This window comes from Callospermophilus lateralis, chromosome 15 (assembly GCF_048772815.1).
Source record: "Callospermophilus lateralis isolate mCalLat2 chromosome 15, mCalLat2.hap1, whole genome shotgun sequence".
NCBI lineage: Eukaryota > Metazoa > Chordata > Mammalia > Rodentia > Sciuridae > Callospermophilus > Callospermophilus lateralis.
In genome coordinates, this window is record NC_135319.1 from 21,036,676 (window position 1) to 21,250,866 (window position 214,191).

Sequence of the window (214,191 nt, forward strand, 5' to 3'; positions counted from 1 at the left end):
TCACCATGCACAAACTCAAAAAGTACATCAGGGACCTAGGAATTAGACCAGAGTCCCTGCACCTAATAGAAGAAAAAGTAGGCCCAGATCTTCATCATGCCGAATTAGGTCCTGACTTCCTTAACCAGACTCCTTAAATGCCAGAAATAAAATCAAGACTCAATAAATGGGATGGATTCAAACTAAAAAGCTTCTTCTCAGCAAAGGATCAATAACATGAAGAGAGAGCCCACAGAGTAGGAGAACATCTTTACTACAGGCACATCAGAAAGAGCACTAATTTCCAGGATATGTGAAAAACTTAACACCAAAAAAACAAATAACCCAACCAATAAATGGGCTAAGGAACTGAACAGACACTTCACAGAAGAAGAAATACAATCAGTCAACAAGAATATGAAAAAGTGTTCAACATCTCTAGCAATTTAGAGAAATGCAAATCAAAACTAAGACTAAGGGTCTGGGGATATAGCTCAGTTGGTATTGAGTGCTTGCCTCGCACGCACAAGGCCCTGGGTTTAAGCCCCCAACACCACACACAAACACACACACACAAAAACTAAGGTTTCATCTCACTCCAGTCAGAATGGCAATTATCAAGAATACAAGCAACAATAAGTGTTGGTGAGGATGCAGGGGGTGAGGAGGGAGATACATGTTGTTGGTGGGACTGCAAATTGGTGCAACCACTTTGGAAAGCAGTATGGAGATTCCTTAGAAAACTTAGAATGAAACCATCATTTGACCCAGCTATCCCACTCCTCAGTCTATATCCAAAGGACTTAAAATCAGCATATTATAGTGACGCAGCCACATCAATGTTTATAGCAGCTCAATTCCCAATAGCTAAACTGTGGAACCAACCAACCTAGATGCCCTTCAATAGATGAATGGGTAAAGAAACTGTGGTATATATACACAATGGATTATTACTCAGCATTAAAAGAGAATGAAATTATGGCATTTGCAGGTAAATGGATGGAGTTGGAGAATATCATGCTAAGTGAAGTAAGCCAATCCCCCAAAACCAAAGGCCAAATGTCTCTCTGATAAGTGGATGCTTATGGGGGGTGGGGCCTGGGAAGGAATGGAGGAACTTTGGATTGGGCATGGGGGAGGGGGCACAGGGGTAAGTAAGATGGTGGAATGAGATGGACGTCATTACCCTAGGTACTTGTATGATTGCACAAATGGCACGACTCTACATCGTGTACAACCAAAGAAATGAAAAATTGCACATTTGCATACAAGGAAATAAAATGCATTCTGCTATCATGTATAACTAATTAGAAAATATTTAAAATGTTAATATCAAAAAGGAAATAATGAGAAATAAGGCTGAAAAGTTGAGGTTCAGAATTGAATCAAGCCAAGGGCCAGAACTGAAAATATTAGGAAATACTTTTTATTTTCTAGGCAGAACCCATTGTAGAATGTGAGGAAGAGGAGTGGTGGGACCAGACCCATGTTTTAGGATGGTCAGTAACAGTGGGAGCAAGTCCAGTTTGGCTAGAGGTGTGGAGCTTGGTGCCTGGAAGCCAAAGACACCCAGTTGAGGGAGCAGTGAGGACTCAAATGCATTGTCATTACATAGGTGATGCTACCAAAATCAGTATTTGGAACTGGAGGAAGTCTTGAACCCTAATGGTTAGACAGCAAGAGGTCTGCAGGGAAAGCATGGCTGCAGTATCGTACGATTTGTGCATACCTGTTTAGGAACTGTAACAGAATGCCTGGCATCAACCCACAATTTCCTGTTTCAGGCAGGGGAGGAAGGGGAGAAGTGTTTTGCTCCCCCAACTGTGGACCTCTCCAGTCTTCTTGTCTCTTCCCTCCTGAGGTTTGTCATCTGCTCCTCCAGCCCTTACACCATTTTTGTTAGTACCACTTTATGGACAGAGGAGAAAGAAGAGAGGTGCCTATTAGGTCTAACACATGAGATTTTTGGTTCTACCTGGACAACTAGGGGCATGGTTCTGATGGCTAAGGACTGAGTGAATTATGAGTTGGGTAGCACTCCTAAAAACTGGGCAGGCCAGTGGAACACGCCTGTGATCCCAGTGGCTCAGAAGGCTGGATCATGAATTCAAAGCCAGCCTCAGCAACTTAGTAAGGCCCTCAACAACTTAGTGAGACCCTGTCTCTAAATAAAATACACACAAAAACAAAGTGCTGGAAATGTGCCTCGGTGGTTAAGCACCCCTGGGTTCATCCCCAGTGGGGAGGAGTTTGGGCAGGAAATGTGAAGGAAGTTATGACTACCTTGAGAGAAAGATCAAAGGAGTGGTCAAATTAAATGAGAGGGAGAAACCCAAAGCACGGGCACCCTGATGAGATGAGATCTTGGTTGGGGATCTACATGAGTCCAGGTGAGCCTAAATAAGGGAGTGTTGAGGTCACCTTGGGCAAATCTCAGTTGCACTGAGCTGTGCTTTCCTTCTCCATCTGTCACAAGAGGGTGGAGATAACTGGGCTGACAGACTTTGTACGCTTTAACAAAAATCAGCGTAAAACCAATGTAATTGCTGGTTTTGGCCTTGGAACAGAAGAGGGATGATTAAATGGAGAAATGCTGAAGAGAAAGGAAAGCATTTTGTGTGGCCTCCACCTGGGAGCTGCTGGACATGGTACCCCGCCCTCTGCTCCGGTCATCTCCATCCCCAGCAGTCCCAAACGTCATGCTGTTGGTAAGGAAAATTCTTCATAAAATCAGTATGGGATTTTTATCGAGAGAATAGCTAAGCATTTTACTTTGACTCTATTTCATGTGTCATTCCAGCTGACCCTCCTCCAGGTACATCCTCTACATCATTGTGAACATGTTTCTGTTCATGCCCACGTTTTCCCGTTTTAGACCCTCACTGCTTAGGTCCTAGATCTAATCATTCCTCCTCTGATAAAACCCTCCCGTCAATTTTTCTCTCACATAACCTGTTTTGCATACATGTTTGCTCGCTTTATTCATATACTCCCTCCTCCCCACTTACAGATGACAAGGTCACCGCACATCTCTGCAGTTATGTGATGGTAGCCTGTGTGCTAATCTTCTGCTGAGGCCTCACCCCCAGATTGCCTTGGATGGAAGAGCCTCCCTTACAGATAACAATGCCTGGAGTTAAGATTCAGCATGTTGGGCTGAGTAAACCAAAGACCAGGACCTGTCTTCTACACCATTTCTGTCCGCTGAAAATGCAGTGTTCATGGCCCTCAAAATGTGGATATAAGAATGCTGCATGCAACACTGAAATTCCTGCAGTTGTATGAGCATGGGCTCTGAAGCCACAGACCCAAAGCAGAATCCTGTCTGCTAATCACAGCAAGTAGCTTCAGCTCTCTGTGGCTCTGTTTCCTCATCTGTAAATGAAGAAGCCTAAGATGTAAGTTTACGGGGTTGCTGTGAGGATTCAGGGCTCACGTGTACAGAACAGGATATGGTGTGTGCTTGGTAAACCGTGGCTGCCGTGACCATGACTCAACCACTCTCCGCAGAGTTCTTACTCCAACGACCATCACTCTCTCCCTCTAAATGGAAGCTTTGTCTTTAGGTAAACTTTAGAAGAGTTTGATATGAACTAAATACTAATTTTCCATTTGATCTAATGTGCTGGAAAGAAGAGACATTTTTGGAACCCACCCACCTCAAAGTGCAGAAGCGCCAAAGAATTTGCATGTTATGTCCCCAGCCCCAGACACTGTGACCAGTGACCCAGACACTTCCCCTTGTTTCCTTTTGATGCTGTGAATGAACAGAAACCAAAATCCTGCTGAAAGAAAGGAAAAGGGAGTGATTACAGAAAACGTGTCTCTACCAGGCACTCCTGCCAGCTGCCACTGCCCTGATGGCGGCCAGGCCTGGCAGCTCTGCCCGCTGTGGGTGACATGTATGTCTGTGTGTAGAGGGGTACTTATGACTTATGATTTCAGAGGTTGGAAGGGCTGGGCTGTGCTCTCTCAAACCTGACTCCCAAATGGAATTCCTGGGTTGTTTTTAAGACATGGATCCCCGGATGACATGGTGGAGATTGATCTGTCCTGGAGCACCAGCACCCATCCTTCAGCCTATTGGACATGTGGATTCAGGATCTGCCCCTGGATAGGTAGGCTGGCCCCAGAACCTTCACTCTGTAACTGTTGAACTCACTGCCCAACAAGTCAATGCAAATAAAGGGTTTCCTGTTCAAGCATGTTGGGAGGAGTGCTACTTAAGGTAGACACATTCAAATTTTCTCAGGATTTCAAAGACTAATGTGCATCTCTGTACACCTGTCTGCAGCTGTCTGTCTTCTCCCAAAGACCAACCTTTCCACCGTCTTGCCTTTTTTGCTGACTTCCCTCTTTAGGAACTAACTCTCTTCTTCATCATTAATTTTGCCCCTCTCACTGGGTCATTTTAGCAGCATACTAACGTGCTCTAATAGTTCACACCTTGAAGACCCACTCCTTGGCCCCCATCCCTTGTTTCTCTGCTCCATTCCCACCAGGACTTGTTGAAAGACGTGCCTGTGCACTTCTTACCTTCCTCTCCCTCGTTCCATCTCATGTCTTTTCAGCTTCCGAGCTCCCTGCATCTACTTGTTTCCCCATTCATCCACTCTCCCTTCAATGGCCAAAGGCATCTTGTTAAAATGAAAGCCAATTCATGTCAGTTGATTCAAAGCTCTCAGGTGTTTCCCTAACTCCCTTAGAACAAGAATAACTTCTTACATGTGTAATGGGCTCATGCGGTATGGCCCCTGCTTGGTTCTACCCACACTGCCTCTTTCCATCAGTATTAGTCAGTTTTGCCTTACTGTAACAAAATACCTGAGATAATAAACTTTATAAAGGTTTATTTTGGCTCACAATTTTGGAGGCTTCAGTCCATGATCTATCTATTGTTCTTCTTGTTTGGGGCCTGTGGTGAGGCAGCCTATAGCCAGGAAGGGAGGAAAAAAGGAAAAGAATAGGTCTGAGTCCCATAGTTCCCTTCAGGGGCACACCCCTAGTGATCTAATAATTCCCATGAACAAAGCTCCATTTCCTAAAGACTCCACCACCTTCCAATAGGACCAAGCTGGGAACCAAATCTTTAGCACCTGGGCCTTTGGGGGCCTCCCAAGATCCATCCTAAGCTCCTCTTGCACCGTCACCCATTCTTCCATAGCTCCTCTTCTGATGGCAGCTCTTTTGCATGGCTGGGCTCATCCTTGAGTTCTCAGTTCACATGTCACCTTAGAGAGGACTTCCTGACCAACCTGTCCAAAATAGGCATCCTGGGATCGTCTTATTCCAGAGCATGTGTTACAATCCAGATGTATCTTATTTATGTTTTGCTTACTTCCCTGTGGTCTTATTCCACTAGAATGTGAGTTCTGTAAAAACCATGAACTCATGGTCTTGTTCCCTCAACCTGCACACAGAGGAAGAGCCTCGTGTGTCAGGGGAGAAATCCTTTCTGAAGCATGAGGCTAACATCAGCATATCTCACCCCCCATGACTAGATCCCTGTTTCCTTCTCTAGCCCTCCATCCCCCACTTTCGCACCCTATGTGTGCTCACAAAACACTTTTCATTACGCCTTTGCCTAGGTGATTCCCGTTTTTGTTACAAACCTGAGTTCAGGTGTCAACATTCATCAGTTGGAGCTCTCATCTGGCCTCCTGTGCACAGCCTCCACTGAAGCATGTTTAACACTCTATCAAGCCAGCATCTTTTTGACCTGGACTAATGGTTAAGCATGCAGGCCCTGACATCAGCCTGTCTTCACAGGGCTTGGTGGGACATGCAAAGAGTAGCGACACGCCTGGTAGGAAAAGCTGTGATTCTGATGCAGATAGTTGTCCTTGGTGGATACAAGGAAAAGAGGCAGCAGCAGTGGGATAGAGACAATGTTGTGGCTGTTCACCTGGGAGGTCATAGGAGGCATGTCCCTGTCCCTTCAATAGAACTACTGTGGACATTGGGAGGGCTCTGCAGAATCTGAGACCCTAAAGCCAAAGAAGATGGGGAGAGTTCATGAAGCACATGGCTACTGTTACTGACTCCATTTATTATCATCCCTGGGCAGGAGAAACCCATGGATTCCATTCCAAAGTTCTTTTCCCCTTCTATATGGAATGAATATGATTCTTTCCCAGTTCCTCATCCTTCAAAAAAGACAGTTAAAACAAGGGATTCCCCCTTTCTGTCTATATCATTAAAATCGTATTCTAACTTTAAGTCAGATTTTTAACCTAAGCCTGTTTCTTTTCCATGTAGGACTTCTTCTACAATTTCCAGGATTTTTTTTTCTTTAAAGTCAAACACAAATTTTAAAATACCTTTGAGGCAATCAATGAGCAGCAGACTCTTAAGGTTTTTCTTCTTTTCTTTTTTAATCAATTACCCACTATTGAATGGTTGATTCATTTATACTCAATTTGAAAAGATTTATTTTAGCAACTTGTATTTGCTGAGTCTTCCCAAAACATTCTGTTAGATTTCCTTATTTTATTTCACAACTCGTTGGTTTACTTAATATTAAATTCTGTCATTACTGTTGGTACAACAGGAACTACAGGTTTGGGAACAGGTTGAATAATTGTAACTCATTTGGGAAGAGCAGAAGGGGATAGGTATAGAGGTCCCAGGCCAGAGCCCTCATCTTAAGTCAGCCTCAGAAACTCAATGTGCTTTATACTCAGAAATCTGTTATTTGCTAGACAGAGATTGGCAGGCAGAACTGAATAGTCCAATTAATTTTAAAACAAAAGTTGTACATGCAGATCCTAGTTAGGCCAGCAGGTGGCAGACATGGCTCACAAGCTAACATCCCCTATAAGGGACTTGGCAGGAGGCTGAGCCTTTCTGGGATTAGTGGATGAGACCAGACAGTCCTTCATCTTGCAAAACCCACATGAGCTTTCATCTCCTCTACAACTTTGACAGCTTACGATATTTTCCTTTGCAAGTTAAAGCAATTCCTGGATCATGGTGAGGGAACTCAATACCATCACAAAAACACACTGGTGTTCCCACTACCTTCTCCAAGACTGTTTTCCCTCTGAATAGGATGAAAGGGGACAATCCCCATCTTACTGAGTTGTGGGGAATCAAGTTGCCCCAATCTTTTCTCTTTTTTCTAAATAGAAGGGGAGGGCAGTATTTTACCTTTGGGGGAATCATTAGTTCCCTGGAATGTGGCTGGCCACAGCAGTGCTCCCAAACTTAGAATGTCTCCACTGGACCTTCCAGAGTGCCTAGCAATACTCTAACCTTGCCCACGGATGCTGCTTTTACAGGTGTTCTGGTTGTTGAGGCCTCTAGTAAGTTGCAGGGATAGTCAGCTGGCCTACCTCACCACCAGGGGAGTGACCCAGCTCTGGACTCATCCTATAAGCTTGCACTTCACGGTGGTCAACCAATGATGCTTCCTGGGAGCCTCATGATCCTGGCATTTGTCACATGGCTCATTCTAACTGGCCAGGCATTGTCATAGATTATGCCTGACTCCAGGTAGATGGGTGTTTGGGTATGAATGAGTTCTCCAGTGGTCAGAAACTGGGGCACTTTGGTGACAACCACTCTTCCCCCAAACCACAGCAGTTTACTGCTTGGGAGTAGAGAGGCCACATGTGAGGACACTGTGTGTAGGAGCAGGTACACTATGAGCAAACATGGCAGCACTGACTCTGCTCCACTTGAAGCTTGTCCCTAGGCTAGGTTGGCTGTGTTCAGATGGGAGAGGGGGCTCTCTTGAGGGATGAAGGCTTGAGATCTCAGAATAAACTAGAGGAGGGTTTGTGGGCATGGAAGGCACAGGGTCGGCACTCGCTTGCAGTGACTCTGGAAGGAAGATGGCACCTGGGCCCCATCTGAGGTGGGGCAAATACATGCTATGCGGCCCTGCACAAAAATCAGCCACCTGGAGTACCACTCCTGTTCTCCAGCTCATAGGCTCTAGCCCTGGAACAAAATTGGAGACCTGAAAAGAAAATCAGGTTATAGTGGGTGGCTCAGGGACCTCACCAGGCAGAAACCAGCTGCAGAGCCCAAGGCAGGGATGGAGGAAAAGGGGCTGGTCTTGAGCACTGGATGCAACTAAAACACAGATTTGCATAAATCCAGTTCCCCTAACAACAATGTGGTGCCCTCAGGGGGCTCCCAACCCTGCTAGAAAGAGAACTTGGTCAACCCCTGTGGCACAGACATAAAGAATGGATCAGGTAAGGCATCATGCTTTCAGAGCAAATTTAATAAAGAATGTGAAGTGTTCCTGGTGGCTGCTCGCTCCTGAGTGTCACCTGTTTGGGTAGCCATGGGGGACTCTTCCTGGGTGAAAGGCTAAATGCTGCTCTTGTGGCAGGCACCGTCCCCTCTGACACCCATCAGGACCCGCATAATAAAAGCAGCATCCAGACCCCACCTGGGGTGTATGGGGTCCCAACAGTCCCCATCGGGGTGTCAGGGTCTTTCTCTCCAGCTGGTTCCAGAGCACCTGGCCCTGCCAACAGCCTGGTCTGAGCGAGAGGCTTCTGGCTCCTCATGTGGCCTGTGCCAGCTCTGCTGAGGGTAGAGTGGAGCAGGTGCCAAGTGAGCTCTTCCGTTCTCTCACTTTGGGGCTCTGGTACCTTTGACTCCAACAGTCAAACTTCCCAGGGTCGAAAAAAACTCCTCCATCTCCTTCTGCAGCAGCTGGTTCCTCCTCTCTGCATCCTCCCGTGCCCGCTCGGAGTTCCTCAGCTTAATCTCCAGCATGGTGTACTTCTTCTTCTCCTGGTCCAGCTCTTCTTCTAACCGTGACATCTGTTTCCTCAGGTCAGCACTGTTGGCTTCCATGCTTAAAAGGAACCAAGAAAAGACTTCTCAGACTCTGGCTTGCTGGGTTTTACCAAACAGCACCATCTAGAAAGGGGCAGCCATGGCCAAATCGGGCAAGGTCCTTGAGGGGAGGACCTCACAAGACCTGGCACTCTGCCAGAGCCAACCGGGTCGGTATGAGGATTCATGCCTTCAGCACTGGGGGCTGGAGGCCACCATGGGTCCCCACTAAAATAAAAGGACTCTTGCCCATCTAGCCCCATCACTTGTCCCACTCAGGGCTGCCTGCCCTGGCTGAGAGCAGCTCTGGTCCCCGTAAGAAAGGAGGGGAGAGCCCCAACTGTGCCTTGGTCTTTGTTCCTATGTCCCTCTCCTTCCTGCTCCGACACCACCTAGCACTCCAGCCATCGACACAGGAAATTCCTACATGCCCTTCATGTCCCAGCTCAAGTGTCCCCTTTGGTGCTGCTTCCTTAGCGATCCTCCCCATAGGTCCTGGCAGTGCTCCTTGGTGCAGCCACAGATCCTCCAAGGTGGTCTACACCACATTCTGCAAAAGTTGGCACCTCCATCTTTTTGGCCAGCGCTCCTGTCCACCCCGAGATACTCCTGGGACTTGCACACTGGGGCCTGGGGGATATAAGCCCCATGGTGGTGGGTGAGATAAGAGTGCACTGAGCCCTCACATGTTCCTCTGAAATACAGTGGGTGAGCCCATCCCAAGACACTACAGTCACCAGACAGGGAGGACAATGCATGCCCAGCATAGCACCTGGAAGATGGCAGATGTGGAAGAAACAGCAGTTCCCCACCCTCCAAGACAGGACCCAGGCCTCCATCTGAATCACTGAGTCTAAGTTTGGACATGCGGTCAGAAAGCAGATCTCACTTGCTTCTCCTTGGTCCCAGCCCCTTCTTTGCTGGCATCTCCACATTCCCTGCTGCCCCTGGGCCAGGGGCCTCCCCTCTTCCTCTCTATGCCTGAATGCCCCTGTCCAGTCTCTTGATCCTAAGCCCCCTGTCCAGCCTATTTATTGAGCACATCCAACTTTCTGGGCCCAAAACTGAGCTTGTATCCCCGCTTTCCACACCACTCCCAGCTCAGCACCCCTCCAGGGAGCACCTTCCTCCAGCTGCTCCACCCAAACTGTCATGTCCTCCTAAAGTTGGCTCTTTTTCTCACTCCCACATTCTATCAACCAGCCAAACTCACTGGCTCTTCTTTTAAAATATGCTGACAACCTGGCTGCTTCTCCCTACCTCAACTGCTGGCCTCTTTGGCCTGTGCCAGCCCTCCTGGCCTTTTAAATGGTTTCTGTTCTTCCCCGGGCCCCCGATGACCACTCCTCTGCAGGGTGGTGGCTAGGTACACATGGGAGAGGGAACAAAGTGTCTTAGACCCGCCATGGCTCCGCATTCATTCTCACTTCTGCTGAACAAGACCAGAGCTTCACCCAGGCTCCGGGGCCCTCACACTATCCCCTCCGCCCAAGGCTGAGGACCTGCCCAGCCTTCTCCCCAGTGTCCCTCTTCCCTCCAAGCTACTCTATGTGTACATTCTAACACACCAGACACTGATGAAAAATGTGTCTCGTGCATGATTTTTCTGCCCTTATCCCCCCTGCAAAAGAATGAGGGCAGGGGTGTTAGTCAGTTTGGGCCACAGCTGTGTTCCCAGGGTCTAGACCAGAATCTGGTACTTCACAGACAACAGTCTCTTCAGGGAATGCTTGAAGGGAAGACCTCCCATCGGGACGAGCGGAGGGGCGCCAAGTTCCGAGAGGCAGGGTGTAAAGCGGACCTCAGACATGCCCTCCCCACCACACTAGCCGGATGACTTCACAGCCACTCCACAATGGGGTACATTCCCCAAAGGCCTGCTGGATGGGGCAAGGTGCTAACTGCCCCCTCCTTCCTGCGCTCTCAGACCCTCCCTCTGACCAGGACAACATCCCGGGCCACGCTGCCAATGAGGATACCTCTCTGCTGAGGTCCCTCTTCCTCTGGGAACCTCATCTTCCTCCAGCCACAGAGCCACAGAGAACATGGGCAGTGGAGGCTCCTGAGCCCCTGGGACATGCAGCACTGGGCTGAGCTAGCCCACCCAAGTGAGGCACTTCATCCTCAGGACAAATGGGTGGGCCAACATCAGCCAACGCCAGGTGGAGCTAGGACTCGACCCCGGGCAGTCTGAGCCACAGCCCACCACCCAACAACATCGAACTCGTCCCCAGGAACCAAGTCACACTGTGCAGGTGACAGGGAAAGGGTCAATGGGCTCCACCAGCAGGCAGGGAGAGGCTGGTTCTGACCTCTGGGCCACTGTGGGAAGGTCATCCTTCAGCAGTCCCCAGCTTCCACTGTATCACCTTGGAACCAGGGCTTACCTGTGTGGTTTTCCTGTTTTACACCCTGGGTTTTACTCCTGTCTCCTTTCTCCTCTGCTCAGCTCCATCCTACTGGCCCTTCAAGTCCTGGCTCAGGCACCACTTCCGTGACCTCCCCCGCTCCAATGTCCTTTTCCGTCCCTTCCTGCTATGAACATGGTGTCTGTATACACCTGGCACTATGCAGCAGAGCAAAAGGGCCAGTCGCTGTCCTCCCAGGTCCCTGGTCCCTCCCAGATCCCAGACTAATGGAAAATGGAGTCCTCAAATGTCACTGAAGGCCGGCAGGGGTGTGAGACCCAGGCTTAAAGGAGGCCTGGGCTGAGCAGCAAGGGCCTGAGATGCTGATGGAAGCCCTGTGTGCTGGCTGTTAGTGAGAACTGCACTGACCTCAGTGGGGAACTCAGCTTCTTGGGATTTTAGTAAAGAGGAGAACACCCTCCCCTCTGGGTGGCTGAGAGGATGGATCTTGGACCCATCTGTGAGTGATCTTGGAAGCCACCCGGAGCGGGTGGCACAACAGCTCTGTGACCAGGTTGGATGGGAGGGAGGGCTTGGCTCAGTACAGCAATTGAACTCCAGTCCCTAAAGCTGTCCCTCCCCACCAGGCTGGCCTGCCCTGCACATGGGCCACAGAATGCAGTGCCAGTGGATGGCCAGGGCTGACATTCTCACCTACACTGTCGGGGGCATTGGTGGAGCACTCATACATGCCAGACCAGTGAGCTCTGGAGTTCACAAAGATAGAAAATTCAGCCCAGCCAACCCAGGGGTCCCAGGGGCATCCTCCTGGATAGGCAGGGAGAGCTCCCAGCTCCCAGCCCCGCCTCTCAGCACCCTCTTCCAGAGTTGGCAGCCACAGAGGCTGTGGCCTGGTGCAGCTGGGGCCCTTTACCTTTTCAGACTTGTCTCATACTCAGTCCTCTGCCGGCTCAGCTCTGCTCTGAGCTCAGCCACCAGACCCTGGAGAGCCTGGCAGTGGCGGGAGTGGTCCTGGGTAGGGCTGCCTGGGTCCTTGGGTTCACTGCTGCTGCCGCCACCTACACCTGCCTCATCCAGACTGTGGCCCAGGTCTAGGGACCTGTGGTCCTCACTGCTGCTGGGGAGCGGCGAGGGCTCAAGGGCCCATTCGGTGTGCAGGGAGCTGCAGGTGGATGAGTCACTAGCCCGGCAGGCTGTGCAGCTGCTGATGGAGGCTTCCCGGGAGGACAACGTGCTGGTCACGCTGACAGTGCTGGGAAAGAGGCTGGGTGGGGGCACATTGTCATAGGTGGAGAGTCTTTGTGTGGAACCTGAGTTCTTGAGCCGGTCTTCTGATGAGGCCCGGCGGTGACCTCGCAGAGAAGACAACCCGTTCATGAGCCAGTTCCCGCCAGAGGAGATGATGGGCACTTCTAGAGACGAGCTGCCCGCCTTTGGGCTCCCTGACCGAGACCCTGGCTGCCGGAAGGAAGACTTCCAGTTGGGCAGAGTCTGTACCCTCTTCCCAGGGCTGGTGGCTGCAGGGCCACCTTGGCTGCCTAGGCTTGGAGGGGAGGTTCTAGAAAGCATTGCTGCAGCTGGCCCGTCCAAAGATGAGGTCCTGTGTGTGGGCAGGCTGGAGCCACCAGGCTCCCCTTGGCTGTCGCTGGGGATCTCCTCCGAGCCCCACCCCACTGTGCACTGTGGGACCCTAGAAGGGGAGGCAGGTCCTTCTGGGGCAGGCGTGGTGAAGAGCTGGCTGTGTTTGCGGATGAGGACAGTCATCAGGTGCTGGACTAGGGAAGTACCTGCCAGGGAGAGAGAAGAAAAAGGCTTTGCTGTGAGTGGCCCCAGCCAAGCAGGGTACCTGTCCCCTAAGAAGCCTTCACCTGAGTCTGGTGTAAAGGACCATCCCATGCCCTCTGGATCCAGGCATGGGCAGAGGAATTGTGCCTAAGAATCTCCTTCCCTGGATGCAGAGCCTGAGCAGGGAGGAAACAGGGACGATTCCCATCAGGGCTGTGGTAGGAACAGGAGGCAGGTGAAACTGAAAACCTGAACCTGGCACAGCAGAGCCCTGTTGGCTGTCCTGTGTCTCCTTCCTATGCTGCTGATGCTGGCTGTGCCTGACTGTCCACCCTCTGGGGACAGAGGGCCCTGGCACAGGAATGGAGCTGTCTTACATGCGTGTGGGCATGCACACAGTATCTTCCACACAATCCCACGGGCACACAACAATCTGACCAAATGCCCTGTGACACAATTCTGGGGACACGGTTCCTATGGTGGTGAGGCTGGTGTCAAAAGTAGGCTTTCGGGAAGGACCATGACAGCTATCCAGCAGCCTAGCTCACTCTTATTACCCACAACCGAACAGAGACCACCCTGGGGAAGTCTGCCAGGAAATAAGGAAGGTCAAAGGCTTAGATGGACCCTCTGACTGAGGTAACTAAAAATCCAGGAAAGAACCACATCAGGAATTCTTTGGTCAGAAAACTAGATGAAGCAGGAATTCAGCAAGGTAGGTGGGTAGGTATTCACCCTTGGGCATTTGTGCAGCCAGGCAGGTGGGAGCGTGGGATTTCCCTGGAGCAGGAGAATCAGGCCAACACAGAGGCCTGAGTGAAGGGCCAAAGTAGAGGCTACACCCTAGGCAGAGGGGGAACCAAGGAGCTTCACTCACCCCAATACTACTATATCTCCCCCAGTCATGCTCAGCAAGGAACCTGGCCTTCTGCTCACCCAGGGCCAGGATGGTATGGCCCCCACTGGTGTTTGTCACTGTGCGAGTCCTGGCCAGCCTCTGCTATCAGCTAGAACCTCAGGAGAAACCTGTCTGCTTGGTGTGGGAACAGCAGGACTCCAGCACCTACTCTGTCAGTCTTCCCAGGGGCCCGTGAGCACAGGCGGTCATTTCCAGGCCAGCCTAGACCTGTGCCCTTTAAACGTGACTGGCTGACCTCACCTTTAGCCTCAGTTTCCTCATCTAGAAAATAAGGGCAATCACCACAGCACAGGCTGCTTAGAGGACTGAAAGCAAGTGATGCAGTGTGAAGGAGAGGAAAGCAAGGCACACTGAAACCAGAACCACGCTGCTCTTTTCCTTCTCTCTACCTTCCCCCATTCTCTGTCTCTAGACCAGGTCTTACTATGTTGCCTGGGCTGGCCTCAAACCCCTGGGCTCAGATGACCTTACAACCTTAGTCTCTCTATGTTGCTTTTCTTTTTTTTTAAAAGAAATCATATTATTTGTTATCATGGAAGAAAAATTCCCCGGGGGTTTTCAAAGCTCTGACACCCAATAATCTAGGACAATGACTTCATCATCAAAGTAAAAAAAAAAAAAAAATGTCTGTATTCAAGGGCAAGGGCACTGACCTCTCCCTCTCCACCACAGTAACCGGGGGCCATTCTAATGACATCCAGTGAAAACTGCTAACAGTCACAGGGTGAAGTTCCTTTTACAGCCAGACCCCAAGGGGGTGGGGTCTAAAGAGGCTCCAGCTAAGTCCCCAGAGATAGAGGCACAGCCATCTAAGGTACCTTCCCCTTGGCCTGGCTCTGTGCTGGTTCTAAAGACGAACCCTGGACAAAGATGAGCACAGACCCCAGAAGCACCTGTTCTTCACCCCAAGAAGCTTCCCTGTTACCTTCCATGATGGTCACTGGATCCTCTATCTGTGGCCGTAGTATGTTAGGTCCAAAAACAGTTGCCAGGTTCTGGACACTCATCTTGTTGATATTTGAATGGGACTGAACTTCATCCAGAAACCTGCAAAGCAAGGAGGAAGCAATTGGTGAAGAAGTGAAATCTGAAGTCCAGCCTGCATTGAGATTCTTGGTCCTTTATGCTCTGCTCACCAGCCACACCCACCCCATGTCCAGGCACACCCCCACACCCTGCCAGGCCTCCCGCGGGCTTCCATGGTTGCTGGGCACAGCTAGCTGCACCTCTAGGCATGGGGCTGGGTGAGAGCTACCCACGCATGCCCCCTGCCAGGGCCTAGGATGACACATGAAGGGTTGTGATCAAGGGGCACATGCTTGAGAGATGAGATGGTGAGAGGTGCCCAGGGCAGAGGGTATGTCTTCCAGAATGATCCACTTGGGACTGATTAAGCTGCCTACTTTCAAGGAACTGTCAGCTCTGTGAGCTCAGGTTCTGGGTTCTTTTGTGCTCCCTGCCATACCAACACTTGCCAAAGCTGTGCTGAATGGGTGAGTGACCCAGGCCTCCTCTGCAAAGGACAGTGTGTCTATGGGGGAGCAAGGGATAAACACAGGGCCAGAAGGGGTGGCCTCCTACCCCAATGCCACTTACTTGCAGATATATCTGAGCAGGTTGTAATTGGCCTGGGGAAGGTTGCTCACTTGTTTAGCCAATTCCAGAGTCCCCTTGGGAAAGAAGAAGAAGAACACAGAATTTTAAACAGTGAGTACTTCTCTGAGTCGGGGAAGGGCTGGACAAGGATCAGAGAGATGGGGGCCCAGCCTCAGATGACCACCTCCATGCCCCCCCATGGAGGAGTGGAGCCAGGCTGTGACTTCTTGGGAAGGCTGATTTCCTTTCTGGGAGCTGGTGTGAGGGGTGAGCCTCTTGCCAGGTCACAGAGGAATGTCTCAGCTCACTTATCAAGACACAAATATTTGCCAGATAACAGCCCTCATCTCCAACACAGCCACAGGGAAGGCAAACAGTGCTTCCCCTGCCCCAGCTGCCCAGGGTTGCAGACTCACACCTGCAGGGCTGTGAGGGAGGAGGGACCCTCTGTCCTGAGAACTCTCTCAAATTCTTTCCAAATGAGACAGGATATAAATAGGTAAAAGGTCTCTTTTTTACTGAGCCCCAGGGCAGGTCTGGGTGGCCTGAGGCAGGCATGGGAGAAGGCCATAGAAACACCCACTGCAAGTGGCCAGAGCTGGGCACCCTAGACCAACATCCCTTTTCAGGAGGGAACCTGTCCCTCCCAGATACTTATGTCTACACGCGGGGAGGGCCCTACAAAGACAGCAGGATGCTCCAGCTACCCACTCACACAAACAGCAGTCTTTAGCCCAGGAGCCATGTGCCATTGAAAGCCATGTGTCCAGGAATTTGTGCCCTGACTCCACGTGCCCACCACCCACCAGTCCACCTCCCAGGATGGGTCCCCAGGAGGCACTAACCTCCCCCTCGTCCTTGGTGAGCAGCTGGGCGCAGCTGAGGAAGTCCTCGTACCTGGCGAAGGGGATCACGGGCTCAGGGAGCTCCCGCAGGTAGAGCTTCAGCAGGGAGGCCACCGTGTGCACATCTGTCGTGCTGGGGACGGAAGAGGAAACATGGGTGAGGCCCAGGACCCCAGGGAGCTGCAGGAGTGACACTCCCTCCATGCCCCACTCCCCAAGAACAGCCTCTGGTCTTCGATGGTCCACGTGTGTGCATGTAGTGGGGCTGCAGCCCAGCCAGCTGCCACTGGCTGAGGAAAGGTCCAGGCTGCGGACAGGTGTCCCGTGGGGTGAGGACTGAGGCTGTGTGGCTGGGAGCTCCAGCCGGGAAACACTCATTATGCCCAGACACCTACTCAGAACTGAGTCACCTGTCTGTGCAGGCTAGCTCTCCTGCACAGGTTGCATCCTGTTTGGGTTCTATGGCATAGCACCTAGATTTCAGCTGACCTCTACTCCATGCTTGCATTTCAAGCAGTATCTGGGACCCATGGGGCTTATCCACTTTTCTGGCCTAGATTGAAGTCCTAGACCTGCATTGCCCTCATGAGAGGCTCTCAGGAAAGATAGGCTTGAGGCAGGGAGACTGTGGCTGTGCCATAAAGGCAACACCTGGCACTGGCCAAGTCCCATGTGGCCTCACTGAGATAGGCACTGGTGTCCCTTTCAGCTCTGACATTTGGGATTCTAGGGTTTCATATGCCCACATCCCCCAAATCCATACACATGAGGCCCTCTCTCTGCCTCAGGCCTGGCGACTCCTGGTCTGGTCAGGGTCAAACAGCCTCCAAATCCTGCCTGACCTCCCTCTCCAGCCAAGCAAGCTGCTACCCACCCTCTACTGCCTTCTCCAGAGCCACCTTTGCTACTGATGCCCCAGCGTGATTACAGCCCTAGTAGGTGCTGGGTCAAACACAGTGGCCCCTTTCTCTCTGGGACCTTATGAGTTCAGCTGCCTGAGTGGGAGCCTGGGGAAGATGGGGGAGGGGCAGGAATCAGGGAGGACCATCGGGGCGTCCTGCAGAGAGACATGTGTCTAGAGAGAAAAATGGAGCCATCACTCTTCCCCGACTTCTGCAGGTGTTAGTGGGTCATTGGATGCAGTGTGGCCCCTATACTCTGCCAGCCTTGCCTAAGGCCCCTTCCCATGGTCCCAGTGCCCTGCAGGCCCTGCTGTGCCCAGGCCCTGTCCGTTCCCCATACCCTGACTTTTGCACGGTCCTCCCTGGTCTTCCTCAGCCCTCCTTTCCAAGCACTGCAGAGTTCCTTCCTTCAATGGCAGCCCCAAGGCTTTTTTCACACTTGCTCCGGAATTCCCCTCCCACACCCACTGTGAATTCAGTCCCCTGCTGATGCCAGCACCCAAGAACATTCCACAGCCCATGGCACAGCGGGCACCCACCAGCCTGTCAGTCTCGGCATACACACAAGCCGCTGGTGGAGGGAGCTGGGTGCAGGGCGGAGTAGACACAGTCACACAGCAGACCTGACCCGGGGTCATATCAGCTGCCAAGATGCTGTGAGGCAGATCAGCCTGGGCCAGGTTCCTTATCTGCAGGTTCTTGGTCATCCCTTCCTTCCCAAGGACCCCTCTCCCCCATGCCAACACCAGCATCCATCAGAACATGGCTGAAGCCTCTTGACTGTTCCCCACATGCCATATTCCCCTAGAATCCATTCACATGCACACACACACACACACACACACACACACACACATGCACAAACACACACACACACACCCTATAACTTCTGATGGCTTCTGATGGCCCTGCCCCACCTCTTCTGCCTGGCCCTTCCTCCAGCTGCCTCCTGCAAAGGAAAACAATCCATTCTGCAACCTGGGCAGGGTTTCTATCTGAGAACTCTCCCACCCCTAAAGCCCACGACCTGTGTGGGCTTGCCTGTCCCGGGGACTCCATCATATACCCTATTGGTTCCCGATTGGTTCCCTATTGGTTCTCAGGGTCAGGGCAGGGGTTCCTGAACATATTCACTTGTTTTGTTTGCCAGACCCCTTAGGAAGTCAGCTGCAGGTGGGCACGGACCTCATGTGTCTGGGTCACTGACCCCTTCCAAGGTGCTTCTCACACCAGGGAGAGATGCTGAACAGTCAGAAAGGGATGCTGCAAGGTTCCACAGGTTCTGGTACAGAGGAGACCCTCCTCAGCGCCCAGCCACAAAGTGGACAGCACCAGGACAGCTGCCACAGGCGAAGGCCCAGGAGAGGTACTGTGGGAGGGACAGACATGGGGCAGCTTGGGTCACCTGGCTTCCATCCTGGTGAAGATACTGATGTGGGAGGGGCCCAGGACCAGGAGCTCAGTGGATATTCTTGTGCAGATGAGCAGGAAGATGAGGAGGGGACAAGATGATGGTGGAGGGGACAAGAGCAGAAGCCAACACCCCAGCTGGCAGAGAGGCTATGCAGAGAGCACAGGGAGGCTGTAGCCTGGAGAGGGAGCGCTGCCCTATACCCTCTGTAGGCATGTGGGCAAGAGGAGGAGCCTGGGACCCTCCTGAGCAGGCAGACATAGCTACAGGGCCAGGGCTGCTAAGGGGATAGCACAAAGAAGAGAATGGTTTCAGGTACCCCAGGAAGAATTTCTAAAGGGGGAGGGAATTTGTAAATGGCAGCCATGGTTGTATGGGGGGACACTGCTAAAAAAGAAGAGCAGCTGGGAAGCCTGAGAAATCCAGCTGGGACGATGGAGGAGGAGCAGAAGTGGTCAGAAAGGGAGAAGGCAGACAGGAGAGGTCCATTCGGCATACAGGGATGGTCTGCCCGGCCCTGCTAAGAGGCTGGGGTCCTGGGTCTGCAAGACAGGGCTGTGGAGGCGGTAGTCTCTGTGGGCATCTGGTAGTCTCTCCAGCAGGGCTTCAAAAGACAGGCCAGGAAGGGAGAAAAGCCAAGCCGAGCCCACCTGGAACCACACCACAGGACAGTACTGTGCCAAGATGGAGGCATGCAGGGTGGGTGACGTGTGGAAGGCCTGTGGCCATGCCAGTAAGCCCATCCCAGTGACGTTTGAGTAGGGGAGTGGGGAGGTCTGATTCGCATTCACAGAGAATCTTTTGGTATCATCAGGCACCAGCACAGTGCATCTGATCCCTGGGGAGCTTCTAAAATCTGATTCCCAGGCCCCTAACTATGCAGTATTTACTTGAAGCAATCTCCAACCCTGCATAGGACAGAAGAGGCCGGGCTGGTGGAGGTTCAAAATGGACCACAAGCTCATTAAGAGTCAGCATTGGCCCAGACCTCCAATCCCAGGAGCTTGGGAGGCTGAAGCAGGAGGGTCATGAGTTCAAGGTCAGACCTGGAAACTTAGTGAGGTCCTAAGCAACTCAGTGACACCCTGTCTCTATATAAAAAGGGCTAGAGATGGGGGCTGGGGTTGTGGCTCAGCAGTAGGGTGCTCACCTCACCCATGAATGAGGCACTGGGTTTGATCCTCAGCATCACACAAAAATACATAAATAAACAAAATAAAGGTACTGTGTCCATCTACAACTAAAATACATATACATGTATATATAAATATGTATATATATTTATAGAAATCTATTTAAAAATATTTTATAAATATATAAAGGTAAATATGTAAATATATATTTGAATATATAAATATAAATATGTAAATATATATATATTTATATAGGCTAGAGATGTAGCTCAGTGGCTAAGTACCCCTGGATTAAGTGCCCTAGTACCCCCCACCCAAAAATAGCCAGCATTGGGACAGAACTTCACAAGGCTCTAGGGGAGGGGACCACTGGCCTTCTCTGGATAGACCACAGACCATCTGTAGGGAACAGTGGTCAGTCCTGGACTCTACATCTAAAGAAAGGAACTGACAAACTTCTGCCGGTGGTGAGGGGCCCAGGCAGAAGCTGGAGGGCTGAGGGTGTTCTACCCAGAGAGAAGTAGTCCTGGGAAGTCAGGGCTGCCCAGGAGTATCCCTAGACCTTTCCTGAAGCAGAGAGGCCAAGTCTCAGGCACAGACCTAAGAAGGGACGGAAGCGCCAGGGAGACCTGGGTTGGCCTGAGGTAAGCACTTTGTTTTGAAAAACTGCCCGGGGACCCTATCAGGGAGAAGGGAGCCCCCCAATATCCCTGGAGGAGACAAGCCACACCTCTCTCATTCTCAGTTTCTGGGCTACAGATGTCATTGTCTCCACCTAGGAGTGGCACCTAGGATGTGGGTAAGCCCCAGTGATGGGTTAGGATGGGCACAGACGGAGCCGCTTAGTGGAGACTGGCTCCCTGGCCTGAGACTTGAGTGAGCATGGGGTGGAGCGGCTGTACCATCTTGCCACTGACGGAGCCTGGGGTGAATCACCCAGAAGAGGCACAGCTGGCAGCAAGCCTGAGTCCTGCATAAATCTGTGCCTACACTAGTCTAGCCTGGCACCCAGGGGAGGTCCTTCTTTGCTTCTGCCTGGGTTTATGACCTGGGAAAGCAGCCCGAATGGATATGAGCGGCCCTTGTTTGCATCTATCCCAGAGAGGAGACTCAAGGCTGCTGGAGGAATTCTGTGCCGTATGCTCTGCCCCCTGGAGGGCTGGCTGAGCATACAAATGCCAACAAGGGCAAAGAGTGCACCGGCCACCCTGTTGCCAGGCTTCCTGGCTGACCCCTGCACAATGGACCTGATGCCTGAGGAGCAGCCCCTGCAGGACAGACAGCTGGACAAGTGCCTCCAGCTGCACCTCCCCGGACCCCCAGTGCTCACCTGTCAAACAGAGGCTTCTCTCCACAGTCGAAGGAATCCTGCAGGTCCCTCACCAGGTTGGCCTGGCCTGGCATGCGGAAGAGCCCTTCCTCGGTGAGCCCACGTTCCCGGATGAAGTCCACACACTGCTCCACCAGTAGAGGGGCCAGGCGGGGGCCATACTTCCGCTCATGGTGAACCGTGTCCTCTAGTCGCTGCCCAAAGATCCCTAGACACAGAGAAGTACTGGTCACACCCGCTGCCCACCACTAAGCAGAGGCAGAGGGGGTTCTCTAGAAGTGGAGGACAGGTGTGGTGCTTTTAGGGCAAAGGAGGATCCTCCTGACTAAACAAATTAGACACTGGGAGGACACACAAGGAGACTGGGCCCGAGGTTGCTGGGACAAAGAGCAGGAGACAGCAGCGGGAATGTGGCCTAGTCCATGCAGTTCATCCATGCCAGGAGCAGATGGCCCTGAGGGAGCTCGTGTGATCCATTTTATTGATTGGTTTTGCAGTCAGTTCCAATGGGAAGCCATCCAGTACCCATCAACAGAACAAGATGAGGGCTCACGGGGGATTCTCACCAGGGCATGGTGAATGAGGACAGCTCAGTGGACCAGACAGAGAGCACACTATGTGAAAACCAGAATCACGACTCAACATCACTAATCACTAGGGAAATGCACATCAAAGCCGCAAGCCACCACGCCACCCACAGCAGGATGGCTCTGGTCAAAGAACAGAAAATAAAAAGTGTTGGTGAAGATGTGAGAAACGGGGCCTTTGTGCACTGCTGGTGGGAGCAGTGTGGCATACCTCAAAAAATTAAAAATAGCCAAGGCACCATGGTGCAGGCCTGTGATCCCAGCTAATTAGGAGGCTGAGGCAGGAGGACCACAAGTTTGAGGCCAGCATGGGCCACTTAAGGAGACCCTGTTTCAAAACTTTTTTTTAAAAAAATTGTTTTTAAAGGCCTGGGGATACAGCTCAGTGGTAGAGTGCCCTGGGTTCAATCCCCCGCACCCCCACACAAACAAAACTAAAAACAGAATTACTGTGCCATATATGCCAGCAATTCTTCTGGGTATATACTAGGAAGAACTGAAAGCAGGATCCGAGACTTGCACACCCGTGTGAGCTGCAGCACACTTCAGAAAGCTGAAATGTGGAAGCAACTCAGGGTTCCCTCAAAGAATGAATGGGTTTTTTAAAAAGGACATATACATACCATGGATCATGGCTTAAAAAGGAAGGGAATTCTGATACGTGCTACAACACAGATGAACCTTTAGAATATTATGCAAAGTAAGCCAGTCACAGGACAGACACCATATGACTCCCCTTAGTAGGGTGTTAGAGTAGTCACACTCACAGAGAGAGACCAAGGTGGAAGGGGATGCCAGAGGCCGGGGGTGGGGTATGGGGAGTCAGCGTCTGGTGAGTAGGGTGCTTCGACTGGCAGGATGAAAGGCCTGGAGATGGATGGTGGTGATGGCGGCACGACCCTATGCATGTACCTAATGCCACTACCACCTACTTTTAAAAGGGTTAAGAAGATGCTCAGTTATATGTTAGCTTTACTTACGAAAAAGTTCAGCACAATAGAAAGCAAAAGAAGCCAGCCCAGAGTACACACTGCATGACTCTATTCATAAGAAGTTTAAAAACTGATTGGTGCCGTCAGGTAGCACATGGCTCTGGGTGGGTCAATGGCCAGAACCTTCTGAGGACTTTTGGGTGCTGGTAATGCTGTTCTGGACCTAGCACTGCTAACCCAGTTGTGTTCACTTTGAGAAAAGTTGTTGTGCTGCACACTACCATGACTTGTATACTTTTCTGTATGCTATAGTTCAATAATATTTGTTTAAACACACACACACACACACACACACACACACACACACACAGATAGACAGACATGGAAGAAGACCCAAATACAGGATAAGACAACAAATGAAGGACAGAAGAAGAGTGAGAGAGGAAGAAGGCAGAGGAATTTCTAACAGAAAACCCTCGACAAGCAAACACACAGTGGGGCTAAGAGGTTTCTGGTAGCCCAGGCAAAGAGTGGAAGGAGCTGAGATTTGGAAAGGTCTCTACCCTGCCACTGAGTAGCAGGAGAAACAGACTTCTCTCGCTCGGCCCTAAGCGCTATGAAGTCTTTGCAGCTCTTGGTATTATTCACATCCACAACGCAGAAACCTTCCCTATGGGGCAGTTTTGGGGGTGTGCCAGGGGCATGATGCCAAAGCACCATTCTGTCCAGGCATATGGCTTCTCAGGAGTTGGGTGGTGAGCCAGCTAGCTGAGGGGTTCAACTGGTCCTCTGGCAGCCTACTTCCCTCCATTCTGCAGGGCTGTTGTGAAATAAGATACATAGTTCCTGGGTTGGGGATACAGCTGAGTGGTAGAGTGCTTGCCTACAGGCACAAGGCCCTGCATCCCACCCCCAGCACCACACACACACACACACACAGAGAAAAGATACCTCCATCCCTAATACAGTGCCTGGAACACAGTAGGACTCAACTGTTGATCCTTAACCTTCTCAATCCAAAGACAAAGCACAAAGAACTGAGGGGAAAAGAGTCCTCCTTTCTAGAAAAATGTCCATGTGGGCTGCACCTGGTGGATGCCATCAATGCTTAGGGTGAAGTGTGTGTGTGTGTGTGTGTGTGTGTGAACATTTGTGCTTGTGTTCATATATCTGAGCATGTGTGTGCACAGTGTGCATGCAGGCTTGTGTGTGCAAGTGAGTGCACACATGGGAGGACATGTGTAAGTGAGGGGATGCTTTGAAGTCGCTAGCACATAGTGCTGTGGCACCAGGAGCTGTCCTGAGCACTGTACACATGTCAACATCTAAGCTACTGAGCTTGGTGACTTTGGGATTATCACTGTCATCAACATCACCTTGATCAATAGCAAACTGAGAGGCAGAGGGGTTTAAGAATGTACCCAAGTTCATTTTGCATATGGCAGGTCAAAGTTTGATCGCAGGGAGTCTGGCTGCAGGTGCGGAGAATGTCACCTACACTGTGTATCCACACCTACCATCCTCCCCGCAGCCCAGTCTTCCTGCCCTCTTTCCTCCTGTATTTCCTCAGAGCAGGTCCCAAGGACATGGGTCACCTGAGCCCCTGGCAGAAGTAACAGAGGTGACAATGCTGGCAAGGAGGGAAAGCTGCCACTTCTTGGGACTCGGTGGGTAAGTCTAGCTGCCCCACACATCTGCCAGTGTGGGGACAAGGACCAGTCCATAGCCTGGGCATAGGGGTGGTCAGTGACAGCTGCCTGGGAAAAGCCAGTTCCAAGAGATCCAGGGCCCACCTTTAATAGCATCCTGGCCTGTCCACCAGCCCTAGAGTGGCCTGGGCTAGTCCTGAGGCCCAGAGCCCCTCCTCCCATTCACCCCACCCAGGGCCCAGTCCTCAGATACACTTGTTTATTTCCTAAGATGCTTCAAGCATTTTAAAATTATATATTTACAAGAGATTTCACATATACATTTGAATTCCTAGCTTCTCTCTCATTTTTTTTTTAATCTGTGGAGCTGGGAATGGAATGCAGGGTCTCACACATCCTAGGCAAGCGATCTACCCATGAGCTGCCCCCAACCCCTGCAGTTTCTCTCAAAAAATCCACACATAGGGTGGCACCAGGTGTGTGTTCCTAGCAGGCAACACTGGCATAGCTTAGTGGCACCTTTTGATGGACACACACTTGCCATTTCCCTGTTCCTTAGTGCTTCCTACTCAGCCTATGCCACACTCTTATTCTGCACAGATTCATTTCACCTCTGCTACCCTGAGCCCTAGGGCACAGACTTCCCCTAAGGACCCTGGGGTCAGGGTAAGTGGGGCAAGGGTGCTGACCCACAGAAGGTAGAAATTTCTGTCATGACCAGAGACATCTGGTAGATCTCAAATGAACAGGCAGAGAACAGACAGAGGAAATGCCCACAAACAGAGGGCAAGAGGGGCGGGGCTAGCCTGGCAATGCACCTTGGTACCTGCCTCCTGCCTCCCTCCCCACTCACACCCATGTACCCTTCAGTTCAGTTCTGCCCACTACCTGAGTGTCTTCAATGTCTGTTGTCATAATGCCAGGCACACGCAGCATAACCCCCATTAGCACACCTGGTATGAGAACATTTCTTTCTGCCACCCAGGGCTACTTCCCTCTCCCCACTGTACAAGTTGAGGAGAGCTGGACACAGAAGGGGGAAACACACTATATAGGCCCATCCCCATCCTAATTCCTGAAGGCTGTGACTGAAGGCCACATTTGAGCAAGATACACAAGGAGGAAAAGAATTCCCAAATTCTCTCTATAGACTCATAAAGCTTGGGTAATTCCACCTAGCCTTTTGGCTTCAGCTAGCACTTCCTGCTCTTTGTCCTGATGCAGGATACCTGGCATCCATCTGTTCATCCATCTTTCTAACACTCCTGCACTAACTCTTGGCCCTGTTCTTGGTGCAGTTATCCCTACTTATCTACTTATCTCTGCAAAACCAAGACCCCCATGGAAGCCTGAAACTGTAGACAATGCCAAACTCTATGTAGACTGACTTTGATAAAGTTTAATTTATAAATTATGCACATGAAGACATTAACAATAACTAATAAAAATAGAACAATTATAACAAAATACTAGAATACAAATTAAGTGAATGTGGTCTCCTTTCCCCTGGCTGGCACATGGGCACGCGCAGGCGTGCTCTCAGATTATCTATTCTCTCTCTCTCTCTCTCTCTCTCTAGCTATTGCACACGGGCGCACGCGGGCGTGCTCTCTATCTATTCTTTCTCTATCTACATCTATCTATATCTATATCTACATCTATCTATATCTATATCTATATATATAAAATCTTATTGTACTTTAACCTTTTCACTTGAAGGAAGTGAATATCCAAATTATCAGCACCACTACCCTTGCACTTTGGGGCCATTATTAAATAAGGGTCACTTGAATGAAAGCACTGCAATTCCAATACCAAGACAGTTATCTGATAACCAAAATGGCTACCATCTAACAGGTAGGTTGTGTATACAGTGTGGATACTCTGGACAAAGGGATGATTCAGGACAGAGAGGAGTGGTATGAGATTTCATCATGATACTCAGAATGGTGCCTAATGTAAAAGTCACAAATTTGTTTATTTCTGGAATTTTCCACTTAGTATTTTTCAGACTGTAGTTGACTACAGGTAACTGAGCCTGTGGAAAGTGAAATGTGGACAAGGAGGGACTATTGTACTAAAGGGATTCGGACCTATCCCAAGGGCTGAAAACAAACCCCACCATGGCCTCCTCTGCTGAAAACACTTTGCTGTCTGCTCCTGTGCTTAGGATAAAGTCTAACTGGGCGGGCAGGAAGGCCTGCCCCTGCTTGCCTCCACTAACCTCTGGGGTGCAGAACACAGGCCAGCCTAAGTGTTCATACAGCACCCAGTCCTGGCAGCTCTGCACCGGAGACAGCCCCTTCAAACCCCAGCACAACCTCTCCTCCTCCATGAAGCCTTCCAGAGCACTCTCTTAATCCCAAAACAGGTCAGAGAGAGCCAAAAAAGGGAAGGTCACAAGGTCCTGGGCACTTCTAAACAGAGATTTCAAAGAAGAGGTGACACTGGAATCAAAGTCTGAGACTAGGTGGCAGGATGGGAAGCAGCACATGATAGAAGACCCTGGGGTCAGAAGGTTGGGGATGAGAGAGCGTGGTTGCAGAAAAGACTAGGAGCATGGCATCCCCCAGCCCTGGCAGGGACCCAGGACCATGGTGAGCACTAGCCCATGTATCCCTCAGGTGAGGCCCTCCAACTGCTGAGCTTCTGCCTGACACTGGGAGTGGGGACACGGACAGGCAGGAGGCTCTAGAGACAAAGATTCTGCATCTGTACCAACACTGGTTCAGGTGCACATTCTGGCTAAACCACTATGGGGTATGACAGCCCCTCTTCCTGGGCCTCAGTACCCCATCTACAAAATGGAATGATTATACGTGTCTTCAGAAGCTGCTATGAAATCCAGGCTGCCCTGAGGCCCCAGGACTGACCCCACATTCCCTGGGTACCCATGGGAGCTTGTGTAGGCTTCAGGTGTGTGTCACACCTCCCCTACCACCCTTGGAAGGCAGCCATCTGGGGAGGCTAGGAGGCAGAGCTCATTTCACCTCAGCCTTCCAAGACACTTCCTTCCCAGCTGCCCCCCTGCTGGACGCATCTTGCACTCAGGCTTCTAGCCAGCACTCCCGCCCCCACAGCCCAGCCCACTTCTCCCCTTGCCATGGCCTCTTTGGCAAAGCCTGGCAGGACACAGCCCTGTGACGCTGAACTCCCTCAGCCCTCCTGGCACATCTTGGAAGTGGAGCCTTGCCAAGAACCCATTCCAGTAGGTTTGTTGGCTCCCTGGAAACCCAGTCAGCATACAGGTTCCTCGAGATCCCAGCCCACACTGTTCACAGACTGCTGGCTCTGCTACTGGGAGGAAGCTGGCAGAGGCTGCTTCTCCTCCTGATGAACCTGCTGCAGGCTCAGAGCCGGGCAGGCCTCCTCCTCTGACAGCTGCTCCTGGCAGAGCCTAGCCACATGTCCCTCAAGTACTCCTCTCTTCCAGAATCTGAAGTAGGAACAGGAAGCCACAGACGTGGCTGTTTGCTGGCTCACATCTCCATCCTGGGCGACCTTGGATGGAGCCATCAACCAATCTCTCTGAGCTCTGGTCTCTGCCACTTTATGGGATCAAGCAGCCACAGGTGAGCATACCAAACCGGCAGACAGAACCTGGTGGCATCCTCCCTTCCCTCAAAGGCCCACACCAGGAGGCAGGCACTGGCCAGAGTCCCGCCCCCAGGCCCCAGCAGGATTCTGGCAGAGGTTGCTGGGATTCCCTACTGGAGCTGATCCTAGCTGAGTCAGCACGTTGGCGTGGCTATTCTGCCTGCTTTTGGCTCTTTCTAGCAGAAGAGAAGGCGACAGTCAGGGACAAGGAACAGAGGCAATTTCAGAATTCTCTTCAGAGATTCACAAACTTAAGAAATTCAGTTTCTCTCATGGTTCCAGTGCTTCCTGCTGTTTGGTTCCCTGACACCTGCCTTACTCTTCGCATCCACCCCACCCCACCCCCAGTCCATCCAGGCAGGGCCTGATGGTTCAACTGACTATCCCTGGTCACTCCCACTGGTGACCTGCCAGCCCTGGGGGTTGTAAACATGAATTCCGCCTAGGCCTTGAGGCTGAAAACCCTTCCCTGCTTACCCGAAACCCATCCAAGCCTGGAAAAACAGCTGAAGGCTAACCGATTTTGCAAGTGGGGTGGGGGGAAGCGGGAAAGCGGGGAAGTGGGCTGTACTGAGCCGATCCGGGAGAGCCCCGGGGCAAAAGGATTCTCTTCTGGGGTGAAGGCCTTCCTGAGGCCCAGGAGGGCAGATGGGTGTGCAATACACTTTGTGTCATAGCCTGGAACTCACCTCCTGCTTGGTCCCCTTGGAAGTGGGGGATGGGAAGGGATCTTTTGCAAGCCCCTCCCAGCCTCGGCTTCCCCATCTCTGCACGCAGGTCGCCCACCCCAGGAAGGCGGCTTGAGGGGGAATCCCGAGCTCTGCCTCCACCCTCGGACACGCACTTCCCCTGACCTCCGAGAACCGTCCACCGCCATAAGGCAGTACTCCCACAGCTCCCCGCCGAACCCCACAAGACGCAAGCGCGATGCAATCCGGCCCCCTAGACGCCGCTGCCCCCAGGAATCCCGCACCCCGTCCCGCCCCTACCTGGGGCCGCTGGCGCGCAACAGGCGGGCAGACGGCAAGGCGGCCGCGGGCAGGCGCGGCACCGGGAGAAGGCCCGCGCGGCCGGCATCAGGCCCATGGCGCGCCCGGGCGCGGCGGCGCGGCGGCGGCTGGAATGCCCGGCACGCGCGCAGGTAGCGTCTTGCCCGCTGCCCGCCCGCCCTGGCCAGCGCCGCCCCGGGCTTCGACCCTGCGGCGAGGGAGGGCCCCCGGTCTGCGAGGGCCTGGTATGCCACGCCTGGAGTCGGCCGGGCCAGATCTCCAGTTTCTAAACGCTGACCCCTTCTTCCTTGCGCACCGAGTTATTAAGCATCCCGGGAACGCAGTGACTCCCAGTGAGCGGTCACTTCCTCTTTGCTCAGGACCTGCTTTGGGAGCACCCACTCAGGCTTCAACCTGGGAGGCAGGTGTTACAGGTGGTGCAATCGAGGTCCAGAAAGATTAGGCAACTGGTCTCAGTCACACAGCCAGGAGGGTGATGCCGGCTTCAGTGGGCGGGAGCCCTGGGCACCCGGCTCCTGTCCAGAGGTCAGCACTGTGCCAGAGACAGTGGTTTGGACTTAACCTACTTTTCTTCCTGAGTACCTCTGAGATGTTATCAACATCCGCATTTTACAGAAGCAGCCAGCTGAGGCTCATCGAGGCTTTGTGATTTGCCTGAGGTCACACAGCTGATAGGTGACAGATCTTCATTCATACCTCAGTTGTCTTTCTGCAAAGCCTATGTTCCTCTCAAAATAGGATTCTTAGAAGAACCCACAATTTCCAACTTCCTATTTCCAAAGTGTGAGGACCTGGGAGAGTTTGGAGAGGGTAAAGACCAACGTGGGCACACAGCGTCAGACCTAAACCAGGAGGGAAAGTGGACAGAGAAGCAAGGTTGGGGCTGTGTGACAACAGCCAGAAGAGATGGAGGTACCAGGGGGTTGTGGGCAGAATTCTCAAGGGAGGAACTCAGGGGAGCCCTGAGCCTGGAATAGGCTGGGGGCCCATCTTCAAGCTGGGTCATGCTTCTTGCTCATACTTGGCAAAGCTTGGTCTAGGATGTCCCTGCAGGCAAAATGTAAGGAGTGCTCCAAACCCCAGTCACCAAGGTAAATGTTTTTCTAGTTGTAGATGGACAATATCTTTCCTTATTTATTTATTTTTCAGTAGTGCTGAGGATAGAACCCAGTGCCTCACATGTGCGAGGCAAGTGCTCTCCCACTGAGCCATAGCCCCAGCCCCAAAATAAATATTTGTAGGAATAAGAATTAATGCAGCTGGGTGCAGGTGGCACATGCCTTTAACCCTAGCAACTCGGAAGGCTGAGGCAGAAGAATGGCAAGTTCCAGGCAAAAGTTCCTCAGCAAACCTGATGAGACTGTTTCAAAATAAAGTAAAAAGGGCTGAGGGCAGGAGAGGAAGCTCAGCTGTAGAGCACCACAACCTAAAAAAGAAAGAAAGGAAGAGGAGAGAGAAAAAAAGAAGATGCAAAAAAAAAAAAAAAAATCTGTGAACAAATGATCAAAATGCTAAATGAAGGCGGAATCAGCCCCTTCACGTGAACCTCGAAATTGGCTCCCTCAACTGACCCTTATCCCACCCTTATAGCCTTTTGTTTCAAATTTGGATATTTTGTTTATCATGATGTGGTCAGATGAGTAAAGGGCCCCCCAAGGTGTCTCTGACCTAATTCCTGAAAGTGGCTATGTTATCTTACACAGGAAGAGATTGGCAGATGTGATGAGGTCAACAATGGAGAGGTCCTACTGCATTGTCTAGGTGCACTGTAGGGCTTTCTAAGAAGGAAGAAGGAAATTGAACTACAGAATAAGAGAAAGTGACGACAGAAGCAGAGACCTGAGCTGTGAGGTCACAGGAGCAGTAAGGCTACAGACAAGCAACACTGAAAGTTACAGAAGGTACAAAGGGCAAGGGACAGATTGTCCCCTGCAGCCCTCAGAACCCAGGCCTACCCATACCCGGATTTTAGCCTCAGAGGCCTCTGTTCTGACTTCTTTCTTCCGCCAAATTTATAAGAAAATAACTTTAAGTTGTTTTAAGCTGCTAAATTGGTGGCAAAGAGCAGCAACAAGAACGTAATACAATGTTTTGGGGTTTTTTTGCATTACTTTTCATTTATAAAAAAAATCACAATAAAATATTTATCATGATTATAGGGTTTGTTGAAGCTCCCTTAAATTCTGTGCCCAAAGACAAGGAGGCTCCTAGTCCCAGTCCTGATGCTAAGTGTGGGGGTGGAGGCTAAAGTCCTCCTAAGCCATGGAGGTAGGGGTGGGGCGATGCTCAATTTTTTCTCTTCAGGTAAACAGGAAGGTGGGAAAGGCAGTTCATAGTGCCAGGGGACCTAAGTCAACGAATGTCCTGTCCTGAAAACCCTGGGGGTTCCTCCAGCCCAGGGACCCACTGGATCTAACGGCCCTGTCCACACTGAAAAGAACTGTCCAAGGGCTCAGTAGGGGTACCTACCTATTCCGGGGACAGGTGGGACCCTCTCATGTGTGTCCAGGGGCTCTAGTACTAATTTGCTTTCTCCTCTCTGAGCCTCAGTTTCCCCTCCAGCCCAGCCCAGGGTCCCCAGTGGATGGAAGTCTGCAGCTGCCGCCCATCCAGAAGACGTTCGTGGGCACTGCCCTGAGAGCCCCAGGTGAAGCCCTGGCCCTGCCACACCTGGCGCACATCGGGGTTGGTTCTCGGCTGTGGTATCTGTTGGGGTGGATGCACACGGGGTGTCCTGGAATTGATCCCTGAGAGCATGGCTGGGGAGCTCAGGGCCTGAGGGTCTGTCCCCTCACATGAACAACCTGATGACAAATGACAACTTCAGCTTGGATGGTCCTCCTCTCTGAAGCCTGGTTTGGGGCCCAGGACATCAGGAAAAGTCTCTGCCCTCGGTCTTAATTCCCCCTCCCCCATTGACACTGCAGGTGGAGGCGGCTGCGCTCTGAGGTCTGCCTGGGACAGGCTCCAACCCAGGAGGTCGCTCCTGCTCCCCGCCCTCCAGTGTGCTGTCATGCAGTCACTGAACCCCTCTGTGTGAGCCTCTCTGCCCTCTCCAGTGTACATCAAACCCCAGACAAGAGCACCCAGCTCTTGGGCCACGGCTTCCTCCCTCTTCTGGATGTTTCTCTCCTCAGGGATCCAAGCTCACAGGCTCCTGGGGTCCTTGCAGGGGAGAACCCTTGAGGAACACAGGGAAGGATCTCAGGAGTGTGCTGTGAGCCAATCCCTACACCCAGAAGAGAATAGATCAGCTCTCTCTAAGCCTAGACAAGTTCCAAGACCTGTGAGGGCATCTCTTCACCTGACACGGGAAACCCAAGGGCCTGCTAGAATGGACAGTGGACCAGAACCAGGCTCAAGTACTGCTTCTGCTGGTTCAGTGAGGTGATGTCCAGTCTCCAACCTGCTGGCCTGGCTGGTGGACATTCACAGAAACTGGAAACCAGACTACCTTCTTGAGCCTCCAGCAAAGCTAGAATATGGAACAAACAGCACTGGGTGGAAGTGGTCCACTAGGAACTCCACCACAGCCAACCTGGCCTGGGGCCATTGACCTTTCACTCTGAATTTGATTGTACCTCCAGGGTTTCCACTTGGAGATGTCATTTCAAAAATGATGACCACCATAACAGGGTTGCTTTGTGTCCCTCCAGACTGACCAAGGCTGGAATTTTCCCCATGTCAACTGTCCTGCCATATGGCCTCAGGGAGCTGCATTTGTCCCCCTTTCCCAAAGCCTCTGTTGATGTCTGAGGAATCTGAGAGCAACAAAGTTGGCTCCTGGAAGTCAGAGGAAAGTGCCCAGGGGCTCTGTGTGGGAGGACTCTGCACAGCCGGGCTGGGGCAGCACCCCTCTCAGGATCTCCCAAGGCCTGCTCTCTGGGCTCTCCTCCTCGCCCCCAGCACAGAGCAGCCACTTTGAGCAGGGACACCCTTCCTCATCAAGGCCCCTTACCCCAGGATGGCCCTTTACCCCTGGACTGCCCCATTTACCCAGCTCTGTGCTGCTACCTGCAAAGGTGGTGACCAGCGGCTCCTGGGCTTTGGTAGGCAATGCCAGGGGGCCTATCAGTGGGACAGTTGCCACATCACTAGATATCAAACGCTCACCCTGGCCCCACAAATTCCTGCGTCCAGCTGCCCACTGAGCATCTCCATTGGTTTAATGATTCACAGACACCTCAAACTCAAACGTGTCCAAACAGAGCCAGGGTCTTGCTCTTCAACCCTCTCCACGCTGAGTTTCCTTCTTGCTGTCTCCGGGCACTGTCTGTCAGACACCGTGAGTCAGTGCTCGCCTGCCCCCATCTCACACCCACATCCAGGGGATCTTATCAGTCCTACTCTCAAAAAGAGATTTGAAATCTGATCACTTTCACCGCTCACAACCACAGTGAGAACACGCACCTCTTTTGCCTGGATTACTGCAAATATGTATCCGGCTTCCTCTAGTACCTCTCTGGTCAGTAGCAGACATTCTCTTAAACAAGGTATCAGATCCCAACATTCCAAAGCTCTCCAATACCCCTCTCCTCATTTTTCTCAAGAGCAGAAACCAAAGTCCTGACAGGCGCCCAGGAGGCCTCTGCCATTTAGTTCCCATCCGGTCCGGTCCCTCCCTCCCTCCCTCCTGCCTAGCCACCTCTGTGATGGTTCCAGACCACATCAGATGTTCTGCTTCTGTCAGGGCTCTGGCCTCTGTCTGGCAGGCTTCCACCAGATGTCCTCCTGAGTCACTCTCTCACTACTTGCAACACTTTGCGTGAACAATGAGACACCAACTCTTACCCATGAGGATGGCTACTATCAAAAAAACGAAAAGTTGGAAGAAACTGGAAGCCTTGTGCACAGCTGGTGGGAACACAAAACGATGCAGCCACTGTGGACAGTGGTAGGGTGGTCCCTCAAAAAACTACACAGAGCAAAATGAACCCTAATATTATGTGTAATTAAAAAGGAGTAATAAACATTTATTTTAAAAATTCAACAGAAGTAGCAACCCCACTTCTAGGTATACACTCAAAAGAATTAAAAGCAGGGACTAGAAGACATATCTGTACACTCATGTTCCTGGCGGCATCATGCCTAGTAGTCAAGTGGTAGAAGCAACCCAAGAGACCAACAGACACATGCATAAACAAACTAGTAGATAACATTTAATGGAATGTTATTCAGCCTTAAAAAGGAAGGAAATTCTGACATATGCTACAACACAGATGACCCTTCAGGGCATCAGACTAAAAGAAATAAGCCAGTCACAAAAGGACAAATACTATGTGATTCCACTTAAATGTGTAGTCACAGTCACAAGAGACAGAAAGCATAATGACAGTTGTCAAGAGTTGGTAGGAGGAAGGAAGCAACTGGGAGTTATTGTTTTTTTGTTTTTGGTACTAGGGATTGATCTTAGGGGTGCTAAACCACTGAGCCACATGCCCAGCCCACATGCCCACATGCCCTGTCCCCTTACATATTTAGAGACAGGGTCCCGCTAAATTGCTAAGGCTGGCTTCGAACTTGCAATCCGCCTGCCGCATCCTCCTAAGCTGCTGGGATTACAGGCATGTACCCCACACCCAGCAGGAGTTTTAGTTTAACAGGTACAGAGTTTCAGTTTGGGACGATGAACTGTTCCGGGTTTGGATGGTAGTAATGGCTGCACAGCACTGTAAATGCACTTAATGGCATTGAACTGTACATTTAAACGTTGTTAAAATGGTATGTTTTATGTTGTGAATAATTTACCCCAATAAAAAATAAAATAGAAGATGCACAACAAGCTAAAAATTTAAAAAGGCCTGAACATCACTCTCTCATTAGGGCCCATCCTTGCCATTGTTTATTTAGATTTTCCCACAGCACTCACTATCGCCTAACAACAGAGCAATCCTCAAAATGTGGTTCCCAGACCAGCATCCTCAGCGACACTAGAGAACATTAGCAACACAGACTCTAGGGTTGCACCCAGGTGAGTCAGCCAGTCAGGGAGTGGGACCAACAGTTGATTTTTATAAGCCTTCCTCTGGACGATTCTAATGCTAGTTAACCTTGGAGAACCACTGCTCCAACTTGCCATGGGATCTCCTTTCCTTGTTATTATCTCTCTGGGGGCAGAACGGGAACCTTTGTTTTCTTCCCTGCTGTGTGGCCTGCCTCTGTGTGGCAGATGCTCACCAAGTGTTTGAGAGAATGAGGACTATTTAGTCCTGAGAGAGGGCTGAGCACTTGGCACCACTTTTTCTCTTAATGCTCGTGACATTCCTATAAAGATTAGATTCCCATTTTGTAAACAAGGATACGGTGTGCAATCTGGATGCATTTTGTTTTCTTGTCTAATTGCCCAGCTAGAATTCCCAGTACAATACTGACTGGATGTGGTGAAGGCAAGAATCCTTGCCTTGTTTCTGATTTTAGAAGAAAAGCAATTCGTCTTCCTCTATGAAGTATGCGCTATCTGTGGGGATTTTGTAGATGGCCTTTATCAGGTTAAACTCCCTTTTATTCTGGGTGTGCTTGCTTTTATCAAATGCTTTTTCTTTAAAATTTTTTTTGTAGTTGTAGATGGACAGCATGCCTTTATTTTATTTGTTTATTTTTATGTGGTGCTAAGGATTAAACCCTGTGCCTCACATGTGCTAGGCAAGCGCTCTGTCTCTTGAGCTATAACCCCAGCTCTCAAATGCTTTTTCTGAATCTACTGAGAGGTTCACGTGATTTCTTTTTTTGGTACCAGAGATTGAACCAGGTTTTCCCTTTTATTTTGAGGCAGAGTCTCACTAAGTTGCTGAGGCTGTCTTTGAACTTGTGCTCCTCTTGCCTCAGCCTCCCAAGCCACTGGGGTATTCATGTGATTTTTGTCCTTTATTCTACGGATGTATTACGCGAATTGATTTTCAGATGCTTTAAGTCACTCTTCCATTCCTGGGATAAATCTCATTTGGTCATGGTGTAAAACTGTTGTACAGATTGCTGGATTCAGTGTATATAAGGTCCTTGCTTAGCATCTGGATGGCCATCTTAAGTGGCAACCCCATTTTAAGGAAAAAGTTTTGCTTTCCCACCCAAGGTCCTTTTTGAGAAAGGTTCACCACTCCCTCAAACCAACCCAACCCTTAACAGCCCACATCAGGATCCACCCAGCTCTGATTCCTGAGCCTCTTCCATAAAAGTCCCAGAACTCAAGCCTGTTTTGCCTCTCTCTCCTATAGAGAGATGGCCTTTCTGACAAATAAACTCGTGTGTATCTCTGCCAGTCTCCATCTTTCATTTCTCACTTACCCGCCTCTCGTTCCTCACTTTCCCTTCAGTGTGTTAGTGTTTGGTTGAGGACTTTCCCTCCGTCTCCTTAAGACAGATTGGCCCTCCAGCAATGATTCTCTGTTCTGCTGCACTATCCATCTTTGGCGATGCTGTTTTGTATTCCAGATCATAACATACACAAAACCACTCTGTACTGGACTTCCCCTCCAGGTACTGTTCCGTTCCTCTTTCCCTTTATAGTAAATGGCTTGAAAAAGTTGGTTATGCTCACAATCCCATTCCCTGTACTGTTTCACACAGTCACTACTGGGCTGTACTGCCAGCACTCCAACAAAGCCACCTGTGATCAAGTCACCAATGAGCAGGCTCAGTCTGGGCCCTCCTCTAGGTGATCTATCAGCAGCGCTCATCCAGCCTCAGGGCTTCAGATTCTGTGTGCCAGCAGGCCCCCAAGTTCTCTCTCTTGCTTAGTCCCCTCTCCTGATCCCTACACTTAAATGTAACTGCTTATTTGACATTCAAACGTAACCATCTACCAAGTAGCCCAAACTAAGCCCCAATCTTCCTTCCAAACAACTGTCCTTCCTGTAATCCTGTTCATGGCCAATCCATCTTTCCAGTTGCTTAGATCAAAAGACTCTAGAATTACCAATGATTTCTCTCATTCAATCTCTACAGACCATACTAGCCTGGCAAAGCTACCAGTTCTACCTTCAAAAAAAAAAAAAAAAAACCATAATAAACTACAAATTCATTTATAGTTATCCTGCGGTATCAAGAATTTGTTCCAGGAGCCCCCACAGATAGCAAAATCCACAGAAGCTCAAGTCCCTTATATAAAAATGGCATAGTGTTTGCATAGAACCACACAATCTTCCCACATACTTTAAATCATTTCTAGATTACTTGTAATGCCTAATAAAATGCAAAAGCTAAATAGTTGTTATACTATATATTTTAGGAAGTAATGACAATAAAAAAGACTGTGTGTGTTCAAGACAGACACATTTCTCTCTCTCTCTCTCAAATGTTTGCAATCCCCGGTTGAACCTGCAGATCCAGATTCAGCTGTACTTCCTATCACCACCACAGTCCAGGGCACGCTGCCTTTACCTCTCACCTGCATCGTTGGGTATGGAATTCCTAACTGGTCTCCATGTTCTTCTCTGGTCCTCCCTTCACTTATTCTCAACACAGCAGCCAAAGGGATCTTGTCAGGCTTTGACACTTCTCTGTCCAAAATGCTGGGGTGCAATCACTGTGCCACGATGACAAGTCCCCTTTCCCTCCCTGGCCACCCTCCTCTTCTCACCCCTTCATCCACTCTGCTCCAGTGACCTGGTCCCCTTGCTGCTCTTCAGTACGACCCCTCTGCCCGTGCTGTTATCTCCTTTACTCGGAGGTCATTAAACTCCAACCCCCACCCTCCACTACACTCAGCCCATCTGGTCTACAGATAGATTTGCTTAGTTTTCTTATCGCCCATCTCCTCAACTAGAATCTGAGTGCCCATGAGGACCCATCTTGCTGCTCACAATATTACCCAACACTTAGAACATGTTTGAGAAAAAAAAAGACTGGCTAAACGAGTGAGTGGATGAATGAATGAATGCACCTGAGGCCTTCCAAGTAAGCCACCCCAGGGTGAGCCATCAGCAATGACAGCTGCCTGCCTTGTGGGGACGGCCAGGCTTTTCAATCTGCAGCTCACATGCTGCCTACTGGAGTCCGTCAGTGGTGGCTGCGGGGCCCCAGAGCAAACATGTCTGAAAGGGCTCGCTGACTCCCTTATGAAACAGCAGAGAAGGACTGACCCTCTAAGCCTCCTTTCCAGGAGACCCAGGTTAACAACGGCTCTGCCAGGAAACCTTCCCAGGCTGACTGAGCCCACCTGCGAGCATCATGCTTGCCCAGACATGTCTGGCATGTGCGGGCTCCTGGCACTTCTTTGTTTCCTCTGTATTTCTGGTAGAAGGGAGATAAAGTGCTTTTGATGACAGTCCCTGTTTAATGCCACAAATCAGTCCTTCAGCACAAAGCCTGGAGACAAATGGCGGGCCCCAAGGGAGTGGTGAGGCTGGGTTCTACCTGGGATTCTGCCAATGGTCCCCATCCCAAGCAAGTAGAGAGATTGATATGTGGGTGGGGAACCAGGCCCACCAAGCACAGGTAGAACTGTGTGAGGGTGTCCCTCTGGTTGCTGCTTGTGGACATGCTGCTGGGGATAACAAGCATGGTCTTTGACGTCAGAACTGCCACCTGCCCACTCCCTTACTGGCCATGTCATCTTTAACAAATTACTTAGACTCTTTGTTATTTCTTCTCTATTTTTCTTTTTATCTTTTAACATAGTGAAATATATGCACATCCAGAAAAGTACTTAAAGTATAAATATACAGATTAATATCATTATTGCAAAATGAACACCTGCATAACTCTACCCAAGTCAAGCAAAGAACATTCCAGAAACCGAATTCCCCCCCCACACACTCTTAACCTCCTCCTCCTCCCTACCATCCTGGGTTTTAAGGCATTTATTTCTTTGCTTTGTATTTTTGTGATGAATTTTTGCTATAAATTTGATATAACTGGAATGATAAAGCATATTATTTTTCGGTTTATCTGGCTTCCTGAGTTCCACATCATTTTAAAGGTTCGTGCATGTTGTTAGGTGGAGCAGTTCTTTCACGTTGTTGTGGAATTTCCCAAGCAGTTATTTATTTCCCATTAGAGTTATTTATTCATAGTACTGTTGCTGGGCATTTGGGTTAGTGTCAGGCTATTAAAGTATGATTGCCATGAACATCTTATGTGTTCTGAGCACATCAGCTATTCCTGAAGCTGTACATACATTTCTATATAGGATATGCCTCCTAGTGGAACTTCTGGGACCCCCGCAGGCAACAGCATCAACTTTACCAGGTATGCCAAACAATTTCCCCAGTAATATATGCAAGATTCTTTAGCCCTTTAACTTCATCACCACTTGGAACTTTCTTTTTCATTTAGTCATTTTGGTGGTGAACAGATGAACCATGTTGTAGTTTAATTTGCATTTCTCTGATACTCAATGTGGTTGCACACCACTGACCATGACCACGGTCATGACTGCTTTTATTGCAAAGTGCCCATTCAAGCCTCTTTCCAGTGTTGCTACTGGCTTGTCTGTCTTTGCCTTATTGATTTATAAGAGGCTGGGGAGTGAGTCATTTGATGGGTTTATGTGTTGTAAACACCTTCTCTCAGACTATATCTCTTTTTAGTCTCCTAATCTACCTTTTAAAGAACAAATGCTCTTGTTTTATTTAGTACAATATATCAATATTTTCCAAACATATTAGTGCTTTTTGTAAGTTATTTTTTTAACAATCTTTCTCCACCCAAGGTCTTGATGATGTCTTGCCTCCTGGTACTCTAAGGTGCCACCTGTCATCAATCAAAGTCCAGCAACACGGGATTCTGCTTCTAGGCTCTACCTGTTCCACAGGCTCACTTTCAACAACATTGTACCAAAGGAAGCCATTAGGAGCTTGTGGCAGTGTCTGGGTGGCTCCTGCCTTCCCAGACTATTAAACTGGAATTATAGGTCAAATTTGCTGCAACCATCAGGGTCAAGGAAGCCACAGCTGACAGTGTGATGCTATTTATGAAGTCCAAGAGAATAACTTAGCTTTCAACACTACACTAAGCCTTCTATGTGAGGGGTTTATGGTTTAATGAAGGTGATCAGGCAGGGCATAACCAAGGCTGAGAGAGGAGGGCTGGGGTGACGGGCAAAGGACAGGCTTAGCTTATGGGGCTTGCCAGGTTTAGAGATGGGCTCTCAGCCCCCAGGATGAGAGTCTGTTTCCGCCCAGAGTATGTACCTACGAACACTGCAGGGAGAGGGGGATGCCCCAAGCTTGTGTGTCAGGACCCAACCCAGTCCTGAGACTCCTGTTCCCAAATCCAGCAGGGAGTTGGTGCCCTCTTCCACCAGGTCCCAGGGGATGGAGGCCCTATCCTGAAAGCTCTTTCCTGACTTTGCATGAATACCAACCTACACAGACAACAGCCAGACAGCTCTCCTTCTCTTGTACCATGTCCAGACCATAGGCATAACTCCATCTCCATCTTCAGAACTTATTTGCAATGGCCACTATGCACCAACCACCTCCTCCACTCCACCCCAGCATGTCCCCCTTACTTCTTGTCTCATGACTGCCTTGACCTCCTGTGGCCACTCTTGTCTATCTGGCTCCAGGGCCCAGACACCTCCCTCACCTCAGACCCTCCCACTCTCCCTGTCTTCAGCCCCCTAGACACTTGGGCCTGCCCAGCTTAGTCCCACCTGTGCCTTTGCATTTGCCATCCTTCTCCTGGTTCTCTCATCCCTCCCCACGCTTCTTGTTCTCCCAGTCACTTTGGTAAGCCTTCTGGGCCACCCTAGTGTGACCATCCTAGTCACCCTAGTGACATCCCCTCTGCCCTCTCACTGAGCTTTTTTACTTTGCTTCCTTGCACCTCTTGTTCCTGGACATCACCAGACACATGCATTTGTTTACATTTGTCTTTCGAGGAGAATGGAGGGTGGGGAGGGCGGAGGTATGATCTGCTTTATTTACCACTGAATTCCTAGTGCCTGGAATAGAAGTTAGTACTTTTAGGCACCCAAGAACTGCTTCTGAACAAAGGAAGAAGCAAGTTAGTGGCAACAGGTGCTTTCAGAGCAGGGACAGGGAGTGGGTTTGGGGGAGGGCAGCACGTAGCCCACCTCTGGCCTGTGCAAAGGCCACTTCGCACCCACCCAGCATTCAGGAGGAAGCAGAGAGGTCAGTACACAAGCCACGGGACTCTGGTTGGAGGATGGCCTGTCTTTTGAAAATGGACCTGCTTTGCACCCAGGTGAGAGGTGTGACTTGAAGGCCAGCATAGAGGGGCCAGGGTGCAGTCATGTGCAGCCAGCAAGTCCCAAGTGAGAGGGAACTTGGGGCTTGGGTGGGAGAGGGCAAGATTACCTGCAGGCAAGGGTTCTAGAGGGTGGGCATGCGAGCTACGGGCAGTACCTCCGCCAAGCGGGGCCAAGATGACCCGGCGGATGGCCTGCACCCAGTCCTCCATGTCACGCTGGGAGCTGGCCATGAGCAGGAGCGCCTCAGGGTTGGCTGGCACCTTCTCCCGCTCCCCGGCACCACCTGCAAGACAGGGAGACAAGGCTTATGCAGGGTCTGCATGGGGGACGACAGGGTGCCCACCCACTGCATGCTCTCTAGTCCTGACACCAACCTACACAGCTCTCCTTCATTTCCTGAGGAGAGCTTTCCAGAGCCTTCTGACTCTAGTCCTGCTTTTGGTTCATTTTCCAACCTATCTCCTTCACACCTCGCCCATCTTTCTTTCTGGTTTTCTCTTTTCTCACTTTGTTTTTCTTATCAAAATAGAAATCATAAAAAGAATCTCAGATTGAGGTACAGTGGTACATGTCTGAATCCCAGTTACTCAGGAGACTGAGCCAGGAAGATTGCAAAAAAAAAAAAAAAAAAAAAAAAAAGTTCAATCCCCAGTATAGGAGGAAAAACACAACAACAATGTACACAGGGCACTGTTAGGGGAAAAAATGCAGATTTTTCAGCTAGTATTGGAGAAATTCAGTCCCCACAGTAGCCTCATTATGTGTTTTGTGAACATCACCTTTCCTAGCTTTAAATCCACATCACCATATGGTTTTAACTTCAGCTCTGACCTGACAGCCTCCGCTCCCCATCCTGAAGACAAGACCAGATTCCCTGATTCTACCTCTGTTACAGAGGATGGTTATTAAACCAGAAGGAGCACAGACTTCTCTGTGTCCATCGCAGCTTGACACTGGACCCATATCTAAAGGCAAGAGGGCAGGAAACCTCGACCTCTTACGAACTGATCCTCCTGCCCCAGCAGCTCTCCTAGTTCTCAAATTTTCATGTGTAAATTACTTAATCTTTGAGATTATTCTGAACTTTATGGGCGATTTAAGGGACTCTGGGGGAGGGGGGTATGAATTGAACCCAGGGCCTCATACACGCCAGGTAAAAATCCTCTACCACTAATCATACCCCAGCCCAATCTAAAAAATTTTAAGAACAAGTCTGCCTTTATACACCCCACTCTTCATATCCCATAATATGTAATTCAGAATTACTTTCTTAAAGCCCCAATGCGTCAGACGCTAACCAGGACCATCTGTTAGTGTTAAGTCCCCGACACCCATATTCCCAAGGGAGTATAAAGGCAGTTGGGGAGCATCCTGAGACCCAGGCTGCTCCTCACTGGAGTTTATGGCCCAGGGTTGGAACCCAGATGGGGAGAAATGCTTCCTGAGCATAGAACATGTGCGTGTGTGCATGTGCCAACAGCAGAAGTTTTTCATTTTACAAGGTTCAATTTATCTTTTTTTTTTTTTTTTTTGATTGGGTGTGCTTGAATTATATTGTGTTGTATCTGAGAAAAGTTTTGCTTAACCCAAGGACACAAACATTTTCTCCTAGTTTTTCGATTAGAAGTTTCATAGTTTTAAGATTTCCATTTAGGCCTCAGAGTTAATTTTTCTACGTGCTATAAATTCATTCTGCTGTATGCAGATGTTCCTGCACATGTTGGAAAGCCTATCCTCTGCTTGCTTGCCAGGTACCTACGTAGGCAACCCTGCTGCCTGAAAATAGACAGGTTGAATTTTACAAAGGACTTCTTCCTTTCCAGTTTGGGCACTTTGTATTTCATTCTAATTTCACAGATTAGAGCCTCAAATATAATGTTGAATAGAAGTGGCGAAAGCAAGAACCTTCTTATTCCTGATTTTTAGGCATTCAGATTTTCATCATTAAGTATATCCATGATAGGTTTTTTCAAGGATATATTTTATTAGGTTAAGGAAATTCTTTCTATCTAATTTGAAGAGAATTTTTATCAGAGATAGATGTTGGTTTTGTCAAATGTCTCTTTTGCATCTATTGAAATGATTCTACTGTGGATGAATTACTTAGTACAATCATTTCAATGGGTTTGCAAATGTTAAACCAACCCTGAATACCTGAGATAAATCCCACCACCCTGTTTACATATAGTTGGGTTTGATCTTTTTGAGACTTTTCTTCTCTTTCATGAGGGAAATGGGCCTGCGATTATTTTCTCCTATAATGTCTTTGTCTGATTTTGGCATTGGGGTGATCCTGGCCTCACAGAATAACCTATTAAGGATTTCCCACTTTTCAATTGTTTTTAGAGAGTTTGTATAGAGCTTCTATTATTTCTTCTTTAAATATTTTATAGAATTCACCAGTGCAGCCACCTAGGTCTGGAGCTTTCATTGTGGGGAGGTTTTTTGTTTTGTTTTTTGTTTTTGATCTAGTTAGTGATACATGACAGTAGAATGCATTTTGACACATCATACATAAATGGAGTCTAATTTCTCATTCTTCTGGTTGTACATGGTGTAGAATCACATGGGCTGTGTAATCACACATACACAGTGTAATAATGTCAGATTCATTCTACTATACTTCCTACTCCCACATCTCTCCCTTCCCTTCACTCCCCTCTACCTAGTCCAAAATACTCTATTCTTTCCTAGCCCCCACCTCTTATTGTGAATTAGCATCTGCATATTAGAGAAAACATTTGGTTTTGGGGGATTGGCTTATTTCACTTAGCATGATGTTCTCCAGCTCCATCCATTTTCTGGCACATGCCATGATTTTATTCCTCTTTAAGGCTGAGTCATATTCCATTGTGTGTGTGCAGGGGGGTTCACAATAAATTTCTATTTTTTAATATGTACAAAGTTCTTTATAATATTCCTTTATTACCCTCTTAACATTTGAAGAATCTCTAGTTACAAGACCTCTCACTGATATTGAGGATTGATCATTTATGTCTTCTCTCCTTTTCCCCTGATTAGTCTTACTGACTTTTATCAATCTCAAAAGCTAGCTTTTTTTTTTAATTTTGTCTATTGTTTTTCTGAGCTACTAAATGTTGTTGAAGGTTGGATGGTAGATATCTTAGGTTGATAAGCCAGATAGACTTTGTCACAACTTCTCCACTCTGGGGGGAAAGGAGAAAAAGCAGCTATTAGCCATATGTAAATACAAGGGCTTTGCTGCATTTGGGTAAAACTTAACTTACAAACTCAGGCAGCACCTGCAGTTTGCCAGTCTGTATTCTATTTCACTGATTTCCACTCTGATCTGTAGTATTTTCCTCTGCTTGCCTTGGGTGTAACTTGTCCTTTTTCTAGATCTTTATATGCATTTCCTGTTACAATTGTCTTCCCTAATTACTGCATGGTGGGCATCCCCTAAGTATGCTGTGCTTTCATTTTAATTCAGCTCAAATACCTTCTAACTTCCCTTTGATTTCTTATTTGTTCAATGGGTTATTTGGAAGTGCATTAGTTTCCAAATTTGGGGGGAATTTTCCAGAAATCTCTGTTTCTTTTTTTCTAATTTGATTCCTTATGGTGTTTGGCTTGAATCCTTTTATATCTATTAAAACCCGGTTTTGGCCCAGAGTACAGCCTATCTTTGTAGCCGCTCTGTGTGCACTGAGAAGAATTATTCTGCGGGGGCTGGAGAGAGTGATCTATAAATGTCACTTTGGTCTGGTTGTAGAGTTTTGTTCAAGTCTTCAATATTATTACAATTTTTCTACTTGTTCTATCAATTATGAAAAAAAAGGGTAATTGAAAGCTCCATTTTCTATTTGTCTATTTTTTCTTTTGCCTTTGTCAGTTTTTCTTTATGTAGTTTGAAGCTCTGCTATTAGGAGCATAAATATTTAAGATTGTCAGGTCCTCTTGGCAAATCCCCTTTACCGTTGTGAAATGACCTTCTTATCCCTAGTAACAATCTTTGTCTCATATAAAGTCACTCCAGCTTTCTTTTGATTAGCGTCAGTGTAATATCTTTTCCCATCTTTTTACTTTTAACTTATTTATGTCTTTATATTGTAAGTGCATTTCTTGTCAGGCTTATGGTTGGCTTTTGCTTTTCTGTCCAATCTGACAAGCTCTATTTATAATGTGATTGTTGCTATGCTGAGGTTTAAGTCTGTCTTCTGTTTTCCATTGGTCCCATTTGTCCTTCTCTTCTTTACTTTTTTTTTTCTTTTTTTATGATTTCATTATATCTCCTTTGTTGGCTTATCAGTAAAAAAATAAAAAAATCTCTTTGTCCTGTTCAGAAGTGAAATTAATACTACCATATCTAAGGGTGTACTCTATGTGTAATACTGGACAATGTACTTAACATATACTGTCACATACAATCCTCATAAACACCTTAGCTTAGGAGTATTACTGAGAAGTTGAACATTTAGCTCACGAGCAAATAAGTGGAGGGGACAGGATGCGACCCAGGAGTGTTCACCCATAAACTTGTTCTCTATCATCAATGTAAATTTATGGCAATGGAGAGAAGTGCAAAGAAAATGAAATAAGTTATTAAAGCAAACTTTGGGGGGACTGGGGGTGTCATTCAGTGCTACAGTGTTTGTCTAGCATGCATAATTTTCCACTGCATTCCACCCCTAGCACTATGAAAATAAACAAAATAAAACAAGCTTTGGGATTTTCTACAGCATTTGGTTATTTACACCTCCTTTTCTCTGTTACTTAGGAAGGGCTCATGTTAGCTTTAAAGAAAAAGGTTGTAACAGCAAGTATTTCAGAAAGAAAGATGAGGGTCTCTAATTGCTGTTCCTGGACTTTCCTTTCACCAGTCCACATGGTCACTAAGTCGCCACCCCACCCACCCCACTACACACAGCTCAGGCCTCAGTACCCTCTTAGACAGTGCTTAGAGCCCACCTGGGTTGACCTCAGCTCCGCCACATGGAGCACAGGGACTCAACCTCCCTAAGCATCAGAGTCACGCTGCTGTAGGGAGAAGAAATGGGCTATTTCCTTATTTTAGCACCTGGGAGCTAGCAAGCACTCCTAAACATTCATTTTTATTATCATCTCAATTTAGTACCATTTGGAGCAGGATCTCTCAGCCTTAACACTACTGACATCTGGGGCCAGATGGTTCTTTGTGGGGGCTGGGGATTGTCTTGTGCACTGGAGGATGTTTAGCAACATCCCTAGCCTCTACCCATTAGATGCCAGTAGCAGCCTCTCCTCCTTCCCAGGTGTGACAATCAAAATCTCCTCCACATAGTGCCAAATATCTCCTAGAGAGCAAAACTGCCCCACTTAAGAACCACGGACATGGAGCAATCAGATCTAGGCTGCCTGTGAGTCTAAATGACCGTCATAATCCTATAGTAGTACGATATTCCACAGGCACACCATGTCATGTCCAAAAATGATCCCTACCTCTTCTGACCAAATAGTTCCTTCTTGTGCTCCCATCTCAGTACCAGGCAACGAGGTGCTGGAGGCAGAGAGCTAGGGGTCCCCTGGACTCCTCCCCCCTCATACATCCTGATTCACCTTGTCCTCTGGTGGGCTCATCCAATCTCAGGCTTTAAAGGCTGACCCTGAGCTGATGACTTCCAGATTCACTGCTCCCCTGCCCTCCAGACCAGTGTGGAGCCCATCTCCAGATCTGCCAGCACCCTCCTTCCTGGCTGAGGTAACTCCCTCTTCTAGTTACCCGAGTTGAGACCAGTCATGTCCTCAGCTCCCCTGTCTCTCACATCGCATCCATTTCCATCAGCAAATTCTATCAAAATCAAGTCACTTTTTATCGTTCTGCTGGTTTCCAGCCACCATGATGCCTCATCTGGAGGACTGGCACAGACTTGGGGTCCTTCCCTTGTCTCTTATGGTCTTTTTAATTTTTATTTATTTTTTTGCTACCAGGGATTGAACCCAGGGGCACCTAACCACTCAGTCACATCCCCAGCCTTCTTTTTATTTTATTTAAAGACAGGGTCTTGCTGAATTACTTAGGGCCTTGCTAAGTTGCTGAAGCTTAGCTTTGAACTCATGATCCTCCTGCCTTGGCCTCCTGAGCCACTGGGATTACAGGCGTGTGCCACTGCATCCAACACAGTCTATTTCCACCCCCTAATTAGTGATACATAACAGTAGGATACATTTTGACCCATCATATATAAATGGAGTATAATTTCTCATTCTTCTGGTTGTAGAATGTAGAATGATATGGAATCACACTGTCGTGTAGTCACATATACACATAGGGTGATAATGTCAGATGCATTCTGTTGTCCTTCCTACTCCCCCCACAGTCTATTCTTGATAAGGAAGTTACAATGCCCCCATTAGGACTCAAAACAGCTACCACAACCCTGCCCAATATTTCCCAGGAGCCCCCATCTCAGCCAAATCCTTGCAATAATCTTCAAGCCTGCTCATCCCCTTGTCCAAGCCTCGGCCTCCGGCTGCGTCTCCCTTGGTTTCTTGCCATTCCTCAAACACGCCCAGCTCGCCCTTGCTTCATGGGTCTTTCCACTGGGTCTCACCCTTGCTGTTCTCCCAGGCCCTAGAACAGTTTTCTCCCTCATCTCCTTCAGTTCTTTCCTAAAATATCCCCTTCTTAGGGACTCCTTCCTGACCATCCTATTGAACTTCACCACACGTCACCCATCACACCCACACTCCTTTCCAGCTTTCATTTTTTCCACTGCATTTACTATAGTTTATTAAACTATGTACGTTTACCCTAACACCCTTACTTACACTGTTCGTGGCCTACCCTTACTTGTCTGTTCTACATAGTAGCAGAGCCTGGCATGGAAAGGCAAGACTGACAACAGCAGCAGCAAAAGAACCCAGGTGACTGTCACACAGGAAGCTGTCTCGAGCCTGCGTGGGCTGTGTGTGAGCTGTGCACATCTTAGCCCTGCGAGGGGACAGGTCTGGCATCGCACGCTGATTGGGCTGCCTGGTTTAAGTGCGCCTCTCCCCAGGCTCTTCCTGTGATCCCATACAGCACCTGAGGTGGGTGAGACTGGCCAGGATGTCACTCTGCTGACCACAAGACTTCACCAAGCAAGACTCCACCTTTGAAACCTTATCCCCTGCCTTATTTGGTGAAGAACATTCCATCAACAACTCCTTTGTTGGTGGCTCTATAAAAACTAAGAGATTCTGGGTGCTCGCTCTCTTTACCAGCTGACCCTTAAGGTCGCAGAGCCGTCCTACCCTCGATATGGAAATTAATGCTGTGTCTTCTGCTTTTTCACCAGTTTCTTAGTTTAGTGTTGCAGCCAGCTCTCTTGAACCCAGGTCACCTCGTCAGTGAGAGTCCCTGGTGAGAGGAAGCCCTCCGTGCCAAGCAGGCAGGATGCTGGCCAACTGATGAGTATTAGAAGTTTGAATGCTCACAGTGTCGTAAAGGACGCGGTGTTATTAGCTCCATTTCAAAGGAAAGGAAACTGAAGCCTAGTCACATTTAGAAACATGTCCAAGCTATAATTTGAACTGTTGATGTATATTACAGTGAACTAGGGACCCCAGACAGTCTGGCTCCCTCTGAGTCCACACCATGCTCTCCACTTCTACTTCTGGTTTATTCCAAGCACCCAATCCAGGTGGGAGCTCTTTTTCCCAGCTGGGCTTGCTCCCCTCTGAGCTCCTAAACTTAAGAACTCCCTTTTATACAGAGTTCTGCTTCTATCCAAGCAAGGTATTTTGCAAGGGAGCAGGTGGCTTCAAGATAGAGCAGATCTGCACAGTGGTCCCAGGACAGGAGCTTTTTCATATGACAATTTCTTAATAAGAAAAAGAAAGTAAGTAATATGTGTGAAAGCATTCCGTAAACCACTGGAATATGGGACATGTGTTCCATGATGTTCAGATGAACTAATCAGTCTATACCTGACTTAGCTATCCTCTACCAGGGTTTATGGAAAATGTTAAAAACAAACAAAACAAGAACACTTAAAAGTGGCAGTAGCAACAATGTAAGATTTGTTCCAGTGCCTGCTGTCATTCTACTTACTGCCCAAGAGGGCAGGGAACCCCACAGCAGGATTCCCAGGGGTGAAGGCCAAGTCTCAGGGATACACAATGTATGGACTACTGTGGTCAAATGGAAATATAACATGAACTACATGAGCAATTTAAAATGTTTTGGTAGTTATGTGGAAAAACTAAGAAGAAACAGATATAATTATTTGTTTGTTTATTAGTACTGGGGATTGAACCCAGGACCTCCCAAAGGCTAACCATGTCCTCTCCCTGTTACACCTCCAGGCCCAGGTATAACTATTTTTAATAATAAATTCCATTTATCCCAATGTTTTCATAATACTATAATTAGCATAAGCATGCAGTTAAAATTATTGAGTTTTAAAAATATATCTACACTAAGTCTTCAAAATTGGGTGTATATTTATCATTATAGCACCTCTCCCGTTGGCCTAGACAAATTTCATGTGTAGCCCCACGTGAGACTGGAGGCTACAGTCCTGGACAGTTTCTGAGCAGTGTAGACTGGGGTGGTACAGGAAGGTATGCTATCCTTTAGGGCCATTATTCTTCCTACCATATTCCCAGAGAAGTGTTGGGACTGGGGGAGTGGTACCCTCAAGCATCCTGGGACCTCTGTGGGCGTATGACCAGCTCTGGATAAGAACCAATTGGAGGTGCCCACAGAGAATCCCCAGGGTCAGCGTCCCCAGTCCATCCCTGAGAATGCGCGCCAGGCTGAACCCACCACAGGGCCTCCCTCCTTTAATTTATCTTTATGGCTTGGAGCCAGCAGACACCTCTAGCTTTCCAGAGTTACTCACTCTCCCCACCCCCCATCCTGGTGTTCCCAGAGCATGTCTGTGAATCTGACTGCCCACTTACCATGGGGCAGACGCCTAATCTTCTTCAGATGCTTGGCAGGGCAGAAGGGCATGATGCGAGAAGACGCGGGGCGTGGTGAGAGGAGAGGGGCTGGTGTGGCTGGGTCAGGAGGCAGCCAGACCCATGGGCAGGAGAGGCTCCGAAGGGCGAGCCGCAGTCTCCAGTGCACTCTCCTGTGGTGGGGGATCAGGGCCTTTTGACTCTCCTGGGGACTTCTGCATTGCTCAGTGCCCAAAGGTGGGGAATGTCCAGGGCGGAGTGAGAAAGATCTGCCAGAATCCCCATGGGGCCCTCCTGTGGGTGCATGAACTGCTGGAGGGAAGCAGGAAGAAGGCACCATGGAAATCACACAGCAGGTCACTCTTCAGCCACCGGTGCACTCCCTACCCTGCACTTCCTCCCCTAGAAAGTGGTAAGTGTCCTGGGCTGAGTGGAGGATGTAAAATCAGGCTTCCGTCCATCCCATTTCCCCAGCACAAGGAAGGGGGTTGAGAAATGGGCTTAACCACTAGGGCTGCTATCCCTCACAAGGTTGGAGGAGATTAAAGAATATCTATGGAAGAAACCAGATAAATGCAAGTGCTTACTGGAACGTGGTCTTGAGCTAGTTACATACGTAACCTTTCTGTTTCCATTTCCTCACCAATAAAATGAGACCGGTCCTGGATCTATCTCGTGGGGTTATGGTGAAGACTGGATGAAGTCCGGGGCTGGGCATGGCACTTGCACATGGTACATAGGTGTACTCACACCCTCTAGGGGAGGCACTGTCTGCCTGGTATTGCAGACAGGACAGCTAAGGCTCCCGGAAGGTCACCCACTGGGAAGTGGCACATCCAGGATTTGAACTTAACTGTTTTGGATTCATCTCAAGAAATCAGCTGCCACCCTTATGGTGTTTGTCCCGCTTCAGGACGAAGGGAACAGGAGCCAGCTCCCTTGCCCAGACTGGCCTCCGGCATCATTCTCTCCACCTGGACAGGGCATCAGGAGCCTGTACCATGGAACAGCTCTGAAGATACTTCCTGAAGGGCTGGGGCAGGAACAGGCACCAAGCTTTGGTCGGCAAGGAACAGCAGGAAGCCAGGCTTGTCTGATACACTCATGTGCCCTCAGAAATCCCGGCTCCCTTGTTCTCTCTCTCAGGCTGACCCTCTTCCCGGCTAGAATTTCTGTTCCCTCTCAGGTGCTCCAAAACACCTCCTCCTCAGCTTCCGGCTTCAACTCGAATGTCACTCAGAGAAACCTCCCTGAGTGAGAACTTTTGTCCAAGAACTGCCCACTCCTGCTCCATTACTTTAAGGCTGCTTGCCCTCTACCGAAATTATCCTGATTGAAAACAGCCTGTTTGTTTATATCCGTGATTATAGTACATCTCTGTTATAGGGATGTCCTTTTCCTGAAAGTAGGCCTTTCCCGCTATTCTCCTAGTATCCTCAGGGAGTAGTGTAATCCTGAAAACGGGTAGGGGCTCCATGAATGGCAGCAGTCGTGTGGGGGCACCTGGAGGGCTCTGTGGTAGGACAGGCAATTTTTGTTATTAAAATAGCCAACTTTTATTGAGTACATACTACCACATGCTGGACACCATTCTAAGAATTTGCAGGTTTTAGCTCTCGCTCCTCACAGCAACCCTATATTGTGATACAATTACAACACTCAAGTCCCAGATGAGAAAACAGACACTAAAGAAGAGGTTGAAGTCCAAGGTCACATGACTAGTCAGTAAGGGGAAATTCCTTGCTGACTGGACTCCTAAAGCATTGACCATTCACCCCCACTTTTGGGGGATTGAGGATCTAACCCTCCAACCCCCAGGCAGTTGGTGGTCCTGGCCCTGGCTCCATCCTATGGTGAGTGGACTCTAAGGTGGCCCCCAGTGAAAGCTGCCTTCTGGTATTTGCATCCTTCTATAATCACCTCTTTCGAATGTGGGCTGAACCTAGCAACTTGCTTTTAGTGAATGGAAAATAGCAGAAAATGACAATGTCACTTTGCGGCGCAGTTACAAATAGTCTGTGACTTCTGTCTGGTATGTCCTCTCACTCACTGGCTCTGTGGAAGCCACTGCCATGCGGTGGGCTGTCCTGTATGGAGAACCATGTGGCTAGCCAGGGACCGCAGCCCTCAGTTCAACGGCCCTCAAGGAACTGTCTCTTAACAATGGCCACGGGATGGAGCCTCAAGCTCAGCAGGGCCTTCAGATGAGACCACAGCCACAGCTAACACGTGCATCAGCTTGTGAGAACCATACCCAGACTCCTGACCATGGGAACTTGAGATGGTAAATGTTTGTGTTTTAAGATGGATTCCCTTGAAGCTAAGAAGGTATCCATTAAGAGAGCCTTCTTCATCAAGAGGAGTTTCCCGCATGGGGTGAGGGGTGCTTAAGGGTCATCTTGGGATCATAATGGGCCAGCAAGCAGAGCCTACAATCCAAGGAGGGCAGACAAGGCAGAGGGGAAGCTAAAACCCTTGCTGGTAGTTCACTAACCCGGGATCTGCCCCCTCTGGGTCCTAGGGTTATGAGAATATCTCCTTCGTTTTCAGCCAATGAGTGGGGGTTTGTGACCTGCAGCGGACAGCAGGTTGGTACAGAGACCCTGAGAGCCACAAGGCAGCCCTTGGCTGCTGCTAGAGCTTTTCCATAGTTGCCAGGGAGACACAGTCTTGGTGGCTTCTTGGTCACACTGGTGGACCTGCTGCTGGGTCTTCATAGAAACCTTGAAAGGCACTTGACAAAATATAACATCCATTGGGATAAAAACTCTACATTAAATGAAAGAGGTAGATCCTTCTTCTACAAAGATATGCCAAAATCAACAATGTGTTTCAGTGGAGAGTCAATGGCAACATTCCCAGGGAGGCCAAGGACAATCCACGCAGGTCCACTAATGGCCCCTGCTACTTAACATTTTCCCAGAAGTATTCACAAGTGTAAACTGGACAAGAAAAAGAATGTAAGATACACAATCAGGATAGGAGGATGTGGTGGTACTATTATTATTTTTCAGATTATCTGTTTACATGTGTGGAAAAGCTCAGTCAATTAACTAAAAAACCAATACAAGCAATAAAAGAATCCAGTGTTAGGCAGTTGCAAAGTCAATATACGGCAATCACAAGCTTTTTGTAAATTAGAGGCAACAGAAATGCATGCCTTGTATGTAATTTGTAAAGTGAGAGAGATGTCAATTCCTAAGCTAGTCTATAAATTTAACATAATAAAATACTCGTAGCATTTCTTTTTTAACTATGTAAGTTGAACTATTTTAAAGTTCACAGGCAAATTGTATTTTTGAAAAAAGGATACAATTATGAAGTTGAACCAGTTCTACAAATTATGGATTCAGAGAACAGAGCTACATTAATTAAAACAACCTGGTTTTGATGATATGACCCAAGAGAGACTCAAATATATATGGGAAGTCTGGGATATGATTAAGGAGTTATTTCAAAAGCAATGAGTACAACATGAGATACTTAATAAATGGGAAGGGGACAGCTTAACCAGAGGAAAATCAAGTTGAATTACTACGTCAAACCTTACCAAAAAAATACAAATTCATAATAGATCAAAGATTTAAAAACCTGGAACCCTGCAGCTGGTTTACAGCTCCCCAGAGGTGGGAGGTGCTAGCAGCTGGAGGTGAAAACTTGGGTAGAGGTGGTGAGGAAAGCAGGCAGATTTCTACCCTGTTGGTGTAGGTAGATTATGGTACAATCTCTTTGGGGGATAATTTTATAATAACTATCAAATTTGAAGATGACCCAGCAGTCTAATCCTAGGAGTTTATGGTTTAGATAAACTTTCACATGTGCATAAGGAGATAGCAAGAATAGATTGGGAACGACTTAACCATCCATAGCTATAGTTTGGGTCTAGAATGTCCCCTAATGGCCTCTGTGTTAAAGGACTGGTCCTCAGGTTGGTGCTACCTCTTAAAGGTGGTAGAACCTTTAAGAGGTGGAGTTCAATGGAAGGTCTTAGTTCACTCAGGACATGCCTTGAAGAGGACTCTGGGAAATCCAGCCCCTTCCTATCTCTCCTTGTTTCCATGTGGTAAGCAGATTCATCTGCCACACACTCCTGGCCATAATGTACTACCACCCTGCCATAGGCTCAAAAGCAACCGGGCCAACCAACCGTAGAATGAAACCTCTAAAACTAAGAAAAATTATGAAGTTTTTCTAAAAGTAAGAAAAAGAAACCTTTCCTCTTTTTGAGTTGATTATCTCAAGTATTTTGTTACAGTAATACAAAGCTGACTAACATATCTGTCCAGGACTAACACAGTCCCTAAGTATCTGCTAGGGATTGATTCCAAAACCACCTCAGATACAAAATCCTCAGATGCTCAGGTCTCTTACATAAAATGATACAGTATTTGCATAGAACCTATGCACATCCTCCCATGTACTTTAAATATTTTCTAGATTACTTGTAATACCTAAAACAATGGAAATGTTATTTAAATAGTCCTTACACTGTATTGTTTAGGGAATAGTGACAAGAAAAATATCTGCCCATGTTCTAACAGGCATAATTTATTTTTCTGAAGATTTTTAGTCTGAAGCTGGTTGAATCCACAGATGCAGAATCCAATGAAGAGCCGACTGTGCCAGTTAAAGAAATTTTATATGAACCTCCTCTAAACAGAAAGCAGGGAAATTGTATAAAGTGGTATGGAATGATACATTATTATGTGGAAGAAGTAAACTCTTGTGAAGGACAGGCTGCCATTTGCATGAGAGTAACCTATATACACAGGTGCCTAGGTATGCATGCCTGATGCCTGTAATGACAAGCAGGACATGGGGCCTGGGCTTACCCCAGGAGGAGGCGGTTAGGGCAGAAGCAGATGAAGAAAGACTGACTTCTCACTTAGAGACTCTCTCAAGGGTCCCTAAATGGCTTTATGAGGACACATGACTTTCTGAAATAAAGATTGTGTTTCTCTTCATCATCCAGAGAGGCAGACGCTGATGTGTCTGGCCCTGGAGAAGTCAGTCCTGCCAGGCCTGGTGGTGCACACCTGTAATTCCAAAAACTCAGGAGGCTGAGGTAGGAGGATCTCAAGGTCGAGGCCAGCCTGGGCAACTTGGCAAAATCCTGTCTCAAATTTTAAAAAGAATAAAAAGGACTGGGGATATAGCTCCGTGGTAAAATGCCCCTGGGTGCAATCCCAAAAAAAGGAAGAAAAGTTCAGGTCTGCCCTTTGAGAATTTTTATTTAAAAAAAAAAAAAACACAAAAAAAACTCCAATGTCCTCCATATGGTTTTCACTCCAGGTTCCCCTTCAGCCAGCCCATCATCGTAGTGGGGTTTCATTTCTTCAAATTGGTGTCTCCCTGGGAATCTTCTTTTTTGGTTCTGGGGATGTTTGGGTTTTCAGGGAATTCATGTGACCTTGCCCCAGGCAGTACCCCCTGGGAGAATTGGGACTGGGCTCCCTCTCCCAGGGCAAATTGCAGAAGTGAGGAGGAGGGTGGGGCAGGCTGGGGAATGCCTGGACAGGCCAAAGGCTTTCTTCTGAAGTGCAAGTCAGACCTTCCTCTTCCCCAGTGAGAACCCCACGTCATGACGCCTCCGGTCTTCAGGACAGACGCCTGCAATAGCACCTTTGCAGGCCCAGTCAGCAACTCTCCCACCTCAAGGGACCCCCCCAAGCCCTGGCCTTCTTGTCCCCAGTTTATACCATGGACCTCCTCCCTGTCTCTGCACATGCATATGACTTCCACCTGACCACCTGGACTCCTGCTCCATCTTCAAAATCCAGCTCCAATATCCCCTTCTCCTTTAACTTCCTCAAAATCCTCCTCTTGTCCACTTCCTGTTTTCCACAGGTTACCAACTGAAGGCCGACTATGTGCCAGACATTGTGCCATGCGCTGGGAACACAAGGAGATGTACCTTTCAGAAAGATTAACCAGGTCCCGTAGCTGCTGCTGTCCGTGACTACCAGGCCACCACACCACCAGCCTGCTACTGCCGTGTCCTCTGCTAAGCAACTCGATGAAGCACACACTCTGACCATCCCTCTGTGCTCATGAGAAGCCCAGGTTGCTTGTGGATGTTGAAGGTGCAATTTGCATCTAAGTAACTTCCTTGCTCTGTGCCCAGCTGCTGCAGGCCCTCTTGGGTCCCCCCTTCCAGACTTCTTGGGCTCTAAGAGGCACCCCTGCATCTCGCCTAACACTTCTCAGAGAGCTGTGCTCCAGGTGGGGGTTCCATTACATTTGTTAAATGAACACCAACACTGCACCTAATAAAGAGTGGCCGTGAACCCCAGGGAACCCATGCCTTTCTCCACTTCGGGTTGCTAATGAAGAAGCTTTATGCCCGCTAACATGACACATCTTAATGGGTTTCCCCACGTGTGTGGGAAGCTACTCAGCAGGACTGCAAGAGGGAGGGCACCACAGACATGTGGGATCAAGCAGGCCACAGCTTTGGGGACCTGGAGACTCCTTCTTGCCTGAACTGTGCATCAGAAAGGTCATCCCTCAGATAAAGGGGGAGTTAGTATACACTGGTGCCAGTCATCCACTGGCCAAGGATTGTCCTAGGAGCTTTACTGTCCCCCTCTGGAGAGCTGGTAGGAGATGACAGACAAATGCCATATCAGACCAGCTGAACGGGCTGGTGTAGGGAGGTTGATTCTTTCAATGAGGCCACAGATATTTCTTGAAACCCTACTGTGTGGTCAGCACTGAGCCTGGCTTACAGGCGTGGGCTGTAGGAAGCACATGGGTAAACAAGACAGGCAAGGTCCCTCTCCTAGAGCTCCTCCTAGGGGGAAAGGGACAGAGGACAGAGGACAGTGAGCAAAGCAAGCGAGCTCACTTAGGGCAACTGCTGTGATAGGGTGGGGATGCTCATTGAGCAGCAGGTCAGGAAAGGCCAGTCTAGGAGGGGTCTCTGAACTGAGCACTAAGGGACAAGAAGGGTGGGCTTCATGGCCCAGGTCTGGTCGAGGCACAGAGGGACAAGACAGGTAGCCAGGGCAGGTAGCCAGGGCAGGACGGGATGATTGCAAACCCCTGAGCCGCGAAGAGTCCTGAGATACTTCATGTGGACCAGTGACTGAGGAGGGTGTGAGGGGTAGACGGGAGCTTCCAGCAGGTGTCCAGGGGACAGAGGGCTCAGTACCCATCTTGATCTTAGACTCAACAGAATTTCCTTATAAACTGAAGGTAGGAAGGACCCAGGTGGCCATTGAGAAGAAGTCTAAGAACAATAATCAACCTTGGTGTCTCCAAGTTCTGGGCACACATGAGGCCAAGGTGTAGCCTTGTCTATAGGAACTATACCTTTTGGACTGAAAAACAAACAAACAAAACTACTCAGCAACTCTAAGCATCAAACTTCAAAAAATGATGGTGATGTTCTTCCACCCACCCCTCTAATTGATCTCCAATCCTGGAAATTGACAAGATTGAAAAACACGGATCTGACCCTAACCCTAACTCCTAACCCCTGACCCTAACTCCTAACCCCTAATCTCTGACCTTAACCTTAACTTCTGACCCTAACCCTAGCCTCTAACCTGTAACCCTAACCTAACCCCATGCCCTGACTTTTCCTGGCTATGGCTCTTTTAGCCCAGTGCCCCCAGCCAGTCCTCAGGCCCGGATGCTGGGCATGAGGCAGGGGCTACCCATAACCCCCCTCCCCAAGAACACAGGCTAGATTCTCATGGTCAGGGACACCCGGAGGCAGTGTCCAGCCTGCAGCCAGCATCTGTTTCTCTAGGTACTTAAAAGGAGTTTTGGTTTGTCTCCAGGTGACAGATACAGCCTCTCAGGACAGTGTTTGAGAACAATCCTAGAGGACATTCTCTGACACTACCATCACACTATCCCTGGGCCTGCCAGGCACTACCCCAGGAAATCGGGACACAAGAGTGACATGGATACCAGCTGGGTTCTCAGTGATCCAGGGGCAGGCAGGTTGGCTGCAGACCAAGAAGCTGCCCACGAAGACAAATTAACAACCACAATGCCGCCCGCTCCTACCCCAGAGTCCAGGAGATGTGGATGGGGAGGCCCCAAGCTCCACCTTTGCCTCTCTTCCCCGTACTATGAGGACGACAGGAAACTCTTATCCCAAACCCAGAGGTTCAGTCCCCACCACAATTCTGCATCACAAAACCTTCAGGAACTGCTTTTGGTGGTGGGGGACCTGGCTGGCCATTCCCACTTCCTTCCCAAAAAACCAGAAGTGGGCAACGGGAGTATACCAGGGTTTCTGCCTCTCTGAGAATTGAGTTTGGTTCCCTTCCCCAGCCCAAGGGAGAGAGGGTGCGGGCCGGGAGTGCTGCACAGAGGAGGAGGTTGGCCACAGTCAAAGCCTGCAAGAAGAGTGCAACTGAGTGCAGAGAGTGATGTGCCGCACGACAGAGAAGAGCCGGTGCGACTCCATGGACAGTCCACACTCTTCCTGTCACCCTAGTTCTGCACCCTCTTCAGGTGGGCACATAGACATTTATTGAACTTCATTGGGCACAGGAGAAATCTGCTTAATTTGATATGACCACCACGTATCTCTCTGTTGAAACACATGCAAAGTGAAAAGTCCCTTCTACCCCAGGTCCTGGTGTACCAGATCCTTTGCCACAAAGCAGCAACTGGGAGCAGCCTCTTTCATGTTCTTATAGGTCAGTCATCCATATGTGTGGAGGTGCTGGGGACACTGGGATGACCCCTGAAGTTGGAAAATTCACAGCCTTGGGTGGGGATAAACACGAGCTAAAGAAATCACCCAGGGGCTGGGGATGTGGCTCAAGCGGTAACACGCTCGCGGGCATGCTCGGGGCGCTGAGTTCGATCCTCAGCACCACATAAAAATAAAATAAAGATGTGGTGTCCACCGAAAACTAAAAAATAAATATATTAAAAAAAAAAAAAAAAGAAATCACCCAACTTCCCATTACTTTGCACTGCCAGGGACAGAGGTTCAACTTAGCCAAGCGTGGTCATCATGCAAGGTCCTCTCCTCACAGCAACTCCAAGTAGGCCTAAGGATCCCTGGTACTAATGGGGAAACAGGCACAGAAACGCCTTGCCTGAAGTCTGGAGCTGGTGAGTGGCACAGACCTGCCTATCTGGAGGGTGCCTACTTCCCAGGGCCAGTCTGACCCCCACTGCAAGGCTCAAGCGTTGGGGTGGCCACTTGGTGATGCTCTGAGAATCCTAAAACCACCCCTGGGCTGTCTGCCTTTTACCTGGCCTTCAACGGGGCAGAGTGGCACTGCCAGGCAGGGCCCTCTTGTCAAGGATCACTCATTTCTGCTGTGGTTCTATGCAAGCACCCCATTGCTGGTCAGAGAGTAGCCTCATGTCCTTCATAACCAGCTGCTACTAGGGACATGACAGGGGACTGCCAAGGACAAACAGCCAAACTTTCAAACGTACTCAGAACTCACACAAGTCCTAGCTGGCACCGCTGCTGGATGAAGGCTGCTGGGCCATTCCTTTCCTGTCATGGAGGGCCTACCAGCTAGCCCAGACACACAGCCAGTCCCATTATAGGCTCTTGTCCACAGGGGACCAGCTAAGCCACCTTTTCTTTTTGGGGGGGGGAGGGGGGTGTTTGTTCTTTGGAACTCATGGACAGGTACCAATGCAAGGGTGAGTCCAGAAATGGGAAGTTATCCAACCCTTTGCACAGATGGGCCAGCACCTGGGGATCTAGTCACACAGTATCCTGCTGGGGCACAGAGGCCCATCCAAGCAGCTAGGTGAGGAAGGGCCTCGAGGACAAACTTTTTGGGCATTGCTGTCCGGTGCATGGCTCATAAGCATCTAAAGGTTCTGAGAGGTGTAACCACAGAGAAAAGCCTTAATTCTGCTCAGCTCAGCTCATCCCAAGTACCACAAGCCATTCTGCTAATGGTGACACCTATTAACATCCCAAGAGGCAGCAAGTGCCCCTGAGAAAGCTCTACTGTACAGCTGAGGCAGGTGTGAGGGGGACCTGGCAATCAGTCTAATGATGAACTGAGTGTCTGCAATCAGAGGGAGTCAGCCTCTGACGGACTCGGGAGGCTAAAGGCTTTCTTCTGTTCTGGGTCTCTGACGACCTGTTACTATAACTGAGCAAGCCCCACGTGGGGCCTGATGTCAGGATTGAGGATGAGGATGAAGGAGAGGCAGGCCAGGTGGGGACAGCCAGGAGAAGAGCCTAACTGTCACTCAGAGAGCTGCAGGTCATCCTGCAGGCACTCAGCTGCCAGTCGGGCTCAGGGCATGCTCCAGGTCAGCATGGGGGCCAAAGTCCAGGCTGAACCCCATGGGCCCTTGGTCACTTGGGAGCACCCAGGGCAGAGAGGGCGCCAGCACCCCTTGTCTGTGAGGCAGAGGGGTGCCCTCCGGCAGAGGCCAGAATGGGCTGCAGGCACAGCAGAGCTTTGTTCCACCCCTGCCGTCGATGGCTGTGCAGACGCTCTGTGAATGGCACTGTTGTGGTATTTTAAGAAGAGTCTACAAATAGCGCTCACTCAGAATGGGCCTCAGAGCCAGGCTTATGAATGCTGCATCGCGAGGGCGGCCAGCCTGGGAGCTCCAGCCAGGACAATGGGGCCTCACAGGGGACGCAGGGCAGGATGTTGGGTGACCCTGGCCTTTTCCGGGGCTCTGTGGCCTCATTTCCCCTGGACTCGTCGGGCCCTCCCTGCACAGCCTCATTCTCCACCAGTGGCTTCCCAGGAGTTTATAGGGAGGAGCAGCTCCCCAGTCTCTCTGAATAAAGGGATGGGGCCTGTGACATCCTTTCAGTGCCTGCCACACCGGATTTCCAGGCTCTGAAGATGTCCTGTAGGTCACAGAGGAGGGGGACACAGGAAGGAAGGATGTCCTTAGATTTTTGTCAGAAATCACTTCATTAGGTAGCCAGGGAAATTTCAAAGCCCCATTGTTCTAGCCGTCAAGGATATTAACTGGAATCTTTCCAGAAGAGTCCATCCTGGAAGACAACTGATGAAAGAAAAAAGAACTTGGATTTGGGAGTCAGTCAGAGCTAGGTGCAAAGGTAGCTTCTCCAGGGGTATCTGGAGGGCAGGGGGTTGTCTGCCTCTCCGGGCCTCTAGTCTTGTCTCTTTACAGTGGCATGGGGAGGGTTGAGCAAGGAGAAGCATGGATTTTGCTGAGTGCAGCACAGTAAGCACCAGCAATTGCTGGCTCTTTCCTCTCAAACAAGAGACCGTTTATTTAAGACACGAGAGCACAGCACACACGAAACGTGTCCAAGCGATGGCTGAGAAACACAGCAGACATAAAGGGAACCCCTCTTGACCCCCTGAATCCACAGACATCAAGGCTGTGGAGTCCCAATGCAAATGAGCAAGGCACAGAGAGCCCCTGATGCATCCCAGTGGTGGAGGCTCCTGTGACATCACTAAGGATGACCAGGCCTGCTTGTCAATCACAGGCCGAACTGAGTCCAGGTTAAGGGGTACCTGCTTCTACATGGCCCTGGTGGGTCACGGAATTGTTAACGTTCCCTCCCACTGTTATCCTGGGGGTCCACATGGGGAGCTGACCATGGGCAGCAGAAGTATAGCAGAACCCCCATTCCTCAACCAGCCCTCAGTCTAAGCAACAGTCTGAGCAGACTTGGGGAGACAGAAGAGGAGCTTCTCCATGCACAGGCTGCACCCCAGGCCCCAGGAGGAACTCAGATGGAGGGCAGCCCTATGCGTGATGCATTCTCAGAGAGGAACCTGGTGGAACTAAGCCACAAAGGAGAAGTGGCTGGTCTGTGCCTGACCTTTGACTCCTTCCAAACTGGATGTGACTCAGGGAGGCCCAATCCTTTCATTTCAAGTTTCATTAGTAAAGGGCCTATGCTGCTTTTCTTTCTTTTTAATTTTTTTTTTTTTTTTTTGCTGCTAGGGATTGAACTCGGGGGCACTTAACCACTGAGCAACATCCCCAGCCCTTTTTTGTATTTGATTTAGAGACAGGGTCTTATTGAGTTGCTTAGTGCCTTGCTAAGTTGCTGAAGCTGGCCTTGAACTTGTGATCTCCTGCCTCATTGTCCCAAGCTGCTGGGATTACAGGAGTGCACCACCATGCCCCGCCATACACTGCTTTTCTTGTCACACTTCAGTGTTCTCTACTGCTATCTGTCAGAGGGAATGCCTGCTTTTAGGTAGCAATGACATGGAATAATCACAAGGGTAGACAGCCTGGGCAGGCATTCTAGTGCTGAGTGGCCGTGAGTGGGAAACTATAGCCCTCTGTTTCCTGGCCTCCAAAGCAAGACTAATAATAGAATGTATTTGAGGGTTTCTGTGAGGATTAAATGAATGCCCATATATAAAGTACTCAAGTCTGGGCTTGGCCCATAGTGTTCTATGTATTATAAATGCCATCATGTCAAAAAAGCAACACTGACCTTATCAGTTTTTAGAGTCTCACCCTAAGCTCAAGCTAAACAATAATCATTTCATTACTAAGCATTTTCTGTGTGTCAACACCTTGATGTACAAATGCCACTTTAACAGAACTTGGTGAGATCATTGGTATCCCAGTTTCAGACAAAGATATCCCCCTTTGGCTCAAAGAAGTAACCTGTCCCCAAGGATGCATAAATAGTAGTAGCAGAACCAGAATTCAGAACCAGGTCCAACTCCAAGCTCCATGATTTCAACATTCACACAGCTTCCCTGAGAACAAGCCATGGGGAACCTGCAACTCAACACTTAGCATCCAGGTAAAGTTTAGGTAAAAGGGCTAGACGTCTCTAGAGAAGACTTCAGTGCAGGTTCATATGCTGGAGATACAGCTCGGTGACACAGTGCTTACCTAGCATGCACAAAGCCCTAGGTTCAATCCCAAGCATTGGAAAAAAATCACACACCTTGGTAAGAATTAGATTCTTAAAAAGTTCCATCCATAGAGTAGTGTCACAATTTGACTTGTGCTGCCACTCAAAAACAAACACAAAAACAAAACAAAACAAAACAAAAAAACCTTACAGAGCCTTTTCACTATTTGAACTGACTCCTAACTCCTAGCTTACTGTTTGGGAAATCCCTATGGCTTTTGTCCAGAAGAATCAGCAGCACTTCTTTAATACAGAACTATGATACCAACTGGGGCAAACAAGAGCCAGCTAAAACTTAAAATAAAGATCTGGGGAAGGAAACATACACAGGGAACTTTGAAAAGTTCATATACCTGGAAGGCCATGTGCATATCCATGTGCAGGAAAGACCTGAGAGGACCCCAGTGACTTATCTCTGGTACAAGCAGGAAATGAAGACTAAAGCAGAGTCATAACCTACCTAAACACTGAAGGTGTGCCCAAACACACACACACACACACACACACACACATGCACACATGCATGCACAAACACTCAGCAAAGAGTAGAAAACTTACTGTTTCAAGTCATTTAAAAATATCTATGGCTAGGTGCAGTAGCATATGCCAGTAATTCCAGAAACTCAGGAGTCTGAGGTAGAAAAATTGAGGCCAGCCTTGGCAACTTAGCAAGACCCTATCTGAAAATAAAAATTAAAAGGTCTAGGGATGTAGCTCAGTGGTAAGGCACCCCTGGGTTCAAGCCCAGTACTGCAAAACAAAAGAAGGGAAGGAGAAATGAAGGAAGGAAAAAAGGAAGGAAGGACAGATACACTAGCAATCCCAGCTACTGAGGAGGCTGAGGCAGGAGGATTGCAAGTTTGAGGCCAGCCTGGGCAATATACCAGGATCTCATCTCAAAAAAATAAAATAAAATTATCTATAGAAAATCATGAGCTGACCACTAAACTAAGGAGAGATTTCAGACAATAGACTGTATAGATTTGCACAATGAAAGTCACTAAATAGCTACAACCACTACCACCTGGGGAAGGAAGGTAAAGCTGATTTGCAGAGTTGTCATTCTATTATCTATAATGTTCAGTTTTCAGTAAAAGACAGGGATTAACAGGAAGGCAGGGCCCATGCATAGAAAAGAAAATTAGTAAATAGAAACTGTCCTTGGCTCAGCTGTTAGAAAAAGAATTCAAATCAGCTATTGTAAATATACTCAAAGAACTAAAGGAAACCATGTGTAAAGAATTAAAGGTAAGCATGAAAATGATATCTCACCAATTAGAGAATATCAATAAAGAGATAGAAATTATAAAGAGAACCAAATAGAAATGCTGGAGTTTAAAAGCCCAACTGAAATTAATAATTCACTTAGGGGCCCAACAGGTTTGAACTGGGAGAAGGAAAAAAAAATCAGTAAACTTGAACATAGGAAATTGAATATCCAGCCTGAAGAAAAGAAAAAGAAACATGGAAATGAGGAATAGAACCTCAAAAATTGATGGCACACCATCAAGTGTACCAATATGCACACGATGTAAGTCCAAGAAGGAAAGAGGAAAGAAAAAGGATATTCAAAGAAATTTGGAGCTGGGCTCAGTGGTGCCTGCTTCTCAGGAGGCCAAGGCAGAAGGATTGCAAATTAGAGGCCGGCCTGGGGGACTCAATGAGACCCTGTTTCAAAATGTAAAAAGGGCTAGAGATGTAGCTCAGAGGTCGAAAGTCACTAGGTTCAATCACTGGTACCACAAAAAATAAAAAAATAAATGATGATCGAAAACTTCCCAAATTTGTTGTAAAATATTATACAACAAAGCAGCTCAATGGAATCAAGAATGATTAAATTCAAAGAGATTCACACCTAGACATAGCATAGTCAAGCTGTCCAAAGAATCTTGAAAAAAGCCAAAGAAAATGATCTGTCACATACAAGGGATTCTCAATAAAATTAATAGATTCCTTTACTGGAAACCATGGAAGCCAAAAGGCAGTAGGATGATATTTCAAAATACAGAGTAGGCGGAGCAGAGGTAGGGGGTATTGGTGAGAAGGGAGAAAAGCAAGCAACCAAAAATTCTTGTGTGTGTCTGTATGCTTCTGGGATTGAACCACGGCCTCACACAGGCTAGGCACTTTACCACAGTCCCAGCCCATTTTATTTTGAGACAGATTCTCACTAAATTGCCCAGGTTGGCTTGAATTTGTGATCCGCCTGCTTCAGCCTCCTGAGTAACTGGCATACAGGAATGCAACATCAAACCTAGCTAAATCAAGAATTCTATATCCAGCAAAACTACCTCTCAAAGATGAAAGGCAATGAAGACCTTCCCAGGTTGACAAAGACTAAGGGCATTCAAGTTTTCTATCCTAGCAGATCTATACGACAAATCCTAAAGGGAGTCAGTCCCTCAGGTGAAATCAAACATTAGATGGTCACTCAGATCCACATGAAGAAATGAAAAGCATTTATATAGTCAGATATAAAAGACGGAATAAATTTATTTTTGTAGCTCTTGCCTTCTATTTATGCAGATGACTACCTAAAGCAATACTTATAAAACTGTGGTAATGCATGCAAATATAATTATTATGACAATAATGGTACAAAGGAGGGGGAGGGAATAGCTATATTGGAACAAAATTTCTATATACTACTGAAGTTAAGGTAGTATTAATATATATATATTAATTTTTTTGTGTGTGCCAGGGACTGAATCCAGGAGTGCCCTACCATCAAACTACATCCACAGACCTTTTAATTTTTTATTTAGGGACACAGTCTCACTAAGTTGCTGAAGCTGGCCTCAAACTTTGAATCCTCCTGCCTCAGCCTCCTGAGTCACTGGAATTACAGGTGTATATTAATCTATTACTAGTTTATATATTATGTGTTATTTTAAATTAAAGGAACGTGTAATCCCCAGAACAATCACAAATAAAATATAACTAAAACACTGTATAGAAACAGTAACAATTAAAGTGGCACATTAGAAAATTTATATTTAACACAAAAAGAAGACAGTAAAATAGGAATGGAACAAAAAGAACTGAAGACATAGGAAACAATAGCAAAACATCTTAAGGTAATGTAATCACCTTATCAGTAATTACATTAAATACAAATGGATCAAATAACTCCAACCAAAAGGCAAAGATTGAGAATTCATTTTGAAAATGAGCAAACAATACAGTGTCTACAAAAGAAACATTTAAATTAAAAAGCACAAGTAAGCAGAAATGAAATGATGGGAAAAGATGTACTATGTAAACAATATCCAAAAAATAAAAATAAATAAATAAAGTGGCTATACAAATACCAGAAAAAAACAGACTGTAAGAAAAAAATGTTTCTAGTGACAAAGAGGAACATTTTATAAGGACAAAAATGTTGATGCAGCAACAAGATATAATAATTACAAGTATATATGCCCCTAAGAACAGAGCCCTATAACTCATGAACTAAAAAATGAACAGAATTGAAGAAAAATTTAACTATAATTGTTAGAGACATTGATATTCCTTTTTCAATAACACAGCTAGGCAGAAAGTCAACAAGGAAACAGAAGACTGAGCAATAAGAGGAACCAATTAGATCTAACATACATGTACAGCATGTTCCACCCAATAATAGTGGAATACACATACTTCTCAAGTAAACATGGAATATATTCCAGAATAGACAATTCACTAAATCATAAGCCTTAAAAAAATTGAAGGACCAACTAAAACAAAGTATGAAAGTATGTTAGTGACAACTGAGGAATGAAATTAAAAATCTATTTTTTATGGAAGCTAAAGAACTCACTCTTAAATCCCCAAAGAATAAATCACAACAGACATTTAAGAAACATGTCTTAAATGATGAGTGAAGAGGAAAACACATCAAAACTTATGGGATGAAGTGAAGGATGATTAGAAGAGACAGCTGTAAATGTCTACAGTATAATATAAATATCATATAAAAGAAGAAACATCTCAACTCAAATAGCCTAGTCTTATACTTTACAAATGGTAGACAAGGAACAAATCAAATCAAATCAAACAAATGAAATGAAAGAGGAAAAAAGAGAGACAAGACCAGGAAAACAGTCGGGAAAATCATCATCAACAACAAAAAGTTGGTTCTTTGAAAAGATCACCAAGTTAGACAAACTTCAGTTCAACAGATCAAGAAAAAGAAGATGACTGAAATTACTAACACCAGGAATGGGAACATCACTGCCAACCTTACAGAATAAAAAGGGTTAAAAAAGAAATAATATGAACAACTGATTATCAACAAATTAGATGATTTAGATGAAATGGACATATTCCTAGAAAGACACAAACTACCAAACCAACTCAAAAGAAATATAAAATCTAAATAAACCCTCAACAAACACACAGATTAAATCAATCAATAACACATTTCCCAAAAGAAAAGCTGGCAAATTCTACCAAGCATTTAATAACAAATACCAATTGCTCACAAACTCTTCTAAAATATGAAAAAGGAGGTAACAGTTCCCAATTCCTTCTACGTAGCCAGTTTTCCTCTGATAGCAAACACAAAGCTACCCCAAGAAATCAACATACCAATATCTCTTATAAATACACACATAAAAATCTGCCCCCTGCAAAGAAAGGAAGGTTTAGCAAAATATAATGCAAATCAGCTGATAAACAGATAAACAAAATGTGGCATAGTCATACTATGGAATATTATTTTGCCTTTCTAAAAATGAATGAAGTATCAATACATACATGAACCTTGAAAATATTAGGCTAAATGGAAGAAGTCATTCACCAAAGGCATATGTCATACTTTCATATGAAAAGTAGTCAGTGGTTGCTTGGGGCTGCAGAGCTAGGGAGTTGGGGTAAGGGAGAGTTGTCTCAAGAAGGAGAAGTGACTTCTAAGGGGCATGAATTTCTTTTTGTGGTAATGAAAATGTTTACAGTTGATAGTGATGGATGCCTCATTCTGTGAATATACTAAAACCCACTGAGTTCTATACCCTGAATGGATGAATTCTATGGCATGTGAAATATATCTCAACGGAATTATTTCAAAGAGCCCAGTGATAGGGTATTTAGGGGAAGAGCCCAGCAAAAATTATAAATTCAGGTAGGATGTGCATCAGCCACATAGCTACACAGCCAGGTGGAGTTAGAGGAGATAGGGAGAGCTGCTTCAGGAGTTCAGTTCATCTGAATATACCTTATAATGGTCCTATGATTTCCAAAAGAGGGTCCCCTGGAGGTGCAAGGAGTCACAGACTAACGAGATGAGAAAGCTCACCTCCAGACCTATTCTGTCCCCCTTCCTTCTTAGTTAAGGGTTCTTAAGCTTTCTGGAAGGTTTTTCAGCTCCAGTAGGCAAGGTAAGGGATGCCAGGCCTTCCAAGGACTGGTTCTTTTGGGGACCATAAGAGCCCACCCTCTCCCCTACCCTAAAAGCCAGCCATATTGGCCTTGGCTATGTGCTGATTAAACAGACCTGCTACAAACATGGTCAAAAGAGAGCTGCTGACCCATCCTTGCTGTTACCACCCTCTCTCCCGCTGGATCACTGCTGGGCTCATTGCCAAGCAGGTGGGAGAAAGAACTGGGCCTGCCGACAGGCTACTGCTAGGAGCACAGAGCAGTTCTGCGTTTCCTCCAAGAATCGTCTGCAGTTCAGTCTGCTTGAGACCTTATGGATCAATTAGTCTTGCCTGTTTCTCTTTCCAAATGAAGAAACTGCAGGGCACAGTGGCATACACCTATAATTCCAGGAACTCAGGAGGCTGAGACAGAAGAATTGCAAGTTCAAGGCCAGTCTCAGAAATGTATCAGAGCCCTAAGCAACTAAGCAAGAACCTGTCTCAAAATAAAAAATAAAAAGGGCTGAAGATGTGGCTCAGTGGTTAAGGGCCTTTAGGTTCAATCCCTGGTACCAAAACACACACACACACACACACACACACACACACACATACACACACCAAAAAAAAAAAAAAAAGAAACTGAGGTTTTGAGTGATAATACAGCTAGTAAAGGGCAGAAATAGGACTCTCACTGGGCTTTCTGAAACCCTTGAGATGGGTGTGCCTGCTCCTACTTAAAGTGGAAATGCACAGACTCAGAGAGGTGAGAAGGGTGGCTTGTCTAGGAAATGGAACCAAACCCTCTGTCTGAGGCTGATTCCTGTTTTGAAAAGCCCTCAGGGCTGCTGCCCAGGATGCTTAAATGGGGAAAAAGCAATAAAAAAGGTTACTTCTCAGAAATAGAATGGGATGAGTGCAAACCCCGAGTCCTAGACAGGAGGCCTTAGTCTCCATGCCCTGAACACGGACGGACGCTAGAACCTGGGGCTCTAGCACTCCCACCTGTTGTTCCAGCCTCACCTCAATCCACATCAGCTCTCTGCTGAGTTCGAAACCATCAGACACAAGGCTGCCACACCCCTTGGCTTCTGCCACACCTCCGCAGCAGCCCTGCCTTAAGAGAGCTTCTGGCTCACCAGGCCAGGGGACGGATGTCATAGAACAATGTGCAGTTACGCACTGTGGTAAGTATCTCTAAGGAAAATTACACAATGGCAACTAAGCAAATAACAGGGGGTCAAGGAAGCTTCTGCTATCACCTGAATGTTGTCCTCCGCAGCAGTTCATATGCTGAAACTTATCCCCACGGGACAGTATGAGGTGGGGGTTTCTGGGGAGTGGCTAAATCATGAGGACTGTACCCTCAGGAATAAGGATAGTGTCCCTATACATGAAGCCAAAGGGATGGTGTTTGTCACTTCCAAAACACAAGGACATATAGAAACTGCCATCCCTGAGGAATAGGCCCTCATTGGACACCAAATCTGCCAGCATTTTGATCTTGGACTTCCCAGCCACCAACACTGGGGAAAAAAAAATGTCTGTTGTTTATCAATGATTCAGCTCAAGATATTTTGCTACAGCAGCCCAAGAAGACGAAGATTGGTCTCCCCAGAAATAGTGAGGCCCAGGCCCAGACAAATGTTGGGGTGCCCAAGTCAGATGACGTGGGCAGAGAAAACCTGTGGGCACTTAGAGGAATAAAAACAGGCCTGGTAGGAGAAGAGGCTGGGAGTCCTGAGAAGCTGGAGACCAGCCTGGGCCACCTGTGAACGGTGTTGAGAGTTGACTGTCAATGTCATTGGAGCCAGTGAACGTTTCTAAGCAGGGAGCAGTGAACTCCAGAAGGCAACCTGAATGGGTCACTCTGGCTGCTGCTGCAAAACACACCCTGAGGGTCCACAGGGGAAGACCTGTCAGGAGGCCACTGCAGCAGTCAGTCAGGGGCAGGATGGTAGTGGCCAAGACCAGCATGCTGACGTGCATCGCGGGTAGATGGGAGGTTTGGGAATTAGAACTGGCAAGACTTAGGATGGCATTGGAAGAGAAGGAGGAAACGGATGCTCTCATGCCAGGAGGTTCACTGAGTAGGTCAAAGAGGCTGCGCTGGGGAAGGGCCTGGATGTTGATGATTCTATAGCCAAAGGGCTGAGCTGTGGAGGCCAGCTGAGGAGCATCACTGAGTGCAGGTCTCTGGGGGCAGAAGCAGAGGAACCGCTGGGGAAGGAGCAGACAGTACACTTAGCCTGCCAGCGGCAGCTACCTGCACGGCCTCAGCCCTGGCACACCTCTGCATGCCTGGAAAGCCCTTCCCTATTGTCTCTGCTGGACTGTGCCTCATCTTATTAGACCTTGCTTGTGAACAACCTGGTCTGGGTGGGATCCTTGTCCCCCAAACACTCCAGTTTGCTGCTCACTCTGAACTTCCTCCCAGTCCAAATGCCACATCTGCTACCTGGGTCGTTACTTGGCCAGGTTCTGAGCACATTGGGAATAGACCCTGTACCCTTCCCAGCTTTTAATCCCCAGCGCCTGGTGCAAGACCTGGTGTGGAGTGGGTGCCCAAAGAATGGCTGCTAAGTGGACGGGCAGAAGATGGACAGCAGCTGCTTAGCGGCAATCTTGCAAGACTGCATAAAAAATGGAATCCTCTCCAGAGAGGGGCTCAGAGGTAGTATAGGGGTTTATTTAATAGACCAGTCCTATCACCCCCATTCAGTGATGGCCACGCCTCCCTCAGCTTTCTCTGTCTGCCCATCCAGCTCTGGCTCAGCAGCCGTGTTCCCACCTGGCTCTGCGTCTGGCTGTCAGATGCTCCAACAAGCCCATGCCTGCCAGAGCCTACACTTTGTCCATCAGCAAAGGCGCCAGAGGAGCTTATCCCCAGAGCTCACTCTGTTTCAGCAGCCTGAGCTGGACCAAGTGGGCTGGTCTCTTCCAGGGATCAACAGGCTGGACCCTGCCATCAGGTAGGCCCCGTGGCCACCCATGTCTCTGCTCACCCTCTGATCTCTCTGTTCACAAAGCACCAGTCAGGTGTGGGTGTGGTGTCAGATCCCAGAGGTAACAAGATGATCACCACCCACAGGAGGCGGCCAGCACATACAGCACTGCTGAGAATGAAATGAACTGGCCAGGGGCTTGGAGATGGCAGCAGGCGCAGGCCCCCTGCCTGGGGCTTGGTCCTTCTCAGCCTAGCTGAAGGTATGGTGAAGGGGATGGTGTGGAGAGGGAAAGAGAGGTCCAGGCTGTGTGGTGGGACAGGCTGGGAGGGAACGAGGGAGACATAATACCCGTCAGACCAAGAAGATGGCCTTTCCTATAGGTAGTGTGGGGCCAAGGCAGGCTGAAGGAAGGGCATAAGGTGACTAGAGCCATGGGTGGACACTGGCTTTCAGGAATGGACTAGAACAGGCAAGAAAGAACCTAGGCTGGCCCTCAGGACACCAGTGGAGATGACCAGATGAGGGCATACACAGTGGCATGGTGCCCTTGGGGGAAGGATCACAGGAGCCGTCAGCCTTCAGACATGGAAAGTGAAGAAGGTAGAGGTGAGAACCAGAAAACCTGAAGAAGGGGCAGGTGGGGGCTGATGTGGGGTTCCAGACCTGCAGGCTGGATAGGGACACTACAGAAGAGGACTGAGGGACTGCTGCTCAAGGGAAGTCACAATTGTCAGGGCCCTGATGGAGACAGAGCTCAGAAGGGAAGAGAATCCCACAGCCCAAAGAAGTGGGGCAGGGAAGAAGATCTGATCAAGGAGAGGTAGGAGAAGGACTGGTCAGGGGTACAGGAGGGGACTAGGGGGCTCTTAGGTGCTCAGAGCACCAGGACTGTTGGTGTGGTCCGGCAAGGCAGAGGGTGTCAGGGGTGAGTGGGGAAGATGCAAGGCAGCAGGGCCAGGCAGACTGCTTCTGGGGTGCCCCTGATAGAGGGAAGGGGCAATGGGCAAGGTGTGTGAAGTGCAAGAGTCGGGGGACAGACTGGTGTTGTTGTAGTTTTTAATTTTCCGAATAACAACTCAGGCAGGTTTCTGAGCTGACAGGAGAAGCCTAGGGAGCAGAAGGGAGTCTAAGGGTATCCAGGAAAGAAGGGGACATGACAGTGGACAAGACCCTGGAGGACAGAGGAAGGCTTCTGACACCAAGACAACAGGGAGGGTGAGGGGCCCAAAGTGCCGAAGTCACCTGGGGATGAGTCGGCAGCATGGTAGAATGTGCACAGAGACCCACCAGTCTGCCCTCTTGCTTGCCCCAAGTCTTGACCAAAACCTGACTTAACATTATGCTCTAGTGCCACCTTCTTCTCTCAAGCTTCAACCTTGGGCAACAATGCAAGTTGAAAATGAAATGTGCCATCGAATGAACCCACTAGAGCCCTAAATATAGAAGCATCTGGGAACATCCCCAAAGATGATAAAATCAGACTGATGCCTCAGAGTTCAGAGAAAATGTATTAGCCCCCTGCTTTTAGGGGCATGTAATCCTCTGCAAATCAGATCTTGCTCATTGACCTTCCAGCTTCTCTAGGAGCACCAGGAACCCCAGGCTGCTCCACTTGTAACAATCCATCTTGCACACCATAGTTAGTGTGATTAATATTGCAGCATATCACTGTGCCCTGAAAAAGGCCTATAGCAGTTCCTCCCCAGGCCCACTATGCTGGGCTGCACTTGCAAGTGGCTCCTGGATAAACTCCCAGGCTCGATTGTAGCAGTTGTACTGGGGATGGAACCCCGGGGCTTTCTACCACCAAGCTACATTCCCAGCCCTTTTTACTTTTTATTTTGAGATAGGGCTTCACTATGTTGCTCATGCTAACCTTGAACTTGATATCCTCCTGCCTCAGCATCCCTAGTAGCTGGGACTGTAGATGTGCCACCACATCCAGCAGGTCAACTGATAGGTTTTAAGGTGTTTTTGCTGCTCTCCTCATGTGATTACAGATTATTTAAGTTCTTCTACTTTTCCAAGTACACTTTTACACAGAAACAATATGCTAGAATATTCTGTTGTAAAAGTTTCCATTCAGAAACATCCAGGTATAAAATCAGTAAGAACAGTAGTTGCCTTATCTATGACTAATGGGCTCTTTTTGACCTTTCCTAAAACACACACACACACACACACACACACACACACTCACTTTAGTCTGGAGAGTCAAAATTCTCCTTAGTAAGGTGGCTTGTAATAGCTAAACATACAATGCACATATACACTGATTCACAGATCTCAGGAAAGGACATACTGTGTTACTACTATGACAACAGAGCTTAATGTTTAAAGCAGCAATTCTTTAATTGTTTTATTTTCCTTTTTTTTTTTTGTGTGTGTGTGTGTGTATGTAGTACTGGGAATTAACAAAAGGGTTACTTCACTACTGAGTTACATCCCCAGGTTTTGTTTTGTTTTGTTTTATTTTGTGTTTGAAACAGGATGTTGTTGACAAAATGCCCAGACTAGCCTCAAACTTGAAATCCTCCTGCCTCAGCCTCCCAAATCACTGGGATTACAGGAATGCACCACCACAATGGGCTTAAATCAGCAATTCTGAAAGTGCATCTAATGATATGTGTGCCATAACACTTTGAAAAAAGCAGTTTCTTTGGGCAAAATTCTGGAAACTGGACCTACAATCTATCTGATGCACGGTTGCACCAACAGAGGCCTGAAGTAAAAAACCTTTCAAACTTTGACAACTCATGATGCCTTTCACTTGAGCAAATAACCTCATCCCCATTTATTGCAGAACTCATTTTGAACAATGAGCCAAACTGTCCCTGCTTAATCAGACTGCCCACATTTGTTCACAGCACTTGAACCTTTGGAGATTTTCACATTAAAAACCCAAACATCAGCCTTGCTTGTACCATGGACGTCCAGCCCCATGGGTTTTCTCCTGTCTGCCAGGGAGTGGCTAACTGTCCACTCTAGCACCATTGGGCTTCTGTCTCACCCCAAACTTGGCAAGCTTTGCTCTCTTCCATGGGCTGCAGAACCATGTAGGCACTTCAAACTGAGTCCCAACTCCTAGGCTGCTGGGGCTAGTTTTCCTCTTGGGGTGAGTGGGAGGCCAGCTGGGGAACACTCCCAGACCAGGCCTGTTCCTCACCTGGATGGTATTGCCAACCATGGGTCCTGGAGCTCCATAGCCCCAGCAGACAAACTTTTTTTTTTTAATTTTTTTTATTGGTTGTTCAAAACATTACAAAGCTCTTGACATATCATATTTCATACACTAGACTCAAGTGGGTTATGCACTCCCATTTTTATCCCAAATACAGATTGCAGAATCACATCGGTTACACACCCACATTTTTACATAATGCCCTATTAGTAACTGTTGTATTCTGCTACCTTTCCTATCCTCTACTATCCCCCCTCCCATCCCAGCAGACAAACTTAGCAGAAGGACATGCCTTTGGTTCCCTTCTGGAGCTTATAGGTACATGCCCTCCCTAACCAAGGCTTTGCAAATCCAACCTTGCACCTGGGACACAGGCTCGCCCTTGCCTTGTTTACAAAGAGGGGTGAGAAAAGACCAAAGGGCTTGCTCAGGCTTTGCTCCCCCAGTGAATTCCTTGCTGCTCTGGGCTCTAACTTCTCCTCTGAAGGCATCTTTAGCAAGCCCCTGACTCCCCAGTATTACTGTGGCCCTGGCTGCTCTCACAATGAAGACCATACAGTGGATTTCAGCTCCACTCTCCAAGCTCGAAGCCCCACAAGCAAATTATTACTGTTATTATTATTATTATTTATTATTCTTTTAATCAAATGCTAAGAAAACTGTTGCAGTGGGGTAGTAAGAACCATGCGACTATTCACACTTCCCATTTGGTTTTGGCTGCAAAGAGGTTTGACCACAGATGAACTGTTCTATGTTTTCCCTTGGCCTTAAAAAGTCCTGTCAAAGTGGGTACTGAGCCGGATATGGTGGTGCAACCTCTAAACCCAGCAGCTTGGGAGGCTGAGACAGGAGGATTGCAAATTCAAAGCCAGACTCAGCAAAAGCGAGGCACTAAACTACTCAGTTGCACCCTATCTCTAAATAAAATGCAAAATAGGGCTGGGGGTGTAACTCAGTGGTCAAGTGCCCCTAAGTCAAATCCTAGTACAACAACAACAACAACAACAAAAATTAAAGTGGTTTTGTTATGTTTTTTATAATCATTATACATGTTGTAAGCCACCTCAAACCCTTGGTGAACACTTGTGACAACATTATCACCTGTACAACAGCCCTTCAACTACTTGATACATTCACGTCCCATGCACACATTGGTAATTGAACCAAGGGATGTGCACATACTAAACAAGTGCTATGTCACTGTGCCCTTTAATTTTATTTTTTTATTTTTAGGCAGGGTCTGGCTAAGTTGTCCAGGTTGGCTTTGAACTTGCAATCCTCCTGCCTCTGTCTCCCAAGTAGCTGAAATTACAGGTGTACCACTGTGCCCAGTTCATATCTTTTGTTTATCTGGGTCCAGAATACACTATCAAAGGAACAGGGTCTGGTGCTTCCTTTAGGATTTACAGGCAAGGATTCCTAGTGGGTCATAGAAGTAAGCTTGGAGAACTCCTGAAACACAGCTTCACAGGTCCCCAGAGGCTATCCAGCAGGTCAGAGCAATCAATCGGAAATCTGCATGTTTAACTGGGGTGGGGGTGGGGGGTTGGTGAGTGTTATGGTAAAGCGAGTTTGAGGAGTTACGAAGGGACGCATCACTAAGTTCCCCATGATCGACAGGGCTCGTTCCAGTCAAGCAAGGGTTAAGTCGGACGCGCTTCTGCCTGAGGTCCGGCCCCCCTCAGGCAGCCGCCAACTTCCTAAGGGTGTTTTAGGCTTTGGGTCCTCTCCAAGCCTGCTGCATTCCACAAGCAGTTCTGCTAGCAGGTTCCGCCGCGACTTTTGGAAAACTCTGAGTCAGGGCCCCTCGGTCCAAGTTTTTTTGACAGAGGCGGACGGGGAGAATGAATGGTCCCTCTCCAGGCGGTTAAGCCGCAGGGACGGTGCCGGTGCTGCCTCCGGGCGCTGGCCGGGCTCTTTCTGCAGCGGATCTGCAGGCGAGCGCTGGAGGCTCCTCCGCCCCAGCCCCAGCCCCAACCCTAACCCTACCGTGGACTTGGCTGACTAGCAGCCCACGCCCTCCTCTCGCCCCTGTCCCTAGGGGGCAGGCGCTTTCCTCCCCTCCTGCCAGGGTCCGACTCTAGTCCCCAGCCAGGAATCTTCCCTGTACGCGCCGCCGCGTCGGGAGTTACGGGGAGACCGCCTCTCCAAAGTTAGGAGTTCCAGAGAGCCACAGGCACACCTGAGCCCTTAACAATGCTGAGGCAGGTGCGGGCTGCCCAGGAGAAGCAATGGACAAGTCCCCAAAGCGGGCCTGGCAACCCCCAGCGGCTGCTGGAGGGAGCCGGGAGCAGCGATCCAAGACCCGGCGCACGTGCGCGCTGGTTACCTTTGGGCGCTCGCAGGTGTCCCCTCCAGTCCTTGCAGCAGCAAAGTCCCATGGCAGCCTCCTGTGGCCCCACCGCTTGGCTCCGCTTCCAGCTGCACGCCGGCCCCCCCAGGGCGCAGCGACCAAGGTCCCGCCCGCGGCAGTGCCCAGTGGGGCGCCCGGGTGCGCGCGGGGCAGTCGCTCCGTAGCTCCTGGCCCTCACGCTTCGCCGCGGCCCCGCGCCGCGGGCATCCCAGCCTCGGGGCAGACCCTGCTAATCAATAGGAGAACGCGCAGATCGCGCCGCCAGCCCGCTTTTATCTTCGCGCGCCGGGGCGGCCCGGAGCCGGCTCCCTGCCCTCGCGGGCGCCCTCCCCACGGCCCGTTACTCTCCCGGGACGCCGAGCCGCGCGCTCACCCAGTGCCGCCAGGGGCCGCTGCAGGAGACCTGGCTCCCAGCTACCGGGAGCCCACCGATGGCTGGAGGCCACACTGGCCTGACCTATCTGCATAGACCTGCTGGGGGCCACAGTGGCCTGAACTGCCCTTGCTGTTAAAGGGCAGCGCCTCGCCCTCCTCCAGCACCCTCTGAGCAGTCTGTTCTTGGGTGACTTGGGGACGGTGTTCCAGGGTTACCTGGTTTTCATTTTTCCACGTCACCTGAACTGTGTGCAAGTAGCAGGAAGAGTGTTTGCATAGGCTACCTAAGAGGCTTGCTGGGCTACCTCTGGACCTAGTGATTGAGACTTTTTCTCACCTAAAAAGTCACCGAGCACAAATTAAAGGTTTTATGGTATTGATTAAACTCTCTGGGTTCATTTCCCCCATCTATAAGATGGAGAGCACAGTAGAAATTGTTTCATTTGGGTCATTGTGAGGATTAAATAAGTTGGTATATATAAAGGAACTTATAGCATAACTGGCATGTTGCTAAATGCTTTGAAACTATGAACTATAGTCATCATCAAATGACAGTGAGGATTTGGGCAAAGGGTGTTTTTATCACGAGGGTGTGTTTGGTGTAATCACTTTGGATGCTGCTTTTTAAAACTAAAAATGCTGAAACCCTGGGACGCTGCAACTCCATTTCTCAGTATGCATCCCACAGAAATGCTTACCCACATGCCCAGGAAAACCCACATAGGACTATTCATTGCAGCTTCACTTGTAATTGTAAAAAAAAAAAAAAAAAAAAAAACTGGAGCCACAAAATGTTCATCAGTAAAGGAATGTTCAAATACACGGACATTATCATAAAATAAAGTGTTTTATGAAAGGAATAGGCTAAGACTAAGCATTTGAGATTTATGGATTTGTAACATTCATGTAAAATACATACAGAGTATTACTGGAGTGTTCATTCTATACCTGACTCTGTTGTAGGCACTTAGGCCTAAAGAAATATGTGGAGAGAAATCAGGAAAACAGGAGTAGTTCCTTCTGGGGAGAAGGTGGGAGACAAGAATGGAATAAAGTGGGTGCCAAAAGACTTTGGCCTTCTTATAATGGTCTCTTTTCATAAAAGAAAGGCATATCTATGCATTATTGTATAAATGGTCCAAAAAGAGGAATTATATTTCCTCATACCTTTATTCTAAATTTTTCCCCCAGTGCTGGGTATTGAACCCAGGACCTTGTACATACTAGGTGATTACTCTGTCACTGAGTCCCATCCCCAGCAACATCTTGCACTCCCTGGCAAGGTCCTTAACGTGAGTTTCTTTCTCACCCCTCCAGTCACTAAGATCTGTTCCCTACCTGGAAGCAAGACTGAGGTGTTGGGGTTACTGAGACTTTCTCCATTTCTCCCCACCCCCATCCCATCTTTAGAGACCAGAGAGACCAGTCTGGAAGGCAGAGGCTCCCAGGCTGAGAACAGAAGAGTTAAATGAGAAAGGGGTGGAGGGACTCTAATGACTTTAGAGCCAGGCAGAAGTTTTCCCAGGAGTTAAGTCTTCATTCAAAAAGAGATTAACAACAGTGGGGCAGATTTCTGCCTCTCTCTCCTTTAACTCCCCCAGAAAGACAGGGGTGGGTCTTTGGGGAGAGACAGAGTTGTCCCACAGCAGATCCGGAAAGAAAGATGTTTTCACTTCATGACATGTAGGCGGTGGTTACAAAGTGAGAGTAACCGAGAAAAAACTGGGAGACCTGACTTCTGGTTGCTGCCAAGTCATTTGAAACAGTTTTAGCACCAGGCAAGATCCTTAGTCACAGCGGGCTTAATGAGGCCCCAGGAATTCCAGGCTGGAGCTCCCTGCATTCAGGGAGCGCATCTGCAGGGAGCGAGCCCCCGGGTGATTGTCCAACGGCCAAGTCCTACATTTGGAAAGCAAGATTTAAAAGAAAACATCACAGCAGCCATTGCGGGCCGCCTGTTTATCTTTCTAAGAGGAAGTAGCAAAGCAGGATTGTTCAAATGAGCCTATTATAGAGGGTCAACGTCCCCATTGAACCGTTCAAATATATTTTAGGATACCGACTTTTCAAAGTGGCTTTAAATATCAACTCCCAGGGCAATTCAACAGACAAATAGGAAAGCAAGAGTTTCTAGTATTTTTTGCCTTTGGTTTCACAAACTGTAATTCTTATTACACATTGTCCTTTTTTAATATAGTTTCTAGCTATGTCTCTTCCTCAGAGGGAAAGGAAAATAATATTCACTATGTGCTTCCCACCATGTGTCAGACAATTCTCAGATGTTATTATCTCCATTAACCACAGAACAGCCCCACGAGGCAGATGCCATTAGATTCAATTTACAGAGGAAGAAACCAAAGTTCATTGACGTGGGAAGTGGAAGAGCCAAGAGAGATAGTCAGCCAGATGATGGATATATGGATGCGTGGATAGGTGGATGGATGAATAGATGAATGGATAGATAGGTAAATAGCTATATGGATGGTAGATGGATGAATAGTTGGATAGATGATTAGAGACATTTCTTAAGCTTGGCCCAAAGTCTTGAGTTGTACAGTCTTGAGCTGTGCACATACTGGAAAAGTACATAAACATGGAATTTGCTTGAAAAATCAAATTTCCTGAACATAGCTCCACCCCCCCCCAAAATTGATCATGACCCCAGACTATCTTGAACTGAGTTAAAATATTAGGATAATTCAAGGTTGCAAGGCTCCAACTGAGCCCAAGCTGCCCCACTCCAAAAGGGGAAGTGGGAGCCCCTGGGGTATCCAATCTCTTCCACATCACAGAGCACAGGGCAGCTAAGCTAGAACAGGGGTGAGTACCCAGTGAGCACAGTGGGCTCTGGAAGAAGAGAACTAGATGGCAGTTTTGGAGGACAATTTGTTCTATGAGGCAAGATCTGCCCCTGTCTGCCCAGAGCTCCACCTTCTGCTGCTTTATTCCATTTCTTTGGGAGACCTAAAGATGGGCAGTGAGCATGTTTCTAGGGAGGTTGCTTTTGCTAGGCCCTGGAGCCTGTGAATCTTGAACCCCTGGTTCCAGATATGTCCCAGACCCTTCAGGGATTTTCTTGGACTCTCAAGACTTGATGTTAATAGCCCCTCTCCAGGAACCTGGGCTGCTTGCTTCTCCCTAGAACACCAGATGCAGCTTCATGGCACCATCTAAAGGTGTGAGCTCAGCCCTGGCCATCATGGTGTAAGGGTAGAAACGGGAACCATCTTAACTACAAGTGTAGCTTGTGGGTCGGGTTGTGGGGACTCTGGTGATCCATCCATCCATCCTTCCTTCCTTCCTTCCTTCCTTCCTTCCTTCCTTCATCCATGCACAAATAGTGACTTGACACAACTGAACACCTGACAAAAACAACCCAGGGGCTGAGCTCCGGGGTGCTTTGAGGGTATCCTGGGAGTCATGGGTCGGCCACAGAGACGCAATCTGAAGAGGAGTCCAGCACCTTAGAGGATGGTGTAGGAATGGTCCTCCAACGGGCAGCAGTTATCCCATGAAGGAGCGTGGTCTTTATCCAGAGGGTAGGTAGGCCACCACAGGCCACCACAGGTCTCTCAGAATGTTTTGTGAACTTTTACCACAGTGTGCAGAAGCCAAGTGGTTTGCATTTAGCTTTCTGGCTGGATATTTGGTTAGACATGTTAACTAGAACCCTTCTCCCCACATCATCCCTTATCAACAGAAAGCAGTCATTATTCAACTTCACAAACTCATTGTTCTGGTTTTTTTGTCTTTCTCTTTTTAGCTAAGTATGATTCTAGGGAAGATAACCCTCTTTTTCTGTTTGAAGTAAGGCCCATAAAGCTTTGTGCTAGAAAAAGTTGTGGATCCCTTAAGAACTCATATGCCCTCTTGTTTCTTTTAATGCTTTTTTTTTTTTTTTTTTTTTTTAGTTGTAGATAGACACAATACCTTTATTTTATTTATTTATTTGTGGTGCTAAGGATCGAACCCAGGGCCCCACACATACTAGGTGAGTGCTCTACCACTGAGCCACAACCCCAGCCACCCTTTTAATGATTTAATTCTCTTTTATCTTTTTGCTTTGGTTTCCAGGAAGCTCAGGGAAAAGTTAAAGTTTGTCTTTGGTAAGTATAAAGCTCCTAACAGTCTTCACATTTATGTTTGGGTTCCTGATTTTGCTTTTCAACTTTGATTTGCCTTTTTTTGGATTCTTAATTTTTTTTTAACACTTACTATTATATTCTAAGCATTCTTATAAGAAGACATTTCAAATCCTTTGAGGAAAAATAGGGGTAAAAGTATACTGTATTTTTAAGTCTTTTTTGACTTTTAAAAATTTATTTTTAATTGATACATAAAAATTATACATATTAATGGGATGCCATATAATGTCTCAATCCATATATACATTGTACAAGTTTAAATATATCTTCAAAAGTATATCATTTCTTCATGGGAAAAAATAAATTTACATTGAACAGTAAATCAGTGTTATCTATAGTCACCCCACTGTGCAATAGCTTCTTTCTTTTTTTATAATGCTGGAGATCAAACTCAGGGCCTCCTGCATACTAGGCAAGTGCTATGCCACTTAGCTTCATTCCCAGACCTTTTCTTGGATTTTACTTTGGAGACACACTAGATTGCCCAAGCTGGACTTGAACTTGCAATCCTCCTGCCTCAGTTTCCCACGTAGCTGGAGTTATAGGTGTGTGCCACCATGCCAGGCTCAGAACAACTCTGGGGATGGAACCCAGGGTCTTGCTCATCCTAGGCAAGTACTCGGCCATCAAACCCACACCAGAACTTCTTTGCTCCTGTCGGAAGTTAGTAAATTTCTCTTAAGGGGCATATACTAAACATATGTAAGATTTTCAGGGCATACAGTTTCCGCAGCAACTTATAAAGTCTGCCCACACAGTGTGAAATCAGCCATAGCCAATGCATAAATAAATGGGTGTGGCTGTGTTCCAGTAAAACTTTATGTACAAAAAACAGGTGGCCGGCCAGATTTGGTCTCCAAATTATAGTTTACAATTTTGTAAAAGAATTTTAGAGCATTGGGGAAATTGTTTCTCTTAAGTTAAGAAGTACATGGCTTTGAAAAACAAGTGAGTTCCCAACTCCAAGATGATGGGAATTCTGTCCAAGATGTCTAGTCTCCATTTCTGGGTGATAGATCCGGGAAAGGCAGCTGTGAAAGCTGTCTGGGTGGTTTGGCTTTTGAGAGGGGCAGGCATGCCAGGATGGGGTAGGCCCCTGACAGGGCAGGCTGTGAGGTCTGCCAAGGAGAGTTGTTCCCTCACACATTTGCAATGCCTACTCCTGGGGAGGGGGCGCGGGGCAGGACCGGAGGTGACAGACCAGCCAGGTTCTCCAGCTCTGGCCGAAGGGCCTACAGCGGGGCAGTGGATGCTATTCGAGGAAGGAATGTGTCTGCAGCTCCAAATTCCCACAGAGAAAGACAAGGGGACTAGTTGGAGAGAAATTCCTGGGCTACATTTTTCTTGCTGCTCATGTGGCCTGAAGCCATTGAACTTGGTCAGACTGCCCAGAGAGGGATTTTACAAAGCCCATTGTCCTTTTCTGAAGTCTCACCCCCACCCCCACCCCTACCCCCACCTGCTCTTGCTGCCTTTCTTTCTTTCCTCCCCCACTCCCAGGAAAAATGCATCTTGGGAAAGAGCCGGAGCATGGTCATGGCAGAGAGGGCTTTGCTGCCTGCTGTGGACAGATGCAGCAGCGGCTCCAGATGCAGGCAGGGCATGCCCTGGTGGCTCCAGCAGCATCAGGCCTTTCCACGCACTGGAGGGGTGGTCTTAATTGTCTGTGAGGGAGTCACCTACTGGCATGCATGCTTCAGTAATAAAAGAACATATACTGAGCACCAATTGTATGCCAAGCACTATTCTGAGCATGCCGTATACATGAACTCATTAATCCCCACAAGAGCCCTATTATAATCCCCATTTCACAGATGAGGAAACTAAAGCATGAAATGGTTAAGTGGCTTACCCATGATCCTACAGCTAGTAAGTGGAAGAGACAGGATTTAAGATGAAGTGTCTGGCTCCAGGGTGACTGTCATCTCTCATTTTTAGTACATGTTCAGCATTCTGCTTACACACATCTCTAATAGTGTGTTTCAGCAGTTATGACAAAAATTCTTTCTGCAGAACATTTGCAATAGATAGGGCCTGTGCACCTCACAAGACTCCCAGTAACCCCCCGCCACAGGAGATGAGACTCCCTTACCATGAACTAGGCCCACCTGGTATCTGGTCCATGTGGCTGGTCCCAGTACTGTGATCTGGGGGATAACTGGTGCTCCTAACTGTTGCTGTAGCATCCAGTGTTGCCATAGGAGGTCTCTGCAATGTTCCAGCCCCAAGTTTGGTGTTCTACCTACCACGTGTCATCAACACGATAACTCTAAGACTAGTGTTAATCACCTCACTTCCCAAATGAGAAAACTGGCACATTCATGAAGTAATTGATGTGTGCTCCTTTAACAAACAACTCTACAATTTCAGTGACTTAATCCTCTAAAGATTATTTCTTGCTCAGGTCACCATCGCTTGCAGGTCAGTATGAAGCCAGGAGGGAGAAGGATGTGGGGTTGCTAAGGGACCAGGTTCCTTCTAGGACTTCAGTTTCCTCCTCTAGATCTGTGTTTGCTGTCAGGTGGGGGGACCTCAAGGGGATTTAGGGACTGGTGCTGATGGTGGCCAACAGCAGCCTCCATGGTTACTGGTCACTTCCACCCATACTGCATTGTCCGGTGTTTAGTCACGGGAGTCAGTGTTACCAAAGGGGAGTAAGGAAATGGAAGCCACCTGCACAAGGAAAAAGAAAGGGGTTTGGCTGCCTTGTGTGTTCAGAGGGTGGGGTACTCAAAATGGCAGTCAGGCCATTTGGTGTCCGAACATGTGCTTCGAAGCCGTACTGCCTGAAACTGATGCTAAAACTTTTGGAATTGAATTCCAGCTTTCACCATCTTGAAACATCACTTCTTCACCTGAACAGTGAATGGGGCTGAAGGTACTGAGGGCTGTGAGCATTGCTTGTGACTCTGTGAAAGAGTTTCGCATGTAGTGAGTGCCCAGTGCCCCTTTCTCGGTAGCCAGGCAGGCCTAGTGGGTAGAAGGGAGAAGACTGGGAGACTCAGCTCTGAGGAGAGAGGTGGGGAGCAGCATAGTTTGCCAAAGGGTTAGAGCACTGCCCTCACTGCTGCCACCTAGCTATGGAAGAACAGAGGCACAGAACAGCCTTCCCAGGTCTGGTCCCAGGGAGCATGTGTCTAGGCCAATTCCATCTCTGCCTGATGCCCAGCAAGCTGCAGAGCAGAAGCTGTCCTGGACTGTGTGTCCAAAGCACAGAGGGTAAGTAGAGCCCCCTGTTCCCTGGGATTTTGCTGTGGAAGCTCCAGCTCCTCCAGGGTATTTCCTGCCTTTTGAGAACACGGGAGTGTTCTGGTCCATCTAGAAGGGTCTGTGTTAGATAAGGGGGTCAGGATGGCATCAAGCAAGTCCCTCTCAAGCTGGCCTTGGTGCTGGCCATGGTGAGATGCTAGTGGTATGGAGATGGGCTGCCCTCATGGGGAGGGATGGGGCTGTCGAATCTCTCCAGTCCTGACCTCCATGCAGACACCTGGTGCCCCCTCCTCTACTATTTCCAGGGGTGAGTTGGCCCCAGATGGCTTGGCACTGGATAGCTCCTGAAGACCACTGACCATTTGGCTCCCTGGTACTCAGTACCTGATAGGCTCACAACTCCCAAGACCTATTTCTGTGGTTTCCGCATCCTTTCCACAGCCTCTGCCCATCCAACAGACTTCCTGAACACCAAACCCAAGAAACAGTTTCTAGACTGTGGACTCAAACCTAAGGGGAGTTGTGAAACCAATTCTGTGGTTTTTGATCAGAATTCTTTAAAATTAGGCAGGGGCTGGTGTATAGCTCAGTGGTGGAGTTCTTGTCTGTCAGGCATGAGGACGGAGCACAGGAGTGGGGAGAAAGACAGACACATGGACAAGAGCATGCCCGAGGCACTGCCAGGAAGAATGGTACTGTTCTGTTCAATCTTTGTATGTGCCTGGGCCTGGAAGAGGGTAAAGTTTATTTTTTTGTCCAAAAAGCATGAAAACAGTGTATTGGTATATGTCATTCCTTCCAGAAAACTTGGGGGTTCTTTTCACAAATCAATCCAAATCTCTCCTCCTTCCCCAGCTGTACCAGATGATCACACCACTTCTTTGGACTAAAGAAGGGCACAATCCTTGCCAAAGCACTCAAAACTAAGAAAATAAAAATAAAAATAAAACTCACCACCTATAAACAAAAAAAATTCTTGTTATACACTAATCCCAGTCTTGCATTTGCATATCCAAGAGGGCCACTTAAGTGACCCTTCACAAGACAAAGAAGATCAGCTTCTCTCAGTTAAAAAAAAAAAAAAAGAATCCTCTGGTCTCCACATTCCTTCAATGCAAACCCTTGCACAGCAGGCTAGTTCTTACAGCGCTCTGACACATCTGCAGGACTAGCTCTTTGCTTCTCCAACATTCTTCCTTCCACAGTTTTTTGTGAAGTACCACTTCACACCAGACATGGGAAACTAGAGGCGAGAGTCCTGTCCTGGAGCACCCCCCTTCTCAGTCTGGGCCGTGTACATGTGATGAAGACCCTGGTTCCCACCTCCCTCTCCAGCCTCACTCCCCCTTACCTCCCCCACCTGCCCTCACCCCACAGTTTCCAGCTCTCCAGCTTGGCCCCAAGCCCATCAGGAAAAGCTGGTTCTTCAGGATGCTGGAATTCTCCATCCTTCCTATAATTGGGTACAGGGGGCACTATGGTTTGAAAGTCTCCCCCACAAAGTTCAGGAGTTGGAAACTTATTCCACAAATTCACGTCAAGGTTTTTTGGAGATGAGGGAGGTAGTTACAATTAGATGGGGTCACGAAGGCAAGGCCCCCGGGGGTGACATTAGTGGCTTTATAAGAAGAGAAACAGAAACCTGAGCTAGCATGCTCGCTCTGTTTCACCATGTGATACCCTGTGCTATGTTAAGGGGCCACAGGAAGGTCCCTACCAGATGCTGAGCAGATGTAGTCCCATGCTTTTGGATTCCCAGCCTCCAGAATTATGTGTTAAAAAAAACTTCTCTTTATAAATTATCCAGTCCATGGCATTTAGTTATAGCAACAGAAAATAGACCAAGACAGGGAGGTTCTCAAGTTTATTGGGCAGCTGCTATGTGTCAGGCACCACTAGATCTTCAGTCCCTGCCAAGGACCTTCAGATGTCATTATTGTCATCATCTGAAGAGGCTCAGGGAGGTGAAATGGTGAAATGGCCTTCTGAGGTGGTGCCCACAGCCAGAAAGCAGCGGGTACTCCTGGGCTTCTTGGACTTGTGCATTTCTGTTCTTCCCAACCTGCCACAGGCCCTTAGGAGCAGCACCAGGAAGTCCCAGGGCTGTGCTTCAGGCTGAGCAAATGACACAGCATAGTAGGAGGTGCTGGAAGAGGGCAGGTGGAGGAAGATGGACGGCTCACTAGGGCTTCTGGGTTTCAGGCCCTGAAAGTGTGGAGGGGATTCCAGGCCTACCCCTGTGGGCCCTGCTGCAGGGTCTTTCCCAGCTCCACAAGGGTACCTGGGGCTGCTGTAACAATTTCCCACAATCTGGGCATCTTAAATCAACAGAAACTTACACTCTCAGAGTTCTAGAGGCCAGAAGCCTGGAATCAAGGTGTCAGCTGGGCCACCATCTGGCTGAAGGCTCTAGGGAAGAATCCTTCCTTGGCTCTTCCTAGCTTCTGGTGTTTTCTGACATTCCCTGGCTTGTACACATCTCTCCAATCTCTGCCTCCACCTTCAAACGGGCTTCTTCCCTCTGTGTGTCTCTGTGGGCCCTCTCCTCCTCTTATGAGGACACCAAGCATTGGATTCAGGACCTGCCCTGATCCAGTATGACTTCCCCTTAGCTAATTGTCCCGGAAACTTCCAGATAAGGCCCCATTCTGGAGTTCCAATGAATGTGAATTTGGGGGAAACACCATTTAACCCAAAGCAGCCACCTCCCTCCATTTCCAGCCATGCCCCCCTCCCCCCAACTCTGTCGTCTTGTTCTCGAGTCAACAAGAAAGCATCAAGGAGGGCTGCAGAATATTCTGATCTGGTGTTTTCTGGGATTGTAGCCTCAATTTCTGACCTTCCAGTATTCCAGAAAAATGTGCTTTTATTTATTTACTTATTTTTTTGTTTTGTTTCAGTGCTGAGGATTGAACCCAGAGCCTCATGCATGCGAGGCAAACACTCTATACTTACCACTGAGTTACCACTCTTACCCTAGCCCTTTCTAAATTTAATTTTGAGTTGGGGTCTTACTAAGTTGCGTTGTCCAGGCTGGCCTGGAACTTGTGATCCTCCTGCCTCATCCTCCCAATAAGCTGGCATTACAGGTGTGTGCCACGTGCCCGATGATAATGTGCTTTGAAAAATGCTGAATTATTAGTATTATTTTTGGAGGGGGGGTACCAGGGATTAAACTCAGGGGCACTCAATCACTGTGCCACATCCCCAGTCCTATTTTGTATTTTATTTAGAGACAGGGTCTCACTGAGTTGCTTAGTGCCTCGCTTTTGCTGAGGCTGACTTTGAACTCACAATCCTCCTACCTCAGCCTCCTGAGCCATTAAGATTACAGTTGTGCCCAGGGAATTATTAGTATTTTTGATAAATTCTTTAAAAATCAGAATCGTTTATATCCAGGGCTACCCTACAGTGGAAGTTTGGATCTAGTAAAGGAAAGCTTATTTAGAAAGTGTTTTTTTGTCTTCCATAGTCTTGAAGAAGAGTGCTATGGTTTTGAGGTGGTTTGAACATGTCCCCCAAGGGTTCATGTGCTGGAAGGTTGGCCCTCAGTGTGCCAACATCGAAAGGTAGTAGGACCTTTAAGGAGTGGGGCTTAGTACTAGGTCATGGGTGCTGTTCTTAGAAGGAATTAATGTAGTTCTCTTGGGATTCCTGTAAGTTGTTATAAAAGAGTAAACCTGGGAACCGGTTGTGGTGGTGAATGCCCCCATAATCCCTGTGGGAGGCTGAAGTGAGAGGATCACAAGTTATGGGCCAGCCTCAACAACTTTGTGACATCCTGTCTCAAAATAAAAAATAAACAGAACTAGGGATGTGGCTCAGTGGTAAGCTGAATTATTAGTATTATTTGGGGTCAATCTCCAGTACTAATAAGTGAATAAATAAATGAAAGGACAAATGGTAAGCTGGGATCCTGAATCTCTCTGGTGTCTTGTCTTACCACGTGATTTCTCCCTCTCACATATTCCTACAATGACATTATCCACTATGTTGTGATGCAGCCAAGGGGGCCCTCACCAGAATCCAAGCAGATAGGGCCATCCAATCTTGGACTATGAGCTAAATAAAGTTCTTTTCTTCGTGAAGGATCTAACTTTCAGGTATTTTGTTATAGTAACAGAAAATAGACAATGCAGCAAGGAAGAGAACAAAGGGGCTTCTCTCATAACATAAATCCTTATTCTGATTAAAAGATTCTTCAGAGCAGTGACATTTGAACAACAGCTCAGAAATTGCTTGGACAATTCTTTGGATTCTCCACTTCTCTATAAAAACACTGGAAATGATTAATACAAATTAAAACACTTTGGGCTGGGGATGTGGCTCAAGCGGTAGCGCGCTCGCCTGGCATGCGTGCGGCCCGGGTTTGATCCTCAGCACCACATACAAACAAAGATGTTGTGTCCGTCGATAACTAAAAAATAAATATTAAAATTCTCTCTTTCTCTCTCCCTTTCTCACTCTCTCTTTAAAAAAAAAAAAACAAATTAAAACACTTTGAAATGAAATAAGTAAGAAATTGTAGCTCACAATCAATAAAAATTGGAGACCCTGTCAGCAACAAGAAAATAGTTTAAAAAATAGTTTCCACAGTAGCAAAAAAGAAATGGGATTATTTGATTATTTCATTTCCTCTGCTATTATTTTTTATTGGGAGGGTAATATTTTTAATGTTTTTATTTCATGGGTCTATGTTTCAACTTTCCTGAATTTAAAAATTTTATGTATTCGGAATGGTTTTTAATGGAAAATATTGATAACTTACATCGATATTTTGAAAGTGTATGGAAATAAATACTGGCTTTCTTACATGTTATCTTGCTCTGACACCTGCAATATTAATGCCTTACTAATTAACTATCTACAAGTGACTATAAAGTAGTAATTAGTAATTTATAAATATTTAGCAATAATTAATGACATGCCAGTTACTCTGCTTATTGCTCTATGCAGAACTACTTTTGTTGCGGTCAATTTACAGACGAGGAGTCTAAAGTTCAGGAGTTATGTGACTTACTCTGGATCCCAGACCTGGGCAGAGGCGGATTGACTGAGCATCTTGCCCTAACCATGACCTTACACGATAAATATTTGGAGATGTCAAATGATTCAGCCAATATTCAACAACCATCACTTTCAAGCTATCTTGAAAGTGACTTCCCAACTTCTGAGTTTTTAAGTGATCATACTGGAGTGCACAGATTCAAACCCCCACAGAGATCAGGCAGGTAAAACTAACTGTCAAAGCATGTTGGCAGGGGAAGGCAATAGGGAACAGTGGGGATTCTGGCCAGTTGGAGAATTCTCATATTCTATCTAAAAGGGGCAGCTGTTAATTAACTCTTTTTAAAAAATTTATTTTTTAATTGTGGTTGGACACATATCTTTATTTTATTTATTTTTATGTGGTGCTGAGGATCGAACCCAGGGCCTCACATGTGCTAGGTGAGTGCTCTACTGCTGAGCCCCAACATCAGCTCCTTAATTAACTCTTGATAGTTGTTTTTTATGGAGAAAATAGATCCAAGCTTACCCTACAGCAATTTTTATTTTTTATGGGTAAAATCCTTTGTTTTTAAAAATATTTCATGAGTCAAACAAAATATGTCTGTAGGCCAAAATCAGCCCATAGACAATGAGTCCTGGTTTGCAGCTCAGTTTGCAGCCTGAGAACTAGACTCAGTTTCTTGTCATTGTTTACCTTTCTCTACTATTATCTGTGGCACTCTTCAGGCTTTTGAAGTATTTCTTCTTCATTGGTCTCATTTATCAGGCACCTTTTAAAAGCCAGGCAGTAGGTTCCAAGTGTACTAATGCAATTCCCTCCTTCCGGAGCCCACAGACCAGGACCATTTTGCTGCAAACACTGCTTTTCAATCTTTTATATGCACACAAATCACCTGGGACAAACTGCCATACAGATTCTGTTTCAGCTGGTCCTACGGTCTTTCTGACAAGCCCTCAGGTGGGGCTGCTGCAGTTCACTCATGGACTACATTTAAGTAGGAAGGACCTGAACTGAAGAATGTTCTTGTGTCTCAGAATTCCTGAGCTGACGATTCCTGGTTGGGGACTTCTGTATTGAGCTTGGTTCCCCAAGGTGGCCTGGGTCACTCAACCCCCACCTGCTAATCCCCTGCCACATTCCTCCCCACATCCTAATTTATCCAGGGATTTAGTCTAGCTGGAATCACTCGTAAAGAATTTTATCTACATCTTTGTTCTGTGTTGGCATCAAACATTCCTCCTCCTGCACATCACCCCTTCCTGTCCAGCACTCTACCACTATCTGAGAGACTTTCCTGCACTTCTCTGTGTCTCAAAGTCGAGGTGCTTGGCACTGGCTGGGGGTTTTGTTGGTGGCCTGCTAAGACTGAGACCCCAGGGTGGAGCCTGCCAAGGATGAAATCTGGATTCTTACCTGTACTAGTCATGTGACTTCAGGCAAATGATTGCTCTGTGCCTCAGTGTCCACACTACAGAACACAAGTGTAATGTCTACGCATCACAGTGTCAGGAAATTATTGCAGGCACACTAGCACAGGGTAGGTACTCCCTTCCTTTTCTTTCTAAAGAGAAACCCAACCAATCATTTAAAGAATCTCATGTCCTGCAGAAAATATGCCTTTAGGGAACTCATCTCCATTACTGCCCCGATAACATGACCAATGGCACTTGAAGGAATTCACAGGTGGCCTCTGATTCACTTAGTCAACAGACATGTACCCAGACCTGATGTGTGTCTGGTTGTGCAGGGCCAGCCACATAGAAGGTAGGCAAACTTGTCAACAGCCACCATTGGCTGGTGAGGGACTCACTCAGGTGTCTGCAAAGTCAAGATATTTAGGTAAATTGTCACATAGCATGTTTGCAGATTTTCAAATAATGGCTCAATGTGTTTTCAGGTAAGTCCCTCTAAGAAACAATGGACCCAGCTATCAATTAACAGAATGTACCAAAATGTCCAAAATGTCACAAGATTCAGAAGTATATCTATCATACTTTTAAAGAGATAAGCAACTGGATCCATTGCTTTAAACTTAGAGGAATTTTATCTGAAAAGGCATCTGGAGATTGAAGAAAAGCACATTGAGCATATTAGGTGCAATGGTTTAACTAACCTACTCTGCAAAATAAAGTTTATCTTTTCTCAATTTTACAGATATTCTGCTGTAATAATTGCTAAACTTTATCAACTTCTTCATACAGGCTGGATATTATCCTAAAATATGGGGGCATAGTGTTACAAAAGCACTAGAGAATAAGTACTTAAAACATTAATTTTGAAATAGTTGTAGTTTCACAAGAAATTGCAAAGAAATATACAGTGAGATTCTGTGTACCATTTACTTGAACTCCCAGAAGGGTAACATGTTTGGTGACTAAAGCACAATATTGAAGCCAGGAAACTGATCCTGATTCCATCTTCAGAGCCAATGCAATGTCACCAATTCTACATGGACTTGTGCACACGTGTAGCTGCACACAACTTTAGCCCATGTGTAGTCTCATGCAACCATCACACTGTCAAGATACTTAAACCCCTGCAAGGCTCCCTTGCAGGCCCAACCTCTTCATACCCATTCTAACCTAAAGTTTAGACACTGTCATTATTCTCATTGTGCATGTGAGAAAATGGGCACAGAGAAGTTAGCAACTAACCCAAGGCCTCAGAGCTAGTAACTCCTGGGTCTGGCTTTCAAACGCTTTTATCAGTAAGAGATTTATTGGAGACTTACTAGAGGGAGTGGGGATGGAACCTGGAAAGGCTTCCTGGAGCCACCAATCATTAAACTTGGCCTTGAAGGGAGAAAACAGAACACTTAGTGGGGAGGGCTGAATATAGAACCCACTGGAGAAGAGCAGGGGGCTGGGAAGCTGTGCTCCTGCAGGACCAAATCCAGGGGACCACAGCTGTTAGCCTGGGTTTCAGGGAACTCACAGCAATCCTGCCATCTTATCTCCTTGAGCTTCTCTCCTGGAGGTCCCTGTACATTGCCCAGCAACCTGGCAGTCATCCTGGACTCCACCTCTAGCCTCAGGTCCCCCATGGCGTCTGACAAATGATCACTCTGTGCCTCAGTTTCCACACACAGAACCCAGGTATAATGGCTACTCATACTCATTACAGCATTAGGAAATTATTGTAGACACAATATAGAGTCCTGTCAATATTCAGCATCTGCTGCTCATTAGAGAAGTTCCCTCCAAATGGCTCCCTGCCCCCATTGCCCTATACCCAATCTGGCCTTCTTATTGTCAAGAAGTGTAATCACACAGACATTTCTCTGAAGAAGAAATAGGAATGGCCAACAAATACATGAACAAATATTTAACATCTCTAGCAATCAGGGAAATGCAAATCAAAACTACACGGAGAGTTTAGCTCCAGTTAGAAGGGCAATCATTGAGCATACAATAATAATAAATGCTAATGAGGATGTGAGGAAAAAGGAACACGTACACATTGTTGGTGGGATTGCAAATTAGTGTACCCACTCTGGAAATCAGGATGGAGATTCCTTAAAAGATTAGGAATGGAACCGCCACATAATCCAGCTATTCCACTCCTTGGTATTTATCCAAAAGAACTAAAACCAGCATATCATAGTGATACACACACATCAATGGTTACAGCAGCATAACTTACAATAACCAAGTTGTGGAACCAGTCCAGGTGCCTGTCAACAGGTGAATGTGTAAAGAAAATATATACACAATGAACTTTCACTCAGTCATGAAGAAGAATGAAAGCATGTCATTTGCTGGAACATCATGCTAAGTGAAATAAGCAGACTCAGAAAATCAAGGGTTGAATGTTTCTCTCATATGTGGAAGCTAGAGCAAAATAAAGAATAAAAGCAGTGGGGGAGACCATGAAAAGAGAAAGGAGATCAGTGAAGTAGAGGCAGGGGATTGAGAGGGAGGGAGAAAGGATGGGAAACGGAAGGAACTTGGGAATGAAATTCACTAAATTTTTCTATGTACATATATAAATATATCACAGTGAATTTCACTTTTTTGTACGTTTACAAAGCATATTTTTAAATATTTATTTAGTTGTAGATGATCACACAGTATCTTTATTTATTTTTATGTGGTGCTGAGGATTGAACCCAGTGCCTTGTGTATACGAGGCAAACACTTTACCACTGAGCTACAGCCTGAGCCCATAAAGCATAAATTTTAAAAACAATGAATAAATAGAAGAAAGAACATAGATTAAAGGAAGGGGAACTGCGGGGGCAGAGGCCAAGAGAAAGTACTGGGGATTGAAGTGGAGCAAATTATATTCCATACATGAATGATGATGTCAAATGAACCCTGCTGTTATGTATAACTCTAATGCACTAATAAAAAAAAACATTTTAAAAAAAGGAAGTGTGATTACACCTTTCTCTCATTTAGAAAGGTGGCTCCTCATTGCCTGAGCCTGACAACCATGCCCTTGGTGATCTGAGCCCTGCTGACCCTTCCCCCTAATCCTGCCATTCCTCTCTGATGCTTCATGTACAGAGCCCCACCCTAGGGCTCAGGGTTAGCCAGGTGCATCTCTTCAGAGCTCTTTTTCAGGGCAGGCAAAAGGCTGAAGTTGCAGGTATGCAAGCCTGAAGTCCAGATCCACGTACCTATCCCACTGCAGGGGAAGACATGTCCTAGAGTTCCCAAACACCATGGCAGTGCCCCCCACCTCCAGCAGACCAGGCTGTGAGGTTAGGAATAAGGCAGATGGTCACACAATGTTGTACTTTCAGGAAGCCAGATTGGCTCAGGCAGCAGCCTTTGATGGAAATTAAAAGTGTTTTCTTTCTTCTTTTATTTTTTCGATGATTTTATCTTATTTTTAAAATAATAATAATAAAAATAATAATAATAATTATTATTATTATTTGAGACAGGGTTTCACTAAGTTGCTTAGGGCCTCACTAAGTTACTGAGGCTGGCCTCAAATTTGCAATCCTCCTGCATCAGCCTCCTGAGTTACTGGAATTATAGGTGTGCACTAGCATGCTTGGCTAAAATTATTATTTTAAGCTATGTTTTTAATAGGCCCATTAATTGTACATACTTATGGGATGCAGAGTGACCTTTTAATTCTTGTATATAATATAAATGGCCAGATCCAAGTAATTGACATGCCCATCCCTTTGAACATATATTACTTCTTTATGTTGGGAATATTCAAAACCTCTCCTAGTTATTTTGAAATACACAATTAATTGTTGTCAACCATGGTTACCCTACTCTACTAAAGAATGTCAGAAGTTACTCCTCTTATCCAATTTCACCCTTGTAGCCATTCTTTCTCCACCCCTACCCTACACCCCTCCAAGCCTCTGGTAAACAATATTCCATTCTCTACTTCTTGGAGATCAACTTTTGAGCTTCCACATGTAAGTGAGAACATGCAATACTCATCTTATTGTGCCTGGCTATTTCACTTAACATTATGATCTCTTGTCCCATCCATCTTGTCACAAATGACCAGATTTCATTCTTTTGCTGATTGGCCTTGATCAGGAGAAATAGCTACAGTTGAACCACCTAGTAGGGACCATGACCTTGACTTGCAAATGTAAGATTTATGTTTTCTTTTCTATCAAAGTTAAACCTGTAATGCAACTCAGGCATGTTTACTGTAACTAAGTTTCACATGTATAATGAAACCATCCTAATCTAGGAAACCAGGTACTCAGAATGGAGCCACTTTAAAAAATCCCCTAACAGATATCCAGGTACAACTATAGCTCTTTTCCATGCCCTCTCAATTTTAAATTAGCTAATTGTGTAGATTGTATCCCTGAACTCTTCCTTAATAGGGCCAGGAACAATGCTTCTTTAGGGCTAAATGTTGGCAGACTGCCTGCCCAGGTGTGCTTGCTGCTGGATTCCTTTGGGGGCACACCCTTCTGCAGAAGTACAATTTTGCCTTACTGATCCACTTCCAAGCCCAGAACTCTGGGGAGCCATCTCTGCAGCACATGCTGGAGCTTTGCTCTCAGTAGGAAATACAGAGAATTGAAAGTCACTGGTCCAGATCCTCTCAATTAGTGAATGACAAGGCTTTAATGTGAATCTAGGTCTGTCTGACTCCAAAAAAAAACCTAGGCTGATGCCTGGAGCTGTTTCTTCTTCCCTCCCTTCCCACCTCTCATTCTGAGGGCTCTGATTGAGTACCACCTGGTCTATGCCAGGTAGCATCCTGTGTGCGTTCCTCCCTGTTGGCCCTGAGCTACTCAATATGGCATCACTAGACACACAGGGCTGCTAAGCACCTGAATGTGGCTAGAAGCGTTGTTATTTTAATTTAACTTCATTTATATTTATATTCAAAAGCTGACTTCAATTCAGTTATTGAAAGAGCTTTAAGTATATGCAGAGTAACTTGGATGTGAGCCTACTTTTTCAACCTCATATGAAATCTCAACACAGAGCAGATGCTTCCAATGAAAATTTAGTGCCTGAATTGAAAAATGCTCTAAGTGCAAAATACTCTTTGGATTTAGAATAAAAACACAAAAAAAGTAAAATATTTCACTGGGGTCTGGGGGTGGAACTCAGTGATAGAGCACATGTTAAGCAGGCATGAGTCCCTGGGTTTAATATTTAATTACACATTCATATGATAATATTTGGGATCTAGTGCATTAAATAAATATGTTCTTGAAATTAACACCACTTGTTTTATTTTCTTTCTGTTACTAGAAAATCTAGTATGACAAGTGTGGCTTGTATTCTATTTCTATTGCTATATATATATATATGAATGCATGACCAATGTGATTCTGCAACCTGTACGCTCAGAAAAATGAAAAAGTATACCCCATCTTATTCAAATATATGATATGTCAAGATTATTGTACTGTCATGTGTAACTAATTAAAACAAATTAAAAAAATAAAGTAAAATGAATAATAAAAAAAAAGAACACCTGCTCATGAACGTGATTGGGTCCAAGGAATCAGGCTTAGGTTCCTCCTTGAGGGCACCTCTTTCCAGGGACACCAGTGGGAGCTTTCACATCGGGTCTTGTGTTTAGCTGGGAGAAGTGAGCTTAAGACAAGAGGAGTCCAGATTGCAAGGCTGGGAAGTTAAGCAGACACTCTGAATCTGCTGATTCTCCTATTCTCAGTGGTGGGAGTCGCTAGAGAACTTCTCAGCTAATTTCATTTCTGGTCATTACCCATGGTCTGGCAGGCCAGCTCAGCAAGGGGCACCCTAGGGTAAGGCTGAGACGCAGGCTGACTGGTACCAGGTGCTGAGATAGGCCCATATCAACATCCCTCCCATTCAGGCAGCAGCTAATGCAATCAGGGATGCTCTGGACACGTCAGGCGCATGTTATCAGTCTGCTTCTATGAAGTAATCTGTGCATGCTGACTCCCTTTCAAGGTCAGGCTTTAGTGATAGCAGGCAGCAGCCTTCTTATCTGTTTTAATTCAGGTTGGATAAGGACAGGCAGCTGCAAGCTCAATGCTGGATGCCAGAGGGTGAGACTGAGAACTCGGCGGGATTCAACCTCCCAGCACAGAACACTGACCCCAATGTTACTTCTGGATCCTGGACCCCTGAGCAGTCCTGCTGCCTGGCCTTTCCACACGCAGCTCTCCAGTTTCCTGTAATTTCCCTTGTGGCCCTCTAGCCTTCTGGTCAATTTCCCCTTGTCTGGAGTTAGTCATAGTTGGCTTCTGCTTCCTGCCCTTGGGGACCCTCGGGAGATATGTCCAGTGATGGAAAAGATGTGACAGCGTAGTCAATTGCTTTTGAGAAAAACTTAGGGCTTGCATCCGAATCCTGCAGTCAACCCATCTGCCTTCCTTTGGCAGCACTGTACTAATTACAGAAGAGGATATTTAGAAATAAGTTGAGATGCTTTATTGATTACTTAATCCAGATTACTTAATCCATGATCATTTCATGGGGACTGTCCTGTCCCAAGGTCTTAGCAACTCTTTTCATCCAGAATACTAATAGCAGGCCTCTCCACCTCTTGGCACCCCCCTTCCCCTTGCAGGTTTAGAGGAAGGCCTAAACTTGGCCTTGGGCCAGATGCCAGTATTGCCAAGAAACCCAAGAGCCTGGGAGGCCCACAGGATCAAGTCTGCAAACCTCAGACAGCTTTTGAAGGACAGGGAGGGGCAGGGTTTGCCAGGCAACTGCCCCGGTAGAGAAGAATCCCAGGGGGGCAGAACATGCAGAGCCCTTGAGCCCCAGCCCCTTTGTGGGGCCTGGCTCCTTTAAGTGTGACCTGGGAGCCAGCACTGAAGAGGGGCAGGGCTCCAGGATTAGAGCTGTTCAAATTGCAGCTCCGCCATCAACTGGCTGTGGGATCCTAGCAAGTTAGTTGGTCTGTCAGAGTCACAGGAGCCTCATCTGGTAAATGGGTTAGTAAAGGTTCGTCCTAGAAGTACAGTAAGTATCAATGTGGTGGTGCTCAGTCTTCATCTTTAGAAAGAACTCGATAAGTGATGTGGCACCTGTGCATATCTTGATCTACAACCTCAGGAACTCAGCAACTATCACATTTATTATGAAATCGTGTGAATTCCACCCCTGAGCCCCATTCTCCCAGGTCCCTATTGGGAAAGTGTGAGGGCTCCCTTTTCTTGTGACGAGGCTTAGGTGGGTCCTATAAAAGGATTAGGGGCCATTCTTGGTCCTGGTAGTCATCTGGTACTTTTGTTTGCAGGCACTTGAGACTCTCATTTCTCTGCCTTGTTTGGGTATCTGCTTGGGTCAGGACTTTGGTGCTTGGGGCCAGCTTCCTGGGATTTGTTACCTTCCTGAGGCATTGCCAAAGGTGGGGGTGACTGCTGGGGGGATGCCTCTCTCCCCTTCCTCTGCACATTATAATTATCTGGGAGAAGGGGAGAGAGTATACTAGGGCATCACCTATCATGGAGGCAAATGGATCTGAGGCCTGGCTGGAATGAAGGAAAAAGGTGGAGAGATCAAAGCACAAAGCAACATCTCCACACATTATCCTGCTCTCTTCCACCCCCATGTTAATAATCATGTTCTTAAAATACTGGTTATAGCTTTCTCTGGTCCCCCCTACAGACCTCCTCTCACTCACTCCCTCTGTGAGTTTCTCCTCATTTCCCGTCTGAAGATTTTAAGTTCCCTGGTTTCTATGCCAGGGCCACCTCTCTACCTCTGCCCCACCACCAGCTCAGTATTTCAAAAACCTTCTGGGTGATTCTGAGGCTTGTGAAGATTTGGGAATTGTAGCCTTACTTCAGTGTCCCCCCATAGAAGAGCACTTTCCATTCTGGCAATGAGCTTAGCCCCCTCTTGCTTCCAAAACTTACTTTAAATTCAATTAACCATTTACTGAGCTCCTTGGTTGCATGCAGTGCCTGTCTTCACCACGCTCACACACTGGTGCTTCTGCCTGAGATGTACTCATTCCCCCCCATCTCTCTTCTTCATTTGGCTTACTTAACCTTTGGGGAGCAGGGTCCTTATCATTCTATCCTAGAAGTCCTGTATGGTTCCCACATGTGTTAGAGTCTCTTCCTCTGGTTGCATACAATCTGTATATTTATGTTCTGCCTAGCACTTCTCATCCTGTGGGTCATTGTCTGATTTCCTGTCCATGTGCTTGATCTTGTTAATTCTGTGAGAATAGAAACATGTCTCCATGACTCTTAGGTAACTAGCTCATTGAGCACTATGGTGGGACTACTGACTGCTCATTAAACCAAACTTGTTGGCCTCCTGGGCATAGCTGTACTACATTTCCCAGCATTCCTTGGGTTTAAGTAAAGCCATGTGACTTAGTTCTGTACAGTGGGCTTGGAGGAGATGATTTCAAGCTTCGGGTGTCTGGACCAGTATGGTCGTGCTGTATCTGTCATGCTGGCTGCTTAGCTTGGAGATAACCAAGATGCTCTTGTAAGCCACAGTTTTCAAATGGCAAAGACACAAGATAGGAAGATGCTTGGTGACCAGCTGCCTGCCAAACAGGAACATTCATTATGACTATATGTAAAAGACAAATACATATACTGGTCAAGAGCCTGTGATTTGAGGGTTGTCAAGAGCAGTTACCCTACCTAATATGAAGAAGCTAAACTTATTGGAGAATACATATGAAACGATTTTCTTTTCCCAATATTCTCCCTGAACATTTGGGTAAAAGTTCCAAGTGAGCTGCTACTCAGCTCACTTGGAACTTTTACCCAAAGTCCAGAGTGTGTCTGTCACTCTTAGTTTATTCAAACAGTTTCATTCAGATTTTTGACACTTGATTCTGTTCACTCAGGTCCATTCAAATCTTTCAGGAATATGAGTGGTGGTGGAGGTTGAGAGGGATTGCTTCTCCAGTCTTTCCCTGGACTAGGAAGGAGGCAGACAGGAAAGACAAACACCTCTTTGCTGACCTGGGCAAGGGTGCAGCATCTTCCCTGGTTGATGATGTGGGGAGAGGGGTGGATGGACTAGGCGGCCTACCTGCACGAGGTTCCCACCCAAAGCACTTCTCTAGGCACTGATAGTCTTCAGTGTGTTCCAGCCCAAATCCCAGCTGACTCCTTGGTGGTATCATCGTCCTCTTTACCACACACCTGGAGAATTCTTGCAAGTTTGTAGCTCCATCTTATCCTCTCTTCTCCAGGCCAATGGTTCCACTCAGGAACCAAATGCTGAGGGACACCCATGTGCCTGGCCTCCCCTCTGCTTGGGCAATCTGCCAATTGCTATCGTAGTCCAACTTGATTTTCACAAATCCTGTGTATAACTAACTATATAGGCAAGATACAAAAAGCCAGTCATCCCTTATGTCAGGCTCCTTTAAACTTTATAAGTGATACTCCTGCATGTTCTCATGGTTTCAGGGAGTGGACCCTTACCTCTGCCCAAAGCAATTGTTTCTATCTTTCTGCACTCTTTGTGTATTGACTAAGTGGAGGGTAGAGCCGTGGGCCACAGCCATCCTGACAAGAGAGGCAGCCTGCCTGGAACTAAAGCCATTTGTAGTACTGTTCTTCAGTGCCCTGCTCCACGGCTGGCCATGTGGGTTCTTAGATGATTTGAAATCAGGCTCAGACACGCTGAAAGGTTGGAGATGGGAAGGAGGGCCTGCACTGTGGGTGGTGGAATTGGCAGATCCCTCCACTAGATGGCACTAACAGTATAATTTTTCCCTCTTTTTTTTTTTTTTTTGGTCTCTTTAAAAACCTATTTAAGGGCTGGGGTTGTAGGTCAGTGGTAGAGTTCTTACCTAGCATGCATGAGGCACTGGGTTCAATCCTCAGCACCGCATAAAAATAAAGATATTTTATCTACCTAAAACTAAAAACTAAATATTAAAAAAACCTATTTGAATTGTTATTATATATATTAATGGGATTTGTTGGTACATATTTATACACACACACACACACACACACACACACACACACACACAAAAACATAATTTGGTCAATTTCATTCCAAAATATTGCCTCATGTTTTAAATGATATCTTGGAAAACCATCACTTTATACAGTTGAAGAGTGCAAACAGAACTATGACTTGAAATGTATGTAGTTAGTTTGATGCATATACTTGGAGTTCTTCCATATTTCCAAGAATTATCAAGATTTTTCTTCTCTTAAAGGGATGGGGCATGCTTGGTGAGGAGTGAGGGACTTTCATGTTCCCCTGCCTGGCCTCTAATTTCCAGAACTCTGAGTCTAATGGGGGTGATCAAATCCTTCTTTCCTTTTCCTTTTCTGCCACTGATCCCCCAGCCCTGGACCTGGGCCTGGACTCTGAGCTTTGGCTCTCAGGTTTCTTTCTGTTCCTTTTAGTTCTCCATGTCCAGTGCCCACTACTCAGGCACCCTCAGAATTATCAGAGCAGTTCCATGGGTCCCCTAGCTACAGGACTACCTCTTGCCCACGCAGCCTATGGTTAATCTCTGTGCACATTTCCTAAGGAGCTGTACTCAATGCAGGGGGACCCAGGGATATTCCTGCCCTTACCCCCAAGTAATTCTTCTCTTAGCAACTAAGCTGTTTATCTCGCTGTGAGCTGAGAAGAAAATGTCTCCTGATTTCTTAAGGGCAGAGACTGTGCCCTGCCCACCTCAGGCCCCCTCCAGGTTGTCGGGATACTCTCAGTCAGGGATAACTGAGTTGGATCAGTGAGTGGGTTTCTTGAGAGTCTTGAGATTGTGGTTGAAGATGGGGTTACTCCAACAACAACATCATCATCATCATCATCATCGTCATCATCATCATTAATTTTCAGTACCAAAAGAGCCCATAGCTGGAGCCACTGTGACTGTGGCAAAAGAAAGCTCACCATCCTAAGGTCAGGCTTAGGTTCACTTAACATCCCTGGGTTGCCACACCCTCATCACCATGAAGGGAGGGGAGCTTCCCCAGCTGCAGTCAGAACCAGGCATTAGCCATGGGTGCAGCCTCATTGGTCCCCATTGGACCAGGCTGACAGGAAGCTCCAGAATCTAGAGCCCCTAAAGGTGGAAAGGAGAGTCACTAGGGTCCTGGGAAGCACTGCTATTGTGTTTGCTCTAGCTGGATGGGCAGCATTCCACACAGGCAAACTTCCCTCCCTGCCCACCCCTGTCCTGCTGTCCCTAAGCAGCCACAGCAAACACCTACATCCACCCTAAGGCTTTCAGGAGTGGCTATGTGTCCAAAGACAGGAGAATAGAAATAGGCAACTCTGGGCATCTGCGTGAATCTGGTGTTTGTCAAGCTACCATTGTTGTGCTCAGAAAAAAGGGGCTCAGGGCATTCCTTCCTATAACCAGGTCCCCAGACTGCCCACCTCAGATAGGGAAGATGACAGATCCTGTAGGAGGCCTCAGGGGGTCAGCTGCCTATGTTGGACTCAAACTCCAGTGTGTAGCTTAAGAAGCCAAATGGCCTGAGTTCAAGGTTGCTACGGCTTTAATGTCCCCACCAAAACTCATGTTGAAACTTAATCTGCATTATGGGGGTTTAGAGATGATTGGGTCCCGAAGGCTCTGCTTTCATGAATGGATGGAGCCATCTTTGGTTGAATGGGTTTTCTGAGAGTGGTCTGCTATAAATGTCAGTTTGGCTCTGTTCTCTTGTGTGCACCCCTTTCACTATGTGATGCCCTATGTTGTAGAGAGTCTCCATAGCAAGAAGGACCTCACCCTTTGATCTTGAACTTCTCAGTCTCTTAAACTATGAGCTGAATAAACATTTAGTCTTTGTTAATCACCCAGCCTGTAGAATTCAGTTATAGCAACAGAAAACTAAGTCAAAGCCCCAACTCTACTACGATCCAGTTGCATGTCATTGGGAAAGTGGCTTATTGTTTCTAATCCCCACTGTCTGTTTTTATAAAAGTTATCAAAACTTGTGGTAGGCAGGAATAATGGCCCACAAAGATATTCATGTCCTGATTTCTGGAAACTTGTGAATAAGTTACCGTATATGAGCTTGGGCTGCTCCTGATGGGCTGCAGCTTGCTGTCCTGAGCCTAGGCTGATCCATCCCCTCAGTAGACAGACAATAGCCAGATCATTCCATCAAAGTGGTTGGGGGAGCTGCGCTGCTCTGTGACTGTAAACTTGCTGGCTCAGAGAGCCCCAGGAAGGTCACTGCTTACTTGCTACTTCCCAGTCCTCTGCCCAGACTCCTTCACACTCACTCTTCCCATCATGCTGGTGGCCTCTTTCCTCAAGCATATGCAACTGTTGCTGAAAGCCATCTCTGTTTGCAGGTAGTTTGGTCCATGCATGGGGCAGGAGAAGGGTGCAATCTATAGGATGCAGCTCTCAATGGTTGGCTGGTATGTCCCTAGTCTCCCATTCCTTGGGCAAGACACTCCTGAGGCCTGCCTTGCACCATCTCAGGAGTCACTGGACTGAGTGAGGTGCCCAAGTAGCAATCTGCTCCTTAACATACCCCAACTGGCTCCCTCCCTTCCCTCTCCCTTTCCCCATGCTTTCTGGGGCTACCTTCAGAATAAACTGCTGAGATCTTTGTCTTAGGCTCTGCTTCTGATGGAGGCCAAGCTAAATAAAACCCTGCGCAACTGCAAAACCAGAGAGCCTCATCTGCCAGACACTTTGACTTAGTTCAGTAACAACCACACATTGTAAAACTTGGAGCTTCAAAGAATGGTTTATAACTCCTAATGGGATAACAGTTCATTGACCTAAATTATTTACCTTCCTTCCCATACATCCTAGTTCTGTTTTGGGATCCATGATAAGTCTTATTTCAACCTTCTAAATCTATGCTAGCATTTGACTCTGGATTTTCTTACCCTTGGACCTTCACCCTAGGATGACTAGTTTCTTTCTCTGCACTTATCATGGATTTTAAAATACACATTTTCCTCTCACCCAAAAGCTAATTATCCAGACACCTTAGTGGATTGTCTAATTCCTTCCCAATGTGCACTGTTCTTTAGACCCAAGTTATGCTTGGAGAGAGTGCTGAAGCTCCTTCAAGGAGCCACAACATGGGGATCTGCGCTTCCCAAGCAGGGGACACGGTGACACCCCCATCAGGGCCAGCCCAGTGCCGCCAGCACAGGGTGCTCAATCCTACCTGGGCTGATCTCAAAGAGGTGTTTTCCTGGGTCCTCAGGGCCAGGAAGAAGTTCAGTCACCTGGGTCCCTTGTAGAGAAATAAATCCCTAAAATGGAGACAAACACAAACACAGGAAGCATGAAATGGCTGGAAATTGTCATCATGATCCCTGAAGAGAGGAGGGTAGAAGTCAAGTCCTTTAGGGTCTAGCAGGGAAATGGGGTGCCAAAGAGAAGCAAGTGCCTCCTCTCCATAACAGGGCACGAGGCACAGAGGGGGCCCCTGCACAGGGCTCTCAGGTGGAGTAGGGTGGGCATTATTGCCTGCACCTATAAGTGGAGGAGCTCTGCCTACAGGACGGCCTGGCAGAAGGCAAGGAAAGGCAAGTGTGAGCTCTCACCAATGCCCCCGCCAGGGGCCCGTCTGTAGTCTGTCTAGGCCTGCAGTGGTGTAGGCGTTAGAACTTCAGGGAGAGGAAGGCCAGCATCTGAGGCTTGGCTCTGAGGTGACACGGGGGCAGCATCATAGATCTGGGTGTATCTAGTTCCTCCATGTCCTGGCAGGGGGAAATTTCATTTATTATCTTGATTTTATTTATTCACTTAAATTAATTTTAATGTTTTAATTTTTTTGGTTCTGGGGTTGGAAACTAGAGCCTTGTGTAGGCTAGGCAATGCTCTACCACTGAGCCACATCCACAACTCAAGGTCTCATTTCTTTAATTGTAAAATGGGAGTTAGCTACCATGCACAAAGTCCCCAACCTAGATAGTGCCTTCTGCCTGGCACACATGAATATAGTTGTCCCTCTGTATCCAGGACTCCCCATGGATCCCTACAACCACAGATGCTCAAGTCCCTTATATAAGATGGTGTAGAATTTGCATATAACATATGCACATCCTCTGGTAGACTTTAAATCATCTTGGTTACTTAACATACACAATACAATGTAAATGCTATGTAAATAGTTGTTAGACTATATTGTTTAGATAATGATGACAAGGGGAAAAATAAAGTCTGTACATGTTTAGTTCAGACACAATTAGTTCCTGAATTTCTCAATCTGTGGTTGGTTCAGTTCGTGGAAATGCAATCTGAGATTATGGAGGGCCAACTGTGTGTGTTCGAGGAGGCGGGTTCCACCTTGCTTTCTAATGCTGAAATCTGATAGCCGAATTGAAAGATGCCAGGGGTGTAGGGACAGGTTTGAGTTCCTGCCCTGTACTGCTGTGCTGTATGTCCTCAGGTAAACCACCTAATTCCTCTGATGCTAACTTCCTATGTTCTGCACCATGGGACAGTAACTCTCACTTCTCAGGAATGTTCATATGCCAGATTCATGTCTGGTGAGTCCTACCAGGAGATGAGGGATTCTCAAGACCACCCCTTCCTTGCCCCACCCCCCAGCTAGGCAGGGCCTCCTTCACCCTCCTGGTAAGGACTTTCATCTCTGCTGAGGACTTCCTTCATTTCATTCACATTCACTTTTACTCAACTGTGTAGGGCTGGGCTATGCAGTTTTGGGGTCTCTTCATAGGAAATTCATTTCAAACTCAATCCCTGCAGCCAGTTCCTGAGTTCAAATCCTGGCTCAGCTACCTGGAAATTTCTTAGCTTCTCTGTGTCTCAGTTTTCTTACCTATGAAACAAACAGGAATGAAAACAGTTCATGTGAGGCTGTGGTGTGCATTAAATGAGTACTCAGAACACTTTAGAGCAGAGCCTGACACGTAGTGAGAACCGTGTGTTTGCTAAATGTATCTCTGCTCTTATTGTGTTTGGGCTCCATACCAGGTGGGAGAGCAGCATCCCTGTATATGTACATGTCCAGGTGAGGGGCACAGTTGTCTGATTTGAGCCAGTCACCCCCAGGCCCCCACCCCATGTGTGCTGACAGAGAGCTCCTTTCCCGGGCAAGTACTAATTCATTTAATATGCACAACAGCCACACAAAGTACTACTACAACTCCTGTCTCACAGTTAAGGAAACTGGGACACAGACTGGTTAACCAATTTACCTATAGCTAAGCCAGGCCTTTTCTAGGCAAATCTCAGCTGTAACAGGGTGACGGGATCCCCCACAAGTCTGCTGGTATCTTGCGCTGCAAGCCCAAGTAGAAATGCCTTTTCTTATTTAAGCAACGTAAAGTCAGAATGATGTCTCTACCCACAGATGCTCACTTTAGAGAAATTACAGTAATAAACCAGAGAACCAGCTGGTAATGATTGTAACTGAATTAACAGTTCCTTTCTTGCTAGGAACCTGGAGCTACTGGGAATAAATTAGGACTGCAGCCTCGGGATACGGGAACATGCTCATTAGAGGGCGTGGGTGAGATCCATCACTGCCTAATGGGATGCGTCTTGGGTATTTGCTGTTTCAGTAACTGAGTCTCTGTAATTCTGGGCATGTTTCTTCTTTCCCATGCCTCAATATCTGTCATCTGTAAAATGGGAGAAACAATATTGACATTGACATTACTTGCTATTCCAGCTAAATGTAAAAAGCAGAAATAACTTCTGTTATGGAGCTGTTTCTGTGTTTCTGGTTCTTGGCCTTAACTATTGAATTTAATCAAGATGCCCCACCCAGGGGAACTACTATTGCCATCTTCCAGTAGATGGAGATGGGAGATGCAAAGCAATTTCCCCTGTGCTCCACAGTTGGCCAGAGAGAGCTGGGGTGTGATCTGATGACGGGGGGGGGGGGGGGCTGATACTGGAACACTATTTCCCCCACTGTGCTTCCCTCATTTCCAACAGCAGGCTGAATTTTCTTGCAAGAAACCAGACTGTGACTTTGAGATCTGCCGTTCACCTTGCTCACAGGTGAATCTAAATGTGTCTCTACCATTGCAAGGGTCTCTTGGAACAGGCCTTCAGCTGCACTGATCCCCCACCTTCCACACGTCCAGAGCCAGGCTTTGATTCCAGGGGTTTAGGCACTGAGGTGGGGCCAGAGGGCAGGGTAGCAGAGGGAGTGATAAGTGCTAAAACTAAGTGATTTGACGCGTTAAGACTGGGATAACAGGACAATAAGGAGTCAATATAAAGCATCCAACTGAAATACTCAGCCTTGAGCTTACTTCCCAAACCACCCTAGGGCTTATTCAATCTGAAAGAACTAGCTGGTGTTGCAGTGGTGTTTAGCAACAAAGAAAAAAGCACCATGATGTGTAGTGTTTGCCAACCTCTGTGATATTCACATGCCGCCCCTCCATGTGCTTTCATGACGTCTTTGAAGGCGGAGCTGGGAAAAGATGTGCTACAGTGTTTGCATCAGAGGTGAGTAAGCTGAGAGCACTGGACACAGTAAACGTAGTCAAACAATTAGGAAGCAAAGTATTCTAGGTACTTCTACCTTTATTTTTAGTATAATTTATCTAATTGTAGGTTTGTGTATGATTTAATTGCTAGTTGTGGAAGTGTTTGACCAGTTAGCGCCCGACCCCACCCTGGGGTTTCTGACTCTATAGGTCTGGAGAAAATAGGAGAATTTGCATTTTTAACCAGTTTTCTGGTTCTGCTACCTCCAGGGAATACACTTTGAAGAACCACTGTTCTAGGGGCCCTGAGAGAAGGCAGTGAAAGGTTGGTGCCTCTTTTATGAACTTATTCCACACCTCAGTCTCCCTCACCTGTAAGATTGGAATAATAATAGTATCCCCCTCCTGAGGTAGTTGGGAGGATGAAATGATTTGTTATCTGCCACAGTGTCCTGGAGAGCAAGGTCTTGACTAAAATTTTGTGCCTTGACACAAGGGTCACAAGGGTCAGTTACTGCTACCATCCTCTCATACAATGCCCTTCCCCACAGGGATCTTGGCATTGAGAAGTCCAAAGTGAGTGTTAGCAATTTGTAAGGGCCAGCTGGCCTTCTTACTCCAGTGCCAGGTCAGGACTTAAATATCTGCACTCTGAGAAGGGACCAAGCATATGGTTTGTGCTAGATCTGCACAATTTGCTGATGGGACCCTGGATACAGATGCAAGTGTGTAAACTCCAAGCACCTGATAGTTCCCATGGAGTCTGGGCCCTTCCCCCTCCCCTTTTGTCTGAGCTGATGCACATTTGCTCTGTTTGGGAATTTGCTCAGCCTGCATATCTAAATTCATCCCTAGACACTGTAGCTGACTTAATTCATCTTTAGTCCTATACTGATGCAGTCCATTGGTATAAATGACTAATGGACAAAGAACATGCCATTCTGTCTGTATCTAGCAGAGCTCCACTCCCAGGCTGGCTGCTGTCTCCACCATAGATCCCTCCATGACTTTCGTGAATGTACCAATCTGAATTCCCCAAGGAGACTTGTGGGCTTCAGATAGAGCCCCTGACCACAAACTTCACTGGAAGTTTCTTCCAGAAACTTCTCTCAAAGAACTAACCTCTGGAAAATGGATAGGACATGCCCAGCAGAGGGCTTTTGAGAGAGAGTATATTTCATATATAGCAGCAAATTAGAATCTTCATTCAAAATTCATATTAAATGCAAACTCCAGAAATACTGCAGACCAGAGGAAAGCAGCCTAGAGATTGGCTTCATTCTATCTCATTTGTCTAAACCTCATAATGGGGAACCCAAGGAGTGGCCCAACCCTTAGGGGCTGGTGAAGATGCTCAGAATTGAGAAAGACTACCTGTCAGGTTCTATACGTGTTGTCTGTTGCCACATAACACATTACTGCAGAATGTAGAGAGGTAAACATTTATTCTTTAATAGGATTTATGTAGTTTAGGAAGGTTAAAATTGATAGGTCAGCAAATGAGATAAAATGAAATACAAAATGTTCAATTCCAAAGAAGGAAAAGCTGGACACAGTGTGCATGCCTGTAATCCCAGCAACTCTGGAGGATGAGGCAGGAGGATTGCAGGTTTGAGAACAGCCTCACCACTTAGTGAGACCCTGTCTCAAAATAAAAAAATAAAAAGGGCTGGGGAAGTAGCTCAGTGGTAAAGTGCCCCCTGGGTTAAATCCCCAGTAACCCCCACCCCAAAATAAGTAGAAAATACATTCTTTTCAAATGCGCTTGGAATTTTTACTAAGATGTCTATAAAACTCCCAATAAATATAAAAGAATTCAAATACAACATATATTCTCTGACCACGATGGAATTAAATTAGAACTCAATAATGGAAATATTTCTGGAAAATCACCAAATATTTGGAAACTAATTAATGTACCTCTAAATAGTCCGTGGATCAAAGAAGAAATAACAAAGAAACAAAGTACTTTGAAATGAATAAAAATGAAAACACATACAAAGCATACGCAAGATACCTTTAAAGGAGTAATTACAGCACCAAATGGTTACAGTAGAAAAGAGAAAAGGCCTCAAATCAATGACCTAGCATCCTTTCAGAAACTCAGCAAAGAAAACTAAACCCAAAGTAAGTAAAGGAAAGAAAAATAGAAATCAGAGTGGCTATAAGTAAAAAAAATAGAAAAAATAATAGAGAAAAATGAATGAAAACAATCAATCCAAAGCTGGTTCTTTGAGATCAATAAAATTGAAAAGCCTCAAGTCAAATTAGGGGAAAAAAGGGATATCAGAACTGAGAGAGGTGATGTCACTACAGAGTTTTCAGCTGTTGAAATAATAATAAGGTAACAATAAGAACAACTTTACAGGGCTGGGACCAGAGCTCAGTGAGACGGTGTGTGCTTAGCATGCCCAAGGCCCTAGGGTCAATCCCCAGGAACACACACACACACACACACACACAGGACCATTACACTAGTAAATATGTCAACTTAGAGGAAGTGGAAAAACTCCTTGAAAGAAACAAACTACCAAGCTCATTGAAGAAGAATTACCTTAAAGAACCCTATTTCTAGTAAAGAAATTTGTACCTAAAAACCTCCCTACAAAGAGAATTCTAGGCTCAGGTGACTTAACTGGTAAATTCTACCAAATATTTAAGAATAACACCAATACCATACAAACTCTGAGAAAACTGAAGAAAAAAGTCATTTTCAATTTTATGAAGACGGCATTAACTTGATATAAAATCAGCTGAAGACATTACAAGAAAAGGACACTATAGACTAATGTTTCCATGAACACAGATGCAAAAGTTCTCAACAGAGGTTAGTAAATCTAATTCAATAATATATAAAAAGGAAACTACCCAGGGACCAACTGGGACTTATCCCAGGAATTCAAGTTTAACATTCAAAATCAATCAATGTAATTCAGCATATTGATAAACTGAAAAATAGAAAAGATACAATCATCTGGTAAATACAAAAAAGCATTTGACAAAATTCAACACCCATTCCTGACAAAAATTCTCAAAAAACTAGGGATAGAAGAAACTTTTCAACAAGATAAAGGTCATCTATAAAAAACTAAAATCTAATTTATTTGACAGTGAAAGACTAAAAGCTTTCCCCTAAGACCAGGATCAAGATGATGCTGTTCTCACCATGTGTATTAAAGTACTGGCATCCTATCAGGTATAGAAAAGAGTCAGATACCTATAATCCCAATAATTTGGAGGCTATGGCTGGAGAACTACAAGATTGAGGCCAGCCCAGGGAAATTAGTGAGACTCTGTCTTAAAATAAAATATAAAAATTTCTGGTAATGTATCTCAATGGTACAGTGCCCCTGAGTTCAATACCCATAGAGGTGTAGATAAAACAAGAAAAAGAAATAAAAGAAAAAATAAAACTATGTCCTCAGAGAACATAATTATCTATGTATAAATCTAATGAACGTTACTAGAACTAATAGATGAGTTGATCAAGGCTGCAAGGTACAAGAAAATGCAGAAAATTAAATCATATTTCTATATATTAGCAATAAACAACTGAAAATTAAAAATCAAAACCATTAGTTGCATTAAAATGTAAAATATTTAAGGATAAATGTGACAAAAGATGTTAAAGATCTGTGCACTAAAAAATATAAATAACTGGAGAAATGAAAGAAAATTTAAACAAATGGGGAGTTATACTATTGATCAGAAGACTTACTATCGCTAAGCTGTTAATATTTTAAAAATTGATCTATACAATCAGTATAATTTCAATCCAAATACCAGAGGCATTTTTGTAGAAACTGAAGAACTAGTTAAAAAATTCACATAGAAATGTAAAGGATCTAGAATAGCTAGATAGCTTTGAAGCAGAATAACAAAATTGGAGACCTAACACTATTTGGTTTTAAGGCATTATAAAGCTACAGTAAATAAAACAAGACACTGGCATCAAGATAGACAAATAGATAAACAGAACAGAATAGAAGACACAGAAATACACCCATGCATATATGAATAACTGCTTTTTGACAAATGTGTAAAGGCAATTCCATGAAGAAAGAACAGTGTTTTCAACAAACAGTGGTAGAACAGGTATATATTCATGCTCAAATAAATGAAGTTTGATCCATACCTCACATCATACAAAAATATACTAAAAATGGCGATACACCTGAATGTAAAATCTAAGACTATAAAAGTTCTGGTAGAAAACTTTTATGATTTTGAATTGCACAAAGCCTTCTTGGGTATATCAAAGGCACAACCCAAAAGAGAACTAATTAATACATTCGATTTATTTAAATTAACTCTGATCTTTCATAGAAAGTATTAAGAGAATTAAAAGACAAGTTTTATACTGGAAAAATATTTGAAAATTATATATATATATATATATATATATATATATATATATACACACACACACACACACACACACACACACATATACACACACATACACAATATGTGTGTGTGTGTGTATATATATATATATATATATATATATAAAATAAAGGACTTATACCCAATTCAAATTTGTACTCTCAAAATTCATTAATAAGGAAATAATTCAATTGAAAAATAGGCTACATATTTAAATAGTTATTTATCATAGAAGATAGATGAATAGAAATAAGCTCATGAAAAATGTCTTCAACATCATTAGTCACATGTCTATTAAAATTGATAAAATCAGAAAGACCGAGCATATCAGTCATGCCTACCAGTGTGGTTGTGGAGGACCTAGAATTCTCATACACTGCTGATAGGAATGTAAAATGGCATAGTTACTTTAGAAGACAGTTCATCAGTTTCTTAAAATGTTAACATACATTTACCATATGATCCATCCATTCCTCTCCTAGATATTTACCCAAGAGATATAGCTTGCCTAAGTCCATACAGAAATTTGTAAATGAATGTTCATAGCACTTTATTTTTAATATCCAAAAACTGGATACAACCCAAATGTCACTAATACATAAATGGATAAACAAACTATGATATATTCATACAATGGAATGACTATAGTTAACAATTAGAATGAAACAAAATTTGTTCTCCCCCACCGCACCCCCAATACTAAAGATTAAACCCAGGGTTGCTTTACCATTAAGATATATCACAATCCCTTTTTTTTTTTTTATTTTGGGGCAGGGTGTCACTAAGTTGCCCAGGCTACCCTCAAACCTGTGGTCCTCAGTTTCAGCCTCCCGAGTAGATGGGATCACAGATATGCCTCACTACTGCACCAGGGTGAATTAACTATTAATGTATGCTCTAAAATAAATGCATCTCTAAATGGGCATAGTGAGTGAAAGAAGTTAGACAACAAGCCAGAATTTATACTATATGATTCCATTAGTCTAAATTCTAGAAAACGCAAACTAAGCAGATCAGTAGGTACTGGGATTAGAGGTCAGGAAGGGCAAAGTCAGTGTAGGGGAGAGAGGAACTACAGAAAGATACAAGGAAACTTTTGGGAGAGTGGATATATTTGTTATCTTGATTGTGGTGATGGTTTTACAGATGTATACATATGTCAAAATTTATCAAACTATGCATGTTAAATATCTACAATTTACTCTATGTCAGTTATACCTCAATACAGCTTTAAAGGAAGATTGATATTTGATTCAGTGACCAGAAAAATTTCAGGCATATGTGCTAGTTTCCTAAAACCACAAATTTAGTTGCTTGAGACAACCCAAATTCATTTTCTTGCAGTCATGAAGGTCAGAAGTCTGAAACAGACTTTCCTGGCTATAATCAAGAGTTGTTAGGGCTGTGTCCCTTCAGAAGGCTCTAGGAGAGGCTCAGTTTCCCCACTTTTTCCACCTCTAAGGGACATTTCAAGGCCAGCAGCCATTACATCTTCAAATCGCTCTCTGCCTCTAACTTCTTCTGCCTCCTTTTCCACTATACAAAATTTGTGTGACTACATTGGGTCCTCCAGGATGATCCAGGATGATTTCTTTATGTGTGGCCACTGGTTAGCAACCTTGACTCCATCTGCAGCCTTGATTCTTCCTTGCTGTGGAACATATTACTTGTTCCAGTGATTAGGACAGGAACATCTTTCAGGAGGCCATTATTCTGACAACCATAGTGTACGTGGAAAAATATGGATATGTGAATCTACTTCAAATGTAAATTGTTTTTTAACCCAGGGCTTGGGGGCTTGGGAGGCAAGCACTCTACCACTTGAGCTATGTCAGACCAAGTAGCTTTGATAAAAAAAACTTAAGATCAAGATACATTGTAAGGAGAAGAAATTAATAGCACAATAATCATGTTCTGTGGTCTGGATATTGGTTCTTCATAGGATTAATTTGTTGGAATCTAATACTCAACAGGTGGGGATTCCGGGAAGTGATGAAGTTATGAGGGCTCCACCCTCACCAATGGGACTTGGTGCCCTATAAAAGAGGCCTCTTAGGGGGCTCTCTGCCTCTTCTGACTCAGGAAGTCATAGGAAGAAGCCATCTATGAAGCAGAAATGGAGACTACACCAGCCAATGAATCTGCGGGAAACTTGATCTTCAACTTTCCAACCTCCAGATCAATATACTTCAGTTATTTATAAATTACCCCAGCTATGGTATTTTCGTAGTAGCTTGAATGGACTGAGATAACATCATAATATTCTCAATTTAAAAGATTTGCTAATATCTAATACTGAAGAAAGAATGCAGAAATCAGCATTCTCATACACTATTTTTTTAAAAAATATTATTTTAGACATGGATGGACCTTTATTTTATTCGTTTATTTATATGTGGTGCTGAGAATTGAACTCAGTGCTTCATACATGCTAGGTAAGCGATTTACCACTGAGCTATAACCCTAGTCCCTCTCATATACTTTTGATGAAATAGTTATTTTATAAAGTCTTTTTAAAATACACTTTGTAGTTTCAACGTGAAATATCCTTTAATTTAAGGTTGAGTTTTAATAATTTGTTCCAAGGCAAGAAAGACAAACAAACAAAAATGCATGTGAATTATTGCATTTTTTTTCTAGTAGAAAAAAAATTGACTCATTTGCCTGACAATGAGGGAATGTTAAATAATTTCTGGTACAACCATACCAAAATGAGATAAAAACAAAAGGTTTTTAAAATGAATTGTTATGTAAAAAAATAAAAGTGGCAGAAAAATAATTTTAGTGCAATCCTATTTCAATTTCTATTATTTCCCTCCCTCAAGAACCCACAAGTTTTATATATATATATATATATACACACACACACACACACACACATACACACATGTATATGTTTTCGTCAGCTTTTTTGCTGCTGTGAATAAAAGGATCCAAATTAACAACTGTAGAGGAGGAAAAGATTATTTGAGGGCTCATGGTTTTAGAGGTTTTAGTCCATAGAAGGAAGGCTGGCTCTATTCCTTGGGGACTGAGGTGAGGCTAAGCACCATGGCAGAAGAATGTGCCAAAGGGAAGCAGCTCACATGGTGATCAGGAAGCAGAGACAGAAACTACACTTTCCAGATACAAAGTATATACCCATAACCACAACTCCAAAGCACCACTTCCGCCAGCCATACCCCACCTGCCTCCAGGCACCACCCAGTAAATCCCATCAAAGATTTTTTTCTGATTAGATTATTGCTATAACCCAATCATTTCTCCTCCAAACTTTGAATTGTTTCACATGTGAGCTTTTAGGGGACACCACATCTAAACCATAACAATGTAAATACAACCCTCTCTCTGCATCCTTAGGATATTGATTCCAGAACCCACTCTCCCTCCATGGATACCAAAATCTAAGGATGTTTACCAATCTTATATAAAGTGGCATAGTATTTGCATATAACATGTGTACATCTTCCTGTAGACTCTGGGACTCATTTTAAATTTTATGCATGCTGAGGATCTGAGCCCAGGACCTCATGCCAGCTATACGAACACTCTATCGCTGATCTATATCCCCACCTTACCTTCCTATAGACTTTAAATCATCTCTAGATTGCTTCTAATACCTAGATACAATGTATAGGCTACATAAATTGTTGTTATATAATATGTTAGAAAATAATAACAAGAAAAAGTCTATATATGTTGAGTTCAGAAGCAGATTTTGTGGGGTTTTTTTTCCTTATATAGTTTTGACCTGTGATGGTTGAATCTGCAGATACAGAATCCTCAATTATGGAGGGTCAACTGTATTCAGAAACAGCACACAAAGCTTACACTTTTGGAGGAAGGGAATGGTGAGGCATATGTTTTGCCCTGTAATGTTTGCATCCAAATAAGAAAACTTAAATAATGTGAAAATTAAAAAAAAAAAAAAAGAAATAGCAGTCAGATCATTTGTGGAGTGCTGCTGAAGCCTGAATAATGGGCTGTTGGCATCTGTCTTCCATCCCCCTCTTACTGAACGCTTCACCTTAATGTGTCAGTGGTCATGCAGGTCTGCTCAGCATTCCTGCACCCAGAATGCACATCTATCATTTCCAAGCAAAGGAGTGTGATCCTTGCCCCCTGAAAACATTTAGGGTGGCAGGCCTCTCAAACTTTCCTTGGACTAGAATCAAGTGGCAATTACTCTTCAATCCTCTGATCAGAGTGGGCACAAGCTGCTACCTGCAGGGCACCCTTATCCATGTGGGAAGGCTGCCATGGCCTGTTTTGTGAAGAATGTTCAACATGGGATAGCCCTCAGAGTATAGATAGTTCAGAAGTCTCACCCCTTTCCATGGGAAAAGGAGTGAGATTAGCAATTGCAACAGCATTGAAGATTTCTACTCACAAGTCTGTAGTCAGATGTCAGACCCAGAACCTAACTCATTGTGAAGAGACAAACGATGATTCCATTTGAAATCTGAAATGAGATGGGACTGGCATGGAAACCTCAGAGGTTTGAGCCTCATGCACATCTGGTTTCAATCCTGCCCCCATTGCTCATTGATGACAAGCATGGTGACAAGTTTGCTTGCCTGGCCTCAGTTTCCTTCTTTGTTAAATGGAGGTAAGACATTTTCCCAGGGCTCTGAGAATTAAACGGGATTAATTAAGTGAACAGAGGGTTGGAAGGGAGTTGGGCTATAGCAAGTACCCAGGACATCTCAAGAAAGGGTGACATCATGGAGGCCATGTTAGTGCAAGTTTATAACTGAGGCAGAGGGTTACGTGGGTCTCCCCAGCAAAACCCTGTGCAACCAGGAAAGAGAGCCTCAGCTGTTTCTTCTGTAATGTGGGAGTATATTGAGGACTTCATGGGCTAATGCCTTAACACCACAGGTTCTGTGCCTGGCAAGAGTAAGCACTGATTTGTGAATTATATGGTCAAGTTCTTCATTCCTCACTGGGTTCTCTGAGTTTGTGCCTTGTAAATGCTCAGTGCCTGTATGAATGAATACTTATCACAATTATTTCACAACCTATTTTGGTCACTCCATTGTTGATTTAGTCTGTTTTTAGGAATATCCCCAACTTCCATGCAGATTTCAGGACCAGGATGGCCTCAGAATTTGTGATGACAATCATTGTGGTCCTCCTGCAAGGCCTGGGATATTTGCAGTTGGCCTGCTGGCCTGAGTTTTGGGATTTGCAATAGTTCTGAGGTCTCTGCAATCTGAAATTCAGCTTTCCCTCTAATCCTATCAAGGGGTGGTTCTCTGGGATGTCTTCATTTTTCACCTTGTTGAGAAGGAGACTGTCTGAAGAAACAACTTCTGAAAAGCTTCTTATGAAGCCACATGATAAGATCCTCCACAGGCAGCATCTTGGAAAATTGCAGACACATTTTAAAAAGCAATCACTCAGGTTCCTTATCTTTTAATAATTCTATTCAGGGTCTCAGATTCATCTTTAAAAGCTTTCACTGTCTGACACCCAACCAGGAACTGAAACTCTCTGTATTTTATATAAATAATACAAATCAGAATGAAGTTCAGTGCCAAGTGGGGAAGCATCCTCCCCTGGTTCCTTATCACACAAGTCTGTAACCACGAGCCGTTACCTTCCAAAAGGCAGATATTAAGAAACGCACTGTAAAGGTCAGAGACAAATGAGATCTTGGCTGAGGCACTTTCCCTCCCTAAGGAGTGGAGATGAAACACTTGTCCAGTGTCTTCTTTGCTGAGGACTTTGTCCTGAAGACTGTTCCAACTGAGTGCCCACGTGCCACGTGGACTCTAAATGCCCTCAGCATGCATGGACTGTGCCCATGGTTTGCAGTTAGCACAATGGTCCTAGGTACACTCTGCTTTACCACTGTGTCTCGGGGTTACATCTGTTCCCTAGGAAATTTTAGACTATGTGAAGCTGTGCCCCAGGATCCATGTGTTGAGAATAACATGGTATTCTTTAGAAAACAGGAAATTTTTTAAGGGGGTGGTACCAGGGATTGAACTCAGGGGCACTCAACCACTGTGCCACATCCCCAGCCCTATCTTGTATTTTATTTAGAGACAGGGTCTCACTGAGTTGCTTAGCACCTTGCTTTTGCTGAGGCTGGCTTTGAACTTGTGATCCTCCTGCCTCTGCCTCCTGAGCCGCTGGTATTACAGGCATGTGTCACCATGCTTGGCCATTAGAAAGCAGGAATTTGGGGGCTGCAGCCCCAGCAATCTTCACCTTCCCGTACCTCCCCAGGCACTTGGACCATCTCCTGGGACATCCAGCCTAGCCCCTTAGTCCATGAATTTCTACCAGGGAACCATGGATGGGCTGGGGTTCTCGGGCCTGGGGCAGGCTTGCAGCTAAGCCTGGGGCCATGACGGAGCCCTTAAGAACTCTCAGGTCTCAGAGCTAATGGTGTCTTCCAATCCCCCAGGAAGTGCTCTTTCCAGGGTGTGAGGGTCCTGGTTAGCTCTGTAATTAGTTGCATGGCAAGCCAGAATCCTGAGGTAACCCAAACCATGCCTCTTGACTTGTCCTGAGTCATTCCTGGGGTCCTTACTTCATCCCACAGGCAGTGTGGTTGAGGCTGTACAGGTGGTCCCAGTCCCTCTTCCATTCAGCCTATCATTAATGTTGGCACTGTAATGTCTGTGACCATGTTCACAAGAATAAGATGCCATGTCATGTTGGGAAGAGTCTACACACAGCCAGTGCTCACTGGTTCTAGTGTTCTGGCCTCAGGTTGGGGGAGCTGAAGAGTGTCCCAGAGATGCAGGGAACTAAGGCTGACATGACCAGTGGAGCAGGACGCTAACCAGGGATTTCTTAAATCCTCCAATGTTTATTTTGCCCCAGGAGAAGGGAGGAGACATAAAGGTGCATGTTATTTTATAACAGATTTGGGGCGAGTTGTTAGAGTCACTGAATCTCCATGGACTGCTGTTTCTGAGTGTCCTGTGGTTAGGGCACATGATGCAGTTCCAGACAGTGGGACCAGACAGGACTGACAGGATCACTTTGAGGCCTGCTTTGCTAAAATCTGCCCAAATCTAGCTTCTCTTCCTACTACCACACTGGGTCAACCTGGGAGGCCTCAGAGACAGATGAGGCCCACACTTGACCCACAGCTGATATTGCTCCAAGGACGGATAAACTTTAATTATGTTTAGCAGTAGAATTTTGGAGGACATTTAACATTGTGTATTTTAATTAATCAGATGTTATTTTAAGAAAATAAATATTAATATTTTGAACTGGTCATTGAACTGGTCATCCGACCATATGCACACACACCCACTCCTCCCCCCAAATTAAACCTGTAGAATTCTTAAACACTGTATTTCTATGCTGGTAAAGCTGTTTAATAATGTGATAGTCCTCTTGCATTCTCTTTATGTTTCACTTTATGTGGTTCTAGTTACTTTGTGCCAACTACAGTCTGATTAAATGGAAAATTCCAGAAATAAACAATTTATTAGTTTTAAATGCATGCCATCCTGTGTAACTTGATGAAATTTCAAGCCAACATGTTGTTTTTCATGTGAGATGTGAATCATCCTTTTGTCCAGAGTATGCATGCTGTGTGCCCTAGTTACTTAGTAGCTGTCTTATTAGATTGACTGTTGTGATATGTCAATGCTATGTTCATGTACCTTTATTTTACTCAAAAATGTCCCCAAAGTGCAAACTTGTATTATAGCATGTTGTTTTAATTATTCTATTTTTTTAGTTGTTGTTGTTAATCTCCTACTGTGTCTAATTTATAAACTAAACTTTTATGTTTAGGAAAATACCTGGTATATATAGGGTTTGGTACTATCTGCAGTTTCAGGGCTTCACTGCGGATTTTGGAATGTATGTCTATGGATAAAGGGGAGCTACTATAGTGATTTTTCCTTTGCTTCTGACTGGATGTTGGAAAGTAAGAAGTAATAAAAGGCCAGTTCATCTACTTGTGATATGGCATTGAGGATATGGGCCTATGGGGAAATATCTGGCTCTGATGGTCCGAAGTGCTGAGCAGAGCATGGCAGATGGTCTGGATTCTGGCCTCCAGCTACAATGGTCTAGAGTGATCTCACCTGCTTGGCCTTTTGGACTGGACTTTTGAAAGAAGTCCAGGAAGGTCATTTAGGTCATTTCCAAGAGGGGTGTGACCACCATGCCTGTCCTATCCAAATGCCCAGCCTGTGAAGGATCTCCCATTGGCAGCCCCAGGAGTCTGAAAATGACCCCTACTTCCTCCTTGGCTCACTGGACCAGATTGTAGGCCTCTGCCTCCCCGCCAAACGCTTGTTGTTTCATATGGAGGTGTTTGGAAACTGGGATAAACCTAATCCCTCTGGCCACCAATGGCATCTGGGGCTTTATCTGACATCATGGTGGAGGCAGGTTTGTTCAAAAGGGAACTAGCTAGCTATCAGCAGGCATCTGCTCCCGGCTTCTCTGGAAGGGACTGGCTCTTTACTGGTTACCCATGTCTTTCCAGGATTTTTTTTTGATTCAGGAGGCACGTGGATGTTGGTGCTAATTTCTGCCCCTCATTAATGCTTACCCTGCCCTCTGCTCCTCAGAGCCTGCCTGGAGGATTTGGAACAGGTTCTGCTGTTCCTCCGAAATTGGCAGATTTTGATGGTGCTACCTGGTCTTTGTCCACAAGGTTGCTGGTCCTCATGAGGACACTAGGTCTCTCCACTGCCTAGATCTGTAGCACTGCACCACAGGTCTGTTCTCCCATGCCATTATCCCTGCCATGTTTGCTGGGCTTCTCAGTGTCTCCAGCCTTCTCACCCTAAAATGAACAGACTGTCCTGGGGGACAAGCTGCTGGCTCAGGCTGGGAACACCATCGTCAACCAAAGTCAGTCCAAGTCTTGGAACACACTCCCTCAGATGTTTGTTTCTGCTCAGAATATACCTTTGGGATTTGATGCTGAGTCCAACAGCTTTCCTGGAAGTGGGAGGAGCCCTTCCTTAGCTGGGAATGGTTTCATTCTGCTATTTCTGGGAGGCTATGCAGCTAGTGCCAGTTTCTGGCTATATGGTACCTCTGAGAGGGAGGCCACTCTGCCGTTTAGTTGAGAACAAGCATAGATCCTTTTACATTGACCTGCCCCGGCTATGCCAGGCTGATCTGCTGAGCTGATTGCTGTCAAAGGGCACATGCTGCATTTTGCTGAAGAAGGCACACTTCACCTCCATTTTTACAAAGACCACAGTCCATCCCAGAAACATTCCCATCATCCTCAATCCTGGGAAGCCCAGAAGAGGCAACAAGCCAGCACCAGCTCACCCAAATTACCAAATTACTTCTGTCATACCCCAATAAACTGTAGCTCAGTATTAAACCAATGAATTAAGGAGTGAGAATGCCCAAACTCTAATGAAAAGTAACTTATATTCGTCCAAACAATGAATAAAATAAATATGTTTCCAATGCTGCCTAAAATGTCATTCAATTCATTTTTCTGCCTAGTAATTGACAAAACTCATAATTTGCCAATCAGTCTTCTAGCTATTACTGTAAATTACTAGGTTGAATTGAAAGCTAAAGGATTGATCTACTATAAGTGGGAGATATTTAAGTACTGTAAGCTAATATCCATGCTAAGTTAAATTAGCAGCCCCTAGAGGTGTTCATTATATTTATGCCAGCAACCAAAGACACTGAAAAAAAGAAAAACAACAACAACACAGAAGTCAATTTTAGAAGGTGGGGATCTATTTTTTTAGGCAGTGTCGCTCTGGGAACAAATGAATTCTAGGGCAGCCACAATGCTTGTGATTTTGTGATTTATTTACTCATAAGGTGTCATCAGGCTTCTTAGTAACTTGTTTCCTCTCCCTAGAACAGTGGCAGAATACTGCCAAAAAATTATTAATCAGAGTTGTCCCGGGACACTGCTGATGTAGCTTTCTGAGCCACAAGAGGATGGTATAAGATAAACATCCCTTTTTTGGATGATTATTTCAATCATATTTTTTATTGACATGTCACATGCATTAAAAAAGTGGTTTTAATTAAATATCGTTTGAAAATTGTTTTAAAATGAATTGGCTGCTGCTGTCTGTTTACAATTATTAAATAAATTTCTATTTGACTTAAAATAATTTGTTGGAGGAATTTGCATTTTGATCTGTTTAATAACGGGGAGTTATGGTTCTTGAACATCTGCAAAAAATAAAAGGCAACCCTTTAATAAAGCTACAAATTCTCATATTTGACCCTAAATAATTGATACCTCTCTCTCTTTTTATGATTCCACTGAGTAACTCTGCACAAAAGAAACATTTGGAGCTGTCCCTAAGGGCATTTTAAATAAGAAAATATCTATTGCTTAATTTTTCTTCTGTGGTGCTTATGCAAGCATGAATACCAGCCCCCAATTAACTCAAGGTGATGTCTAACGTGCTGTGAGGACACTTGCTCAGCAGCCTGAGTGATCCTGAGTCTGCAAGAGGGCTGTGTGATGGATGCTTTGGCCCCTTTCCTTTATGCTCATGCTTGCTCCTTCTGAGTACAGCTAGAGTGGCTGGAATTTGCTGTGCCAAGATCTGGGGTGGCAGTTAGGGAGGTAATTACTAGCTTGCTCATCCATGGTGTGGACAGAGATGTGCAGATGAAAAGTAGGAAGGGGGAAGTGAAGTGAGGCTCTTCATGCTTCTCTGGAGGTCAGAGTCAAATTTATTAAGTCAAATGAGACCCATGGGAGCCATTGGCTACAGGGGCCCTATGACATAAGGTCTGTATCCACCAGCTCTCTTGCTACCAACTATTATCTCCACAAAGAGCTTTGCCAAGTCCAACGTAGAACCAGGGTTCCAGATGCATCTCCACAAAACAGCCACTGAAGACCCTGCTGGGTACCAAGAACAGAAATTCTGGAAAGCTGCCCAGTGTGGTCAGACCCCCAGAGTTCACCTGCTTCTTTGGCCTTGGTTTTTCCTCATCTAGGATAGAACATCTGAAAACTACCATGGTTTGGCTAAATCCAGTTCTGCTCCTTCCATTCTTGTCTGCTTTTTGAAGTTTCTCTTGTTCTCTCAGCTACGCAACTGAAAGGGCACTTACAGGTCATCTCTAGCCGACTTCCCACTCAATGATCAACTCTTCTCCAAGCCACTGTGCCAAGCAGCCGACTGCCCCTTGTCTAGCACCAGGGACTGGAGTTCACCTCATCCAGCAGAACACTCCATGAGGACCGAGTGTTCTTCACATGTGGGGGAGTTGGCTCATTTTCCTTCAGGTCTTGTTCCCATGAGGATGTAATGTCCTTGCCAAGTTTTCACTCTCCAGTTGATGTGTTCACTTGTTCTTTCTATGCACAGGAGTTCAGGCCCCTCACCATTCCGGCTGCCCTGTTCCTGTCGTGCTGAAAATGTGATCCTTTGGGGGTTACAGATGGTATCCAAATAGGACCTGGTCTGTCCATGGCAGAGGTCAGTGGGGTTTCCCTTTTTTTGTTCTAATTTCTCTCCTCTCTTAATATAACCTGAGGTCCTCAGTAGCTTTTCTGGCCATCAAATTTCACTGTTTACTTCTTGTTGAGCTTTAAACTAATTAAAACTGCTAATTTTGCTTTATTTGACCTGTTTGTAATTAGATCTCTCCATTCTGTGAAATAATATGATTTTGGAGCCATTTTTTCTTATTAATTTTCCATGATACTAGCTTGTCAAGGTTATTTGGAATCTCAATGATGATTTCCACCTTCGCTGTCCCTCCCAACTCTGTAAATCCACGTTGTGTGCCTTTGATTTTCAGTGCCATCCACAACAACACATAGCAGAATACTGAATAAACATCAATTCTGGACTTACATTGTTTAGTTTTGGATCCTGACTCAAGCACATACTAGTTTTATGTGATCTCGGCAAGTCATTTAACCTCTCTTTGCCTTAGTTTCTTTATCTGGAAAATGGGCATAAAAATCATTCCTGAATTGTTCTAGTCATCTATTGCTGCATAATTAATCACCCCAAAATTTAGTGGCTTGAAAAATAATGATCTGTTATTTCTCATGATTCTGTGTCAGGGCTCAGGGGACAGTTCTGCTCCACATGATATAGTCCATAGTCACTCACAAAGCTAAGTTCAGCGCTGGAGTTGATGGGACTAGAAGGTCCAAGAAGGCCTCAGTTCTCTGTCTGGACAATGTGGGCTCTCTGTTTGCTCCACATTTGCCTCGTCATTCTGGGATCATGGCAGATGCGTCCCACAGCCAAAGCAGAGACAGCCTGACTTCTCAGGAGCTGAACCTGAAATGTGCACAGCATCACTTCTGTCTCATCCTGTTGGTCAACTAGTCACAAAGATAACTTGTCATCAACAAGAGGGGAGATACGTTTCACCAACTTGTTGACAGAAGGGGCATGGGCACAGGGAAGACAGGAATGGGTGGTGGTCATCCTTGGAGACTATATACCACATAGCTTGTAAGGTTGGTGTGAGAAATGGAACAAGTTAATCCAGCTAAGCAGTTAGAGCCTGATGTATATGTATAACATGTGGAAAAGCTGGTTTTCATTTAGAGTTAAATTGACTAAGCAAAGCAGAGGCAAGACCAGAGGCATGCTGCCTGCCACTGGACTTCCTTATTTAATGGAGTTGGATGACTTGCTAAAGCTTTATTGGATACAGTGTCACTGAGGGGCGAAGGCCACCACTACGGTATTTCCTACAAGTTTAATCTTATTCTCATGGCAGTTCTATAAGTTAGGTGTTTCCTAACTCATAAGGAGGAAATAGGCTCAGAAAGTAGAATATTTTTTCTAGTTACTACTGTTAAGCAGTGAAGCCGAAGTCCAGAAATCTGCCATTTTTCCTACCATGTGGGACTCAGTAAAATGACTAGCTGAGGTTCAGATACCACGGTGCCCATGGCAGGCCTGCCACCTGCTGATCTGGTCTCCTAATAAAAAAACAATCAGGGCCCCTGCAGTGCTGGTCTCAAGGGAGCCCTCTATGTTTGGGCAATCCTTGCTTTCTGGTCAATAACCTGCTTTTAGTATTTCATTTTAGAATCCTCATGCTACTTGAAAGTCTTCTGTTTCAGAGCCTATGCTAAAGATTATACAAATCTGTCTTGGACAGTTTGGGCAACATTGAGAACACCACAAATCACAATAACTTCCATTTGTTTAATGCTTTGTACAGCTGGAGCTCCAGAGCACCACACCAAAAGCAGGAACAAGAGGGGCTTCAGTGAGCTGCCCAAGTCTACAGCTAGTTGGTAGTATAAATGATAAATTAGCCTCGAACCCAGGAATGCCGATTCCCATTATTATGTTCATTCCATTATACTATGCAAGCTTCCATTCCACCTTTCTGAGCATCACTTTCTCTACCTGTACAATGGGAATTAATTGTGTCTACCCTCATAGGGTTATTGAGACAAAAAAAAAAAAAAAAAGAAAAGAAAAGAAATAGTGAATGTTCAGCAATTGAGTTGAGCAAACTGAACAAACTGAACAGTGGTCAAACACTGTGTTAGACAATGAGACACAGAGGCAAACAAAAAGGGCAAAATCCTGACCTTGAGGAACTTATAGACTACTAGGGAAGGTAGAAACCTTCAGGCATACATAAAAGCAATAAAATATTTTTCCATTGTCAGTTTAATTATTTCATTCATTCATTCAATTAGCCATGTAAGTATTTGTTTATTTATTTTTTAATGTGGTGCTGAGAATCGAACACAGGGCCTCACGTGTGTGAGGCAAGCACCCTACCACTGAGCTACAACCCCAGCCCCTTAATATCTTTATTTTTATTTGTTTATTTTTTTATGCGAGCCATGTAAGTATTAGAAATTACTGGGATCAATTATGTGCCAGACACTGTGCTAAGGGATGGGAAAAGAGAAATGCTAAGACAGTCTAGAACCCTGTCTGAATGAGGTTTACAGACTAGAATGGAGAACAGACAGTAAACTAAGAGAGTTACCGAATAACCATGGCAATATCAAAACAGCAATAGTAGGAATGACTTCTTGGATGGGCCGAGTAACAACTTACAACTTTTGAAGGATGGACAGGAGGGTTTGTTAATCGACTTGAGCCAAATGGAGTTTATAGCGTCTAGAAGTGAAGGGCATCTGATGGTGGCCTATTCTCTGAGCTGTGAGCAGGACATGGGCTCTGACACCTGAGAATGTCTTAAGGAAAATCCCAGGTAGTGCTGAAATAATGTCCATGTTGGTTCGAATCTCCTAGTCAGTTTCAAGGTTTTGTGGGCAGACATTCAGTGGTACAGCACAGAGCCACTTCCTAGGGGTCTCTCTGAAGGTGTGCGTAGCCTTCAGGAGTTGTCATAACCTAGGCTTCGGGCCACTCCTCCATTCCCCTCAGCCAAAAAAATGAGACAACACAGGCATCTTCTCCAAGCAAGCGCCCAGGGAACCAGATCAGAGCAGCACATTTTAAAATATGCACGTTTGATAAATGGCACAAGGTAAGCAGAGGATTGGCTGCATGCTGGAAGGTGGTTTCCCTGTGACCTTTAAACTGTGGGATCCGACAGCCCCTTCTTCCTCTGAGATTTCCTCTTCAAGATTTCTGATTGTTCAATATTAATGTTTGCTCTCAGCAGTACATCTGTTTTCCCATCCATCTTGTCTTCCTTCCCCCAATTCCAAGCTTTTACTCTAAATTAAATCAAACTTTAATCAATCTTCTGTTTCTTCCTGCGGAACCTCCTATCACTTAACTCTCCTGTGTGTGGGAGTGAGGTGGGGGGAGGTGGAGGTGGGAAGCAGCAACAAAAAGCCAGCCTGCTCTCAAAGTGATTTTTAAATCGCCTCTCCTGGGACCTACAGCTACACAGGTCTCACTGGGTGCAGACCTAAGACTTCAAAGCTCCACCTTATAGGCTCTTGCCCCTGCTTCTTCCAAGGCCCCATCCCCTCGCTCCAACACTGCGGGGATTTTCATGGTCTCACTGGATGTTAGGACAACAGTCCTGTCTGAATGACAAGGGCCCCCTACAAGCCCTGCCTATGCTTTTGCAGGATGACTTCCCTCTTGGAGCTCTGATGGCTGAGTCTTGGCTCCACAACTTCCACAGAGGCCCCCAGCAGGGTCCTTTGTAAAGACCCAGTTGCTGCGTGTGGCACTTACATCCCTCCACACTGGTATTCCCACTTCCTGTTTCCAGCTTCCAGTCCCCACTGCAGCTACTTCACAGTCTCTGCCAGAGACACCTGTCCATAGACCTGGCACCGTATCCCTAGGTTCATTTGAAGCAGAGCTTCTGAGCATCTTCTTGTGTTCCAGGGCTCTGTGGGCCTGGCTAGAAGGGAGAGCCCTTTGCCTGGTCCGGCTCCATCACTTTTTTATTTATCTGAAGAAAAACTTTCTTAGGCTGTGACTCTGTTGCCTTTCTTCTTTGGTTTCCGTTTTTTCTTTTTTTTTTTTTTTTTCTTCCAGTTCAAATTTTTAAAATATTTTAAAATACGGACTTAACTAAATATGGTCTCACTGTGAGAAATCTTTATCACCACTTCACCACCCAGGCCCTCCCCACAACCCTACCCTGTGGGTCTGATTTGTCTTTTTTTTTTTTTTGTATCTTCAAAATCCTCAAAATAAATTACTTAAGTTTTATTTTACTTATTCTTTTTAAAATTAAAGTTATAATGAGACATAATTTAAGGAATCAAATAGTTCTCCGTTGTTTGTTTTCAGACAGCAGTTTCTTTCTCTTCCACCATTGCTTGAATATGCAACCAATTTCAACTTTCAGGGATTTAAAAAAAAATTTCTTTTTCTTTTTCTTTCTTTCTTTTTTGAGATTTATTTCTAGGTACTATCCTGGTTAGTTCTTGATTCAAAGTTTTAGGTATCATCTTTGGAATTGCCAGCATGGAAGCAGGAAAGCATGCTTTCTATCTGTCCTCTTCTCCCCACACCCCACCCACCTGCCTTCCTGAACCTCCTCGGTAATTTTGGTTTTATCAGTTGGCACTCAGTGTTTCTACTCCCACACTGGGAAATTTATTTGCAGCATTTCTCTTTCCCTTCATTTCTCTCCTCTCCTTTTCTAGAACTCCCTTCTATTCAGACACTGGGTTGTCTGTCCTACTTTCCCCTCTGTTCATTTTCTCTTTTTCTAGGGAGTGTCATATTTTTTCCAATATTTTATTTTTTCATGACTGAAATCTCATTCCTCACTTCTAGGGGGATTGTTTGTTGTCTGGCACCATTTTTATTATCTCTGATGATGTCAAACACAATTTTAAATAAATATTTTATCCCCCTGCATAGTTTCTACTGACTCCAACTTGCTTTTGTTCTTCTTCTTCCTGTTTTTACCTCTTTCATATGAGATTCTTTCCTTAAATGTCTGATGGCCCAGGCCTTCAATTCCCCAAGAAACTGACTGTAGAGTGTAGGAGGAGGGGGAGGGAAACTGTTTCCATGGTGGGAATATGGAGGGGGTCTTCCTGGGTCATTTCATTGAGCCACCCTTAAAAATTCTAATTTCCTTCCTGCAGGCTAATTCCCGTCTGCTGGAGTCTGGGAGTCAAATGTGGGGTGACTACTGGGGGCTTAGCAACTGGTCTGCACTTCCAACTTTTACCCAATCCTCCTGTTTTTTAGTATGAGACTCGCATTAGGAATTGGCCCAGTGTCCTTAGTCTGAAAAACTTTTCTTATTCCTCTCAGAACTGAAACTCCATTCTTATGCCTCTGTGAGGGATGGCAGTCACCTCTTGGCATTAGGTGTTCAGAATATCTGAGCTCTAATTGCTTTTTAAACTTTACTTTCAACCGACATTCTTTTCTTTGCTCCTCTTTGGCTCTTATTTCCAGAGATCTTGGTCCTGCCAATTCCTGGGTCTTTGGGCAGCTCCCCTCTGCAGAGCAAACAGCTGCTGTGGTCTCTCCTCCAGTGCTGGCTTGGAGCTCAGCTCTCTTAGGTTGCTAACCAGCTGCCTCTTGCCCATCTGCTTCCCAGCATTCAGAGGACCCTCCCTCCTCCTGTTTTTCTGTCTAGGTGTGTCACACCTCCAAAAACATCTCTTTCATGCTGTTCCGTGGAGCTTGGGCATGTGGAAGAGGCCAATGGATATTGATTGATTGATTGGTGTTCTTGTTGTGACAGTTGTTCCATGGATGTACATACATACACATATTCATTTATTCTCCCTCATTTTTAGCATTTTAAAAAGACAGTTATTTTTCCTTGCCTTCTCTTTGGAGAATTAGGATTTTTGATTTGCTTATTTTATTATTATTTTTTTGTTTCTCTTTCTCTCCTTTTTTTTCCCCATTAACAGCCAAATGCTCTTATTCACTCTTTCTCTCTCTCCTTACTTTGTTTTTCCTATTTTTCCTCACCTTTCTTTATAACCATCACTATAAAATCTGTTACACTTAACTGGAAGTTTGAATTTGAGATTTGATTTTCTCATTAACTAGGAAAGATTATGCAGTGTGTGTTTGGTTCCCATGTGTTTAGATCTTGCCGTCTTTCTCATGCACACACTCCCTGGGCATCATTTGTTAATAATTTCTTTTTCTTTTTGTGCAATTGTCACTGTGTCTCTATAATTTCATTTTTTGAAAGAAGGCATTTGCTTTGGAAAGGGAGACACACACACACACACACACACACACACAGAGAGAGAGAGAGAGAGAGAGAGAGAGAAGTGTACACACAAGAGAGAGAGCTGGGGATGCACGCATGTATGAAACCCTGGCACCACAAAGAACAGAAACAAATAAGCAAAACAAACAAACAAACAAACAAAAAAAAAACTGAACAACACTCCTCTCCACAAAAGAGAGAAATTAATGAGCATTCTTTGTTTCTTTGAACATTCTTCAAAGATATGTCATTAAGAGCATAAAAAGTTCTTGGCTGCTCTATTTCTCAGTATGTTGCAACCTCTATTATGAGCTGTATTTCTTTGTCCCCTTTGGTTATCATCGTCTTGACTTCTGTTTTGATCTCACTCAATCTTTTTGCTTACATTTATTGACATTTTTTTTCATCATTTCTCCTTTTAGCCTGTTTGTTCCTCTTTCTTTATTAGACCCAATCTCCCACTTTCTGTTTTTAAATAAACAGATCATATTTCACATTTATTATGACAGCTGAAATGTTTGTATCTAGTCTTGCCGTCTTATTTATTTTTGTTTTCTATTTACCTCTCTCTCTCTCTCTCTCTCTCTCTCTCTCTCTCTATCTTTTTCTCTCCCATTTGTTGGGTTTGATCAGAAACACACCATGAAGTGGAGGGAATAATTCTATAAAATGGGCCCACTGTGCTGACTCCCACATGCTTTCACATTTTTAAAAATATTTTTAATTGTAGATGGACATAATACATTTATTTATTTATTTATTTATGTGGTGCAGAGGATCAAACCCAGTGCCTCACACATGCTAGGCAAGCACTCTACCACTGAGCCACAACCCAGCCCTATGTGCTTTCACTTTTTCCCCCCTTTTCTATTTTCTTGATATCTACTCTTCATTATTGTATTAGCTTTGCTTTCTAAGGATTAATTATTTACCTGCATCCCTGCCTGGCTTAAGTCCATAGAATGTGACATTTCTCAGCAAACTGCCTGTTATCTGCAAGAGAAATGCAGCCCTGAAATACCAATAAGAAGAACACAAGTTACTCTGAATGAGCGGAATTTTGTGATCCTTACACAGACCAGATCCCAGAATTTTGGGAGATAAGGATAATTTCCCCTATCATAAAATCTGAAAGAACAGGTTCCAATTAGAACCAGTCAGTGTGGGCCAAAGTGACTTAGAGTTGTCATGGCAGTAGGAACTTGAAAGTCTGATGTCATCCTGCTGTCCATCAAAAGTCAAGAGGTGGACATAGGTAGGACTCTTTGGAAACTTCCCTGGGACCTCCAATAAAACTGGAGGGCAGGAGAAGCATGCCAATTCTTTCCTCTCTGAGATGACTCACTGTCTCCCTTGATAGTGTCCCCTTTCCTCTCTTTCCATACTTTCCAATAAACTTAAGCCGGTTACTCTGAGTGACATGTCTGAAATTTTTCTGGCATGCTTGCAAAAATTGGGGTTTGAAGTGGGGGCATTTATTATTCCTCAGTTTCATGAAAAGCCCAGCTCTGTGAACCTTGATCACATTTAATTCATTTTTTTCTTTTTTAAAAATATTTTTTATTTTTCAGTTTTCGGTGGACACAACATCTTTATTTTATTTTATGTGGTGCTGAGGATCGAACCCAGCGCCCTGCGCATGCCAGGCGAGCGCGTTACCACTTGAGCCACATCCCCGGCCCTTTTTTTTTTTTCTGTCTTACATTTTGGAATTTTTACTTTCTATTTCTATTGCAATTCATTTCTACTCAAAGCCAAGAAACCCACAAGTGAAGATTGATAAAACTAAAGTGAGTCCTCAGACAGTAAAAATGAACCAGGTCAATCAATCACATATATGGTGGGAATTTCCATGGCTCAAGAAAACATTTTGAGCAGAATCCACTAAGGTGAAAAATCCTGGAATACTTCATTTGTGAAACTGCAGGGTCTATCTGCTGGGAATACTTAGGGACATGTTCCAGAAAAAGCTAAGGGATGAGAGTATGCTTTCAGACTCTACTGCAAAGTCCCTATGCCTAATCTTTCCATCTGAGTTCTAATAATCTACTTTTCCATCTCTATGCTCTCTGACCCTCTGGCTCCTGAGAAAAGGGAAGAGATAAATGTTTGAAGACAGATCTTGGGATGTGGGCTGAGAGTGATGCTTATCATGACTTTTGAGCTCTGGGTAGCATCAAAGGTGGCTGGACATCCCTTTTCCTGGCAGTTACATCAGCTGGTACAGGCTGTCTGACAGTAGGTGCTGACTGCTAAGGCTCGCTGTCAGTGGGAACAGTGAACAGGGCATATTTTTTCCAGGAACCAGATATTGAGAATTAGTCTATTACATGTAAGTTCATGCAATTAAATAGAAATTTGTGAGCTTATTGTGCCAGCAGTTTGAGATCATACTGTGTAAGCTAAATGAGTCAAAAGTGACCAATAGTTGCCTCGAGACTGGGAATCTGTGCAGTGGGGCTGTTGTAGGAATCAGGCTTTGATGGGGAGGGGAAGTTAGGGAGTTATAAGGTCCCATGAAGCTTTGGGAGTGCCAGCCAGATCCAGAGAGGCCACAAGAGCCCTGGGATGACACTGGTATCCGTTAGGAGATGCTGACTCCTTTCACAGATATAACATGCTCCCTGGATGTGAATGCCCTGATTCATCCTGGGTTGGGTTCATGGGCTGGCTGCTTTTACATCCAGGCCAGTGACTGGGGATATCGGTGCCTCCATTTTATTAACTGCTTTCAACAGAAGCCATTAAGGTTTGGAAAAGGTGGAAAGTGAGGAAGAAGAATGTCCAGGTGGAGAATTCTGGAAGATGTAGGTGCCTGATGGAGCCAGCTGATGGGGAAGGCATGCTGGGCCACCTCAGGCTCAGGCCATGAAGAATGTGTTGAGAAGCCTGTGGCAAGGGAGTCTCCTTCCATGTGTGGCCTGGATGACCTCAGGGTCATCAGCACCTTGATTAACTCAACATCACAATGCAGTGACCCCAGGAGACAGTGCTGTGGATGACAGTGGGAGGGGATGACCTAGGAGCCCCACACATGCTCTGAAAAATTGGGATCTTGGCAATTTTGATCAGTTATTAGGAGTGACCAGTCATCACCAGGTCAGTCAGGAAAGCCAAGGCACCACTGAAGGGCTAATGCAGCTAGAAGGACATGGTGGTGTATGATCAGAGGCACTGTGCCCTGCCTGGGAAGTGGGGTACCGGAGGGCACGTGAGCTCAGATTTAATTACGCATTGTGCTGGAATTTTCTCTTGATTATGTATATGTTATGCAATTTAATTCCTAGCACATCTCTGTTGTCTTATTTACAAATAGTGTCTTAATCAGTGTCTTATAATGTTGTCTTATTTACAAGTAAAACCAAAAGTTAAAAAAAAAAAAAAGCCACTGTCCCAAGCTAGCATGCTGTATCTACTTCAGAACTAATTAATTTAGATTGATCTGACTTCAGAGTTCCTATCTGCCCCACTAAACTTCTCTGGGTGTTGTTTTTCCTTTCTTTTAAAATCACGGAGGCTGGCAGGACTAGGGTTTCTTAATCTTGTTTAGATCCCCTTAACTTTATTCCTAATTTTTGGTTTATGCTTACTCTCGTGAATTTTGTCTTACTCATTTTTCATTTGTGGTGTTATTTACATGAAGGTTTTCCTTAAGAAGTTTCATTTTTAATTTATTCTTATTGTGGTAAAATCTGCATAACATAAAGTTTACCATGCTAAACTTTTTTTTTCCCCCCTTGGTTGTGCTGGGGATAACCAGGGCCTTGAGTATGCAAGGCAAGTGCTGTTCTCTTGAGCTACACCCTCAGACCCTAAACTAGCCATTTTTAAGTTTAGTTTGGTGACATTAAGTTCATTCACTTTGCTATGCAGCACTTTCTGTTTTTAATGTAGATGTGTTTTGGAAAGGCAAACTTGAGATCACTATAAATAGAAACTAGAATTTCTTCCCATAATCAAAGGTAACCATTAGAATAAATACAGTGAAGGAAGAAAGTCATTAACTTGCAGCTGAATCCTGCTGACACTGAAGATTGTGAGATGAGGCCTGGCTCCCTCTCAACCCAGCCCCCATATTCCTTTTAAAAGAAGGGCATCAAGCCTTGGGGAAGTGGTAAAAATATGCTCACACCTAATTGACACTTCATCTATGACATACCCCGAGTTGAAAGAAGTGTGAAAAATGTGAAAGAGTCATTTCTCACCGTGAACTTGACATTATCTCACGCTGTGCCCAGGTATCTCCTCACACCTTGCCTATCACAGAAAACCCTCTTGGCCCACACCCATAGACCATGGGAACTGCTTAGATGTACACAGGGCTCCTGTTCACCAAGGCTCCATGATGTCTGATTTTGAACAAGGGGATCTGATGGCCTTTTCTGAGTTGGATCCCTGATGAGGAGCATCATTTGGGCAAAGCTCTTTAATATCTCTTCCCCATTTTTTTCCCAAGAGTTACAGAAACCATCCCTTGATATCTATAGGGAATTGGATCCAGGATGTCCACACTCCCTTACCACTGAATACTAAAGTCCACAGATGATAAAATACCTTATATAAAATGATAATAATATCATGTAACCTAAGCACATCATCCCATATAGTTTAAATCATTCTCTGATTACTTTTAATATGGTACAGAGTAATGCTATGTACATAGTTATACAGTCTTGTTTTCAGAATGATGGCAAAAACATTGTATATGCGATTTTTTTCTGAATATTTTTGATCCACGGTGGTTGAATCCATGGATGCAGTCCCCATGGATACAAAGAACTAGCTGTGCTACCACAAACATTAGATGCCACATTCTGCAAGCCAATGCCTTGGTGACAGAGCATCACAATGTTTCCAAGTTCCACCTGTGATAAGGCCATGTGTGGTATTGAAGTCACTAATTGCTCTGAATGGGTGAATTTATCACAATTTGTGTGGAAAAGCCAACACTTTAAGCACCTGAGGTGGGTCTTACAGGGCTAGTGAGAAAAGATGGCTGACATAAGACAGAGACAGCAGACACATGGCTTCATTTGAGCCAAGTTCTAGTTTGGAGCTAGGTTGACTGTACCCATTCCCTGGACAGTAGAAGTAACAAAATATGTGCATGTGCATCCTTGGAAGCACTAAGGGGATGAACACAGGAAGAGTCATTTTCTTAAGCTGGACAGGGATGCTCTCTGTCAACATCACGTGGAAGCATTTTCATTATCAAAGCTGTGGGTGCATTTCATTAAGCCAGGAACACGGAGGGTAAGAATAAAACTTGGGTGCTGAGGGCTGAAAGCCTGAAAAGTTCCCTGCCTTTTCCCTCTCCTGGGCAGAGCTTACTGTCCCTCGGAGCCCCAGCGTGCTACCCACAGAAGATAGGACATGACTTCTCACCTGGGGCTTGGTCTCATCTTTGTCTTTGTAATAGAAAAGCTGATTCCCACGCAACACAAACCAGCGCTGTTGCCAGTTCTTCATGATGCTCCTCTGCTTCCTCAGCCAGCCTGCCTTCAGCACAGGGCCCAACCTGCAGGGTCCTGGTGGCCGCCCTGGGCTGCGGCTCTGCTCCCCCATCACCAGGCTCTTGGAGCGGGCTGGAAGTCAAGAACACACACAGTGAGTACAGAGCCTGGTGTGCCTCTGGTCAGTACTCAGCACACCCTGGAATCCCAGCTGATCTTGGACCAAGGCTTGCAAGCCCAGGACAGGAGGGCATGAGCATTGCAGGCCCAATTCCCTGTTGGGTTCCAAGGGCATACATAGGCTGGAAGACTTCAGCAGCAGCCGCAGCAGCAGCCGCCCAGGGTTATCCACTTGGGATAGGTGGCACAGTCTGCCTGCCTGATTCATTTTTGCTCTGTTCCTGGAAACCTAGATTCTCCATTTCTCCAGGTTTCTTCATCCAAACCTCCATCCATGTATCCACGCATCCATCCATCAATGTATACATGTAACTGTCCACTCATCTATTCATTCCATGACTCATTTCTTTTCATTCAGTCACTATTTATTAAGTGCAGACTCTGTGCCAAGATCTGTTCTAGTTATGAGGATAAAGTAGTGAAATTTTTAAAAAGAGATAAAAATCTGGTTTCTCCTGGAGGTTACATTTTAGCCAGGTTTCTGTTACTCAGGGGCAGTGGGAGCTGGCTCCATCCAGACCCTACCCCAGTGTCTGTTTGAAGCCCCCTCTTCTGGAGACATCAGGCTTGAGCACCACTGCCCAGATTCCCCAAAGCCACTCTGCTGCTTCCCTGGAACCATTGTGCAGGGCCTGGATGGCGGGACCTTTCTGTCAGCAATTTGTTGTGATTTTGATGGTGGCTCCTTGACAGAACAAGGGGGGCAATGACTACTATGTCGCAGCTTTCTGGGTGCCTGCAAACCCTCTTTTCCCCAGCTGACATCACTGACCAGCACTCTGCAGGGCTGGTACTGCCCATGGCAGTGATGAATTCAGATTCTTGTTTCCTCCATCCCCATCTCTCTGTTTGTATACTTCCCCTCCTCTCTCCTTGGTCTTTGGGGGAAACATTTCTCTCCTTGGCCAGAATCAAGCATATTATTGCAGTATTCACTAGGAAAGGACATGCTGGACTTTGGAGGAACAATTCTGAGTCCAAATGTAATCATAACTGCAATTCGTAGTTCATGGATCCTAACTTCTGATAGGAACACATGGTCCCTGCAACCCACAGTTTTTGCACTGTGCCTATAATTTTTTTTTTTTGTGTGTGTGTATGTGTGTGTATACACATGTGCATGTGTGTATGTGTGTGTGTATACACATGTGCATGTGTATATAAGTTCCTCCTGTTATACTAGTGACCACAGTTCCCTAAGCCTGGCCTACCTTCCGCCCACCCTATCTCACTAGCCTAGATTTTTCTGCCATCCTCCCCCATTAAATCCCTAGGTTTGGCTGCATAGTGAGCTCATACTCAGCCTTCAAAATCCAACTCAGATGACACCTCTGCTGTGGAATCTTCCTCATGAATCTTTTCCAGGCAGACATTCCCTCCTTTATAGGACATATCTAGCCTGTGGCTGGGACTCATCTATATGGTTGCCTTTCTGCCCCTTCAGCCCTGAGGGGTGGGCAAACAGGAAATAGGATCTTATCCAATTCTGTATGTGTGGTCCTCATCACTGTGAGGCCAGGGGATGGACATAAGTCATGGTAGTTAAACATCACAGGATACTTAGAGTTAGCCTTAATGATCTGAATCTCAACATGGTATTAAACATAACATGACAGCCAGCTCTTGTCTTATAGCATATAGCCTGGTGGTTCCCAGTTTCGTCTGCAATCTTATAGCAGGGAATACTATCTTGAATCTAGCACATTTGCATGAACAACAACAACAAAATGATGAGACCATCCCTTGGCTCTGGAAGGGTTCAGCATCAGGATCACCTCTTGTTTCTGGTATCCAAGTAGCTATGCCAGCTCCATGGGTATTCCTTGCACACTGAAGGGGACTGGCAATCCTTCAGGGGAATGGGGTTTTTCCAGAGACTAAGGGAGGGACTCCAGAGGAGTCCAGTGGAGGTTGCTCCTTCTAGGAACACAGTCTCACCTCTGAAGCCCAGCAGCACCCTGACCAGGGTTGAGCTTCACACGTTCTTGCATTTCAGACTGATCTGCAGTTTTGTTCCCAACCTTGCTGCTGGGCCTGGTCCCCATGTTCTTGAGGCAGAATTATCATGCACACCCTCCTGAGTCCTAATAGCTGTTTATGCTCCCTATATGCAATCTGATGCCCCACCATACGTTACCAAAAGATTCCAACATTGCTGAGCATTCACATTCTTTCTGTTAATTATTTAATTAAAGAAACAATGGGGCCCAGGTGAAGAAATACAGGTTTTGGACAAAGGCTTATGTTTGGATCACTGCCATCTCTGTGAACTCTGTGTTTTGGTCTGCAGATCAGCAAATTGGGCCCATTTATGATGACAGTCCCTCACCCAGCAGGGAAAGTTGGAGGAGGAGAGACAGCCCACCTGGCAGAGTACTTGGCACGTCTGAAGGACCCAGTGACTAGTTACTGTAGTGATGATAGTTATGATAATGGAAATCGTGGACGTCTCCATGAAGAATTTATTTCATTAAGCTGGGCGAAAAGATGAATCTTCTTACAGTCCTGGAAAGGCTGCCCTTTCATTTCCAAGTATCATAGCATCTTGCCCAGCATCTCTGCCCTGCAAGCTCAGCATCCTTGCCAAGGAGGACCCAGACTTGGAAGAAACACTCGGCCTGGGTGAGGCTGGGCTGGAGCACAGATGAGGCAGGTAGGGATTGTGAAACCCAAAAACATCAGGCCTCAGGAGGGGCCTTTCTGCTCCCAGGGCTGCCCCCTCATTTGATCTTATATCCTGTCTCCCTCTGGCAAGGAGTAGAAGCAGGCTGTACCCAACAGACACTTGCTGATCCCCTTTCAGAGCTGGGGACTCTTAAGCCCAGGGGCCATGGAGACGATGCCCATGAGGAGAAGAGGGTTATCAGGACCCCAGTATTCTGGTGCAGCCTGGCAGAACATTGAGGAGGACAGACAGATATGTTCCTAGAGTAACTGAGTTTGCTTGTCTGGGTCTCAATTTTCTCATGTCTCAAATTCTTTTAGTTGGTTAAGAATTGATAGTCACCAGTGCTTGGGCCTTTATCTTTTTAATTGCTTGAGATTTCTAAATTGAGACCTGGTAGGCAGCAGTGCCTCTGTGAGTGAGGATTGTCTGGTTATAGGTGAGAGGAGCTGGCTCAGGCTTCCACTGTCTATTCTTGAATTATTTTTTCTTTTCTTGGGAAATTGGTAGGGTCTACTTAGACCCTTCTGTTCCTCCACAGATGTCTGTACAGCCCCTCTGGAGTCTTTAGTGGGGAATGAACCATGGAACATCTAGGGCCATTTCCTGGTTCTATTTTTTTTTAAACAATAGGGCCCAAAGCTGGCACATTCCACCAGAAATGCACCTGCTCTTCCTCCCATATCACCAGAGCATCCTGCACAAGGCAGGTGCACAGCAGAAACTCAGCAAACTCTCCAGGACTCATCAGTGCAGCAGGACTCTCCTGAGTGCCACTGAGACTTCCACCCGAGCCCTGGGTCAGGTCTACAGAAGTACTCTCTGGCTGTCCCAGGAAGGCTGAACTTTCTGGACCTAGAACCACGGACACTGAGCCTGACAGAGAGCAGGAGCCCAGCAACTTATGCAAGAATGACCGCATGGTCGATGACATAACTGGCCTGCAGGAGATTTCATGTGACAAGACAAAGAACAGAAGAAGGTGTTCTATGCCCTGATTCCCAAACCCTGGGCACCAGCCCTCCTGAGAATTACAGGAAGGAGAAAGAAGGCATCAGGGAGCCTGTTAACTGGGGCAAGGGAACAAGGTGAGGTTATGTAGCTGGGCTCCATGTCAGCAGCTGTGCACTCTCTATTTCAGCACATGTGGGCAGCCCTGAGGGTCCTGCCAGTGGCACCCAAACCCTATGCTCTGCTCTTCCCTGGTCTTCCAGGAGAAAAAGAGAAGCCAGCTCCTGTGCCTCACAGTTTGCCAGGGAGGCTCTTGTTTCCACATAGGAGGCCAGACCAGTGCAGGGTTCTCCCCAGGTGATCAATCACATGGATATTACTTATCAGGCTGACTGAACTTCTCAAAAGGAAGATTATCATTGTTATGATTTATTAATAACCATTGTTCCTGTCCTCTGCACGTCCTTTAATCAATTTATTTGGTTCTGTAAATATTTAAACCAGGCTTAAGTCAAATGGCTTTGACATGCTAAGTCTCCAGTACTAATTAGAGTTGAGGAGAAATCTGGGGAGCAGGCCCAGGGCAAGCTTTTGTCCCAGGGAGGAGAGGGGTGCCCTTGGCCCTCCTCCAAGTCAAGGCTCATAAGCACAACATTCATTCATCCATTTCACACTGGGAGATGTCTGCTAGATGCAGGGTAGAATTTTAAGTTTATGTTTCCTTGAGGATCCCCTAGTCTGACAGGGGAAATAAGTCACAACCATGCAGGAATGAAAGGTCCAAGGTCATGTGAGACAGGCAAAGGGTACATACACTGAAAAGAAGGCCCAGATCTCTGCAGAGTCATATGGAGGTGGGGAACCCATGGAATTCTTGAGGGATGACCAGAATGTGGGCCTACCTCAGGGCAGATCGGACTCTGGTTTTTAGGGAGGAAGGAATGAACATGGCATTTGCTATCCTTTGGCACATTTTGTGTGTTAGGTGGACACTGTCACCTCCTCTTGCTGACAAGCATGTATTGATGAGGGGAGACACGCAACTACCTCTCCTTCCTCAACCCAAATAGTCTGCACAACGCAGAGTTTGTTCCTGCAAATCCCTCCCCTTTGACTCCTGACTTCATTAATTTCCAAATCTGAAGACTCTTTCTCACTCTCCTTTCTTTTCACTTCCTTTTACTGAATCAATTCAAATATAACTATCTCTTGCCTGGACTACTTCCTGACTCTTACCTCTTAGCTTCCACAGAAGTCTCCTAAAGAGCTATGGAGCTGCCAAGGAAATGCTCTGCATGAATCATTTCATTTAATCTGACAACAAGTGGTGATTCTTCTGTTCACAAATATGTGAGCCAATGTTTGCAGAGGCTGAGATGGTTTGTCAAGGCCCCAGGTGACAGGAGGCAGACTGTTTAGGAATCTCAGTTTGCCTAACTTCAGGCTTACACACTTAACCCCTTCATGAAAGTGCCACAGTTTCTAAAAATGGGTCTAATAATCTGACTGCTTCCTCCAAAACTAGTTGTATTTATTTATTATGCATGAAGAAACTCCACCCCTGGCCTAGCCTGGCAGTCACTGTAAGTTCACAGCACATCATCTAATGTACCCACACCTCCACCTGGACCACCTGCCCAAGTTAGTAGCTGCCAAGGTGTCTGTGTATTATATGCACATCTTCATACCTGAATTTTGAAGCAACCTGGGTGATGCTGATAGAATCATGTAGTGGGCTTGGGTCACATCAGACAACCTCTATTGGAAAGGCCTTTGGTTCCACTACTCTTCAATGTCAGAATCTTACCCTCTGTTCAGGATATGGAGCATACCATGCGGTCCTCCCAGGGGTACTCCACAGAAATTCATCTCTTTCTTTTCACTTCACCTTTAAGATTGCATGAATAATAGCCTAGTGTATAATTTTGTGGTTCAAGCATATGTCTGCTTCTCCCTAAGACTATAGCCCCTGGGACAGATATTGCAAGAAAAGTGTTGTGTTCACTTCCGGAAGCCTGAGCGGCATCTGCTTGAAGCAGGGAGGGAGGTGAGTTGGAGGAGGATGGACCAGCAGGGAGCTCCTAGGGGACCCAACTCCCTACTGGGGAGCGCTGGGGAGCTCTGGATGTGTGTGTGTGTGTGTGTGTGTGTGTGTGTGAGAGAGAGAGAGAGAGAGAGAGAGAGAGAGAATGTGCAAGAGTATGTGTGTGTGTGTGTGTGTGCGAAAGAGAAAGAGTCAGAGAGAGACAGAGAGAGAATGTGCAAGAGTGTGTGTATGTGTGTGTGTGTGTGTGTGTGAGAGAGAGAGAGAGAGAGAGAGAGAATGTGCAAGAGTATGTGTGTGTGTGTGTGTGAGAGAGAGAGAGAAAGAGAGAGAGAATGTGCAAGAGTATATGTGTGTGTTTGTGTGTGCGAGAGAGAAAGAGTCAGAGAGAGACAGAGAGAGAATGTGCAAGAGTGTGTGTATGTGTGTGTGTGTGTGTGTGTGTGAGAGAGAGAGAGAGAGAGAGAGAGAGAGAGAGAGTCAGAGAGAGACAGAGAGAGAATGTACAAGTGTGTGTGTGTGTGTGTGTGTACGAAAGCAAGAGGAAGGGAGAGAGATAATGTATACACTAAATTATGTGAGTGTATCACAGAATTTGTTTTGTATGTGTGTGTCTCTGTGTGTACACATCCATCAGTGTACCAGTATGGAGAAAACCCAAATTCAGAACCCAGGGTCTTGGTTTAGGTGGTCAGTTCCAGAGGAGAGAAGGGAAGGTGGGGCCTGAAGACCATCAGGAGCCCTGGAAGCCTGAGATCCTCTCAGGAAGTAGGCTGTTGGGAAACTGAGGAAGCAGATGGAAACAACCCAGGGAGGAAAGTCAGAGGATGGAGGGCAGGGGAGGGTAGGTCTTTGGGATGTGTAGAGAGCAGGGTGCCACCCATGGAGACATTCAGGAGGAGGGGGTCGTTGGGGTTGCTGACAAATGGTTTCTAGAGGTAGAGGGGGAGAGAGAGAGAGAGAGAGAGAGAGAGAGAGAGAGAGAGAGAGAGAGAGTTGTGTCAAGGAGGAGGAGTACAGCAAGTGCAACTGGAGTACATTGTGCTTTCCTCATCTTTTCAACATCCAGGAGGACATTCCTGGAGGAAGTCAGATGTGACCCATGGGAGGGGGCATGCTGGACAGAGGCAGCTACAGACCAGGGCCCACATGTAGGAGGGAGGTGCTCCGTAAGTGTTGAATGATAATTATTATAGACAGTATTATAGTTATTGTTCATTGTGAGCTTAGACACTCCATGTCATGCACAAGCCTAAATGAAATAATTTTATTTATTCCTGACAGCAAATGCCATGACTTCCCTTCTGTAGATGTGAGAGCTGAGACAGTTGCCGGAGGCCACTGGCACGGGGTCTGTTTAGGAATCAGAGCCTGCCTAACTTCAGGGTGAGCTACTTAACTCTTCCCGAGCCTACGGCCTGCATAACATCTCCCAGGAAGCCTGTGGAGGGAGTAAGAAACAGGGGCCTTAGGGGAGAATTCTGAGAACTAGGAGAAGTGAGGACAGGAAGGGGCAGAGAAGCTTTTGAGAGACACTGGCAGAGGCAGCCAGAGAGACAGGAGAACCACCAGGGAAAGAAGGGAGTGGAAAACCCAGAGAGGGCTGGAAGAAAAGGCTATAGCTTATGAGAGGAAGAGAGAGAGTTCCGGCCTGGCTTCTCAGGCAGAGAAGTACAGCAAGAGCTGTCTTACAGACCGTCCAGGAGAGTGCTCTGGGAGAGTGAGGGCAGCAAAAAAGCATGGAAAATTCTTTCTAGAATGTTCTTTGCAAGGAGGGGAGAGGGGGAGGAAGGCATCTGTAGGGAAAGGACCTGCGTGTGTTTAAACATATTTTGACAAGTGAAGGTTGAGGTTATGTGTGTGTGAGGTGGGTGGGGAGAGAAGTCAGAGAGGAAGCACTTCCCACAGGGAGCATTCTGGCAAGTGCCAGGAGGTGGAGCCTGAGCTCAGGCACTGTGCACATGTGTGTTGGGGGGGCTTGCCTGGGACAGCAAAAAGCCATCCTGTGTGTGACAGGAAGCAGGGAGGCACAGATGGCTGTGGGTGAGGGCACCTGGCCAGCTGCAACCCTCCCTGCAGGAGATATGAGAGATCACCTGTGCACCAAGGTTCTCCTTGTACTCAGTCCTGACTGTACCTGTACCAGGCTGCTGTCTTAACCAGCTGGTGACTCCAGACACTGCCATGGGCCTGATGAGAAAGGACATGGGGCTGTGAGTATTGGTAGAGTTGGTTCCCATTGTGTTAGCTCTGGCCTGGCCTTCCTGGGACAGCTGGAGGTAGAGGGAGGGGTATGGTTGAGATGGGAAAATGCAGGCAAGACTGGGATGGGGTGAGTGAGTTAACAGAAAGGATGGATGTGCACAAGTGGCTGTGACTACCAGAGCTGGGGACAGGCATAAGTCATGAGTCATTTCTTTATCCCCCAGAATAACTCTGTTTTCGCAGATTTTAGAATTGAGACTTGAAGGAGAAAAGCATCTTTCTCAGCGTCACACAACACTGCTCTGATGTGGCCCAACTTGGACTGCTCCTGGTCACTAGGAACACTATAATTCTTCCAAAGCAGAAGGGTTCCTGGGCCACCCCTCAGTGCTCTGAGCAGACTCCAGCAAGATGGGCATCTTTCCTTAGCCAGGGATGCCCAGAATGAAAACACAGGTCAACTCAAACTCAAGAGGTCAAGACCCTGGTTCAGACAAACAATTCAAGTACTGAAATTTTGTGTCTCCTCAGAGGAGGGCACAGAGCTGTGCATGTCCAGGTGTTGGTAATGCAGCAGGGGGTGCATGGCCAGCAGATGAATCACAGATATAGGCCTTCTCCCTAGCAAGGAGGTAGGGATCTTGCATTTCTCAGAGTTGAAGAAATTAAAGAAGTGAATAGGTGCTGAACAGAAGAGAACCTACAAATGACCAACAGATGTACAGGGATGCTGAGCTCCAACAATCAGCAGGAAAATGCAAATTACAGGCATTATAAGATGCAACACTGCGTATCCTTTACAGGTAAAGTTTGGAAAGTTTGACAATGTCATGTATTGGTGAGGCTGTGAGACATTGCAAGTCATTAGATAGAGGACACTGGAGCTGTACTTAGGATTAAAATCACACATCTTTGTTTCCTCCCCACCCCACCCCACATCGGGGATTGAACTCAGGGGTGCTCTACTACTGAGCTATATCCTCAACCCTTTTTATTTTTTATTTTGAGACAGGGTCTCGCTAAGTTGCTTAGAGCCTTGCTAGGGCTGGCCTGGAACTTTCGGTCCTCCTGCCACAGCCTCCTGAGTGGCTGAGATTACAGGTGTGTGCCATCACACCCAGCTAAAAATCACATATCCTTTACAACTCAGTAGTTCTGCTTCTCTCCTGTCCCTACCCTCCCACCCCAGAGAGAACCCCAAGTCCAGGGCTAGTGGCATACACGGATGCCCATGGATAGCTAAAAATGCAGAAGATTCAAATGCCCATCAGAAGGAAAATGGCCAAATAACGGTATATTCAATCATACAGACATTGAAAACAATAAGAAAATACATGAGCTAATAGGGAGAACTCCCCTTTTATCTGACTCCTCAAAATAAGTGCTTTCACTCCCCAATTCTGATTCCCACCCTATTCTCTTTTGAACACCCTCCAATCAGGTTTCCCTTACCTCTGCCCACCCAAACTACTGTAATCATGGTCCCCAATGACCCTCACGTTGCTCAATTCAAGGGACAGGTCAGTCCTTTGGTTCCTCCACTGCCCTGCAGCACTTGACAAGTTGACTCCTCCCTGTCCTGGGACCATTTTCTACCCTGAGTTCCAGAGTGGCCCTTCCTCTCCCAGCACCCCCACCTTTTCCTGTTTCCCAGCTCTGTTGCATCTTTCCAACCTCTTAATTGCCCAGGGCTGGTCCCACATCTATCTACACTGTCTCATGGATTTAATCATCAGTGATGTGTGCAAGGCCCTATGCAGCTCAACCTTGAACTTGAGACCATGTGTCACACTGTCCACCTGCCACCTCTGATGTCACAAGTTCAAAGCTGAACTCTTGGTCTCCTCCTGCCCCAGAACCTGCTCCTTGCATGGCCTCCCCCATCCTGGTCAGTGGATACCCCATCCTCAGGCCCTGTTCCCAGCTGCCAACATTTCTCCCCTGATGTTGCTTCTTCTGCCTCCCTACTCTGCCATCCTCAGCTGCAGTCCCTTTTCAATAGGGCAGCCAGTGGGTTTTTAAAGATGGGAGTTAGATCAAGTTGTTCCTTATGAATACCCTGCAGGATTTCCAGTAAGCTGGCTCAGAGTGAAAGTAGAGCCATCATTGGGGCCCACTGGGGTCCTGGACATCCAGCCTTGTGACCTCTCAGCCCTCCTCTGGCCTCTCTTCCTCTGGCCTTTGCAGTTCCTGGGCGTATGTGTGGCCAGTGTGGACTCTCTGTCTGCTGTGTCCTTGCTTGAGATGCTGTTTTCCACTCAAATGCCATTTTCCCAATGACTCCTTTCCTTGGTGGTTAAATCTCAAAAAAAGTAACCCTCCTATATGCTTTACATTAACATTTTCAGTCATACCTGGATGGGTTCCAGGATCCCCTGTAGGTACACAAATCCCTGAATGCTCAAGTCCTTTATATAAAATATCAAATCCCTTGTAAAAAACACACACCCTCCCATAAATTTCAATTATATCTAGATTACTTGTAATACCTAACAGAATGTAAATGCTACATAAACAGTTGTTATATTGCTTCATTTAGGAAATAATAACATGAGCAAAAGTCTGTACCTGTTGAATATAGATATAATTATTTTTAAATGCTTTTAATCTGCAGTTAGTTGAATCTGAGGATGTAGAACCTACAAATAGGGAAGGTTGGGTGTATTTAAATTCTATTATAGAAGAAAACAAGTTGTAGAATGACACAAAGAATATAAAATTATGTAAAGTAGAAAAACACCTACCCTAAACAAAAGGCATTGCAATGGATTTTCTGCAGATGCAGGTATTTGTATAGAGAGTAAGGTCTGCCAATGTACCCCATCTCTAACAGAAGTTAGGGTCATGAAGGGAAGGATGGAGCTGTAATACTGTGCATTTCATAAAGGGATGGAATTTGTGTTGATTATGTAAGTTATGATGAAAGATTTTAAGTGAAAGTGGTTTATTTTTTATTTTTTTTGAGCTGGATACCCTAAGGAAATCTAAAATAACCATGAAAAGATTGCTATGTGATAAGTGATTATAAGTCCTTATTGATGATAAGCACTAGAGGGACCCTGGACCTCAATATGGAGCAAGAAAAATAGTCTCTTCTGCTTTCAGGAAGCTCCTGGGTTAGGAGGAGAGACTACTTTCAAACACAGCACATGGTGAACAGACAGGTTCTGGTGAAAAACTTGGTCCTTCCAGGACCATGATCGGGGACTGTGAGTGAGCATGATGGGCCTCTCTGTAGGTGAGCCTCTCTGGTTCAGCCTGGGGAGGTGCATGCGTGTTGATCCTTCACCCTGCATTGACAGGAACATCCAACTGCTACTGACATTAGAAATGGCTCCAAAGACACATCTAGTAGTGGATCCTGCCAGAGCGCAGCTGGAATTCTCCAGGTTCCTTTTCAGGTTATATGCCCCACACCTCTCACTGTGATTTACTTTAGCCTCCTCCCAGGGGTATCTCGGGATGGTTGACCTATTTAGAAAAACTGTCCTTGGATTACTGGAGTCTGTCCACACTGGAAGAATGGGAATGCCTAGGAATTTATGTCATCTCTGCTGGCAGCCCTTGGTCAAAGCAGAGTCAGGAGCAGAAGGACCAGTATGGTTTAGGCTGAGACCTCCTTTGATTGGCCTTTACATTGGACTTGGGCTTGGGTCTCTTGTCCCTGACCTGCTCCTTAACCCCCACTGGGGAACTTCTTGAATACATTACTGCATGTGAATCCTCAATTCAGGGTCTACTTTGGAGGCCCCACCAAACACATTCGATTGTGTCCAGGATTTTTTAAATAGACTTTAGGTGGCCTCGGCCTTTTGGCACCTGCTGGGGCATATCCCTTCTGGACCATGCCTGCTGGGGCTGGGTGCCCTGAAGCAGGTCTGCAGGGGTGTTTGTCCATCTGCAGCTTTTGCAAGTGCAGCCCTGCGAGCATGGAGAAGTAGCCGCAGGAGAGCTGAAACACAATTGATTTATAAAAGTCAATGGGATTTTAAAGCGGGCTGGGGAAATAGCAAGATGGATCTCAGAGTTGAATTGATTTAAAGGGTAAGTATTGAGGCTGAAAGATTGATTGAGAAGAGAGGGGTGAGGTAATGGAAGGGGCACTCTGGAGGGGCCCGACAGGATGGTTTCATAAAGTTAATGCGATTTGCAGCCAAGGTCGAGGGGCTCTGACGGGGTCCCATGCTGTCCTGGGAATACTGCTTGAGCATTAGATGATTTATTACACGATGGCTCCTGAGTGCCCCTACTGAGTTTTTTTTTTTTTTTTTTTTTTAACTTGTTACTTAGCATTCTTCCTAGGCTCTCTTTGGCCATCTGTTCTTCCCTAGGTCCCTCATCAAAAGGGTCTAGAAAACCAACCAGGCCCTCCTAAGAGGTCTCTCTTCAATGCCTGGAGGACTTGAGGTACATGGTCTATCATTACCCGCAACAATGAAAATATTAAATTTTAAAATAGTGGTAAGGTAGCCTAGAAAGTTTGGAAATTTTTCATAATGATTATTTTAATGACTTGAAAATCAATATAAAAAATCCCATTCTTTAAAGTTATTATCTATCTATCTATTTATTTATTTGGCTTTCTTGGGTCTGCCTCTTGGCTCAGCCAGACTGATTTTTGGTAAGGGGTTGGGGGAGGCTGGGCAACACCCAGACTGCTTATTCTTCATTTCTGTGCAGAATGAACTTTCAGCTTCAACTGCATCTGGCATTCATTTATCCAGTGCTTGAGTTTATGGGATCTCCTATGTGTTCACCTAGAGGAGCCACTAGGAGATGGTGCCGATGCAGCAGAGCTGAAGAAGGAGCACACAACCACACACCAGGACCTGCTGTCACCCTGCCACGTACACAGAAAGAGGGAAGCATGGAAGCAGCAGCAAGAGATCAGACTGGGAGGATAGAGCTGCTGAAGGAGGCAGGAAGGCCAGAGCTAAGGATGAGGCTGAGGCTAAAATAAAGGAAGCCATGCCCTGCAGACTAGGGAGTAAGAAGATGTGTCTAGCAGGGCAACAGGAAGACGTGGAGGATGAGAGGGTGAGGGTCTGCCTCTGTTCCCAGGCTCAATCTTAACTTTGAAATGACTATTCCCTGAGTCACTGCCAGACTCGAGACAAACTTTCCTCTGAGGAAGAGCATCTTGTGAGGGCTCCTCTGACTTCTGTCACAGGCTGAAATCTTGGCCATCATCCCATGCTGGGGTTCCTTTTGCTAGGACTTCTTGGAAGAGGCCATGTCCCTTTGCCAGGGTGGAAACAACGGTCACCACATCCTTATCTGTCAGCAACATGGGCCTGAGATTAACACAATGTGGAAGGTGTCTGGGAGCCCATGCTCAGCTTCACCTCCCTGTCACCCACGCACTGCAGCTCTCCAGGCCAACCAGCAGTCCTGTGGGCCATTCATGCTCTACTTCTGCCCCTGTCTGCCTTTCTCCTTCCTTGGACCCCCTCACCCAGCATGCCAGCCTGCTTTACTCTTGAAGCATCAGTGCAGTTGCTTCCTATGGTATGAAGACCCCTCTGGAAAGTTCTCAGAGCAGTGACTGACTTCCATTCCTTATGCTGTCTGGGGTCCTTGCCTATCTCTCTGATTGGACATGGGCTTCTCTGTGCCAAACTGATATTTGTGAGCTTCCTAGGGGCAGAGAGGGTACCTTCTTCAGATTTAAATTTCTAAAATGTAGCAAAGAGAGTCTCAGAGAATGCTTGTGAATGAGTGAATGGATGGGAGAAGGAATAGAACCTTCAAGCTCAAAGATGGAAAGATCCAATCCAAGAGACCCCCAAGCTTTGTAATGGGTCTTCTTAGTGTGGGAGAAATCTGCCACTAGGATTTCTCCTGCCCAATGTCCATTTCCACATCATGTTAAAGTGAAGGGCATGAGATTCACCAATTCTGTGCCTAAAATCAGAGGCACACCAACAGGAAGACTACAAACATGGAACTATAGTTTTGTAACATTTCCTAGCTTGGCAGAGGGGAGAGGGCATGTATGACAGGGAGGGAGCACAGAATTGGGAGCCCTGAGATCCATGTGCTTCTTGAAGTCTCATCTTTCCACTTCAAAAAGGGAGCAAAATATAAATCCTGCTGACTTCCTATACTGTGGTAAGGATATGTTAGAGTCTCTAAACAAGTCAGGATGGCGCCTGGCATTTTGCCAGAGAATTGTTAGAGTCTGTAAACAAGTCTGGATGGCACCTGGCAAAATGCCAGAGGGAGTGGTTTGTGAAGTAACGCCAGGGAGCCATTAAGTGTGGAGATTCCTTATTGGTTGACTGCTTTATCTAGTTTATGTTAATTAAGATAAGCTGTGTGGAATGTATAAATACCTCTGTTGTCCTACAATAAACAGCTTCCACTCCTGCTGTATCAATGGCTTCCAATCCTGCTGTATCAATGTACACAAGTTGTTCGTCACCCCCCAGTTAGTTTGCCCAGCCAGCCGGGCTGCGGCAAGGATAAAATGAATGGACAGCTTGAAAGTGCTTTGTAAATGGAGGAGCACAGCATGAATGGGTGATGACACTGTTTCTTACTACTGCAGGCCAAGCCCCACGGAAGCCTCTATATCCTCTTCTGGACCTTGTCTGGGAGCCACTGGCCCAGGACCCTGCAATGCTTGCTGCTTGCACTCCTGTTCAGAGTAGGAGCCCATTCACCAGAAGCCTGGAATTGGTGAATTGATTTCATTCAATATCAATTATAAATTTCATTTTCTGCCTGCCTACAAGCCATTAGCTTAGATCAATACCTTCTCCACCCTTGGCTAAGTAATCACTGAGACTGTGGATGATTTCAGCAGTCAGAGCAGGGGCCTAAGCAGCCTTACTTGGAGAGTCCAAAGCAGCCTCCTGGTCCAGGCCTAATCCAGTTTGGGTCTTTCCACCTTCAAATATTAAGGTCATGGCCAATGCTGCAGTTGTCTGGGGCCTCAAGTCTGGCCTGGAGATCCTTCATTCCAATGTCTGGCAGTGCCCATGCCCTGATTGTCTACTAAAGTTATAGACATTGGGTATCTTTCACGAGGAGCTAGTTCTGCCTATCAGCTGGTTCAAGGCATCTGGGAAGAAAGCAGGAGGCAGGAGGGAAGGGTCTTGAGCTTGCAGTGCCCCTCTCCTGGACACAATGGCCTTCTTCCAGCACTTGGGCCTCAGAGAGCAGCAGATAGACTGGTTATTTAGGGGCTGGGGATGGATAAGAGTATATGTTCTCAATCTATGTTTTTAAAATACTCAGAGAATTATAAACCGTGCAGGGCTAAAGGGAGTTGGTCAGCTGATGCCTACAGTGCTGAGCCCAGACACAGAGGAACCTAGCTGGCCATGGCCCCTGACTCTTAGCAGATCTATTTTGTCTCCCTCATGCTCTCTGCAGACAGCAGATGGGAAATGCCACTGATGCCATTGATCCTATAAGCATTTACCTAGGTCCTGTCTCCCTGCCCTCGGGGCCACTCCCTGCAGACTGCTGACCACACCATAGCCTGCATCATTGCCTAATGCTCCAGTCAGTCATATTACTCTCTTGTTTAAAACCCTGCCTGGGGTGGGCATGGTAATGGTGCATGCCTGTAATCCTCTCTACTCAGGAAGCTGAGATGGGATGATTGTAAGTTCAAGGCCAATCTGGGTAACTTGGTGAGAATTTGTCTCAAAATAAAATAAAAAGGGCTAGGGATATATAGAGTCCTTGCCTAGCATAGGCAAGATCTTGGGTTCAACCTCCAGTACTGAAAAAAAAAAAAAAAAGAAAGAAAGAAATCCTGCCAATCTGTGGGACAGGCCCACTCTCCCAACCCCCTCCCCCCCTCCCCCCCCCACCATGGCCTCTTACTGACTTTCTGCATTGCAGTCAGTCCAGGTGCTCACAGATTGCCCTGGATTGTGCTGCTGGGCCTTGCCACATTAGGCTTTCTCTGCCTGGAGTGCCTCTCCTCCTTCCTACATCAAGGCTGGGCTCCTAAATCTGTAAAGTGTGCAGGAGGTGTCAAGAGCCTTTGGAGTTTGAATCTCAGCACTCCCACTTCCTGGCTGGGTATTTTTCCCAGCTGGCAAGTTCTATAACCTCTGTGGATCTCAGTTTCATCATCTGAAAAATGAGACAGCAGTGATCTCTTTGTCAATGGGAGTCTTCTGAGGATGAAAGATGACACATGTGCCCCTACATGGAAGATGTAATAGGACTTCAGCACGTAAATTCCACCACCAAAACACAGACACGTGACATGCTGATGTGGGAGCCAAACTAACAAGCACACTTTCAAAGAATTAGGTGAAACCTAGTCATGCAGTCCTGGGATGGATGTGGAAATACCAGCCTAATCTTGTTTATTGAGCTATTTACCAGTCTTGTTTACTGAGAACTGAATCGGCTCTAGGACATCTCATTATCCAGAAGTGCCCAGAGTGGTCACAGGGCCTGCTAGGCAGAGATAGCGAAAGGCCTAGCTCCCAGAAAGTGCAAGTAAAGTCACTTCATGAGATATGCTTGCTCTACCCGTGGTTACATAAGTTCAACAAGCATTAGCAATGGGTGCTGCTGTTATTAAATGTGCCTGACACCTAGTGTCAGCCAGGAAGTGAGGGCACATGGGTCTGCACATTCGAGCTAAGTCACCCCCCCCACCATGAAATAGGGAAGCAAAATAAAATAGCAGCCAAATTTGAAATTCCTCAGCATCACGGGTCAATGGGATCTGGCCTTCCTGCGTTCCCACACACCTTCACACCATGGCCAACACTGCTGCCAGCCCCGAGAAAGGGCCACTTCCACAGGATGCCCACCCTCAACCCATGTCACATCTAATCCTGACCTCCCTTCCCTTGCCACCAGCTGGGCTGCCTTTCAGCTGGACATATCTGAGATGCCTAGGACAGAGCCGGTGGTCTGACCCCACCTTTCCTTTGGCCCCTGTGCCTATATTCATGATGGTGGCATCATGAATACTACCCTTGGAAGGTGTTGGTGGGGGTTACACATAGGGTTGAATTAAAATGAGTTGTTTGCATGTAAACAGAAAATCCAGCACACATCTAGCACATTCTAAGCACTGAACAGAAATTTTCTCACTTTCTTTCCTTCCTTAAAGAGGAAAGTAGACAAGACTGTTTGCAAACGTAATATATTATTAATAGTGAAAGAGTCATACTGAGATAGGTGGGCTCTCAGGGAAAGAGAAAAAGAGAGCCTTACGAAGAGACCTGGGTCTCTGAACAAGAACAATCAGGTTTGTCTCTTCAGTTAGATGAACAAAATCTCCAGCGTATGTTGGCCCTGATCAATTAGAACAAAAACATAATCAATTTAAGTGTCACCAGATTGAAAAAACCTATACAATGTGCCCACAACTGATTTATGGCTAGACTGCTTAACTAAGAAGAAACATTCAGAACCCCAATATCAAATGATTGACTTGGGATTTGATTTTCACAAAAAACTTATTTGGGAACCTGCACTTTTCTTCCCAGGACAATCCTATATGTAGTCAGATATCTCTCCCTCAGGTGTGTCATTATTCAGTACAGTAAAGGTTACTTAAACCCAAGCACTACCATAGCATGGCCGCCTGGCTGATAACTGAGAAGGCTACTAAGTGACCAAGAGGCAGGCAGCATATACAGTAGGAATATGCTGGACAAAGGGATAATTCACATCCTGGGTAGGACAGAGTGAGATGTCTTGAGATTGTATCATGATACACAATTTAAAACTTACAGATTCATTATTTCTAGAATTTAATATTTTTGAACCATGATTGTAACTGAAGCCATAGATAAAAAATGGACTGCATATGTAAATTATGCCTCAAGTAAAACCAGTAAGAACAAATTTAAGAAATAAACAATGAAAACAGTATTTTAAAAAATCAATTTTCAAGCTGGGTGTAGTGGCGTACGCCTGTAATGCCAGTGGCTCAGGAGGCTGAGGCAGGAGGATCATGAGTCCAAGGCCAACCTCAGCAACTTAGAGAGACCCTAAGCAACTTAGTAAGGTCCTGTCTCTAAATAAAAATACAAAAATGGGCTTGGGACATGGCTCATCAGTTAATCCCCAGTATAAAAAAAAAAATCAATATTCAATGTAATTTGAGGCCACTGTCATTCAAAGGTCACCAAACTGGGAATTTCTATCTCCTTCCATCAGATTCCACCAGACTTCTTTTGGACCCTTTGCTACTCTTAAGGCCTCTGCAATTTCATTGCATTTCTGAGAAAACTTCCATAAGAGACTGTCAGCAGAGAATGTGTTCTCCATGTAGGCTAGAGGGCCTGGCTGGCGGTGAAGGATGTGCAGACTTGGGCACCTCTACTCTCAGGGTAGGTAGCAGTTATATGCGGTGGTGCTAGGGCCTGGCCGAGATGTAAGAAGACCACTGGGTGAGTGTCCTGTGAACTTCCTTCTTCACAGGCTTCTGTTCATGAAGCCTCCAGTGCCCATCTGAGGTCTGGTCCAGACCCTGATTCTACTCCTGCATAAATGGCTCTTATAAGACTCCATCCTTGGCCTAACTCCCTGACCCCTCTTCTGCCCTTGATCCCCTCTCTGAATCTAGGCAAAGCCAGATGTTGTATCAACTAATTACACGATTATCTCTTTTTGATTCCACCTCAGGGCCATGAACGTGACCTCCCCTAGGGAGGACCTGCCTGGGCAGGGGCACAGTGGCATCACGGGCATATCCTGGGAAACCACATCATTCATGACTGAGCAGTCACAGGGGTCTTGTGAACTCTGTGGTTGCCCCTTAATAACAGAGACCTTCAGAGTGCAGAGCTGTCACCTGTACAGTCGGGGACCTTCAGGCTATCATTTCCTGTGACCCTTGGGGGCAAACCCAGTAGCCTCCAGTCCTTTATTTCTATTCTCCCATGATTGCCTCTCCATCCCCAGAGGCAGCCAGTTTCAACCTTTGTAAGCCATTCCAGCAACAGCCATGTTTTCTGCTGTATGTATAGATAAGTGGCTCCATAATGGAGCTGAAAAATTCCTATCACCTAGTGACGTCCTAGGCATCGTGAAATTGTAGCACAACACACTGCTCTTTTTTTTTTTTTTTTGGTGATGCCCATGTAGACAATTTTGCTGCCAGCTGAACAACACATAGCATTATGTATAAGTCAATGATACTAGAAAATGATAATAAGTGACTAAGTTTCTGGTTTACAGATTTAATATACTAACCTTTTATCATTATTTTAGAGTACACTTCTACTTCTTTCAAAAAAAAAAAAGAATCTCAGGTCCCTCAGGAGAATCCCAGAAGAAGGTATTGTTCTCATAGAAGGTGGTGGCTCCATGTGTGCTATGGCCCGTGAAGACCTTGCAGTGGGACAAGATGAGGGGTGGAAGATGGTGATGCTGGTGATCCTGACCCTGTGTACACCAAGGCTTGTGTGTGTTTGTACCTTGATTTTTTTTTTAAACAGAAAATTCTAAGGAGAAAAAAATAGAAAAAAAGTTTATAGAATAAGGAAATAAAGAAAGAAAATATTGGGGGTTCGGATTTAGTTCAGTGGCAGAGTGCTTGCTTAAACGTGCAAAGCTCTGAGTTCAGTCCTCAGCCCTGAAAAAAAAAAGAAGGAAAGAAAGAAAATATTTCATACAGATGTGAAGGGTACTGTTTTAAGCTAAGTGTCATTATAAAAGAATCAAGTTAAAAGAATTTTTTTAAAAAACTATGAAATAAAAAACATTACAGTAAGCTAAAGTTAATTTATTATTAAAAATTGTTTTTTAAATAAAACCTAGTGTACAGTGTTTGTGGCGTTTACAGGAGTGGAGAGTAATAACCTAGGCCTTCATAGTCCCTCAGTACTCACTCCCTGGCTTGCTCAGAGCAACTTCCAGGACTACAAGTTCCGTTTATGCCAAGTGCCCCTATAGGTGTACCCCTGTTTATCTTTTATGATGCATTTTTATTATATACCTTTCTATGTCTAGACACACAAATATACCTAGTAGTGTGCCATCATTGCTTGTTGCAGTATTTACTGCAGTACAAAGCTGTACCGGTTTGTAACCTGGAGCCATAGGCTGTACCATATAGCCTCAGTGTACTAGGCTTGTGAAAGCACACTTTACGATGCCAAAATCATGGTGAAATCATCTCATGACACACTTCTTGAGATGTATCCCTGTCATTATGATTTCAGTTGATTTTTTTGTAGTTTATCTCCACATTTCTAAATAGTATACATTTATTGCCAATTCTTGATTTTTTTTTCCTTTTAAGTGTTATCTATTGACTCCTTACTATGGAAGAGAATTTTTGTTTCTCTCACTCTCCTAGTGCCACCACACAGAAACACCCATCCCATTCTCTCCATAAATACTTATATTATAATTTTTGTTAGATCAATATATAGAATTTCTATTATTATTACTCTGTAATTGCTAGTCTTATTTGAGTTATGTGGTATATCGTAGTAATTTTTCCTTTCATGTATTTCACGTATGGTGCTAAGGCCTGGCCTAGATGTAAGAAGACCACTGGGTGAGTGTCCTGTGAACTTCCTTCTTCACAGGCTTCTGTTCATGAAGCCTCCAGTGCCTATCTGAGGTCTTGGCTTGCTTTTACATTTTTTAAAAATCTTTGGAGTGAATATCTTTTTTAAAATTTTAATTTGTTATATATGGCAGCAGAATGCATTACAATTCATATTACACACATAGAGCACAATTTTTCCTATCTCTGGTTGTACAAAAAGTAGAGTCACACTATTTGTGTCTTCATACATGTACTTAGGGTAATGATATCCATCTCATTCCACCATATTTCCTACCCCCATGCCCCCTCCTTCCTCTCCCACCCCTCTGCCCTATCTAGAGTTCATCCCCAATCCCCATCCCCACCCTGCCAACCACATTATGAATCGGCATCCTTAAATCAGAAAAAACAGTTAGCATTTGATTTTTTCAGGATTGGTTAACTTCACTTAGCATTATATTCCCCAACTCCCCCCATCCATTTACCTGCAAATGCCATGATTTTATTATCTTTTATTGCTGCATAATATTCCATTGTGTATATATGCCACATGTTTTGTATCCATTCATCTACTGAAGGTCATCTAGGCTAGGAAAACTGGAAATCCATATGCAACAAAATGAAATTCAATCCCTATCTTTCACCATGCACAAAATTCAAGTTGAAGTGGATCAAAATCTAAGAATTATGCCAGAGACACTGTTTCTATTAGAAGAAAAAGTAGACCCAACTCTCCATCATGTCAGATTAGGCCCCAACTTCCTTTAAAAAGACTCTCTATGGTGCAAGAATTAAAATCAAGAATCAGTAAATGGGATGGATTCAAACTAAAAAGCTTCTTCTCAGCAAAATAAATAACACCAAAAAAAAAAAAACCCAAATAACCCAATCAATAAGTGGGCCAAGGAATTGAACAGACACTTCTCAGAAGACAATATACAATCAATCAACAAATATATGAAAAAATGTTCGACATCTCTAGCAATTAGAGAAATGCAAATCAAAACTACTCTAAGGTATCATCTCATTACAGTCAGAATGGCAGCTATTATGAAGACAAACAGCAATAAGTGTTGGTGAGGATGTGGGGAAAAGGCACACTCATACATTGCTGGTGGGACTGCAAATTGGTACAGCCAATATGGAAAGCAGTATGGAGATTCCTTGGAAATCTGGGAATGGAACCACCATTTGACCCAGCTATCCCTCTCCCCTGGTCTATACCCAAAGGTCTTAAAAACAGCATACTACAGGGACACAGCCACATCAATGTTTATAGCAGCACAATTCACAATAGATAAACTGTGGAACCAACCTAGATTGCTTTTACATTTGCTTAGATTTTTGCTAGGTATGAGTTTCTCAACATTAAACATTCCATCAATAGTCTGTATCTAATCTCCATGTGTTCAGAGACCAGAGGTATCTTCTTAAAAATATCGTTGCATTTTATCACTCCAAACTCTATAGTTTCCCCAGGGAACTGCAGGGCCTCTTTTTTTTTTTTTTTTTTTTTTAAAGAGAGAGAGAGAGAGAACTTTTTTTTAATATTTATTTTTCAGCTCTCGGTGGACACTACATCTTTGTATGTGGTGCTGAGAATCGAACCCAGGCCGCATGCATGCCAGGCGAGCGCGCCACCTCTTGGAGCCACATCCCCAGCCCTGCAGGGCCTCTTAAAGTGGTCTTTAGAAAACCCTGAGTGCCTGAGGGCCTTGAATATTAAGGATACACAAAACTGTTGGATTGCTTCTTTAGGAACAATCACAAGAACAAGGCCATGGTTAGTACTTCATCCCACCCATGAGCTCTCTTTCCTCAGCTCACAGTATTGACCAGGCTCTGCAGACCCATCCAGGCCCCTGAGATGTTGACTCCTCCTATAGGAGACGGCCAAAGCTGCTGTAGCTTTGCTCTTTGCTCATTGCTCATAAGTCTAACAATTTCCTTCAAAAGGAGCCTCCTAAACAGCAACAACAATTTTGTCTTGCAACATTTCAAACAAAGGCAGAAACTCAAAGGAACATTTTATAGATTGATGACATAAAACTCGAAAATTTGACCTCCCAAAATGCCCTAATATTAAAGTAAAGGGCAAACAACAGATTAGGGAACTATTTGCACCATAAAAGTCAGTTGAGGGAGGAGGATGGATTTTCCTAATGACCTAGACCAGGTTAAAGCTTTCCCATGATTCAACTATTCACTCATTTATTTGATCAATAATATGTGTTGGGTGTCCACTGAGTGCCTGGCATGGGGGGTATAATGTTTAAACCCAGAAATGGTCACTGTTCTCATGGAATCATAGTCCAGTGCTAATGACAGATATCACCCTCCCACACCCCCACACCCCCCAAAAAAATCACTCTTGGGAGTGAACAGCTACAATCAGAAGGAAATACCATAGAGGAAAGGAGAGCATGGGCAGAGGACCAGAGTAGGTGTGTGGAGGCTGCCCTGGTGGGGGACACTTGAGCTGACAGCTGAGGGTGAGTAGGAGTTAATGAGTGTGTATGAGTGTTCCAGGAACTCTAGAGGGAAAGGGGGTGAGCAAATCCCCCGAGGCAGCCATGTGGCTTGGGCTTAGGGAGTGAGAGAATGCTGGAGGTTTGGTAGGAGGGCATCCCTGAAGGCCACAGGAAGTTTTGAATTTTGACCCTGAGAGCAATGGGGAAGCCACTGAAGGATTCCAAGTTGGAGCTGGGGGAGGAGGCTGGAGGTGAGTGCATGACTGGATTTACGTTTGACAAGGTGACTGGGGCTTCTGCTTGGAGAATGGATGTGGTGGTGCAATGGGGCGTGATCCAGGTTAGAGAGATAATGGTTAGGGAGGATCCCACAGAAGAATGAGTGAAATTGGCAGAATCAGGAGGTCTTTGGAGCCTCCCTCACACCTGTGCAACAGGACAGAGCCACAACAATGATCCTTGATGCTGGGCAGTGCTAAGAGGCACCCAGGAGGCTTCAATTAAGATTGGAGGAATAAATAAAATATGTCTGTGGGACTTTAGAGAGGGACCGATAACAGCATGCTAGGGTGGCATCAGGGTCAATTATTTGGGGGGATCTGACTAAGCCTAGGGAGCAGGGATGAACCAGACCCACTCCTTGCCTTTAGAAGGACCTGGTCTGAGGGTCACCAAAACCAGGTTCCCTACAGGTTATGGGAACAGAAGAGGGAGCATGGAGGGCAGCAAATTGAGAATGCAGTAATGGCGGTGGGTCAGGATTGTTCCCTCCTTATCCTGCAAAATTGTCCATGTCACTCCCAGGAGAGAGGGTCCTTATATTTCTATTTTCTTCTGACTATGTCCCAAAGAGTTGTGATTTGCTCCATTGTATATCTAATAATTTTTATGGAAGTTTAATAACTTTATCCTATTTTCTTGGGAAAATTGGTGGAAAGGGGTGAGCGACCTCTTCTATTCTTACTCTGGGAATACAGCAGTGGGTAGGAATATGGGTCAGTGGAGGACAAACCTGCTGGTGACAGGGCATCAGGAAAGGTTCCCAACGACGTACAGAACCAGGCTGGAGCAAACAGGGAAGGGCCAGTGCCACCAAGTGCCCTCAGCCTCGTTCAACCAGGCCATATCTATGTGGATCTAAGGCAAATCTGAACCACTTACAGTATAATATTCAGTTTGAGCCGGGTTGAATTAATATGTGCTGATTTGACTCTGTCTGATTTGAATTGTGTGATGCGCATAAAATTAAGGCATGTTATTTTGATTATAGGTTTGTTTTGAGCCATTTCAAGCTGGTTTGGTAACTTTCCTGTTTTTTTTTTGTTTTTTAAATGATGTGTGTGTGTGTGTGTGTGTGTGTGTGTTTTGACATCTGCCTCTAAGTTCTTGGAAGGTGAATTCAGCCAGGGCAGGATAGTTGACCAGACTTAGTTCATACTATGGTTTGAACAGTGTTCATCCCCACCAAACCCCATGCTGAGGCCCAATTCTTCAAGGGGAGGGTGTTGAGAGTCAGTGGGACCTTTGAGAGGCAATTAACTCATGGGGTCTCCTCCTTGTGAAGGGATGAATGTAGTTTCCAAGCAAGTGGATTAGTGATTGAGAGAGTGGGTTGATTAGGGCATGAACAGGCTATGAAGTGATACTGGCCTCCTCTGAGTTTCTCTCACATACATGCTCCTTCCACACATCCCTGCTACCGTCTTCTGCTTTCTGCTACCAGGCCCTTTACCAGAAGCTGAACAGATGCTGGTGCCATGCTTTTATACTTTGAGAACCCTGAGATAAATAAACCTCTTTTCTTTATAAATTATACAGTCTCAGATGTTCTGGTGCAGCAACAGAAAACAGAGTCAGATACTTTTATATGCAGATAACCAATGGTAAGGCTTTTCCTGAGAGGTGCTCAGTCTTGATATCTTTCCCTCTGCTGGGAGGAGACAAAGATGACTTTTAGGGTGATGGTAGCTTTCATCCACTCAAAGATGGTCTGCATGGGGACCTACCAGGAATTTAAAAGTCAGTGTGACTAGGGAAGGGTCTCTGGGAACCCTGGTATCAACATTCCATGTAGAGCTGCCTTTTAGTCAGACCCCAGGGCTCCTGAGCCCACTGACTGCATCTGATCTTATTAGGTCTCCTAAAAACCCTGGTCTTTTTCATACAACTTAGCAAACCTGTGTAACAATAAGGTGTAGAAGTGGGTCTATACTAGGTATGTTTGAGAATAATCTAGACAAAACAGTGACTGGATACCAGGGCTGGGGTTTGCATAACTATGACTTGCTGTGTCAGAGCCAATTTCTTTAAGGCACATGTACATATAATTTTTGGTCTTTATTTCTCCAGAAATGTCCTCAGGGAAAGTTATTCCATAACAAGCCATAAGTCTAATCTGGTTCCTGACAGGCTCCGGCCTTATGCTGTGCATGATGCCTCTTCCTGCCTCCACTCCAGCCTCCCTGGTCTTGTGCACCCATATCCCCAAACCAGGAGCGTCTGCACCTCCTGCTCCCCACCTGGAATTGGCCTCCTCCCACTATTTCTGCTACCCTTCACCTGCCTAGTCGGTCCCTGTCATCCACAGTTCAAAAACCACTTTTGAAGTCTTCTGACTTTTTAAATACATGATCTTAGAATGCCTCTGGTCATAGTTTATGACCATACATCTTTGTGGGCAAGGGATTATTTTATTAAGGCCTGAAAAGTAGCACTATAAACAATCTTGTCACATATCTAGCCAGATAACATCATTCAGAGATGATACTGTTTCTCAACCTTGGTACTATTGGCATGTGGGTTCAGAAAATTCTTTGTTGTGGGGTTTGTTCTATACATTGTAGGATATTTAGTAGAACCCTTGGTTTCTACCCATTGGATGCCAGTACACTCCTCAAAATAGCCAAAAATGTCTCTAGACACGGCCAAATGTTCCTTGGGAAGGGTGGCAAAGATGCTTCAGGTTGAGGACCACTGACTTAAATGTTTATAAGAAGTTTGGGATTTCTCATGTAGGTCCTCTTTGCAGACCAGCACCAACCAATGGAAAAATAAAAGGTATAATGTGGGAGCCATGTACATAATTATAAAGGGTCTAGCAGCTGCATTAAAGAGTAAAAAAGAAAGGTGAAATTAATTTTAATAATATATTTTTTTAACCCAATACATTAAAAATATTGCCATTTCAGCATATAATCAATACAAAACAACTATTAATGAGATATTTTACTTTCAATTTTCTTGTACTAAATCTCCAAAATCTGGAGTTTTTTTTCCTCAATTTTGATTAATCACATGTCAAGGATTAGGAGTTGTGGGACAGAACTAGGCTTGCTTAGAGGGGTCTGGCCTGCTTCACCCCTTGGGTCATTAGCAGACTGTGCCACCACCCCTTAGCAAAGCCAGGCAAGGTCCTCCTTTGCTCATTTGGCTCACAGGTTACAGTTCATTCCAATGCAACCCACGGAGGGACCCACTCTCTGGAAGAATGGGTCCACCCAGGAAAGTCACCTAAGTACTTGTGGTGTGCTAATCAGATGTGGTGTTCCCTGTGAGTGCACAAGAGGTGAAAGGGTCTCTGCTACACACATCTAGTGAGATGAACACTGCTTCCAAGCCTAGCCCCTCCCCAGATGTCCCACCCACCCATCTCCAAAGATCAATTTTTATCCTTACTGCTTATAAGGGAAGCCTCCACAGACATTGGTTACCCCAAAAGATGTATTTTCTCAAAAGACAGGTGTTCTCATCTAAATGATACTTGATCTGGACAAGAAGTTGATGTCCAGGGAGATGCTCTCTGTACCCTATCCAGTGGCTGAGTCCCCAGGCCACTCTGCTAGGATACGTGCTATCTCTTGCTTATCTCAATATGCTTCTGTTCATTCCCTTTCTTATCTAAGGACCCTGCAGCTTCTTGAGCATTATTCTGGCAAAAAAAAAAGTCTGCCTGCCCCCTGCTTGCCTGAAGAACTGCTTTTTATAGGCTCCACAGAACATCCTCTCAGGCGGCTGGAGAAAGATCCTTGCTTGAACCCAACTTTCTGTAGAAGCAAGGGCATTGCCCTCCCTGGTAAGAACCATTTCTGTCTTTGCTACAAGCAAATCTTGGGCATTTCCCTTTTAGAAAAGAAGCAAAGTTCTCCCAAAGTTGCGGCCACCTGTTCACCTGGAGCAAAAGAGGGATTTTGTAAAACACGGAATGTGGGGTGAAATTTGTTCACCCACTCCGGCACTAAGATAGCCCCCGCCCTTGCAATCTCAGGTCCGAGCCCCACACAGCCCGGGATCTGGCTAGAAACCGCACATCAGTGAACAAGGATGCTCAGCGTGCAGTGGCCGTAGCCCAAGAACGCCGGTCCCAGCGGATACCCAGCAGTGTCAGCGCACTTTTGCCAAGAGGCACATGTGGTGCACGGAGAAACCTCAGAAGGCTGGACTTACCCCTTCTACTCTGCCTGATCTTTGGGCTCAGCATGTTCCTGCAGTCGCTTGGCTAGACTCTCTGGGTTGATCATACTGTCGTCCACTTCCCTGTTCTCTTCTTGTCGTCCTTCATGCCTCTCTTGCTTGGGCAGCGTGGCCCCTGGCGTCGCCCGCGAGGCTCCCTCGGCTCCCTCTCCTGGCTCCGGAAGGTCGGCTTGCCTTGTACTACATAAACCTCGATGCATTATTTATCCATCCCAGAATTAATTCCCATCCAAGCGGACCATTAAGGACACGGTAATCTTTGGTGATCAATCACTGGGCCAGGGCGGGGCCGGCCTCTCCGTCCCTCCACTCCGCGGGGCGCACAAGGCGCTGTCCATTCCGAGCTGAGCTGTGTGCGGAGGGGGCGGCGCCTTGGAGAAGGTGGCGGGGGTCTGGGGACGGGGAGGCGGGGCCAGTGGAGCCGAGTGGAGAAGTCTCAGCCCGCCGCCGCGCAGTGTTTCCAAGACTGTCTGAGCCACTAGTGCCGCCCGCTAGAGGCCACCAAGAGGCCAGAGGAAACATGGGAAAGTGGCTACCCCAGCCACTTAAGGCCTGGGTTAAGACAACGCTATTGATGAAGGAGTGGCCCAGATCCTTCCTGGCCCTGTCTAATGGGACTAGTTTATGAGCTCACTGTTCTAAATGTTGAAAGACAGGTGTGTTTTAGAAGCAGCCAGCAGCCTGGCAATGTTCAGATCCTCTAGGGGACCCGAGTAGCAGGAAAACGCCAGTTAGGAATGTTAACTATTTATGACTCCTTAGTAAGATGACAGGAGTAAGATTGCTGTGAAGCACTGAGTTCAGGATCTCTCACATGATAGGATCTGCAAAGCTATTCTCTGAGTTTAATAGTGAATTTCTGCTCATTAGCCACGTTTTTATTTAATACTTGCATAATTCTAAAGGACATAGATTGGACTTTTGGGATGTCCAGCATCAAAATCCTAAAAATCCCTCCACAAATACAATCATAATAAGAGCTGTCACTTATTAGACACCTACCGTGTGTCAGGCATGGGGTTGGTGCTTTATGTTCAGCTTATCATTTAATTCTCTAACTCCCCAGACAGGTGTTATGATCAAGTTTTTTCAGATAAGGAAAGTAAAGCATAACAATGTAAATTTCTTGGCCAAGGTCACATATTTCCTAGTGACCGGGCTGGCATCGGAACCCAAAACTGTCTCTACAGCTCCTACTTTTCTATAATGCCAATCTTTCTAAACACTCCAGTTTTCACTATTGCGAGTTAACAGTTTGTGGCTTGAGACCGTTCAGTGAATTTGTTGGACAGTAACCCCCTATCCCGACAGTTATCCCTGTGTCCTCTTAAACATGTGAATTTGTGGCTGGGTTATAATCTCCCTTGAATGTTCTTCCTCCAGCTTTCTCCCTTTGTGTACCCCATGTCCACTGATCCACAAATGCCCCCATAGACGCTTAATTAACTCCAGTAGCTGGAAGGAAAGAGGGACCCATTGGGAGATCATCACAGCAGCCACACTAGGGATGAGAGAGTATGAAGTAGGGGATAAACCTCCTTACTCTCCCCTCCTCCCCTCCTCTCCTTATTCCAGACTCACCAGGATGTGGTAAGCCACATGGCCAGGGAGAAAGCAGAGTCCACAGAGACAAAGCTGTCTTACTCAGCATCGAGTCACTTTTCCTGGCCCTCATCTACTCATCAGAGGGGAGAATAGGTATTTTCACGACTTTTCATGGTAGTACCCATGCGTCGACTCCTCCCTGACCCATCTCTTGCCACTCGACCATGTTCCTGAGCAACTTCTGTTCCCTGTGCTTCATTAGTTTTGCATATGCAGCTCTACTCCCATGTGCCTCAGTGTCATTACACACATAACCCCTGTTTCTATGCATCCCTGTGCCTTTGCAGGTAGAGTAAGTGCCCTGTCTCAGGAATGCCCTCCCCCACATTGATTCACCTACTTATTTGTCATGCTTTGGACACTTCCCCTATGAAACTCTCCTGATTACACTAGCTGAAGGATCCACTAAGCACTTCCCCTGGACCGTTTTTTGTATCCCTTAGACTGCCCTTCTTGCTCTCCAAGGCCTGAGCCCCAGGCTGCCTCAGGCCAGAAGCCCTGTAAGAAATATTGTCTTGAGCTGGGGATGATGGCAAACACCTGTAATCTCAGCAGTTCCTGAGTCTGAGGCAGGGGGATAGCAAATTAGAGACCAGCTTCAGCAACTTAGTGAAATCCTTAGGAACTTAGAACCTGTATCATTAAAAAAAAAAAAAAAAAAAAAAAAAGAAAGAAAGAAAGAAAGAAAAGGACTGGGGTAGAACACCCCTAGGTTTAATCACCAATACAAAAAAAAAAAAATGGCTTGATGAGTAAATCCAAGAAACACCACTGAACTAGACTCCTTTTCCTTTAGAGTAAGGTACAAGCCAGGTCAGGCTAGGACAGAGGCCACCCAAGAGAAGTGGGGAGGATATAGAACTGGAGAAGTCTCATGTTGACACTAAGGTCACAGGACAAGTCCCATGGCCTATGTCTTGAGCAATCAGGAAGCCATCTGTGAGTAATGCAGCCTGGCCTGTATTCTCCAAGTTAGAGGCAAGAAAATGCCCTGAGATATAGACTGGGTCCACTCACACTTGTTTTGGTTAAGAAACCACCTCCGGGCACTTTTCCTGCACAGCTGTTTCCTCTGATGACATGAAGTCACTGCTCTTATTCGCCTACTTTCCTGGGGATCAGAGCTGGAACAGACAAAAACCACAGACTCTGGGCTCAAACCCAGAACTTGAGCTGGGAAATGAGCAGGAGCCAATCCCAATTCTGCACCAGAGAAAGGTGGGGCCTGGGGGTGGTGGGAAAATGGATCTGCCCTCGACCATGCTCCCTGTAGGTCCAGATGAAGGACCCATAAGGTGGAGCCAAAAGGGTCCTTAGAGCCCTCTCCAGGCCAAAGTTTACAAATTCAGCTCAGGAGGCCCCTGGGAGCCTCCACATCCCTCTGAGGTTGCTGGAGAGAGAGTGAGGGTGAGCACAAGAACAGGGCAAAGGGATCTGTGGAACATGAGGACTCCATGCGTGTACTTTTCTTTGAAAAAAGAGTCCCATTCCCCTCACTTAAAAGGAGGGAGATATATTGGTCTATTTAACAACAGAAGAGAGAGTCTCCCTGCATTCTGGTCCTGCCCCTCTCCAGCTGTGGTCCTGGGTCTAACTTCACTGATTTCCTCCCTTCAATCATTCAGCATTTTCTGAGGGCTGCTCTGGGGCAGGTGCAGAAGGGTGAGCAGAGGGTGCTGAGAGGGCAGAACTCTCCAGAATGCATCCACTGAAACACATACCTGTTGGTAGAATGGGCACCCACCAACACTGACTGGCTCAGAGCCAGTATGCTTTCAGAACAGTGGCTCCTGCCTTGGCTACACACTGGGGAGCATAGACAACTAATGCCTGCAGCTCTGATTTAACTACTATGGCATGTACAGTGGTCACTGGGATTTATCAAATCTCCCCGGCCATCCAATGTGCAGCTAGGGTGGAGTTGAGAAACACTGTTTTAGAAAACAGCTGCATGTTTCTGGGCCTGGAGCCACCAGAGGTAGCCTTTGCCTGCTGTTTTTCTGAAGGAAACTTCTCATGAAGAGGTACATCTGCCAATCAGTCACTCAATCAGAAAGAAGAGGGCCATTATCCCCAAACCCCAATGGGCAACAGCTCTGTTCCATGCACAGACACAGGTGCTATAGTGTAGTCTGTGCACTGCACAAAGGTGTACAGCAGAGGAAGGTGACAGGCTTGGGTTGTACAGGCAAAGCTAAGTGTTCTAGCATGGGGGTTGGGGCACAACCAGGAAGGGAGTTTTTCTTTAATTTGCACAACGATGCCATATAGATAGCAGAGTCCTGCTTTCCTGTTCCAGAAGCTGAGGGTTAAGCACCTCTGGAGGCTGAGGGGGAAACAGTGATACCTTGGCTCCACAATGCCTGTTTAGTGGTTACCAGCTCCAGTGGCCCCTGCCTGCCTACCTAGAGTGCTCTCTGTCCCCTCTTCTAGGAGGTTGCTGTTCCAGGTCCCTAGCATGTCACTCAAGGTCTTTACCCGCATCTCCCTCCCTCATTCTCTGGTTTCTCTTGTTGCTGCCCATCTCGGTGGTGTGCTGGAGCAGCCAGCCAGTATCAGTTGGCAAAAGAGTTGATGGTTAATTTTTCAGGAATTTTGCAAGCCAGTGCATTAAAGAGGGCAGCCTTAGAAATTAAATGATATGAACTTATAATTAAATAAACTGTATTTCAAATAAATACTCATCACTTCCTAATCATTTTATTATATCTTATTATTCTTAAGGTTATTTACATCCATCCTATACAGAATGGAGAATACTATATATTGAGTGGCTACCATGCCTCTCTTCCCAATTCCATGTTCAATGACATCATGCTGGTAGTTTGAAATCAATTGTGGTGGGAGTTATGTGCACCAAGGAAGTCAAACAGTGCTATCAATCAGAGCTGAAGAATTTGTTTCTTTCAGAGAGCCTGTTGTTAGGCACTTGTCAGCACACCTCTGGCCACTGCCTAACACATTTATTCTGGTACCTGAGTCACTGTGAAGTGCCGCTCTGGGCAGAGATTGCCAGCGCTCCACTTGAATCTGTTCTGCCCTTCTTCCTGGGAACACTCAGATGCTCTACATTTCCAGCTTCCTTGCAGTTAAGTGTGACTGTATTCTGGCCATTGTTCAAGATTAGAAATGATGAGGCCACTTTGAGTCCTGGCCCAGGGCATTCTGATCCCTGATGCCTCTGCAAGTTAATTTCCCCTTTTTCTGGTTTCTGAGATGGGGCCACCTTGGCAGTCCCATGTAGATGGGTAGATAACACACAGTTGGGTCTCTGAATGAGTGGAGTCAAGTCCTCGCTGTCAACCTGGAAGTAACTAGGATGGTTGTAAGAGGAAGAAATTTAATTCCACTGTATCAATCTTCCCACCAAAAATACATGCCACCTGCCCTTCCTTGCCTAATGAGTCTTGTATGTTTGTCACTGGAGATTGAACCCAGGAGTGCTCTGCCACTGAACTAAATCCTTAGCCATTATTATTATTATTATTATTATTATTATTATTATTATTATTTTGAGGCAGGGTCTTGCTAAATTGCCCAAATGGAACTCAAACTTGGAATCCTCTTGTCTCAACCGCCCAAGTAGCTGGGATTACAGGCATGCACCACTGAGCGCAGTTTACCTACAAAGCTTTGGCATATCCCTCCAGACCTTGTTCCAGTGTCACTTCCTTGCTCAGTATTTCAACATTAGGACTGGTCATCTTTCTACCTTCCTTTTCACCCCAGCCCAAGTCCCCTGGGATCTTCTATAAGTCTGGATACCAGACTTAGGGAATTATGAGTTCCTACTGTCCTTCCACTCATAATCCAAATAACAACTATTCATAAAACTTGCATTATGTTGGATTTAAAATATGCTTTCTAGATTTTTTTTTAAAAAAATTACTTTTTTTTTGAACCCAGGGGTGTTCTACCACTGAACTACATTCCCAGCCCTTTTAAAAATTTTACTTTGATACAGGGTCTTACTAAATTGCTGAGGCTGGCCTTGAACTTGTGACTTCTGGTTGCTGGGATTACAGGTGTGCATCACCCTGCCAGTTTCTTTCTAGACTTTTAAATTGCAAACTTTTATACAATTCATCAAAGATGAACTTTTAGGCCACTATGGTGGCCTTGTTTTCTCATATTACTAGCATGCCCTTGGTCTGTCTCACCACTGGACACATGGGGACTTCAGGCTGCCCTACTGCAGTGTGCAGGGGTCTCTCTCTCTCTCTCTCTCTCTCTCTCTCTCTCTCTCTCTCTCTCTCTCCATACTGCCTGTAATCCTCTTGCCTTGGGCAGAACCTCTATCTCCACCTTGGGTCAGATGTTCAGCTCGGCTTTTTTTTTTTTTTTTTTGGTACTAGGGATTGAACCCAGGGGCACTTGACCACTGACCTACATTGTCACCACTTTTTATTTTCTTATTTTTTAAAATTTGAGACAGGATTTTGCAAAGTTGCTTAGGGCCTCTCTTAAGTTGCTAAGGCTGGCCTCAAACTTGGTATCCTCCTGCCTCAGCCTCCTGAGTCACTGGGATTACAGGTATGTGCTGCCATGTCCAGCTTCAACTTAGCTTTTCATTGCAGTTTTGTCCATTCCCTACAGTCCATGCCTTTCATAGGCCAGATCTCCAGAAGGGGTCTAGAGCCCTGGACTCCCATTTTTCTGGGGTCTTTAGCATCCTGGGACCCTGAACAGAAGGATTAAGATGCAGAATTCAAAATTGAGCATTGGAAAACCACCAGATAAACCAGACCAGAGCAAGAAGGGTCAGCCCAGGTCACAGAAGCTTTGCATGGAAAGCCCCTTAATTGTGGCCTATATCCATGGGCATATTTCTATAGTCTTGCAGCCCTGGTCTTGAAGAGAGTTGGATTAGGGCCACCAAGTTGGCTTAGCTTTTGTTCCAGCCTTCACTGTAGTGCTTGTCACACACCAAATTTAACTGGGGTTGTGGCTCAGTGGTAGAGGGCTTGCCTTGCCTGTGTGAGGCACTGGGTTCGATTCTTAGCACCACATAAAAATAAAGAAATAAAATAAAGGTATTGTATTCCTCTAAAACTAAAAAAAATACTTAAAAAAATTAACTTTGCAGCAGTTAAGGGTCACAATGATGACTGGGACAAAGTACGCAGAATGAATGAATAAGTGGTGTCCCAGCTGGGCTTCCAAAACAAATGCTGAGATGAGTCTTATTTGGGATTAACACCTTCTAGGAAAGAAGACAGATAGTGGAACCTAGATGGGGGGGTGTCAGAACCCCCTGAAAATCTGACAGCATGTCTACAAGCCCATGTGGGGGCTCTAAGCAGTAGATTCCCTGAAAAAGCCTGGTAGAGTTGGTCAGGCCATGTACCCTGAGCTCGTGCAGTTATGGATTGGGCCTCTGTGAGGAGAGCCTGACTTTGGCTATCACTGCCTTGTGCAGTTATTGGCTGGGGGAACCCAAGAAGAACACAAAGTCAAAGTTGGCTGGGAGGGCTCAGGCTCACCCCAAAAAAAGGCAGCAGCTAGCAGCTGGCAGTTGACCCCACTTGCAGCTGGGCAATGAATTCTTGAAGGGGGCTCTGTGTCTACCACCCTTGGGTTCTATAGAGCTCATGGGCTTCATTTTTAAGTCTCTGAGTTGAGAACAAATACTGTTCACTTAGAAATCTTTGCTGGACTTGGACCACTTTCTGAGCTCCTTGTTGCATTGAGCAGCTTTCAGACTAAATTTTGTTCAGCTGCAGAGTCTTCCTGTGGATTTCTCAGAAAGAGGATCTTCTATCCGTGTGTGTGGAACTGACAGTAGCACAGGCTCTGTCCCTGAGTGTGGGCGTCCTGCAGGGCACCTATTGACCAGACCATACCTCGGTCCAAGGCGGATCCTGGCAGCCTATGACTAAGAAGAAAGAAGGAACCATGACCACCCACAATAGGGCAGTTGTGTTTCTGGGTCCTGGAAACACCATACCCTGAGATTCTAAGATATCACACTTCTTGGCGGCAGGGCAGGGCAGGGTAAGTGTAGGGTTACTGCCAGTATGGACTGAGGGATCATCTAACAAGGAGATGGTCCTGAAATTTAGACAAAGAGTCAGATTTTAGAAAAAGATGAGTCACCATTTTGGTCAGTTTTGCACTATTGAAAAACAAGCCTTCTCCCTTGTGAAAACACCTGCTTGCAGGGGGAAGGCAGGAATGGAAACAGATGGGAAGAACAGAACTTTCCCAGGCGCCTTCCCTCTCCATGCACACTTCTCCCCACAGTCAAATTCCTCCCTGCCTGTCTCATCCACTGCTCTGCGCACCTCTACCTGCTTTTCTATTCATTTCCTTACCTTTTGCACCTTTAGTCTTCCTTTACTGGCTCCTTTCTCCGAGGTGGCAAAGTCGGTCAAGTCTCCCTGTGCTTAGGATTTTACCTACCCTCCTCCTCATTTGGTTTGGTGGAATGGAGTCTGGCTTTTGGCGGTACAATATCTAGCCCCTCCCTGATCTGGAGGAATTCCCCATCTCCCTCTTTGGAAGCCATAAGGAGAAGATCCGCTCTGTTCCCAGCAGGCAGTTAGACGGGGCCATGTGATTGAGAGTGAGCTGACCAGCTGTCCCTGCCTGGGTTTTGAATCTCCTGGACAGAGCCAACTTCACAGCTAGCAACAGGAACAATGAAGATGGTGCCCTCCATTACAGGGAGGTGTCCTGCCCATTCTGTCTGCAAAAGGATGACCTTTGTGCTTCTAACTTTTAGGTCCTCTGTAGCCACTGCCATTTCTCTTCATTTTGCAAGCCTGGTTCTCCAGATCCCAAAAGATATTGTAAACTTCCAATAAATTCCCTTTTCTGACTTTAGTTGGTTTGGTTTGCCTTTCTGTGATTTACAGTGTTAAGAATTCAAACTGAGCCTTATACCATGGCTCTCCGTGTTTTTACAGTCCTCTCCTCTCTCTTTCCTGTCTTCAGAATTGGCACAGATGGTACAGTCTCCTACTTGTCCTTTTTCACACTGATATCATTTCCTTCCCTATTTCCCCAATTATGCCATCAACCTAATTGTTGCATGTCTGAGTGGAAGCCACAGTCCATCCTTCCAGACCTCACTCCTATGTCTCTGGCCTGTCATCCTGTTTTCTTTGGTCAGGGCTGTTCATAATCTCAGCTCACCCAGAGGTTGCTGCTGGTCAAGGTCCTCCTACCTCTGACCCATGCTTTTTTTCCTTTTTATTTGATCCTTACCTGTGTATTCTTGTGTTTATTTTTCCTGTACACATATTGCCCTACTTCAGCGTGTCCTCAGTGATTTGCTTTCAGAGGACCCCTGTCCATCACATACGGGTTCTCAATGGAGCATTATCATGATGTGGTCTCTGTGACCACGGCCACAACTGACTAAAACTGTTTTCTTGTAGGTCACCAATGAGCATCTACTTGACTAATCCCATGACCCTCAATATTCATCTATCCCATTGGCAAAATGGACAATGGGCTGTAAAGTCTAGTAGAAAGATGGTAAGTTCATTCAACTTGGTTCTGAACTCCTCAAAGTCAGCAGAATCCTGCATGGATTGTACCCACTCATTGCCTCAGTTGTTTCTGTTTTCTGGATTATTAGTTAAGACAAATGGGAAGCAATTTAAGCCAAACCAAGTGACCATTTCTTGCTAGTCTTTAGATATACACCAGCCTCATGGTAACATGTCCTTATGATCTCATCTTGCCCACTGAGGGACAGGTAAGTGGAGATATTGAGAAAAGAGTTTAAAATAAGATTATTTTATTCAAAGGAGTGTCTTGGCTGGAGATCTAACTTTGGTAGATTACTAAGATTGTAAAAGAAGAAGAAGAAGAAGAAGGAGGAGGAGGAGGAGGAGGAGGAGGAGGAGGAGGAGGAGGAGAGGAGGAAGAAAAAGAAAGAAAGAAAAAGAGAGAAGTCAAGACCAAACTCTAAGAAACTTCAACTCTAGGGATTGTTAGGAGGAAGAAAAGGGTTTACTGAAGAGCACTAACTAAATACACATAGAGGTGGGAGAAACTCCTGGAGAGTGTGGTGTCAGGGGAATCAATAATTAGAAAACCCAGTTAAGCCTGAGTAAGAACAGCAAGCTTTGTGACCCAGTTCTATTCCAACTCTCCAATTCGACCTAAGCCTTGTAAAACCAGCCCTGGGGCCAGTATTTTTACCATAGGGAGGGAAAGACCTAGTCAAAGGCTATTCTAACCTGGAGCTCTCCAAAGCCAAGCAGGGAGCAGGGAATGTTCTTCAAAAATATTCAAAGGAAAATGTTTTGGTCACTGCTACCTTGGGCAATGGACAACAGTAGGGACAAAAATTTTGGAGAAAAGTCTGGGGAATGAGATGCTTTGGAGAGTAAGAATTTAGAAAAGCTCCAACATACCCATGCACATGTCAGGGCTGTGTGCACGCTCAGTAAAGACCTGAGGAGGCCCTGAGCTGTCACCTCTGGCTGATATTCAGGCTCTTCTCAAGAAGGAAGTAAAGAGTAAGGCAGAGTTGCAGACTGCAGGGCTGAGTCTTAAAGGCATGCTCCAACGCACCCAGCAGAAAATAGGAAATTCTTGCCTCTAAGTGTTTAAAGAAATCTCTGTTCATTTACTATCTGACCTTTAAGCTAATGGAATGGAGATGTCAGTGGCCACAAATGACAAACAATATTTGCTTTACAAAATTATTTAAGAAAAGCCATCAAACAAACAATAGAAACTAAACAAACATCAATGACAAATCCTAGAAAGAAGAGAAAATCTGGTTTCCAGATGGCCACAGTATGGTGGTGTTTTGGTCAAAGTTCAGGGTAATGTCTTATTATGGATGTTGACCTCAACATTGAACTTCCTCAGAAATGCCTTTGTCCATGGGCAGAAGGCTCCCTCCTTTGTACTTCATATATTTTGTTCATTATTTCTATAAGAGAACTAATATCCCCTCTTTCCCCACTTACAGCCACTGGGCTCATTCATCTTCCCATCTCAGACTCCAGCTCACACTCCAGCATGGCTCCCCGGCTGGGCAAGGAGGCTGGAAATCCAGGAGGAGGAATGGGATGGTTTAGGCAGGAGGAGATTAAAGTCCCAACTAAAGCAAGATGGAAATTATTTCCATGGCCAGGCAAACAGTCACATGGCATTCTGTGGGCAGTGGTGATCATAAAAGTGCCAGATCTGAGAGTGACTCCTGGCTCCACTTACCCTGATCTGAGTGCCCTGGAGCAAGCCCCTTAACATCTAAGCCTGCTTCCCCATCCATTCAATGGAGATGATCTTTCTGCTCTGCCTTCCTGATGCTAAGACAGGAAGGCTGCACATAGGAAAATTCTATGGATGCCATACACACCATATGAGGACATGCGTAAGAGTGTATATCAACAATTCTGAAGCTCCTGATGATTGAGAACCAACTGGACTCTATCCATTGACAACCCAATAAACTCTTAGAGGACCCATACTGATTAATTCTTTCCCAAGACTTTGACCAAAAAAAAGCTGTATTTTCATAGCTTAAGCGAAATCTATGTTCTTACTGATCAAGGGTAATGCAGATAGTCACTGACTATCTGTGTTTTGTTTTGACTTGCAAATTTTTGCCTTTACATTGATATAAAAGTGGTACATACTCAATAGAAAAACCACATTTTGAATTTTGATATGTTCCCAGCTGGTGGTATGCTGCAGGATACTCTGGCAATGCTGAGCAGCAGCAGTGAACTGCACCTCTCAGTTTACCCTGTGGTCACAAGTGGAAGCAACAGATACTCTTCAGGTGCTGTTTGCTAAGCCAGGGTGTTGGTATGTTACACGTTACTCAGTATATTTTTGATCTATGGTATTTTTGACTCATCATGGGTTTATTGGGGTGTGACTCCATTGTAAGTCAAGGAGCTATATGTGTAATTGGAACACATTAGTTTGCTCATTAGCTTTTCAGTTTGTTTTGATCTCCTTGGCGTGTGCATCTTTTGTTCTGGTTGATAATTTCATGCCTTTCCAAACATCACTTCTCTGTTTATAGATTTGCATAACTCATCAGGCAGTGTCTAAGCATGAATGCAATGCGGGGAGGGCACAAAAAGAAGGAGGTGACTTCAGAGGAGGTGAGACCAGGGACACACTCATGTGCCCCCTCACCCCTTAACGGGCAGCATCACAGTTGAGAATATCCTAAGTCCCAGTGCCTGGGGCTCCAACTCCCATCTACTCTCTGCAGACTCTAACGTTCTTCTTAGCTTCTAATCTGAATTTTCTTTCTTGGTTTCTAGCCATTGTATGATGGGAGGAGTGTGGCCTCATGGACAGAGCCTGGGCTTTGGAATCAGTCCTGGAATCAAAATCTAGCACCATCATATACTGGCTAAGTGGAGTGGACACATCATTGCATCTCTTGGTGCCATCTCATTTATCTCAACTGAGAATGGGGGCAGTAATAATCCCCTCCCAGGATTGTTTGGAGATTAAATGAGATCAACAAGTTAAGGCATGTAGCATGATGCTTGATGCATATTTAGTCCTCCATAAAATATAGGAATGTGCTTCCTTTAAACTGACTGTTGAAGAGATTCCTGGAGAAGCAGTAAACCTGCTCTTGAGAGCCTCTGATGTAGTGAGAGAGGGGAGGCAGACATTGGGGTGGGAGCTCTGCCAATGGGGCTTCTCATTACCCACTGGGTGATGCAGCTCCTGCTCCTCCCCATACTCAATGCTTATTCTCTAGATTTCATACACTGGTTAATAATAAAGTCTAACCAATATGTCATCCCCTTCTTTTAAAGGACAAAAACCTCTGTCCCTGGTGACTAGTAGCAAAGAGTGTCTCAGCAGTCCATGTCAGTGATCTCCAGCTGGCTGACCTTGTCTGCTCACTGCTGGGGATCATCTGGTCCTGTCTGGTTCTCTGGCAATGAACTTGGTATTTCCCTCTAGCCTTCAACAAGCCTTCTGTGGACAGCCCTGAGGGTCTCTGGGATGGGGCTTATAAGAAGTGTCTGCTGTTCTCAGCTGACCCCAGCTAGTCAGCCACATTGCTCAGAGCCACCTGGGATCTTGAGAGGTAGCATCTTTGCTTTTAGCTGTGGGTTTTAATTCTCCCATGGGCTCCTCAAGAAAACATGTCATCCCTTGTATAGTTTTGGGTCTCTAGGGACCTTAATAACTATGGGTTAAGTGATCGACTGCACCAGATCAAGGAAACTTGCAATGGTGCCTTGGTTGAAAGTCGGGAGAAGCTGTGGAAAGGGTTTACCACTTCTCGGTAGACAGAACACGTGCACAGAATGACAGAGAGCCCACCAGGCCCCTGGGTGGCCCAGGTCAGGATACCGCCCTCCCTCAGAAACCTTGGGAATAAGGAGTCACCCCATGTTCTAAAGAAACCTGGGCCCGTAACCAAGTGCCTGGTTAGGAGGAGTCCTTGTCGTACGTCCAGGTCAGACCTGGGGTTGGCACAGAAAGTGCCACAGTGAGAGTGTTCCCAGGAGCATATCCCCAAAGAGGAACTCAGCACAGAGAGTCCCTGTGACTCATTTGCTGTCACATTTCTCAAGGGGAAGTCAAATTGATCACAAAATACCACTTCCTGAAATTACTAGTGGTTAGAGTGGGTTTTCCCCCTCCATGTGAATCCAAATTCCTCACCATTGGTGTGTGTATGTAAATTTTTCAGTTACTTGTCTTGAATCTGCCCTTGTGGTCACACTTTTCTTCCAGCACCAGCTCAGCCTCTGATGAGCACAGACAGACCCTGTCCTTGCCTCTGTTTCCTCTTCTTTAAAATGAGGATATGAATGTCATCTGGCAAGAACTGCTCAAATGAGAGAATTTAGGAGCATTATTTTCCAGAGAAATGAAGGTGTTCAACACCTGGTCTCCAAATTTGAGGCCTCGTTTTAACATGTAAGCTCCATCCAGCCTGAATTATTTCCCCTCAGTGGATCTGTTTTCTCTTTCAAGGAAAGGCAGGGTTTGCCCCGGATAACTCCCATAGCACCTTCCAGATCCGAGAGGACACGACTGGGCCAATAGAAAGACAGCTATTTTCAGCCAATTCTTAGACCCTGTCACTGAGAAAGAAGCACAGGTCAAAGGGCAGGTTGGTGAGGGTGAAGTGGCTCTACGGCATTCTAACCCTAACAGGAGGTTCTGCTCCTTATAATGGTGAGTCTCTAGAGGGTGACACCTAAGCTACAGAGTGAAGAGTAGGTGGCATACCTATAAAAGGGACATGGTGATGTTCTGTGACTATTACACACCTCTGGCATTTAGAAAGAGTCACTGCAGGCAGGCCTGGGGCATCATGGAGGGTACTTAGATGTTGGAGCCCAGGGGACCTGAGTTCAGATCCTTCACCTGCCTATGGTAGTTTTGGGAAGTTGGCCCAGTCACTTGTCCTCTCTGAGCCTCAGCTTCCTCATATGCAAAATAGGGGCAAGACCTACCTCACAGGACTGTGAGGCCATAGAGGAAGTCCTTGATACAGAGCTACTTCCCCTGAGACATCCCTTAACAGCAGGGAGGAAGTCATTATTATACCACATTCATGGAACAGACTCTGTGTGCCAGGGAACTCTGATAGGTACTTTGCTCCAACAATACTCAAGAGTTAAATATGATCAGGACCCCTTGTTTTAGCTGAGAGACTTGGTGCAGCTGAAGGAATTGGGAGGGCCAGGACTTGAATTTGGGTCTGTCTCTAAGATTTCATCCTAATCATAACACATTATTGCCAAATTGCAATTCATGAACTGGCTTCAAAAGTGCCCTTGATATTCCCAATGTGCTCAAGTTAAGGACCATGCCTTCCTGTGCTGTTATTTTGTGTTTCTCTGTGAAGCCGTTCCTAACTTTCTCTCAGTTTAAGGATGGCTGGTTCTAGCAGGAGTTAGACCAGATGGTGCTCAGGTTACTCCCTTTGCCAAGGATAGGCCTCCCTGCATTGCTCACGCTCACGTCTGCTCTGCCAGGCATTCCCTCTGGCCTGGGCCGGGCGTCGGGGAGGGAAGATCCCTTGAGGCCTCAACTTCCAGGCTCCAAAGGGATGGTCTCTGCTTCACACTCATCCCCACCCACCCATCCTGGACCCTAGCAAAGGAGTCACTTCATACTATGGCAACACTCATTGTCACCTAGAAAGTTCTTCCCCAAATGCTTAGCTCACACCAGGAAATCAAGCCCAACAGATCTTGGCAAATGAGCCTCTAATTCTTTTTTTTTTTTTTTTTCTTTAATGTATTTTTAGTTGTTGATGGACTTTACTTTATTCATTTGTTTATATGCAGTGCTGAGAATCGAACCCAGTGCCTCTCACATGCTGTGCAAGTGCTTTACCACTGAGCCACAACCCCAGCCCAAATGAGCCTCTAATTCTTAAAAGCAGCCATGCCCCTTCTTTACTAGATTGATTGCAAAAACCTTCCAAATTGCTGACCTCTCTCTGCATCTGTGAGCCCCATTTTCTCTCTAGCCAACAGCCAGCAACCACTGCAATTGTGAGAAAGGCCATCCTCACCACCAACTCCCAGCAGACAGGCAGCTGTGTGCTCAGGGGGCCCTGACTCACAGGACCAGAAGCCAGGATAACTGCTTACTATTCAAGGCAATGAGTTTTATGCTCCTTTTCAATACTGAAATTGCTAACTTTATCTCACTCTTAAATGGGAACTAGTTATAACAAAGACTCACAAAAAGAGACTTTTTTTTTTAGTTCTTTCTTGTGTCCTATTCCAGCTCTGGAACTTGGGTTGGAGACTGCATAGGATGTTGGCAAAAAAACAGGCTGGGTTTGAATTCTGATGCTCCAGAGTTCCCATTGCCCCTTGCTGAAGGTGGTACCCATGGTCTTGGGCATGCTCAGCAAGCACTTGACCCCTGAGCTACATCCCCAGTCCTATATCCAGCATCTTAACCTTTTCTGAGTCTCAGTTGTCTCATTAAGGTTCATGATTATCTATCCCCCTGGGGTCACTGTGAAGACTTGTGCAAAATAGATGGAGCTTTTAGTTGGTCCTGAGATCTAGCAGGTTTTCATTCAAGGGTGGCTACTAAGAAGTGTGGCATTGACATTTATTAAGTGTTTGCCTTCAGAGTTGAAGCCCTGGCTGCTATTCCAAACCCAAGGTAACATCATCAGGGGTTCCTGGAAGGTAGAAGAGTCAATCCCTTCTTCTCTATGTGTAATTGTTAATAACTAAGGCTACATAAAGCCTAGTGTGAAGAACTATGGTGGATACCACAAAGGAGGGACACAGTCCCCCTATTTCTAGGCACCTGGAAGGTGGGAGGTAATAATGGGGGAAATCGCTTTTTATCCTTTCTAACTGGTTCCCCACATCCAAGCTCCTAAAGCCCCTGGAACTTCCTGACCCATGGGGTGAGGGGAGCATGTTTTGTTATTCACAGCAGCTCTTTTCAAAGGCACCTGAGTTGTTAATGAGATGCCTCTTGAGAAGATGGGGGCTGGTTGCCTAGGGAACCAACTGGGGGACTGGAGGGTTGGAACTTTCAGCCCAACCTCCTTTAGGAGGAAAGGGACTAGAGATGGAATTTAATTACCAATTACCAATGATTGGATCAACCATGCCTATATAACGAAGCCTTCAGAACAAACCCTACACACCTGGGTTCAGGAAGCTTCCAGGTGGATGGACCCACTATGCACAATGGTATGCCCAGGAGGACGTGGGAGCTCTGCAGCTCTTCCCCAGGACCTTGCTTTGTGCATTTCTTCCATCTGACTGCTCCTGATTTGTATCCTTTGTAATTAAATAGTAGATGTAAAGAGTTTTCTTGAGTTTTGTGAATCATTCTAGTGAATTATTAAAACTGAGGATGGATGGTGGGAACCCCTGAACACACGTGTAGTCAAGGGTAGAAATGTGGATGGCCAGGGCACCCATTTGCCACAGAAAGCAGAAGTTGGAGGAGTTTTGTGGGCTTAAGACCTTACTTAACCAGCAAGGTCTATGCTAACTCTAGGCAGTTGGTATCTGAACTGAATTGAATTTTTCGGTTCTCAATTGGTATTAGAGAATCCAAGAGGACAAGACAGGTGTCTAAGGGTGGCTGTCCTCCCTCCAGGTTCAACCTTTCAAGGACAGGGCCTGTCTCATTCCATTCTGGGCTGGTGCCCATGACAGGGTTTGGAGAGCAGGTGCTCAGAGGGAGCAGGAATGCAGGACCACACAGGGCAGAGCCCCACGGAGCAGCGGCAGCTCCATCCACAGCATGCTCCCTGCTTCTCTTAGCACATTGAAAATTTTGAATTTAGTCTCTGCTGATATTTTGAAGGGTTTATGAGAGATCCTAATCCAATAAATTTGGACACAATTTGTCATACTCATGGGTGTAGCTGGGCACTTTGGGCTGGCTGAGGAGGCACACATGGCCTCTTTCAGATCACCTGGAGCTCTGATTAACAAGTCATATGGTCTGGCTATGAGGCTGTCTCAGCCTGGAAGAAGGGGTACAATATGTCCTTTGCAAAAGGAACTGCCTGAACTTGGGGCCCTGGCCCTGCATATGAGTTGCCTGAAGAATCAGTCCCAGAGGAAGGAGTGAATGCACTGTTCTGGACTCAGAGAAAGGTGGTCAGCAGCCAGAGCTGGCAGCACGGGGACGAACATCTGGCCTTTCCCTGTTCCTTGCACAAGCAAATCAGTCTTGGGAGTCCCTGGGGTAGCTGATGGGCACCTCTCTGCTCAGAATAGCCTTGCCTTCTGTGCTGAACTCACAGAACCAGCCCTGACATACTTATGAGTGCATTGTGTCGTGGGGCAGTATATACTCTTAGTGAATGTCACCATCATCACATTAGCAGTTACATTTGCTGAATACCCACCACGAGCCAGATGCCACTATTCTGGATCACACATGTAGCAGCCCAAAGAGGTTTTGTCAATTTCTGTTTGTAGAAAAAAGTAGGGTTCAGAGGGGGTGTGTAACATGTCCAAGGTCACTGGCTAAGAGCTGGCAACTCAACCCCAGCCTGTCAGGTTGAGTAAACACCAGGTGGTCCCCTTCTGTGTGGATATGGAGGACCGGCACAGGTGTCCGCCATATGCACCTGGAGCTGATTGTGTGCTTTTTGGCTCCACACCTCCACCCCAGAGATCCCAAACGAATCCACAGCCCCAGAAATATACTTTTAGAGCATTTGATTCTTCTCAGTGACCTCTGTTGGCAAATTTAAAGGATAAGGACTTTTTGAAAGCAGTAGAAACATGAACTTGGGAATTTAGGTTAAAGCACATTCATAACTAACAGGATTTCATCACAAAATGGGTCCTAACCCCCTTCCATTCTCTGTGTGGTCCACTGGAATTGTTGAGAGCCACAGCCGAAGGGGCCCCAGCAAACTTTCAGACTGCCAGCTGATGATTGGCTCACAGCGGCCCCAGCAACATCTAGCTGATTGGCTCCTCTGCGGTGATGCTCATTGGGCTGTTTCCCTGCCCTTTCAGACCACGGAGCTGCTCATTGGGGGACTTTTTTGGCTCCGCCCATGCGACCCAGCCAATCGGCCTCAAGAGCAGGAGGATTGTGGGAGGAAGAGGTTGTTGGGGTGTGTGGCTTGTGGGAAGCCGGTGGTGGCAGTTGGGCTCTGAGGGTTTTTTCCTGAGGAGCTGTTTTGTTTATCGTGTGTGGTTCTAAAAATAAAGTTAGTTTCTTTTGACAAGTGGCTCCTGAATTGTGCCCAGCCAGATTGTGGCAGGAATCATCTTCTTTGGTGCTAGGTAGTAGCATGGGGGGGTGGGCAATGGTGACATGTGTCCCAGTAAAGGAACATAGCCCACCTTTCCATCTATCAACCCTGGCACTCTGAGCTTAAAGAAGCCTGCTATCCTCAAGAGGCAGCTGTGGCCTGATGGTGGCAGAGTCCCTGATCCATGAGTCTGCTCCAGAAAGTATATTTTGCAGAGAAAGGTGCATTCACTGCATTGTTTGTAACAGTAAAAATCTAGAGATGACCTGAAGTGGGCTTTGCTGTTTCCACCCAGATGGCTGAAGACTGAAGGGTCTAGCACCCAGCTGCTGATGCGTGGCCCTAAGCCACCTTCTCCACTGGGAATTTCATCACTTAAGGTGTGCTCTCTTCCTGGAGGAGCCACAATAGCTGGTCACTGGGGGGAATAGAAGCCTGGCTTTCTTGTTCTGACTTAGGTCAGTGCTCAAAGCCCTCCCCAGCCTCAGAGCTAAGTGTGGAGTGGACTGAAGCTTCTAGAAACCTGCATCGCAATGCAACTAACTCCTCCCTTTGCTGGGTCCTGCTTCCTGCCCTCTCCACGGGGCCAATGCTGATGATCTTCCTCTGGGCTCATCTCCATCTCAGCCTCTGCTTATCAGGGTATCACCCTCCAACATACCCTAAGGCTGATAGGCAGGATGCTGCTGACCCATTGTGGGTAAAGTCACAGGGCAGATGCTACAGAGCTTGAGGAGCTGGTGGTTAAACTGTGCATGCTACCATTTCACTAATGTTCTTAACTGAAGGAAAGATGCACACGTGTGTTAGTTTTCTGGACATAACAATAGCTATTTCTGGAGAGTGGGAATAGGGTGTGGAGTCACTTGCTTTCTGCTTTACAGTTTCCTATGCTATCTGAATTTTTTTCCATGAACATGCAATGATAATCAGTAAGGCTGCATGCCAGGCTCCTAGTGTTGTGTCTCTGTTTCCAGGGTCCCCATCATTCTACTTTTTAAAAAAAATATTTTTAATTATAGGTGGACACAATACCTTTAATTAATTTATTTATTTCATGTGGTGTTGAGGATCAAACCCAGTGCCTCACATGTATGAGGCAAGCGCTCCACCACTGAGCCACAACCCTAGCACTTGACTTTGTTTTTAAAAAATTCCCAAAGGCCACAGTTCAAAGGCCAGAGATTAACAGTAGGATTCTATTGTTTATATGGAAGGGAAGATCTATTTATTCAGTATTTACCCTGTGCCCTTCTTTGAACTGATTTTTTTTTTTTCTTTTTAGTACTGGGGATTGAAACCAGGGCCTGACTCACACTAGGCAATTGCTCTGCTATGGAGCTATAGCCCCAGAACTTTTCATTTTATTTTGAGACAGAGCCTCACTAAATTGCTGAGGCTGGCCTTGAACTTGTGATCCTCCTGCCGCATTCTCCTGAGTAGCTGGGACTAAAAGCATGCCCCACCACACCTGGCCGGGACCTTGTCTTTACTAAACACTGGGCTGAACTGGTCTTCAGGATGGGCTTGGAAGGCATCTAGGGCAGATCTCTGAAAGTCCATTCAATGGACATCCATGTTCCACGTTCATCCCTATCTTTCCACACCACCAGGATGCTGTCTCCTCTGCCCTGGTTTCTGCAGTGACTGGCTGGTGATATCGCCTGCCAGCCAGCTAACTGATGAGAGAAGCCAGTTTATACCACTAACTCAGTCATACTATGGGTGGCCAGAGGGGCACATTCAATTTCTGGGGTGGATTTGATGGCTATGACCAAGGGATGTGGTCAAGGTCCCTAAAGGCAGAGGCAGAGAGGGTTCAGCTCAGATATGGGCTGATTTCCTTCTTGTGGCTCGATAGCTGTGTGCCTTGGGAAGTCAATGAACTTCCTGATTCTCTGTCTCCTTATCCTGCCACCAGAGAGACCCTCTCCACCCCCACGGAGCTGTTCTGGTATTAAAGGAAGCCACACAGGAGGGCAAGCTGCAGAGGTGGAGGGCCATGGACCTCACTGTGGTTTCCTATTCCACAGCTGTTCTCAGGGTTGTCATTTCTTCCAGATGGGCAGGATCAGAAATCATCACAGGAAGCTGGTCTCCAAGGAAAGCTGCTGACTCAGCCCTTATTTGATTCAGCTGCTGGTGGTGGGCATGTGTGGGCTTTGCTTGGCTTCCTGGCAGGCATTAGGACTCAGAAGAGATCAGGACACACACAGAGGGAAGACCAGAGCATCTGGCAGACATCTGCTTAGACACTTGCCCACAGCTCTGCTCAGCTCTGGGCACAAATTCTTAACTCTCTCTCAGGACCAGCAACCCAGAGCCCAGGAAAGCAAGAGGACTGAACTGTGTCCCCCCAAAACTCGTAAGATGAAATCCTAACCCCCAGTGCCTCAGAATGTGACTGTATAGGAGAGGGGCCTTCAAAGAGGTAATTAAATTAAATGACGTTATTAGGGTGGGCCATAATCTAATGCTGTCATCATGAGAAGAGGAGATCAGGACAGACAGACAGACAGACAGACACACACACACACACACACAGATGATTATGTGAAGATACAGGGAGAAGCCAAGAGAGCGAGCCCAGGGAAAACCAAACCCACTGATACCTTGATCTTGAACTTTGAGCCACTAGAATTATGAGGAAGTGAATTTCTGTTGTTTATACCACTCCCCCCCCCACCCCCCGGGCGGTGTGCTCTATTATGGCAGCCTGGGGACACAAGCAGCTGCTCTCCCTCCTGCTTACCATGAGCAAAGGACTTTTAGCACCTGTGGGGGCTCCTTCACCAAGCAGCAGGTGAAATGAGGCACTTCACCTTGTTTCTGGAACCTTCTGTCTCCTGTTCTCTATCCTCTCCTGTGCACTGGGGTGGGTGTTTTCCTGGACCCCCCATTCTGTATCACTCAGGTCTGTCCAGCTCATACGCTCCCTTAACCTGCACAAGGGAAAACACCTGGGGGGTAGAGGCCACAGCTTGTGGCACAGCTTTGGGTATCTGTGTCATTTGCCTTGGACAGCTAACTTCAGCCCCAGCTCACTTCCTTCTCCAGTCTCTTAGCCTCGGGCTCTCTCTGAAACCAAAAGACCCTGCTGAGCCCCAAGCAAAGGAATGCAGCCCAGGAGTCCAGCTGTCCATAGCCCTGGGTCAGCCTTCGGCAGAGGGTACAAGAGAACAGGGTGTTCCTTCTGGGACATCCTGGGAGGCAGGCCACTGCTTTCCAGAGCCCCTGTGGAGTGAGCCTGTTGATGTGGCAATAGCCTTGACACTGGCTTCCTTTCTTCCATGTGTCACTCTCTAGCCCCCTCAGAACTGCTTCCTGGCATCAACACATCCAAATAAACCACTGTGTCCAAGCTCTTGTCCTAAGTCTGCTTTTGGGGAGCCCAAGCTTATACACAGTGTCACCACGTCCTGGTTGGGGGTAGGAGAGAGCCACGCTCAGCAAGGTTGAGCTTCAGAGTCCTCCCCCGTAAGAAGGGAATATGACCGTCTCACAGGCTGGCTCCAGGGGTTCAGGGGCAGCGCTCTGCTGGAGTGAGTTGTTCACTGGAAAAAGTGACCTCAGTGCTATTATTTATTATTGCTTTTAGTCTGGTAGTGGCATCAGGTCCTGTCTCTCTTCCTTTTTTGATTAGAAAGAAGAAGAAAGAACAGGGGCTTCCTGATAATGGCTGGGATGTTGGCTTAATTCTGAGAACTCCTCCGCAGGAAGGCTGGAGTGGGTGAACAGGTCAGTCAGAACATCTGCCTCCATACACATTTTGCTGCTATCCCTGCCAGGGTAGCCTGCAAGAAGCTGATCCTCCAGAAGCCAACCATGCATTTGGACAAATGCTTCTAAAAGACCACTGCCCCAGGCACCCACAGATCTGAGACTGTCGATGAGGACAGGTCCCAACTACCATACTATACAGATTTAATGCATTTCCAATCAAAATCCCAGTGGCATTCCTCATAGAAATAGAAAAAGCAATCATAAAATTTGTCTGGAAAAATAAGAGACCCAGAATAGCTAAAGCAATTCTTAGCAGGAAGAGTGAAGCAGGTGGCAACGCTATACCAGACCTTAAACTATACTACAGAGCAATAATAACAAAAACAGCATGATATTGATACCAAAACAGACTGGTAGACCAATGGTACAGAATGGAGGGCACAGAAACTAACCCACAAAATTACATTTATCTTATATTAGACAAAGGTGTCAAAAACATGCACTAAAGATAAGATAGCATTTTCAACAAATGGTGCTGGGAAAACTGGAAATCCATATGCAACAAAATGAAATTAAATCCCTATCTCTCACCATGCACAAAACTTAACTAAAAATGGATCAAGGACCTAAGAATTAAACCAGAGACTCCACGTCTAATAAAAGAAAAAGTAGGCCCTAATCTTCATCATGTGGGATTAGGTCCCAACTTCCTTAATAAGACTCCTATAGTGCAAGAATTAAGACCAAGAATCAATAAATGGGATGGACTCAAACTAAAAAGTTTTTTTCTCAGCAAAAGAAACAATCTGTTAGGTGAACAGAGAGCCTACATCCTGGGAGCAAATTTTAACCCCTCACACATCAGATAGAGCACTAATCTCTAGGGTATATAAATAACTCAAAAAGGTAAGCACTGAAAAACAAATAACCCAATCAACAAATGGGCCAAGGACCTGAACAGACACTTCTCAGAAACAGATATACAATCAATCAACAAATATATGAAAAAGTGCTCATCATCTCTAGCAATCAGAGAAATGCAAATCAAAATTACTCCAAGATATCACCTCACTCCAGTCAGAATGGCAGCTATTATGAAGACAAACAATAATAAGTGTTGGTGAGGATGTGGGGGGAAAAGGTACACTCAACATTGCTGGTGGGACTGCAAATTGGTGCAGCCAATATGGAAAGCATCTAAAAATGGGACCATCATTTGACCCAGCTCTCCCTCTCCATGGACTATACCCAAAGGACTTAAAAACAGCATATTACAAGGACACAGCCACATCTATGTTTATAGCAGCACAATTCACAATAGCTAAACTGTGGAGCCAACCTAGATGCCCTTCAGTGGATGAATGGATAAAAAAAAAGTGACATATATACACAAGAATATTACTCAGCAATAAAAGAGAATAAAATCATGGCATTTGCAGGTAAATGGATGGGCGTTGGAAAAGATAATGCTAAGTGAAGTTAGCCGATCCCAAAAAAAACAAATGCTGAATGTTTTCTCTGATATAAGGAGGCTAACTCATAGTGGGATAGGGAAGGGGAAATGGGACAAGGGACGAATGATGAATTCTAGATAGGGAAGAGGGGAAGGAGGGAAAGGGAGGAGGCAGGGGATTAGCAAGGAATGTGATGGACATAATTATCCAAAGTACATGTATGAAGACACAAATTGGGTGTCAACATACTTTATATACAGAGATATGAAAAATTGTGGTATATATGTGTAATAAGAATTGTAATATATTCTGCTGCCATGTATTTAAAAAAATTTAAAACAACCTGACAAACACAGCCATTTTTGTGTGCTGAAAATTGACCTAATGTGTGAAACAGAAAAATGCTTCTGCTTGAAAAACTGCTAAACTTTGGGTAAAGCCAGTACAAGTCTTGCTTGGGGCTATTCCTACCCCACTACCCTCACTGTTCAGTCTTCCCAAGGATTCTGTCTGGGTGGGGCACATCAAGGGAATCGGCTGCCAGTTGGAATGGCTCATTTAGCTACAAGTGATGGGCAATGCCCACAGTCAACGGCATCGTCCGTATCACTGACCATCTTGGCAGTGGGAGATGGGGAGGACCAGTGCTGCATTCGTCTGGGTTGCCGTCATGTTTGGGGCAGGTGTAGTCCTGCTTGGTCTGTGTGCATGTAGAAACCAGAGGGGGCCTGGAGTGCCCACTGATTCTTGTCAACTCTTAAGTCTGTAGATATTTGCAGAGTATAAAAGAAGAACGGAGCCAACCTTACACCAAGCTGAACGTTGAGATAATTTCCCTGTCCACACGCTATCAGAGAATGGGAGCCTCATTGCCTCCAGATTTGAACAAAATATCTGTCCGTTCACTGGCGGCTACTAGATTTCACAGAGACAGGGGTGACCTTAGAAAGCCAAGTTTAAAAGCAAAAACAAGAATTTAAAGCAAATAAAACAGAGACTCTATGGTTGCATGCTATGAGGGAGACACATTTCACAAATTTAGCCCAGGTAAGTTACCAAATAAATAATGACATATTACTCATGTGGAAAATCATAATCCAGAGTTCCTACAATACACAAACTGAGAGGAAAAGAACTGAAAAAAGATAAGCCATATGAAAATGATAATAGGAATTGGGAATTGACCATATTAATATATAATGAAATAATGGGCAAAAAATAAAGTAGCCATTTACCAAGGAAGATATATAAATGACTAATAAACACAGAAAACATTGAGGGCAGCAAAGGCACAGAGGCAGGGGAGGATGCTGTGGAGCACCCCATTCCACACTCCCCTGTGGCTTTAGCCCTGAAGTTGACTAGTGGGCCAGGGTGTTGGAGACCCATAGGGATGACAGGATTCAGAGAGACCTTCTCTTTCTGGATGCTCTGGCTGGGAATAGGCAGAGTTCACAATGTTTCTTATTATGATGATAAGTGGCTCCTTGTGGGAGGGGCAAAGGATGTCTGGCAGCAGCAGCTATAGGAAGAAGCCACCAGTCCTGGGAGAGGACCAGACAGACCAGGGAGCAGAAATTGGCAAAGCTGGTGAGAAAAAGAGGCTGCAGTGGGTGTGACCTGGCAGAGCAATTCCACAGGGAAGTCAAGGGCCTCCCAGTGATGGGGCCCAGGGCAGTGCCTGTTGCTGGGTGAGGGTTTAGCACAGGGATCACCAAACTGGCTTCTGGCTTCCTGTTAGAGGGGAAGTTCTGGCAGATGCTTGACTTGGTGAAACTGTGGGCAAAATGTAAGGTACAACAGCACCACTCAACCCCTAAGAACTTCCCATTTGCCCCAAGTTTCTGGAAATGTCCGTTGAAAGCAAAGTCAAGTTCCTCAAGAATTACCCACAGCTGGGAGAGAGAAGGCGCCTAGACAATCAGGCAACCAACAACCTGGAGGAGAAGCCACCTCCTCCTGTGCTCTCATGAAATGGCACGGCCCGTGTTACAAAGCTGCCAAAGTGTTTGAGGTCGGACAATCCTTTAAAAATTAATCAAGTCAAAGGAATGAAATATTGATACATGCAACTACATGGATGAATTTTGAGAACATTGTGGTAGGTGAGAAAAGCTGGAGGTAAAAGGAGATGTGTGACTGTTTATAAGACATCCAAAATAGGTAAATCCACACAGACAGAAGGCAGACTGGTGGCTCCTGGGGGCTGGGGTGAGGAACCTGAGGCATGAAATGTTTTGCGATCTTGGTGGAGTAACAGTTGCACAAGGTGAATATATGAATTGCTACTGAATTTTACATTCTGTCAATGGTTAATTTTATGTTATGAGAATTTCACCTCGGTACAAACACTAATTCAATCCAATTCATTAAATTCAAGCATCTCATGCAATATCCTCTTTATTCCTTTCTCAAAGGATTGGCATCTGCACTGCAAGAAGCTGATCTCACCTTCTCCCCCAGCCCCTCATTTCATCCGTAAAAAGTAAGATCCAGGGATGTTAATGTGAGACAGGTTCTCAGCTCGAGTCCAGCCCAGAGTCAGAGCCAGGATCCTGGCCTCCAGCCCACCTCGTTCTCATCTCTGTGGATAGAGAGCCTTCTTCCCTAGCCCCATAAATATCCACTCCAACCACGGCAAAGGAGGCTGTGCGGAGTCGGAGCCCTCCCTGGGCTCCATCTGCTGCTTCCGGACCCTGGCTACACATAACATCCATCGGGGACTTAAAAAATATGCTGATGCCTGGGATCCACCTAAGAGCCATTAAACCTGAATCTCCAGAGGAGGAGCCGGAAGATTTTTAGAAGCTCTTCCAGTGATTGTCGTGTGGAGCCAGGGTGGGGACCACTGACTGCCTTTCTCCTGCCAGCATCTGGAGTTTCACTCTTCATCATCCCAAGGGGGCTCAGGCCCATCACCTCATGCCAGACCTACCCAACCCGCTCCTTCCTGCCTGTGACCCAGGCAGCACCTGCACAACTGACCGGAAGAAGATCTGCATGACCCAGCATCTGTGTGATACCAAACCAACCACCACCTGCCTGTGACCAGACAGCAGTCCTGCCTCATCAGGTGCTGTACGGGGGGCTGCTAAGCCATCCTCACCCTTTCTAACCTAGTTAACCACCAGCCTGCATGTTCTCAAGCAGGGATCCAACTGCACCATGTAGTCCTTACAGGTACTGAATGTCATCAGAGTCCCGAGCCACCAGAGCCCAACACCCCCGACAATCACAGTTGTGTTGAAGCCTCTGTTTTCAGGCACACACAGAGCAGCTGCCCTGGTTCAGGGCAGCAGCTGGTGCCCTGAGCTGAAAGAGGGCAGGACCCTGCCCACCAATGCTGTTTTGTCCTCTCAGCCCACAAGACCAACATGGCACCTTTGGGGACCCCGGTGAGCCCATCCCCCAAGGAAGAAGTCAAGAGCAAAGGTAACCCTCCCTCCCCACAGAGGATAATAAAATTCTTACTGAAATATCTGGCTGCGAAGGTTTTTCTTTTGCTCGAAGCCGTCGGCAGCATAACGAAGCTGGCAATCTGTGCAAATTTCTTCTATATCCTTTTTATAAAGCGCCAACCACATCCTCAAGCAGACAAGCTAATTCCTGTTTTCCAGTAACAGATCTTCATCTATAGAAAAGAAATATATTTAGAATGCCCTTTATCTGGTGTTTTCTTGGATTTCAAACAAGACGTTCGCTGTTAGGAATTAGTCCCTTAGAAGAACATATACCCTGGGTTCTCAGAGCAGTCTTGGAGAAGTTACAGAGCCTCTGGGTATCAGTTCCTCCACTCTGTAAAATGGGACCTATAATGACAACCACCTCTCAGAGTGAACTGATGTTTAAGGAGGAAATAGGGGCTTTGTAAACCGCAAAGTCCTCAGTGCACATCAGCTGGTACATTTGATTTGTTTTCAATGAGCAGACCTGGATTTAAGGGGAGCTGTGTTTCCAGAGAGCCTTGAAAATGAGTTCAACAACAACATTGCAATTTTGCATGTGATTTCAGTTTACAGTACAGCCTTCCACTGGGGCAGGCATTTATCCTGTTCTAGGGGAGAGCAAGGACTTGTACCCATGCTCAGATTCAGGGATAAAGCCCAGGAAGAGATAGCCAAGGTCAGACCCTCACCCCAGAACATCAGCTGGTAAATGTGCATCTTCTCCATTCCATTCTGCAAATCTAATGTCCTTATACCATAAATTACTATTGCAGACAACTGAAAAGAAAAGCCTCGATTATGAAGTAGACAGATGACATCCAGGCAGCCATCAACATCACTAATACAGTGGTCCTGGCCGCCTGAGGCAGAGCAGGCTTTAAGGCGGTGGGTACAATGTTGCCCTTTTAAATACATATAGGCATGTTTCTATGGGTAGAAGAGCAATTCCGGGGAGGACTCCCACCAGAACATTCTTTCTGTCACCCACCTGTCTCTGGGCTGCGGCCTCTGCTCACTGAGCTTATATCACATTTGTGATTATAAAACCAATCGCTTTTATTAAAGACAACACAAGCATAGTCAGTCCTCAGGGTGTTGGAAGTTTCCAGCCCTAGGCTGGGGGGAAGCAGAGATTTGTCTTTCACCACTCCCGGGAAGAGTGAAGCCTGGGGCTGCCGGCTGCTGGGCCACGCTCAGTGGACTGTGTGGGGGCAGAGTCCTCTTGGCCATGCCTTGGGGATCTCAGGGCAGCTCCTGCAGTCAGCATTCTCCAGGGAAACATTGGGACAGAACAGAGAAAGGGGCCAGCCTGTGCCTCTGGGGACGGATGTGGGGCAGCTGAGAGCAGAAGGAGCCAATGGTCAAGTGCTAGATCTACAGGGCCCCAAACCTGAGATGCCAGCATGTCCTTGGGCCCAAGAGAGCAGTGGTTTGGCTTGCACAGGTCAGAGTGCAAGCTGAGAAAGGAGTCCCAAGGAAGAGAGGCAGAAATGGAGCCAGGGGCAAGAAACCAGAGGAAGGGAGCATTAGTCTGAGAATCCCAGAGCTGGGGCAGACCTTGGGGGATCCTAATGAACCCAGAGGGACATATCTCTGTATGCTCTAAGCCCTTGGGGCTGGGAGGACAGTAGGGAAGACCAGGGAGTGAGAAGAAGCCCACTCCATGACCTGGTGTAGTAGGAGTTTTAAAATTAAAACTCTAGCTCCAACGTCAGTTTTTTTTTTTTTTTTTTCCTTTTCTAATTGTGTGAATTTGGACATGAGCCAGATTAAGCAAATAAAAATACAGGATGCCCAGTTGTTCTGTAGTATAAGCATGTTTTAAACAGTGCATGGACTATATAATTGGTTCAGGAATGTGTTGGTTAGTAGCCCAAACTAAGTCCATGAGGAAAGAGGAGATATTTGAAAGAATAGGGAGAGGCAGTTTCTTGGCTCTTCTGAGGAAGATACTGAAAGGTAGGCTCTTTCTTCCTGCTAGGCAGACTAGAAGAAATATCAGCTAAAAAGATACTCACCATTGATCTGAAACACTACTCAGATTTACCTAGGTGCCTTGCGTTTTATCTGGTGACCTTTATGCTTTCTGAGTCAAAAGCGGATCGTATTACTATCGGGAAAGAATCTTTCAGTTGTGGTAAACAAAAAAGCTGGTTAAAATTGATTTCATTAATAAGAGGGATTTATTGACTCCTTTAGCAGGAAACACCTAATAATTTGAGCTTCAGGTGTGGCTGGATCTAGCAGTTTGACAATATCAACAATATCTGGGTTTCTGGGTTTCTTTGCAGTTCTCCTGTTCGTTTTTGGAGTGTCTGCTTCATTTTCAAACAAAGTCCCCTTATTTTTAAGAAATGCTGGAACCTGCTTCAGGAGCTGATATTTCTTCTGTCCTATTCAGCAGGAAGAAAAAGCCTATTTTTTAGTATCTCTCTCAGACATGCTGGGAAGCTGCCCTTCCCTTCTCTTCCAAATGTCTCCTTTTCCCTGATGGCTTTGGTTTGGGCTACAAACTGACCCATCGCTGAACCAATGCAAACCAGTGAGAGGTGTTGATTGGTGAAAGCCAACCTGGCCCCATCCTTGGAGCTGAGTGGGGCTGACTTCCCATGAGGCTCTTGGGCTGGCATTAGAAAAGAGAGGGATGCCAGAATAGATCAGCATAGGTGCCGGGAAGCTGTGACCAAGGGGAGAGCAGAAGGGCTTTAAAAACACAGTCCACAGCAGGCTTGGTAACCTCAGAGGCAGAGGGGGACAAATGCACTGTGCTCCCATTGCCCACTCCAGGGCTCCCCTCACTCATTCTGCAGCAGGTTCAAGAGCAGGTTGCACCCCAGTTAAGCCCAGCACCCAGCTCCCAGCCTGCTGAGCATCACTAGGAAGGGCAGTCACTGGAGGCTGAGCTGGAGGGACATCTTGGGATGACTCAGCTGAGAACAGCCACGCTGGCACTGGCCACACAGCAAACAGGATCACTGCAGGGGCAGGCAGTGGAGATGCCTAGTCCTCCTGAACTCAGGCCAGTACTCCTGTACCCTACATCACCCCACCCACCGCAGAACTAATGAGACCTAGCACTTATTACGCATTGACTACTAAATACATTAACCTTGGGACTGACAGCTCCCTAAAGTGGGTATTACAATGGAACTGTGGGGAACCCCAAGTCACAGTTTAACATTGCTGAGGCAGGGGAATTGAAATCCCATCTTTCAAGAACGGTCATGCACACAGCCCTGATGTCCCAGGCTGGCCTGGCCAAGTGCGTTCCCTTTGGTTCCTCATTCATCCCCTGCAGGGCTCTCTGCTGCATGCATGTGAGAGAATAGGGTAATACACTCCTCACCCCGGTCCCCACAGCATCCCGGTCCTGACAGCAGGGATGACCAGGTGTCCAGGAAAGCGGCTGGGTGATGCTGGGCAATGCTGGACCTGGGTCTGCTCACCTGGAACTGGGAAGCCAGGCGTCTCCGCCTCTGCTTGGAACCTGTCTGGGATCCTTCCTTGCCTGGAGGGAGCTCTTGGTCTCCTGGTGCCCTCTTCTCATCCCACAGAGCTTGGGATTTGGCCCTGCCCCAGGCCACCATGTGATGAAGGAGCCGGCAGGAACAGGGGGGTGCAGCCCAAACTGAACATCATCAAGCACGAACCAGGTTCCCTGGCTCCTCGGTGCCTCTGGGGATGATGCGTTGATGACAGTCTTTGGCCTGTAAAGAGGATGCAGTAGCCTGGGCGGCTCAGGAAATGTTCCCTGGCAAAGCTAACCCCAGCGGCCGAGGCAAGGCTAGGTTTACCTGGTGCAGAGCGCCCCCTGGTGTCCATAAGAAAGTCCTGCCGCCCACGCTCATGGGCCCGGGCCTTGCTAACAGCGCGACCCCAGTACTCACCCCTCCCAGCCTCACTTTCCCAAGGACTACGCACTACCGGCAGGCTGTGTGGGATTCCTGGGCCCTTCTACACGGAGTCTTCTCACTGGCAGCGGAATTCTTACACCTGGCATGCTTCTGTGTCTCCCCGGTGGGTAGGAATTTGGGCCAGAGAAATTACCAGCAGGTTTCAGGGGACAGATCTGAGCGCCCAATATCCCTTGAATCTCCCCACTTCATAGGCTGGGAAACTGAGGTCAGACAATCTCAGCACATTCTGCAAGGTCCTAGAACTTTAAGCAGCTTCGTTGTCATTTGAAAGTCAAGGCCCATGAAAGGAACAAGGCAGGTGGCCCTCACTGACCTGGCTCCTCATAGGGCTCTGGGGGGCAAAAAACAGACAAACAACAACAACAAAAAAACTCCCAGTCTCTGCGGGTGGGCTGACCTTATGGTCACCTGGATTCAACATGGTCACCATCTCTTGTCCTCTCTGACCAAAGCAAGGGTGGCTAGCTTGCTGGGAAGCAAGGTCAAGGCATCCTGTTCTCAGACCCTGCCAGTACCCACAGCTCTTGGAGGAGGTAACGGGGCAGGAGGGGGCAAAAGGACAGTCAGTGTAGGTAATGAATGATGGGGTCAGAAAGATGGGGACTGATTCAAGAGGAAATAAAATGTTAATACCCCAGAGCCCTTCCCCCTCCTGCAACCTGTTGTCAAGCTTACCTGCCACCAGGGACTTGTTCCTCCTTGCAGGGGTCTGATAATGAATGCCCCTGGGCAGCCTTATTCCAGCCCTTGGATCATTCCACCTTAGGATCACTAGTCAAGGAGGTAGGATAGGGAAAGAGAGAGCCTGAGAACAAAGGAAATCTAAAACCTATAAGAGGGGCAGGACACCCCCAATTCTTTGGAAACCAGCTCTGGATCCCCTTCTCCCTTGGGAGAAATGGATCTTGGTTCTAGCCTTTAAATAAAACTTGCCTCAGTGTTCCTCGGGTGTTCGATCTTCATGCCGGGGAATTGGTACTCGGTCCTGATTCTCATCACTGGTATCAATGGCATGGTCTGAGACCCAAAGGATGAAGGCCTGAAAGGCAAAGTCAGGCTTGACTCCTGCTGTGGACTCTTTGCTGGGTCATTGGGTGAGTCTGCAACATCTCTGAGCCCCATTACCCCATCTGTAAAGTGCAGCTAGCAGACCCCACGGGTCTGCTAAAGATCAAGTGCAGTAAGTCTTGTGGGGCACTTAGCTAAGTGCCTGGCTTGAAGGAAGTGCTCTCTGCTCCTCCCCAAGGTCAGAATGACTCAGGCAGTGGCCTCTGTCAGAGGCACAGGGCACAATTCCTTCACCTTCTTCCATCAACAGCAGCAGGAGCAACTAGGTCTCCTGCGCCTTGAGAAACCTTCTGTGTTTTATTAACATGGCCAATGAAGAAGTAGGCCACTGGCACAACCCCCTTATAATCCAACATTCCCAGGTGACTTTGGTGCCAGAGTTTATGTGTGGTTTAAAGGGGAGTTGGTGGCAAGTGGTGGAGAACATGGTCACACTTATTGTTTAGTAGGTTGGGTCCTGGTGAAGTGGCACTATGGTCAACAAGTGTCTAGATTTTGAATGCCCCTTTGGCCTTTCCAAAGTCTTTCTGAGTGACTGGGTGGGAACCCATCACCCTGGCCAGGAGTCTGGAACTTGTCACCAGCAGTGGGCTGACTGGCTTCTGTGGAATTAGGGAACTATGTAAGGACTCAGGGGTTTTGGACTCCCCTCCCCCACCACCAGGGTGGCCATGAGAGGTCTCTCGAGGCCTCTGTTCAAGGTACCATTGAATCCTAAGCAGTCACAATTCTTACGGAGTCACACTGTAGAGTGTTAGTATTAAGTATTGTTGGGGGGACTTCTGCATGTTTTTACATAACAATGTTTTTTTCTTCTCTAGCTGATATAACATTTTAAGAACAGATGAATGGATTTAGATGTTTTTCATGCATGAATATTTGTCAATGCTGAAGTCCAGGGATTATTTCTACCCTGTTTTGAAAAGGGCTTCCCATCCTGCAAACTTACCACTCAGGAAAGCAGTATGGCGATTGCTCAGAAAACTTGGAATGGAACCACTACTTGACCCAATTATCTCACTCCTCGGCATATATCCAGAGGACTTAAAATCAGCCTACTATAGTGATGCAGCCACATTCATGTCTATTGCAGCTCAATTCCCAATAGCTAAGCTATGGAGCCAACCTAGGTGCCTCTCAACAGATGAATGGATAAAGGAAATGTGGCATGTATACGCAATGGGTGAAATTATGGCATTTGCAGGTAAATGGATGGAACTGGAGAATATCATGCTGAGTGAAATAACCAATCTCAAACCGAAGGCCAAATATTCTCTCTGATATGTGGAGGCTAACATACAATAAAGGGAGGGGGAGGGAAGAATATAAGTTCAGTGGATTAGACAAAGAGGAATAAAGGGAAGGGAGGAGGGAGGGCAACAAGAAAGATAGTAGAATGAACCAGGCATAACTTTCCTGTGTTCACATATGAATATATGACCAGTGAAACTCTAATTCATATACAAGAATGGGATTATAATTTAGAATGCTACACTACACGTATGTTATAACCCGTAAAAATATCTATCACGTATAACTAAAAATAACAAATAAAAATTTAAAAAAAAGAGAAGAGCATCCCGTTACTGGTAAAAGAAACATGAATTCAGAGGTCCTGAGAAACCCCAATTGTAATTGGCACTTATGGCCACGAGGTGGCGCTCTCAGTACGCTGTACAGGGTGTCTGCGGGCTTCCAGCAGAGCACTCACACAGGGTCTGAGGACGCCCTTCTGCATAGGAGGGACTCAGTGTGCTCCTTGGGGTCCAGGGGAGACATTTGGAAAGGGGCCATGTGAAATGCTTCTGGGGGATCCAGGGCTTGAAATGGGGTGAGGCAAGTAAGGCATGTAGAGTGCAAATTTCAGGGGGCCTCTGAGTACCTCTGTGCCTCACCTTGATACAGGGGGGGTGCTTTGGTCTCAGCCCTGGTTAGGTAATGTCCACACAGCAGGAGCACTAAGCCCCAAGTCCACCTCTGAGGCTGTGGCCAGGATAGTCAGAAGAACTTTCTGGGAGTGGATTCAGGGGAATGGTCAAGGCACTAGCCTGTTCTCAGTGCCACTGAGAGGCTAGTGTGAGCATGGCCGCCAGCCCCAGGGAGGGCGGCAGAATGTAAGAGCTGAGCAGGGCATGGCCCTGGAGGTCCCTTTCCTGTCTGCAGCTCAGGCTTGCCCCAGTCTTTTGTGGCTCCTGCCCATGTCAGCTCCCACAGAGACAGCTCCCGTGGAGCAGCGTACTCCAACAGAGGCATGGAGGCCACGGCATGGAGCATGGAGGCTGGCGGGTCTCTTCCCAGGGTCTGGGTCTTTGGTGACATTGGGGAGGCTTGTGTTCTATGGACAGTCAATGCTGCCTGCACTGTGGCTGTGGAAGCTGGAAGACAGAGTGGAACCAAAACCGAGGTGTGGGAAACCAGAGGCAGAGGTGGACAAAGAAACCTGTACACACGGGCTGGGGTTGTGGCTCAGTGGCAGAGCGCTTGCCTCACAAGTGTGAGGTACTGGGTTCGATCCTCAGCACCACGTAAAAATAAAGATTCTTTAGAAAAGAAAGAAAGAAAAAGAAATCTGTAAACATGCTGTACATCTAAAACATCATTGTGAATAATGAATGCATGAATAATGAATGAACTGAGGTGGGGTGTTAAGGATGAGGTGGGATTCATAGTCACACAATGCAAAGACTAATAAGAATACAGTGACTTGGAAGAGGAGAATGGGGAGAATTGGAGCATAGTGCTCCTGTGTTCTCTGGGCTTTATGTCGTGTGTGTGTGTGTGTGTGTGTGTGTGTGTGTGTGTGTGTGTGTTCTGATGAGGATCCAACCCAGGGCCTCACATTTGCTAGGAAAATGTTCTGCTTTAACTCTAGATGAGCATAGTCTAGTAGAGATATAATATGGGTCACATGCATAATTAAAAACTTTGTAATATCCATATTTAAGAGAAACAGGTAAAACTGGTTTGGTAACATTTTATTCCATGCAATATATGTAAGATATCATTTCCACATGAAGTTACAAATATTATTTGTTGAGACACTTTATATAAGTCTTTTTATGCCAAAGCTCCCAAATCTGCTATGTATTTTACATGTATAATACATTCCAATTTGAAGGTAAAATTTCCATTGGAAGTATATTTCATCTTTGACTAGGTTTTACAAAATTTACAGTTGTAGAAAAAGATTCTCAAGTTGTTCCAAGATTTTCAATGCTTAGACTGTCTATGCTTTTTAAAATTAAAATTGAATAAAATAAAAATTTAGTGGCTTAGTTGATCCAATTTCAAATGTTCAATAGAGATAGGTAGCAGTGGATGTTTAAAAGTCCTGTATTCGTGGTAAGAATTTAAGAGTAACAAGTAAGAAATAGAAATACAACTTCCAAACCAATAGAGGGGGGTAGAGACAAGAACAAAAACAACAAAATCTTAATCCAACAGAAGGAAGAAAGAGAAGGGAAAAGAGAAAATAATGGCAAATGAAACACAAAAGGCAAAAATAGGTATAAATATACCAGTAAACATAGTAAATGTAAACAGATTAAACTCACGTATTAGATGGAATTTTAAAAAATTCAATTATAGTATTTGCAGAGATTTAAAAACAGGAGCACAGAAATATCAAGAATAAATAAATGGAAAAAGATATACCAGACAAGTCGTCCCTAAAAGGAAACTAAGGTAGTGTAGTGATGTTAATAAGAAACAAGAAAAACCAAAGAAAAAGCTTGATTGGGCATAAGGATTGTCTTTATGAGATGATAAAAGGAATGAATCACAGAGACACAGAAGTCTTAAACCTTTATAGTCTATATGGTTTGGATATGAGGGGTCCCCACAAAAGCTCCTGGGTTAGTGAGGGAACATTCAGAGAAGATGATTGTGAGAGCTGCGACCTAATCAGCCATCCTAGTTTGAATGGACTGCCCAGGTGGCCCCTGTAGGCAGGCAGGGTGTGGCTGGAGGAGGGGGTCCCCAGGGCATCTTGCCTGCTGCTCCTTCCTCCCACCAGCCCTCTGCTGCGTGACGGCCACAGGCAGAGCAGCTCTCCCCTGCTGGGCCCTTCCCTCACCATGGACTGCCTCACCTTGAGAGCCATGAAGTCACTGTCTGAAGACCAAGACCTCATGAGCCCAAACCAACCTTTCTCCTATAAGTTGTTCTGGTTGGATATTTTGGTCACGGTGACACAAAATCTCACCCAAACAGTCCTAACAGCCTAAGCTAAATGGAAGGAAAGAAAACAAACACAAACGTGTGACACTATGAGAATCTGACTAATTCATCATCTTAGTGGAAATCTTACCACAGCACTCAGAGAAACAGGTTGAACACAACAATAACAAATTAGCAGAGAAACAGAGGTTTTGAGCAACACAAAAATCAGCAAGTTCAGTGTACTTTGTGTATGCAGGAGCTGCCACCTTATGGAATATTCACAGAAATGAGCACTTGCCACTTTACAGAGGGTGGTTCAACAAACCTGGAGAATCTGCAGTTCCACATTCTCTAACCCCAAGGCAATAAGCTTAGACATCAATAGCAAAAATGACAGCTGAAAATAAGGGACATCCAGGTGAACACTGAACAGCATTCTTCTCAGTCATGTCTCAAGGGAGATATTGGAATAGAAATTACAAATGATTTAGAATCCAATGCAACACAAACCCCATTTTGAGACTTGTTATATGTAGCTAATGTGGTACTTTGAAAGATGTTTAGGACCTCAATGTGCATATTGGAAAGTAAGAAAAGTTGAAAATTTATTAACTGAGCATTTAACTCGAAAGAAGTTAAGCCAAAGAGAGCATGTGGTGACAGTTCAGTATTTTTCTTTTCAAGTTTAGCTTTGGAGGGGGCCAGAGAAATGGGTATTCCATGTTCTGCACAACTTCTAACTCTTGGGGTTCCAAGGTCTTAGTCTGGGTTCATTCTCATCTCATCCATTTCTACAGTTTAAAAGTATCATCCAGCCTCCTGGGCCCCAAATCAATGCCTTCACACTGAGTCTTGTCTCCCAGCACCCTTTCCTCACACCATCTTACCCTCACCCACTGCCAAAGCACGTGCCTTGACCTGCCCCAACTTTGACCCTCTTCTCCATGCACAAAACCTAGGAACTATCCTTGACTTCACCTTCTGACCCATCCCATGAATAAGACTATCAAAACCCATCCTTGGGTCTCCATCTCTACTCTTCTCACCCGAGACAGGCCACTGCCATTCTTGCCTGGTTCTATCCTGGGATCTCCTGGTTGGCTCCTACATCTGCTCTATCACCCCCAGGCTATTCTCCATGCAGCAGTAAAAGGTAAAATGGAATTTGCTATTTTCCAGCTTAAAATACTTCAATGGCTTCCCCTCAAGTCCAAACTGATCCTCAAGCCCAAACTCCCTGCCAGATCTTAAAAGGTCCTCTCTGAGGGTCTTGTCCTGGTCCACCCTATTCCTTATTGGCATTATGCTTTGAACGTATCAGTCATCTAACTCCTTTCCTGCCCCAGGGCCTTTGCTCCTGGTCCTTCTACTTCTTGAAATGCTTGCCTTACATTCTTTCAATGAACACTTTTTAGTTCGTTGAATAAAAAATGCATACTAGCCTGTTAATACAAGGATTTTTTAAAATCCTTATACCATAGTTGAGAACCACAAAGCCCAGAAGGATTGAATTATATTTTAGGGCATTTTTGGTTGTAGCAAAATCTTTAAGATGATTTCTTACTGGACTACTGTGGATCCTGCTCATAGTCCTGAAACCATCACTGAGACTGGGCAGAGAATCATCTCCTGTGGCTACACAATTGCTGTGGGGTGGGATCAGTTCTAAACAACCTCACCTGGAGCAGGAAAGAGTGAGGGGAGGCTCTTCAAAACAACTTTATTTGTAATAGCCCCAAACTGAGATAGTCAAAACACATAAAAGGGTAGATATTTGAACAAACTGTGATACATCCATGCCATGGAATCTACTCAATGATAAAAAGGAATGAACTGTTTATACATGCAACCCCTTAGATAGTGTGTCAGTTTTTCATTGCTGTGACAAAATACCTGAGAAAATAAATTTAATAAAGAAAAAAGTTTATTTTGGCTCATGGTTTCAGAGATTTCATTTCCTGGTCACTGGATCATGTTGATTTGGGCTTGTGGCAGCAGCGCATTGGGAGCTTGCAGCAGAAGAGGATGCTCACTTTATGGCAGCCAGGAAGCAAAAGAGAGAGAGACAGGAAGGGACTGCAGTCCCAATATCCTTTTAAGGATACTCCCAATGACCTAACGTCCTTCTACCAGGCTCCACCTCTTCAAGAGTTCACCACCTCCCAATAGCAGCACAGAATGGGACCAAGCCCTTAACATGTAGGTCTTTGGGGGAGTTTCCAGACACAAACTATAACATATGGATCTTGAGGACATTACAGAGAGAGATAGAGAAAAGTGAACCCCACCAAATCCCATACTTCAGAATTCCATTTATATAACATTCTTTACATGACAAGAGTCTACAGATGGAAAACAGACTAGTGGTTGCCAAGAGTTAGGGCCGAAGGGGCAAGGGGTGGGTGTGACTATAAAGGGATAACACTAGAGAGTTTGTTGTGGTGACGAGATGGTTCTGTATCTCAATAATTATGTGAATCTGTGTGTGATAAAATCATAGAACGACACACACGAATTGTGCGAATGTCAGTTGGCTGGCTTTGCTAGTGCCCTATAGTTACATAAGATGTGGCCTTTGGAGGAAACTGGGTAAAAGACACAGGGAACTCTGTACTATTTTTGCATGTCCTGTGAGTCTAGAATCATTTCAAAGTAAAATAAGTACCAGAGAGTGAATGCTCACAGCAACTACATACATTCCTCATTGTACTATGCACATTGCACATTGCATAGAAAAGTCTATTGTTGGATGTTAAAACTACTCATGCAGACTATTATCATATTATTTTTAAAGACTTCTCTAAAAAATCAAAAGGCAAATGTGTATGATAAATATAAAAATTCAAGTAACAAAACTAAATTTGCATAATGATTTAAAAAATACATGATATATATAAAAACTTGACAATCACAGTGTTCATTTTCCACCTAGTGGACAGTGTGAGAAGCCTGTCACACTTTATGCATGTGACATTGTATGTCTAGAACTGCACATAGGCATTTCTGAATAAATAAATTGTTGGTTTTTTGGCGGTGCTGGGGATTGAACCTAGGGCCTTGTGCATGCAAGGCAAGCACTCTACCAACTGAGCTACATTCCCCAGCCCCCAAGTGGGTTGTTTAATAGCATGAAATATTTCCAGGCTGCTGTGCAGAAAGAACCACTGTGAATGTAGACATCATGTATAAGTGCCTGTGGGACTGTGGATTTGCAGAAGCAAGAAAATGGATGCCTGCCATTACCGAAAAAATGGAATTTTGTTTTTGGAGAAACTACTATGTCCAGGTCTGAGAGGAAGCAGTTGAAAGAGTCTTTCTATTTATTCCATATTTAATTCCCCTTAGACATAAAAGCCATGTCCATGCCAGCACTTGTACCACATATAAATCTAATCCTGAACCTACATACCAAATCCAGGACGCCCAAATGATTTTTTTTTTTTTTTGGATAAACATAGAGATGAGGGACCTGCACACTCTGATCCAGCTAGCAGATGTTTAGGGTCAGACCCCAGGTTTAATTGGACTAGAAGTGGCCCTGCATCTCCAAGGACAGAGGCACTCACCCAAGCATCCCTCAGCAGATGTGTGCTGTGTATGTCTGGGGGACCCCTGGGGTGTGAGACCTATGTCAGAGTCCTCCTCACCTTCCTGGACAGGTAGCACTTTCTATCAGCGCTCAGGGGTGCACGGGGTCTCCATAGAAACCTGTTGCCAGGTTCACACCTACCCATCTGGCAGGCCAGCTGTTAGATGACAGGGAGGCTTCTCGGCTCTCCTTGGTCTCTCTACAGGAGCAGCACATGATGCTGAGGTTCAGGAGCTTTTGGGGTGATGAGCTGGGTAAGCTTCTCTATGGGTCCATGGGGGCAGAGCCCCGTGGTCATGCCTTATGAAGTGGAGCATAGCCTTCTTACAGGGAGACTCCGGGCTTGCTGTCCCTGGGCTAGGGAGCTATTGCTGCAGTTAGCTGGGGGTTTAATGCCACTCTGAAAAGCAATGGCAAGGACTTCAACTAATGCTGCTTCTGGATGAGCTTAAACTAGTGTTTCTTTGAAAAATGTGTTCTCCATTTTAATGTCCATCACTGTAGGGGATAGGGGGAAGGGACAGTCCTGTCCCAGAAAGAATGAGGACAAGACATGTCCTTCTGTGCCACCGTTCAGTGACAACTACCTTGCAGGTTTGTGTTAGTTTCCTCCAGTATTTTATCTGTGGGTTGATTTTGCCATGGATGCAACAATGATGCTGATTGTAGATGATGTTGAAGACCCACTATGTGCCAAGTGCTATGAACCATCTCATTGCTTTCTTACGACCTCCCAAAGAAAAAAGTTGTTGAGGTCCCCACATGTATCAGTACATGATAGGAAGCTGAGGGATAAAGAGCTGAAGTGAAGTGTCTAAGGCCAGCTAATGAGGGACAGACTCGGTGCTCACAGCCACGGCACCAACTGTTCTTAAACTGACCGATATAAACCAAGTATTTCCTTATGGTATTAGAAGTAACATCCGAAAGGGCCTATGAATGTCTATAGAAGATGCAATTTTAAAGTCTCCTAACATGGTACACTTCAGATTATTTCCAACATTCAGAGAACAACAGCTTTCCACAAAAAAATTTTGCTTTTATATTTATTTAGGTCTCCACCCAGTTCCATCACTTAAAAAAGGATTTGTGGCAGATACAGAAAAAGCCTTTTCAATATTGAATCATTTCCTTAGAATAGATTCACAGAAGAGTAAATAAAGTTTGGGGTTTTCCACAAGAAATGTCTGGGAGCAGAATGTGATCCATGTCTGCAGTGACAGTCACGTCCACCCACACTTAGAGCAACTCTTCCCACATTTCAGCTTCTCCAGAAGCACAGAGAAGTACTTCTGCAGAGAGCTGAGCCAGATATAATGAAACTGCCTCTAAAATTTCCCTCAAACTTGAAGTGAACCCATGGCTGAGGTTTGAGAGTTCAAAGGTGCTCCCTCCCTGTTCCTCAGCAGGCTTAGGTAGAAAGCAGAAGTGGCTTTGCCTCCTGCCCCCTCCCCATGCTCTGGAACTGGCAGTCTCTGTGCTGGCTCCACGGTGGCAGCTTCCCAGGGTCTTTGGGTGAATTCTTCCCTGGGTGGGTAGAGCCACTGTTGAGCCACTGTTCTGTTGATAATTGGTGATGGGGAGGGATGACCGCTGCCATTAGTTCTTTTTAGTTATACATATTTATACAAGCATGGAAGATATCTGATCCTTTTTAGGACTCCAGTCTTGTGGATGGACATGATGGTGAGATTCACTGAGGTGTATTCATGTCTGTGCATAGGAAAGTTAGGTCAGGTAACTCCACTGTCTTTTCCACTATCCTATTCCTAACCCCCATCCCTTCCTTTCATTTCCATCAATCCAAATTTCTATTCCCCTCCCTTGTGGCATGTTAGCATCCACTTATCGGAGGGAACATTCGACCTTTGGTGTTTTGAGATTGGCTTATTTCACTTAGCATCTCCAGATTGGTCCATTTACTGGTGAATGTCATAAAGTCATTCTCCTTGATGGCTAAGTAATAGTCCACTGTGTATATACACCACAATTTCTTTGTCCATTCATTTGTTGAAGGACATCTAGGTTGGTTCCATAACTTAGCTATTGTGAATTGTGCTGCTATAAAAACTGATGTGGCTGTGTCACTGTAGTGTGATGATTTTAAATCCTTTGGATATATACTGAGGAGTAGGATAACCAGGTCAAATGGTGGTTCCATTCTCAGTTTTCTGAGGTATCTCCATACTGCTTTCCAGAGTGTTTGCACCAATTTGCAGTCCCACCATTAATGTCTGAGTGTACCTTTCCCCCACATTCTTGCCAACATTTATTGTTATTTGTATTCTTGATAACTGCCATTCTGACTGGAGTGAGATGAAATCTCAGTGTAGTTTTAATTTGCATTTCTCTAATTGCTAGTGATGTCGAACCTTTTTTCATATATTTGTTGACTGTTCCTATTTTTTTGTTTGAGAAGTGTCTGTTTAGTTCCTTTTCCCATTTACTGGGTGGCACCTCTCTTAAGAAGCAGATATCCTGCTGTCCTAGGCTTCCCCCAGCTCATGCATCCTTACAGCCATGCCGTCATCCTGAGTCTCACAACTGCCCATGAGGGAGGTGGGCAGGGACCACGTGCCCTAGTTTGAGATGTGAAGGCTTCTGAGAGATGTTTTGCCCTGCCAGCCACTGGAGAGGATATAGCTGGAGATGTAGCTCATGTTGGCCCTGGAACAAGGGACGGAGAGACATTTTTCTTCATTTCCTTCTACTTTCTTTGGTGATGTAAGATCAATAAGCCTCTGAGGCAGTGCTGTGCTGGTAAATGCTTAACACCTGGTTTGCAAAAAAAAAAAAAAAAATGCATAGAATATAGTACCTACAGATATCACATCCATGGGTTTAAAATATTTGGAATAAAATTCATCTGTACTGACTATGTACAGACATTTTTCTTGTCATTTCCCCTGAACAATACAGTAGAATATCCACATAGTACTTCTGTTTTATTGGGTATTATAATTAATTTTGAGATGATTTAAACTATCCATCTGAATGAAATGTGCATAGGTTATATGAAAATATTAGGACAATTTATATAAAACACTTGAGCATCTGCAGATTTCGGTTTCTGTGAGGAGCCCAGGATCAATTCCTCATAGATATCAATGGACAACTATATAACTATGTAAATATATATACATACTTACACACACATACATGGATAGATAGACATGTAGATATATACACATGTGTATATATATATATATATATGTAATATATATAGTGGGTGTGTGTGTATATATATATATATATAATCCATGTTTATTCTAAATTAACTGATATAACTAGAGATGTAGCTCAATGTGTGAGGCCTTAGGTTCTATTCCCAGTACCACTGATTTTTTAAAAAATTAACTATTTAAAGAATGTGTAACATATACTTTACAAATAATCATAAGACATTTAATATTTATTGTTGTTAATTCCATAAAACCAACTGATTCTTTTTTAAAAAAAACTCACATGATTCACTGTGGTATCCAGTTTCTATTTACAAAAAGAAAGCTCCAGTCCACCTTTTGCTTTTTTTGAAAAACTCCTGACATCACAGAACTAAACTGAAATGTATTAATAGTCCACTCTTACATTTCCATGACAAACAGAAAAATTCATGAGCCAAAAAAAAGGCAGAAGCTTATAAAACTAAATATGAACCTCAGCATTAACAACTGAACAGAGAGAGGAATTAAAATGCTTTAATTAAAAAATCACAAGTGGATAGGAAGGATAGTAGAATGAAACAAACATTATTATTACCGTGTGTATATATGTGAATGCATGACCAATGTGATTCTGCAACCTGTATATTCAGAAAAATGAGATATTGTATCCCATGTGATTAAAATGTATGATGATAAAGTGTATAGAAACTGAAAATTTACAAACTATTTAAATTCCTGACTGTTCAGAAACTACACAGATGGATCATGGGTGGTGGTGAACAGCCGAAAGGGATTTTGGATGAATCTGCTTTGTTCTAGCTGCTCCCCATACTGCCCGACTCTGAGGAAAGCCTTGTTGATTAGATACTTAGTGAAGCTAGTGCTGGCAGCAGATCTGGTGATGGTAACCTGCCTATCAGTAGATCCTTCTACTGGGTTCACGATTTTGATCTGCACCCCAGCATTTGATGGATCTCATTGATTTTGCAACCTTGATACCTGATTATGCAGCCAATCAAGTCATTTGGAATGCTTCATGAGAAGTAGTCTGAGCAGATTCATCCAAACCCGCACTGAATCCGGTGTTACCATGCATCATAGGAAAATGAGACTGTTGCATTACCAACTGGTGCAGTTTGGTCAAATCTGGCTGTGGAATGGCATACTGCCCTTGAATGGCCTCTAGGGGTGGTCCTTGCAGGTCAGGGTTGAGGCACATGGACGGGGTGGTGTGGGGAAGCTCACACTGTTTCTGCCTGTGCTGTACCTGTCTTGACCACCTGCAAAGATGACTGGAGAACTTGACGGCTTGGGTGGGTACAGGATGGTCACGCCCTTCGTGGGGGACTGGGAGAGTCTCCAACATGACCATGCAGATCTGTTTGGCACTCAATGATGGATTGCGGAATGCCAGCAATAGTGATGGCCTGCTCGGTTGAATTGGGGAGCATATCCCCTCCCACCTGGACTTGAGCCCCTGTACTCTCTTATATTTCCTTAATCTTTTCTCCAATGAGAGAGACACACTGACTAGCAGACCACCAGCCTCAGAGTGACCGGGGATCTACTGGCAGCTGTGCTGTTGGTCCTAGAGCTGCTGATGTTCTCTTCCAATTTGTCAATGATCATAGCAAAGGCTTTGAAGATGGCATTAGTGATAATTCTCTCAGGACAATCCCTTCTGAGATATTGATCCGTGCACCACTCTCCTCACACATCTTCTTAACTGATTCCCCTTTTTTCCCAATGATGCTGCCAACTCCCTTTCCATGCATAAGTAGCAGAATGGTGAGAGTGACATTTAATCCACCTTCAATCACACATCCATGTCGAGCAGTGTTATGGGGAGTTGGACTTCAAGTGGTCAAGTCTTTGATCACTAGTGGGGGTGAAAGCCAAAAATTGCAGACCTGAGAGGACTGAGGGGAAAAGGGAGCGGGCGGGAAGGGGGAAGCAACCAATTCATTCTTATAGAACGCTTTCATTGATTTTTGCTGAACCCGTGTGCCTATCTCGCCCAGGGTCTCAATTTAACAATGATTTGACAAATGGAATTGCATCCTAACCCACAGTGTTTTGCCCAATATACTCATAGCCATAAAGTCTGATATATAACCTACTGGTAAGAGAGTTTTTGTTCTTACAGAGATTATATTGATTGAACTGAAGCTACTTTTTTTTTTTTTAGCTCCAGCTTTGTATAGGTTAAAACTTCATTCATGTGACTTTGATAATAGTTTAAAAATACTGGAAATGCATTCCCTCAATTTTTGTAAGTGCCATAGATACAGCAAAATTCAAGTTTAATCTATATTATTAACATTTCTTTTACCACTTTATTATGTTTAATCAATAGAAAAACAAACCACACCCTTGTTTGTAGTGATTTCCAATTCCCATGGTGTAAATTTCCCATCCATGGCCAATTTTAAGCTACCAACACGGTATCACCACATGCAGAGTTAGGGGGGGATGTGCAGTAGCCACCACCGTGAAGTGTTTCTATCACCAGTATATAGGGGTGAACCTAATAGTAATAGTAAGATGTAATAAAATCATTGATATGTTCTATAATATTTATTACCTTTGTTTTTAAATACAAATTATTTAATTAAAAGTTTATATAAGTTAAACTTTAAAACTTTAAATGACAGGACTTTTTTTCTCTCTGGGTCAATCATGTTGAACTAAAATTCTACTGAGAATATAATCTTTGAAATCACAGTGTTGTGGATGCTGTTAATTAATATTCTAGTTTTTAACATCTACCTGTAGACAAAGCGAGGAAGAGTCTTTCAGTTAGCTAACACAAAAACTTAAAACCATAATAATGCAAAAGTTTTAAAAAATTAAAAGGGGAGGAGAAAGGAAGGAAGAAAAAATATGCTAGTGTTCTTATTTTTCATATTGGTAAATACTGTCTTAATTTGATACACGAAAGACTGAATATAATCATTTAAAGTTGTGGAGGAAATTATTGGCTAGACACATAAAACACAATGAACAAAGTCAGAAAGACAACCTTTGGAAGGATAAAGTAAAAAAATATAATTAACAAGCAAGAAGCAGTGGAAGATAGGAAGAAGATGAGAGTTGTGAGCTTGAGCTTTGTTCTTTTCCTTTTTTTTTTTTTTTTTTTTTTGGAGGGGGACTTTCACTTGCTAGGCAACTTTATTTTTGAGAAGAGTCTCACTGAATTGCCCAGGCTGGCCTTGAACTCAAACTCCTGAGTTCCATTACCAGTGTGTGCCACTGTGCTCAGCTAATTTTCTTATATTTTATGCCTGAAGGTCAAAGGCAGTGTTTAAAATCAATAAACATTAAAGGGACACTAGTTAATGTTGTAATAGTAATGTAAAAACAATTGCACTTAGTGATTATTTGGGAAAGTGAAAAATGGTTACGGTGAGCAAAAGTGAAGCTACTTTTTATTTCCTCTCAACTAAATTTGGCTTGCCATGTGTAGGTATAATATTATAAGTGAAAACAAAACAAAACCAAACCAACAACCCACAGGTCTACTATTACAAAGTCACTTCTGCTTCTTCCACGATGAACTCCCTTTACTTTGCAGCAATCCCACCTACAGGGTATTTTGGTTATGACCACATGTGCAAAGATCCCAAATGGCCTGAAGCCACATTCAATCCCTTGCTCTAGTTCCCATGGTTCTCCACCTACCCCTGCTAGCTGTAGTAATCCTCTGGTCACACTGGGGAGCTGCCATATCTTGTGGCAAGTAGTCCCAAATATTCACATGTGCTGAACATTGTACTTAGCCACATGGTACATTCTCATTTAAAATTACCATTACCTCAAATTCAGAAAAAAGAAGGCTCAGTGAGGTTAGATGCTTTGCTTAGAGTTTTACAGTTTAGTGGTTTAAATGGGCAGCTTCCTGTTCTCTGTAGCAAAGGATTAAGAGTTAAGGTAGCACATGGTTCCCCCAGGAAACGTGATGCTCCCTCCAAACAGGAAGTCAATGCCAACTTTTTTCTATCTTATCTTACAGTCCCCTCAAAAAGGGGGAGACTGCAGTCTGCGACTCCCCAGTCAGAACCATCACCTGAGGCGAGGGATGCCTGGCTCACATGGAGCAAGCTTGGCCTTTAGAGCTGTAGCCACAAAGGGACCTGAGGGAGGAGAGGGATGGGGGCAGCCCGTCTTATCAGTGCTCCCTACAGCCTGGACCCCTGGCCAGGAGCTCATGCTTTGAAGAGGCCACCTTACAGTGAGTGGGTCATGGACAACAGCTGAGGGAGACAGAAGGGAATGGGGGGTACCTCGGGAAAGAAGCTGCCCTGGACAGCACAGGAGGAGGGTGGAGGGACCCATGGCAACATTCTTTGGGCTTAGGAGGCTGGGGCTGGCAGGGACACAAGCGCTTGGGGGAGGTTAGCAACACCCCTGGGAGCAGCACGGAAAGGTGGTGGGGCGGAAAGAGCAGTGTGGGGAGCTTCCGTTCTTAGATGTGTGAGCTCCGTCAAGCCTGGACAACTCTGTGAAAGACGCCCCCTCCAGGCTCCTGGGAAGGCAGACGAAATGCAGCCAAGAAAGGAAGCCCTTTCTCCCTGCTCAGGGTTGTCCTCTGTCATGGAGTCGGGGCGGGGGGGGGGGGGGGGGGGTGGAGGGGCAAGCCCACGCCTGGGGCCTCTTAGCTTTGCACAGTCCCCTGTGGTCAGTGGCTTTTGGTTAGAAGGGAAGCCAGGACACTGCAGGTGGGGCTGGCTCCATGCTCCAGTAGCCACCTTGCAACAGGGCCCCTGAGGGCCTCCACTCAGGCGTGGCTCCCCCGGAATGCCCTGCCCCACAGGAACTTGTCAGAGACGCACAGCAGAGTGTGCGGGACCGTAACAGTTCTGATAGACGGCCTGTGCCTTGTGGTGGAGAGGCCATGAGACCTGGCGGAGAAGGGACTGACCACACCTTGCCAAGGCTAGGAGCAAGAAAGCAAAAGGTTTAGGGACAGAGTGACTGGGGAGTTGCAGACTGCAGTTTTTCCCTCTTTTTGAGGGGACTGTGAGACAAGATAAGAAAAAAGTTGGCATTGACTTCCTGTTTGGAGGGAGCATCACGTTTCCTGGGGGAACCATGTGCTGCCTTAACTCTTAATCCTTTGCTACAGAGAACAGGAAGCTGCCGATTTAAACCACTAAACTGTAAGACTCTAAGCAAAGCCTCTAACCTCACTGAGCCTTCTTTTTTCCCAATTTGAGGTCATGATAATTTTAAATCTCACTGCACGGAGGCTCTGTCGCCTCACTTCAAGTGAAGAAAATCACAGCTGTTTCTGTGGATTTTGTTTTCACAAGGATTAAGTAGAGTAAGTGTGCAAAGCTGGCAGGGTGGGGCGCTGTCCCCTTCTGTCCTGGGACCTGCTGTGGCACATCAGTGACTTCATGCGGAGTGCATTTCCAGATGCCTCCAGGGCTGGACCAGAGGGAAAGGGCTTCTTGTCCCCTGCCCTGCCCCTGAGCTGCTCTGGCTTCTTCCAAAAGCTGACCCGGGGAGGCATGTGGAAGAGGACCAGAGCCCCCAGCTAGCTAGGGCCCGAGGCCACACCTCCCATCCAGACTCTTCTTTGTTTTCAGTGGAGACAAGTTTTGTCTCCAGAATCCACGTCTCTGTTTTCTACCCCGGCCCCCTCCAAGACGCGAGAGCCGTGGAGCCTAGATCCTATCACTGGCACGTTCCCTGCAGGTCTCCTCCTATGCAGGCGTTCTACCCCTCACCCAGGCCCCTCAGTCTGAGCACCAGGTCCTTGGGAGACACTTACTTGCTTCATCTTCTCATTTACCACCTGATTGCTGACCCAGTTCCACCTGGGACTTCTGCCCAAAGCCAGAATGCCAGCCTCCAGCACACAGCCTTGTTGGTGCTCTTCACCTTCTCGCCCTTCTGTTTTCCAACACCCCTCTAGCACTCTGCATCCTCTCCATGATGGGGGACTTGGCTGACACTCCCTGAGGTGTTTGATACTGGGAGGAGCTAATTATACCTAGTTCATGCAGCATAGCCCTCTGGAAACGGAGAAGCAGCCTTCCCAGATTAGGAAGAATTCTGGAAGGTCTCGGTGCCTCTCCAGTGTGGCCTTGTCATGCATCCTTATGCTGCCATCTCAGCGGGGTGGCCACACAAATGTGTCTGGGCACCACACAGATCCAGTACATGTCCCTCTCCTCCTGTGGTCTCTCCCCATTCCTTCTCCTTCACCCCTCCATGGTCAACTGCTGTAGATATGGCTATCTGCGAAGCTGACCAGAAGCAGTCTACTCTTTCCATGGCGTAGCCCATGAATTTCCAAGTTGAACCTTGGTTTTCTTTCAGTCTACCCAGGGTCTTCTGGCTTGGCTGTGTTACTCCTACTGGGACCACCCCTGGCTCTTCATGCTGGCCCTTCCTTGGGGTCTCACTCATAATCTGGCTCCCCAGCCTTCAGCCTGGCATTTCCTTAGAATTGACCTACTGAGTGGCTACTCTTCCAGAGCTATGTGCCCACTGCTGGATATTTATGAATCCTCTTTATTTTTTTTTCTTTAGTGTTTGTATGATTGTGTTTTTTACACACAAACAATGGAATAATTTGACTTTGATTGAGAGAGGGATCTGATTCTATTTTTTGCACATGGCTACTGGGTTTTCCCAGCCTCGCTTATTAACAGTGCATCTTTCCCCACTGACTGGAGATATCACCTTTGTGCATACTAAAGTTGCATATGTACTAGGTGCTATTTCTGGATTTTCTATTCTGTCATTGTTCTCTTTTCACATGACACACTATTTCCATGATGGAGATTTACAGACTATTTTAACTTCTAATAAGCTTAAACTTTCCTCTTCAGTATCTCTCTTTGTTTTAATTTTTTTTATCATGGAAAAAACCTGAACATATATAAAGTAAACATAATAACATAATGAACCCAATATTTAACATCCACTTCAACCTTGGTCAACATTTTGCCTATTTTGCTTTAGTTATACTCCCAGTCATTCCCAATTTTATAGTTTTTAATGTAAAATTTTGTGTATATTGAAATTCACAAATCTTTCTGCATGACTTTGGCAAATTGTTCCATGTGTGTAACCCAAAATCCTATGAAATATTAATACTTTCGTCACTTTAGAGTGTTCATTAAGCCTCGTTCCTCTCAGTAACCCCTTGCCAGAGCAACCATTGTTCTGTTTTTTTTCTACCATGGATTAATTTGGCTTGTTGGAGAATTCCATACAAATGGAATCATAGCATGTACTTTTCTTGTGTATAATTTCTTTCATTCAAGCATAATATCTCTATAAGATTCATTCATGTTCCAGACAGTATCAGTAATTGTATCCTTTTAATAACTGAGTAGAATTCCATTTAATGAATTTATGATGATTTGTTTATACATCATCTATTGATTAACATTTGGGTTGCTTCTGCTTTTTAGTTATTCAGAAAACAACTATTATGGGTATTCATGCTTTATCTTTGTATGGATACGTGCTTTCTTATCTCTTGGTTAAGTACCCAGGAGAGAAAATGCAGGGTTATATGAAAGGTGTTTGTTTAGCTTTATAAGAAACTTCTAAGAGATTTAGAAAAGTGGTTGTATAATTTACATTTCTTCCAGAAATGTAGGTTACTTGCAGTTTCTCCACATCCTTGCCAACATTTAGAGTTGGTAATCTTTTTAATCTTAGTCATACTAGTGGATACGCTAAGATACCCCAATGTGGCTTCAATTTGTACTTCTCTGATAATGAACAATGTATATTTGCTTTGTGAATATTTTATCCCAGTCTATGACTTGTCTTTTCATTTCCTACATCAGAAGAAGTTTAAAATTTAGATAAAGTCTAGTTTATCAGTGTTTTCTTTTAAGGTTATCGATTTCTGTATCCTGTCCAGGCAACTTTTGTCTATTCTCAGTTGAACAGATCTTCCTTAGTTTTCTCCTAGAAGTGTGATAGCATTAGCTTTTACATTTATGTCTAGGAAAGAGTATAATCTCTATAAAAATTTGAACATAAGTTTTAATAAAAATAGGAAAAAATTCTAAAATTCTTAAGGAACCACAAAAGACCTTGAATTTTGAGCAAAAGGAAGAATGCTGGAAACCTCATACTATCTAATTTTAAAATACACTACAAAGCTATAGTAATCAAAACAGAATGGTACTGGCATAGAACCAGACCCACTGACCAATGGAACAGGATGGAGAGCTCAGAGATAAACTCACGCATTTATGGTCAATTGAATTCCAACAAAGTTGCCTTGGTTTATCTTCATTATGAACATCCAATTAGTTCTGACACCATTTGTTGAAAAGTCTTTTGTTTACCATGAATCTCTTTTCAAAACATTTCTTCACCTTCCTTATTGTCAGTAACTGTACCTCATTTCCATTGTAAACCAGCTCCCCCTAATATTCTCATTCTGGTGGAACAAGAGCTTCCCCAAAGTTGAGACCTTTTAGGTAGGACCTCATTTCTAGTGATACTGCCCCATAAAGGCATTCAGAGTTGAGCTGAAGTTAGAGCTATCTACTCCCACTTCCCCAAAATAAAACCGCTGTGGTAAGACAGATGTGTGGCTGTGCATGGTGATCTCTCAGATCTGCATGGTGTGAATGGTGTGCATGAACTTTACAAGGTCAGATTGAATGTGACTGCCCCAAGCATCTGGCATAGTGTCGGGTGTATGGTGGTGCTGAGCAGGTGGTGGTGGAGTCAGTGGAGGTATAAATCATGAGCAGCCTTATCCAACACCTCACTGAGGCTCAAATACACAGCAACGTCAGTGTTCTGTCACGTACCCAAGAGAAATGCAAGAAGCCTAATGGACTTGTCCTTATGTTGTAAACTCCTTCAGAAAAGCATTCTTAGACTTGGTCCTGGTAAGCCATCATGCTGCTTGAAATGGGTTGAGTGACCTGAATTTCCCTAGATGGCTTATGGTTCTTTATCTCTTCAATGCTGGGGGATGGAGTGGGTTCCTTTTGAGTTGCATGTCAACATTAGCAAGATGAAATTGTACCTTCCAGCTATTTTTGTATACTAGAAAAGTATTTTGCCAACCCTCTCTTTTTTCTCCAAGTCCCCCTGGATGTCACCAGCAGTATTTACTTTATCCCCTGTAGGCTCCAGGTGTTCTGTGGAATTGGTTTCCAGTTGTACAGGTGTTGCTGTGCTCCATCTCTGAGGAAGTGTGAACTGCTGGTGGATTCCCACTTTTTCTGTGGTTCATCATAACCCTCACTGGGAATGGGGGGAAGGTAAGAAGCTCCAAGGAAGCGGCTTTCTCTCTAGAGTTGTGAAAAATTCTGTTTTTATGTAAATAGTCTAATAGTCTTCTTTCTGGCTCCCAAGATGATGTGTAAAATACAGTGTAATAATTAAATGGAAAAGTGTGATTTTTTTTTTTTTTTTTTTTAGTACCAGGGATT

The 214,191-nt window shown here is 45.8% G+C and overlaps 1 protein-coding gene and 1 pseudogene across 6 annotated transcripts; both read right to left on the reverse strand.

Moving 5' to 3' along the window:
• Positions 1 to 8,329: 8,329 nt before the first annotated feature.
• Arhgap22 (Rho GTPase activating protein 22) lies at positions 8,330 to 188,991 on the reverse strand. Of its 6 annotated transcripts, none has more exons than XM_076834535.1 (10): positions 188,890 to 188,991; positions 134,409 to 134,608; positions 103,814 to 103,901; positions 41,152 to 41,280; positions 21,069 to 21,276; positions 16,293 to 16,425; positions 15,448 to 15,521; positions 14,777 to 14,898; positions 12,061 to 12,934; positions 8,330 to 8,797 (listed from the first exon to the last, which is right to left on the reverse strand). In XM_076834535.1, exons 1-10 carry the CDS (start codon positions 188,939 to 188,941, stop codon positions 8,569 to 8,571), a joined length of 2,109 nt encoding a protein of 702 aa, XP_076690650.1. In that variant the 5' UTR covers positions 188,942 to 188,991; the 3' UTR covers positions 8,330 to 8,568. The 6 variants fall into 6 exon arrangements, with proteins under 6 accessions (XP_076690650.1, XP_076690649.1, XP_076690651.1 ...); XM_076834534.1 differs by lacking the exon at positions 188,890 to 188,991 and adding an exon at positions 161,929 to 162,157 and having other exon boundaries at positions 41,104 to 41,280; XM_076834536.1 differs by lacking the exon at positions 41,152 to 41,280.
• A 16,587-nt stretch (positions 188,992 to 205,578) lies between these two features.
• Positions 205,579 to 206,624, reverse strand: LOC143381546 (poly(rC)-binding protein 2 pseudogene; annotated as a pseudogene).
• Positions 206,625 to 214,191: the final 7,567 nt, after the last annotated feature.

Excerpts from the sequence above, each read along its gene's own strand:
- Arhgap22 (XM_076834534.1), bottom strand. The coding sequence starts at position 161,962 with ATGCTGAGCCCAAAGATCAGGCAGAGTAGAAGGG. Across the intron at positions 103,902-134,408 it reads AAGATGAGACCAAGCCCCAG|GGATTTATTTCTCTACAAGG; the intron begins GTGAGAAGTCAT and ends TCTCCATTTTAG. Across the intron at positions 41,281-103,813 it reads CCTCTTTGAGATCAGCCCAG|GTGGTGCCGGGGAGCGGGAG; the intron begins GTAGGATTGAGC and ends CCTGTCTTGCAG.